Genomic DNA, 288,358 nt, shown 5'->3' on the forward strand with positions numbered 1-288,358 from the left:
GAGAGACCCTAGTGTTAAGACACTTCGTTCACCAATATCCACCGATTTCTGGAGGCATTGTGTGTCGCTTTGCCTCGACACCAGAGCGAAGAAATGAAAAATGGGAATCGAACTCACAACCTGTCGCATTTACAGTCACTCGACCTGCCTCAACTTTATTTACATCAATTGCTCAAGATGTGTATCTCGATATTAAATATCTGCCAAGGTAATCAATGCAATTTGTTGAAATACCAACCTGGCTATGCCTTAAGAGGCTTGCAATATTATGGAAATGTCAGTTTGCAATACTGGCTGCGATGTTTGGTCGGCAGATTCGCGGAAGCACGGCGTCCGTGCGTCTGCCCGCGCGGCTGCACCTGCCTCCGCCGCGGGCTATTTATAAACCAGGCCAGACTTCTTACATAGATAATAAATATACTATTTGTTAGGTAAACGTGAGCTTTATCATCGTAATTCTATCACTTATATTTTATTTCTACTACCTGCTATTTTCTATGTAGGTAGAAGTAATGCTACTGAATAATGTTAATGCATTAATACAAGAAATCTATCTAAGAACTAATTCTGGCTCGCCTATGTCCTATCGTAAATCACAGGTTTTTTACATTTTAAGAGTGCAGGTCCGTGGTAGCAGAATAAATATTATTTTTAACGATCAGTGCGGCCGGTGTTTGAGCGTTATGTTCGACATGTTTACGTAACCGTTTGGCTAGTGGCTAGGCGTCGCTTACGCAGTGCTTGTAAACATGGATCGACTTCCGAAGTCCGAGCTCGATTCGAGTTCTTTGTTTACTCTGTGCTCTCCGTTCGTGTGAAGGTTCATTATTGACACGCTAGACAACTTCTCTTTGTTGTATTCTCGTTTATTTTTCTCAGCTTCACGCTGTATCCCGCATCTAGCAGGCAGGAGTTTAGTGTTAAGACACTCCGCTCCCCACTTTCCTCCGAATTCTGGGGGCATTGCGTGTTGAGTGGTGGAAATCAACGCCACGCAAATACATTCACGTGATTATTGATTGTTTATTCGAGTTTGATTAATTCTGCAAATGACACATCACTAGTGGAATTTCGAATGCATGTGTAATTTTTTTTTATATATAGGAAAAAGATAAATGGTAAAAAATATAAGTAATATGTTACCATACCATCATACGAAAATACTCTTTACTTTATTAAAATATTATTAACTTACACAAGTATATTGTATTACACTTCTTTATATTGTAGTCATATATAGATCTATAATGAATAAACGCATCTATTAGTATATGTTATCTGTTAATATTAAATGAACTTTTAAAAAAATGAAAAACTTTACAAACATTTATCTATATAATTAAGTCATACAAATAAAAAAAATATTTATATTAAATTTAACATCTATGTGTTTGGGTCGCACAGATTATAACGCAACCAGCGCAGCGGCCACGCAACACAGTTTGTGCCAAAAGGGACACGTCCTCTGCGGAAGGTCGAGTATGCAAAACGAGAAACGATCAGCATTTAAAAGCTGCACGTAAGGCAAGGTGAGCTGTTAGACAAAGGCTCATCGCCAGTGGGCTAATTAGGCCTCACGTCCAGTGGAATGTGCCGCGGGGCTCGATGGTAATTGCGACGAACGCGCAGCCGCCGTCGCGCTTTTAAGCTTTAGGGCTGCTCATTCAGGTAACTTATTTTTTATCTATATCTAATATTTATATGCTTCAAATGTATAGCAATATTTACAAGTAATGTATAATAGATGGTATATATCTGAGTGGTGGTTTGTTATGGCATTTTACAAGATTTGAAAAGAAACAGTCATATATATAAAATAGTAGTTTCTTCTTCTTCTAAACGTCAACAACCCTAACACACTTACCACGTATGTATGACCATTGCAAACGTTCTTGCTCGACAATTCGTTCATATCCGGATTCTCTAAGTAATAAGTATTCCACAAATTTATTTCTTAAAATTATGTTTGCTACTTTAAGCTCATGTATATTTTTTTTAAATCCTCAAACTTGTTGTAAATTTGATAAGATTTTGACAAATAATTATATATATATAGAAATGTAAGTGATTTTTTTAAATTCCAAATATTTGCTATTACATATTTATGTTGTTGCAGTGAGAGTTGTCGGAACCATATAAACCTGTTTTATAATTATTCTATATGATAAAAATGTTATTATTAGAAACGATTGTAATGAAATCTATTTATAAATATTTACTTCCGCTTACATATGCCTATATAATTATATGTTATTAATAAATAGCATTATATTTATTATATTATAAGTGTTTTTTTATAGTTTGATCAGGCAAAAATCAATATAATTAATTGCTTTTGTACACTACAAAATTAAACAATATATTCAGACAAATATAATATGGAACATACATAATCAATTACTATGTTATAGAAAGTGCGTCAGAAAAATCATTAAAGTTCTAAAGCAAATTATAGTTCTCCATATTTATTTTCTTAATTGCTTTCAACAGTCACATAAAGTATTTATAATAAATAGCACAACTTATCATTCTAATGTCCATTCTCTGTTAAATCTGTGAATATTATTTACTTGGATCGACGCGCATCGGCCTTCGCTCGCTAAGAGCCAAGGGGCTTGCTGCCACTTTCACTCTACGAGAACTGTGCAAGTGTGCACCCGCGACAAGCATGACAACGTGGATGTGGCATCGTTGGAACCTCCGTGTAATATCTATTCGTTTTATAATTTGTTTCTTTTCATTTATAAAAAAATATAATATGATATGATAACAGAGATTTGTGTATCTTTAAATAAGAAGTTATTATATTCTTACATAAGTAACGCATTTCGAATTAAAAACAATACAAAAACAAAGAAGTAATCATTTATTTATTATTCCTGTAAAACCTTGTTTACTCATTCTAAATTCACCTCATTTGCGTTAGATTATTTATTATGTAACAAGAGGAAAATAATGTGTCCATTTTATTGTTATAATAAGCGTCTCGGTAAAATATCAATAAGAAATAATTGAATATGTTTATAAATACAAAATTCTTAGAGTTATGAAAAATGTAAATAAAACATAACGTTGATAAGCACAAGGAGAATAAGTGTGCGACTGTAAACGTGACTGTTGCGAGTTCGATTCTCACTCTGGAGAAATAAATATGTAATATTTTCATTTCTTCGCTCTGCTAACAAGACTAAGCGCGGCGTTGAATTACACCACTCAACGCGCAATGCCTAGAGAATTTGGAGGAAAGAGGGGAACGGTGTGTCTTAATACTAGGCCCCCAGTTTCCCTCTGTGCTCTGCTATGCAGGATATATTGTGAGGCGAAAAAAATCTTTAATAACGCTTCTAAAATAACACAACTTTTTAACTACCGGAAAATGAAAGTATCTAATTGCCTCTAGATTTAAAAATCTGTTTTTATGCTACTTCTTGCACAGTTAGTCATTGTAGAGTTATTTTTTAATTGTAAATAAATAACTAACCTAAATTAGTAGAGAAAAATGTTTATTTTTTGTCTAATATTATAAGATTTCAACAGATTAAAATATGTACATCATATATTTGCAAATATTCAATTGAACTCTAAAATGCTAAAACAAACTCCAGAATGCAAAACATATTTCAGTTTGCATAAATAAACACAAAAATCCGTAAATACGTTTTGTTTAACAAAAAATAAGAAAATTTGTAAAGTCTAAACGTGTTACAGAGACGAAGCCGTGATGAATCATTAAGCGTTGGCTTTTTTCTTTATTCTTCATCCATAGGAGCCCATCATGGGCATTGCCCTACAAAAGCCGACTTAAGCTTATACTTTTCCAAATATGTAGACATTTCCTCTAAGAAAACATGACGATGCTGTTTGATACTAAGAGAAATGAAGGAATCCTTGATCAACCAGAGATACGACGTGTAGATCTATAGCAAGAGTGGGAAACAACAAGGTGATTATGATTTTGAAGGTTCCATTATAGTGGGAAAAGCTTGCACGACCTAAGTTCCCTATATTGCACTGACAAATCATTGACTTTTATATCCACATAGATCATTTTTTAATAAATATAAAAATAGATGTAAGCAACTAAAATCTTCCGGACTACTAGACTCTAACGATACCTCTCATACAGACTATTAAACTCTATGGTAAAAAAAAATCTAAATATAACCCAAAAGAACGGTATATAAATCTATACTGGTGTATAATCCGTGTTAGGACTAAAAAGTATTATTTACTTATATTTGTCACAAATATTTAAATTATATATTCTGTACAGGAATTCACTTTTTGATGTCATTGAAGTTGCTGCCAAAGAACGTTTTGTGTTTATAGCTTAAACATTGCTTATGAAGATTTACTTTATTTAAAAGTTTAAATTCCCTCCTATAATTGCAAAAGATTATAATTATATTTCACAGTTTCATGATTATATATGTATATGGTAAAAAATATTTAAATCGAAAATGCCTATTTCAGATTTTCTTCTTATTTGTTTCACTGTAGGTAAGCTTGTAGTTGTTTTACTTAGATATATACTTTAGTTATAGCAATGCGGCGTTCCAATTTAAGAGTAACTTTAAAAAAAGGCAAACGTATCATCGCTTATCATTTTACTAATATATACGTACATAGATGGTGCGTGTGCGCATTTCAAAACCGGTGTTGCGCAATATAAGGTCGACGCCAAGGACGCGGGTTCGTTGCCAGAAATAAATTACTGTTTATGTCTGTCTAGTGTACAGTAGAGTATGTAGGCAGTAAATACGTACTAGCCAAGCTTCATTGAAAGTTTTAATAAAATATTTTTACAGTTCCATGTAATTTCTGGTCTGGTCTTTAGATATGCGCATTTGTTTTTTAAGGTACTCGTATAAGGAAATGTAAAAAGATATCCCATTTATCTAACGAAACTAATCTGAACTGAAAACTAGTATATATTTAATAATTAAAATATTTATAATATATTATTCGATTATTAATTTGTACTTACAATAACGAAATAATTCATTCATTGAATCACATTCATAATTTAGAAAATTTTATTTTAATGAATTTCAATCAAAATATTTGGTTACTACCTAGATATGCTACAGAATATTTTTTTACGTTACACTGTATTGCGCACACAGCAGGTAGGTAGAGGGAGCCTAGTGTTACGACACTCCGTTGCCCATTTTCCGCTGAATTCTGCAGGAAAAGCATAGCGTGTTGAGTGGCGGATCTCCGCGCTTTGCCTCGACACCAAAGCGAAGAAAATGAAAATAATAAATATTTCATTTCCTCAAATGCGAATCGAACCCACAACCAGTCGTGTTCACACACACACAAACACACACTTTATACGGATTCATCATAAACTAACCAAATGAATGCAGTAGTACAGCTAAGCAGTGTGGACCTCTGAAGCAGTCCGTAGAGCGAGCATGGAGCCGGCAGCCGGTTAAATATGTCACCACCGTTATACGGCCGGCACACGTGACATGCCACAATCATAACACCACCATTTTTATTTCTTATCGCTGCCGGATGAAATTATCTAGTCCAAGTTTCTAGCTTTACGCTATATTTATTATATTTAATTGGAATTTCCCGTAAATACTCCGAAATCTATTATATATATTCTATTAATTTTATATGTTAGAAATAAAATCAAAAATATTATATAGATGTAGATTTTGTTAAGTTGTTTTTATGTTATTGGTAATAGATTTATCACTCAAATATTAAAACTAATGTTAATTGATAAGTTTCTATTCGATAAATGATAGATAGGTATGCCACGGCTATTTATAATACACTGAATGTGTCATTAAGCTTATAGTTTAGCGATTTTAACAACAACGATTTTTGGAATTTTCCACTGTTAAATCTAACGTATTATCTTATGAGACGACGCCCTTATGGTGAAAGTAGATTGTTATTGAGGTGCGTGCGGGACAAGCACGTGGACTGTGAGCGTGGCACGCGACCGCCGAAAATTTTTACTAAAATTTTATCTTGCCACTTACGTTAAATACGAAGCAAACGATAAAGTAATGTCTAATTTTAGTATTTGCTAGCTTAGGAAAACTAAAACTAAATAAACATTTATGGCCCTGTCAAATCTAATTTAATTTTTAAGTAGGCAATAAGCTTAGAGCTAACCTACATTTAATAGACACGTTAGGTACTTAAATTATATACTTTAAAATCATTATTTTTAGTTACATAAATAATAACCAGGCCAGTCGTGGCGTAGGGACACAAGTGCGTGACTTTAAACGCGACTGGTTGTGGGTTCGATCCCCGCTCGAGGAAATGAAATATTTATTTAAATTTATATTTTCATTTCTTCGCTCTGGTGTCAAGTTGGCGGCGTTTAGTTCCGCCACTCAACACACACTGCCTCCAGAATTCGGCGGAAAATGGGGAAGTGTTCTACACTATGTTCCCTCTAGGAGGATAGGCACCTTGCTGTGTGCGGGATACAACGTGATTTCATTTATTTTAATAAATAATAATATAATATCTTAGTACAAGATATATGTGATACATATGATATCTATAGATCTATTAATGATATAAAATTTTCGCAAGTTATAAGAAAAGGTGTGTTCAGAGAGCCGAGCCGGGAGCTCACGGTCGTTTGGCAAATTAAATAATTAACATGTCATAATGATTATCATTATGCCATATACATATATTATGTTTTAAAATAGTTATTAATATTTTGGAATAAATATTAATCTCACCTGTATTAAGTTACGCAGGAGGAGACATGGTTATCTCATACCTACGGAACAACATAATGTTTGAAGAAAATCAAGAAAAATATTATTCATTTTAAATAAAAAAATTAAAACTATTATAAATATATTGATACGGTAATAAATTTATTAGGATCACAGTTTTATCGAAAAAATATCTGGCGTCTATATTTTTATGTGTAAAATATTAATAATTAAAATATATATTTTAAAACACATGTTTTACTATGTTAAATTAGAAGAATATATTGTTTAGTAACTAGATATATGTATATATATATATGGACAGTTTATTGCGCAGCTTTCCTTAAAGACGCAAAGTTGTCTAGCGTATCGCCATCGTATATTAACTATACGATAATTTGCAAATCGTGGTTCGAGAATATATAAGATGTGTTATTTTCTATTGACTGTACACAGTTTCAGATTACAAATAAATATTTAGGTAAAAGTAATAAAAGTAATGCAAGACGAAACAGGTTTAATTTGTGCATATTTCGTATGTTTGGAGAAGAGACCCGAGTTCGATGGCCTCTTGTCGCCTCCCAGCCTCTCGTTTCATTGTATATATGAATGATATCTAATTATGCATTACACACTTTACCTTTTCTACCAATTAATATGACTATTAGATATCGGCACCTAGTTTTATTATATAACCACTATAATTAAAAATATTATTTTTAAACATCAATAAATACCATTTAATTTATGAAAATAATAAAATATAAAAACAAGCAGAAAATAAATATTTAAATGTACTATAACAGTTCCAAAAGAAATCTTAACATGTTTAATATTTTTAATGAGCGTGCTCACTAATATCGAACACAGCGATAAAAATTACCAACTCCGAATAAATCGTAGCTTTTTGTCTGAAGGGAATGCGAGCCGTCAGACTTTGGTCTGATCTGCAGGACCAGCAGTGCGGGGGGCCGTGCCTCGCCCTTTTGTTTTTATACTTGTGGAAGAATGCAAAACAATTATAATTCTCTCAGGGACAAGTCGGCGCGTTCCTCGAGATTCGAGTTTGCAACCTTATTCGATTTGGGTTGGATGGATACTTTTAATTGGTTTACATCGGATAACAAGAGAATGAAATCAATGAAATCATATTAGTTGGCGGAGTCGTTATAAGGACAAGGAGACATAAGACACAGAGGGTCGAACATTCACAGGCACCGGCCACGGCCAATCCATTTACGTTAATTACATCAAGATGGGAATATATCGGCGTCCAGCCGTCCACCGGCGAGTTACGAGCGAGCCGACTATAAAATAAATTATACCCACTTCGTTCGCCTCCACTCACTTTTTTGTTAACATACAAAAAACAAAAGCAATACTTCGTGAGGACGAAATACGATTCAAAGACAAAGCTTAAATTTATCTACTGATAATATAGACGTAGGACGGCGGGCGCGGCAGACGCGGAGTTGCCGGGTGGCCGGCGGGCATTCCTGCGCTCGGGCAAAAACATGATATATCGGCCGCCTTGTGACGAAATATTTGAAATTTAGAGACCTGCCACACTTTAGACGGAATTTACTTTAAATATTGTCTTTAAAATTCTTTATCGACGACTTTATAAGAGACTCGTGATTCCTCTAGTAGTGTTATAATTAAAATTCATCGCGATATTCATCTCTAGTCATTTTGTTAATTTAACGACTTCTTTTTGAAATTTTACTTAGCACAGGGACGCTAACTGTCGTTAATGCTGATTGTGTTTTTGATTATAAAATATTGTAAAGCGAAATTCGATGGAATTACATTGAAACAATTAGCTATAAATGTTAGAGATTAATTCACTCATGAGTATCAGTATTTCATCCATATAAAAGAACTCTACATTTTACATAGTTTGAGTACGGGACTAGATATTGAATTACTTGAAAATAATTGAATCTAAATTACAATTTACGAGTATATATCATTAACACTTACGTTAGGTACATAAGCGAAGTAGTTCAGTTTGTATATAAATGGTGATCCGTTAATTCAAAGAACTTATTTAGTCTACATAACCAAGGTTATGTTTCAGTAACGTTCCTAGCATGAATAGCAGCCATTCATCATATGAGGTTCATAGTAAACGTGGTGGCGACACAATGAAAGTTAAGTTCTTTAATCTTTCCTTATTAATTTTTTATTGTTAAGGATTCATATTTTTGAACCATTTCTACGAGTTATGTTATAATTACTCAGGCGATTGGAAGTTAACTACACAACCCAATAACAGAATAACTTAAGTTATAACAGTTATTGTTTAAGTAATCTATATATATATATATATTTTTAATTATAGTGGTTATATATATATATTTATTCATTTATTTAAATCTGTTAGCTCTTCGACTGAAAATATTTTTTTTTACGTTTAGATATTACCCTTTTTTTTTATTTTGATATATAAAAATAATATAGATTCTGAGAAAATGTGGAGTATTAAGTAATCATACATGTTTAGTATTCATATCTTTTATTACATTGTCCTTTCAATAAAATAATAATTACACGAGTATATATACAAAGAGGTTATTTACAATTTTCGAGGCCACTCCTATATGTACACTGGGTCCACGACTTATCACTAGGTCCGCACGAGGCACCGCGCCTTCGTCATCGGCATCCACAGCCCACTACCATCATGTCCTGATAGTTTTTAAGCACCACATTGTTCACTTCGTCCATATATAACATAGATATAGAGGAAAGTTGCGTAGGAACGCAGCACGCTTTAGGCACTGCCGCGGGGTTCACTGAGTTGACCAGAGTTTGTACGATGGCATGGTTCGTGCCATTAAGGTGATCTGCCAAAGGGAACGGGCAGTCGCCTTGGCAGTAGTACGCTTCGTATCCCTGTGGGGCTACGATCCAGTCGCTCCAGCCCACGTCCGCGAAGTCGACAAACAACGGTCTACGTTGGCATATCTCGCGGGCCTCCTTGCGCCTATGAGCCCGGTGTCCTCTTCGTTGCGCGGCGCGCTTGTTACGCGTGAGCAGTGTCTCGCCACGCTCTCTGGCAACCCTCGCTCGCTCGTCTTCTGTATATAACATAAGCAAAGGTTGGAACGTCCGCCATTCTTCTTCTGCTTCTGTCGCCCTTCTCCTTACACGCACATGTGGAAACTTAGCGTTGCTTCCAGCTCCCTCTTCAATAACTCGAACTAGAAGTCCATGATTTTGCTTCGGCTCCTTGAGCCATCTTCTCGCGGCATCCAGAGCATCCGCAGTAATAATGCCTTCGCCCGGTCGAAGTGGTAACGAGTCAATAAGCCTCAAAATTGGTTCACTATGACCTTTTCGACCGGGTCTTACAACGTCATAGATCATTAACCTTTGTTTTCCAGTAGTTCCCAAAGCCCTTTGGAAAGTAATATCCGCACCTTTTGCGATTTCATCAGACGGTACGGCACTTATATTGAAGTACAGGCGGAAGCGATGTTCACCAGGAAAGCGTCCATCGAGGTCGGTGGGAATGTGGTAGAAGGAGCGCGCCGTATTTGCGGCCGCAGCGGGAAAGGCGTTTCGCTCGTCGTAGAGCAAGCGCATAGCGCGAGGCACGGGGGGTGGTGGGCGCTGGCGCGGCGGCGGCCGGCGCGGCAGGCCCAGCAGCGCCAGCAGCTGCTTTTCGGCGGCGGCGCGCGTCGCCTCGTCCAACCCTGTGGCTGCGCAAAGCGCCACCAACGCGCACACCACCGCGCACGCGCACGCCCCACGCATAATTCTCCTCGGCCCACCTGCACAAAAAAATAAAAAATAAATTATTAAGATATTTTTTTCTAATATAATCTTAATCTTAAAGATGAATGACATTGAATAACTAATCTATGGCTATTCGTCAACAGTCAACGCTAAACAACGGTCAGTATTGTTCGGGAGCGGTAGTCGGTTTATCTTATTTCTCATTATTCCTAATAAATAAACCATCACAATGTAATTTCCGCTGCGAGACCATTCCACATTTCGTTCTAAGTAATTATAAATAACTTAATTTTATTACTGTGTAAAAGTTCTTAGTATAATTTCATTTACGTTGTCTTCTGTTTTTTATCAAATGAATTTAAAAATGCGTATATGTATTAGGAATTCTAACGACGATTGATAAAAATAAGATGGTGACAACCTGTTGTATTACATCACGTAACAATGTGTTTTCCTTGCTAAGCGTATAGCTAACCATATAAGGCAATTAACTACACTATGACATAATAAATCCTTATATGATAAAAACTGGAAGTGAATAAACAGAGACGATATTTAGGCGACATAAGGCCTACGTTAAGTAATAAAATAGTTTCACATAAACTAAATATAACAAATTTGATAAAATTATTTTATAGAGCGAAGTAAAGCTTATCATAATCGCCAGCAAATATTATCTCATTATCAATCAAAGAATAATTAATAATGTGAATCATCATTATAATTCTATAAAAGTGTTTCTATTTCAATTTGGTTTATATCAGTAAGCATGTAATAGTGTGCCTATACTCCTATAGTTTATGTAAAACGACAATTGCTTAATATGCTAAAAACGTACTTGTTTTATTTGTGTGATTCGTACAAGAAACGTAAGTTATAACCTCAATAAAGCGGATGATAAATAGGTAAGTATTCGACATAACCTTTGATACCTACAGCTTCTGCATAATTTGTTTATTTACCAACAAGTCTTGTTTGTGACACTATAATAGCTGCTACCTACCTTCCTACTGGTTTCATAAATGTAGCTAGCTTTAAAATGCTAAACAATGTTTATGTTTAATCCATAAATAACATACATTTCTTTATTTATTATTAACATAATTTTATTTCCATCTATGGAAATAATAATATTATTAAAAGAAAAAAAAAACATATATTTCCGTTTTTCCAATTTCAAAGGAGACTTATTCTAATATAACTAAATACATGAACGTTGTTCGCTTTTCAAGTTTTATAGCTCGTCGTGACCACTTCTAAGTAGGTGCATATGATATTCATAGAAAATGTGATATTTGAATTAATTTGACCATTTATATTCATAATAATGATTCTAAGAAAATGCAAATGATATTGGTTGTTATTACGTATGCAAGAAACTTTGCTTTGTAAAATCAGCTGGTACATATTTATAATATTATTTTAACTCAAAAATCGTATTGGTATCTTTATTATAACTATATATCATGTTTTTTTTCTTTATAAACAGAACTTATGCAGCATTCATAGCATTGTTTTGTACATTAATATTAAAAAAGTGTCAGTCAACTGATTCATAAGAAAGCTTTTGGTTCCATTACAAAATTTTACTTTAAGCTGTACAATAGTTGTCTTGAGTAAAAGACTTCAACGAGATATCGATATAAAATTAATAATTTTTCGGATTTAATTATTTCTAATGAATTCACATTTTCACATTCGAATATGGGGAAATTGCTAGGAATTTAAGTTTATTATTAGAAATGAAAAGTTACTGTCAACAGAATAAGTAAAAAACTTAAATGTTTACAACAAAATCTAATTATATTTATATTGTAGAGACGGTATCGAATATGTATTTGTTTTTATAGTGTTTTGATGACTCTAGCACGGTCGACCGGATCACGGCGTACGTATTTCGAAAATAATGCGGTCAAACCAGCCGCACGCTCGCTCGGCTCTCTCACTCACCCGAAATTTTAACGCATCCAACGGCGATGGTTACACAAAATCCGCAATCCGTGATATCTGCTTTGGCTCGAGCAGAAAGCGCGTACAGTCAACGCTTCGGGAATAAATGGAACCGCACTCGTTCACGACCGAACCGTAGGCACATGACGACGGAGCGCGCGGGGCACATCACTGGCGCGTGGTTGCGCGCGGGAGCTGCGGCGCGCGCGACGTGCGTGTGCGGGCGGAGCGAGTACACGCATGACGTGCGAACAGCGCCGGGCTCGCGGCGGGAATGAGAGGCCGCTCCAGACGCGGCGGCGTCGGCAGGCCGGCCCTGCCGCGCCCCGCCCCGCCACACCCCGCCACCCACTACCATCGCGCCCCTACCCACCTACCCCTCGGCTATCCACCGCACCTACTGCCTACTGATACCTTGCCTCATATAAGTCGACTAACATGTTGACGAAAATTTAAGATTTTTTCAACAAAATTACATGAAATGAAAACAATTTATTATGTTGTTAATGAGAGTTTATCGCAAGGCCACTTTCTACTTTATCAATTTCACATTCAATGATATCAGCTCGTAAATACCCACACATTGCGCTACAATATTTAATGTTTCCAAGAAAATTAACATGTTTATACAGTTTTAGTATTTGTAAATATTTTCATGTTCAGAAATATTTATTACAATATTGAATATTTTACAACAATTAATATTATATTCGAACTAACTTTAATTAAATAACTACATTTTTGGAAGCTTAAAAGATATAAAAATAATTATTAAATATAACCTCATTGTACCAAATAAACTCTAGCATGAAAAATAGCTCTATTAAACCTTAATTTAACTAATTAGGTTATGGAAAAAAATAATTACTATTTTTCCAAAAAATTTCTCGCTATCAAATTTCGTAAAAAAAAATTACATATAACGAGAGAAACGAGAAAAAACGCTGTCATAATAAACGTAACTATTTTTAATTTCTTAAAATAATTGATATTTTTATGTTACAAAAATATTCAAAGTTCCTAAAAAAATATTTTAAGAATTTTTTGTTTATTTAATTTTATAATTCTTACCTAATTTTTTAAAAATATAATATCCCAAATAGGTTCTCAAAACGCGAGTCGTACCACTTATCACTGTCTATCTGTCACACAACACTAAGCTTTTGACGCGTATTTATGTCACATAAGGCGCCTCAGAATCACTGAGCGTTGTTTAAGTAAATAGTCGTAATTATAAGCAGGCTAGACTATATGGCGAACTCATCTTGAGTGGGGGAAGGGTGAGCGAGATGGTGGACCATTTCTTGATTTTTCCGAGAAATTCCCGCCGTTAAATAAAAAACGTTAAAACATACCCTCACCGAGAGAGGATATTTAACCCTCCATAATTTAAAATTAATTATAGAGATTTGTTAACTAAATATTGGTATTATACTAGGTACATTAGATTTTGTAAAATATGTTACATATATATAAAATATGATTGCTATATCTGTATCAATATTTAATTTAATTATATGACAGTTTTTGGATTACCTTTTACTGTATTTTATAGAGTTTTTAAATAATCTCTAACCTATATACGTTCAATTCTTCCATCGTTGACTGTCACGACTGTAGCATATTTAAAAAAAATAACATTAGTCACCAACTACACTGATCGATAAGAGAATACAAAAGTAATGTTATCAAAGAAAACAAAGTATTTCCGTCGAATTTAATACTTTTGTTGCAAATTTTTCACGTTCAGTAAATGGACTTAAATGTTTTAATCTATTTCCTGCACACCAGATGTTTAAATAACAAATAGAACAATTAAGATTATGGATATGAAAGTAAATATGGCGGTGAAAAATTGTTTCTTACATGGGAAGTGCGCGGCTGAGCGATGAATGTGTGTTAACAATGATATGGAGCTTCGCAGGTGTCGTGAGATTTTATTTAGATTACAACCAATGCACGTGCCTGAATACCATAAAGATATAGATACAGATAGATATAAATAATCTTTTTTTCATGAAAGAAAAAAATTAAATATGAAAAAAAATCTATTACATTTTTACTACAACATGTTTTGATAGTAATATCTTTATTAATGACAGCTGCAATTAGCATTTTGAATAGATTATTGATACACTAAATTAATTTGAATTTCAATAAAAAATGTCGAATCAAGTTTTTACCTTTTCATAAAAAGAAAACATCAAATTAATTGTTAAGTATATATATTAGTTTAACATTTGTTTTTTGTAGAGCTCGAGACTTAAATAAATATTATAGCTCTTTATCAGATACAATCCATTCATAATAAAATTGTTATTAAATTAACTAATAGGTATCAACTTCATATTTTCTTCATATCTTCATATTTTTTTCATATTTTTGTCCGATTTCTTATATATGAGTACAAATAAAAAGATATTTTTTTAAAAAAACTTATTCAAACGTTGAAAGTGATATATCAAATGAAATAGAATTAAGTATAAATTTGCTTTTCACATAATAAATATCTATATTAGACAATATAATGCCATTGCAATAATTAAAATGAAGGACTCAGAATTTTACATTCAAATTGAAATTTGGTACAAATAATATAAATGGTAGAGAAATACTTGTTAAGGAAATTGACGTCTAAATAACGTTTTATAATTGACTGACTCACAAAATGATCTAAAACATAACCCACTTCTTAACTTAACTTAACCTACTTCATAAATTTTTGTCTCTACTAATTTTGAGTCTAAAAAGATAGTAACTAATGAATTTTGTAACCGGGCTATAAGAATGTGATCTATATGGAAGCAGGAATAATAAAATACGACCGGCTACAAGATGTCTGTTAAGAGCAAGAAAAGAAAAATTAAGTAATTTTTATAGAGTTCCTTCATAGTGTACAACATAGTGACCATTTTTATTTGGATTTGGACCATTAACATATTAGATTGAAGCTTCAGGTAGTAATTAACGTATGATTGCTAAGTGACGTCTTTCTAAATTCTCCAAGTTCGGTGAATCTCTCAAAATAATAGAGTATCGTTTCTATGCATATAGTATTTTTTTTTTACTTTTGATTATTTGCTTTGGAAACCAAGCATCGTATCGCATTGTAATTTCCCTAAGAAATTAAATTTTTTAGTTTTTTGTACTATGGTAATGTAGATTCTTAATATGATAACGAAAGTATGATAAGTGTGGACTTATAGAATATTTGAAAAATATTTATTTTATATACCTATAAGAAAATAAAGTTTCAATTCATACCAAATAAATGGACATCGGTTTATACTTTATGAATTGTTCTGCATACACAGCATACATATATAGTTACGAAAAGATGAAAAACTCTCTCTCTCTCTCTCTGCATCAATTTCCCAGCTGATTGGATTTCATATATTATTTTATATTTTATTATATCTTTCATAAAGTTCGTAAATATTATAATAGTCACAAATAAAGCATAAGCTCTACATCATAATTTCTATGTATATTATATGCAATTTTCTTATCAATTTAGTCATTATAGGAAACAAACACATTTAATATATTTTTTAAACCATTTATAATATATGAGATTTTTCTTAAGAGCTTTATATTCTGTGGTAATAAGAAGAGAAAGTATTCGCACAAACTTAAGTTTTCAAATAAAACCTCGTTAAGTTGTCATAAAGCTGCCTTCATTAAATTAAAATTACTGAGATGGCTTATCGTTCGCGAGCTACCGGAGCCGTTACGCGCAAATAACGAACTGTTGTTCTTGTTTTTTTTTATTCTTTTTTCTTTGGCGCGTGTCGCTCGCAATCCGTTATATGCTGCCAGCGAAAGTTAGAAGTTGCTCGGAATTTTATACCAGTTTTTCTTGAGGTTATCGAATTTTTAATACTTATTATAAGAGATATGCTGTGTCATTATTGTAGATTAAACTGTTTATGATACGAGAAGCTATATGCAATGTAGCTGTGCTACTCATTCAGTCACCAGTTCGAAAGATTTCGATCGACATACTCGTATATATACCGTATACCACATTTGTATTATTAGGACAAAAATAATTAAAATATGAATTATGTTGTTCTGTCCTTTTTTACTGTTTTCATTCTGTTTTTTTTTACAAATTTTTGTAAGATTACTTATTGGCCGAAGGATTCCACCGCTGCGCCGTAGGAGACCTTTCCTCTTTTTATCTTAAAAAAACAAAAGTATTTTAAATATAAGCAGTGAAGACGACACTATAACTATTATGTTACTAACTAACTTACATTAAAATCTTACTGGTTTTTATACTTAACACAGTCGACATTATTGTTTTCATATCAGAAAGAGTGAAAGAAATTTACCTATAGGGAAATTTCTTTTCCAATTAGTAATCATACTAGTTAGAAAATATTTTTTGGTGTTATTTTCTGACTTATTTTCTTACAAGAATAAAAATAAGTATTGTTACTTTATAATATAATATTATATTATTATTTATAATATTATAGGTATTGGACACACTACCAACTCACTCTTATTGGTTGTTTAAATATTAATTTTACAATCAATTCATTATTTAAATTGCTCCAAGATTTTCATAATAAAATATAATATACATGTATCAACCAAATTAAACTAAATCGATACTCAAATTCAAACATTTGAAGACTTATTTTTCATTCAAGAAAACAACACAAATGATGGAATGGGTCGACATTAACGAAGTATGGCCGCGGAGCCATGCCGTCTGCCACCCACGAGCACTCGCGTCCTGCCGCTCGCGTTACTCACCAATTCTTCTCTCATGTACGCAATTAGCCCATTAGCACGCACGCACAGCTCAAATGCTCAATTAGATCAACGACCGTCGGGCTGCGCTGACAGGATTACATTCCCCGGTTCTAATGGAACGGGGTAAAATGTATACAGCAATTGATATCTTACTGCGATTTCAGTGATTTCAAATGCGATTTTGATTATATAGCGGAATCGATAGATGGAGCGCTCTTTAAGTTCTCATTCTCTGAGAAAAACCGTTGGGAAACTTTTAGATTAAAATTTAAACTTATTTTTCTCTCTTCCTATCGAGTGTTAGGCCTAGTAAGTATTATTACTTACTGTAGCTTATAGCTACAGTATACTAGGATCCGTCACATGGTGTGCACGGCGGGTGGAGCTGTGCTAAGCTGTGTTGCGCAAGATTTTGTGAAAATTTTGCGAAATTTTCTGTTTTGTCCGCATGCGTTGGGTTATGTTAGTTAAAGTTCAATCTGTGTGCGTGAATTTCAAAACGTTCCACATCTTAACTCTATGGGACACATTTTGACTATTTACTCAAAAATTATAATTACAATTGTCACTAAACTACTTCGTTGGGATCACTGTGTCGTCCACAACGTTCCTGCAATTTCAGAGCTGTAGATTCAACTTGCTAGGAGGAGTAGCATTTCAACGGAACACACTTTTGACCAGTAAAAGTTCCAATGAAGAAAAAGAGAGATCAATTATACTATTTAATACAAGCATCTTATAGTTGTGTCGTTGGTATGTCGACTCCTTGTTAAAACAAGGTTACCGCCGTAATAGAAAACTGTGTCTTTTTTTTTTCGAAATTTCTGCAATATTCAGTAGTTATAGCACGTTCTATTAAATAGACCTAACTAATATATGTGACTCTACATATTAACATTCTAAATGACTATCGTTAAAGGAACACGGCTAGCCAATATTTTTAGACGCAATAAGTACCTATCTACCTATTGATTCAACATTCCAATGTAAGATTAGGACCGTAACCGCAATTGTCATTCGAGATGATGACAATATTATGTAAAGCTATGTACATGAAAAACACGATTTAAGATCCTTAACATAAATATTTTAAACTATAATACTCGAAGTTAGTAATAAAATGCTATTTTTTTTTATATTTACCTATAATATTCTTTATATTTATAAATTACGTATTACCAAACGTAACAGCGTAGTCCAAAAAGTAACTTTCTTAAAAATTAAACATACATATATATGACACGTGTAATTTTTACTGCAATCTGAATTACAAAGAAAGAGTTAGATTCATGTTTCCACCAATTAGGATTACATTTCACTTCCCTGTAACGTGCTGCAGTATGAAAGCGAACTATCCTTATGCAGGTAAGAATAGAGTCTTTTTAACATTGATGAAGATTAAACTTATATCTAGTGGTTCCGATTGCATTGGCAGAAGCCTACAAACGTAGAGATCGCTATCATATCGCAATAATGTCAGCTCGTCGTGTCAAATTGAAGGTCGTCGATGCATTCCCAAGATCTGCACTAAGATGCATTTTGATCTCGGTTCGTATTTATTAATGATTATACCTTAACTGATTGGTATTATGCCATACTACTGATGTATCAATCACCTAGAGTTTCCGACAAGATATATAAATTATTCAATATTAATTTGCTTTAAATATTTAATAAAATGATTCAATAAAGAATTATAAAATAATAATATTTTAGCGGATCGAAATTAGTGGAGTCATTTGTGTAATAAAGGTAATGACTTTAAATAATGTCAAAATCTATATAAATGTTAAAACTGAAATAGCTAGCTAGATACATCTCTTAATACAGAATAGAATACGTTAATACTCTCCCAAATTGTATTAGTTCGCTAAAGTATTTATATTTATTTATGTTTCTTAGGCTGGTTAGATAGAGACCAAGTTTAAAATCGCTTAACTAAAAAATAAAAACATATGATTACCTATATATAAATTTTCTTTATTACTATATAAAATATATAACTATATTGGATGGATCGTTCTATTATATAACAAAAACAATACATTAAAAATGTATTTTTATTATTAAACCCCACCAATAACAACCAAAATTAAGTTTTCATATTGTTTTAAAATAAAAATGACTATATGTAATAAAAAGTGTTTTTGCATAATTTAGTATGTAGCTTACATATAATGATTAATTATTTGAAACTTACACGTTTTACGAGACATACTTTAATAATTACAGTAATTACGAGACGCCCACGCAACTGCCAGTCTCCAACAGGATAGAGGTACCTATGAGCACGACACTGTTTAATTAGCACCATGAGTTATTATTTCACACGTTCTACTTGTTCAAGGGACTTGAGCCAAAGTTTAAGTGTTTAAATATCAAGTAATTCCATAAATTTTAATTTAAAACAAGGAAAATCGTTTATTTTAATATATTAAAAAAGGCCTATACCTTTGTACATAACTTTCTATTGGAATAAAATCGGTGAGATTTATTAAAAGGTTACTTTTATTCAGGTTTCTTTACTTCCCTAAGTGTTCATGATATTTTATCTATTTATTTTACTATGCACATTTAATTTACTTTGTCATCAACTAGAACGTGGTTTAATATAGAATCTCCTCATTATACTCGTATTTTATTAATAGAATACTATTTCTTTAGTTTAGTAAAACTCTATCGATATACGAGTTGTATTTTACCTTCAAAATAATATGTTTTAAGGAATATTCTGATATCTAAGATCAAAAACTGAACTGTCTGATAAGACTATTATCCATATTGTACTAATAATAATGACATTTAACCTTGACGAACTTGTTATGCTAAACATAATATCACGAGTCCAAAATAAGCTTACACCTTTACTGTTTATTACGTAGAAGAGAAAAATATACCTAATGTTATAACATCAAAAATTAGCTAAATAGGACAATAAGGATTACCTACGTGAGGTACCTACCAACTTATAAAAATTGAAAAAACGTAAGATTGCATACGCCCGTATACATTCATTTTGTATGAAATGTACTACAATTTCACCTTCATGCTTAGTGTTAAAACACTCCGCTCCCAACTTTCCGCCGAATTCTCTACCAGGCCTCAAGAAGAAGAAGAAGAGTATTTTAAATATATATATATTCAGTATAAATAGTATAAAGGTACCTAGGTAAGAATTTTAGTTTAGGGCGGTGCGGCATGAAATCAGAACAGCGTGAAGGTGTCAGCATGCTTCGGCGATCACCAATCCTCGGTACATTTTTCCTAGGTCTATGAACATAACACTAGTGGGTGGGCGACTTTGAAACATATATTATGTATATACACATATTTTTATTAGTCTGTATATTTCATTTGGGTCGCTGTTTTGTATTTGTTTTTTGTTCTTCATTTACCCAATCCTATAAATTTTAAATATACCTAATTATTAGATATAAAGTGTCGTGAATAATGTAAAAAATATAAAACAGGTTACAATTCAAATATATCGACATTGAAAAGTTACATCCTATCGAAAACAAGCAACCAGAAAAATGAACCCTTCATGCTCTACATTCCCAACATATAAAATGAGGACTTATCTATATGTAAAATCTCTATGTAAAGTTTCTATGTAAAATCAAAATAATGTGTAATGTGAATTTTTATATAAAAATATTTTTTATATAAGAGTTAAAGTGTATAACAATATTTAATAGCCTAGAAGGCATTTAAAAGCGATGCAAAGGACGATTACTGTTTATTTCGGACAAATAAAAATTGTAATCTTATGGAATTTGCTTTAACAGTTTAGAACGTGGCACCCCTTTATATCTTCATTTTTTTATAGGCAAAGTCAATAGCCACACCACATTCTTAATCTTATATTTTTGGGGGAATTTAAATTGCTATAACACTTCTGACTTAGGGCCATGTTTATTGCCTCGGATTTATATAAATCAGAATTGTACATAATCTATATATATAAAATCGAAAGGTCACTCACTCATCACGGAATCTCAGAAACTACAAGTGCTAGGAATCTCAAATTTTGCATAGGAGTTACTTATAGGACGTAGGTGCTCGCTAAGACGGGAATTTGCAATGTTGTTTGTTGTTGTTTCAATTTGCAAAGGGTTGTTTTTGGGGTCGAAAGTTTGTATGAAACTTCGTTACTACAAATACTAGGAGTCTCAAATTTTGCATGGACATCACTTATAGGACGTAGGTACCTCATGGAGACAGAAATTAATAATAAAGTAGTTCACGCAGGCGAAGCCGCGAGCAGGTCGCTAGTTTAAAATATAAGTAAGTTCCAAAAATATTTTAATTTTAAACAATACATCTATTTGATTAGCCTGACGAAATAAAAAAAATATCAAATTCAAATATATCATCTATAATAGTGGAAAACAGATAAAATATTTATGGGTGTCTGGCCTATCCCAAATTTGCGTTATAGGTGCTTACTATTCTTTACTCATCTATCATTTATACATCGACTTTAGAGGGACGGACATGTCCGTTCTTTTAAAGGGTTTGCATGTGGACACAGATCTAAACTAAGGAGATTCTTAGAGACAATTAATATTTATTTTACCGTGAAACATCAGTCAGAGTCCATCTCTGAGTACCCAATGGAGATGACCAACGGTTAATGCTAAGGAAAACTAAACTGGCACTATAGATTGGAGTTTAAACTCATTAAATGAGACTACCTGACGTCCACCTCTTCAACAAATTCAAATTGAATACTTGTCGCTAAAGTGGCGCAATAGAACACAGCATCTAGTTGTGAAACATTGTGTTAATCTATATTAACTTACTACTGATTTACAATTATCTTGTTGATGGTGGTCTGCTATGTGGGAAAAGACATGAAGATGGCGCTTAATTAGATAACCCCTTTTAAATAGTTAGTAAATAGAAGGGCAAACACAAAATAGTTTTTTAAATAAATCAATACACTGGCAAATTCGTGTATTGGCTTTCAATCTCACATACAATAATTAAAGAAAAATATCTATAAAATTGTCTTAAAAGACAATTTAATAAATTTATATAAACTTAATAATCGTATTATTTTTCTTTAGCACTATATGCAAACAAAGAATTAAAAACCTGTTTTCAATAACGCTTTCCATGTCTCTGTATATCTCTATGTGCATCTTAATCCAAACAAATCAAATCTAAAGATTACCTTAAGAAAAAACCTTATATATCTATATGTATCGTTCAGTGCTTGCAATCTAATATAACAAACCATATAATAACAAAACAATTATCATACTATATGGGATGTGGTAGACAGACTTACAAGCATGTCGTTTTTTTAAATAAATTGACGTAACAAAATGCATATAACATCATTATAATAGAGAACAATAATAAATCAACAAATGTAGTAATGTATACAAATAATTGAGGATATTAGCAACTTTAATATGTCCTTTTTTAATAATATCTGTGATCATTTGCCTCGTTCCACATGCATTATATATGGCATAAAGGGAATGACGCAAATTACACTTCCTTACAATTTTCCTGTTTCTTCATTCAATAAATGAAAACTGTACTGAGAAACGAGACAATTCTGTTACCCACTACAGTTCCTATTCTATTAAGCATTTAATTAATGATACAATAAAGCCGAGATGACCTTTGCATTCTAGTAAGTAATCCTAGAGACCGCAGAGGTCAAGATCATAATATAATTTCAAATGGCTGGTCATAGTATGCCAGATTCTCGTTCTGGAGCATTCATTACCAACTTATTTTCGTTTCTGATACAGTATTATGTTATTATTGTTTAGTAAACTCTAACACAGTTGTTTTACTGGATATTTGAATCATATAAATAACATCCTTATTAGTACTTCAGTAAGTTGTAGAGTAGCCTTTAACAAGTATTTGTTTTATTTGTGTATTATAAACATTTATTCCCACATACGAGTACATATTATATATTTACAGGAAATTTTAATGTGCAGTTTAATTATAAGCACCAATTAGTTATTGTAATGTCATGTCTACTCTAAATGTCTTTGATATAAAGTCAATTAGGTCAAGCTTTATATACCTTAGGATTCGGGTCCGGTGGTCGCCATAGAGTTTTGATGGCTACAATTATTTAAATGGATTTATACTCATGTTCGTCGTAACTATTTTACGCAATTGATTTTTAGTAAATATGTAGCGCCATATGTGAACTATAGAGTTATCTAATTTATTTTATGACTTAAATATACGAGACGCGTTCGTGACGTTGTTAGGTTAGTGGAGACATAACAGGTTAGACTAGTTAACTTAAGATAGATCAAAGAAACTGTTTCAGCACGTTACTGTAGACTATTTTAATACTTGCTTACGAAGCTAATTTTCCTTAGTACCTAATTTATACGTTTCTATTTGATATTGTTTTGAGTGAATGAAGAGATACAAGTTGTTAATTTTAATACTGTTTTTTTTTCGATTGTGGCAAGATTGCCCTTAATTATATTCTTAATGAAATATTTTTTTCATATTTACTCTAAATGCCATATGTTAATGTAGGTATATTGTACCCATTAATATATTTCCCATATTATCACATATTTTAGGTGTTATATCACCATAATAAGAACATGTCAGATCATAACTGGATATTACGCAAGTAGAAACTTTATTATACGTCGACAGTGCCACAATATCAAAACTATATTAATAAAACAACACACATCAACGCTTTCCTATTAGGAAAATAAAATTATTGATAAGTAAAAAATTGTTAATAAATACTTGTTTATTTAACATACGTGGATCATCGCACGTCGTGCGGAAGGTGAGCGCGCTGGGGCGGCGGCGACGGCGCAGGCGCAGGCGGCACACCAGCGGAGATGCGAGCGCTGATCGAAAGTTCGATGCAAGATCGAGCGCGCATATGTAAATATCGGCACATTTACAAGCGAAAGGGTTCACCAGAGCGGCGCACTAACGCAGTGTTGCGCGGGAACCAGTCCGGTGAGATTCCTTCGACGTCCGATAGAAAAATGTCGAATGAACTTTGGGTCCAACACTTGCCGCGAATGTCTGATACGCGACGCGGCCGCCACTCGACTGCCGCTCTCCGCTCGCCTTCACTCTGTTGGTGTATTTATCGTTTAATTATTGAACTCAGCAATTACAAGATACTGTGACAAAAGCTAAGTACCAAACACTTGAAAGGATGTACGGCACATGGCGCTACTGCGTCTGCATCTAAGCACTGAGTCAATCTCTGTTGTCGACCTCCTTACAACCTGGGCGGACCGCCTTTATTATACTGTAAGATAAAATAGCCGACTCAATTGTTATTGTTAATATTCAATTTCAACCTTCCTCGGTAATGTTCTATTCTTTCTTTGTTTCCGCGATACTACTACAACAGTAAGCGTCTAATCATTCTTTCTTAAAATAAATAACACATTCGGCATAACATAGTTTCTATTTCAAAAACTGTATAGGTACAACAACCTAATTATTTCAAATCCTAATTATATCAATCATTTAAAAAATTGAAATATAAGTATTTTATGATAGTAACGAACGTAGTAATCTCACAACTCTTAAGCAATATTGTTAGTAGAAATACAAAGTACGAAATACAGTTTCTTTATTAAATAGTGGCTTCATATAGACTTTATTTTAATAAAAGTTACATTTGTCCGTTTCGTTTTTAGGGGTCCGTACCTCAATAGGAAATAACGGAACCGTCTGTCAAGCTCAAGATCATTTATCTCGAAATCGCGTAGAGGCATCAAGCTGAAAGTAACATTAAACGTTCAGATATGTGATAAGCTCAGAAAAAAGCTTCTAAGTGAACGCAATTAAAAGATACGAGCATTTATGTATCCAACTTGCTAATTTTCTTGTATTTTGTATGAAACTCGCAGCGTAATCAAAACCTAAAGGGTATTTCCCGTCAACCTACATTTATGAAATTTAGTACGAATCCGAAAACTGAAAATTCAAAACTCTCTTCTTAAACCATTTTTTTAATCTTATTATTATTAATATTTATTTTATTATTTTTTTCTAAGTGAAGTGAGAAAGTGAGTGATATTTGAGATATTTTTTGTATTTTCTCACAAAAGAAATATTTTTTTTCAACTATATCTAGTAAAGATTTTCTACTTTCTCGAGTGCAAAACATATAAAAATTAAAAATATACATTACAATCTTATTAGAAATTAATTTTACAAAATACTATCCTATATTCAATAAGTTTTTCCTTATTTATTACCTTTAATCATACAAAGTAACATTTTTTTTACTTCACATTTTGCTCGTTTGTGAATTTATATATGCAATTTATATATTCATGCCATTTAGTATTATATACCTAATTTTAATTCATTATTACATACAATTTTCAAATTAACAGTGAATTGGACATCAAACAAGTAGTAGACTCTACTTTGTTTCAAAGTAGTTATTATCTACGCCAAATGTCAAACGATATTATTTTATATGTCAAAATTCACATAATATTAGACAATAGCAATGATTTAAATCAAGATCATACTAAAATAGAAATATGATTATGGAAAAGAATAACGCGTAAAACGTTTAAAATTATTAATTATTATTGTTTAGCTCAATAATGTTTTGCAGATTACGAATACGGTAACATTTTAACCTTATGAAATAAATAATACATTTCCATAGAATAATAAAAATAATATCGCATTTTTAGATGTACATGTCTAGGAGGAATTTTCTGCAGGACTTTAAGCTCTGCCGAAGTTTCTACTGCTTTAAGACCGTTCTATTTTAGTGTACACCCAGATCTATTTGGAAAATACCCGGAACAAAGAGTACGTAAGTCTCTTTATTTTAAAACTTGAAATATCAAATGTTATGTCATCTATATGTTTTGAAAGTGTCGTATATAAATATGGAATTCCTATCAGATTAATCTTGTAATTATGTCATTATTAAATTTATAGAAAATAAATGAGAATTCTCTGCAGCAACTTAGTGCATTAATAGAAGCTCAACAGTCTAGTCGAAATATGTCCATTCCGGCACTTTCTTTTTATTTAAGACGAAAGGATATGCCTGAAGGTAATATTTAAATGAAATATGTGAAAATCATTTTTGTAGACCATTTAAATCCAATACATCTATAAATTTATAGGTAATTTTAAATTAGTCAAAATATATCTCAATAGTAAAAATGTAAGAGAGACTGTAGTGAAAATTTTAAATGCCTGTGATATATCAACTAATTATGTAGACAAGATACCAAGATCTTCAAGTAAAAATTATGACAGGTAATATATAATCCAATTTTATAATTAGTTTAGTACAATAAAAGCTCCTTATTCACAATTCCTACATTTTAGTATTTGTGGTCTAAAAAATTATTCTAAAGTTCCTTGGTCTTGTATTTATGAAAAATGACTATTCATGACTTTCAATCCTGGAAACTTGATTTATAAGATTTGATTGATTTTGTACTTGTTACACAGAATGTAAACCCACCAATAAGAAGCTTTTACTGTACACATATGTCCTAAAATAAATATATTCTAAACTATTTGTATTAACTAAAACATGTATTAATATTTTAGGAAAATAGATTTTACAAGGGCATATGAAGAATACAATTCAGAATTTGAAAAAGCAGAAAAAATTAAAAGAAAAGTAGAAGAGAAGAAAGCCATCTCCAATATAATGTATTTTTTTTATTACTAAAATAATATACATTAACTCCATGTATAAATCATGTACTTACACTCCACTATAGTAAATTGACAAATCAATTAATAAAATATTATAGGCTCTTGTGATGCAACCTGGCAGTGTCCAACTGTTAAAAATGAATGACTTTGACTCCCACTTCAGGGAATAATTTGTTTTCATTTCCTCGCTCTGGTAACATAACAAAGCACAACATTGATCCCCCACACATAATATCTCGAAAATTGCACAGAAAGTGGGAAATAGAATGTGTTAATGCCAAGTTCCCTGTGCCTACCCTGCCATTTGCAGCATGAAACTAAAAAAAATATAAGTTTAACAGCTGTATCTTTTCAATTAATAATATTTCAGCGAATGGATAACAGAAAATAGTAATGATGGAAAGAAAAAATATGAATTATCAAATGCAACAAGACATCAAGTAAACTCTCTAATAGAAGAACTCTGCAAAACTTATGGTATAAAAGAAGTTGGTAATGCCTCAATAAATATGCTTTATTTTTTCGGCTTCAAGCTGTTTTCCGCATGTAGCAAGGTAGGCAGAGGGTGCCCAGTATTAAGACCGCTCCCCACTTTTTGCCGAATTATGGAGGTATTGCTTGATGAGTGGCGGGACTCAACGCCGCACTTGGCCTCAACACTAGGCCAAAGAAATAAAAATATCCAATAAACAATTTCCTGGAGTGGGAATATTGGAATATGACTATGCTTTATTGAAATTCTTAATCCTGAACTTACACTAACTGTTAAAGTTTAATTATCTCTTGTGCAGCAACTATCCATACAGAGAATCAGTTAAGTGTAACTGAGTGAAACAACTCAGTTGTTTCTCTAACTCATTTTTTTTTAATGTAATAGTCATTTGGTTTATTGTTTTCATAAAAATTGTAGGAAGTTTTATTTTAGTAAAGGAAGAACAAACAAAAGTTTGTGATTTAATAAAGATTATTAATTACAATAACTTATATGATTATAAATTACATACATATATTGTCCTTTATCTGTGATTTTTTCCCAGAACCAGAAAGGTTTTTGTTTAATTGCTATATAATTTCAGGTTAAGTATGATAGTGGTTGGAACATAAGTCACATAAGAGGTGCCCTTCAAAGTCTTACCTCCATGGCATCCCAACATTCAAAACACATGAGCAATTTAAAAGGTATATAAAAATATCAAGAAAAATATAATTTGTTTTAAAAAATCTTTTTAATGCTAGTGCTACACTTTAATATAATATAGTATTTGTGTCCCTTTATTGTTAAATTTCTGTATGTTGTATAATATAATAATATGTGTTGTGTGGCACAATTCAACGCCGCGCTTTGCCTTGACATAAGAGTAAAGAAATGTAAATTTAAATATATTTCATCTCCTCGAGTAGGAATCGAACCCACAACAGTCGCCACCTGCCCCCTGTCGCCAGTTGTGCCCCTGCGCCACGATATTAAAGATAGAAAAATGTTGAAAAAAAACGCGCCTTTTGGACTGTTTAGTTTTTTATACATTTTCTTAAGTATTTTTTTATACATTTTGTATTATAATCTGTAATCCTAAGTGAAATTAATTCTTATTTTCTTGTTTCAGGAAGAACTATCGCTTTAGGTCAATTCACAGGTGTAAGTCTTGACGGAGATGTATTTCTCAACATCATTGATGTTAGAAATGAGTGGTTGTCGGTAATACATATTTTATAATTTATATATGTTCTAATTTATATGTGTACTATGTATGCAATAAAGAGTTTTATCTATCTATCTATGTATATTGCGTTCAATTTTCGTAACGTTGTGTGTTCAGAAGCAGAATTCAGAGCTGCTCTTTTTCTAGTTACTCCATCAACAAAATTCATATAATTCTTTTCCCCAAGTGGGGATTAAACCCGCAACTCATCGTATTTGCAGTCAGACGCTGCATTGCCGCACTACGTTGTTACATAGTGCTTGCGAAAATTTAAATTTTCTTGAAAATTCTTTTGCAGCTAATAAAAAAAGTGAGCCAGGAAGACAGTGCATTAACAGAAATACCTAATTATGAGAGAGCCTTGTCCAGTATATTGAGAGATATACACATTTGTAGAAGGTACGCTATTTACGTTTTCTTTTTATTTTATTTTTTTAAATTATTTTATAAGTCTTATAATAATCTTTGTTCAAGCTTTATATTTTATCCCGCATAACAGCGGTAGCAGAGGATACTTATTGCTAAGACACTATCCTCCACGCAGTGCCTAAATTATGAGGTATTGTGTAAAAGCATGATTGTTGCCTATTCGATTCCCACTTTAGAAAATAGATTATTTTCATTTCCACTCTTTGGTAACCAGACAAAGCTCAGTACTGACCTCTGTCATTCCACACGCAATGCCCCTAAAATGGGGAACAGAATGTCTTCACCCTAGTTTCCTCCTGACCTTTATATTCGAGATACACATACTTCAAGCTAAGAAAAAATTACATTTTCAGAAAATTTATGCCAAAAGTATCAGCAGCCCAATACTGCAGTCATCTTCGGCAATTGATCACGTCTGTGGGGGATTTTTATGGAAATGGGAAAAAAATTCCCGAATCTGTTCCAGAATCTCTTAGTAAATACGAAATAGTTGTGGAGCCGTAAGTTTTTCCTTGTCTGGCAAACAATTACTAATAGGGTTATTTTATATCCACATATGTATAGATAAAGGGGCTGTCTAAAAATGATGTTAAAGGAAGGGAGGGTATTGACAAAGTATTAAAGTGTAATATAAAAAAGCATGTTGGAGCCTTTTTAATTTGATAGTTTTGGTTCCTCTATGTATAATTTGAAAAATATGTGTCATTACACTAATAGGGGATTTCCAAATGTAACCAGCTATGACAAGGACAGGAGAGAAGTAAAAATAGTATTTAATCTTAATAGAATATGAATATGAATGAATGATGGGTTTCTTGATCTATACTAGAGAGGTGAATTATTTTTATTTGACCACTAGAACAAAAAATGCGGGGTTTAATAATAAAAATATTTAAATATAAAGGAAGCGATTTTCAAAGAATTTAAGTAATATATCCTGTACAAATTCCAGTGAAGCAGGTCCACTAATGGTGTCTCCTACGGGGCAGTTCATTACGCCGTCTTCGTGTCCCGCAGACGAACTTATCATGTACATCGCGAACCACCTGGACGAGGCCACACTGCTTCTCACTGAATACAGCATGTAAATACAAATATATATAGGTCCTACCTACCTATAAGTCATTTAATTAATTTTATGTACTTTATTATTACAGAAATAAACATGTAGAAAGAGCATTATGCAAAGAAGTAAAAGAGAGATACGGCCTAATAGATCTCAGGAAAGATGACAGCATTACACCAGCTTTAATGATACTCTGTTGTGAGAGACTCCTTACTCGAATAGACAAACTTGGAACAGTGAGTAAAGAACAGTCTTATTATACGATACTCATGAATTTTAACCATTGATATATAAAAAAACAAAGATGCAAAATTGATGTCTCAAAACGATCTGCATAAACGTGTGTTGCTCATTTGTTGATTTGTTGTGTTCAGAAGTTAAAATAAAATGAAAACTTTTATATGAGACATCTGGCATCTTGGGTTTTTTATACATCAATGTTTTTAACCTAAATAGAGTAAACAGGTTACATACTCTTCTTTAGTCAAAGTTCGACAAACGCGATTTATTTTCGCTTTGACTAAGGCAGACCCTGGGGTCGCCGGAGCTTCGACGATTATAACATATACAAGTATATTTAGTAAGAATTGATACTTCAGTGCCATACCATACATAATAACGACATGTCCTTGCGATGTTATATAATAATCAACCAAAATAGAAGAATTTTAACGCTTTCGTTGTAAAAGTGAGTCACGTTATATTTTTGTAGCCACTGTAGCATAGCCTATGATTGGTATACGCCATGGTTCAATTCCCACTAGGGGAAATTAATTATTTTCATTTCGTCGCACTGGCAATAAAATAGAGTGTGGCATGGAGTTCTGCCACAGAATGTGCCACGTCTCGGATGTTGGCCTTATACAAGTCAAGTTTGATACTTGTTAACGTTTTCGTAAAAAAAATATATTAGCCTTTAGGTTTTTATATACCATTTTCCTTTTCTTTTTTCAGAAATTACGTGGAAATATTCTTTGCGTTACTCATTATTATTCTGTTTTGTCAGAAGGAATTTTATGTATACCCTGGAACTTTAAATAAAAAAAATGTTACAGCATACATTTAATGACAGATTAAAAACATTTATCATATTTACATTATCTATAATGATCTATTAATTTATTAGAATCGAATTATTATAATAAGAAAAGTTAGTAAAATTGTAGATTAGTGTATGTGATGACAGTTAATAATAATGTCAATAATATAATAGCTTTAAAAATATAAATCACATTACATATATTTTAATCAGTCTGTTGACCTATTTTATTAAAGCTTTAATAGTAAAATTGCCATAATTATCATAATACAATCAGTGCCATAAAAACTAGTATACTGAAAATAAATCTTTTAGTGTGGAAAGGCATATAAGTATGTACAGGTATTGAGTGCGTTTTCACATATTTTAATAGAGTAACGCTCAGCACACAGCGTCTAACTGTAAACGCGACGGCTGTGGGATCGATTCCCACTTGGGGGAAAAAAATATAATTTCTTTGCTATGGGTAAGCGTGGCGTAGACTTTAAAATTGGGCGATGCATAGGGAACGGAGTGTCTTAACATTAGATTCCCTCTGCCTACCCTGCTATATACAGTACACAGCATGAAGCTGACATGATGAAGCAACAATAAAAAACCTCTAAACTGACAATGCCTGACTGACTGTGCCTTTCACACAAATGGAAGAATATAAAATTGCATAACTATATATATTGATAAAAATTCGATGTATCCACTATTGTCATTAAACAAACCTGTGATTTATTATTAACTAATAAACGTATGGGAGAGATTTGTCTTTTATTTATTAAAAATATAAAATGGGTGGTGATGTCAACAAAATTTATAATGGAATTTTTACAGTTACTTTTGTGTTGGTATTAATCTCTTCTATAAAAAAACAATAATTGTTGACGCCTAAAAAACCAAAGGACCGGAATTTAAAAATTTTAATTATTGCATTATCGAAAACATTATCCACCATTTTTGCCTGTGGGTAGGTAACGTTTTCGTTTTAAAATTTTAAAGGTCATTAAAAAATTATAACCTCACGATATTTTAAATTAAAAACATGACTTCTACTAGTTTACATAAGAAATATATTGCATTATGGCTTTAAGTTAAAGTAAGATCAATTTAATAATACTATAACCAATTGACATTAATTTAATGTATTTATTATCGATTGTTTTGAAAAAAAAAAAGCATTTTACACTCTTTCTCTCTCTCACCCATACTCCTCCTTCCACACACTTCGTAAAGAGGAGTACAAAATTTTTGCTTCACGATTAATACACAGATAATAGGGCAAGAAATTCTTTAGTATTGATAATATCGTATAAATTTAAATGAATAGTAAAAATATATATTAATTAGTGATGTCTTTTAAAAAAATTGTAATGTATCCAATATTTTTCATCTGATTTAAAACAATATTATTATTAAATTTAAATTATTTAAAATTTTATTTAATATTAACTTAATAAAGCTTTAATCATATTTGAGTTCTTAATAACCTTCAAAATCAATATGTACTTAAGTACGTATTGATTTATATTTATAACATGGCTCAAAATATTTATGTTTAATGGAGATTCCGACTTGTCAATAATTAAAAAAATAATGAATTACAGTAATATACATCGAGGATAAAAAATTGAAAAACAAGTTTCAATAATAAATAAATTATGAACACTAGTACAATATTAAGAGGCCAAAATAAAATGTTCTCGTTATATCAGTTTTTCTTGGTTTGCTGTGTGATAACGAGTTTGTTCTTTTCCTTGGTTACTCTGGCCACCGGTAGGTTGGTAGCCGGCATGAGTTGCCGTAAGTTCTGACTTGGAATTACAGGAGCCTGTGAATAAATAAATATATCAATATATCGGCCAGTCGAGGCGCTGCGGCACAAGTGTGTCATTTTAAACGCGACTAGTGTGAGTTCGATTCCCACTCAAAGATGTAAAATATTTATTTAAATTTATACTTTTATTTCATTCTTTCCCTCTGGTGACAAAGCAAAGCTCGGCGTTGAAGTCCGCTATTCAACACGCATCTTTCATTTTTCATCTTCACGCTGTATGCGGGACATTACAGTTACTAATGGATACTAGTACACTTACCGGTGGATACCTAGCGAGTTGTCTCATTCTATCGACTAGCCGCATCGCGTCGTCTGACGTCTCCGAGTCCGTCGTCATGCCCAACGATAGAGCTCTGTCGATATTGACGCCGCCTAAGCACCTGTAAACATTAAATTAACGCCGTATCATACCGTACAGACCTTTATCGACATAAATAATTTGTACATAGCTTGATAAGTATAATTTGCGAGGTGTAAGTTGAGCTTTCTATTTGTGTAAATCATTGTAAAAGCAGATAGTTCTGCTTTTTTTTAAAATAAAGTGAATTATTACACTCTATAATTTACTAGCATTGAAATGTGTTCGAAGTTTGCGTTTTGTGTTAGTGTAATGTCGACTATTTAATAAATATTTACTTTAAAATTAAGAAAAAAAAATTAAGTCATTTTTGATATTCGATCACTAATAATCATCGGGCTTATCAGCTGATCTCAGGGGTCCTTAAATATAGTATAGAAATCGATAAAATATATATATTTTTTATTGGTCACGTACATTTTTTTCCATTCTTGTACAGTGGGTATAGTGCCAACTTTATCTTTTACTTTAGATAAATCGAACTAAAATATTAAAAATTAAATATGTACCGCTGCGGTTAAGTACAAATCGTGTAGGCGTATTGTTCAAAAGCGGTATGAATCAGTTTAGGCCAACCAAGTGACGTTACACGTACGTATATATACGAACATTCACACAAAAGTAAAGCTCAACTTAGATCTTGCAGTAGTTACCTGGCGTGCGCGAGGGGGCGCCGCTGCGAGGGCGCGTGGCGCCAGGCTGCGGCTGCCCGCGCGCGCCACGCCGCCGCCTCGTCTGCTGCCGCCGCCGCGCCCGCCTCCAGCGCCGCGCACGCGCCGCGCAGGTCCACCACCTTATGATACAAATAAATATTATTCGTAGAGGCTAGGGATTATCATACACCATGTATTTTATATAAAGAATTACGATAATTCCAAAGTCCGTCGAGAGTTAAAAGGACGATGGAAAACTAGCAGCGACCCTTGCCAACCCCTTCGAATGGCTACAAAATTCCATGCGCCGATAGGCCGCTGGTGTTTTAATTAGCGACGAATGCGGTGTCGGGGACCACTACCCAACACGTCATGTCCAGAAAGGCAGGCGGAGGACGGAGTTACAAATGGTTGCGTGGAATGGAAGAGGAGGGATGGAACAGAAGATGTATGAATTATTAGATGTGATAGATAACAGAGACGTGGATGTTCTGTGATCTCTGTTTTTAGTGTAACTGAAACCAAGCGAAATGGCAATGGCTAACCTGCTAAGGATAAAACGTGAGGATAAAAAAAATGTGTCGTCGTCCTGCAACAGCACAGCATCTCATGTAAGCACTGAATTTACGAGTTCCATTCCCAGGGAGTGAAATATTTTAATTTTTCTCTCTGGCAAGACAATGTCCCGAAAATTGGGCAAATTATTGGGAAAATGAAACAAAGGCAGAGGGACCCAGTATTAAGACACTGTGTTACCTCCTACCCTAGGAAGGTATATAAATGCAGCCGCAGGAAGTGTAAAAGCTAAAAGTATGACCCTTTTTTATCTATAATTATAAAGAATAGGTGTACCTTTTGGAAGTATCTGTATAAAAGTGTTTTCATTTCATCATGAGATAATTTATCCAGTCTCGCCATTAGCATTTGTTCACCCCTACTTCTAGATTCCTTGTTATCTTGAGAGTCTGATAGGGATGCTGATGGTGATTTACCACATATTAAATTATTTTTATATTCTATTGCTGTATCTATCGCTTCTATAGCCTCCTCACATTCAAGTAGCTTTCGCTCCTGAAAAATTTATTATAAATTTATCTTTACACTATAATGAACAGCAAACAGGAAGATTATAACTAAAGTGAGTTTTAATGAAGCAGTACAATCACAATTTAAGTTTAATACTTTTTTAGTTTTATGCCTTATCCCACACACAGCAGAAAAGGCAGATGTAAAAAGTTGTTAACGCAATCTGTCTCTATGCAAATCTCCAAATTTAAAGACATTTGTTTTGTCACCAGAGTGAGGAGAATATATAATTGATTCCCCAAAGTGGAAATCGAAATCACAACCTTTGCAAGAGAACACTTGAGGTGAGCTTATAAAGATGTAAAACATATAAACATAATTTTTAGACATACCTCAGAATCTGAAAGAGATTTATACATTTTACGTTTGTGTCCTAAACTGCAACGTTGCTCGTGCAAACACTCTCTAGTTTTCCTCAAATTTTTTATCTCCTTACGTAGCATCAGTTCTTTTTCCTTTGACAGTTCTAAATTAGCCAAATCACTAGTCTTCTCCTTTAAAATGCTATCTAACTGTGTTATTCTATGCGTAAAATGTTTTATTGAATGAGATTTTTTGTCTTTCATATCAAATGAAGATTCTGACAATTCGTCTAATTTTAGTTTATCTTTAAGTAACTCTACGTCTAAAGTGTTCTTACGTTTTTCATCCTTTTTTATCTGCCTTTTGATTTGGTCGATCTGTTTCTTGTACGTTTTTAAATTTGTTTCATGCCTTTTAATTTCTTTCAATGTGTCTTGATCAACTAAACTTGAATCAATTTTTTCTAAACACATTTTGTTTTTATTATTATATGAGCCACTTTTTGAAAGATCGTCTATTAGTCGCTTTTTAGCTATACAGAGATTTATAAGTTCCTTTAGTTGAGTTTGACTACTGCTGATTTCTTTTGATAGCTTCCTTGCCAATATTTGCTTTTGGGTATATTTTTCTTTAGTCATTTTATATTTTTTACATATTTCGTTCATTTTTGGGGAATCTATCATTTTAAGTAATTCTCTTTCTATCATTTTTGGTTCTGGGTCAACATCTTTTTTATGAGATTCTATAATAATTTTTTGAGATTCGGGTGAAATTGCCTTGGCTGCCACTTTTCTTAATAATTCTAACTGGGCTCCCGAAATACTTTCTCCAGGTTGAATTGTCCTCCTTCTGCCAGAATTAGATTGTGACGTCATTACCGGTAACGACTGTGAACCGCTGGTTTCTGATATAGTAATATCATCTGAATCAATATTATTTAAATATTCCTCACATCGGTCAGCAAATAGCTGATCATTTTTTTCTCTAAAATATTCCATTAATTTCTCTAATTTATCTTGAAAAACTGTTTCTGAATCACTGTCTTCAGAATCTGATGAGTCTGACTCACTGGGCTCACTGGGTTCAGTGTCTTCTGCTATTCTTGGTAAACCTTGTTTTATATTTGTTTCCTTATTATCAACAGTCATCTCGGTGTTCAAACATTCATCACACTCCGCTTTAAGGAATAACCATTCACTAACTTGACTCATGTCTGCTTCAGATAATGATTTTGATTGTAATATTTTGTTAAATAATCCTTCTGCATTTGACACTAACTTTATCCATTGTGCTGTTGCAAATTGTAAATTGAAAGCATTGTCAGTTGTTATTGTAGTTTTTTCAGAATATACAGGAGTATTATTGTCGGCAAATAAATTTACAGTAACAAAATTCTTAATACCTCTACAACATAAGGATAAATTGAGAATTTTCAAAGTGTCTTGGTAATCATCAGGTTCTGTACTAATACACCCTATTACCCAGGTAAATGCCCTACCACCAAATGAGTCACGTAGCATGGCTGTCAATATACATCTATCATAGTTTATTTGTTTGGGGGGATTGCCAGCTACTAGTTCCTTAATTATATTTTCTAAAGCATATAACCCTGGTTCAGGGTAAGCAGCCAAATCACAGAAACTAGCAGTAGACATTCGATGATTAAGAACACCATTAGTCCCCACCCATTTTTGCTCCATACTTACAGTAAAAACAGTATGGTTATTTCCTAAACACCTTTGTCTCCAGCCCAATTGTAAATATTGAAAAGCTTCTTCAACATTAGAACATCTCACTAAACCGGCTCCTAACACATCAAATATATTATTATTTACAACTTGCATCCATGTTATGTGTAAAATATATTCCCTCTCAGGCATTTGACTGAGCCTGTGGAATATTTCTGTTAAGAAACGTGGAACTATTCCTTGGTCACATTCACTATGTATGCATTCAAAACCTACAATAAAACATTTCATTTTAAAGTACTTTTAGCAAAAACTTAATACAACACTTTCTTGAACTCCATCAGTGTGAACTTTATAAAAGATGCTGAAAACATCGTTATTTTTCATTAACCACTTATTAAAAAAGTAAATTATAGTTAAGACAACCATTTTTTTTTAATACATGATCTGCAAAAATCAACATAACTTTTTCAGCAGCAGTATTGTAAAGTTCATACAGATGGAGTTGTGTATTGATGTATCAATATCAATACTTTCATAATATTATGTTGCTTACCTGGTCCAAACAAAGTGTAAGTTTTCCCTGATTTAGCCTGTCCAAATACAACCACTGAAGTATCACAACCATCTAAGAAACAGTTAATTTGGGGTACCATAAATGAATTAAAAAGATGGGCCTGAGTGCAATCCACAGGTAATGCTCTGTTTACATGAAAAGTTTGGCCACTTTCAGTGATAACAATTTGTGTTACTGGATTACTGAATATACATTGTAGAGAATCAGCAGTACTTGGTGGCTTAAGTCGAATAGCTATTTGCACGGGTATATCCATTATGTTTTATTTAGTATACTAATCACTTTATTATAAATATTCTTCTATTATTTATAAGATACAATTTTTACATTATGTCTAGTATATCTGTAAACATAAAAAAATAAGTTGTATACTAATAAAAATAAATACATTAATTACATTTAAATTTCAGTTAAACTTCGACAACGTACAGGAATTAATAATATATGATAATAAGTTAGCTCGATGAAAATATTGTTTAATTCAATCACAAGCTAATGACAACAAAAGTCACAGATTATTTTATATTTCAATATTTTTATGAACAGATGATAAAATTGCATTTGGTATTGATTTTATACACACGGTAATAAAATTTAATATTTTTATATATTTTAAATGAAATATTTTTATGTACAGTATAATCGTATTTTAACTATATAGCAGTTATTTTAAAATTTAAAGAAGTGCAAATATAAGTATCTAAATCGATTCTAATAGACTTAAAGAGCCACATCAGAAAGTCGATACTTTAAGCAATAGATTTAGGTACATCACTAAACATATGTGTCAAATTCAAATAGTAAACTAGACAGAAGCAATTAATGCACGATTTCCACTTTTCAGTTTTCAGTTTTACTTTTTCGTTAGTTCACTACGCTCTATCTGTTAAGATAAAATCTGGAAAGAGTTAACGATATGTGAATTATATTAGATGTGTCATTATATTCGACCAATATTAATATAGTCCATTAATTAGGACATACTAATTATTGTGATAATATTTTTCTTTTCTGAATATTTCTTTATTATTTTGTACAAATATTGTGTTATTCGAGTTCTAACTATATAATATCTTAATTAGATAACTTATCTAAAAAATAGTGCTGTTAATAATATTTTTTATTAAATATATATTTTATAAAATAACTTTAAAAAATGGAAACTGAACCAATCGGAGATCAAACAATTGAATTGGATGAGCCACCAAAATATGGTTTGAAAATTCCTTTAAATCATATATTTCCGCTTAAAACCAAGCAGTTGATTATACCTAGGCCTAAACAAATTTTTGAAATGATGCCTCTAACTACCAGGTAAGATAAGTAACATTAAGAGTTAGATTAAGTAAGAGTGAGTGTAAAATTTGACTAAAATTGTCGGTGTATTTTTTAATATTTTATTTCTTTTAGGTATTTTAAGTATTATATAGCTAAAAAAATACAAAAAAAACGTCCTATCATGGATTATATTCATATGATATCAGCTCAGAGAATGTATGGTATGCATTTATTTTACTAATATAATTTCTTATTATAATAAAAATAGAATGTTAAATATTAAACTCAATTTCTTATAGGTTGTCCTATAGGTGGTATAGGTGGTGGAACAATAGGTAGAGGTTTTAAAGGAGAATTTTGCCGTTTCCAACTCTATCCTGGAATTTATGAATATGTTACTGTACCAGAATGCCAGTTTATTATAAATATCAGAAATGAAAAAGAAACAATTTTTCAATCTGTACTATCTACTTACAAGTAAGTACAAAATGTGTGTTTTTTTATGGATAATTATAGTCCTGCTAATATTATAAATGTGATATTTGTAAAGAGTACTGAAGGGAGTTAGATAAATAACATATTGGATTTACAGGCCCAGTCCAGGCCCCACGCTGAATCACTTATATGATGATTCAGCTTGGGACCTTGAATATTCAAGACAATCCTTGCATATATACTATTTATTTTAAGTATTACAATACAATATACTATCATATCATTTCTACATTTTTTATTTTATAACTCTTAGCATTTTTATTTATTTTATTAATACCATTTTACAATTTTTTTTATATATATATTTTTTATGTACAATTAATATTTTCTTATTGTATTATTTTAAAAGCAAACCAAAAAAGTCACCACAATCATGGGAATGGAATATAAATGGTGCAGATTGTGAATATACAGCATTGTATCCCAGAGCATGGACTACTTATGACCTTACAAAATATGGAATTAAATTAGTTTGTCGACAAATATCCCCAGTGATACCACATAATTATAAGGTATGCATATGATAACATAGCAAATATTTATTTAGAAAATGTATAAAAATTTTAACATAGCGGGACTCGAACCCATGCCTGGCAACAATCGACGCCTTTTAACATGGCTTAGTGGTCAGGGCGCCTGGACGGTATCCAGATACTGTCCAGGTGCACTGACCACTAAGCCATACATTCTCATCAAGCTAAGTTCAAATTATTATATGCTAGTCATAATTTGCTAACTATGCTAATAACATAAATAAGTTGTCTTTGTTGTAAGTGTATACATATCTCATATCATCTCTTATACTTTGTCACTCATGAGTTCATGTTTTTAGGATAGCAGCCTGCCATGTGCTGTTTTTGTATTTTCTGCACAAAATGTAAGCAATGAACAAAGGCATGTTAGCATAACATTCACATGGACAGAGGTTTTGGCAGACCCTAATAAGAAGAAATCTCTAAGTAAGTATTAAATATTTTTTTTTTTCAGAAAGTACACTAGAAACCTGAGAATCAATATTTATTATTGTGCTTAGCATTTGGAAAAACTGTTCAAGAGTAAGTCGGGCTCGCCCCCTAAATTTCCTACGCTGCTATGCGGGAAAAGCGTTCTTCTTCTTTGTGTCAATGATTGGAGAATTCATATCATATTCTGCCAGTATTTAGCCACGTCGACTGCGGCATCTGTTGCCTCCATCAGATCGTCATGTGAGCAGGTGAATGGACATTTCGGGCAGGAGAGTAAGTGTGCCATCGTTTGTGGATCGGCGCCACAGTCACAGGGTGACTTTTCCTCCAGTTCGTACCCCCATCTCACGAGAAGCTCTGCTACGGCCAAGCTGGCTCCGTAAACGATTAAGTGACTTCCATGGAAAAGCGTTTATGTAACGGGACGATTTTGGATTCGATCCCCAGTCGAAGAAATTTTTTAATATTTTCATTTCTTCGCTCTGGTGTCGAGGCAACGAGCAGTATTGCTTTCAGAATTCGGCGGAAAAGGGAGAACAGAGTGTCGTAGCATTAGGTTCCCTCTACCTACCTTCCTGTGTGCGGGATACAGCGTGAAGCTGAAAAAAATATATACTCAAAATATCAAAATACAAAGTCATGCAAATCTATAATTATAAATTTCTCTTTAACACTCATTTCATTCAAAAATAAAACCAAAATAATTGGCAGAATCCCAATGTGTTTACACAATGAGGTGGTCCTTGCTCATACTGGCATCTGATAACGTAAATATAACAGTTTATACGAATTTAAAGTAATTAACGCAGTACCAATATAGTCTTACAGTGTATTACACAATTAATTGACTAATTGATTTTATTATCTGTAAAATGTTTTCAATCTTATAATAAAGATATAAATATAAAGAAAAGATAAATGAAACACCTGGTTAACACTTATCTCCTCCGGTTGTTATAGACACGATAATGTTTAGTCATAGGAATATAATATATTATTCGTTTTTATTTAATTTAAATATGAATATCTTAAATACAAGATGTATTTCCTTCTATATAGTAATTTTTCCTAATTGCAAAACTAAGAATACTCTGTTCACGAATTTACTTCGAAGTCATCGTAGCGCAGGCATCGCTTGATTGGAAACACGATGGTTGTAGGTTCGAAACCCACTCGGGAAAGGGCAGTGTTGAATTTTGCTCTAATTCTAGTGGAACGCTACCTACCTACACTGCCATAAGTGGATAAAGCGTAAACCTAAAAAATTAACAATTTGCTCCTCATTACTTTCATATTAAACTTTTTGTTTTTATATATTTATATATACAGTGGGTAAAAAAAGTATTTGCACACCTAATTTTTTTTAAGTTACACCTAGAAAAACACAGAATGATTTAAGTTAATTATTGTATTTAATAGCTTAATCTATATATATTTAGAATTGATTATTAAAAATTCTTAGAAAACAGAAATAAAAAAATTAGATGATAAAAACACCTTTTTTAAAGTCAAATAAGTATTTGCACACCAACCATTCCCTAGATACAATGTTATTCCCGCGACATTTTGTCACTTTAGGTAAAATGTGAACATTGTATGTATACATGTGAACATCGGGAAACGTATTTTAATAACGAGACATTTGTTTAGTGTTCAGAAAAAATCTTGAAGCCAACATGCCGAAAGAATTTAAACTGTCGTTATCGACGCGTGAAGAAATTATTTTACTCCGTAATGAAGGTTGAAGTTATCGCCAAATCAGGTCAAATTTAAAGTTAAATTACTCGACTGTGTAGTAAATTATAAAAAACCGAGAAGAAATGGGTAGTGTTGAAAATAAGGAAAGGTCCGTTCTTCCGAAGAAGCTCAGTACGAGAGAAAGGCGACAAATTTTAAAATCGGTAAAAATAAACCATTTACAAGCGCTCAAAGCTTAGCAAATGATATCGCGTCAAGTTTAGGTAAGGTTGTCTGTGCCCAAACTGTAAGAAACGTACTGGGTAATGGTGGTCTTCGTAGCCGAACAGCGAGGAAAAATTCTTTCATAAGTGAGGCCAATATAGCAGAAAGACTAACTTTCGCGAAAGAATACTTAAATACCCCTTTAGAATTTTGGTACAATTTTATTTTTTTCTGACGAAAGCAAATTTTATCTTTTTGGAACGGACAGAGAAACATTTGTATGGCGCAAGCCAAATACTGAACTTCAGGCGAAACATGTGCATAGTACAGTTAAACACGGCGGTGGTCTTGTGATGGTTTGAGGCTGCAGGACAGCAAATGGTGTGGGAAACTTGGCTTTTATCAAAGGAATAATGAAAGCAGTAGATTACGGTAAAGTGTTGCGCGATATTTTGTTTTGCAGCGCATCGAAATTAGGCGTAAGTCAGACATACTACTTACAGTAGGACAATGATCCTAAGCATACAGCTATGAAAACTTAAGGAAGTTGTACAAGGGTGATGTACAATGTCCGTAGAATGCTGAAAACTCCGCCATAAATGCCAGACATCCATCCAATTAAAAATTCATGGCATCTGCTGGTTTAAAATTTGAGGAAAATGAAATTTTTAAATAAAAATGATTTGAAGGGTGCTTTGGTAGAGAAATGGGCACAAATGTCGATTTAAACAACGTCCAAATTATTGGAATCGATGCCAGGGAGATTGCAAGCCATCATTGATGCTAATGGAATGCACACAAAATATTAAGTGTCATTTCTTTCATTTATTATTGATTTTTTTTACAAAATACGTACAAACCGGTTAGTGTGCAAATACTTATTTGACTTTAAAATATGTGTTTATACCGTCTCATTCTCTAATTTCTATTTTCTGAGAAATTTTATTAACCAATTCGAAATATATATAGATTAAGCTATGAAATACAATAATTAACTAAAAGCATTCTGTTTTTTTGTAGATGTAACATTAAAAAATTAGGGTGTGCAAATACTTTTTTTACCCACTGTATAAGCTTAATTAGCTAGCAGGTACATAAAAACAATATAAATTACAGATAAATTAGACCTGGAGAGGTATTCAGAAGAAAAAACGTGTGGGGTAACATTAGAACAGAAAGTGCTCGACCTACCTTGTACCTTTACAATAGCTAAAAAGAAGCAGACAAATGAAACAATTCACGAAAGCTATTGCCTATGGAATTCCACCAAAACGTCCAATTATGTGTGGGAATGCTTAAAATCACACGGGAAGTTAGCACCTGACCCCAGTCAAATGTCGAAGCCTCCCAATTTCGGTGAAAAACCAAGCAACAAGAAGGATAATAAAGAGAAGCCTAAGAAAATATATAAAAGTGAGTTATATGTATTTTAAATTATAGAATAATTTGTTTATGCTTATTCATGTAAATCTTAGTAAACTTCCAACTTTTATTGAAAAAGATTGATAGCCATAACATGTTTGATGAATATAACGGTGGCTGTAAAGGAACTTCTTTTTATCTTTTTTTTTAAAGTGCACAAACGCAGCGCATTAATAAACTGAATATTATTTCAAAGATCTAGACTTGCTGTAGTGGCATATATATAGCGTAGGTTACACTCGTATTTCTAAATTGAATTTATTTTAGAATACGAGTATTTAATTTCTAAATTTATTATTGTGGAAACTGGTTGTCAATAAAGCTTTAGAAATATTACTCTTAATTTTAATTTCAAGTAAATCATCTAATTGTATATGAAATTATCAAGTTATCAGTCTGTTATTATTGTTACACATTTATTATCTACATTATACATACATATGTATATATATATATTTTATGACCTGCATTACAGCTCTAAGCTCGAAGTCTAAAGTGTTTAGACTAATAAATGACTGATGTTTATATAAACAACAGTGCGTTGGGAAGCTTATACATTTTATATTTAAGTTTTGGTTATCTATGGTCAAATGACGTAACGATTATAAGTGGCCCTTTTTTATTCCATGTCCGAGAAATTGATTCATCAAACTTTTAGATAAAAAACCATATTATTTCCTAGTGCAATTTTTGGTGAAAACATTTTTTCGTCTAAATTATTACTGTTTAATACTTTACTCGGAAACAATTAAAATTGGCCTAACAAAATAATATATTGTGACAAACCAAATTAAATTGTTACTAACAGAATGTTTTGCATTTAATTTTTATATCACGGTGACTTCGTCGAACTTAAGTTTATCTATGAATGTCACTTTATCATTTGTTCTTAGTGATAATTTTTTACTTGCTACTCATGAAATAAGTAAATAACGCTATTTTATACATTTTAAACTTCACGCTGTATCCCGCATGCAGCGAGATAGACGGAGCCTAGTGAAGAACCTAGACAGTCCGCTCTCCTCTTTCCGCCCATTTCTGGAGGCATTTCGAGTTAAATATCGGAACTCAACGCTGCTCTTTGCATTGACACTAGAGCGAAGAACTAAAAGTATGAAATATTTCATTAGAAGGAATCGAACCTAGAATCTGTAGTGTTTACAGTCACACTCTTGTGCACCTGCATCACTACGTGCCACAATTATTTTTCATTATTAATAATTATAAAACATTATTTAATAAATAATATATATTATAGTCTTTGTGCGGTGATTAAAATAAGAATCTTAAATATACATGTTTTTTATAGATGATTCCATTGGTTTGTCAAGCACTATATCGTTGGACCCAGGAGGATGCGGTTCAACTGAGTTTTGTCTTGTTTGGGATATGCCGATTATAAAATATAAAAAAGATAGTAAGATACATAAAAGGTACGGTTATTAAATACAAAGAAATATTTTCGTTTGTACTGTATACTGTGTTTTTAATATAATTCTTGTTATGCACTGTTAAGATAATCACTACTCAACACATGCGGTGGAAGAGTGAATCAAAAAAATATGAAACAAATAAAAATATTTTTTACCTTCACCCTCTATCTTGCATATAGCAGAGAAAATAGAAGAAACGTAGTGCTTAATACATTTCATTTCCCACTCTCCGCCCATTATTTCTTTATCAGAGCGAGCTATTATTGTCTCAATCAACAATAATAAATCTAATTAATGTAAATGTAATTAATCTATGTAATGAATATAAACAATTAAAGATCCAAAAAGACGTGTCGTCCTTATCCCTCGCCCTTGCTGTTGCTTCCCTTCTTATATTAAATATACTCGTGTTATTCATCTCTTTCACTCGAATATTTAATTTTATGTAGAATTATCTAGTAACATTTTTAGCTTTCCTACATTCATATATATAATTTGGCTATTATTTCAGGTTTTATACGAAATATTTCGGTAGTGATGGCATATCTGGTACTAGTATAGCGGCGTACGCCCTTATGAACTATAAAAATTGGGAAAAGCAGCTTGCAGAGTGGCAAGATCCTATACTAAATAACAAGTAATTTATATAATTTTACATATTTACTTATTAGTTATTATACTATATTTTTTTTACTTCACGCTGTATTCCTTCTATAGCAGATAAGACAGGGGGAACCTAGTGCTAAGATTTCAAGGCAACACTTTCTCTTACCAGAGCGCATAAAAAAAAAATCATCTCCTGAGTTAAAAACGAACCTACAAGGGTCGCGTTTACAGTCAGACGCAGTGCTGCCGTGCTACGACGGCTTCGACTTGCTTTATTAATAATTTAATTAAACACATATTTCATTATTATCATCTAACGATCATTATATTTGTAAAATAATAATTATAGTTTATTTTTATCTTATAAAATGTTTTCGTAAAGTAAAATATAACATTATTTTGTATTTAATGTCCCATATGGTTCTCCAGCAATATTCCAGACTGGTTAAAAAGTGCCTTAATGAACGAGCTTTATTTCATCGCGGACGGCGGCACCATATGGTTCGACGTTTCAGACGAATTTCCCGAGACTGATCCAAGGTAAGTATACTTAAAATCAAAACTTAACTTCACATTGTATCCCTAGCGGGGAAGCCAGAGAGACCAGAGCGCCAAACGCTACGGTCTCTGCATACCTCTTTCGCCTCGTCCACTGTCATTAACATCTTCATACACTCCCTCTGGGACGTTCTTATGTTTCTTACGTGACTTTCCTCCAGTATCTTTGATACTGTGTTTTCGAAGGCCAACCGAGGTCTCCCCAGCCTCTCTTACTCAAAATGAAAATATCTAATTATGCTTAATTTGTTGTTTTTGATCTTCATTCCGCATCTTGCGTATATAACTTATGTGGTGGTACTCGAGGTCGGATTGTGCTTATTATCATTGTTATCATTCCCCCAATGGGGATTGAGCCCACAACCGTCGCATTTATATTATTTTGTAACGTATATACACCAGTTTTTAAGTGTTTTTTGTGTATCTTATGCGAAATCACACAAATTTACCCTATAGTTTCACCTGCTATGATTTTGATTATACATATACTAACTACTAGAGCTATCCATTTAAAATAATTCAAAAATCATTGGGATACAACATGTAATTTAAGTATATAAGTATTATACTGAGAATTTTCATTTTAGACATGAACTTGGTATGTTTGGATATCTGGAAGGACACGAATATCGCATGTATAATACGTATGACGTACATTTTTATGCGTCTTTTGCTTTGGCACAGCTTTGGCCAAATTTGCAGGTAAGAATTATCGTTTTATTCTACTCAATTATCTAAATTATAATCGTGTATTAAGCGTAAAATTTATTAATGTAATAAAGAACCGTTCACATATTACATTGTGGTAATTGCACTTACAGGTTGTGCTGCAATACATGTTTCGAGACGCGATAGCGTTGGAAACGCTAAAGTTGAGGCAGTCACTGTACGACGGAAAAGTTTGCAAATTCAAAGTCAAAGATTCCATCCCTCACGATTTGGGTGAACCGGGTAAGTTTCATAATTATGATGCCCGACCGACTGTCAAAATGGATTTACGTGTTATTATGTAACATGTTATTCTATGACCGTCAGACGGCGTGCCGTTCACACAAATAAACGCGTACAACGTTCACGATGTGTCCGAGTGGCGGGATTTGAACCTGAAGTTCATCCTGCAAGTGATGCGCGACTACCGCCTGCTACGCGCGCACCACGCGCCCTTCACCGCGCCTCGCTACCGCTCCCTGGCCTACATCGACGACGTGCGCGACGGACACGACGACCTCTACGTGCGCTCCACCGGTACGTGTTAGGGGTGTCCTTGTTAAAGCAATATCTATGTTCAATAAATAGCAAACATCGATGTTTCCTGGAAACATCGATATTTTTGAAGTTCTGCTTTATGAATCATTTGTTGTTTTATTTCTCTTAGCCTTAGCGCGCACTGGTGACTTTTGTCACGGTGACAATAATTTTTTTGTCACTGACATGTCACCATACTTTTCGCGACTGCGCGCACTTGCGATGACAGTGACGAAACTTTTTACATTTGATAAAATGGAACTCGAAGAGATGGTTGTCTGTGCACTTATATTAAGAAATAGAAAAAAAAGCAAACGTACTAAATATTGGCTTTCAACTTTTCATTTGTCATAGAGCAATGGCCTCAACTCAATTTCGTCAATCAGTATTGTCATTGTCTATTTTATTTTCATGAAAACACACGTTTTGCCTTGGTGATGAACTTGACGCCATTCTTGAAATAAAAATTCGGTGCTGCAATGCAACACGCTGCTGTTTCAAGTTTATGCGGAAGACGACTAGTATGGAAACCGCAAGGGGGAGGTGACATTTAGTTGCTAATGCGCGCACGGGCATACAAATCTATGGACGCGGTGACAGTTGCGTCACCGGCGTGTTGCCGTCCTCCGCGGACAAAAAGTCACCCAATTGTCACGTATCCAAATGGGCGCACCTTCATTAAGTGTAATGTACACGGTGACAGTGACGCAACAGTCACGGTGACAAAAATCACTAGTGCGCGCTATACCTAAGACTATTGTAATTTGTATTTGACCGATAAGTGACTAGAAACAAGAAACTTCATTTTCTAGTTACAGTTTTGCTTATATATCTGCTGTTATTTAAAGATGACGTGACCTTCACGACGCCGAAGAATCAAACCGGCTCAACATACTCAATTAATGAATTCCGATAATATTTCCGTAACATCGATATGTTTTGAACAGACGGCGAGCAGATCGAGGAGGCGCCGGTGACCGCGCCCCCGCCGCCCGCCGCCCCCGTGTCGCCGCCTGTGGCCGCGCACAGCATCCTGGAGCTGCTGTACGGCGGCGCGGGCGAGGAGGCGGAGGGCGAGCGCGCGCCGCCGCCCGCGCCTCCCGCCGCCGTGTGGGGCGCCGAGCGCTACTTGGCCGACCTGTACGCGCCCTGCGCCGCCCTGTTGCGCCGCGCGCGCGCCTGGGACCGCGACGCCGACGGCCTCATCGAAAACGGGGGCTTCCCCGACCAGACCTACGACGCGTGGGTCATGACCGGCCCGAGGTGGGCACCAAACCAAACGGATTAATTAACCATGTTACAAGAAAATATATTCAGTCTTAATAAGACTTTATTTATTTTGAGCCTTTTGTGTCGATAGTTTTGATTCATCAATTAGATTTATTAAATTTCCTAAGATTTAATATTTTTAAATATTTTTTATAGACAGTCTACAACAAGAGACGACTTGAACTTTTCTAGAAATATTCATTTTTTCAGTTGTCCGAATCATGAAAAGTGAAAAAATAATTATTGATTTGTTATATTTTATCTATCTACCGTTACTGCAAAATAAATCAAAATTACTAATAATATAATATATTTTATACCTATACGTTATATTATTTTAACATTTAACAATAATATTTAAGCGCATACTGCGGTGGCTTATGGGTGGCCTCCATCAGTGCAATGAAGACGATGGCGCGCATACTAGGACATGAGGACGACGAAAAGGAATTCTCGAAGCTTCTAGAACAAGCTCGAACCTCCTACGAGAAAAAGCTATGGAACGGCTCATATTATCGCTTCGACACGAAACCCTCCAACTGCGACGTCATCATGGCAGACCAACTGGCTGGCCATTGGTAAATATTTCAAAATTTTCAATTTGACACATTTGTTAATAGCGTATTTTAGCTTTGTGATACATGTCACATAAAGCAGAACGGGCAAAGCTGTAAAGACATTTTTAAACGCAATTCATAACAGTATTTACGCAAAAAGCTGAGAATGTGGTGCTTAATTACAACGCATTCTCAGTCTATCCTGCTATATGTGGGATACAGCATGAGCGAAACATAATTTGCAAAAAAATAATTTACAAAAAATGTATAGGTTCCTCCGTGCTTCGGGGTGGACGGAGCAAGTGTTCCCCGACGCGAACGTCAAAAAAGCTTTGCACACTATATACGAGAACAACGTGTTGCGCTTCATGGATGGCGGTCGAGGCGCTGTCAACGGGTACGTGCGGGCGCGCGGCGTCGATACCACTGCACTGCAGAGCGAGGAGGTGTGGACCGGCGTCGTATACGGCCTTGCCGCGCTCATGATACACGAGGGTGAGTGAGTGCACCACAACCGAGAAAAAGCTTAGTAAGAATATTTTAGCCTTATCTTTTGGCCTTTAGTCTAGTAAGAATATTTTAGCAGACGATACTTAAACGATTTCCGAGAGTCGCGAGTTCGAGTCCCGCTACCATCAAACTTTGATTTTTTTTAAAACAATTTTAATATATTACAGGTATGCACGAGCAAGCGTTCGCGACAGCGGGCGGGATGTACGCCACATTGACTCAAATGGGTCTCTCGTTCGAGACGCCCGAGGCTCTGTACGAAAACGGCAACCACCGCTCCGTGGCCTACATGCGGCCGCTGGCCGTGTGGGCCATGTACCAGGCCATCCTCGCCAAGCCTGGCCCGCCTCTGCCGCACACCAGCAATGGTCAACCACACCACGTCAAGAGCTCTTTATAGTGAACGCATTAACTAATTATTGGCAGTGGCTTCAATGATCGATACCCATTCGGTGGAATGAATTATTTCCGCTTCCGCGCTCAGGTCTAGAAACAAAACGTGACTTGAAATCCGCCATTCGACACACGATGTCTCGAAAATTAGGCGGAAAATGGGAAACAACAAAAGTGTCTTAACACTTAGTTGACTCCGCCTACTCTCATATATGCGGGAAGCGAAGACCAAAAAAATTCACCAAAATCCTTCGTGCCAATTGTTTATAAATTGGATTTTTATTTTTTTGTTATATCTTATTATAGTTTTAAACGGAAACCAATCTTCTTTAAACGGCTGCTAACGGTGCTGAATAATGTTACCAGGAGCTATTCATCCGTCTGGTAAATTATTAGTATTATTATTCAAACTAAATATTATTATTATATTTAGTTTGAATCATTGGATTCATATTTACAACTAAAACTGTAATTGTAAAAAATCGCCACAGTAAAATTTTATGGTATATATTAAAAAAACATATTAAAGAGCTAAGATATGCTATTCAAAAGGGACGTATACGATTCCTGATACGTTTTGATTCTTAAACAGAATTTCAATATGTTACCATTATTTAAAATCTAAAGTGAAATTGCCTTATAAAGACGCTTAAATACATTTAACATTAAGTCCAGTCTAATCGTCCTAGACGAACTTGACAACGTGATTTTGCAGTAATCATGTATTTTTTTTAGGAAAATATCTTTTACGGATAATATTAGCACCAATTTTTTTCTTTTCACCAAGAGAAAGGAAAGGAGAAGGGGTAGGAATGTTTAATTTTATTTAAATAGGTTAGAACAGGAGGTAGCGTTTCATTTTAAAAAGACTTCACATACTGAAAAGCTATAAGTGGCATTATAAAAAATGTTATGGACAGGCAACAGGCACACATTGAAAATTATATTACTATAGTGTATAGCCGTATACGTACGTATGTATAGCCGTTAGGCTAATGTAATTTTTCTTTAGAGCTCTAAAGCTTTTTCATAACTGAGTTACCGACGGAAAAAACACAAAACTACTTGACTTGGAAATTTGAAACTTGGCATAAAAGCAGGGTAGGTTAGGGAGTGCAGGGGAGCACTAAAAATATTTTTTTGGAAAGTTCTACGAGAATGAGAAAAATTGCTATTTTCTACTTTACGTCTTAAAATGTACGCAAACAAAGTTCTAGTTCATATTTTAATTTATAGGGAAAGTGCAATGGTACCTCCTGTACTATAATAATAAAGTAAATATACAAGACATAATAAAGTAACGTGTTTTTAATTTTATTTTTAATTGAGATGTTATATTTTTTGCTAATACCAAATAATTATATATTACTAAAAATATATGTATTGAATTGCAATAATATATAATTTAGCACTTGTTTATCATGCCGTCACGTTATTTAAAATTTATTACTTATATGAAACAGCACAATTTAGTTTATAAATTTAAAATTAACTTATTTGGATAGTTTTTTGTAAATTATTATACACGAATAAAAAAAATAGAACAGAAATTCTAAAATTGAAAAATAAATTGTGAGTGTAGAAGCGTTTCTAATTTTCAAGAATCATTGAATGGTTTCATATTTTACTTTTTTACAATTATTTCATAAACATATAAATTTATTATTTGGCCTATTGGTATTCTTAAAATAAATAACGAGCCATTAAAATAAGAGGCCACCCTTACATATTGATACGTAATAAACGTAAATATTGAAATATATATATATAAAAAGAATTGCAGGTTATTTAACTTTATGCCGGTAAAGATTTAATAAGAAACTAAGGGTAAATAAAATATAAAAATAAATGTTTATTTATATAAATTTATTTTCATTTATATTTATAAATTGCAATTGAATTATAAATGCATTTCGGAAAGACAATTACAATAATTTAATAAAAATTGTGGTTTTATTAATATCCTTTTCCCTGGACATTTTATAATCAAGTGTGCTTAATATTACAAAATATTTTTATATACTACGAAAGGCATACTAAAATTATTCTTCTTATTTTTGTACCATTAATAATAAAAGTTAAATTTTGTTTAAAAATAAATAGAAATGCTCAAAATTACTTATATATTAGATCTATGTACAAATATTTACAATGTCATGGAAATTAAAAATGATTTTCAGTCTTTACATAATAAAAAAACAGTTCATGGTCGCAGACAGAATGTGGTCTAATCAAAAAAAAATCCGGTCTTTTTGAATTGTACAGATTCAATTTCAAATATAATATTAAATACACAGTTAAAATGTGTTCTATTATTTGTCATCAATGATTTCTCATATTTAGGTACTTACTTTTATTTCTCTCTTATATGTAGTTAGGTAATTTTAATTATACATTTATTATGAACTTATAATATTATTATGTCGTCTATGGTTTTTCGGTAAACTTACTTGATATTAACTGATTAAAGCTTAAACCAAGTCACGTAATTAATTACTGGAACTTAACTAAAAGATTATTGTTAGACTAGCACAAACATTGTAATACATTAAGTATTGGTGACGCAAATGGTTTAATACATTCTTCTAACGCAGTGTTATTATTTATACAACGCCTTTATTATTTTAATGTATAACTTTGTATTCAAAACAAATAAGGCTGATTGCCGTCATATAACTGCATTTATATACTTATGAAGACCGCTAATTACTTTTTTGTTATAACATAATATTTTTTGTTTCACGTATGTGTAGCAGATATGTTCATATACAAATGTGCTCCGTCACGGTCGTCGCAGCGACTTGCGACAGTTCTGTCGCGCGGGGTGAAATTTAGTCGCAAGTGTGTCGTGCTCGTGTCGGTTTCGCAGTCTAACCTCTCTCTAGATGCTGATGCTTCTCTTTCTACAATCGTGGCCATGTGTAGGCCCCTGTTAATAAAAGATGTAACATGTAATTAACGAATTTAATTCTATAAATTTGAGATTTTGCCCAATTTGATATCTTAAATAAATAAATTTAAAATCTTTATTTTAAGAATAAATAATTATTTCAATTAACAATTAACATTATTAATAAAATGCTAACAACATCTAAATATGTGTATGCATACTTAATGGTCGAATTGAAAACGATGGATAATGGTATACAACGACAGCTTCAAATTGATAAAATTACCCATATACGTTCGATACACGTACTTATAGTATATTTTATACAAACAATCATCGTTATGATATTATGTTAAAAAAAACACTAATTTATAAATTATTATAAATTAAATTTTAAGATTTTTACAAGGATATATGAAGTAATATTTAAAAATATCTAGTAAATAAGCGTCAACAAAAGTATATTTACCTATTTTCGTGCTTAGGATGTCCAAATGTGGTAAATTGAGGACATCCGTTGAGGGGTCGCGGCGGCGGAGGTATCAAGTAGTCATCAAGACGATTGTCGCTGTCGCATGAATTCATCGTCAAAGTACTCGCCGATATCTAAAAATAGAGAATCGAATTTTATATCCTGAACATGCCTATCTATAATTTTTCAACAATAAACCATTTTTATTTTATAATAATATTTTTTTAAATATACGTGTACTTGTATAGTTACCATGGATCTAGCTTTATCATCTAATTCGGACTGGACGCTATTAGTTTCACCCACACTTCCGCCGCTCACGGTACTGAGGCGACCCGACGACGACGAACCTTCAATAAATATTGAAAGATAAAATATATGTATATAATCATGTAAATGAATACAATACACAAATAACCTAACATAAATAACTTACTGTCACTTAAGCTGCTGTTAGGTCTTGTGTTACCACTTCTTTTTTCAATTGTACCAGTATTATTTGTATCGTTATCTGAAACAAAAAGATTTCCCTTCAAATTTATGATACAATTATTAATTGTACAATTTTTTATTCTTCATGTAGATCTCTAACTTACGTTTAGATTTATTTTTCGAAAACATTTTCTTAACCCTCTCGAAAGGCGTGGGGCGCTTCATGTTGTCTTTTATTTTCTGTTGGATTTTATCATATTCATCTCTCATTTTATTTAACTGTTCCTGTTTCTCTTTTAAAGATTGTTGAGTTTCGTTTCTGTTTTTCCATTCCATGACCAGTTTCTCTACTTCAGAGATGGTAAATACGTTATTTTTAAAATCTGTTATAATCTCCGCTAGCTCTTCTTGGCCGGTAGCATCTTTGCCGGATTTAACGCTGCCACTATTGCGTACATCTTTCATACACAAATTAAGTTGACTAATGTCACTAGTTGGAGTGTCAATACTAAAAGTCTTAGATTCTTCGGTGGGAGAGTAAAGGAATATATCTGAAGGTTGTGGCATCAGTCTGGAACTGTTGGCGTACAAATTGTTAGGTCTAAATTTTGGACTCTCTACTTTTATGTTCGAAGGTTGCACGAGGTAGTCGTGCTCTATTGCTTGTTGAATTCGATCTGCGGTATCGTCATGTATTTGAAAGTCGTTTTGGTAAAATTGCTCTTTTACTCTCGGCAACTTTAAGTTTGGCTTTTGTTTCTTTTCTTCTTTCTTTTCTGGAGTTACTTCCAAATTCAGAGTACACGCTTCGCTGAACGGGTCCGTCAAGGTGTTCTTTTCCGATTCCGCGACGTTTTCACGATCAGGTGAATCAACTACGTCGGTACTTTCAATAATGCAGAGCTCCTCTTGTGACTTGTCGTTCTCTTCATTCTCATTATCGTCTTTATCATTATCTGACATATTCTTCAAATAGTAGTACATGTTCGAGAACTCGTTTATTTTCTGTAAAATAATCAAGCAGGTAAGTTAAATTGCTAACAGTGTAATATTAACAAATAAGGTAGGTAACGGTGATTACCAGATGGTCGGCTAGCATGTCAGCGAGACGGCGGTGCTGGTGGTCGCGCGCGAGGTCGGCGGGCGCTCGGCGGCGCACGTTGCGGAGTGCCAGTGCCGCGCCCCCACCGGGGCACTCCAGTAGCTGCCAGCACACGCGCTCCAGCCCGAAGCGCGCCGCCCAGTGCAGCAGCGTCGGGTACTCCTCCCCACCTGTAGAGAATGACATATATGTAGGTAATCACACGTTCGGAAGGGTACACAGAGGGAACCTAGTATCGTCATACTCTGTCCCTCACGCAACGCCCAATTTTCGCGTACCTTTTATGTAAACCTAAATGGAAAGAAAATTAAAATAAAATTACTCTCTCGAGTGGAGTTCCCCATTTGTAGTAAGACGATCGGATTAATGTCACCACCATAAAAAATTGAAGTATATTACCATAAAATTTTTGAACTATACCTTTTTAAAATCTATCTTGGAAAATATCTAAGAAATGGAACTTGTAATGAAATGGAAAAAAATGTTCATAGTATACTTACTCGTCATATCAGATTTAGGGTTGTACTGCTCTGTAGACGACAGAAGATTAAAATGCGGTGGGATATTCTTCTGGAATGCGTTAAGCATCCAACTATCTAACTGTTCCTTATTCGTAGTTTTAAAACCTAATGTCTGTAAAAGTAGAAACAGTTAAAAATATGGTAAAAGCAGCTAATAATATAACGTTAGAGGCCAATCAAAAAGAAGCACAAAATGTGGCTGTAAACGGGGAAATGAAATATTTAATGTTTTAACATCTTCGATGTGGTGTCGAAATTGAGGAACAGAGTGTTTTAACACTAGGTTCCATCTACCCACTGTGATACAGCGTGAAGCTGATTTTTTTTAATATAAGGAAATGTCTTCATGTTATATTACCTGGCACATAAATTCTAAAGGATGGTCGGACGCTCTCAGCAACTGATCCAACTCCCTCAACCGACTTTCACACTTAATTTGTCTTCTTCCCAAAGATTGTCCATTCTTACTAACGCGCACCCACACTAACATGGACACTTCCAAGCATGATTCTAAAATAAATATACAATAAAGTATAATCCAATACATTTATATATTCACATTATAAAATATGTTCTTAAAATTAAATTATAAAATTTATTTGTTTAATCGATTAAATAAATCTATTTTTTAATGTTTTATATTATAATTTATAACGTAACTATAAAGATACTTACCCGGTATATCAAATTGTAACGTATAAGGGTTCCTTTTTTTAAAAGTTGGTATGTGAATAACCTCGCCTTTTTTGTCAACCATAATCTTTATACTGTCTTCTTCTCTGATGGGATCGTTAAGAAGTGCTATCACCCGACTTTGACCCTGTGATAACGTGAAAAGTTAACGATGATGACTGATAATAATGACAATATTGTGAACAATAATGATAGCATTCTAAACATCAATTGTTTACATTTTTTTATTGTTAGGTTTTAGTAAATAAAATATTCTACAGTGTAAATTAGCAGGAATCACATTACTATGTCATTAGAATTATTATAGAGCATTTATAATGAGCGTAACTTAAAAAAAATATGTAATTACATACAATTTTAACTTTTTTTGGTACAATGGAGAAACTTGTTCTGTCCGTTGCAGTGTCTTTACAGTCTTTTGTTCTCAATATTCCAACTGCTGCTGTGAGAAATGTATCTACGAACGACGTATCTTTTTCACGAACACACATCATTTGCCACTGGTCAATTGTAGGATAATCTGTAAAGTAAATACATGTTCTTAATAAAGCCCTTATCTTGAAAATTCATATATACGAATAAAATTTAAGAAATAAATAAGTACTTACCTTCGCAATTATTAGAAATAACATGATTCTTTTCCACACCCAGAAGCATAACTAAGACTTTATCAACTTTAAACAAATTCTCGCAATTCAAATCTCGTTTTAATTCGGACATTTTAGACGCGAGATTCGGGCAGAGTATAACAATTTGCAGTTGAGCTTTTGCCAACTTATCCAGTTTTTCTTGTGAATCTGAAGACATTAGTTCCTCCGCTTTAATTGGTGTAACTCTATAAAAAAATCAAACATTTTGTAATTATGGATATACTTATTTGTGTTTAAGTTTTACAGAAAGACATATTAAAAAAAAGTAAAAATTTAAATTCATACAGGTCTAAATTGTAATATTTACCTACTTTATTAATTCTGTGTACTGGCAATAATTATTAAATTAAAAACGGAAGTCTCTTATTTAGAAGTTACGCAATGGCCGCCCTAAGTAGGAAGTAATTGCATGTTTTAGCTAAGGTTTGTACGAGTACTTATATGCCCTTTACATATTTTTTGTTTAAATTTACACAAATTTATCACGGGTGCAATAACAATTAATAATACCTTAATTTACAACAATATAATGAGTAACTTCTATAGTTTTGACATATCGTATGTATATTAAGTTGGTAATGGTGGTATCTTACTAATAAATAGAAAAACCACCAATACATTATCTATAAATAATGAAAAACTAAACACACCTGTAATGATGTCTCGCTCGCTGCGACATGATCTTGTCAAAGCTGGCCACAAGATAGTCAGACCAGAGACCACTTTCCGGAGATCCCGAGCTCCATAATATTGCGATGTCTTCCATTTCTATAATAAAAATATATATATTATATTGTTGTCAAACCTTGCAATTAAAATTATTGTAATAAAAATGAGACAACAAAAGCGCGGCGTTAAGTTCTGCAATTCAACCCGTATATAAAATAAATGAACTTTGGAGAAGGAATCGTCTTATCATGAGACTGTCTCTATCTACGATGAAAATAGATGAGCAACACTTAAGTTAAAAATTAAAACAGACACAGTTGTACGTGGTTAGCAACTAAACTGAACATTTTTTTTACCCTTAAGACACTTCCATTCCCACTTTTCACCGAAATCTGGAGACATTGCGCTTAGAATAGCGTGGCGTAACTCAACGCCGTGCTTTGTTTCGTTACCAAAACGAAGAAATATAAATATTAAATGTTTGATTTCCCTGAATAGGAATCGAAACCACAACCTATCGCATTTACCCTTGTACCCCTGCGGCACTCGCACAAACTAAACATATTAAGATAATATAGAACACACAAGAAGCAAAGCTGATTGATTCTCAGAAAGCCAGAACAATATAGTGGTGTCTGGTCATTACCCAGATGTTTTATTATTCAGTTGACGCTTTATCTAACAAGGAAGTGCCCTACACCCTAAACGTTAGCCCAGCATCAACTAAGATTGATACACTGTCGAGATACTAAGTTTATGTAAAATGGGTAATGTTTAAAGGAAGTGACGTTAAGGATAATCAATTGGTGTAAGCGATGTCGTTCATTTCATATCTTGTTGGGTTCGATGTCTGAATCAAAGTTCAAAGGTCATCGTAAAGCTCAAGGGAACAATTAATAAGACATTTTGTAGTTTTATTTATGACTACAATATTAGTTTTTAATAAAGTGGTTTCCATATAAACATATTTAAATCCCATCTGTATTCCGCACGCAGCAAGGTAGGCAGAGGGAACCTAGTGTTACGACACTCCGTTTCCCACTTTCTGCCGAATTCTGGAGGCATTTCGCGTTAAAGCTAAGTGTAAAATATTCTACATGCACAGATTGCATTTAAAAATATCTCGTAATTTAGATTAACTCTGCAAAGCGCAGTTTAGATGATAAATTGCGACGACATCTGTGCGTTATTACAGCTGCCCGCCCCGCCCGTAACCTGACCGCTCGTACTGAACCCTTGTGTTGCCTTTACAGCTTATTCTGGATGCCACTTGAAATTAATTAAAACGACTTAAGATGAACATATTCAAAAATAAACTGCAATTATTGATGGTCAATTAAGCATTAAACTTTATTTAAGGACAGTTGCGGTCGCTGAGTCAAAATCATCAAATTAAAAATATTCTTTATTCAAATAAACTTATTATAAGCACTTTTGAATCGTCGAATGAACATATGAACAAAAAGCTACCACCGGTTCGAAAGGCAGTTCTGCTGAGAAGAGCCGGCAAGAAACTCAACAGTTGCTCTTTTCAAAATCAATGGTACAATCTATTACATTTGCTGGCAGCTATCCTGCATTACATTCAATAGACATTAATGCCATACATGTTTATCTTCTAAATATTCTTGAACAGTGTAATAAGCTTTACTTGTTAGAATTTTTTTTACAGATATTTTAAATTTTGGAAGTGGCAAACCTAGAATACACTGCGGAATTTTATTATATGTTATACACGAAAATCATCATCTAGAAAACATATTTCTCTCAAACGCAAGTAAGATTTGAAACATGCGTCGCGTCGGCTGTTAAAAGTTTTTATTGCATCTAGCGCTGCGCATACGCATCGGTTGCTTACAAAATATGTTATGCACCGGGCGCGCGCACCGGAAATTCATACGGATTTATACTCACCCACCTCTGCCGCCAAATGAAGACCCAACTAAATGTAATATCCGTTTCCTAAATAGACAAACGTCTATCAGCGTGGCCCGGAATAACTATAGCCGATTAGACTCAGCGGTTACATTTGGACTTTATTAAATATCTCTAGGGTATGTGGAGAGTATAACAGGATGGCGTATCCATTATATAAAAATAATATAGCAACTGTTGCAAATTGAATAAACACGAAATTTCTCACTATAATTTCATGCCTTATCCGTTAAGTTTCCAAAGCAGTAGATATACAAGAAAATAAGTGATATTTATCATGTTTGTTTTTTGTTCAGAGGATGGTTATGGCTGAACCGATGGCCGAACACCGTCTGTTTTCAGTTCAATGGCCGATGTCTTTGATGTGCCGACTGCCGATGCCGGCTGAAATATTGCAGTTTCCTACAACGGTACAGTCCGTCAGGTGCCTTTTTGATCTACTGTTTTCTCGCATAAATAATTTTGGTCGGAGTCTGTTTACCATAAAATGTTCTGGGCTTTGTCTACGAACTGGAGCATCAGAGTTTACCTCTATTATGGAAAACATCTGGTGTATTTTTGACCCATTTTAATCAGTAGGTAAATATTGCAAAATTATGATGAAAATTTAAGAAATACTTAGTTGTAATAAATCATAAAATAAGAACAACAGCATTTCTTTTTGTTTTTTTAAAAAAATAATAATAACTTAACTTCACAAGAAAAATTACATAGAAACAAAGAATCTGTTATGGATTCATTCAACATGAACATGAACTGTGAGCTGGCGGCGTCGCCGCGAATGATTCACTATATTAAAATAAATTTTTCCTTCTTTTTCTGTATGTTCACTGTTCTTAATCATTGCAATTTTATACTTTCTGACATTACAGTAATTAGGGCAGTTTGAAAATACGAGACTTATTCATCCGACCCCGCTATACATTAGTCCCTATGTATAAATAGCATGAAAAATTGTAGCTTTAGTATTAGTCATTAAAAGCAAGGTACGTAGAGTAGATACCTATATTACATATGTGACCCGAAATCTGATATTTTAACCTTGAAATAGCATGTGGACATTTGTTGGAACGAAGCTCTTACAGAATACATATTGTTTTGAGTTAATGGATTCCTCATAAGAACGTAAAATAGAGACTCATATATTTTTACAAAATAAACATTTTCAAATGCAATAAACATAATAATTAATCATTAAAACAACATATGGACCTAACTACATATAAAAATAATATTTATATACCAATATATGTATAGGATAATATTTATTGTAGGTATATACTTTATAAATAATATGTAATAAAATAAGTTTTAATTAAATAAACATTTAACTAAGTGCCTACCTGTAAATTTATTTTTATAGCAACAATGCGCTAAATACATAGACTTGGTACACTTACATCCTATTGTATATTCCACGTATTCGACCTAATTGTAGCAGGTGAATAAATCCAGAACTTTAAACAATCATAATATTATGTTTTAAACGAAACAGACCAAGTAATATTAACAAAATTGCGCAAGAAGTTTTCATTACTGAGCTTTGAAAATGCAGATTCTTCTAAAACTTAAGGATAATTACCTAAAAACGTCTATAATAACAGAGTAAAAACATTTTTCTATAGAAATAATGTTTTACCGTCAAATAATATATATTTTTATAGCATGGGACTATTTTTAGAAAAAATCATAAACTTTATACAACAAAAAAAAAAGGAAACAAATCTTTACGTAGGTGATCTTTACTTTATGTTGGAGAACAAAACAGGCGTCTACATTTATATTCTTACAGCGGCCACATTACGGGAGTAGCTTCGATGCATGTAAAGTATACCTACCATGTTTATTCTGCCAGTCCTGCCATCCTGCATCCGTAATATGGACGAGGCGTGAGGACGCACAGTAGGCGATTTTCATCTTTAAAGCGAGTACTATAGGGACGGCACTAGTTTTTTTTTTTATAATAAAAAACGTTACCGGCAAAATAACATTTTACGGTGTCCTTTTGACATTAATTTAAAAAAAAACTTTGTAGGATAAATGTATTGCATTATACAAAAACTAATATTCATTTTATGCATAGTTAAATAGATTTTTCAAATAATTATTATCGAAAATATTTTGATAACATACGTATATATTTTAATTCACACTAAAATAAAGAAAGAAATTTATTAAAATTATTGAGTATCTATATAAAACAATTATAAATATTATTTTAAAGTTAATAATCAATGGGAATAACGTGATATATTTTTAGTAACATTAAAATTTTCATTGTTATGAAAAAATGTAATATGCTATATATAATAAATAATAAATAACACTCACTTGTGTTTCCATCAGCTACAGAGTCCTCAATTTTATCCATGGCTAACCAAATAGTTTCTATGTTGTTAATTTAAATGTATGACATCGCACTGAACGACAGAATGCACAAGGAGTGGGCAAACCGTAGCCCTGAGAACAGAGACTCGCGAAGTGGCGATTCGCGAGCCGCGACTCCTGGCGGGGACCAGCGCGCCGGCGCGGCGGGAGTGCTGCGTGGCGTCAGGCGGCGCGCGCGCACGCACCTCGCATACTAACCACGTTGAAACCCAAGTCCACCGCGTCAATAATCGCGACACCATCTCTGACGATGACGACTATCTTGTCAAACAAATATGGACCCACATTGGGTCTTAAGTAAATATTCCCCAAACGTTATCGATCACCAAATACGTTGGTGCAAACACTGGCACGCTCTGATTGTATTCTAAACGCATCTATCGATAAGCTTAATCGCGTTATATAGAGACCGCCTCTTGTTGATTCTTGATTGATAAGAGAGCTTACATTGTTATATTTCTTGTGAATTTAAAACTTTAATTTTGTTTTAACTGATAAATAAATAATAATGATTATTATTGCATAATTTAAGCATATCGTCTTCTCTACTTACGCGGTGTTAGGACTATATTATTAAATATGCATCGGCACGGAGCGCCGTCATATTTTTCTAGCGATAGGTAGGTTAAGACAATGCATTTCGTTATCATTGGAGGTCGAAGAGCTCGGGTGCAACGGTCTTTACTGATAATAACTTACGTCTCTAACGTATTGTTTACGACCATTTATCACGCTGACTGCTGTCCATTTCTACGTTAATTATTAGCTATTAATAGACCAAATTGACAACAAAAGCTTCTTAAGATAAATATTTTGGTAAGAACAAATTTCAAAACGTTATAAATATTGGAGCTATAAGGACTTTGTCTATTGTATGTTAATTTTCACTTTCTACTTACCTTTAAATTGAAAGTTTTTAGGTCGTCGTCTTCTAACAGTTTCTTCATCAGTTTGATTAAACCTAGGTGGCGGCATCTTGGGTACTTCACTAGGCACTGTGGTAACCTCTCCGGTGCCTGCAGATCCAGTAGCTAAATATCCTCCAACTGAATGCCGTCTACGCCCTTGTAATGGAATCGTGTAGAATACTTCTTCATGTTCTTTGGTACCATCTGATTTTACTACTTTTGAACTAATTTTGTCTTTTCTGTGTAGAAAATATTTACTCACTAAATAACAATACGTGATACATGCATTGTTTTCTTCGCTGATAATAAAACTAGGTCAAGTGAACACTTCGACAAAGTATAAAGTAGGTATTACCCACTTCCTTTTTAATTATATTATAATATTTATATTTATGTTCTTTATAATTAAACTAACTTCTTATAACTTTACAAGTATACTTTTAAAGCAATCAAGATTTTAGTAACAAGATAAATCGTTTACTAGGTTAGGATACATTATAGTGTTTCTTACTTAATTCTTGGAGCAGTAAATGTGTTTCTCATGTCACCCGGTGCGCAATCACCCGGTCTGGGCTGGCCTTTGAGGAAGGCTTCAGCTTGTTCCGGTTCTTTGGCAGAAAGTGATCTCAGTAGAGCTCGGAATTCTTTTCTTCTGGGACTCTCTGGTTCCCTCCTTCGGGGAGAGCTGAGCGGTCGAGCTCCATCAGCCCATGCCCTGGCTGGTGCAGATCGAGAGTACTGTTCTGATGGTGGTGATGCAGGACTTGCGTTGTCCGCAACATCCTTGTCCGTAAACGCGAAGTACGACGGATTGTCTATAACAAAGTACAAAACGATGTGTCAATTAATAAACCACCGAGTCGCTAAGCATTGCGTAATGTAACACAAACAGGATATTTAAATATAGATTCAATAAAACGACCTAAGATGGTTATTCAAAGATTCCTGCGTACCAATATACATCATCAGTGTCTCATGTGCGTGGAGCGGCGTCGCCTGCTGGCCACCGGCACCGCCGAGCGACTGTCGCGCGGGAATTATTCAATAACGACAATGGACTAACGGCTCTCCATTACGCCCAGTGCGGGACCGGGCCGTAGAACAACCTACTTTTCAAGCCGGAAAATATGAATTGAAGACAATCTTGTGTTCAGATTAGGAGACTACATAAACCTAGATTTTTATGACAAGTAACATATCCTATACAAATACTAGATAAATGCTGTTTTTTACCGATTTTGGATATATGTACCTAATAATAATATAATTAGTAGTACATAGGAATTAAAAATTATACAATTATATTTATCATTTAAGATAGAAAATACTAATTTTTTGATAAATCTGTATTTGATAAATATGTAATCTAAACGTGTAAGTAAGACTGAGAGGTCACAATACCATAACACAAAGCTACCCGCCGATGCCCGCATCTGTGACATTTTGATTTTGTTAATGCATTTCACGGGTCGTTTTGAATTGTCCCTCGAGACGTACCTACATGTGTCCTACGAGTGCCATACAATGGTAGGCTAACTCATGAACCATTATTGTGCCTAATTTTAATATATTTAAGAGTTGTTATTTATATATTGTAATAACCGTGAGAGAATCTGTGTTTTCATTGATTATATACTGCATATGGGTACTACGGTTTATACGCAAGTTGTTAAATGCTAACTAACAGTTTATTGTAACTAAGTTCGTTTAAGATATGAACTATAAATCAAAATAATTTCTTATAATCATAGAGTAAGTTATTAATTTGGTATATATTAAAATTTTAAATATCAACATCGATAAACTACAATGATCACATCTGTTAACTGATGAATCAATCTAAATTCTTGGTAACCGAATGAATCTTCGCTAAAACAGTGTTTCCTAATAAAAATAGGTATAGGATATTTGCTCTAACAATTTCTCTCATATCAAATAGATATTTAATATTAGAAATATCTGAAAAGAATTTTAATATTGTTTTCATTTATTTCTAATACAGTACCTACTTGTATTGTATTGTATACAAGTAGGTACTATTTCACATACAACAAGAGATAATATTATGCCATATTTGTACAACATGGAACACGGTTTTACGGCATAATTATCTCCGTTGAATTATCAATTAAATTTAATAACGAAATTATTAATGAAATAAATAATAAAATATTCAAATTTTACTTTACGAAGGTACATATATAATGCTCTACGAATACATTCTATCATTCTAATGTAAAACTTTTAACTGAAAATTATTGTAAATTAATCGTAATAAATCTTTTAGATAAAGTTAATCTGCTGATGTCTAATCTATTAAAAAGGATTACAATATAAGATTTACATTGGCTTATTAATTGTAAGGTTAATTTTGAACAAACTACGCTTAAGCACTTACTGGTGGCTCGTAAGCAATAGTCGAATTGGGGTCCCATGATCTCAGAATCAGCAAACGTAACACGCAACTAAACACGACACATCCCGTCGACGGCACGCCGGGCTCTGCGCCCGCGCCGGGCCGGGACCGGCGCCCGCAGCCCCGCAGGTGCCGCGCCACACGTGCGAGCTTTCACAAGGAAGGGAAGCTTTCTTAGCACGCGCGAACAGGAAACGTCTCTACCAGAACAGAAATCACGTACGCTTATGAAGGGGAGCCTGCGACCAGGTTTAATTTGAGTACTCATATGTGTCCGTTTTGGTAGCACACGCCAGCGTCTGTTTGTAAATAAACCCAGTACATTGTTGATATTGACGGCCATTCATATTTGGAGTTGGTTCCGTTGCCTATTATTAGAAAACGTGTTGCAGTCAATACGTTTCATATATGTAATAAATAAGTTTACGAGAATTAAAAAAGAAATAGAAATACACTCGTATGTTAGAAACGCGCCTAAGCAAAAATAAATGATATGATTTAAACACTTTCTTTTCTTCATACTTTAATATTATATGTCAAAAATCAAACAAACTGAATCTCAAATTCTAAGTGTTCTTCCTGAACTAAGAACTGAGTCCGAGAGTGATATCTTATAACCACACGCATCTGTTCTGTATCGCGTGCGAAATATAAATATCATGCATTCCTAACTACATATTATATTAATAACTCAGTTATTTTAATATAATACTTACTCGATACTTTAATATTTTAGAATTTATAGAGGAATATTAAAGTAAAGGCAAGTAGGGAAGTTTTTATTAATCTATTTTCTCTGGTCTGGTCATTTAAAATCCAAAAAAATCGAGCAAATGCCAGTGCAAGTCGCTAACCGAGGATTCCGAAACAATTTCATAATTGTAGGTCAACGGGAAGTACAACTAATGAAAGTTGACAAACATAGGTTTGCGGAGTATGCACTCATTTTGTATGAAATGAACTACAATTAGTAAACTCTTTTGTATGCTCCTCCGCGTTGACTCAGAAGCTAGATTATATGTGTGCTCCAAGGGACCTTAGAACTTAATATTTATTATTAATTTCAGCTTGATACTTTCGCATGGTCCATATATATATATACTTTTGTATATTTACAAAGCGACATAGACGTTGCTATTATACGCTTCACAGATCCTCTAGTAGGCACATATAAATTCATATATTTTTGTAGCATTTGCACAGTGCGTTTACAGAGTATCTTATAACTATAAAAAATATGAAATACTATTATATTTTAAGTAAAAATAATATGTTATTCTCTTATAAATTGTATTTCATTTATTATTATTATACTCGTAAATTTAAAATATAAAAGACGCTTTTAAAATAAGTCACTTTGTTGATGGAAGTAAAAAAACATACCAGATGTCGGCCTGACAGTGCTCACTTGCATCTGCTGTAGGTAGAGTGTAAAACAAAGGTTTCTCTTGTACTAAAAGTTACCAAAACTGTAGGGAAGTTAGTTTTTCAAAGTAGTTCATTATTGATTCGAGAAGATGGAACACAATGAGTTTGCACATAAGTATACATGTGTTTGAATTTATGCTTATACATGTTAGTCATTTTTATATGTGATTCATTATGAATTATTTAGGCGTCCACATAATTATTTAGGATTTTTTTCAGTGAAGATGACAAGTTACTTTTACAATTAAAGAAAATACTTCATGTTATATTATATGGTAGTGAAATTGTGAAAATAAACACAAAGAGAGCTAAGTCATAACGCTTGGAGTTGAAAATCTGCAAAGTATTTGCGGAATAGCGCGTGTTTATATATGCCAGAACAGCGCAGTAGAGCCGTTTACACAGCTACATTACTTTAAAATTGTTTAAAAATCTATATTAACAGAAACACCAAGAGAAAACTATCCTTTATTATAAAACATTTAAAACATATTGTAGAGACGTAGAAAGGTATATTTTTTTTCAGCTTCACGCTGTATCCCGCATGTAGCAGGGTAGGCAGAGGGAGAGTAGTATTAAATCACTCCGCCTCCCACTTTCCGACACACGCTTGTGATCAGCGCCACGATTGGCCTCAATAATAATAAATATACGACGATGGTTTTATAAGTTTTTATATATATCTGTATACTTCGAACTACGTAGTATGTATTAAAATTCATCAAATAAATTACAGATAATATACTTAGCGATATATATGTACGTATGGATATTATGACATATAAAAACCGACTTGGAATAACGAATAAGGGTCAATAGACAAAGATGGGCTTTATCGTATGGCGACGGCGACGGCGAGCCACGGCTTAGATACAATTGGATGCTTCCGCTTGTCTTAAATTAATTCATACACATATATTATGTACGACGTCGTACTGAAGTTAGACTACTAGGTGTATTGTATATGTTTCGCACGTCGTTTAATATTTATATAGGTACGTATGTAATGTATGGCAAAGATGTTTTTTTAACATAATTTTATTTTCAGCACGTGCTCACGTTGTGTTAAGCAATTAAGATTTTTATTGTCTTTTCATGATCTGATTTAAATTTTGATAATACAAGCTGTTTGTTACGTTACTTAAAATTTTCTGTATTAATACTTAGTAAACATGTTTTAAGCATGTAGGTATCGCATTTTAAAACCCTTCATCTAGTACAAAGTTCACTGACTTATTTGAACTGCTCCAGGCGCATCATCATCTTACACTTACATAACCGATCCGGCGTATCGATTACATATGCATAGGATGTATAATATTTGTACTGAATCCTAATGATGCTGCGAGTAAAAAGCCTTAGGTCACATGAAATAAGGAAAAAACTAAAGATAATACATTGGCAAAGGCCAATATATTATTAGGCATAAATTTGTGTATTTATATAAGGGCGTAGAAATAGGGGGGCAGGGCAGTCGGTGCCCACCGCGGATACATTAGTAGCAAGTAACATTCTTACAAAAATAAAAATATATTACTAACTCTTTCATACTTTTAACAGTAATTTTGCTTAGAAAATAATTATACTATCTTACTGTTTTTAGTGACCAACAAGAAACGTAGTAGTCTGAGATCCCAGGGCCCCCAGACCTACGTCATTTTAGCAAAGCTGAAATTTTGAGGAACAGTCTAATATGTAATTAAGACTATATGGTTGTATTTATACTCTGTAACTTGAAAGTGATCTGTCAGAGATAGTCCTCAAAATTTTAGCTTTGCTAAAATGACGTAGGTCTGGCGGCTCTGGTATCTTGGGCTATAGTAACATAGATATTCGTAGATAGATAACTATAAAAGTAGTAGTACTATAGAACTATAGTAGGATGTTTAATATTTAGTCTATTTATTCTCAAAATTCAATATAACTGTTTATAAAGAACAACGGAAAATAAGGTCAAGCTGCAACAGGTGTCCAACTGTCCTATATACTAACTCCATTCACTGACGACCGCCACGGATGAATAAGCGCGATGTCGAATAAACAACGCTATTTTCTTTTAATTTTAAATTTTAATTGCAATATTTTTTATGTGCTTTTTAAATTATGATACTATAGACATATAGTACCTACGTATCTACCTTTCGAAATTGTATAAATCGAATATTATTTAGTTATTTGTAGGCATCTCAAATAGATCTAACTAAGTAACCATTAAATTGAAGGACAACCGATATATTTTTTATTTTCTTTTCAGCTTTACTCTCGTTTATCTCGTAAGTAAAAGTACAGGTTAGGCACAGGGCGCCTAGGTACCTAGTGTATACTAAACGAAAACATTCCGGTCTCTACTTTCCGTTGAACTCTAATAATAGAAATAACTTATTTTTCAGTAAAATTACTTTTATATATACTCCTATATATGAGCAAGCACGTATTCCACATATAGTAACAATGTAGTGTTAATTGAAGCATTGTTTAAACAAATCGGGTGCGCGTACTCGTTTGGCTCTATGTAGGTACAACTAACAGTACCTCCATTTCAATGTCATCCATATTTAGTGGACTAACAAGATACAAAATATTAATTGCTACTACATACAAAATAAGCTTAGTTATAGTAAAATTAATGACGTACGGTGAAATTAAATATTTGTTTAACATTATATTTTAATTTCTTCGCTCTGGTGTTGAGACAAAGCGCGGGGTTCCGCCACTCAACACGCAGTGCCTTCAGAATTCGGCGGAAAATGAGGAACGGTCTGTCTTAACACTAGGTTCCCTTTGACTGCTGTGTGCGGGACACAACGTGAAGTGATTTATAAATCAACACCAACGTGAATTGTATAAAAAAAGAAAGTATATTAGGAAAGTACACAAATATACACGGTAACGCTATGGTGGATGAAAATTTATTTCTGATTCAAACCCTATCTGAAATCTTCTATATATACCTACCTGAGAAAAATAAAAATAACAAATAAAAGTTTTTTTTCATATAAGTAACTTATTATTATATTTATATTTTTTATTTTATTCATTGCAAATAAAAAATATAAAAAACAAGATAACATAGGGATGTTGTTTATATCTATATGTGGAACAACGAAAACAAAGCTATTTTTTACAATATTACAATAGTGTAGATATATCTTCGTCTTATTTTGTTGGTGCGGTAAATATTGGTAAAGGTGCAATGGTAATCTGGTATTGGTAAAGGTGCAATCCACGACTTCTTCTGATATTTATCACGATTCATATTTATATTTAAATGTCTCAACGTCTATCATAATATTTTTATTCTATTTAGAAATAAAATAATATCAATAAATACAAGTATTTTCAATATTCCTTATATGCACAATTTATTATGACGGAATATTTTATGAGCAGTATAATAAATATCTGCGACGCATACTACTAAAATAAACACTGGTGTGTTCATACATATTAAATCTATCTCGACAAAAAATTAAAGGTTGAACAAACTTTTGGCGGAGACACGGGGCGAATAGAAAATATGGGAACGAGGCCCGAGCATTGTTGTTAAGCATTCATATGCCACTCCACTCACCCATTGCTGGGACATCCGCCGCTACTTCCGCTGCCAAAGATGGTGGATCTTCAAGCGACTGGTTCGTTGACAGGCTTGTTATGTCCCCGATATACTATCATAACAAAAACGCAGTTATTTTGAACATATCATATATAATAGTCACTATCATATTGAAGAAAGTTTATTAAGGATTAGAAACACTATTATTTCTCCAAGCGGAGCGCACACCCGGTGTGGCCGATGAGCTCGGTAAACTTACTCTGAGAATGTCTTCAGTGGCTATTTTTGATGCAAAAACGCGTTGGGAGCTGTTTTGAAACGCCAATGTCTAGAGCATGCACGGAATATGCAATAACGTCAGCCTTGGTGTTTATATGTGATAGGTTTCCCTGCATTGTCTTTTTATATGAAATTTTAATGCAATGATTCTTTGTTTTATTTATAAATATCAACACTTTTATCACTGTCATCTTCATGTTATGACACTATGGTGAGACTCTATCTTAGTCTAAATCCGTTGTTATTTAAAAAATATGAAACTTAGCAATATATTTATGAATTATTTTTTAAATAAGAATGATAAGTAAGTAACTACTTCAATTTATGCGTACATAAAATTTTATAAGGTATCTTATTTATATGTTTATATTTTTACCTACACATCTTTATTGTCTTAGTATATGTAAATAAAAATAGTAATGCTATTACACATATCATTGAAGAAAGTACTACGGAATATTAAATACCTAATTGAAGCAGTTTAAATATTAAACATTTAATCTATATATATATATATCTAGTTTTATAAAAGTAAAAAAAAGGAAAGTACTTTGTGGTGCAATTTCTCAATATTTAAAATCTATAATATTTAATATAATAGGTAAGTTTCAAGATTATTTGGAAATATCATACACATTATACAATTATAGCTTGCCTTAGACAAGCAAAAATAAATGATACAATAGCTATAATATAAAATTAATTTACATGCTCATGAACTAAGGAAATATTATATTTAAGTACATACGGTATTGATTTGTTTCCATTTTCTTACATAAGTATTTTGAATTTTGAACCTATATCTATATTTGATTTTAAAATAAAGGGGGGCCTAAAGGGGACGCGAGGCATTAAGGGGCCACCCATGTGTAACAGTCATGTTTTGTTATCGCTAGTAGGGGTATATTTAGCATTAGTCTTTATTCCGCCAGAAACAACGAATATACCACACGCGATTTTTTTTTTACAAAAGAAAACTTTTCTCGCCAAATTTTCATTTAGTTTGTGTGATTACGAAAATATGTGTAAATAGGAAATAACTGTTTCATCATCTGTCACTGTATTAAAAGCCATGTATTTAAACTTTTGAAAAAAAAAACACTAGCTATTCATAATTTTTGTAGTTCAATAATATTTATTTCAAGTCTTTAGAGTGTTGGGCGACTTGTTATCATTGTGTGCGGGTGTTGATAATAGGGGTCGCGAATGGACATCCCGGGATTTAAAAAAAGACAGAGCTTCATGCTCTATCCCGCATACAGCATGGCAGGCAGAAGGAACATATCGAGTTGAAATTCAAACTAAGTATATATATACTCAGATCTACTGTCCCTTGATTTCCTAAAAAAGAATTATTTCTACATTTACTTAAAAAAAAAAGATAAGGTCGTTATTTCTCAAAAAACGTGTATTTCGAAACAAAAATGTGTATCAAAATGAATAGGGTTCAAAATTCTAGAATTATGAAATTTGGTAGCTGGCATCTACAGGTAGTACTAAAAATTGTTCCGAATGATTCAGTTCCAAATTATTTGTAATTATGAATAAATTAAGCAGATATATTAGTGTATTTTTTATTAATTTACTTAATATTTGATATATATTTCAAATATACCTATCTTTATTGAAAATTGCTTGGATAAAATGGTAGTATTGATCTCAAAACACGAAGCTGCGCAGTAAAAGCTTCATTCATCAACATTTCTATATATAAAAAAGGATGTTCTTTACCTAAGGCTGGCAACAATACTAATGAGTAATACATTGCTTTCTTAACACTAATATTTCAATATAATTATTAAATTCAGCCCGCAATGTAATATACTCTAGCGTCAATGTCACTTGACATTGGTTCTTTCCCAGTGTGAGGTCATTGTAAACACGAGTGAAAGTGTCAGTGCGTTTCATATACAATGTGCTAGAGTGAGACAAGAACAGAAGTAGTCTATGGTACAATAAAAATCTTTGCACAGGAATATAGTTCTTATGATATTTCAATAACGTATATAACAGCTTAAACGATTTCCTACTATTATACATTCAAAGGTTGAGCTGTATTTTCACACAAGCTAATTTACGCAATTACCACTACAGTTACAAGTTACCTATACATATGTATGACCGTAGTCGTACACGTATACATTGACAGATTTAAGGTTTTCCCGATCACCAGTACATATTGGGGTTTTGTTAGGGAGGGTCGTGAAAATGACCGGGGTGGATGAAATACTGAACTATCAGAGGGACCCTGAAGACGACTTCTATGGGTTGCTGGGATGTGATGGAAATTCAACTGTGAGTGTTAATTACTTTTGAAATTAATAACAATAGAAAAAAATATTGATTCGAATATTACGTTTGACCTTAATTCGAGGCCCCGAATTGACCTACATCCTGAATGTTATTGGCAAAAAATCCTGCGCGATTTGAATGATCTTAATGATTAGCTGTGGCATACTTACATTTTAAGTTTTAATTAAGTGAGGTCAGGCGTGACGCGTTTACAATCACAATAGCCTGATTGTAAACGCGTCAGGTTGTTGGTTCGATTCCCAGTCGACGAAAAGAAATATTTAATATTTTCATTTCTTTCTGATTTAAACGGAAAACCTAGGCGTTTAGTTCCACCTCTCAACACGCATTACTTCCAGAAGTCAGCGGGAAATGGTGAGCGGAGTGTCGCGGCTCTCTCAACCTACCCTGTTAGATGCGGGATAGTGTGAAGCTGAGTTTCTTTTAAATGGAGTAAAAAATATGAAATATTTTTTTGTTTTTTTAGGTGGAGCAAATAAATGCCGAATATAAAATATTAGCTTTGCAATACCATCCTGATAAGAACGATGGAGACAAAGATGCTGAAGCAAAGTTTCAAAAGCTAAAGGTAAAAGGGTGGTTTTATATATTTTTTTTATATATATATATATATATATATATACATATATATATAAGAAGAAACATTTTATTAGGAGGGAGCCACCAGGTTTTAGAATTTACACCATAGGAAATATCTCTAGCTAAAAACGTATTAAGTATTTATTAGGAAAACCCGTTTTAGTGACGTCATTTATTAAAAGATATTGCTTCTACTAAATCTATAATTTTTTCAGGAGGCAAAGGAAACTCTGTGTGATCCATCTAAAAGGGCACTATATGACAAGTGGAGACAGAGTGGAATTTCAATGGGATACAAACAGTGGCTGGGCATGAAGGAACACATTCAGCAGTCCATGCATTGGTCCAAACCAAACACTAAGGACCGTATGTTGGAAGAGTCTGGTCGTTCCTCTGGTCCATCTAGCTTGGGCCCGACTAATGCCGCAGCTCGGCGAGCTTCAGAGGGTGGAGCGGCCCTGTGGGGTCGCTGGGGCGGTGGCAACCAGGAGCCCCCATCTGAAGTCATCTCAAAATTCCGAAACTATGAAATATAATTTCATATCATAATTTTTCTATTTTAAAATGAAAAAGAGATTGATGTGCCCCAATCTCTTAATTTATTTTGCAATGTTTAGATTTTATTTGTAAACTGGGCTGTTGTAATTTCTTACCATTTTATTTACAATTAGTATTAAGTACTATGAAGCCTCAAATGGGCACAATATTCATCAAGTCAGCTCTCGAATGTCACTCGTTTTCTAAATGTTCAATGTTTAAATGTTTCAAATTTATTGATGTTTTGCTGTACTTTGATGTTAGAGACCCCTAATTAGATTTTAGTGTCAAACACATCTTTAGTCTAGCTCTTAGCTGTAAGCTACGCACATTCCTAAAACATAATGAGTCTGATTATTACATTTCTGCTGTAGTACAATATGTAAGTTTTATGAGAATCTCTATTATATTTTGAAGAGTTATATTTTTGATCCTGTTTAGGACTATTTTATCTTACTCTAAGTATTACACTACCCACTGTTTGGAAGAATGAGAATGTATTGAACAAGTTGTGACTTGCTACAGGGTATTGGGAGATGGGCAGAATTCTAATTTTAGTTTTAGATGATGGTGACTATGAATGGTCCACTTTGAATAATATCTTCTGTCAGCCATTTATAGTCACAGATAACCTTAACAAAATTACTATTGATATTATATTATTTGTTTTTATATTTTTATCTTCAGCGTAATTATAGTGTTGTTCCCCAGGTTGTTAGAAATAAGTATAGATTAATGTGTTAAATGTTTTATCAGTATTTTTCTCTTTATTGAATGTTTCTAAAATTATTACATTATAAATGTTATATTGATAGATGTCGTAGATTTCGAAATCAAATATTAAATGTCTATATAGAATCTTTGGATGATTTAAACAATATATTATTTTTGATGTAACTATAAATGGAACAATAAAGTTTATGAAAACGCAATAATCTTTCATTTCAAATTATCATAATTGCTTGTTAATGCAATTTGCTACATAACGATTTTTAATTTAAAATATATAATATAAATACTACAACGATTGCAAATAAACTCAAAAATACCAAAAGTACTTAATAGTGTAATATGTTATATTGTAATTAATACCCAAAATTAACTTTAATTATATAAAATTCCTTTTTAACATACTTATCTACTTTCTTATTCGCATCACTTGGATATACCTACATTTTATTAGCTTCACGCTGCATCTCCAATGAGCACGATGGGCAGTGGGCATTCATGCCTAATTTTCTTTTCTGCCATCTATAAAAGTGATTAGTCAAATTGAAGCTTGGGATCAGGAAGTAAAACCATGGTAAAAAATCCGCTTGTCAGAGATTACTCAAATTATCTCAATATTTTTTTATATTATTTATATGATGTCTATATAATATAATCCACATTGACTAAATATGTTAATACTTCGCGTACACATAAGCGTAACTGTTTCGTTTCTTTTGATTGAACTTGGGTTGACACGCCACTGATAGATTTACCTATGAACGATTTTATAGAAAATATAACAAAAGATTCAACCGCAGTTACTTTTATACGTATGAAGCGGAATGACTTTCTTATTATCTAAATTATTGTTCTATTTTCATATATATGTATCCTCAGTTGTTTTGTAAATATACGGCGTCAAGTCAAAACAATGAAAAACAATAAAGATGTAACAATTTGCCGTTCAATTGTTTAAAAATTCCATAGATTTTTCCTCGGACAATGAAATATGTAAGCTTTAGCCAGAACTATTGCCACATACTTCGTATGAACTACTTACGCAGGCTATCATTTCATTTAAAAGTATATAGGTAATTTAGATTAGTTATTAGTATCACCGTCGTGGCACAGGGGCACAAGGATGTGACTGTAACGTCGGGTGTGGGGTTGGATCCCTTCTAGAGGAAGTGAAATATTTATTTACGTTTATATTGCCATTTCTTCGCTCTAGTGTCGAGGCAACGCGCGGCGTTGAGGTCTGACATTCAACAAACAATGTCTCCGTATGGAAAGTTGGAAAGAAGTGTCTCAACACTAAGTTTCCTATGCCTACCCTGTTGTGTGCGGGACACAGCGTAAAGCTGATTTATTTTATTTTTATTTATAAGTATTTTGTCTACCTATTACTAATAACCACATGGAATACTCATCATGTAGGTACAGATAGAAATTTAATTTATCATATAAAAAAAAATCATAACCAGCAATTCTGTTATGACTTTCATTTTTTAATTAGACGACACATTATTTTACTTAGTCGGCAATGGTATTGACCAAACATAAAAAAAAATATTATATAACATTTAATGCCGTTGCAGCACAGTGGCTCAAGCATGCGACTGTAAAAGCGTTAATTCATTGACAGGGTTCGATTCCCACTCGGGGAATGAAATATTTAATATTTTCATTTCCTCGCTGGGGTATGTCAAAGTTCCGTTATTCAATATGTAATGTCTTCATGGGAAACGGAGTGTTTTAACATTGGTCCCAATTTCCCTGTGACGAGATGCAGCGTGAAGCCAATTAAAATACTGCACAAGGTGCATTTACATGAGTACTATTTAGTCTTAAATTATTTATTACATCTTACTTATCATAAATAAAAACATATATGATACTAATAAAGACATTAAAATGTAAGTATGAAAATTATTTTATCTACAAAATTCTTAATATTTATTTATATATTGTACATATACCAAGGTATATGGGATCTGGGATGGATCAAACAAAGCTACCTAAGTATTGCACTGAGCGTAAAGCAATGAAAGCTGGACTCATTTAAAAAATACAGAACGAATGTAAGTACAATTATATCATAAGTACAATCTCCAAACTTAACAAATTCGCTGACAACATATAAATCGTGGGTCACAAATTTAAAATGATAATATTTATATATTTTTATAGTAACAACAAATTATCTTAACAACAAGTAGTATATAAGTTGTATGAATATATCATTTCATTATTATGGGGTGCAGGCGACAACTGAGAATTCCTATCACTGGATGTTTACACTGGAGCTCCGGTTGCGTCGTTAGCCGGCGACGGCCAGTACCACCAGTTAGTTGCCACCTCTTGTCAGCTATTGAAGTGATTATTAAATGTCTTATATTGAAAATTTAAAAAGATAAAAATATTTTAAATTAATGAAATACAATATTATATTAGATTTTTTAAAGTATAAATTAAATTATTAAAGTTAAGCATTTTATAGTCACTACAACAACCATTTTCTTTATGAAATGTTGGAAAAAGTGTACCGAACCGTATATTTTGTTGTTCTAAAGACGGATTTTAAGTTTTGATTATAATAGGTAAGCTTTTTTTCTGTACAATATGTAATATGGTAGTTTTTAGTGTACCATAGTTGTGTTGTACCTACTTGTACATTTATTAATCAAGCTTAGTTACATTTAAAATGGACATATGAGTAAAAAAATACATAATTATTTTTTACAACGAAAATGTTACGTAAATATATTACACGTGTTTTCCAGTTATTGTTGATATTAGATGTTTTTAAAATAATAGTTTAAAATTATAAACTGTCCTCTGTCCTCTTCATCATGCATTTCTTTTTTATTTCTCATCATTCTGTTTAGTAATAAATAAAATTTGTTGAATATTTATATTATGTTGTTGCTGTCGTTTAGATCCATCAATTAATTTATAAAGTACGTATGAACTTTAAAAAATCAAACTGATATGCTTAAAAAAGTCCAGAAAATGAGTTAATTAGTTTTTTTTTCATGAAATACATAGTTCAAAAAGTTCCAGTCACTGATTGTAAGAACAGACTTTCCATAAACATGTATATATTTTTGCAATACGAGAGCCAAACTTCAACTGACCTTACAAACAAAGAGTCATTATTCTTTAGGAGTGAAGCTTGGAACAGACTGTTATGTAAGAATATATATAAAAAAAACACAACTTACGGTTCTAAAAAATAACTTTGGCAAAATTGTTAAATTTTCTTACTGTACATGAGTTAGGTTAAAGATAAAAAAATATACTAAATACAAATTAGTCACCAAAGATTTATATATATAATTTATTTATATATAAATTTATATATATATCTTTATGATATAACGTTTTTTTTTTGTTATTTTTATAATATTAAAGGTGATTAAATTATATAAAATAATTAAATTATATCAACTGAAAAATAAATAGTTTATGCGTTCTTTCGTATATCATTAATAGTTTTGATAAGAGAAATACTTTTTAGGTCCAAAACTAAGAAGACATAGCAGCGAAATTGGACAAGATTATAAGAATGTTTCATAGCAAACACAGTAGTGTACAATGCTAAGTTGACATACGCATGTACTTACTTTGTTTGTTCTGGAATCTTCTTTAAGCTACAACTTGGAGAATGCCTAAGAATTTAACTGCAAGAAGGATTTAGGGCAATGTATGAACAACAGGAATGTTATGTACAGTATATTATAAAATTCTATATGTAACGTTTTTGTTGTCTTAAATTGCTCTGCAACCATCGTAAAAGAAATTTTATTAATTTTAGAGATTATGTATGGTATAGCTATATGTCAAGAATAAAAAAAAATCAATACTTATAATATTATGTTTATTAATATATGGAATTATTCGCAATATAGAGAAAGTAAAATCATTTCAACGTAAGTTATTTTAAGATTTTATATAAATTTACTATGTTATGTCATGGAAATAAATTTATGGCATAAAAAATATATACTTATCAAAATATAAAAAATGCAATGATGGCCATTAACAAATTAATAAAGTATATTTAATTAATACAATAAAAATAATAAACCATGGCTGCTTCAAAATAAGGAAATACTCTATAACAGCCGCAGTTTTTTTTCTAATAAAAAATATTGCGTAAATGAACATATTATTATTTAATATTACAATTTTTTTTAAAAAATATATCAATCCTGCAAAATGTAAAAACCAAGAAATAATATTTTTTTGTGACTGGCAACTGTAAGGCAAGCATTCGTTCTTGCATATTATAATAATAATTACTAGTACTAGAAATTATATATTACTTGCAATATTTTTATAATTGACTAATTTGCTTTAGGAACTTAAAACTATTATTAACCAATATTTCTCTAAGTTATTGACAAAATGTTATACACATTTGTGTTTGATACACTATCTTTATTCTTTTTGTATTCAATCTAGTTCATTTATCTTGTAGTTAAATAAAAACGAAATGTAAACATATAGTTAAAGTTTTATAAAGCATGAGATTTGTGCAAATGGATTTGTATGGCGGTATATGGCATATATGGCAACAACTCCGCTTTTATAATAAGTAAAATATATAATATAAGCAAATTTTGTACAGTCTAAATCAGTTCTTTTTTCCCAAAATCTATCGGAATATCTTCGACACCGGCTTGGGTAGTGGCCGAATCATGCTCTCTGCCTGGTATTCTAGGTCACAGGGTTTTATCAACTCTTGACCACCCTGGTGGATCCACTTGTTGCTTACTGAAATATTAAAACAAAAAATATTGATACTGTCATGTCGTAGCGGTACAGTCTCACAAATAGCAAAGTTGAATTCCGCCACTCGACGCACAATGTTTCGAAATTGGGCAGTATCACGAATTTCGGAAAGTGCGAAAATTAATTAGTTGAAGTAGAAAAATAATCGTGTTTGTATTTTAACATGTTTTAAAGTGTTATTCCACGCTATAAAAAAATAAACGTAGCAGAATTCGAACCCGAGTCTCTTGGAAACCGTCTAGACGCTCTAATTTGGACAGCCGGATATGAACTAGTACCACCCTACGTACCCCACTTGGAGCCGCGCAGCACGGGGCAAGCGGCGTGGCGCGTGGCGAGGTCGCCCTCGCCCGACGCGTGCAGGTTGAGCCAGAAGGCGGCCGCGCGCCGCACCGGGAACACGCTCAGGCCCAGCTCCGTGAACACCGTGGCGCCGCCCTGCGCCACCTCCGACATCTGGCGGACACGGGACAGTATGTTAGTCTATGCTTATTGCTTAAACAAAATCGTTTTACTACACATAATAATAAAATAAATCTAAATTTTATATAAATGTGTTTGTTGTATGGAAACAGCAGCTACCATTATTTGTTATGACGTCATTCGTCATACAGTCTTGTCGATACAGAATCATCTGAACGATTGAACCTTTGTTCGTAGGTAATAACCAATATCAGTTGACAAGATCATGACGTCACAGCCGAGCAACACGAGATGATATTTTTTTTACATATAGTTTACTGTCATAAGACCGATTGTTATATGAATATTAAATACTTTTCATAAATGTCTTAACACTATTTTACCTGTTTTTATATTAAAATTTGTCACTATTATGATTCACTTCAAGCCTTTTGCTCTAAAATGTGTTATTGTGGTTTAGGGTTCCATAGCTCAAAAACCTATAAGCCACAAGGCTCTATTCTGGGTCCGTTTTTGTTCCTTTTGTACATTAATGACTTACCTCATCTTATGAGAGATATCTGTGAAATAATGTTGTTTGCAGATGATACATCTTTAGTTTTTAAGGTTAATAGACGGCAATTGGAAATTGACGATGTAAACAATGCTCTTTCTAGGATATTACACTGGTTTAGTGCCAATAACTTGGTTTTAAATAGTAGTAAAACTAAATGTATCAGGTTCTTTACTAAGAATGTGCAACAAGTAGAAACCAGGGTCTTGATGAACAATGAGGAACTTAAAGTAGTTAATGAAACTGTTTTCTTAGGTATAAAATTAGATGCTAAGTTACAATGGGGTCCGCATATAGAAACTTTATCTGGTAGACTTAGTTCGGCAGTGTATGCTGTCCGTAAGATTCGTCAACTGACCGATGTTGACACCGCGCGTTTAGTATACTTCAGCTATTTTCATAGCATTATGTCTTACGGCCTATTACTTTGGGGCAGTGCCGCTGACATAGATACCATTTTTGCGCTCCAAAAACGGGCTGTCCGAGCAGTCTATAAAATGGGTCCACGGGAGTCACTAAGGAATAAATTCAAAGACTTTAACATCCTCACACTACACTCCCAATATATTTATGACAACTTAGTATATGTGCATAAAAATATTAATAAATTTAATAAAAACAGTGACCTCCATCAACATAATGTAAGAAATAAAAATAAGCTTGCTGTGCCCTTCTCTAGGCTCCATAAAGTGTCTCACTCATTCGTAGGTCAAAGTATACACTTTTATAACAAACTTCCAAACGACATGGTTAATTTATCACTGAACAAATTTAAAAAAGTGGTAAAGCACAGGCTCTGCCAAAAAACATATTACTCTGTTAAAGATTATGTTCGCGATAAAGATGTTTGGAAATGAGTTGCTCTATTTCTAAGTTAAAATTGTAAATTGTAATTTGTAACAAATGTTGGCATTTAAAAGAGTGGCCATGAGTTTCTTTGCCTGTATCTTCTCATGAGCTCAACCATTTGAACGGGCTTTTTTCAAGTCAAAATTGCACATTTTTTTTTTTTTGGTTATTTTATTTTGCATTTTTTTTCTACTTTATGACATGTCCAAGTAAATGTTAAGCATTTTTATGGAATAAAGATATTTTGACTTTGACTTTATACTATAATCAGGAAATGAATACAAAACCCTCGTACTTTTTTATGTTTACTTTTCGATATATGACTATAAGAAATAAAAAGGAGACAATTACATATATGTTTATAAAAAATTAGAGATTTTATACATTTTGACTTTCCTATGATTTAATAAGTGTTCTTAATAATTATGTTTCCTTATAATTAGTTTAATACTTACATAGAACAAAACGGTAGCTATTCTGTTGCCATTGAACTTTTCAAACGCGTTTTCTTGCTTCTGTAATATTATTAAAAGAAAAATGTACATTTTTATACTTTATATTTTAATGGACATTCGCTTTAATAATAAATATATGAAATTCACACATAAATTGTCAACAAATAACATACCCTGGCAAAATCAAAATGAGGTTCATAATGTCCACCGATGCCGTAATTGACGACCTGCAACTCCTCAGCGGAAGCCATGCTGAGTCCAGTGAAGTGCGCGACGCGGGCGGACACGCGCGCCACCACTGACGACTCCTCGTCCTTCAGCCACGCCGACTTGCTGATGCGGTAGTGCGCAGGCACCAGTTCGCCGGTTTTCGGGTCGTGGACTGTTGCTCTTTTGAACTGAATAAATTATGGTTGTAGTTAATATTATTTATATTTTTTACAGCTTCGAGCTGCGCATATAGCAGACAGCTGTATTTTCTGAGGCCATAGAGCTTAACAGTATTTTTGTGTTTGTGATGAGGCGGGGGCAGGGCAGTTACGTGATGTGCGGGTGATGTCTTTCCTCAACTTTTAACAATAAATGAAATGCATAGCCGGTCGATATCGATATTCAAAACAATTTTCATAAACACTAATTGTTCTGGTAACTATTGCAATTTTGCTATAAAACATCCGATACGCATTTTTTACACTATATCGGATTTACGATATCGATATAATTTGCCTATACATAAGTAACGTAGTCGTGACTCGAGGCACTTCTTTATTTTATTACAACATAAAGAAACACCATAAAAGTGACACTAGAAACAAATACTTCGGAATTCAAGTGCAAAATTTAAATTTAACAATAGTTTACTGTAAGGAGACATAAGAAGTTTTCTCAAATCTATTTCACATTGTTTGCATAATAGAGCTATTTTTAATTGTAAACTATACATGTAAATTAAACGAGCTTTATTATAAATATAAAACTTTACAAATATATATTATTTAGTTGTCATTAAAGTATTGTTTTAAATTATATGAAAAAAGGGCCTAAAGACTAGAGGTTCTCTTTCTCTGACGAGATAAAGATTGTATAAATATTTGAGGTACAGAAATAGTTCTTCGAAAATTATTTTGCCGGCTTTTGGATTGTACCTAAAAGAAGTCACTAAAATTTATTTATAATGTATAGTAGGTTAAATTAAGTGCTTACCCTAGGTTTTGCTAGTTTTTTTATATATTCTATTTCGTAATCACTTATAACTTCATGAAATACAATAATATCAGGTTTCATGTACATATACTCCATTTTGATTGGGGCCAGCTTGAGGAACGGGTGGTTCTCAGTTAAGTATCGACATATTAATCTGAAAATACATATAAAATAAATTTATTTAATAGATCCTTTAATAATACTAATGACGTTCTGAAACGCTAAGTTTGCCAGCGTTAGTAACGGATTCAAATCTCAAAGGATTCATGACAGATAATATTTAATTTACATATATCAAACAATAATTTTATTAATACGATTTTTATATTAAACATACATGTACAATCAAAATAATCTCAATACATATAGAAAACTAGATGATAAATGTATCAACTGTACTCACTTTTTAGATATTTCACTGGGAATTTCCATTTCACCGCGGCAGAGGGATTCGTATACTTTTCTTTCTTTTGCATATCCTGTCAATTCTTCATCTTCTTCTTGTTCTTCAAACTCTAAGTCATCTTCACCTGTGTCCTAATGAATTAAGGTTTTTTTGGCGTTTATACAGAGCAAGAATATTAATTATTAAGGAGAACAATAATAATTATTAAATAACATTAGAGCTCAATTAAGAATATTTTACTTTATAAGAACTTACAGCCTTTTAAGTCCTACTAACATTATAAATGTGTGAAGTTGTGGGTTTGATTCCCACTAGGGGATTAGATTATTATCTGTTTGACGACATAAGTCCGTAGTTAAGTTTCACAACTCGAAACGTGATATCTTGAATTTAGGCGGAAGGAGCTATTCTACCTCCGTGGTACGAGACAAAACGTAAAGCTAAAAGAAAACGATAACAATGTCGCTGTAACTTAATATAAATCACCGTACCCAACATAATTACAGGTTCAATCCCCACTCGGGGATAAATTAATTTTCTATTCCCTTGAACTTGTAAGATTAATTGCATTACACAAAACATGTGTTTCATATTTTTTATACAAACGTTTGAAATAAATCTTTGAAAAAATCATATATGTATGTACATACGCCACGTCGTTTTTTCCATAGTTTTTCTTGTCTTTGAGCGACTGCTTTCTCGTAGTGCGGTATATTACCAAGGGCTCGGACGTGTTCAGGGTCTATTTTCAATAACTCTCTTGTCCACTCCAAAGCATTCTTAACATCATCTAAAAAAATATGATGTATAAAATAATAATAAAAAAAATATATATGACCGCTATGCGTCTTTTTTTGTACTTTTTTATGTATTATAAAAGCCTTGTAGTTATTATTTTAATGCAAATTACGTTTTTTTCATTTGCAAATTGCAATATATATTTTTAATAAAGTAATTGATTATTTACAGTCTCATCAGTATGAGAATATGAAAATATTTTTTTTCTAATATCATAAATATAAATTAACTAATGACAATCAACATAAAGATTTCAATATCTTACCTAACAAGTAATATGCAAAGCTGATGTACTCCAAAATATCGACTTCTGTAAATGAATACTCTTGTTCCTCATCACGATATTTCTGCAATGCTACAATCATCCAGGATTGTGCATTTTTGTAGTCTTTCTCATTGTATAAAGTTTTTCCCAATTCATAGCAGTCGCCCGCACTCATTGCCGTGCTATAAAATGTGAGATCGATATAAATTAATATAGAAATAATAACACTCGTTAGTCAAAAAGTCCATTGCACACTTTGAAGCAAATTATAATTTACAAATACATATATCTAATCGTATAACTTCATTCAATCATTAATTCAAAAATATCAATGATTAACAATATGTAGCTTTTCAGTCACGTTCCAACAAACAAACTATAAGATCACATCTTACTGTTCTACTGTGTATATAAACAAACTGAATAATACAATGAATTACAAATTTAAATATAAATATCATAATAAATATATGTAAATACATCTAGAAATCTTGAATTTGATATAATATTTCTTTTTGCTTATTTATTTACTCTCTAATAATGTCGTTTACTTATAACTAATGCTTTATATTGTTGAAACTACCATTTAATATCGTTCTAAATATATTGTCGGTATTGTTTGATCTCATTTGTACAATAACATGAATAATGATTTGTTTTAATAGTGCCTCATGAGTTTAATGTATGTACTTGCTGCAATGGATGTCCCATCACCAAACAAAAAAAGTGCTTTAAAATTGATCACCCTACCCCATGTAATATAGACTAAAAACTTACGAAACAGCTGTTAATTGATCTTCACTGTGAAAATAAATTATAATATAACAATGGGTAGTTTCGTAAACGAACTAAATCTTCATAATAAACCTTGCTTCATTAGATTGTTATTACAAAAAATCGATATTGAAAAAACATAGGCACTTATTATTCTTTATTGAAAAACGTTTTTAGATTACTTACGGAGGAGATGGTATATCGTCTCTGTAAAATTATATTTTAATATTACAATGGTGTATGTTTAAAATAGATATGGATGTACGTAATGTAAAATACTAAAATGTATAAAAGAGCTTATAAATAATAAATTCAAAAACAAACGACGATTAACATCTATTATCTGGTGAACCTACGTACAGTAAACTTTTTGTGTGAATGTGAACAATAGATTTATACTAAATGAGATAACGTTTTTTGGACAATATAATTTTTGTTAAAAAAGTTAAATACACACATATTTAATTTTTACAACTATATCTTTACAGATATGTTAAATAATATAATTCAAAATTTCATTATGGCAAAACACATCATAAAGCTCGAATACCTAATGAAATATAAACTATTTGTATTATAAATATATTTTATGTTGGAAAAATTTATATTTGTATTTGAACGTCAAACTACCTGTAAATAACCCCATTGAGTCTTCCCTCTGCCAAATCACCGACATCTAAGTGATACGTTTCTTGCAAGCGCGTTAGAGCTTGAGCGGCGCCCGAGAGGTCTTCCAGAGTAGGGTATTTGACGTCCGTGTGATTGTTTAGTATCGTTATGTTCTTTATATACTCTGAAAAAAGTATTAAAAAGTACATAAAAACAATCTAGGAAACAATATAGGAATATATATAAGTTTGTATTTACTATGTAGGCGAATATGCATGCAACGTCGTGGTTTAGCGGCATAACGTATGACTGTAAACGCGTCGGTTGCGTGTTCGATTCTCACTCAGGATGATGAATTGTTTTCATTTCCTGGCTTTTGTATAGGTAAAGACAAAACGCGGCGTAGAGTTTCGTCACTCAGCAATTGGGCGAAGCTTAGGGAAAAGAGTGTCTTAACACTAGTCCCCATGTTTGCCCTGCTATTTACGAGATAAAGCGTGAAGCTAATAAAGCGGCTTCTACCGCTTGGACTACACTAATATAAGGTGCAATTTTTTACATACACACACACACATCTTTCATACACACGTACATCTTTCTCTTGAAACACTCTTTCTAGTAGTGATAACCCGGAAACGGGAAAACCGTACCGCAACCATTAAAAATGGCGGAAAGTAACCTTTCATTTAAACCATATAACTTCAACAGTAAACAATTATCATGTGCAAAATTACTCTGTGATATAATATAATCGCATATTGTTAGTAAAAATAAAAAATGTCGTAAACTGAGTACAGATTTAGATGTAAGCTTATGTTATACTAAGTAATTAAAACGAAGTAAATTTTTAAATCAATATTTTATGAAACGTTATAGTTTTCTTTTTATTTTGCTCTTACAAAGAATTTATTAAGGCACTGGGGATCGAACATGCAACCTATTTACTTACAATTACATAATACGTCACTTCAGCACGACGGCCATAATAAATGTTAGCGTAAGATATAAAATTATATTAGGGGCGCAATAAAAACGAAGTGCAATGTTGTAGTCAATAATAATAACAATACATATTAAATGTTACGTTTTCATGCCAGTAATAAACATCAAATATATTTATATATTTCTTCTTCTCATCTTTCTTTACTTTCCCGCTTTGCCTCGGTACTAGAGCAAATGAAAATATTAAATATTTTATTTCATTGAGTGGGAATCGAACCAACAACCTGTTGCGTTTAGTCACACGCTTGTACACCTGGGCCACGATTGGCCTCGAAATGAAAATTTTATGTTGATATAATTTTTAATTACAAAAACTAAAATAAATATAAAATTAACACTAAATTGAATATAAATTCATAAAATAACACGATTGTGCCATAATAAAGTTCGTGATACACGTTTGTTTACAATCGACTGTTAGGTAGGTACTCGTATTATGTAACCAAGAGTTTCTGAAGCAAGAATACAAGATACTAAGAAATAAGCACCTAATGATTGAAGTGCTAATACTTAAATGTACCTAACCAATAACGTAATGTTTATCTTTTTTATTTGCGCAGACACATAATATTATCGTTTTTGAAAGTCAATATTTTCGTGACAGAATTACAAAATTAAATGTTCAATCGAAATTTAAAGGAGAAATTAAATGTTTAGTTTCCGAGAAGCTATAAGTATATATTTTATATATATTTCATTTAAATAACATTAATAAGAACATAATGTTAAAAAATAAATAATCCTATAAAACTGTTTAAAACGTCTCAAGATACGATAGATTCACGATTAAGCAAGCTTCAATGACATGTTTCGTTATACCTTGGCATATAACAATAATGACTATTCTATTATAGATACGTAGTTAAGCTGCCTTGCGTACATGTCAACATTTGAAATTTTCATACTTTTTTTTTAGCTGTATCCTGCATGGATAGGCGCAGGGAGCTTCTCAGAGAGGACACTCCGTTCCGCACTTCTCGCCGAATTCTGGAGGCATTGCATGTAACTGTAAACGTGATAGACTGTGGGTTCGATTCCCACTCGAGGAAATTAAATATTTTATATTTTCAGTTTTTCACTCTGGTGTCCGCCAATCAACACGCAATGCCTCCAGAATGATGCGGAAAGTGGGGAGAGGAGTGTATTAACACTAGGCTCCCTCTACCTACCCTGCTACATGCAAGATACAACTTGAAGCTGAAAATGAATAAAACGAAACGAATTAAAATAAAAACCATATCCATACCTGTCCCAACTTCTATACTTCGTTCAATATAATCCAAGTCCGTTGTTAGCCTCTTTATTAAAGTAAAGGCATTTATAGGATTTCCTAAGTAATTGGGAATGTCTTCCATAGCTTTTTCGTGTTCATTTTTGTACGTGACCAAGTGTCTGAAAATGTTATATTGACATTATTATAATATTACTTACTGCATATACCTTACACCACTATCTGCCTACATAACTATTAAATAAAATCTCATTTCTTATGCCTGACATCCAGAATACGTTTCAAACATAGCAACGATTTTAATTAACATAGTAATATGAAAATTAATTAATACGTAGTCACGTAGCTTAAGAATGTGTCATATTATTGTAGAAAATTATTAAAAGTAGAGTAAAGGCTGACATAGACGTTGGAATTAGAAAGGAGAATAACAAATGACATGTGGATCCCCATAATTTACTGCGATGATTACACCTTTGACCTTACTGCCTTTCGTATTTATGGTTGCACTCTACACCTAGTGCTCTACACGAAGTGAAAACATTGTCAATGTTTTAAGTATTTAATATTATTTGTGATTTTTTAAAAGCTTATACCTAGTAAATTATAACATACTCAGTATTCGTATTATATACAAAACGCATTTTTAGGGAAACTCTAAATCATTAAAGTAGGGGTGTTTTAATTTGCTATGAATGAAAACGGCATCTCAAAATCCATGCTTAGTTACATTCAATATGCCCAGTAAATTAACAATGTTAGACTGTGCATAATAAAATGTAAATAAATAAATAAATAAAATTTATACGTCAAATGTAAATTCGTCTTTACTGATGTCTACATCAGTGACATCATCTAGCACACATATAACATAAAAGCAAGAGCTGTTTAAAAATAGGACCTCTTTAATTAAAGTAAATGAGTGCATTACATAAATTAAAAATAATACCTTTTTAATATTGCCAGTCTATTTTCTTCTTTATTAATATAATCTTCTAAGTCGTCTATAATCTTTTTGTGTGTTTCTAGTAAAGGTTCGACATCTGATATTGCTGTGAACAGCTCCCCTCTTGAACATGTCCATAGATTTAATATGATAAAACAGAAAATAACATAAGAAGTTTTCATCGTGCGAAACATATTTCTGTCGTTAGCTAAAAACAAAAAATATTTATGTTATAATTTCACTAATCGATAATATGGGCAATACAATGAAGTAATATTTTTTACTTATCATATTTAACTATACTTATATGCACAGAAATATATGAAATAAACTGCAAAATTTACATATATCATACATATACAAACGATAGTACCTACAAACTGGAACGATTTAATTAAGTATATGTGAAAGATAGATAACAATAAATGTATGTGTAGCTAGCTATGATCCATTTATTTCCGTGGACATCTAGGGCACATTCCTTAACTAAACTGATTTTTTAATTGGCTACTCTTGCGTATTGATTGAAGTAAATAAATCTTTCTTGTGAGCTTACGGAGTCGTTGGTAACAGAGTGAGAGTATAGATAATTATTCCTAGTGTGCGTAAACAATTTCCTAATGCAAGCTTTGTCACGTATACCTTATTGTAGATTAGTTAAAATTATTAAACTTTTGTAAGTATTCAGAAAATTACACGAGTTGATACACTAACGTAATCTATTATGCAATACGATAGCGGAAAATAAATTATATAAAGAATTAAATCACTTATTTTTATGAGATATAGAGCTACTATAGAGATAGATAAATAGAGAGAGGTTTAATAATTAAGGTTATATATACTTAATATTCTATTCATAATTTGTTTATTTTTTTTTATAAAAAATAGAATTATAATTTATTCTTAGATTATAAAATACCTAGATTGATGTTGAAAATTATTTAATATTATACCTAATAGATAAACAAATATATATCTACCCGGATACGTCCGGATAAGTTTCTAAGTAAAAATAACAATTTGCTATACGTACCTAACAATAACTCATAACCAAATTTTTATAAACACTACTAAAATATCACTCAATGGTAAAATAATAGTTACAATCATATGACAGAGTATAAAATATCAAAATGTACGACGACTTCTGTTCTGACTTCCTCCATTCCATCCGGCGCGGGCGGCATACGAATAATGAGCAATACGCGGCGGCGCAGAGATCGGGTCAACGGACAAATAAAAACTTTGGTCAGAAGCTAGCGACAAACCACTGACCTTATCAGACGTTGCGATGATGATATTTTTTTTTATTTTAAACAACTAATATCATACAAATTGATTATTTTAAAATTTTCTATTTTAGATATTGTTTCAATAATACACGTAAGCTTAACCAATGACTACTTATAGATTTTTTTATAACTGAATGTTATAAAAAAAAATTTCGGCGTAACTTATTATCCAGCCATATGACAGGGTAGGTAAATAGAAGACATCCTCCACTTTCTGCCCTAATTTGAGGATGCGTGTTGAGTAAACGAATTTAATCTTGCAATGTCGTACTTTGTGTTATCCAGAGGGAAATAAAACTAATTCATTCCTCTAGCGTATACAGTCAGACGCTGTCTCACTACGCGACGACGACTTCAAAACCATATCAGCTTCAAGCTGAATCAGCATCAGCATACAGCAGGAAGTATTAAGACACTCCGTGGCCCAAATTCCGCAGAGTTCTGGAGGCATTACATGTTGAGTGGCGGAACTCAATACGAAAGTGGAGAAAGGAGTGCCTTAACACCTACCTACCCTGCTGTGTGCGATATACAGCGTGAAGCTAATTTAATAATTTTATAATAAATAATAATTCCTTCCCTCGATAGGAGATCGAACGACAACCGTCGTGTTACAGTCACACCCTTATGACCATGCGAAACGACGGCCTCGGTCAATAAAAGCACAAGATATAAAAAGGATCTATAGTAATATAATATGTTTTTTTCCATTCTGTTAAGAATATAGAGACAACCTTTCGTAAATGTTTTTCTAAAGACATAAAATTATAGCTTTCCATGATTTTTTTGTTTCAACTAACTCACCATTTGTAATGGAAGTAAACGGGGTAAGAAGATAATCAAATATGTGTAACCATGTGACCACAGACAAGGTCCTGATTAATTTTAAATTTGGAACCACAGAAGCTGCATTTCTGAAGCAAAGAAACTTTTAATGGTATATCTGAACCACCTACACAGATTGAAAGAATGTTTTCAAGATGTTGTACTGCAGATTGACCATCAATCAGATCCATCTGATTACTCACAGATAGGATATGAATAACCTTTACATCATTTTTGGTGGATCTGTCACATTGTAAGAAGCTTAGAGCAGTACCTGGGATTTGCAAGTGGAGTATAAGTTTAAGAAGTTCCTTAAAACCTCCTCACTCCCAGGCTCTACCTAACAAAATTCAAATAATTCTACTATTGACCCCTTCAAAGTAAGTACTTAAAATTTATCAATAACAGTTCTAGAAAGATCCTTTAATAAATTTTAGAGAGATTTCTCTTTTGCACCTCTTGCCATCACATAAAAATTTAACTGATATTTGTTTCCCATGACACTATAAACTAGATTTAAGAACATCTTATGACATATTATGCCCCTAAAATATTATACACACATACATGTATTTATTATAATCAAAATGTATATAACGTGTATGCTTAAAAAGATAAGCTAACAAATCTAATTATTTTCCACTAAGCCTTAGTTTAATAGACTAAAGTTTAGTTAAATAAAAAATAATATGGAAAAAAAGGGTACAGACCAAATGTCTGTAGAATTATATCAGTTACATATAAAAGCATGGACATTAATTTAAACACAAAATAAACTATAAGAATAATATAATATGCTTATAATATAAGTTTTAAATGTCTGTATGACTTCTAGAGAAGAATGATTTAAATAATATATAAATAAATGAAAAGGACATACTTACAGACTTAAAATGAATACCAACTCATTTCAATGTGGTATAAATATCTTTAGTTGTTTATTTACAATTTTAAAAATTACAATACATTACACGGTAAAAATATTAGTTCAACTTCAAAGTGTCAAACCACAGTGATCTGTGCACAGAACACATTTACTCAGGATCTGGATTGGCGATCGATGTTGGCTAACATCGATGTTTTATTTTTTCTTATCTTTTTTTTCTTTTCCCCACAGTTTCACGCTGTATCCGTCCCGCTTCAGCTATATATTTAATAAATATTTCATTTCCTCGAATGGGGATCGAATCCACTACCAGTCGATTGCGCAGGACACTTTGAGCAGTTAATAAAACGACAATTTATAAGATACTAAAAGTACGTTTTTTTTGCTTACGATATGTCTTTTTAAATAAAATAAAATAAACATGTGAATATTTTTTGTTCATGATGCAGTTTTTTTAAGTGGGAGTAACACTCTTTCTTCAAGTTGAAGAACTTAAGAGACAACCTATAACGGGATGTATTGTTATGACAAAATCATCTTAATCTTAAGAGTTCCGTTTCAGACAATCACATGATTCAGAATTCTATGGAAATTGGCATGGACGATTCGTTTTTAAAATTAATGGCGCAACGGGTTGAGTAGCGAGGCGAGTGTGTGTTAATAAGAATCTGAACACTTTTTAACCCAAGTTTAACCTAATGACATATATCATTTTGCAAATTTAAACAGTTTTGGTAAAAAAATATTATTTATTTCTTATTTGGTTTGCTGGAAATGCTTAAAATATGTAGTAGTCCATGTAAAACGATACCGGGTTGGCTTCACCGGCATAGACCACAGACTACTCTAAGTAGAAAACTAGTCTGTGATGTGTGGTGGTGTTCAGAATTTAATAAATACTGTGTGTGGAAGCATTCGTAAATTTTGGTCGATTATGACCGATTTGGTCGATTATGGTCGATGAGTAAATGTGTTCTGTGATTATGACGTGTACGCGACTTCCTACTGACATTGATGTTACAATGTTTTATTTAATGCAACATCGATGTTACATTAAACATCGATATTTTGTCTGCTAACATCGATGATCATCGGGCATCCCTACTTTGTAAACAAAAACACGTTTTCTTATGTTATGTTGCAAGTCGAACTATATTTTTACATATTGTTTAAAGGATAATAAAAGAATTAGACGCTTAAGAAGAATACTTAAAAACTGGTAAAATGTCCAATTTAAAAATCAAAGTTATAAGTCGAAACCCAGAAGATTATTTACGCGCGACCAAGAGGGATATACATAAAAGTAAGTCACTTAAAAAAAGGTCGAGTTTAATATTTTAAAGTAGATACGTAAATATTAAAGTTGTAGCACATATTTATATATTCATTGTTATATAAATAAGATGTATTTTTCATGTTTGTACGTTATGTTAATCACATAACCTTTAGCATAACTTATTTTTTATGATTTTAGTACCTAGAAATTATGATCCTTCATTGCATCCAATGGAAGGGCCTCGAGAATATGTAAGAGCTTTAAATGCAGTTAAACTTGAAAGGGTTTTTGCAAAGCCATTTGTAGGTAATTTAGATGGACATACAGATGGAGTATCAAGTCTTGCTAAACATCCAAACAAATTATCTTGTTTAGCAAGTGGAGCATTTGATGGTGAGATTAGGTTATGGGATTTAGCAAGTCGAAATTGTACTAGAAATTTTGTTGCTCACGAGGGTTGGGTCCGCTCTATTTGCTTTACACCAAATGGCCAGCAGTTTACTAGTGTTGGTGATGATAAAACTATTAAAACATGGAATACTGAAGTACAAAACCCAGATGATGAAGATCCTGTAAATACACTTTTAAGTATGTCAGTTGTCTCCGGTATTACTCATCATAGATCTAAACCAATATTTGCAACTTGTGGAGAACATTGCCAACTGTGGGAAAATACAAGGAATGAGCCTATTAAAGTATTTAAATGGGGTGTTGATAGTATTCATCATGTTGCTTTTAACCAAGTAAGAATATTAATATATTTTTTTGAAATTATATTGTATAATTTATATTAAATAAAACAATTTAGAGTCAATTACCATGACAATAATATGTATGAATCTTATCATAGGTAGAGACCAATTTACTTGCATCTTGTGCCAGTGATAGAAGTATTATTTTATATGATTTCCGTGAATCTGGACCATTAAGAAAAGTAGTTATGGAACTAAGATCAAATGCTTTGTCTTGGAATCCAATGGAAGCATTTGTATTCACAGTTGCGAATGAAGACTACAAGTTTGTATAAGCATTATATTTTTTTTTTAAGAGGCAGTGAGGTCTTGGTTTTAAGATACTGGCTCACTGTACAATTTTTTAAATATCAAATGTTGTTTGATCATCGAATTGAAACATCGAATGTTGACAAAACTGAATGCATTACTTGGTTACCAGAGTAAGGAAATGAAAAAAATCATTTAATCTATACTAATATAATAAAACGGAAGAGTTTGTTTGTTTGTTTGTTTGAACGCTAAGATCTCTGGATCTACTGGATTGATTTACTTTGTTTTTGTTTTGTATGAAAGCTGCATTCTTCAGAAGTGCTATAGGCTATATAATATTACATTACACATACATACTAATAAATTAAAATACTTTCTAATTTGACATGCAATTTATTCTGCCATGTTAATAACAAACGTCGTCGCTACGCAACCGCGTACCGTCGTTACCGCGTCATTTTGATATTCATCCTTATGAAAATAAATATAAGTCACTTTTAGCATTTCATCTAGATTGTAATTATATTTCTATAGAAATTATATTCTTATATTTCAAGCAGGCGTAGCCGCGTCCGGGTCCGCTAGTATTATATATATTGAGAGATAGAGGGAGGCCTTAACTTACATTTTATAAACATGTTGACAATACTAGAGGTTATTACATAAAAATAAGTACCCGGAGAGCATGTCTAAAACAGAAACTATATTCTAATTTTTTAGCCTTTATACATTTGATGTACGTAAATTAAAACAACCAATTAATATTCATATGGACCATACGTCGGCTGTGGTAGATGTTGACTACTCACCAACTGGAAGAGAATTTGTAGCTGGAAGTTATGATAAGACTGTAAGAATCTTTGAAAGTTTAAAAGGTCATTCACGAGATGTATACCATACCAAAAGAATGCAAAGGCTAACCAGTGTGAAATGGTCCTTAGATAATAAATACATATTAACTGGATCAGATGAAATGAACATAAGAATTTGGAAAGCTAAAGCTTCAGAAAAACTTGGTGTTGTAAGTATGACATTAGTGAACTATTGTGTCGCCTTTTTTATCTATATATATAAAAGGACTTGTCCTCACTGACTGAGGTAAGACGCACGCACAGCCGTAACCGCTGTGCGTAGAAACGTGGAATTTGGACAGATGTTTACTTTTGTAATCTGGACATCCACTAAGGGATTTTGAAAAATTTTAACCCTAAAGGGGTGATATAGGGGTTGAAAGTTTGTATGGAAAAAAATTTAAATCGGCACCGATTCTTATAAAATTTGAAATTTAGATTTTCAAAAGTGTTTAATTGAACACGTGTTTCATCGTTTTCTAGAATTCTCCCCCTAAGGGTGCAAATAAGGGGTTGAAAGTTTGTATAGATTTTTTTTTAAATCGGCACCAATTTTTATAAAATTTGAAATCCAGACTCTTAAAAGTATTTAATTGAACACATGTTTCATGGTTTTCTAAAATTCTTCCCCTAAGGGTGCAAATAAGGGGTTGAAAGTTTGTATGGAAAAATTTTTAAAACGCCACCGATTATTATAAAATTTTTATTTTAGACTCTTAAAAATATTTAATTGAACATGTGTTTCATGGTTTTCTAGAATTACCCCCTAAGGGTGCAAATAAGGGGTTGAAAATTTGTATGGAAATTTTTTTAAATCGCCACCGATTTTTATAAAATTTGAAATTTAGACTCTTAAAAATATTTCATCGAACACTTTTCGTGGTTTATTAGAATTCACCCCTAATTACGCAAGCGAAGCTGCGCGCGTCCGCTAGTTTTAAATATATGGAATTTAAAATATGTGGAACATTTAACTTTAAATGTTTTTTTTTAGCTCAAACCAAGAGAACGTACTGCACTTAACTATGCAGAGGCATTGAAAGAAAAGTTTAGTGGACACCCTCAAATCAAGAGGATAGCCCGTCATAGACATGTGCCAAAACATATTATTAATGCTCAAAAAGAAATTAAAACAATTAAAGAAAAGAACAAACGTAAGGAAGCCAACAGGAGAAAACACAGTAAACCTCAAACTGTGCCATTTGTTCCTGAAAGGAAAAGACATGTTGTTAAAGAAGATGAATAATAGGTTGTTTTCCTGTAATGTAAAATAATATTGTGATTTGATGAATTTAAATAAAAAAAACACTTTCTTAAGCTTTGTTTTATTGACATTCTCTCTAATTATTTGAAATATAATGTAAATAACATTCCATTAATTTGTTTATTTTTGCATGCCAACAACCTGGCATTTAGAGTGCAAAGGGTAATAAACACCAATGTATGATTTTAAAAAGTACGATTTTTTAATTCCAAATATTTTTAAATTCTATGTCTCAATATAAGTTTTGCAGAATTATTAACTTTTTTACATAATCATATTCACAGTTAGGATAGTATATTTAGTAATTTTATAGTTGTCTTTTATTTTAACTACTTTTATGATGACTTTAATGGAAATCATTAGTTGGAAATATTAAAAAATAATATGAAGGTAGAAATACAATAAAAATGTATATCAAGTACTCTGTATCTGGAGTTCTATGGTAGTAAATATAAAGAGTATATGGCATTAGTTTACGCAGTATTGGTGTACTCTAACAGTTGTTATATATACATTTAATCGTATTTACATTAATTAATCATTCATTTCAATTTGAATATTTTACTATATGAAGTAAAGTACCTAGGGCTAGGAACGAAACATGCATCGACATACTATAAACATTTAAAATACTATCAAATAATAATTGATTAAGTTAAAAGACATAAAACATAAACATATATTAACATAAATATGTTGAGATTCTTCTTGTTGATATCTTGTTAACAGAAAACATTTAATGCAACTGGTTAATAAAATAAAGTTTTTTTACACTAATAATAATATTTATTTTACTTAACTTTTTATATCACACAAAATAATTGTAATATATTATCGACAGTTGTGTGTGAAATCCCAACTGTTACAATCCAGGATGTTATGATTTACCATTTCGGGTCTGGATAATTTGTTTTTTTTTCCTTGTTATGTCGTTAACCGAAATTATCCGACACCAATGGATAATCCGAAATAATCTTATATCCGTCACCGCAACCGAAAATTATATAAGACAGCCAGAGTGAACCTGGGACACCAGTATTAAAACACTCGGTTTCCCATTAAGACTGGGCATATCTAGCAATATTTTCTGGGGGAGGGCCTGACATTAAGCATTGCCCATGTAAATGCTGTTTATATGTTTTAGTAAATGTTGTTTTTTTACTTTTTCTATTAAAGGGCGAGCTTGTGCACCTACGCTACAACCTTCTTATATCCGTATCCATATAACAAGAACACTTAAATTTGGGAAAAATTGCATTGTTCAATTGAACTGCATTATCCTCTGTCTTTTACATTCTTGTAACGGTGTCAGCTGTTGCGTTGTTTTAGATATTTTCCCAGTAACAAAAGTTCTTCCTACTTATTGCTTCTCCATAGTAAGCGCTTTTAGACGGCGCTTCCATCTTTCAAATTTGTTACAGTTACGGATAGTTTTTTATTTCGGGTATCTGATCGTCTTAGTTACGGCTACGAAAATCCACAACATCTCTAGTTACAATAAACAGGTCGTAATTCATTTAACTTCAATGATGTAGGTATATGTTAAACATGATTTTATAATCATAATTTAAATTTTCATTTAATTTAGCCAGCTTGATTTACAGGTCTGCTTATACGATTAGGTAGTGTCATTGTCCTGATGTCAATTCTGAAAACAAAGCAATTAAGCAAATTATCAATTGAGAATGTTCTTTTCACCCGATTGCACAATGCAAGGGAAGATAATGTGTTTAAAAATTTGTATGCAAATCCTCATTCGTACTTGTGTATCTTTCCATCGTTAAAGTAAATGGACTTTTCAGATCCTACACAGAAATTGCACTTATACACTTCACCTTTCTTTAATTTTTCTTATGGAATACCCACATTCAGTGTCAAATAACAGCTTTGGTATCAGCACTGTTATGTTGATCCTGTTATTGGCGAAGTGAATAGTGCTCAACTGGCACGCTCGAAGCGCCATAAATAAAGAACCGAACCGAACCGATCCTGTTACCTTTTTTGATCCACATCATACCTTACATCCCTACTGAACATATTTCCCAAATATACTTCTCAGACATACCATTTAAATGATAAATTCTTTTATATATGTAACATATATGGGTGTTTCTCTGTAAACAGGGCAAATCAATAAATTGATTTTTTTAGCTTCATGTTTTATCACTAGCATAGGGATTGAGCTAAAGATGACAGAGCGTTGGTAAGACTATTTTTGTATAAAGATGGCTCTTTGTTGTCTTCGATGGATTTGCAGAGAAACGTCTATATATGAAAAATTCTTACATGATATCCCTAGGAAGGGATGATTGATCCAAATTGTGTTCCAAAACACAGAGAATACTCAGTGTCTTTAATGTCGGTGTATAATCCAGTACATGTAGATCACTGTTGTCTATGAGTCTTTCTGGATCATCTGAATCATCTGCTTGTCTGTTATTATTATTTGTGCAAGGGCTGTAACGTATTTTATATAATTAAATACATTTTATTTAAGCAATTAGTATACTAGTCCTTAACATATTATAATAAAAAGTGTTACATAGAAACTCGATTATATGACCCTCAGTTATACAGATTAACCAGAAATATAACATTATGCTATATGCACAAGATCTGCTTTTATATCTTGCTTCTTACATTTATTATTCTTTCTTCTAGCTTCATACATTTGATTGTCAGAATGCCTAATGACAACAGTTAGTCCAGTTAATTAAATTTCTACTGTATATAACAAATATATAAATAAATAACCATGTTAAGTAAATAATCATAAGATTAAACAATGTAATAAATTTAAAAATAATGTTAAGATTCATACTGTATTCCACACGTAGAAAAAAAGATGTTTGGCAAAGTGACATGGGTTTGACTGGCATGTTCGGAATGCCCTAGTCAAAGAACTATAAATAAAAAAATATTAAATAAGCTAACATTATATTACAAACCTAGTTCCACCAAATAAGTAAACTTTATTTTTATAAATTAAACATGCTTGTCTCCTCCTTTTACAAGGCCCTACTCCGTGTACAGTAATGTGTTCCCAATAATTTCCTTTAATTGAATATCTGTATAAATCATTGAAATGAGTCTTGGTTTTTGCATTTAATCCACCAAAAATGTACATGCTGTCCTTGTAAATCCCTGGAATATAAAAAAATATATTTACGAACAATCAAGCTTATTTTATTTATCTCTTTGTGAGGTTCAAATTTTATCCTGTATTCTTGCCAATAAATATTGTTACAAAGAAAAATATATTTTTTTATTTAATATAGTTTTTTTATTATTTTTTGTTAGTTGAATACATTAATATAAAACCATTAAAAATATATAAAGCCTTATTCAAAGTTAGGTCATTGAGGAAGTAAGTTGTTGAGGCCAGTTATCATTAGCAGCACTCTTTCTATGACAAAAATCTTCACTGCCAATTGTATGGGTTGTTTTTGAGAGACTCCAAATTATCATGGTGTTAAGAGATTTGAGCATAAATATGGTCTTTTTGTTTTTTAAAATATTGGTTAATTGTAAAAGTTTTGTCATCCATAAACAACATTTTTCTGTGTGCTTTTTTGCATATTGCTTATGTATTTCTTTGATTTTACCACCCTATTTTTTAAAATTATAAGTTAAGAAATGACCCTAAGTAATTCTTGATTGAGTCAAATTCAAAAGTACTATTTTGTTTATTTTTAATTATAACAGTATTAATGACCAGACTAAGTATAGCAAAGCAGAAAGAGGGTTTCTTGACACTAGGTCAAGACCTAGTGTCAAGAAACCACTATTCTAAAATGAATGGCCGAAAATTAAAACTAGGTAGGATAGGGTAGTGACAATAATCAAACCCCAATGGTAATTGCATCCACAAACATCCAATCCAATGGTAATTTTATCCACAATCCCACAAACATCTAATCCAATGGTAATTTTACCCACAAATATCATGTTCACAGTCTGAAGCTGAATTGCACAAAGGCCTCACATATTTCAATATTGTTTATTGAGATACTTACAAGCAGAATGACTTCTTCTTGCTTCAGGCCAAGTTCCATTTGCATTGACATTTACCCATGTTTCTGTATTTGTATCTAAATAATAAACTTGAGGACAGTATATTTCTTCCTCAGAGTTATAGGGACCATTCAAATCACCTCTACCACCAAAAATATACATTCTATAACCGTAAGAAACAGCTGTGTGAAAATCTCTGTAGCATGGTGGCGTACCATGAGTAAGTATAAATTTCCACTGCATTGTGTCCAGATTGAGACAGTGGACATCATGCGAATATTGATCAGTAAGGTATTCAAAACCACCAAAAATATACATTTTGTTTTTAATAATACAAGCTGAATGACCATCTTTTGCATATGGCACCATGCCAGTTACTCCAGGTACACTCCATTCTAACTTTTTGGTATCAAAACAGGACAGGGTATCACAAGCAACGGCATTATTTCTGCCTCCCCACATATAAACCTGTAATATTGACATAATAGGTATTTGACAACACTTCATATTTAGGAATTAAAGTTAAAATTTTTAAATTATTGCTATTATTGTATGACATATACCTTATGTTTATATGCAATTGCTGTATGGCCATATCTCTGAAATGGGACAGCATCATTTTTCTTGTAATCTACGGGTGCCCACCTAAGTGATACAGTGTCTAATACATGTACTGGAAGGGGCTCCCAATCTTTGTATTCTTCAGTTGAACAATATCCACCAAAAGAATATATTTTATCTCCAATGCTAACAGCTGCATGGTTAACTCGTCTTGGCCCTCCTTCTATGTGTACTGTCCACCTCATTCTAAAGAATTATGCACTTAATTTATATTATATCAATCCTTGTCTTGTTTAGCTTTGCAGTAGTAAGTAGTTTCTGTCACAAGTCAAACAAACAGGGGAAAATGTACAATAAACACTTGTTAGAACGCGAAGAGTTTCATTAATATTTTATTGTACGGAAAAGACATGTTAGAATAGCAAAACTGAATTTAAAACAACTATAACAACTGAGGGTCGATTATAAATTTATTGAGTTGTCAACTTATTAAGTGCCAACTGCAAACTGACAACGAAAAATATTGACGTTTGTTTCACAATTTGACAACAGTTGCGTTCCATAATGATATCATGGGATAGGTACTGTAATCTTTTTAATTAAAACTATTAAAGAGAATAACGATTTGGACTTATTATAATATTTAGCAGTACTTAAAAATTAAGATTAATTAAGGTTTGAGTTATAGAGACGTACATAGCGTGAATAGTCAAAATAAATATTTTAAAATTAATTACACTTAATTTAATTGAAGTTACCGTCAAAACAAACGTAATATATAATATTTAAAAGTCAATACTTTTTTGATTCACGGACAATGCAAATCAAGTAAACCGGGAAATAGAAACTTTAAAATTGTTATCTAATGTCAATGTCGTGCATAATATAAGCGATTACTAATTCATAATAATTAAAAAAGGTGAAGTGAAGGCTAATCAGTGGATTAGCCTGACAACTACTTAACTTAAAAAAAAAATTGAGGCCGTTGTGGCGCAGTTACATAAGCGTGTGAAAAAAAAAATATATTGATTTTGGTGGTACACAACGGTAGTCGGTTGAATGACTAAATTACTTAGCATTACATGGATCTACCGTGCAAGTGCCTGACCAAGTAGATATAAGTAGGCTGGAGGCGTTGCGTGTGGAGAGGCAGAACTCAGCGCTCCGCTTTGCCTCGATACCAGAGCAAGGAAATGAATATAGAGTGGAAATCGAACTCACAACCTGTCGCATTTACGGTCGAACGCTTGTGCCTCTGCGACACGACTGGCCTCAATCAAGCGTTAATGCACATTTAAAGGGCCCCTTGTGCATAAAGCTCATCTCCACTGTCCGAACTCCTCTTTTTAATAATGCCTTCGAAGTACATTTTAGTAATAAATTGCTGCTAGTTCTAGACAGGCTGTAAGACTAAAAGATCTTAGTGAAATATTAAGATAATTCGTTACATTCTCTTTAGTCAGGTAAGTGATCGAAAAAAAGTGTATATATTATTATTGTTGTTCCTATCGATGACAATTATTGACGAACGATTGACATTGAACAGAATAAACATTAAATTATTCTTGCATTCTCTATTACTTTCTAGAACATTAATTTTAATTAACTATGTAATTTATAGTCGAGTAAGCCCATAAACAAATTATTAAGATACGTTAACAGTTTAGATGTCGGATTTTTTAAATTTTACGATATATGATGTGTGATGACTAGTAGGAATTAGATCGTTCATTTTTATATTAATTTTGAAAATTGTGTTACTATCTAAAAATCTTTTGCAATAAGTAGGCCTGGATGCCTGTTTTTTCATCAGTAAAAGAGCAATAGGCGTGATCTTTCAACGCCAGGCGGTGTTAGGGCGAGAATCATTTGTTATTATTTCTATCACGCGCCGAGTTTTCAAACAAATTGTATTGTAACTGACAATATGAGCGATTATTGTTCGATTTGATACAAATGTTCGGCCGATCCCAGATTTTTTCGACGATAAATTTCCTCAACTCATAAATTTTATACCTACTTAACAAATAAATAATATCTTATAAATAAAATTAAAAATCTTTAATAAAAACTCTTTTTAATCGTATGTTTATAGTTCTGTACCTTAAAACGAAAAAACGGAATCCTTAAGTATAGGATCAGTTTGATGTCCATTTGTCCGTCTGTGAACACCATTCATCTCACGGTCGTGAAGAGGTATCACGCTGAAATTAATATGAAATGTTCAGGTCTATGGTCCCTTGCAGCACAACCAAGAAAAAACCAAGTTTCCAAGTCAACGCAATCAAAAGGACACATTCCGGACACTTCCCGTGGACCTACATTCATGAAATTAGGCATGAATGAAATGAAGTAAGAATGTAGGTACAATATAAATAAAGGAAACAATTGAAAATTTATATTTATACAGATAAAACTATTACAAACGTATAATTGTAGTTCATTCCATATAAAAGATGAGCACAAGCGTGCCACTGTAAATGCTACAGGTTGGGGATTCGATTCCCACTCGAGGAAATGAAATATTCTTTTCAGATATGCATCTACCCAATGCTCTCGAATAAATACGTCTACATCTAAATGGGTTATAGGACGTGAAACCTAGTCAATAAGTAAGTAGTTTATGACAGTAAATTCATAACTTCCAAGTTGATAATGAGAGGCTGTATAACAGAATGTATTTATTATTTTTCTTCCCCCCGGACTGAGGCGGTGACATGGCCTGACGTATAGAAAGCGTATTGCCGATGACGGCCGATCTATAAATCATATTTGGGACTGGCAATCGTTCGTCCTCCCGTCTGCCTCGTGATTTTTCTCGTTTTTTGTCTGACTTCTAAACCGAGCATCTGTGATGGGAGATTCGTTGTACAATATATTCATTTATCTACATTATATAGGAATTAGGAGAGTTTGTTTATGTAGCTTCATTTGAAAAACTGAATCTACATCAGTTTCAATTACAAATCGTAATCTCATTCATACAAGTAAAACGCAGTTTTTAAGTATAGATAGATATCCGAAATTTAAAAAGATTAAACATTTGTTTTTAGTATTATTTAATTTTATTATTATTAATATTAAAATAATAGACAGACACATTGAATATCAAAGAAATCTACGACCACATCTTACTCAGTTTAGCGAACCTAACTATCAAAATATTCAAATTTCAAGGAGTAGTGGAAAAGTGGTTATTTGGATATGTTTCACGCGCCATCCGTCAGCCTATCAAACGGTTACATTTATCATCGGAATCCCATAAAAAGTAAACCGGAACTAATCCCGCACCCTCCGCTCGCTCCCGGCGCTCCCCTAATCTGCATACTGTAAGGAAAATAATTTCACGCTCTCGCCGCATCGAGATGATGTGAGTGTACTTTAATATAAGCAATAAACTTATTCGATTCTCCATATTTGCTTTTATATTCAAACATTTGAAAGAATGAGTTTTATATCTGTATGAGTGAGTAACTTAATATCAGTTGGTGCGGGTAATGAGGACTAACTTAGGGAGATTTGAATTAAAATAAAAACTACGTATAATATATACGTATAATCTGGTATAATATTGGTTCTTAATATACTTAGATATATGCATTAATTTTGCTCGAAGTCGAATCAATCTATAATTACATTTCACAAAATAAATCTAGGTATTTACCTATATTGTTATGATTATCATAATTCGAACACGATTATGTAAAAGTAGGAGGTAGGCACTTTTATTCTACCCAATAAATCCAATAAAAAATATATTAAAAAACTGCTTATTATATTAAATATTTTAATGAAAAAAATACTTAAAATGAAAAATAGTACCTATCTAATAGAACATGAATTTATGATTTTTTAAAATTTTTGCTTGTCTGTCTGTTCGTTTGTTTATTTCTGTTTTTTTTCACTCTAATCTTCTGAACTTCTTGACGGAATTGAATGAAACAGTTTTTTCTGTTTAGGTTATATGTCTTAGATTATACAATACAATATATACTTTATTGCACATAAAATTATATACAAAATACGTAGAAACAACATGTACAATAAGGCGGCCTTATCGCTTAAACCTTTGGTCGTTGGAGTTGTATAAAAAAGATGGTGGGTAGTTCATTAAATTGCAGGAGATTATTTAATAATAGAAATAAAAATAAAATACATATATATATACTACGAATAAATATTTATATAAATAAATATATATATTATATTTGACGTAGAAGCATCTTTTGAAACGAATCAAATATGACCATTGTTATTGTTAAATAATATTGATTATTGTCAAATATGCTAACCTAATGTGTCTATAGAATATTAAGAAAAGATACAGTTACAAAATAGGCTTCCAAATTTTAAATTTCATATGAAATAAACAGTAAGGTCAACTGACGTTTATACTGAACTGACCCTATTGTATGAACTTTATAGTCGTATAGTGTATAAACTCTATGAGTTTAATTTATATATTGTCGTATATTTTTTCTTTGTATTATAGTATAAGCTATAATGTCAAAGCACATAAAGCGCAATGAGTCTGGTCGACGCTTCGCTCGGTTATTGATACAAGGAAAAGATTTCTCTTTGATAGTTGCGGTCGCCTCGATTTGACGCCCTCACTGTTTGCTATAGTGTAGGTATACGGCGTTAAAAACTATCGATATTAAATTTTTAGGCTTAAGAAATACGCTATAATTTCAATATAATTTACTTATTATTACATCCGTACTTTTTTTCCCTAGTGCCTACTTGTATAGAGTTAGTGAGTACACGTACTTTTTTTTAGTAAATATTTTATTATTCTTTGGACTAGTATATTATTTAGATAATAGCTGCTTTTTAATAGTTAATAATCGTGCCTTTATTATAACGAGCAGATTATCTGATTTTCACCCAAATGACAGAAAATGAGATGAGAGCTAAAGCGGACAGCGATTATCTCACAACGGCTATAGGTACTTGCATAACGCATAATAACATATTAAAGGACAGTTAATAAATACTGTATATATCGTTATGGAATATCGATATTGTACGGTAAGCTCTACAATTTGCTTGTGGGTCTCTCTACATTTATTCGTTTAAAAATGTGCATACCTTTAGTTAAACTGAACAAGTATTTCTCTTTCTACATATAACATAAATCTATAGATATATTTTCTAAAAAATATATTTATAAATATTTTTTTCTGTTCAATTTTTAAGAAACGTCGATCTCGTCGATGTCGATTTTGTACAATAGGATGTGAGAAGTCCCAAAGGCACTAAAACTCCCCACTCCGCGTCACATTTATTGACGGACTTTAGAAATTTTCAATATTATGACTGCCTACTTTACATGTGATATGGATAGTTTTATTACGATTTCGCATTTGCCGCCTGGTGCGTGAACTGAGTTTTAACCCCTTGCGAAAATATAGGGGTGGTAGGTGTTTGACCTGTTTGAGATTCATTCTATGACGCTTATAATTTAATATTGCTAGATATTTTTATTTTTAAATAATAATGATCAAAATGTATTAGACTTTAAAACTAAAATAATAATTTATTATTCAACTATGCAATACAGATAATAGGAAAACTTAATTTTCATTTTTAAAATAAAATTTCAGTTATCTACTTATAACTTTTTAAAATTTTTAATTTCAGGAAAATATAAATATGAACAAATAGAAAAAAAAGAATTTAAAAACGAAAGTACATTTTTTAGTGAGGGCTGTACACTGTGTTGACTGTGGTGTGTTTTTATCTGTTACAAGCTTTATTTCTCTATTGAAACCGTATGTCATTTTTATGTGGCCACTTTTCGGCGATTTATTCTTTTCTATTGTCGTTGAGGTGCTTAGGGATAAGGGCCTTAATATACGATTATAGGTGACGCTTACTATTGTGCTTGACCTACTCGTAGAGTTATGGCCGCTATCGCCTTCTATATGGTGCTATATGATTTTTTAATAATATATGCCTACATTAAATATGCTATAACTCAAACTACACCGTGCGTAATATCAATATTAAAGAAGATACCTATTATGCTGCCAGGCCTACCTAAATATCTATTTCATATATTATATAGGTAAAAATTCTTATATATAATTATAAGATTTTTTTGATTTGCAATGAATAGTCTTCAATAGCTATCATTTCTTAAAGTCAAATCAAAATGTAATCTTAAAGTAATTTAATTAATATTTTTTATAGTATATATAGTTTTGAAGAATAGGTAGTTAAATATGTAATTTACTTTATAAACAGGCTTTTTATATAATTGCAAAGTTGTATTTAATTTTATTAAACAATGTATTCTTTCACAGTTCTCAATTGCTAATACAATAGCTATGCGAGTAACAGATTGGCCTATTAAGCGCTAGTTCAAAAAGTAACTTCTTGAAAATATCTTATCCAAAGAACACATAAAAAGCAGACATCGTTTTTCTTTTAAAAAACTCTCTCATTTGCCTATCAATAGTGGTTCGAGCAGATCTGACCGTAATAAATGTCATATTTTATGGCACTTAGGAAAATATGCAAGGGTACCATTTTTACATTTTAGGCGGTGACCGGGGTTCGCGATGCTGAATTTTGACGGCCGTATCCTTGGGGCATTTTAAAATGTTCTCTTATTGATAATTTTGGGCACATGTGAAGATGTAGGGAATTTTAGAATCTACCTATATTATAGCAAAATTATATATTTTTCTGTATAAATTGTTGCCAATGAATTGTTCTGAATAAACTATGTTACTGAAAAGTTTCATCTAAATCCGTTTAGTAGTTTTGCGTGAAAATGGAACAAACATCCATCGTCATAAACTTTCACATTTATAATATTAGTAGGATTTATATTCAAAATATTTATAAAAATGTACCTACCTACCCTCATCAAATTAAGTACGATACCATTTTCCTAATAAGACACGATTATGTGCTCACGTGTAAAGCAAAATGTATTCACGTTGTTCTGAATTTCACTAAAATGCATCAAAGCTTAGTCTGCTATTAATAACGTTAGATTAAAGAGCGCCACTGAAACGAGGTACATAGCGTCGCATAATAATTACTAATTAATTGTGAAATTTTGTTTAAGTCTTTGAAAAATATTATAATATTATTTAAATTATTATAATCTTTAAAAAGTTAAATTATTTTAATTACTAGTTGGATAGCAGTCAATAATTGTTTTCATGTTTTTATGTTGTCTTTTAATACGATTCCCGCAGGAAAAAGAAAAAACAGACACAGATAAATTACGTCCATTGATCGCAAGTGAAGTTATTATTTTTCGAACCTTATTAAATAATGTAATTATTAGTAAAACAATAAGCAAAAAGATACAAAAATATTAGTAAAACAATAAGCAAAATAGTTTACAAGAAGTAGGTATATAATCAATTTCAGAATTTAGATATGAACGATATCGATCTTTAAAGTAACTCTTTTATAGAAGCGAAAAAAACCACTGTATTTATCTGCATTTATGCTTTAATTATAACTTGCTTTAGAATATTAAACATATTAATATTTTTATACTTATTTATTGGTCTATAAACAAGTTGTAGCGCTCTTCTATTATGTGTCATTCGTTAAAGCAATCGATCATACGTTAAGAATACAGCTGCCCTTTGTTGTTTAAATGAAGTAGATTTAACGGCGTGTAATGATAACTAGTAAAATATCAAGGTTTTAGATTAATAATTCTTAAATAGAAAATATTATTGAAGTGATAAATAGGAAATTGTATTACTTAATTCATGAAAATATACATGCATATAATTTTCTATAGCTCAAACTAAAAGTATAACAATATTAGGTAGGGTAGCTAAACACACGAGGAAAAGAAATATTTAATATTTTCATTTCTTCGGTCTGGTGTCCGGCGCTGAATTCCGCTTCTCAATATCCAATGCCTTAGGAATGGGTGGAAAATGGGGAGCGGAGTTTACTTAGCACTAGGTTCCCTAATGCCTACCATGATGCATGCGGTACACAGTGTAAAGCTGATAATAAGAGGTACGTGGCTATATATAGATAACCAATAAATAATATATTGGTTTCCATATAGGTAAGAAAATACATAAAGTGTTATTACAACCGTATATTTTAATAGGTGATATATTTTATTTTTATTCCTTCCGTATTCAATTTTGAATTGTCTTTGCATAGATAGGTAAGTACTTGACGGCTGACATTTATATATTTTATTCGTGATACTTTATATGTAATGTGTGGAACATTAGCTATTCAAGTATCTCTGTTATTTATTAACATTATATATATTTTAGTAGAAAAAATTATAAATTACAAATTAATTAAATAAATATCTAAAATAACAGTAATAAAGAAATTACGTATAAATACATTTTATAATAGGTAAGCACTGCTACCATCTGTTTCATAAATATGTAGAGCCATCGATCGTCGACTTATGCACACTGTAGGTGGGTACCTACATTTGACAAAGGCGTTCGCAGTCAGATTATGTTACAATATTTGCGTGCGGAGAGTGTGGGTTCCCGATAAAAGTATTCTATTTATTATACACTGTCAAGGAGGCACATTCAAAACGCGTCATGCGTTGACAGTCGACTTCGGCGTCTCTACGCAATTTTTTCGTAGGGGTGTGATCTCAAATTGTTTGTTTTTAATAGATTATTGGAAATATATTGAACTAAAGGTCTGAGGCCTAAGAAAGCGATGGTTGTGCTTTCAATTTTCCATTCGAAATTTTGAAATATTTAATATTTTCATTTCCTCGCTCTGGTAAAGTGGCAAAACGCGGCGTTGTGTACTGCCATTCAACAATTAATACCTCGAGTTGGGAACCGAATTTTTAAGCCTAATGTTCCCAGGGGATATAGCATGAAACTAAAAAAAAATACCTAAAGAAAAAACGAGGATGAGCGACAGAAATTTACACTAGCTAAGAGTATTGGACAGACATATTGGAAATATTAAATAATACTTTCAATTCAATTTTCTAGTCAAATAAAAAGTAATTTTATTAGGAAGCGCTTATAACCCTATTTCGATTTCGTAGACCCAAACCCTAAGTCAATATGTGTAAAGTCAATAATCGCGAATGTGAATCATTTTTCATTCATTTCTTATCATTATTGTGAATTTGGGTAACTTATTATCAGACGCCATGCAGGAATTGGTGATATTACCGCCATATAAGATTTATCTAAATATTTGATTGCTTAAATTTGCCTAAACAAGCCGCATACCTAGATATTTTCTTGAGGAGCCCTGGACTTGAGCTTTGAACAGATATGTTCGTATAAATGTTATTTTTTTAATTTTTCGGGGCAAATTTGTGGGGACGTCCATGTGCCCAAATAAATAATAAATACGCTACATCTTTTTATATTATGATTCGGTGGGGTATCGATATAAATTAAACATACATTTCTCTATTTCCAAATTCCAATATCTAAGTATAGAACTTGATATTCGTATATATTTATAAGCACCCCATGTAAATACTTGTGTTTAAAAGTGACACCCATCAGAATCCATATTTAACTTAGCAAAACAATTAATTAACATATGTACTTAGAGTCAAAATAAATTGTATATAACAACAAAGTAAACAGACTCAAATATAATGTGCTAACTATTCCACATATAAAGAGAACTAAAAGCACATATGCACCAGCTATTCACTGTGAAAGTATCATTCATTCTGCACTGCGGTCAGCGCCGACTAAACCGCTCAGCGGAGTCAAAAGAGCTTTGACTTCAAAGCGTATAGCAACACCAAGAGAATGCAAAATAAACTAGCAACACTAAAGGAAGAGTGCAAAATAAATGCGGCAACACCACATTACACAGCCACTGAATCAAAAGACAGACTGAGCGTGAAGTGATGAAAACTGGAAAAAATAATAAAGGTGCCCTCTTGTTAACTGTTGCGAGTCCTATTCTGGGATCTTGGGCCGCGCCCTGAGCAACTGACCTGTGCAAGAAACCATGTTCCACGCGGCACAGCTTAATGTTATTTATACACATATACATTTTCTTGTATGTTATTTATTAATAAACTATTATATATTGGCGGCCGCGCTGTTGAACGGCACTGACGTTTACGTTCGTAATTGTGAAATTGTTTTTTTTATTTTACTCTTTATTTATCGTGGAAAGCTACCTTTAAATATATTATTTTAAAAACATACCCTCTGTTATATAATAACGTAAATTAAAAAAGGAATTTTAAATACATTATACAGTGTTAGGTACCTACTTATTTACGCTCGTCTGGTTACGTTACCTTTTATGACTTATGGAAATAACATCATATAGACTTATCTATATATATACCTACGTCTAAGTCCATAACTTTTTAAGATAAAAAAAAAAAAAAAATTAGGCAGCCTTCAAATAGCACGGCCATCAAATATTTTAATATCCATAATAAATATATTTTCGTTAATTTATTACTAAAACAATTAAATTTAACAAAATATCAATATAGATAGACAGTTCCAGAATAAGCACCTCTGATAATTCTGACAAAGCACTTCGCAGGCTTGTGTCAATATGTAGTGTTGCCCGCGAAGGGAGAGACAGATGATTTTTACATCAAAGCTACGCCGACCTGCATCGCACCTCGTAAACACGGCTTAAATGGATACCCATTTAAAACTACGGCACAGAGCTAACATGGCGATGTAATTCGCCACAAGTGCCTCCTTCACATACATACATATACGACTAGATTTTGCTTTAGGCCAAACCAAATAGAGGTTTTTAAATATTTATATTGTTTTTAAAATAAAAAATAAAATATAAACCGTTGCTCAATACGCAATGTCTTTGGAATTCGGCGGGAAATAGAGAACGGAATGTTAACACTAGATTCTTTCTGCCTATCCTGCTGTGAGCGGGATACATTTTTTAGCTACACGCACGGGATGTGCGTGAAGCTAAAAAAAACAATATAAATAAACATTTACCCAGCTATTACAAATAGTTACATGCGTTCAAACTGTATTCATTATTTTGACAACAATAGTTGTTGTTGTTTTACAAGAGCCCAACATTTGTAATGCTATTAAATGACAATATGTGAAGCACACCTGCAATCAGGAACATAAATTAATTAGTTTATTATAAATTATCGAAAACAAAGCACTACCTCGTCGCCAAATTTAATTTCATAGTTCGGTAAATGTATGAAATGCGGCAGCAGCGCCGTGCTGGCTGGCTGCTACGTTATTTACTGTCCGCGCGAACACTACAGCCTGGCTACGAAAAGCTATCATTTAATTATTGGTTATGACCACCTCTGAGTGCTTTATATTATTCCTTTTGTTGTTTTTGCGACGTTATTCTATGGTTATTAATCGTTATTATTTTGCTTAAATTGAATATAAGCACCCCATCTTACACGAAACTTTAAATTTACCTATAGATGTGTGTTATGGTATTGTGCGTGCGAGGATATAAAACATAGGTAGGTATTGTATCTAGCAATCGCCTTGCATCAGATAACTAAAATATTTATAAAGATATTTAACTGTGTATAATTATATTTTGAAGAAAAATAAAGGGGGCACTTATTGAAAATATTTTCATAATTGCTAGAGACAGTAACCAAAAGTTAATTAATTAAGTTAATTAAATTTAAAAAGTATTCATTCTCTTGATATCGTCACTATAAGAGGTAATAAATGAAAAATATACTTACTTAGAAATTGTTACAATTGGCTAAGCAAGCCCGAAGATGTAGAGTTGTTTATTAAACAATAAATACAAATACAAAAAATAATTATAAAATCATGTTAAAAAATCATGTTAATAAACTTTATACTCTTATTTAACAGATGTTACTCGTACCAATAGATTTTGTATGGAAATAGAGTTTGAGTTCGGCTCTCACTCGGGGCATAAATTATTGCTTATTGATATTTTCATTTCGTCTCTTTGCGACTAAAGTAAAAACACAGCGTTGAATTCCGCCACGCAATGCCTCGAAAATTCGACGGGAGGCCTACCCTGCTATATGCAGGATCCAGAGATAGAGTTTTGAGACAATTTTATTATTTTAGTACAGTGTAGCGACACCTATAAATATAAAATATTAGGAAGTTTTCTTATGTCATTCAAATATATTATTGTAATATGTTAATTAATTAAGGTCAATGCCTTCACCTCGCTTCTATTATGTCTTCCTACATTACGTATAAGAATGAATGTCAAATAAAGCAATTAATATTTATAGATACTTTGTGTCAGTGATTTCGATACATGATCATTTACCTACTTGTTAAATGTAATAGTATTGTATTAGTTTGGGGTTCGAAATGAAAACTTGTATTGTATGTGATATTCTGCTTAAATCACTTGCCTTCTAAAAAGTGCGAGAGTACCGGCACTAAAAGCCGTCCGGCGTAAGGGGACTTCCCCCCCTACATACATATAAACAACTTACAAGAAGATAGCTATAGTTTCTTTAAAAAAATCGTAATTAATCCGTGTTTGCTAGGTAGGTATACGAAATTTCATTGTGGGGATAACGTTCGTGGCCGTAGCGTCCTGGAGTTACGGCTTTAATACAAAAATAAAGTTTAACGAGGACGCGCAGTCTGTTGCAGCTCCCAATGTTGAGCCCGATTTATTGCTCGCTAAAGACTATTTATTTCCAATACTTTTCCTACTATAAATTTGTCAATCTTATGAAAACTTTGATTGAAATTATAATAAGTTAAAAATCAGGGTTCCTTGGCCTATCCTGCTATGTGCGGGATACTACATAAAAACTCAAAAAAATAGGCTTATAAAAACTCAAATGTGTAAAAGTCATTCAAAACATTTACAATATTTATTTCAAATCGCACGTACGTAATAGGTTCTGGTTGATGTTTAGGATGGGGTCAGTTCTATAACCTAGATGAAGTGACTAATTCACATCTTTCATTAAAAGAATTCCCCTCTTGCTGTCTCTTGTCTTTCGTTTATCAGCATTAAAGCCGCTGAATGCTTAAAATGTTTATTTCTTTATGTAGGTATATAATATTTTTTCTCCAAAGAATCCCGCTTTTTTACTCAAAATGTATGAAAATCCATTTTTTCCCCAAATTAAAATCTGGCAACGTTGATATCTATGCATGAAAATAAATATCGTACAGGTAGTACGGTAATTAAGAAAACTAAATGAGCCGTTGACGCGTGAAGTACGCGTTGCCATAGCAACGTAAGTCACTTTATACAAAATGTAGGTATATTGTCTAACATGTGATGGTGTGTGTTATGCCTATACATTTTATAAATTTAAAATATTTCTATCATATTATTTAAAAATAGGTAGATATGTCAAATTTCATATGTAGGTAGATACTACTACTATCATACTACTAGTACTACTACTACTTCATATGTAGGTAGATAGGTGCTACTTTGTTCATATAATGTTTGTTAAAAGGAGTCCAAAGTATTTTCTTCACCTATTAATATGTAGATATTACGTTTAAAAATACTATGTAAACAATCACCGACTACCTATCATTTACCAATTAATTACACCTAATTAATAAATCATTATTTTTTTTTTTTTTCTATCTAAAATTTAAATACTTATATCCTCAATTACATAAAAAAAGAATAGAAATGGATATACCAGCTATCAGAAAATATTTAACATCGTTGAGAAATCTCAAATCAGGAGATTAGAGTAGGTACGGTTAATTTGTTTGTATGTTGATAACGAGAACTAGATAATCCGGCAGGTAAAATATTCCGCGCTTTAAATACGACACAGATTAGAATCAAATTTAAGGTCGTCTATCATCACATTAACGTTTAGTTTTAGTATTTTCAATAGCTAAGTATAAAACAGCTTCACGCTGTTTCCCGCAAAAAGCAGGCTAGGCAGTGGGAACCTAGTATTAACACTTCGTTCCCCATTTTCCGCCGAATTTTGGAGGAGTTGTGGAAGTCAATGCCGCGCTTTGCCTCAACACCAGAGCGAAGAAATGAAAATTTTAAATATTTTATTCCCTCGAGTGGAAATCGAACCTACCACCTGTCGAGTTTAGCGTTTCGCCCCTGCGCCAAGACTGGCCTCTAGATAAGTAAGTATGAAAATTAAAAATTACAAATTAGCTAAAACACTCCGTTCCCAACTTTCTGGAGGCATTGCGTGTAGAGTGGCAGAGTGGGGAACGGAGTGTCTTAACACTAGGTTCCCTCTGCCTACCCTGCTGTGTGCTGGATACAACGTGAAATAGATAGACTTTTGGATAAAACATTAAATGTGTGTCTTATAAAGTATCAAACTCAGGTAATAAATATATCTTACCTTTAGACCTTTGTAATTTTATAAAGGTTATTTAATACATATTTTCTCCTCTATTTGTACCAACTTTTTATTTAGCCTATTAACGGGCTATTTCAACAACCTGTTGAACCTAATAATCTCGTTGGGGAACTTGTGGAAATGTGACAGTTACTCGTATACCACGTTATTGGAATCCTTACAAATGTTAAGTAAGAATTTTCCCTAGTTATAATAAGCTAACATTGTCATTTAGAAACTATGTGTATTTGTATTATTCCTATATTTTTTAACGCTATAATGCGGGAGTATATAACAGGGTAGACAATGGGAGCATAGTGTTAGGACACTCTGCTCCCCAAATTCCGCCAGATTCTGGACGCATTGTGTGGTGAGTGATGGACCTCAATATAGCGCCTTGCCTTGACACCAGAACAAAGAAAATAGAAAATATTAGTATAGTAGTATTTTATCTTCTCGAGTGTGAATCGAACCCACGACCTGTCGTGATTCCAGTCACGCTTGTGCCCCTGCGCCATGACTGGCCTCTATATCATTAAAAAATTAAACATTATATATGGGCAGCTTACTCTGTCTAGGCCTTAATAGTTTCAGTTTTTAAACAAACTACAAAGATTTGAAGTCATTATGAATTAGTGTTTCAGTAAATAAAGATAAGGCCTCCTTTGTTTTTAGTTTCTCAAACACCACGCCGTGACATGTCATTATCGCGAAGATTTATCATTGATGATAATTTTATGCGTGACACTTATGTACCTACTTGATGTTTCTTGTTTTACGACTGGGTATTAAAAGTATTTTTATACCTATAATTAAGGATTTTTTTTAGGTAGGTAGGTAGGTATTATATGAGTTTCTTTTTTGCTTAGCTACCTAGGTATTTATAATTGTAACGTAGCTTGTTGCACAACATCAAATGAAATGTAAATAGAAAAGATTATTATTAAGATTAAGATATATTAGATATCTAAATATTATTTAAATATCGAGTTACTGCTTACTAAGAATTTAATAATTATACGTAGGATGACTCTAACCAAATGCTATTTGAATTTGAATCTTATATTTTATAGTCAGTCTCTACATTTTATAAGGGCCCTTGCATCAACGAACTTTATACTGAAGCATATGTAACTAGAAGGAGCTAAGTCTTTTAGGTCTCATTTTGGTAAAAATTTAATGTCTAGGTGTTAAAGTTGTTATTTGAACTGATATTGACACACATTGGCAGCGGAATAGGGTTGCCAGAGAATAGGTAAGTGCTTTCATTCAAGGAATTTATTTCGACAAAAATTATAGATAAAATAAATTTATCATTCATTTATTATTTAATGAACACAATATTATAAGTCATTTGTCTAATATAAATAGGTAGATACCTGTAGTTTAAATACCTATAGGTTGATGACTCGTTGCCCTCTGCTGTTTGGCTTATTGTACTTCAGATTTTGTGTTATTAATTTAAGAAGAAAAATAATAAAAAATAAAAAGAAAAGAAAAGAAAATCCATCATATAAAATCTGGGCAGCCATCAACAGTTAACTTCAGTCTCGTCTCGTCTACCGTACTATATATAATTAACTATAACTATAGGTATAACCGTCGACGCGTTTGTCGATTAATAAATGTGTTCTTAAAGAAACATTGCATAAAATCCCGTACACGTTTCAAAAAAATTGGCATCCCTGAACTCGGTGTGGTAAGACTGGGCCACGAGTGGCTTTGGTTTCGTTGTCGAAGGCCATGGATTGCCATTGTTTTCACTTCTAACCCCCTTTGTATTATAATGAGTGGTGAGTGTTCGGATACGTAAGTAAAAGCAGATGCTCGTACTTACTTCCCGTTGTTTTTTTGTTTTAATAACACTTATTATTCTCTCCTCATGTTTTGTTTACTTGTAGGTACCTATATGGGTACCTACATGAATGTTTCGTAGGTACCTACCTCTTTATATGAGGAGAACCAATATTAAAAATAAACGAACGAAAGGTTGTCTGTAGGTGCATTCTTTTCTTTTCTGTTTTGTGTATTTTTATTTAAGTGGTGTGAAAATAAAGAAATAAATAAAAATATACATCATAGTTATACAGTTAGGCTGTAATAAATGATATTAATAAGTATATACGACACCAACATAGGACAATTTGGAGATGTCTTGGGTGAAAAACATGAGGATATATTTGAATGTAGAACTAGTAGGTATTTTAGGGTGCAAACTTAATTTAAATCCCTGCATATGTAAGTACTTACTAGAGAAGTATGTTTCCATTTTCATATCTTTTATTGCAAATAGAGAGGCGGGTAGGTATGTAGGGTATATCAAATAATTGGGTAAAATTAAATAAATAATAAATATCTAGGAATAAAAGCTTAAATAGAAAATAAAAGATGTACCTATTCAAATGACATAAATGTGTATTTATATAAATAAAAATAGAGTAAAAATAGAGTACCTACTATATTCTCATTCATGAAGTTCGATACCTATCTAACTTAATGAAAGTAGAATGAAAAGAAGAAGAGAAAGGATCTCAGTTTATCTCGCAAAAGAGAGTGTGGATGATGATATGACAAAAGAGGCCGATGACTCTAGCCAGTAGGCAACTGCTAGAGCAGTTGGTATGTTACAAGTAACAAATGTAGAGTTAGGGGATACGTTTTGAAGTAAATAACTATAATATTTAAATTCCTTGCAATGTTGCACTTTGCCTTAATAGATCGTGAATATGAAAATATTTTATTTCTAACTCCATTATATTCGTATCTATATACCTAATATTTAATTAACAGGAGAATGAATAAAATACTTATATTATATTATCTTTTTAATTTTAATAGAGATCGAATCCACGACCATTTATATATAATCAGGTTTGCATTGCTCTGTGCTAATTATATTTTAACATAGGTAGCCTATATCTGTCTGTCTAGCTAGGTATAACACCTATGAAAGTATGTTATAAAATTATCTCTAAAATAAGAAGATAATACATATTTTAATAATTACAGGTACTTTTCTCTTCTATACTGTATTTACGTTACGTAGAAACAGACTTACTAAAACTCGTAGTAAGTTAATAACCTTCTGTGACCCTGACCTCGATATCAAATAACGACCTACACTGATTTACAAGCCAAGCGTACTAAACGTTCACAATACCAAGTTTGCTAAAAAGTGTACATTTTTTTAAAAAGATCAAATAATTTAATTAAAGTCCCTACTTCGAATTAAATTTATAAGAAAAATAGGTCACATTTTTATTTTTTTTTAATATTTGATTTTTAACTACTCTACTAACCTTTGTTCATAATCGATAATTAACAATATAGAGTAGGTATTCTGAATGTAATCAAAATGTAGAGACAGGTGTCAAAAAAAACTTCAAAGCATAGAAAACGCATACAATAGTAAGAGGCCGCGGTCGGACCGGGCAGCGACGGCAGCGACGGCATCTCGGCTCATATTGATTGCTGGTGACACTCTTATCAATCCACCCCCGGCGACCGCGCCGCGCCGCACGCCGCACCGCGAGCCACCCAAAAGAAACAGAAACGTTTCTTCGCGCGTTCGTAACGCAACGGAAAAAAGGGCGGAGACATCGCGGCGGCGTCGTCACCCAATCGCGGCGCGCCCGGCCCGCCGGCGGGCCAATGGCGCACGAGCGCCGGGGCGGGCGCGCGCGCGCGGCCGCGCCCTCGTTTCGCTCCGGCTTTTTATTTATTGTTGCGCGAAACACCGCGCGCGACGGGTGTGTGATGCGCGCGTAGACAGACCCGATGAAGATGGAGTCCGCCGTGGACTCAGCGTCGACCGCGAGCGAGGTGAGCGGCTCCTCCGGGGGGTCGCCGAGAGTGAAGGTGGCGTCGCCGGCCCGCGGCGTTAGCCCTCCGCAGCTCCTGGCTCCGCGGCTGCCCCTGCCGCCCCCGGGCCTCGGCCTGCTGGGCTCCCTGCAGATGATGCACCATTCGCCCCTCGAGCTGATGGCGGCGGCGCACCACCATGGCCCGCCGCGGTACGGAAGCCCGCCACCCATCTCGACGTCAGATCCGTCCGCAAACGAGTGCAAGCTAGTAGACTACCGCGGGCAGAAAGTAGCCGCTTTCATCATCCAGGGAGACACCATGTTGTGCCTGCCGCAGGCCTTCGAGCTGTTTCTGAAGCACTTGGTGGGCGGGCTGCACACAGTGTACACGAAACTTAAAAGACTGGACATAGTGCCGCTGGTGTGCAATGTGGAACAGGTGCGCATCCTCCGCGGGCTCGGCGCCATCCAGCCCGGCGTCAACCGCTGCAAGCTGCTGTCGTGCAAGGACTTCGACGTGCTCTACCGCGACTGCACAACGGCAAGGTACGTTTCATCTAAAGAATCAATACGTATAGTTTTTATTAGGTTTTTAGTTTACTAGATCTTTCTTATTATTTATTCCTCTTTATGCCCGCACTGTTTTTTTAAAGCCTACTTAAAATTTTTTGCGTAAAGCTTTTGTTATATACTTCAGAAAATAAAAAGTCTTTTATAACATGATTATTTATCTTTATAATTATTTATTTTAATTTAATCAACGCCTTGTAAATAAAAACAAAACAGATATAAAATAAAAATTATACTTGTCATAGTTCCAACCTACTTAAACGCACGCGGCAGGAGGGTTGTACGAATCCCATTAATTTTTCATATTTTAATACGCGCCAAATATTTCCACAGAATTAAATATTAAAGTGTACTTCGGCGACGGAAGGGTTAATTCTCGGTTAATTAGCGGGCCGAGGCTTAAATTTTTAAATAGTAATTTTTACAAACGCTAAAGTTAGATTAAAAAAAAGTCAGTTTTGTGCGCGCTGTGCCCGGTAGGCCTATATCAGCTTTCCCGAATGCGATTTTAAAAATGTAATGTCCACGTTAACAGTGCGATGGGGAGATGTAAATTTTAATTTTTCTCTCGTATCGACGCTTTGTGTTCGTAATATTTAATGTTTGTTTATTGATGAACGGAAATATTCGACGGGACGCGCCGGCCTGAGCCTCGCCAGCGTGACTCATATTTATGTTTCATTTTTATGAAGTCACAATTTTATGTTCATTTGACTGATGATGTATCTACACAAAGAGGATCTTTTATTTAGGCCGGACATATTTTACTGTTATTTATAATCGGAACAAAGATATTTTAATATATAATTATCAGTTAATATCTGCAGGTATTTCTATTAATTAACTTGATCCGATTATTTTATAGATTTTTATTGTAACTATATTATAACTTAGACTCTATTATTGAATGAAATTAAGTTGACTTGATTGTTTTATATTTATTATTAAAACTAGGTTATTTTTATTTATAGATACAATCAGTTTGTGGTATTCTATTATTTATATTATTCAATAGGCAATTTGTTGATTTTCAAGTTATTTTATATTCTCTTTAATGCTTCTTAACTCTTAGTAATACAAAAAAAAAACTTTAAAAGGGCACATTAAATACCTACCAAAGCTCTTTAAAAATTTTGTAAAGTATGTTATAGGTAATTTGATTAACTACAATATAGGTGCCTTGTGTAGTATTTATTATCATATATTAAAAATATAGCAAGCACTGTGGAGTGTACTATGTTTTGTTAAAAAGAATGCAGGTTTCCGCGCCGCTGGCCGCCGCTCTCTGGTCTCTGGTCGTCCGTGTCTTCTTAATTAGATAATTAGCATCAGAGGATTTATTAGTTTCTTTATCAACAAATTATCTTGCTATATTTTTAACACATCGTCGCATTCTTGTCAACTCTAAATAATTAAAACATAGCTAAATACAAAGTAGATATACTTTTCACCGACTTCAATTATGTAAGAAGTAAAAATATACTTAGATACAGATACAAATGTTCCATATTATATTATTTTATTTTAACGCATTTGCTATATTGAAGGGAAGTTAGAAAAGAGAATCTAGCGTTAATTCCCTCCGCTCTCCACTCTCGTTTTAATCATTGCGTTTTTTGCGTGTAAATTCAACGTTGCCTTTTTTACTCTATCATCAAAACACTTTTAGGGTAAGCTTAGAAAAAAATATTATAAATATCCTTCCAAATGAGAAACGAACTAATAGCCTTTGTGTGTATAGTCAGTACATTTCCCAACTGCGCTACCAAGCCGTCCAAAATATTAATAAGTACCTACCAACATAATAAAATTATAAACGGCATTAATATAACTATAATTTATATAAATAATTTCGACATTATTTGTAACGTAACAAAAATGCTTATTTAAAAGATAAGATTAAAAAATGAACGCCGATCCCGGTGCGGCCGAATCAAACTAATCTATATTGACATGTTTCCGCCATTTCGATTCCAGTGTATCCATAAGATACAGATTACAAATAAGAAATAGCATGTTTTTTATATTATCCATCTTCGTAGTGACGTTGTTTAGTTTAATTTGATTTTTTGACTAATTATTTATATATATATATATATATATTTTTAATTATTATCTGTACATAGATATCATTTTTAAAAAATCGGCGTCAATACATCACTACATATTAGACTCAATTTTTTTTTATATAATTAAGTGATATAGGTACATACATATATTTATACGAGTAATTAATATTTTATTCAATCTATTAAATATTAATAAAAATAGAAATAAATTATAATGAATTCCATTCATAGAACCGTCCAAATAGAAAAAGAAATGCATTAATTAAATATGAATGCAGCATATCAGCATTTATCGGGGTTATAAGCTGGTGCTAGGAAATGCGATATTTTATAGCATCGCCCGCATTACAAAACGTATATAATAATAGGTGGACGTTCCTTTTCACGCTTCAGTAATTGCTCGACAGCAGATAAACGAGGCTCAGGTTACCTATCCGAGGAACCCCACGGGTGTTACTTGGGATTGCGATTCACTTACAACTCTTTTGGCTCAAGTATGAGATTGAGTACTTAGCACGAATGCTTTTGAGCTCATAATTCAATTAGTTGAAAATTGTCATATAAGAGATCTTTTTGAAGTTGTTTTAAAACCAAGTTTCCAGTTTAAAATTTTAAACCGGCTCTGAACTATGTTTCAGCTATAAATAAATACATATTGTATACTCTATTTTTATATTTGTTATATTTATATTTTGTTCTAAGATATATTTATAAAATACCTAGATGACATTAAAAAATGAGTTTAAATTAGTAACAGATAATGACGTTTTGTTCGTAATTATTGAATTGTAGCTATTTCTTGACGAATACACTCAGAAGCGTTGATTCCGTCCATTGTCTCTGCATCACAAAGCGAGGTTCAATTACGGAGGTCATCAACACGACTTTTTATGGAATTTTCAGTTTTACGACGCATTTTGATGGTCCGCCTTCAAACGGAGTGATATTTTGTAAATAAACAAGACACTGAAATAACTACCTCATTACCTTTGTAGCGCCGGTAGGTGCGACGGAACTTTGGGAACATTTTCAGTAGTTTAAACTTTGAAATTTGTCGGAAGGATTACGTTGGTACCTACCTATATACAAAAAGGATTTTTAACGGCGGCACCGTTTGAAGTTGTTGGTAGTTCTCACGGTTTGTCAAACTAATTTTGAGAGTAATTTTTAAAATGCTGCCATGTAAAAATGTGGATGTTGTAATAAATATTTAATATTATAGTGACAAATCAGTATGTGACAACACTTTATATTCAACTCATTTATTGTCATACAAAATTTAGATATTTATACAATAAGCGAAAACGATTTCATAACTGCGGTCGAAGCGAATTTATTTAGTGCACTTACGTTGCATGTTTACATATGATTGTTTCAAATAATATTTATTATTGTGCAATAGGTACCTCTACGAACGCGATTTTAGCCAAATCGTAAATTATTAATAATTTGTTATTTGAAAACAATTAGTTATTTTAATAAACTCTATTTAAGTAACTTTTTTGTGTTTTCTCATAATAAAATGATAAATTTGAGGACGATAGCTAGCTAGGTAGGTAGGTATATATTATATGAACTGTAATGAACGATGGCCGAGGAACTTACTGGCGGTGATCCAAATAGTGGTAGTTATTGAAATATTAAACCAAGACGTTGCAGTCTGAGACACGTGCTGCCATATTAAGAATCTAGCTGTTGCGCGTGTCTATGCCTATATATTTGAACTAAATATATTTTAATTGTTTGTGTATATTTTTTCTAAATATAAACTATAGTATATATATAAAACCGGTCAAGTGCGAGTAGGGCTCGCTTACCATGGGTTACCAATTTCAGAATTATAGGCCAAAGGGAAGTAGGTACGTAAAACTTAAAAATTATTAAAAAAAATAAGTAAATAAGTATTTCTATTTCAAACGGGCGTAGCCCCGCACGGGTCCACTAGTATCTGATAAAACATTGACGCGAATAATAATAAAAATAAATATTTTCAACTCCATTTCAATGTAATTAAATTATTTAACTAATTTTAAATTTTTCTACTAAATTATTAATCTTAGAATGTTAGAAATCGTGAGTTTTGTGTTTACTCAGTGCCGGCGCTCTACGTGGGCGGCTAAAATTGGGTCTAAGACGTGCTTGGATTAATCTCGCCATTGTTTGACGGAGTGTATTGACACACTACCATCATCGGATGTCGGTACACTTCTCTAAGCGCGGCATGTAATCGGCGTTGTACATATATTCAAATTTAATTGTAAAATTATGTTTTCTCTGAACTGACTACCTTTAGTTCTTTGTTTTATTAGCTTCACGCTGTTTCCCACACATAGCAGGGTAGGCAGAGGGAACCTGGGAAGCATTCCATTTGAGAATCCATGTTAAGAGCAGGAACTCAAAAAAACCAACTTAAAAAATCTATTATCTAATACCTATAGGTATTACTTATAGTGATAGTTGATAATAAATTAAATGATTATGGTTATTTACTTAGAAACGGGGGTCTAAATTAATTTCTATTATTTATGTTTCAAGAGTTGAAGTCATAATTATCTATTTGTAGTAGACCAATTGCTATTTCTAATCAGGTATTCATTGAAACTTGCAGCATAAAGATCCTAGTGTCAAGACTGCATTTTCTGCTTTCAAACTCAGGGGAATGAATTTTTATTTATTCATATTTTAATTTTTTCGTTCTGGTAACAAGGTAAAGCGCGGCGTTAAGATCCGCTAGTCAACGTAATGCCTCGAAAATTAGACGAAAGTGGGGAACGGAGTGTCTTATCACTGGGATCCCTCTGCCTACCCTGTTATATGCGGGATATAACGTGAAGCTAAAAATAATAAATAAAATATTTATTGCATATAAATGCTTACTTAACAATTGCAATTAGAAATAATAAGAGTTCAACAAATAGCATACTACAAATAAAGAAACACACACAACAAGTCAGTCACAACTCGACAAGCATTCCAATTGCCATTCAAAACACATTGAAGCGGCAAATAAACTCGAGTAGCTTAAGGAAACGCAATTCCTTCCAAAGCAGTAAAGCGACAAACAGCTCTACAATGGGAATATCATGGAGGCAATTTATTACGATTGATCAACAAGTAGCTGGGGAACCCGCGCGGGCCTCCGACGAACGGAAAGAATGGCAACCCCGACGCCGGCAGCCCCGTCCCTCCGGCCCTCCGTCCCTCTGTCCCTCCGTCCCTCCGCGCACAGTCGAAACGTACACCGACATTCGTAATCCTCCCGTACCATTTGAAAAACGCACACAAGTGACACGAGGGAATCCCTCCGGCTAGACGGAATTATCTCGGTCTCTCTATTTCCGTTTCGTGTACTATTCGGATTGTGTCTCGCTCGCTCTCCTTCGTTTCCGTGTTGCCGTCTCTTTCCCATTTGGTTTCATTCATGATTGCGAATTTCAATGGATAAGACGTTTCAGTAATTCCACAAGTGTGTTCACAGATGGGAGTGGGTGAAGCTTTGACGCGTCGCGTTGTTGGGATTTTAAGCGTTGTCTATTCTTTCAATATAGTATTCGTATGATTAATAATAAATATTATTATTTCTTATTGACGCCAAGCTTGCGACTATAAACGCGACAGGTTTTGGGTTCGATTCCCATTCGGATTAATGTAATATTTTACATTTTTATTTCTTCGCTCTACGAGACAAAAAGAGTAACGAGGCGAAGCGCCCGTTTAGTTTTTCGCCACTATTCCTCCTAAATTCGATTGAAAATGGGAGGCGGAGTGTTTTAACACAATACTCCTTCTGTCTACCCTGCTATATGTGAAATATATTGTGAAGCTGAAAAAAAAACTAAAATATTACTTAGTTAGAAATTGGCAAGTTTTATTAAAATTCGCTTCCGTGCCAGTTATTCAAAAGCACATAGAAATGATCGCATAGCGTGTAACTTAGTGCGGTAGCCGTTGTAACGTCTTATAATTGCCGCTCACCATGTGTTGTGGCCTAATCATATTTAATTATAGCTAGAAGAAGTCATTGCAGTTTATCATGAGATGAACTGTTACAGACGTTTAAACAGTGTAAGAAAATCATAATTAATTAATTATATGTGCCAATTAGAAAGTAGAGTCAGTAATATAGTTGTTATTTTTTTACAACCCTAACACTAATTGTGTGACCCAACCTTATGAGACCGTTATATAAATTGTGCGATTTTAATAAATTGTTTTTTTTTTTTTAAATAATCAAAGTTTACCTTCCAAATGAATTAATTTAACAAACTAAAAGGTAAATAAAATAAGAAATCGATTCTATTTTTCTATTCCTGTCTGTACTTACTATAGCAACAGTTATTAATCCAACGTAGACAGAATGAAGACAATGGGTGGCGGAAACAGAGGGAATCGGTGTTTTTGCGCGCCTCGCTTCACTCGTCTGAGAACGAGATCGCTCTTATCTACAATTGCACGTCAAATTATATCTTACACTTGTAATTTTTATGAGAAAAAAATAAGATGGACAGAAGTAGTGAAGCGTAAGTAAAAACTTCTAATTATACTGCGAATGTTTTACATTCAATGAACACCGGTTGATTTGTAATATTGTAAAACATATAAGTACTACAGATATATCGATTATATATTATAGTTAACGTAAGCTAAAATATGATATAAGTTTTTGAGAGTTTTGACAGTATCTTTCTTAAAAAACATAATTATGTAAAAACACTATAAAAGAAAGAAAAAGAACTTTTTATAATGATACTTCAATAATATAAAGCTGAATGTTAATAATATTATGAGTTTTAAATAATCGAATTAAATGAAACCATATAAGCTTAGACAAAATAAGTATTGAATACGCCTGTGATATTAAGAGCCTTTATGCTAAGAAAAGTTTCACATGATTGGGTACTATTATAAATGTAAGGCATATCATCTCATCAAATAATAACCTAGAAGTGTGTGACGTATTAACAAGCTTAAATCATTTATTCTATTACTGTATCCCGCACACAACAAGGTAAGCAGAGAGAACCTAGCGGGAACCCACCGTATTCCGGAGGCATTGCGTGTTAAGTGGCGGAGCTTAACGCCGCGTTTTACCTTTTTCTAATTTCCTCATTATATGTCTTTAGAAAATACAACTTAGTTGACTCACAAACATCTGCACAGATCCAACAAAGAACGAAATGAGATAAGGGCTACTTAAGGGCCCTCGTTAAACTCTGATATACGGTTCATAATAAAAACTAATAAAACATTCGCAACAATTTAAAAAACGAATCGATAAAAACTTTGTAGAATATCAAGTGGACGGTGGAGGTTGTAAGTTAAAAGATAGTAAATTGCATTTTATAGCCCAAATGTTATTTCTCTTGTTTTAAGACGCAAGTAAATTGTAATAGACCTTAAATCATTTTGTATATTGTTTTTAGTTTCCTTTATATTAGAGGTATCATTATTTAAAATAGTATACTAAATAGCGTTATGTAGAAACATTTTTTTTTTGCTAAAGTTAATTTTTAACATTAAAATATATCGATATTCGTTATATACGTATCTACTATTGCGTTTATTATCTTCATTAAGTTATATATAATTACGAATGACGGAGTAATAGACAAATAATGGAAGAAGTAAAAAAATCAAAATTTAATTTAAAAAAAGAATAGAATTTATAAATAGCGAAGAGAAATAAAGTAATGATTTATAATCAACTTTTATAAGATAACTAATCCTTGAATATAGCCTTGGATCGGACAACAAAGTTGCTTTAAAGTCGTATAAATGGCAACAATACCGTCGAGCACAGGCACCGGCCAGGCCCCGGCCAGGCACCTCCTCGATTAAATTAATTTATGGTCAATATAAAATTATTTTATTTCGACGGCAGAGATGCTTAAAATAATTGTTGTTGTCACGCTTAAGATTACTTTGTTTGTGATTTTATAATATTACATTTTATATATTCGTACGCACTTATTGCAATATACCTAATATATTATAATATATAGTTATACGTTATATACACGTATGTATTATCTATATTATTAATTATCTATATTTAAACTTGAGACCCACAAAGACTAATTGTTAAAAAAACTATTAGATAAAACAATCGATATTTAGTTACGAGTATAAAATCGATAACGGTCCAGATGCACAAAAATAGGGCAAAGGCATCGATTTGCCCCACATTTTGGCGGTCTAGCGGTCGCGCACGAGGGTAACGTTCGCGATAAGGGATAGTGCCCCCTCAAGGGGCGGGGGTACACCCCTCTCAACCCCCCGCCACCCCTCTATAATATTTACCGCCCCCGGGCCATACTTACGCCCCTCTGTATTTACGGGTTAGAGAAAAACAAGGGTACTCGAGCTTTGGAAGGTGCAACGTAGATTTTAATCCTTTCTGATGTTTTATGATTGATGGCGGATTTTGCAATCGGTATTGCGCTGATGTTGATGGATTCTTTATAATTCCTCGCTTTTGCTGCTCGCTACGTGAGAATCGTGTCTACCACTTGAGTTTGGTTCTTAGTGAACTTGTATAGGTCGATAAATACGAGTAGAAGCTGCTTTGTAACTAAGAGTAACATGTAATTATAAAAACAGGGTTGCAACTCAAATGAGTTCATATTACACGTGGCGCTGCATACAAAATTTTCGTTCGTGACAATGCACAACATCTTCACCGCCCAGCCCTCATAATGGCACTCAGACGGTATTTGTCTGTTAAAAATAATATTATATTATATTTGTTTATTGTATGTAATTACTCATTTCGTTGATAAAAAAAAGTATTGACGTACATTTATATTGGAAACGAATGATTCATTTAAAAATGCCGCTAGCGCCATCTGCCAATCAATATTGAATTTCAATCGTCTTGAAAACTTAATTAGGATGCTTTCAAAGACAGAGTAATACGATGTCGGATATACTCTCAGATATGATATTCTAACGTGATTCGGAGCAATACCAACTCTATCACTTAATATATTTAGGTTTTAATTTTGTTTACGCTGACCATCGATATGTTGGATATCGATAGAAAAATGATTTTAGTCTTGACAATTTAATGTGGTGATGATTGTACTATCACGAGATGTCCGTCAGATATTGACACGTGCGCCGTCGCCGTGACGCGTGAGGTCACAATACTGTCACGGCCGAAAAAGTAATTATTATTTTCATGCTTATGAAACAGCTGATATGTGAAATTATAAAATTTTAGTTTATTTAGTACTACTATAAAGTATTTTTGTACCATCGCATGTGTTTTATACTCGTATTGATAGTTGATAAACGTGGTGTTGTTATACTTTGCATAAATATCTCTACGTTGAATTTGTTAACGCAAAATCTTCTAAGTTTTATTGTAAAGTTAATTCTTATACAATGAAAATATGTATAAATGACTATTTTTATCGACTTTTCATAAACTTATTTTGACTGTACTCATAGCTTTTTTTAGTATCACAATGTACCCCGCACAGAGCAGGATAGACAGAGGGAATTTAAGTGTTTCTCGATTTTCCGCCGAATTCTGGATTCTGCCGCATTGTGTGTTGAGTTGCGGACATCAACGCCGCGCCTTGCCTCGACACCAGAACGAAGAAATGAACATATTAAATATTTCATTTGTCATTTCTCTAATGAGAATCGAATCCACAACCTTACTCGATTGCAGTCACTTTGTGTGCCTATGAGTCTCGACTGGCCTGTATAGCTCATTTGTTTATTATACCTATGCATAAGTTAATTTATTAAAATGTTATAGCGTCACATTCAGTTACTGGCACGTCTCGCACCGAGGAAATTGGATTTGGGGAATTGAATCCACTCATTGTTCTTTTAATTGCAGCCGTTTGTGGCGTTCTGGATGAATTGTGCTGATCATTGTGTGTCTTAATTGAACTATTTAGTCCAATACATATGTTTTAATGTTTTATTTGTGGCTATTAGAAAACAATCGTTGGAGAAATACTAGTTTAGTGAATTAGTAGGTAATATTGTTATATCAGCCAGTCGTGGCGACTGGTTCTGGGTTCAATCCACTCGAGGAGATGAAATATTTATTTAAATTTTTCATCTCCCATTTCTTCTCTCTGGTGTAGAGGCAATGAATCCAGAGTTCGGTGAAACCGGAGAACGGAGTACCTTTAACTAAGTTCCCTTTGCCTATCCTGATGTGTGCGGGATAAAGCGTGAAGCTGATTTATTTGATTTATTACAATGCAAGAACAATTAATTAAATTCTCAAATTCAACTTGATATGTAGAATCGAGTTTTTATATCGGAATATGAGTACAGAGTACAGATATGAAAGAAGGGTTGCGTCGGGCCGAGTGCGCTGACTCGCACAAAACGCTCTATCTGCATGCGGCCCTTGATTGATGTGCCCTGTAATTATTTAGACGCGCTAATAACACCACTTTGTTTTTGACGACTTAAGACGAATGAAATGAGAAATTCTATCTCATTCGTAATAGTTAGTGCATTGCCTCTTGATGTTGTGTTGATTAAAGTCCAACTTAATAATAACACACTACCAACACCCCTTGCATTCGTAGGCATGCAATTTTAATTACATATATCTACTTAGAATTAATCCTGTTTTGATTTTAAGAATGAAAGGCAAATTATAAATGGTAAAATTAAATAATTTTTCGAACCGACCACACCCAACTACATAAATAAGTACGACGCCACTCCCGCGCTGTATCTACAATTTTCATAATAGCAGAGTATCGTAGATTTATATTTACATAAATGGTCGCTACGTACAGATTGTCTTTATGTTTGTTGTGCGTGCGACCCCGCTCAAACAAATCAGAATATTAACGTAAATAGTAATGGCAGGAAAAAAAGCTATTATGCAAATGAAACATTTTGTGGTAAATACGAAATGACGTAATGCGTAAGAAAGGAATAATAAATGGTTTTTGCTGTTGAACTCATTCTATGGCACTTTTGCTTGTACTAGGTTATTTGAATTTAAACCAGAACATAGATACAATGTAAGTATTTTAAGTTTTTACTATAGGAGCTCAGTCGTGGCGTAGAGGCGCAAAGTGTGACTGTAAATGCGACTGGTTGTAGGTTCGATACCGACTCGACGAAATATTTATTTCAATTTATATTTCGTTATTAATAATATTTTATAGCACGCAATGTCTCCAGAATTCGTCGAAAAATGGGGTGCGGAGTGTCGTAACACTACTTCACACTTTCGCTTTGCTTACCCTGCTTTGTGCGTGAAGCTGATTTTTAAAATTATTTTTGCTGTAATGTATCATTAATTATTTCAACAAAAAAAAATCTTAAAAAGTAGAGAACATGTGGCAAAAAGCACATACCTAATACGGGGAGGAGAATAATGAAATTGGCATATCCATTGAGATCGTAGATATGAATGCGTTATGATATACATTATAACATTTAATAACAAGCGGCTGTAGAACTGAATGTGCTTACGTCAGAGCCTGTGCACCGAATAATAGAGTTCGCTCGAACGTTTAGCGCACCCTCGGAAATTGAAATAAAAAAACGACCATTTGAGATGTAACAGCGATATGATTTGGCAGTTTTTTATTTTATTTTATATTCCCCATTTTTCGTGTGTTTTTGGCTGTGAGTGTGGTAGAGCCACGAAACGTACAGAACGCTCGTGACGATGTACGGGTGGAATTGGTCAATTACTCTATAAAAGGCTAATATAATTCAGAAAAAAATTAATTCCCAAAAATGAAAAGTTATTATTTCAAACAAAATAAATAATAAAATTATCGTTTTAAAATAAAACACCATTTGTAAAGTATAACATAAACATTCTGTATATATATTTTCTTTATAATTTCAGATTTTTTTTCCCTTAATAAATAATTCGTCATTAATATAAATTAAATTATTTATTTCACATTATATTGCTTATATATACTATTTTTAACTTTGTAATATAATTTTTTTCTTTATGGATTTTTTTATGACTGCCGTATCTATTGCTTCGTAAGTCACAGTAGCGTCCCCATTTTTGTCAGACTAACATAATTACAAGCGAGATTGTTGCAAAGTGACTCGTAATATGAACCCTTCCAAACATCATATATCAAAATATTTTAATTTATTATACAAAGATTTGTTACAATATGTTAAATTTAAAGTATTTTTATTTTATAAAAAATAAACATACGGTCCTTATTGGTAATAAAAGACAATTTTTTATTTATTTATTTATTTACCTATGAGTAATTCACTAATTAATTCGTGCCCTACATACATACATCTCTTTGCATCATGTTATTGCTTTATCAAAAACAACTCAAATAATTCGGACATTCGGACGGCGGACCCTAATCGTAAGAATGTGATTAATTAAATAAATGTATAGACCGGGAAAGAAATTTGCCAACCCTTAGCTGGATTTTTTATGGCGGACATTCCGCGCCATTTTGTTTTGGGGTGTAATTGACTCGTTGTTAATTTTCTTTTGAAATTGTCTACTGTCAAGAAAATATATTACCATCTTTGAAAATATTGTTAGTACCTAATACGTTTTTTCTTAGATTATTTAAAATAACAAAGTGAAAAGTGAAAGCAGAGGGAACCTGGGAACTTTCACCTTCCTTCGAATTCTCGAGGCATTGCCTGTTGAGTGGGCGCTTTGCCTCGAACCAGAAAAAATAAAATATTAAATATTTCATTCCCCCGAATGGGATAACAGTCGCACGTCGTGCTTTTGCGCCAGGACCGCCTTAAAAAAAAAAAAAAAACTTATAATTTTCATTTAACAAATAATTACAAACGGGCCATTTGTATCAACAAGAATCTCTCGAAGACTGGCTAGAAAAGGTACTAAATCAAAACGACGCAACTCGCTCGTATTTCCAATTAACATTCTTATCCATATGCATATGCATTGTTACGAATCGTATGTCTCTATTGTCCACTGTTTCTTACATGTTCTATATTGTATAGGTATTGTGGAGTTCTAGTCATCGGCTAGTTGCGTGTAAACATGCTAATAGGCCTATATCTGATGTTTGAGGCCTTCTTGGCGCAGGCGCACAAGGGTGTGACTCTAACGGTTGTGGATTCGATCTCCACTCGAGGGAATGATTGATTATTTCTTAATATTTTTACACCAAGGCAGAACCCCGGTGTTGGCTTCCACCACTCAACACGCAATACCTCGAAAAATTCTACGGAAAGTGAAAAACGGAGTGTCTTAACACTAGGTTCCCTCTCCCTACTCTGCTGTTCGTGGGATACAGCGTGAAGCTGATTTAATTTATTTATATCTGATGTTCAGTGCGCGAAGCTCATTGAAAAAACTTGATTTATAGTATTCCTACTTCGCATTGCTTTTTCCATTGTTATCGTTTGTTTCATTTGAGACAGCTATATGGGAATTCTAATTACGTTTTGATTACATGTTTTCCTTGTATTTGGCCTTATTTGAAAAAAGTCTAGCTATATAATTTACAAAAGAAATAAAATGTTACTTTTATATTATTTGTACTTTTCGTAATATAATAATTTTATCATATTATTATATGAAAGGTAACGTTATCTTAAAGTACTGGTAGGTATATTACTTTTCGAGCTTTTCGCTTTTATCTTAAAAATAAATTATAAAAGGTTGTAAGGAAGTACACAGACAGTTGCTCAATATAAAACAAACAAGATTAGCCCAACATCCTGCGATCCCGGTGGCCTAATCTCTTATCATTGCCGGAAGAAATATGAATAGTTTTATTATTTATTAGATAGAAAGACACCGCATAATAATTAAGGGAATTTTAATTTTTAACAATTTTGGTGGGCCATATTATCAATTATTATAAAACACTAGAGTCTAACAACTTAAGGAGAGATTTTGAAAAGCCATTGCTGTCTTAAATATAAATCATTTAATAATAAAATATAAATATTTTATTTAATGTCCTTTATGAGTAGGTAATAAAATACTCTCGAAACATCAATCAAGGTCCGAATACGACTCGAGTTACACGTGGTTAAAAGGTTGTTGTGGTCTCAGCATTTTAATACTAACTTTACAAGTACTTGTAAGCACTTATAGAACAACATTTGATTTAATTATGAAAAAAAGTAGCTTAATTGTAAAATTCCCATTCGATGGTCCTAATTGTATATATCTTGATGGCTTAAAAAAAATGGTTTTCTCGATACATGAATCTAGTAATACTACATGAAAAAACCATTCATAATAAGAGATGGTCATAAAAAACGATATTATTTAGTTAAAAATGACCAATTGCATCTAAACTTTTTTGCCAAGCTAACAAAGAAAGATTATTTTGAAGAACTCATTATGTAAATAAATATTATTTCTATTAGAACAAATAAAAAATAATAACAATAAAAAAAATTACCTATATTTTCATTTAAAGAACCATTTTTGTTAACTCTACTTCCGTAGTTAGTGCAGTGCATTAAATAATTAGTTGGTAACTTATATCGAGATATATAGATATGACCTATTAAAAATATCTTTGTATACAGAAAAAAATGTTTAATAATTTCTAAAATATTTACATTTAGACATGAAATCAAATAAAAATCATAAATAATATAACTACACTATAAATTTTTCTGCAATATAAATGTAATTAGTTTAATCTCATCGTAGATTGAGTAACCGGCGTACCTACTCATGTCCTGCAATTACGCTATTGCTAATAGATGATAGAGATAACAGGAAACTATAGTAAGTAAACGAATAGTCCATACAAAGTTATAAAAATGTCTGACAAAACTGCATGCATATCTAAATAGCCACGAATCACGGTATGCACTGCATAGGTATGTAGTAACACAGTAGGAACACAATTAGCCAGCGCCTCGCCGATGCCTCGTCGCTCGAGCATGTAACGCTTATCTCTGTTGCATGCTTTTTCAATATGCAATCCCATACAATCGTGCCGCTTTATCTGACAATCAGAATTCTCAGGTATTTTTTCATTCGTTAACAGTTCTAATTATTGTACAGTTTCGTAAGCAGTTTCGTGTCAATCGAACATCAAACGAGCCGATACACACGGACGGGTAGTTCGTCCAATGTGGAGGAGTTGGCTGGCGAGAGTCTGAGCCTCTGGTATGACACCGTATACGTGCCGTTCCTACGTATAAATTTACATGTCAAAATATATGGGCTACGAGAGAACTGAGTAAAGATTTATCTTGCTATTAAAAAAATAAAAGAAAATTATAAATATATAGGTCTACTGGTATAATACAATCCTTTTTTTATCTGGAGGAAACCATTTTAAGGGTACGTCGCCCGAATGAGGATTCGAGCGGGTTACCCACTAAAACCTCACGGTGCTCCTCCTCGACCGCCACAGGCCGGGACTACGGGAGCCAAGGGATCCTTCCATAACCCCGGTGGAGTATAATATACTCCTGGATTAGATACTATTGGACCCAGACCGCCGTAGAAGCCATCAGTGCGCACGCGCAGCATGTTGGTGCGTCTTTTCGCCGCTGAGTCCGTTGTTACGTTGCTGCTATATTTTTTATCGGCTAGATAGTAGTTCACTCGCCTCGTTTCAGATGGATTGCTTGGATGTTTCGGTCGTGCTCGCTAATTAATGATTTTCACTGATTGAATTGTTGTTTGTAATGTTGTATACAGGTATTCATTATATCACCCATATTAGCTATTTACACAATCTAATAATACTTATAAAAACTATATAATTTTCCATTTATGACATTTATATTTACTTTCATAGAGACATAATTATTAAAAGTTAATTTGCTTTTAAAATTTATAATGGTAACTCAGCAGGTTACTTACCTAAATTATTCAAAGGAAGTAGCTTCCCTCGAACGTGTAGGACGTCTTAATAGTATGCGAATGATGCATGTCTACCGGAAGCAGGAACTGGCCCACCAATATCATATATCAAAACGATAAACAGAACATTTTTTTGAACACGAATGAAATATTCGTTCAATTTATCAAACAGTAGGTAGAGGTACCCATATGAATACCTACATGAATACACTGTCATCTTCATTTATATTTCAATAATGGTGTAGGTATGTCATTTTAATACTATTTACTTCATAATTTCTTTTTTTTTAAATGATGAATAAATATTTATTATCTCTTCAATTTTTTTATTATTTATTATAGCGTAATAAACCTGATATTATTATTTGAAAAAAAAAACAGATAAATATAAAAATATTTAGATAATAATTATTACCTTATTTAAAATTCGCATAATTTTAATAAAATAATGATAACTGACGTGAATTTGCTACCTTTAAACACAGCCTACTTCAACTCCAGAACTAGGCTAGCTTGCAATCATATTCAATACGAACTGGTTCTAAGCTAAGACAAGATCTTCCTTAAACTGTTCAGACTACTACTTTGATATCCTGGTGCACTAAACTAACTAACTAACTGGTTACGGGAATACATATCTTCAGTACATGATTATAAAGTGTTATTTTGTTTAATAGTGTAATCTATAGATGCAAATTTAATATTGTCTATGTGAAATAAATCGTGAGTATGCGCTCGGTCGATGCCTGCAGCTAATCGCTTCTGTTGTATTCCATACCCACCTCTCTTATTTCTAGTCTCCTACGGGTAAATAAGCATTATGCATGTACCTACGGATGAGAACATATAAGCTACTTTGTCGTGATAGCTTACATTTATTGCAGGAATATGTGAACTAGGTGATTTCTATTATTTTCTTTTTCTAGCGTTATGCTGTATCCCGCACATAGCGGAGTAGGTGGAGGGAACCTGACAGCCTAGTGTTAAGACATTACGTTATCATTGAGACATGTTCCCAACTTTCCTAATCTATTAACCTAAGCCTACGCCGCGCTTTGCCTCGTTAGCAGGGGAGAGAAATTAAAATATTATATATTTTATTGCCGCGAGTGGGAATAGAACCCACTACTTGTCGTGTTTACAGTCGCGTGCTTGTGTTCTGAGGCCTTCTGGTGGTGGACTTTTATGTTGTGTTAATAAAAAAAAATTTTTTAACAAAATACAAATAACATTAAACTTAATCAAAATGTACAAGAAGAAGCCCAACTAATTAATTGCTTAAAAAAGTTACCCCTTTACATTTAAGGATTAAATATACGGAACAAGGACTTAAACGATTCAGATGTAATATTTCTTTAGACTGTCATAAATAAGGAAAGTAGAAGATTTTCCACTTACACTGTAGCGGTGGGGGAGAGGCTCAGGAGGTACTATATCACACTCTATTACATCTTAAAACACATTACTATGTTTTTTGTTTATTGAACATAAAAAGATAAAAATATTTTAATTAAATTGAGGCCCATGTGCGATTACAAATGCGACAGGTTTTGGGTTTGATTCTCGCTCTAGGACAAGAAATATTCAACACGCTCAACACACATTGTCTCCAGAATTCAGCGGTAAGAGGGGGAATAGAAGTGTCTTAATGTCTAGGTCTCCAAACGTCCCCCGCTATGTGCGGGCTACAGCAAGCAAATAAAAAAAATGTTAATCATATTTTTATACGTTGAAAAAGTAAGATATTTTATCTGTATCTATGTTTTTTGACATTTATTACCGCCATCTTAGAGTTACAGGCTCCGTAAACAGAATAAGCTTATAGTCTATAGTATGAATCACACATACAATGTAATGTAGGCGTGATATAATTTTGTTGAATGAGCTATAATAATTAAACAGTAATATTCATATACAATAATACATATAGGTTCGTTAAAGTCAAAAAAGGTTTATCTTGCTTTTTTAATTCTAATGGCAACATTTACTTTGAAAATTGATAAAAAAAATACATGACAGCTTATGTGACAATTAAAAAAAATATCTATGTAATAAAGTAAGTTAAGTAAGTAGTAATATTATAATTGGGTTGTTCCCAGGGCTGTAGCGTCGGGAAATTAATGCCCCGGGAGGATAAAACGGTAATTATTTTTCTCCAAAAATGTTTGTAATCGTGTCAAAAGTTTGTTTTAGGGGCAGGTGTGGTAAAGAGTTGGAGCGAGACTTTATTGTTTACTCTTCTTATTTGTTTGGCTCTGCAACATTTGAAATATGTGAATTACATTTGAAATCTTAATTATGTAGATAAATGCTAAAAATTAATCTCTATCGAGGCCTATTCATTTAGGCGAAATGTCTCGAAAACTCCGGAAAGTAGGGACACTCCGTTTAATTTAAAAGTAAACTCCATCTGCCTACCCTACTATAGGCGGGAAAGAATATGTCGACATAATTCAGCATAGATAATTCTTACACAGAGTGTAACTCGATCAACGGAACACCCGTGATCTACGTGTAGGGGACGTCGGTACCTATCCATTTCACTCCTATGTATGTTCCTCGATTTTCAGTGGTTTAGCAGATATTAGGGAATTTACGAATTTTTGAAGAAAATTAGTAAGTACAGCTCGATTATCACGTAAATAATCTATGAAAGTTTTATAAAGTTAGCTACATAGCGACATGTCTCAAAACGTACTTGAATCACGAAACGGTAGATAATTAATATTATCATTATGAGAATTGACAATTTTTTTGACAGTATTATTTCATTTTAAAAATTATTTTATGTTTAATAACCCGAAAAATACAGTAAACTTCCTTATTCGTAATATGTCATACGCAATTCTTAGTTATATTCATTCAACCACGCGGGCGAAGCCGCAGACAAAAGCTAGTTAAATATATATCAAAAAGGATCTTTGTATAATTTTAAATGATCTACCTGAGATTAGGCACTCGTATTGTTTATTAATAATTTTGTTAATCTGATTTACGAAGGGGTGGAAAGTAATTATTTTTCATTTTAATTGAGAGCTCTGTAATTTCAAGACCCTCGAGATCATTGCCAGTTGTAATATTTCAAATAAGACACGTTGTTTTCAATGACCCCCCTAAGTCGATATAATATATAAAAATAATTATAGGCACTGAATTTTGATATTCAACTAGGTAGGTACATATTTTTATAGTGACTTAATTTTTTAGTAATTATATGTGTGATAAAAAATACGTAGTTTTACTCTTTTCCCGGCATAGCAGAGCAGTAAGAAGGAACCTAGTGTTAAGACATTCCATTCTTCACGACGGCCTCAGTCTATATTTGTAATGTTTAATAAACAATAATTATCATATAAAATACTTTGTAGAATAGTAAATCTTATATGACTCCACATATGGACATATATTTATTATTTATCTATATCATTTTTTTTAAGATAGCGTTAACGTGTACCTCTAAAATATATTTTAAAGTATGAAACCTCTCTGCGTGTGCAGTGTGCCTTATATCTTCACCAGAAAAGTAGGGGACTATGCTCTAACGGCAATAGCTTTATCACTCTTAAATAATCATCACAGATTTTTTTAAAACAAACAATAGGTATCTGTTTCTGATGATCAAAGTGATATATTATGTAAAATAATTAAATAAGCATAAATAGGACACTAGACCCCTACATCCCGGCATATCACTTTCAATTGATCGTGTAGCCTAGAACATATCAATCTAATTCTACGACCTGTCAAATGTAATTTATTTGTTACGATGAGATCCACAACTAATACGCGTAATTTTCGAATGTATTGATATTATACCTATATAAAAATTATTTTGAAATGTGGCAACACAAATTTGACTTAAATTGAACAAAAAATTACTAAACATATAAAGGTGAATGTGAAATAAACATACATATATATATATATATATATATATATATATATATATATATATATATATATATATGAGTATTCTTTATTAAAAAAGTACCATTATAATGATATAATGTAATGCAATACAAACATAAAAATATTTTTTTAACAATTTTAGGACAAACAAATGAACCTTTTGAAATCGACATTTAATGAAAATGTAATCTGAAGCAACAATAATAATTAATGCAGTTATGGTTAATAATAAGAAATATGAATAGAAAGGAAAATAAAGCTAAATTGCAATTATTTAGTGGGTCGCGGCGATCAATCATGGTGGCCAAGTCATCAGCCGGTTCAAATGTCAAGCGTACCTACACCTAGGGTGGCGATAAAAAAGAAAACTGAGTTGCCATTATTAAAAAAGTGACTGTGACTTTATTTCCATTGTCGATTGCCGATTCGGGATTATTAACTGACTTGCATTATTTTTTGTGTTCTAATATTGATAGATCGGTTTTTTGAGTACGTTCCTTTTGAATTTATTACGTGTATGCTCTGCTATATGCGTTATAAGTGTTGTTTGTTATTATATTATCGATGAGAAAAAATATACCTAACGAATTAACTTAAAATGATAGTCATCCCGACTGTACATTAGTTCAGCCAAACACGCTAAGAGTACTTTTAACGGCGCAAGACGTGTTCATATGTATATTTTTGTTACGCCAATGTAAATTAAGTTCAAATTTCACCAAGACTAATGAACTTAGTACTAACTATGGTTGCTTGCCAAAATATACACTTATGGGCAATGGTCAGGAAATAAAAGCTCGATTTAACATTCAAAAATATTAAAAGATCGATTCTTGGTTATCGAAATTTCTGGAATTAGATTCAATTTAACTAAATTGACTTCCTTTAATATTTCGTTTTCGTTTGCGTGATCTCGTCCGGTAATAATCTAATGAATTCGTCCATTGGGATAGGGCAGCACAATAAGTAATGACTCAATATTAATCGGTCAATTTATTCATATACTTTTGTTTCCCTTTTATTGGAAATTAAGCATCACTTAACTTATGAATTTTGATTATGTTGTTTGATACGAACGAAAAAAAAAACAATATTTTTTTTATAAATATTCTTAAATTTGTGTCTACTATAATTAAAAAATATATAATTTTAACAAATGACAGTTAACCCTAAAATAAAGTTTAATTGTCTCTATTTAAACTTACAATATGATTTTGTTGGTACCATTGTATACGTAAATTAAAATCAATAATAATCAAATACAAATTAAAAGTATGGAATAGTAGATTGAACATATCTCGACCGACTGCAAACTGCAAACACGATGAGATCGCGTGCGAGCGCACAATATCACCGGAGTCAAGCCGGTCCACGCTACCCCATATTTTAACAACTGTCCTAATACATCTTGCAATGTTGTTTTTAACTGTTTTTGCCACATTATTGTTTGTTCTTTTTTTTAATGTTTACTTTTAATTTTTGTATCTCATTTTGTTAGCTCTTTTTATATGTACTCTTTTACGGTTCATTGATCACAATTTTAGAAGATAAGGTTACACTACTTTGTCTCATCCGTAAAAGTAATATGATTAGACAGCTGGTATTATTTTTATTAATGTATTTTAGTTTCTAATAATAATAATGATGCATGTAAATTTATCTGTGTCACTACAGAATGAAATCAAAATTTTTGATAATTTGAAGTATTCAACGAATTGGATGGATTTTTTTCTTCATTTCAGGTGCCTGTCAATGAAAGCGCCAGACAGGTATGTCGCTATGTTGGTCACGCGTTCGGTTTCGTTCGGCCGGATTCGGTTACGTTCGGAAACGTACGGGGCTCGACCACTAGACCGGTCGGCCGCAGGGCAAAGGGTTAGCTTGGAAGACCACACGATGAACCTACACACCCGCGTCGCAGGATTTTTTAAAGCAGTATTTTTTTCCACCAAAATTGCTTGTCAATGTGTGTTATTTTATTTATTTTTTTATTTTATTTCTGCCGTTTCCATCCTTAGTTAAGGTTTGACCATTTCATGTCATTGACGTTTGAATTAATTCGATTACCTTATAATTGCTTGATTGGCCAATTTCTCCTTGTACGATCGATTGCACATGTTCGGTGGTATGTTTTATGTACTTAAAGAAGTGTGGGTGGTTGTTAGTTGTCGTTGTTTGCTTCCAGGTTACACCCTTTCTGTAATTTTAAGTCTGATAAATGAATATTAAAATTATCACAGATAAATTTACACTGTCGTTATCAGTAGTATTCTATGTATATTTATGTTGTTTAGATTTGAATGGATATTTAGTTTTTTTAGTAAGCATGTGTGTGTTATTATTATTATTTCTTGTTGGTAGTTTTGTATGAAAAAAATATAATGTAATACATAGCTTTGGATAATTTTGTTAACACAAATTACTTATTCTCAATAAATAATTTCCAAGAACATTAATGTAAATAAACATGTTTTATGATACAGTTCTGATATTATATTTAAAAAAGACTGAGCTGCATCCTCTTTAAAAAATATATTAATTTGACATATAAGAGATTTTAGTATGCGCTCGAATAGTAACGAGAGTCCAAATTGATCCCGTGACATATTAGTGATCATCATCATCAAATCGTAAAGGATTTAACGCCTCTGTTGGCACGCTTCTTTTGTTGGGATCATAAAGCCGGCCATTAACATGTTTGATAAAACGTTGGCCGCACAAAAAGAGACCGCGGAGCTACTGTAGGCTCCCCACTGAGACATCTCATTGAGGAATGATGCCACGCTGTGGTGCTTATAAAGGAACACAGACGAATTCCGTTCTCTCTCATGTTTGCATCGGAGTTGCAATGTTGAATCTATACTGTATTCCGATCACGGACCTTGTATTTGTTATTGTAGTTTATATTGTATAACTCACGAGCACATCTGGCAAATTTTGCTAAGATTAATTTTTTTTACGGATGATTGATTGATAAAATATGTGCCAGTTCGAAAATATTATATTATTTATTGACTAGAGATCAGTTATACTTTAAATTCTCAGACGTTTTATCTATAAGCATACATTATATTGCCCATACCGCTAACTTATAATATTATCTTTTGTAAATAGTTCCTACTGACATAAAATATTTCAAAACTTCTGACAGATGGTTGTTAATCCCTGTTGGTTGCCGCCCATGCAGAGTCCACTAAAGATAATACATATTATATTGATTATATTACTAATGGATTTGAAATTGAAATAAGTCATTTATTTTATGAATATCCTACTAAGATTCCTAGTAAGTGACAAGATAAAGATGATGGAATTTACTTTACTATATTAATATGAAAATGTCCAATTTAATTAAAGTAAAATTGCAAATGAATTAAATTAAATCTATCAAGTTTTTGTAAAAACTAGATATGATGTCATATCGTCATATCGTAATAACCAAATTTTTTTAATTGTTTGAATTATAAAAAGACGAGAAAAGATTGCCCAATGAACAAAAATCAATTACGTTGCGACTTAAACGAATATATTTAAATGGACCCACCTACAAAGGGTCTGCAAGGGTTTTTAACGCAACAAACAGAAATCACAACAAAGGATCCGTTTACATTCTGACGCCTTTTATACTAACAAAGGACGATTTCAAATAAACACTAAATCGTTAACCCTTTGACCGTTAGCGGGTAATTTTCACTTTGGAATACGAAATGGAAATCATTTTGTGAATGGACTTGTACTTTTACCTTTTGGCTACGCAAATTGTTTTGGAACGTTTAATTTTCTTTTTGATATAATACTTTTTTTTTAGTTTTTGTAATAGAATGAAAAAATATTTCAAGACATTAATATTACATGATAAAAAATTGATAAAATATATAAGAATATAAAAATATTAACAAAAAGTAAATAAACATATTTAATGTTATAAATTACATAAATAAAATGCAATAGACAAAATATGATATAACTATAAATTGGACATGTTTGACTGGTTGGGCTCTTATGGCTGAGGGCTTAAAACAAATTCTGATGATGGGTCTGATGAGGCAAGATATTGTTTGTTGACGAATAAATATTACAGTCTATAGCAATTAAATAAAAGAATACAATTTTCCTGACAATTAATTAATTCAACCTGAATTGTCGGTTGTGACTATAATAAGATTATAATTTAGATTTCCCTATCAGAATTATAATTAAGTAAAATGGATCATTACGTTAGGTATTAGTCCATTAATTTAATGGTATTCTAAATATATATATCAAATATATAATGTCGGATTTTGTTAAAAGACTGGCCGGAAAAGTACATAGTATTTTATAGATATATCTATAGAAATATATGATTAGATAACATGTTTTTTGTTGACAAGTCTTAGTAATTTTAACGTGATTCACTGCTGACGCCACATAATGAAGAATACAATAATGGAATCAATCAATCATAATCATAATTTCCACGTACTCATCACTCCCGTGTTTAATGAAGCCTCTTGTGAATTATGTCATGAATGGCCGGTGCGTTGGTTGCCGGTAACCGCACTCACCCAGTTGCGCGCGGAGGCGTGAGGACTTTCCCTCTCATCACAACCCGACTTGCATAAGCCATCCCTGACCCATTCGTGTTTCGCGCCAAGTTAACATTAAGAGGGTCGAAACTATTCTAGTAGTCATAATCTGCACATTGCAATGAATGCTTCATAAGAATATATAATAAAGAATAAAAATCAGACAAACGGTAACGGAAGAGTCGTATATATATACATACACAAATATAAAAATAACAGAAAGAAAGTCTTATAATATTAGGTACAGAGGACTAAACAATAAATTTAATTTAAAAAAAATCGGTTAAAATCGGCTAAAACATATATGATATCTATATTTTCATAAAAAAAAATATAATATTTACATTTTTCAACATAATGCTAATTTAAATTTTCTAAAATGAAACAATTGGTCGATGAATACAATATTAAGTTAAGATAAATGAATTAATGAAATTAATTGGACAAGTAATCGAAAACTGAGAAAGAATTTCTTCATCTCTTGCTGTGGGGGAGCGGAAACAAATGAAGGGCGGACATTGAATAATTCGATTTCCTTATTTGCACCAATCAATATCTTATAAGGGAATTCGATATCATAAAGTAAGGCAATCGAAAGTTAAAATGTGTTTTCGAGATTGATATAAGTGATATATTTATTTGATAAATTAATCAAATTCAACGTTACTAACAAAATAGAAATAGAAATAAAAAAATATTTCTAAGCATTTAAAGGTACCTACTTATATTTATTTTATTTCTTCATTAATTCTTTAATTCATCTAACTTGATTTTATATATAAAAACATTTAATTTCTAGAAATGAGTCTAAAACCATGGCACTTCAATTAATTTCACAAAATCTTCTTATACAGATAAATAATCATTTATAAAAGTCTGTTCTACAAACTCGGATTAAATTCATAACCATTTTTAACTAGTTTTGTCGAAACAATTAAAGGGTAATATCGCTTGGGGCAGCAGGGTGGCAGTAGGCGTCGATTGCAGACAGCATATTAGTAAATATAATTGCATTTGCCACCGACTTCACTGATGTTTCCTGTTGAGTGTCTGCAGCTCGATCTCATAGGCAATTGAGTTACCAATATAAACCACTTCCGGAATAAGATGTCGTTGATGAGAATATTCCGGGGAGGCTCCAAGGCTATGGACGGCAATAATAAACGGATAAGAAATATTTATTAAGAATCAGCTTAAGAACATTTTAAGTAATTGTAATAAGTAGAGCCCTATGTCTGATTAATTAAGTGAAATTCTTTGCCAAAAATAAGCTCATATTAAATTTTGTCCGTAATTCAGTCGGCTACTTATTTAATTCCGGATATAAAATTTCTGTGATTGAGCCCCAGCGGGTGGAGTTGAGGGGCGTGAATTCCAACAAAATTAGCACCAGGGGTCGAAATAAAAAAGCGAAGGAAAAATTTAATGAACAGGAAAATGCTCCTTTGCAGCTATTCCATCTATTTATCTACATTGGGATGCCCATTACCTTGCTAAGAGAAAAGTTTACATTTTTAATTTAATGATTCCACTTTGTGGAAGTTGGGCGGGTTTCAACGAAATCTTAATTTGGGGATTTCTGAGGCGTCTCGTTTTGTAAATATTATTCCTTTAATAAGACCTCACGTTGAGGGGTGCTGCTGAACTCCGTGATTACGACTCTCTTTACGAGCTTCATTTTGGACCTCGTCATTTTGATTGGCGCTAATGAAATTTTTCTTACTCTATATCATTTTCGTGTTGTTGACAGTATAATTTAAGAATTACTAGTACAATATAACAGCGAGCCGAAAAGAGCTCTAAAAAGTAATTTTACTTATAGCAGCATAGTGATTATGTCTTCTTCATTTAAATTTCCACTTTTGCTAATGCAATTTCTTATTTCATACCTCTTGTGAAGTGCGTGTCCCATCTGTATCAAAATTTCTAAATCGTTATGTTCCAGCTGCGTCTGTACAGGCGATGACATTTCGCTTTTAGCGGCTGTTTTAAAATTGAATATTTGATGGCGCGTTCCCTTATGATGAATCCACAGTGAGTGGAAAGAGCCAATTTTAGGTAAGTCTATTTTTTGAACGATCTTTTTAATGGTGGAGTCCATTATACCAAATAAGATGAGGACCGCCTCTCCTGTAGTGATAGAAATATAATAATAAATATAATATAATGTTTTTCATTTTAATGTTATATAAGCACATATGTGTGTTAACACAAATATCCACATATATTATCAGCAACAACTGCATTACACTCAAAAGTTCCCATTATAAACGCAAATGGTTCCAGCTTAGTTCCTTTCTAATTACACAGATAAGCAACTTCAATAACGGTCCTTTTATCACGTTCATACGTTTGGAATCTAATTGGAATTTTGCATGTTGATATGTGGACTCTTTATTGGTCGATATTATGTTTACTTTCTGATATTGATGTTTGTAATTCGAATTGAGCCATCCACCAACAAGCCAAATAGTGATAAATTTACCGGTTATTGATGGACTTTTGTAACGTGTTCCAAGTTAAAAATGATGCCCACACCTGCCTTAAAACAACATTTTAATAGACTGCCTATTTAAAATATAATTATAAGACTAATGAGACGTTTAAATTTATAAAACTGAAATGAACATAAAGTCTATCGAGGTATCAAAATATTCACATAAGGATGATTATTTTTAAAAAATGTATCGTATTAGAAAGGTTGATTTTTTTAACAATATAAAAAAAGTAGACTATGTAGATTGTACTAGGTTGTTTTTTACGTAAACATCTGTTGTGTGCATCATATGAGTTTTTGTTATTTTAAAAGGAGACATGATGGATCAGTTTCAACACGTACACGTCGGTCCCTTTGTTGCATGCTTTATGGCTTTGTAATGTGTTTCTTTGTTTGTTCAATACACGTTGCAGTAGCTTCCAAAACTTTGGGAATCTAGGTTGAATTTGATGAAAAAAATATTTTTAATTAAATGGATGACCCAAATTTAAATAATAGATATTAACGATCTAGAACATGTGCTATAACAAATATAGATAGATATAGATAATAGAAATGATATTCTTTCAAAATTAAAAAAAAAAGTAAAACCTTTACCAAAGTTGCAATCTTGGGAATGGCTTTTCAATATTAATCCAGATTAAAATACAAAAGTCTCTGTTGTTATATGCAAGGGCGCTATTGCATAAAAGAGTAGAAGTACGATATCATTAGTAAAAACTTTTATACAAGTGTGGGAGTGTTCTAAAGCTTAAAAGCTTGTCCTTTAAAAACCACTGTTGCGTATTCTTTAAATAGGATTTCGTGGAGATTGCGAAGATCCGTAAAGATTATTATTTAAAATGTGTCTGGTCTGTTTGTCATCGACGTCTTTCAAATACTATTAAGGAGACACATGTTTTATGGTTTCTGCGTGATGTGGGGATGAAGCTTTATGTAACCAATTACATTATAGTTTCGTTCATGAGGAATAATTGCTAAGAGAAAATATAATGTAATATAGAAAATGTTACAAAGTATGTACTATAATAGATATTTACTTGACTTAGTCAAAGTAATATAATAAACACTTAATTAGTCAAATTAAATTAAATTAATTAAATTGAAGCCAGTCGTGGCGTAGAGGCACAAGCTTGTTAGTAAACGTGACTACTTATTAATGTTAGGTTTAGTTAAATTTAAAAAGTCTAACTAAAGTTTTCGGATTGCCTAAATTATTTTACAGACTGTTATCAATATCAAAGAAATAAATAAAGAAATAGGGTTGATCAGTTTTTTTACTTATATTAAAGGTTGACTTATATTAATCATTTAAAGGTGATTCTGGAATAAAAAACATAATTTTAATATCAATTACAATATAATTAGATATTATTATAAAGACTAAATTGATAATCTAAATACTAAAATAAATTAGTAAATTGATAATCATATATTTAAAAAAAATTTCAAATTAAAAAATTGAAAAATTACAACCGCAATACAAAGATAAATCATTCCAACATAAATCCATCAAACTAATTTAATTCAAAGTATATCCATTTCCTTTTTGCAAACAAAATAATAAAGACACATTTGTAGCGGTTACAGAAAGGCGAAAGTGTACTGCAATGGGGGTATAAAAAAGCGATCGCGAGTTTTGATTGATCACCACTTCGAAGCCGTTTTTTGTGTGAAATTAAAAACACGGAGTGGGCATGCATTGGATTAAAGAGGAATTTCAGACGGCTAATAAGTAGGGATCCGGGCCTTTGTTGGCGAAAACAATTTTTTAAATTAATTTATTTTTATAAGTCGAGAATTTGGATATCGATTTTGCATAACCAAATAATAGACATTTTATGGACCCTTCATTGATATCATAAATATTTTCCAATACACATGAACCCTTAGAAAATCTTTCTGTCTAACCAAAACTAACAGCGACGCCGTATAGCAAGCCACAAACGAGTAATTAAATCTTCTATAATACATTAACAATGTGCATACTAAATTCATGGGAGACTTAGCCATAATAATAACGAGACGGAATGGTGAGGGAGAGATATAACACCCAATACCGCAAAGGTAAACGTAATAATAGTAGCTGTTTGGGACTTTATGTACGATCAAAATTGTACGAGCACGTGTATAAAATACACTTTGCAAAGTAGATTTAAATTTTAATACAAAGCTTTCAGTCGAGGGTAGTAAGTAATGTCTTGGCGTAAGAAATGGGTGGAAGTGCTTACTTACAAGAATTTTTAAGTGTTCCTAATTTCACTTATGAAAAAAACTTTTGAAGCTACGTTATATTTTTTTTAATATGTTGTAGATATGATATGTGGATAGACTTTTATTTTAAATTTCATTGTGTTATGTATTTTTGGAGTAAAATTTTAACATACTTTTAATTATATTATTAGACTTGGTACTATTATAATTATTTATGAAGGTATTTCCTATTGTTTATTGTATCATCTGGATATCCATTACCTTGCTGGTCCTTGGGGGATGTCCACATTAAGTCATCGGGGGGCGAGTCTCAGGTGTCGACTGCGGCCGATTTCACAAGACAATGGTTAATAATTTCATTTTACCATTACGGCGGCCATCTTTCCGAGTCGCACAGTTAGAGGGCACGGACGCACCCCTCCGCGGCAATTTGCATTGTAACTTGGACCACGTAGAAGGCCTTAACTGCTATACCACCACTTTCTAACTCTTGAATATATAATTTTGTTGCTTTTATGAACGGCAAGTTTGCGTGGGAAATGACGATAGCCTAGCGCTGACTGTTTATTGTGGACGATAACTTGGTTAGATTTATTTTATAGCTGACTAGACTTTGTCCAAGAGTTAGTTCTTTTACGAACGCTTTTATACTACCAATAAAGAGGTTGGATGCATGTGCCTATTAAAATATTTGTTGGATTTATTTGACGGACTTGTTTTGCTGAATTTATTATTGGATACCATTACAATGTTGCTAAAATTGAGCAGTAAAACCTATACATCGTATAGGTATATATTTAAAATTTTGTACTGTAATGGTACAATTTTAATGAAGTTAAAACAAAATCGACGTTCAAAACGCCATTTTCATAAATAACATTTCACTTATAGCAAGTTAAAATTGGCCCATATTGCTTTAGGCTTACAATGTCTTAATTTGAAAAGTTCGGATATCATTAGGAAGTAAACGACGTTTGTCGATGACAGTACGAAAGCTGAAACGGCACTGTAATAGGTGCAATCGTAACCGCTCCCCTTCGCCGGTGTTAATGTAGAAGTTGGGGCCAACACGGTTATAGACTTCTGAAGTTTGTTTTGCTTCTATTAATTAATGTGTTTGCATGTCCTCGCTTAAGATTTTATAACGTTCCGCGCGCCCTTTGGTTTCGTTAAGAGCAACAATTGTTTAAACTTGTTTGTGTATTCATTTAAATACTTACATAAGTTTGCAACATAATTATCTTCGAAAAATAAAAGACGATTCAGTTGCACGTTCTATCTCGCACACAGTTGGGTAGGTTGAGGGAACTTAGTGCTAAAACACTCAGCTAGTGCCTAAAATGAAAATATAAATTTCAATAAATATTTCATTTCCTCGGATGAGGATCGCACCTACAACCAGTCACGTATACAGGCACACGCTTTTGGCCCTACGCCACGACTGGCCTCAGAGACGAATGATTTTTTCTGTTATTTAAAAATCAAACCAATAAATTATATTAATTAAAATAAAGTTTGTACAATAATTTGAAAACTGATAAGTGAAGGGTAACTGAAGACAAACCTGATGCAGAATAAATTGTGCCTCCAATTTCATTGGCGACTTTTAGGGGAAGCATAATTCCATTCCGTGTTTCTAACTCTTTAGGGGGTTGAGTATCGACATTAATAGAATCTAAAAGCTTTCTTACAACGTAAATTACCAATGCCTTCCATTTATGGTTCTGAAATGTTTCCTCATTTACTGTTTAATTTATCTGCAACGATAGATTTTTAATTATGGTCAAAAAATATATATGAACCTAGTGTTAAGACACTCCGTTCCCCATTTCCCGCTAAATTCTGGAGGCATTGTGTGTTAAGTGGAATTGAACCCACTGCCTGTCGCGTTGACACTTACACCCCTTACACCTAGCCCCTGTGCCTTGACTGGTTTCTCATATTATGTATGTTATATGAAATCTATTACGCTAAAAAATAATTGCTTAATTTGTGGTTCTAATATTCCCACAGAGCAAGTAAAGTACTATTATGCGTGATGAATGAGTGCAGCCGTCATCATAGGGGCATCTTATGAGTCTCCATCAGGATATTGACACTTCTGTCTGCCACTCTTTGTCCTAGCAAGTGTTAAGTTACACCCGCCACAATCGTACACGTGTGCCATCAAAATCCTTTCTTCTTTACTGCCATCCGGATGCCTTTGTATTTATAATTGTCACTATAACGTAAACAGGTCAATTTTTACTTAATTTTATAAAATAACAAAAGTAGTATAATGAGGCAGAAGCGTGTACCTGTAAACGTGAAGTGGTTGTGAGTTCGATTCTCACTCGAGGTAATGAAATATTTAATATTTTCGTTTCTTCGGTGGAAAGTGGGGAACGGAGTGTCTTAAAATTAGGTTCCCAAGTTCCCTTTGTCTATATGGGGTAGTGTGAGAGTATAATGCATAGAGCTTACTGATTTTAATAAGGTTGTTAAATGAAGAGGGATAAACCGGAAAAATAATAAACGATTTACGAACAATCTTCCTGCTGCGGATAAGACATTAATATATTTAAAAAAAATTTTGGACGTAGATTGTTTGTTTTATTTTAAAATTACTGCTTTTCTGATCAATACTAAGTTATAAATAAGAAATTCTTTAAGTTATAATCGCTTTCTTATTCTTTATATAAAAAATGCAAAAACATAGATAATTTTATTTATAAGAGATATTTCTCATTTAGCGAATAAACTAATTTGAATATCTTGAGACTAAGATAATCGCTTCGCCGTTCGCGCGTTATAATTAGTACAAATCGTCTTTGACTATAGAACTTTTGAATTACAGAGAGGACAGAAAAATATTGGTTATTTTTTTTATTTTTAACATAAAAGTTAAATAAATGTATAAATTATTATTAGTTTTTATTTTATTTATTTTATTTTTATTTAAACAAAATCTGAAATTATTTTCATCAAACTCAACGGTCAGTGCCTATAAATTAGGAGGAAAGTAGAGAACGGAATGTCTTGACGCCAGAAAGTTATTGCACATTAGAAAAATGGATAATGCATAAAATACGAAATAGACTAAGAATTAATAATTAAAACTCTAATTACGATATTTCAAAGAAATCAATAAAAAAAATATATTCAGCTTATTACATTTTCTTATAAGATTCAAATCATTTGACGTATCTATTTGTATAAATATCTATTGAACACAATGGAATCTCGTAGTCGTGCGACTTAATAGATACTATAATTCATCGTCACGCCTCACATTCGATCTGGAGATGGATGGCGCATGTATAGAGACAGATAAAAGCAATTTCTACTTCGACATCTCGTCAATATTGGAAGTATTTAATAATGGTTACTTTCTTTTATTTTATATTTGAATTATGTTTATCTTAAACTAGAATTAAACTAAAAAATATTTAAATTGTAACTGTTAAAAACAACGCTCACTTCTTTGTTAGGATTCGCTTTCCCACAGCGAAGTATTTTAAGTTACTTGAAACGATTCAGTAGGCGATTCGGTTCGCTTTTATGTTCCTCAAAATGCTAATGGGAGATTATTTTATTGGACGATCAAAATATTGCCTCGATACAAGTTTTTACTGCAATAGAGATTATAAAATTTAGTTTTTTTAATTATTGACGATATTAATCGATCTTTTCAAAGTGTTAATTTGCATAATTTGTAATTTTGTTTGTAAGTAAATAATCTCCTAAACTAAGATAAAATTAATTACGCCAGTTGCTGTCGGCGTTACTCGGTTCAAATAAACCGTTGCTAATTACTTACGACGAAAAAATATGTTGGAATTGAATCCAAACATTTGTCTCCTAACGAATCGTGTCGTCGGCTTCACCTCAAAGCGGGTGATTCGGCAACTTTATTCCATTTTCGAATGCTCGCTGCCCATTCGTTCCTTCGGCTACGCCCTCTCTATAAATTAGATGCCTAGCGTAACACATCACATAGTTATGAACTAATGAAATCTCGAAAAGTACGCAACCCGTTTTCTTATCAACTTTTCCAAAAGAGCAGCCGCCTTCAAAGATTCTACCCTAAGAAATAATTCCGCTAATAACGCCCGACGCTCACGCGGGTAGGTATGTTATGCAACCATAGGAATTTCATTAGATACACACGCGTTTGTTTGTTAAGGCGTTTTCCATTGCTAAAAGTTTCTTGAGGCGGGTATAATTCCTTTGTTTGTTGTCGGGGGGTACCTCCTCCCCCTCCCCCTCACCCACTACGTTTTCTAAGTCATCGGGTCCAATTATGCCCCTTTGTAGGTTTTGATATGTAAATTCACGATTTTATTAAACAAACCATGATGCCATTCGAGGGCAGCGAGCCGGATTAATAGCTTCTTCAGATTTGTGTAATCGCTTTCTCTTAAGATAACATCAAGACGCGAGGGAGCTATTTGCCTTCAGTACCTGTCTACGTTCAGTAGGTACCGGCACAAAATGTGATTGTTTCATTTTCACCTTCATCTATTCCTTAAACATTCAACAAGGATACATCATTACATCATTAGATTACTTTGAAAGATATATCATTAGATTATTGCACTTCCCTTAATTAATAATTAATTGAGCTTTAACTTTTGCATCGAAATGAACGTGCTGCAATTCTCCTGATTATTATTACAGAGATTTCGGGGACTGTTATCACCCTACAAATTAATCTGTCCATAGAAACATAAAACGAACGTTACTGTCCAAACTACCCATTCGATTTAAGCTTAATTTTTACCCCAGCACTATTAATAATTTACACTGTATCCCGGCAACGCTTGCGCCATATTACATCGCATAAATTAATAATGTCGTTCGCTTGTTTAACTGCGAATCAGATGAGTTTTATTGACAATTTTGTTTGGAAAGAGCAATTTGCGGGATGGCCACCAAGTGGTCACCAAATAGGGGGGAATGAGCTTTGGGTACGTAGATGTGAATATTGATCTATAAAAATTATATTTAATTGATAGTTTCTTTGTAATATTTAAAAATATTACCAATATGCACATACTAGTTAATTTATGTGTATTCAAAGTGTATCGATAAAACATACTGCTTATTTTATATTAGGTAAACGTTGAACGTAGTAATGTAAGCTAAATTAATTTCACAATTGTGCTTCGAATACGGGAGGGTTGACTAATAAAGTGAGCAATTTGAGCAATACACCTAATGGGTGTATGACGTAGCACCCACGTCCCACTCTCTACACTCCACACCTCAAGCCAACTATCGGCAGTCACGATGCAATGCAAATGGATGCAATGCAAATGTTTCCATCGCATTATAGTAACTCAATACCCGCACGAATGTACACAATTGCATTTGGGGTTGCAATGGAGCATCGCTATTATTGCGCAAACGGGGTCGTCGTCGGCTGCTCCTATGATCTATGCTTCATGTTCGCCACTACGCATTAACTAAATTTAGTGCTTGAATTACATATAGGTACTATTACGTTTTGTGAGTTATAGTACTATGAGGCTTACGTCATCCCTTAATATAGTTTAATTATAAAAAATAAAAACTAAGAATAAATATAATTACTTAAAATTAAATATTTTCAATGCTTAAGTAAATTACTTACAACTGTCGGGATACTACAAAACAGGATAAGATTATCCCAACAGTGATAAGGGACAGCGATTCTGGTGCCGTGATAGTGGAGTTCCTGGATCTGCCTTGCTCGTACAATTGAATGCCTCTTATCGGACATGAGCAAAACGCGCTGTCGCTTCGAATTAACACAAGCTTTTGTTATCGTTCAATTTGATTTCGCCGCCGGGTGCTTTATTATTTTAATGAGACTCAATTTTCAGGGATAATTGAATGGGCCTCGGTTTGCCTCGATTGTTTCGTGTGATACCTAGGCAAGCTAGGTGTTCAATCTTCTATATACGTGTAGGTATACCTAGTCTACTAAATAGAATACAGTAGGTTACGTATTACGTAATTATCTAAATTAACTCTGTTAACAAGTTAAGACGAAAAATTAAATTATGTTGAATGACTCAAAGTTATTTTTTTATTCCTATAAAAGTAAGCGATAAGCAGTAATGATCAACTTTTTTTTAATTTCCGAAAATAATGCTATAAATGTATATTATTTTCCCACCATCTTTTAAACATGGCGAATTACTAAGACCTACATAGAGCGAATGCTGTAATGAAAATATTTTTTTTTAAGCTAATTGTTAAAAGACTTTACACTCCTCCATTTATCGAGTAGAGTCTATAACAATATTTTTGAGCGAGAAAATGAAAATATTAAATATTTCATCCCTCCACTGGGAATCGAACTCAAAACCATCGCGCTCCTACGCCATGACGGTCTCGTTACATACATCTAACTAAACATATAAAATAATTGCAGTATTTTGTAAACTATTATGTAACAACACTAATTAGGTATTTATTAGTTGATGAAGCCCAACAGTCACGTGGCTAAACTTTCATGTTTACTCGACGCGATGCAAGTCGAACCCCACAAAACAAACAACAGGACAATTATACTACTGAATTATATGGGACTTTATTTCGCTTCTAACTAGTTTTACCTATAGTTACACTTAAAGTTGACACAGTGCCGCCAGTTTAATTAAAGGGTGTGTTGATTTGTAGTTACAAATGTATAGAAAAGGATTCCATAGTTATAGTCATATTCGAATGCGTAATGTTGATTCTTTGTATATATTTCGTATGAACGAATGAATGAATGGTAATACAGCATGACTAGGACGTGACTGACTGAACGCAATAGCTGTGAGTTCAAATCTCAGTCTATTTCTAAATAAATTCTCGATTTTGTTGATAATAACCTTATCTTCTAGCTCTTGTAAGCTCTTTACAATTAAAACAAACATTAGTATATACTAATAAATGCATCGTCCAGTAATTTGTTATAACTATTATTTTATATTCCCATAATTTAAGTAAAACACAAATCTCGTAAGCTAATATCCCCCTAATGGAGCGATTTGAAGCAAGCAATATACGGGTTAACCGCAACCGCGGCACGCGACGCCACTGAGTGCATCTTGACCTCGTTTAACCAATATCAATGTTCTTATTTATTTTTAAGAAAACGTTTTAAGTTGTTTTAAATAAAATAAAAGTAGGTAACGTATTAAATATTTAATTTCCTCGAGTAAGAATCGAATCTTCAACTTAACTCGGGACACGCTTGTACCCCTGCGCCTGGCCTTTATATTTGTTTAATATTACTTTTAATAAAATTTAATCTTTAAATGATTTTATAGATGATATTTCAACAAATGTAAATAAATCTATAAAAAAACAACTAACCTAACTTAATTGAAAGGTTAAATATCACATTAGTGTCACTATAATTATAAGGTTTCAAAACAAAAGCGGCGATAGACAATTAGCCTTATTGAATTCTAATATAGGTGGGTGCATTTACAAGACCGTTAGAGAACACCGGTGAGAGCCACAGTTTTGACAGCACGCTTGCGTGACTCGCCAAGTTAATATGTTTTTTTCTCGTAGGTACATACAATTTTGGGTAAATTGATTGTGTCTATTAACTCGTTTTGTATGAGTGACAGGCTAGTATTTATTTGGTGTGATAACTTCGCTTTATTTAACTTAGAACGACGACTCGATAAAAATATTTAAGAATTTACGAAATGATAACGAGGCACGATTAATATGATAATTAAAATTATTTTTTCTGTTGAATTCATTAACATCCTTCATATTTCTTATACAAATTATAAGATTAGAAAAACAAATGCGATTAAAAAAGTTAAAGCAATCATAGTTAAATAAATTTTACACTATTAATATTTTTGAAATTAAACAAACATCTAAACAGTTTAGATTTTCCATAATTATTCTTATTTTTCCATGCATAAAACAAACAAGAAATCTAGAGTATTTACTTAATTGCGTAACATAAAAATACAGATAATTTTTTCATCTTAGTTTTACATTACTTTCGTTTTATATTTGCCAGAGATAACCAAAGGCTGGGAACGGAAGTACCACGCTGACGCATGTCACGCGGCGTTGATAATATACCTCGTTGAATGAAAAATGTAGTCTCCTGCGTTTATAAGATATCACTATAAAATTCAGATCTAGCTCTCATTCCTCTCCATTGATTCAGACGTTCTCATTAATTTTATACATTTGCAATCAATTGACCTATAATTAAATATGTAACCCGGATGTAGAACAATAGAATGATTCCCACATGCCTCCAACAAAACAAGACAAGGTTTGAACATCATCTAAAAGCTGAAATAACAAATCGGTTACGCGATCGTGGCTAAATCTGGGCTTAAGTAATGAGTGTAAAGCACATATCATAAGTGATTATTATTTTAAATTTATATCTTAAGTTCATTCTAGTGGTAAAAACAGACTTCTTGTTTGTATTAATCCACTCGCTCGTCGGTTATCACTTGCACTGAAACGTAACAACAGTTTGGGTATTCTCACTCAACGATCCAATATTTAATAGTTTTATGATGTATTATCAAAACAAATCTTAGATAGTTACTGTAAGACACTACGAGTACGTTTCGGTTGCAGTAGATATATAAAATAACTGTTTTGATACTAGAATATTTTAATATTATTCATTAAATTGATTGTGCTATAGTTACACAAAAAAGATATTAAACTATTCTGTCTTTCAATATTTTTAGAAATAGAGTCAGAATTTTAGTTTCAATCCCTTCAATCAATTTAGCAACTAAACATAGACAAGTGCATATTTATGTAGTAGGATTCATATTAATAGTAGCACAGATAATAAATACACTATAATAAAACCGGTAGAGCTGGCATTTAATTAAATGAATGGATATTATTCATGGTTACCGGTTTTTTTGTACCGTATATAATAAACGCAATTAACGTATTAATGCACTGCCCTACGGCCCACTATTTATATTTTTTGTGGTTGCATTCACATTGTCTATTAATTGGCGAAGATTATGTGATAAGGTTTATACATCAACAGCTTACAACAGTTACTTTATCTTTATATATATTCTATAAATTATTAAGATATTTTCTATGATAATATATTTCAACGTTAAAAGTATCAAAATCATTGATTCATAGTTCAATACGAGTATAAGCGGCCGATACAAAAGGACTTAACGTGTTTTTTCTTCATATTTTATTATGAACTTCTGTTCAACATCCAGATGTTTGAGTCTGATCAAACAAAAGATTTTTCAGATGTAGGTACTTACGTAACGTCAGAATGTAACTATTACGCTAGTGATTTATGAATAACTTGTGTTTATTTTAAAATTCCTAAGCATTGAAATGTAGTAGGTAGGTAGTGGGTATTTGTTGTAATTGTGAATGTTTTTACCATGGTAAATTAGTTGTAAAGGTAAATTCTACTAATATTATAAATGTGAAACTTTGTGAGGATGAATGTTTGTTCCACTTTCATGAAAATTACTAAACGAATACAGATAAACTTTGCAGTAGCATAACTTTTATAAGTATCAGAATGACACGTAAGCTACAATTTATGTAAACTTATTTTGTATCTTTATTTCATTAAGTTTATTATAATAAAATGAAATTTCTGTATAGCTGATGATTACCTACATATATTTAAAGCATATAAATTATTTCTATACTTCTTGGCAGCTGATGTTTTTCTAATAAACCGTTAAGTAAATCATAACGTTTATTTTTGTTCAGCGCTAAACGATCACATACACGTCCGGGACTCTATTCTGTTTCGAATCTCTTTATTGTTTGTTTTCATTAATTATAAAATAATTTTGAACATTATATGTGTAGTGTTTTTGTAAAGATACTGGTACTAAGTTATTAATAACAATTACCATCTTTTTCACTTATTTCAAATTAGTTCAAATATATTCATAAGAGTTCATTCAATTTTATTTTATTATTAGATGTTACCTTGACGTTGTATCTAGTACAAAGCAGGTTAGGCACTCTAGTGTAGCGACACTCCGTTCCCCACTTTTCACGAAAATATGTATACGTTACTTACTGAGTGGCTGAACTGAACGCCTGAAAATTTTATTTTATAGATTTTACAATATATTTTCAAGGACTTATATTATTCTTGAATAAAGTTTACGTCTAATGAAACGAACCTGCATTTATCTTTCAAGTGTCTATATATTATGCGTTGATGAAAAATGGGTATCTCGCTTTTTTTTCTAACACTAGTTAAAAGCCGATGTTAACATACGACTTGTATGACTCGACAACATTAACCGCCAGGATTAGATGAAATTAATTTAGGGACCAACCGAATGTGTTAGCCAGGTAGCAATTTCTTTTTTAAAACACAATAGACCGTTTACAGATAAAAAACAACAAACGCCGGGAACGGTAGCAGACATTATCATTTTGTTCCTGATGAAGCATATCACTGTAAATGAAAACTATTTAACCTTTAAAAGCGACAAAGTAAATTCATTTGGAAGTTGAAGTCGATAGTCCTATCCGTTTGAATTTCGTGTCGAACTGTTTAATTTTTTTAAGAATTTGTTTGGTATAAAAAAAAGACTTGGCGCCAGCGCCAGCGGTCAGGATCCGAGACTCGGTTCTAATATTAATTTGCAGAATGACTGATGTATTGTTGATTTGTTTTACTCTTATTTATTTTTTTGGTGCCCGTTTCTTTTAATCGGTAGATTTGTATGTTGCAATTTAATGGTAATTTAGAGAGTTAATTACATGACTTTCTCGTAAATTAATTACTTTAGACACAAAATAAAACTTATGTAAGTACTTTCCATAAAAGTATATTTTCCTTAAATTTACAGATAATAAGAATTTCTAATATGTTTAATGTTTAATTGGAACAGTCACAGTATAATGTTATAAGTGAGGGCGGGACCAGCAGTGGCAGGGGCGTATGTGGTCATTCGTCCAGAAATTGTATAATTTAACACAAAACACTCGGCCAATGCGTGCGTGAATGGCTCCGTCCCGACCAGCGGCCGTCAAAGAGACGGAACAAAACATGCCAAACGCACCACGTCACTATGAAATGTCCCAAATGAAAAACACCTACAAAGAGAAATTAATTTCATTTGATTGTTTGAGTTTTTAGAAATATGAACTCTATTCATTTTGCCGATTTAAGTGAACCATTTCTACTTTGTGATTAAATATTCTTATTTACTTTCACTCTCGAAACTAAATTCACTTAAAAGAAAATTTCATAAAGCTCGGAGGAAATAGAATAAAATGACAATATGTCGGGGGCTATTACAGGATTGACAATAGCGTTGTGACAAAGGGAATTGTTAGAAGGCTGATCAGTGGAACAGATAAAGTTACAAGGATAATAATATCATGCATATTTAATATTTACCCAAAAAGATTAATGTGTTCATATATTTCGCATAAAGTATATAATTTATAATGAATGAAAACCTAAATACGGAATGTAAATGACAAAAGCGATTTTTTTCTTTTCCTTTCTTTTTAGTAAGCGCAGATGTTACTTATTATACATATGGATTGAGTTATAAATACAATTTCACTTATAATGATTTAATTTTCTAAATATACCTTATTTATTCTAAACCCTTTGATATTGTAGGCGAAGAATTAATACAGAAGCCAGCGTTGGTAGGTACTTAATTCTGAACGAATAAAACGAAACGGATTTGTAACTTTCTGAAGATGACGTCTCTTTCTTCTCGCAGTCATCGAGTTTCCTTTGTAATTAAATATTGAAATTAAGAAATGAACAGCCGCTAATTACGGGAGCTTGTCCCTTGAGGGTTGATTGTGTTGCCCTAGCAGTCGTCGAAGGGATGCACGGTTTACATTGTTATGTTTGTTATAATATTAAATAGTTCTGAATACAATATGTCGGCATACGAGTAAAAGTGAGTGTTCACTTCGATACAACTCAAAAGTGACGTTAAATTCTTAATTAGTCTTCATTCTGGTAGCATATTGGATGATATAAAAAATGATATAGAGTCATCATAGTACCAACATAAATTTAGTGTTTGGACATTTCAATTATCCGGATCACGTGACGTGCCGTTGAAACGACGAAAGTTCGTGCCAAAAGTAATAAAAATTACAAAAAAAGCAAAACCATTTTTTCTTAAAATTTATCGTAGCTAAAGAGGATATTCTCTCACAAATTATATCAGTAGATGTGTTATTGTTTTAATTAGAACGTATTTTTTAGAGTTCCGTACATCAAAAGGAAAAACGGAACCATTATAAGATCACTTGTTTGCTCGTCAGTCAGCCCGTCTGTCCAGACTATTTATCTCAAGATCGCATGAAAGTATCTCACTGAAATTGATATCAAATATTCGCGTCCACGGTCCCTGGAAGTATAGAAAAAATTAAGCTTCTAAGTCAACGCAATCAACATATACGAACAATATAGTATATAATAGTTATAATATATATAATAGTTTTTGTTACTTTTTGATTAAATTCGTTGCGTAATCACAGTAAGTACTTCCCGTTGACCTTCAAACTTGAAATTAGTTTGAAACCCTCGGTGGGCGAGTCTGACTCGGACTTAACCAGTTTTTTTTACAAAAAAGAAGATTTTCTTCATTCAAAAAATCTATGACAAAATTTAAAGATAAAATTATTATTTCTTTAAATTACATCTACTCGCTTATATAAGAAATACCTATATCTGATTAAAATATAGATGTTATTATGATTCAAGCGGTATTTCATTGTAACATCTCTAATAGGAAATATAAAGATGGAATGCTCTGATATTAAATTCGTTTGTAATGTCTTTATTAACTGTCATCGAATCAAGAGCACCCGGAGCTGTTTAATATGCTATCGGACCAACGTAATTAGTTTTGTAAATAAAATGCCTCAAGATATTGAAACGTACTAGCTACCTGAGTAAGCCGTGACTTGCCTTATTAATTTAAGATTTCTTTGCGGCCACAGTATAAGAAACACAATTTAATAGTCTTAGCGAATGCTAAAAAAGAACAGAAAAGATTTGAAGTAGGTACAGAAATATGCACTCTGTAATAATTATGTTATCAGATAACAAAAACTGGTGCAAAAAACGTGATTATCACGATCAAATTTAAATTGTTTCCAAATGTTTTTAAAAGGTCTCGTAAATTCAATCTTGTAAACTATTTATTTTAATGATATAGGTGTTATAATTAAAATAATACAATTTAGAATAAAAAAATTAAATAGATTTATATATTTTCTTAAAAAATAGAGTCTAATTTTGATTGTCCGCTTTTATGTAACAGGTTGAATAGAAATTTAAAAGTTTAAATTTTAGATACAAATGTTATATTTAATTGGTTCTTGGCTTAGATTTATAGCCTAGGGACAGGTAGCATTAAGAGAGCGCCGTTACACCCGAACTGGAAATAATTGTAAAGCCAAATTACACCCTGAAACTTTTCCACCCTAAGCATTTTTTATTTAATTTTTATTTTTACGACACGCTTAAACGCGGCTTTGCTTTCATTTTTTTTATTGTTACTGTCGATGTACCCTCTAATTTTTGACTACAATTAATTTTCTTTGCATTTTTTAAAATAATTTCCTTATTGACGTAAAGTGTGGTCTTTTTGTTTTTGTTAAATATTAATTAACCTTAGTTAAATATTAGATAATGTAGCAAATAGATTAGATTTTTCTGGAAAATCAATAATGTTCGTTTCTCTTCTTCTCCAGGTACTTCTCAAGGTGAATAGGTATTATAATTTAATCAAGGAAAGACCCCATCTCCTCCCACCGGAACTCGTTTACAAAATACAACAACACGTTTTTTAGACCGAAATCATTTATCATGTTTGTACTGAACCCAAGACAAACTGCTACTGCGTTTGAGTTTACCGTAGATAAGATTACGCGCGTTTGTTTTACTTTGTATACCGATTGCTGAGCCATTTTTAAAAACAGAGCCTCGTTGTTTCTTGTAATACGTACATCATATTTCCGTGGTACACCATATTGTTTTGAAAAGGAAACGTCGTCTAGTAGAGCCCGAGATATGTTAAATTATAATTTTTGATAATACACTGTGACATCATTGCTTTATATTCAATTGGATCTAACTTGTGACGTCATTATACAAATATTGTTTTAGTATTTCAGATTTAACAGTCTAAACGTACAACATAAGTTAAGAATATACTATGTAAACATTCCCATACGAGTTAGTGTATCGAGTAAATAAAAGGGAACAAAAAATATATGTACGTACACAGATTATGACCATTAGCTAGCCATCGGCTGTCAGCGTCTCTTATTTAGTCTTCTGAGTTTTTATATACGTGAGGGAAGGATGTTTGGGCCACGTGAATTTTATGATTTAATGTTAGTAATTGGTAGTGAGTGTGAACACGTACTCTAAGAGTCGAGAATAGTAACACAAATATAATAACAGAGACTCGTCTATTCATAGTGCCAGTACCGGCGACCGTTTTTGCCCTTAATAACTCTAAAAGGGTGTTAAAATTGTTTTAATACTTTAAATATAATTTTTAACTAAACATTTATAAAGGTTTTTCGATATTCTATATTTATCATATAGATTTGTGTGTTTACCAAAGTAGGTCTATCTATCAGGGGTAGATCTGTCAGCAATATCTGGGGAGTCCTTTGTGGATGGTATTTATTCAGTGACATGGGCGTTGAGCGATGAATATTGCCAGGCAAATATAACAAAAAGCAAAACTAGCCGCGGTGTAAGTTTCACTGGGGTATGGGGAAGGGTTACGGAGAAAATGTTTACAAATGGTGTTCTGTGAGTAAAGGAAAAAATATTACTACAATCAAAAAAAAAATCTTTACATATTTATTTTATTGAATATAATTTTGAGATAATTATAATTCACTATTTAATAGAAATACTACTTAGATTAATAAAAAAATCCTTAAAAGTAACTTAAGTATCATCTTAAAAGTGCAGGTAGGTAGGTAGGTAGATTCCATATTGGAAGGACCTGCAATACTCTTAAGTAAACGATGCTTAGCTGTATCGAGTATACATTGACACCAGTCGATAGTGCTCTGCACTTTGCGAACGCATATAAATCGTTAGGAAATCGTCGTATAATAAATCGAACGCTTTTTAATGGCAGTTTATCGGAGTGAGCTTTGGTGTTCAGATTACGGTCTAAGTGGCGGCGAGGGGCACGCGTTCCTTATCTCCGTCCCTCGACACTTTCAATATTCGGTCTCGTCGCGCCTTACGTTTTGTTTCATTTTTCGCTTCTGTATTATTGTAGGAGTTGTTCATACGAATTGGTGAGGAGTTTTATGGCTAGAGATCAAGGAGTTGAAGCCTGGTATCTAAAATTGGTCTTATAGAGTTTTTCTAGGACCTGCGTGTACCTATATGGTGTACGTACTAGCTTACTTTAAGAGTTAAGAATGCGTACGCAATTGAAAATCATTGATTTGGTTTGTGTGTTTGTTAAAATTTAAATTAAAAATATATCTGTCCTCTGTACTTTAATCGAATAGCGTAAGCCAACGCTTTTTCATACTTAACCTACCCTTTATAAATAATATGTATAAATAGTTTTTATTATTATCATGATGAATGTATGCCAAATAGGAATCAAACCTACAACTATCATATTTGTCGTCAGATATTATCGATTATATATTATATTAAAATCTTTTAATAACATAAAAATCTGTTTTAAAGTTGTATAGGAAAATACTATGCCCAATTCAAGCGCTGCCTACTACTTTAAAATCTAATATTCAATTAGGCACACATTGTAGTTTTATTTGATTTTTACGCTTCTATCGTTACTACAGTAAGGTGTTAAAAATAAACTAGTTAAAATTTTTGTGCGCGTCATTTTCCAATTTATTGTCGCTATTTCTGTATACATCTGTCGATGTGCGACCACCGGAAAGACTTTTTTATTAATGTACCAACTTTATTGTTCCAAATATTGTATCTGGTTTCTTTTATACGTTTTATCAAATTATAAAGACTTTTTATACATTATTAATTATAGCACGCGTGATTTAAAGATTTAAGGAATTTATTAAATAATCAAGTTATTTGTGATAAGAGTTTTTTAGTGTCACATAGCATGGCCCTTCGATTACACTTAAGTACTTTCAAGCAAAAACAAAACGTATTTGGATAAAACTTTACGATAATATTGCTTAAATATCAGAATAAGACATATATAATAACTTGGCTATGAATATCAGCGGGCGAAGCCGCGTTTGTGTATCTAATGATTTAATATAAACCTTATTCATAAAGTAGTGAAACAAAATCGTCATATTACCGATTCGCCCCACCTACCGAAAACGAGATACCACAATCCAAGCTAATGGAGTGTCTCATAATGACGGTTGCTGACATAAAAATAAATAGGCGAGAGTCAGTTTCTGCGTAAGCTGATACTATGATAACAGCATCGCCCCCCGATAATTGCCGAACTTGTCCGACGATACGTAATGCTAGTTATGTGGTATTACGAGTGGCTAGTGGCTAGGCAAGTGCACTTTCTTTATTTGATTGCCAATCGGTGTGGAGTTAGTAAAGTTGCGATCTCATTTTAATACTGTTTTTAATTATAAATAGTGATCATTAAATGCTAGTTGAATTCTAATAATAAATGAAAAGACTACTGTTATTCATAGAAATAGGTAGAGAAGGTTTTAATATCGATGCAATGGTTGAATTAAAGTAATAACACTAAGGCATAGACAAGTATATAGAATTTGAGGCAGATATTTTATAACACATGTTTCTTAACATATTTAAAAATTGAATTATTAGTATATATCTTTTATACTAACTGATAAATTACCTAAAAGAAAATCTTAATTTGTAGAAGCAGGTATATTTTGTTGTGGTCAAGGGTAGGCGAGCAATAGGCTTAAGGGCAAAGATTTAGGTGACAAAGTTTATTACGGCTAAGAATATACCGTCCTCTATTACTTGACTATAAATCACGGATGGGAAAACAATAAGCGTGAAATTGTGGAAACTGTGGACGATGTCTTGGCATTAAATCTTGGGGGAGTGAAATAAATAAAAATAAATCTGGAATCTACCCTCACGCGAGAACATGATTTATTAGATAAATCCTACAAACAACTTGCGTAAGGCGATTTAGATGGTGCCCCATTTTATTTTAATTATATTTAATTAGTTATCTGTTATACTGTTTTTTTTAAATAACATGTACCTACTTAATGGCGTCGTTGTGGTCTGCGACTTAACGAGCAGTATTTCAGGTAACCGTAGACAAAATAATGTTTAGTTTTTTTATCAAATATTATTTTATATCCTTGGAATTGGTATACAAAGTAATACGTAGTTATATTATAGTAGTAATTGAATGCAGTGTTTGATGCAATAAAAGTGACTATTTACTTTTATTTCATTTTCACCAATAGATCGAATTGTTATTTTAACAATAACCGAAAAATAGTTATTACAATATAGTTTATACCTGTATATTTGTCACGTAAGGTAGCCTCTTACAATTTCTTCGTTATATGATGGTATAATTTTTTTTTAGGACGAAAAGAGACTTGTGTTTTTAACTTTTCTTTCGATAGATATTGTCTATTTAATTGAAGGACCTTTATGCTTTGGTGGTAAAAATACTAAAAATAATATCTACAAAAATATAATATAAACATTTTTATAAGTGGAAAACGAATCTACAATTAATAATAACACACACACAACGTCAGATTGGCGTTTGGTTCTTACTTTAGATAATAAATAATAATGAGTTTAATAATAATAACAATACACAATTATTAATAAAACATTTGTTGTTATTAAATAATTATTATTCTCAACTAAAATGTAAGTGTACCGTCATAAACGGCAGTAACGTGCTACTATGTCCGCAGCTCCAGACCGGGCCGACCACCGAAGCGAGCGTCAGGCGTGGGTCTTTCACTTGCCGCTACACAGTTCCCCGGACACCCCTTCAAGAAACATCGACTAGAAAATGGTGATTATTCGCCATACGAAAACGGACATATGAGTGGTAAGTTTTTTATAATATAATATTAAAGAAAATATCGTAATAGAAGTTTAATTTTACATCTTTGACCGATTAATACAAATGTAAGCTAACGATAGCGTGCCATATGATAGCATCGAATCCGTTTCGGTACCCCCCGGGAGGCGGATAGACTCCGGATATGAAGCTTCGCATCTCGGGTGTTCTCATTTCACAAACAAATTACACAAATACCAAATTATCCCAAAACAAACGGAGAAATAAAGTGATTAAATAGAGCTCAGCGCAAGACGGCCGGCCATCAATCATTATAGTCGCTTAGGCCTTTGTTGATGATTCTGTCTTTTGTCCTGTTTGCTCATATGCATCCAGAGAGCCCCGTCCTGCTCCGGCTTCAAGTGTTGCGCCAGACAAGGGAGCAATTACATTCGTGATCTTGCATAAGCGACACTTGTTTATCGCGCACTGCCGCGTTCGACTTTGAGTGCAGTTTGCCTGTTTTTTTTTGCAAACTGCTAATTAAATTTTTAATTTGGAATTACTGTCTCAAAAAAATCATCTTTGACTTATTTTTGTATATGAACTGATTGAGTTTATTATGTTTAAACATTTCTAAGTTTCCTATAACAATTATTATCTTTTGTAATTAACAAATAGGCATTGTTATTGTCATATTCATTTATTACCTATACCAATTTTCAATATTTGATGGATCTCTGATTACATTAATCACATGTGCGAATGACATTTCAATATTTCACCGTGATATAAACCCATAATTTTGACGCGTCGATGACAATGGTTCAGGCCCACTGGAACACACACATCGACAACGTTCCTTAAGACGTTAGCACACAAGCATGAATATGTATATATTTACAGTAAAATCACACATAAATGTCAACGTTTGGATGAGTGAGTGAGGTGGCGGGTGGCCTATTTTCACCCCGTGAAATAATAGGATACGAAAACATCGGAGGCAGAATATAATCCTACTAGGAACGGAATGGAAATAGGAATATGAAATGCGTGTAAGGGACGTCAGTCCACGTGCTCCGGAAGGGTTGATGCTTATCTTATAAATATCTTTGAAATTAACATCTACTCTGTTGTCTCATCGTTTCTCTTTTCTATAGTGTAACAAGAAATTACATTATATTGCTTTTTTAAGAATAAACTATTCAAAAAATGTCAATTAAATAATTTCATTGGAAAAAATAAATTGAAAACGCTTAACAAGTTCCATCTATAATTAATCGTTCAGTTGTTATACAAACATCAATAGCTCGATCATTTAGAGATATTAGATATAATTTGAATTTGTATATTTTTCTGTGCCAGCCCTATAATTTGGGAAACTGGTATGAAAATGATGTGTTGATAATAATTAAAGGTTTCGTAGGTTGTCGTCGCGATTCGGATGTTATGAACGAGGGGATAATGTAAGGCATTATAACATTACGCAAGGGTATAAAGCTTTACATTCTGATTGAATTCTGCGACTGAAATTAAGTAAGGATTTGCCTGTTTATGTTAAGGGAGAGGGATGTGACGGATCAGTCAATTTGTGAGCCTTTCCTCCGTGTCTTTGTTGCTTGCTGGGTATTGTGAGAGAAAATTGATATTATACTAATAATTAACCTATATATTACCATTATTTGGTTTTGTATTTCTGTTAATAAGAAACAAGGTTGGAAGGGTTCCGCAATCTAATAGGTCCCATAGTGTATTGACTTATAAAAAACCGACCAAGTGTGAGCCGGAATTGTACATCGAGAGTCCCGTACTAATAATATATTTTTTTATAAAATGAACTGTAGTTCACGTTCAACGAATGATTGTAATCATTCGATTGTCAAATGAATGCTTTCGTTCGCAAACTTAAGCTTGTAATTTTTTATAAGTTGTACTTCCTGTTTACAAAACTGAAATTTATACGGAACCCTCGATGGATGAGTCTGACTCGTACTTGTCTGGTTTTTTTTGCCAATATGACGTACGATTGTCAGTAGGGCAAGGTTAAGGTGAATCGATTGACGTAAGAATGATCAAAACCGGTCATCTAGTTTTATCACTACAAGACCACAGAACAAGCATACATACCTACATACCTGAGTTAATAAACACATTACCAATTTGTGTCACGATGTCGGGTAAAAAACAAAATTTCAATTTCAATGAAATAAGGTCACATATCTTTTAAACTGTTAGTTATATTACTGTTTTTTACCTTTTTTAAAAAGCACACAACAGAATGTTTATAGCATTACAAAAAACAACAAATGATTCTACCATATACGATTGGAAATTAATGTGTGTTGTTTTTTTGTGAACGGCCGCCGTGCTGTACTCGTATGCACGTGAGCTAGCGCTGACGTACAATGATAGAAATTCTTCGTTAATGAGAAAAGCTTTAAGTAGTAATTACTACGGTCGTACAAATAACAAATGTATAAGGAAACACTAACAATATACGTAATGATTACCGTTGCGGTGACAATTAAACGCCGAAGTGAAGTGGAACAGACGAAGTGTTACGATCTCATCGTTATAATTTCTCTATTAATTATATAGAAGGTGAGCATTTTTTTAAAACAAATTTACTTATATGATTTTAATTTAATAATAAATTGAATTATTTAATATTTTACATTCCGATTCTCATTAGATAAGACACTTCCATACTTTCCGCGGCACTCAACGCTGTTCTTCGCTCTGGTAACGAAGTACGTTACCAGAGCGAGGAAATTATTTCCACGAGTAGGAATCGAACCCACATCCTCTCGCGTCTACAATCGCACGCTTCTACATCCGCGCCACGACTGGCCTCACAAATTCACTTTAGGGTTGAATATTTACAAATGTCATATAATGATAAATATGATAGGAAGCTCGTACGTATGAAAATCAAATATTATACTGGTATGCGACCCAATATTTACCTGCAAGTATCATTCCATACTTCACATTCTAAGCAATTGTTTGAAACATTCAATTCATGCCATTACCGTGCCCGTGTTGTGTTCCCTATTCTAAACATTCAAGTCGGTTTGTAACATATTAAGAAATCTAAAATAAATTAAGTATATATTTTTTTATTATTTTATATCTGTCTTCCGTGTCTACTATAATAAGATGTGTTTTTTACATTGAATGTATTTGAGAAAAAAAATATGTAGGTACCTAAGGGAATATAAAAATATTAATAGAATAAATATGTTTTAAAAATATTTTTTACTAACTTAATCTTTTTAGAAACATTAGTATTATCTAATAAATAAAAAAAGATTTTGTAATAATAGATTAGGGATTAATACATTATCTAGATAGAAAGAGATATTTCTTTAGCAATCTAAATGGCCTTACTTTCTACCTTAGTTACAGAAAAGTAAAAACATCTATTAATGCCATACTTACTACGAATGAGCCATAACAATACTGAGCAATATTTCAACATAACGTAACGTTTCCTGAGAAATAAAGTTAATTTTTTGCAATTTCAACCTCGCGATAAGTATTTTTATTCGCTATTAAGCATCTTGCAAGCTATTTCCATACGAACATTAGCAATAAACTGTTGAATTCCCATCGCTTTGTTTGCGGTGTGGAACGAGGTTTACAATTAAAATGCTGTTTTCCACTTACGACATTACTCACACCTCGCACCTCGCACTCATCATGGCACATTCGTTTCGTTTTTTGCAAAGAAAAAGCATAACGACGGAATTTCTTTTAATTAACTGTACCGGCGTACTCTGAATGTCGGCGCCGGCGGTATTTTAATATTTCAATTATGTTCTTATTAAATACACAACAATATTGATATCGAAATATAAATTATTCATATATTTATGTTGAACTAAAATGCAATTTGGTTATACGTGATAATCTCAGCAACTTTTTGTTGTATCTTGTATTAACACGCTGTATCTAACATGTCGCGGGAACCTGGGAACCTAATGTTAGGAACAATTACTTTCATTTGACAACGAGGGCTAAGCTAAGCTGAGGATGTTAGCTTGCTCTAATTAAAAAAAAATACGGTGAAAAATAATTTTAACATGTCTTCTGTCAGAATATATAAATATCCAAATGCATGATGTCTTTAACAAAACGAATTATTGACCATATAATTAATACTTATATAGGTATATCGACAGCGATTGACTTAAAATTATAGGTTATGTTCCGTCGTTTGTAAGCGTTCGTCGACAGTAATGGCAGCGCCGATTTCATTCAAAACAGTAACTGGCTAACCGGCTGTCTAGAGATATCAACAATAAATTTGATAATCAAAAATGATTAATATAATATATTAAGTTGGTACTACTTCTATTTTAATAGTAGGAAATAATTTTACCAACTTTCAAAAACTTTTTAGCAGCATTGGTTATACTGGTTTGTCACTTACAAATGAAGGAAGAATTCACACTAGGCTGGTGACGGTTCGTTTTCTGTCCGATCTGATGTGTTTGTATGAGAAACATTCTTAAATGCGTGAATGGACCGAAACTGAACGGAATGATAGTAAGAATGTTCTAACTTCTCATAGAAGAATATTTTAAACAGACTGAGATTGGATCGAGAACGAACCGTGACTGGCACTATGGTGTGAACTCTTTCTGGAGGGGCTTCCTATATGAAAGCTTAGATGACAGAGGAAAAAGCTTAAGAGGTGTTCAGCCATCTGTGCCAAGATAAAAAACATATGTACTCCACAATAACACACTATAAAATATTTGTTATTATTAAATCTATTTTGCCCTTCACAAAACTCCACATGAGCCAATTACAACATTGTATTGTGCGAGCAAATTACATAAAATCAAAATGAAACGTAAAAAACATGTATCATTTTATATTTCAGTAGCAACAGCTGTTATTAACCAAAAAGATAATCCCTCCTTTGTGCTTTAATATTAATAAAATATTCGTCGATTTGGTATCTTCTATACTTATGTAACAATGGCGTAGCTTCTTTTCTAAAGGTTTACGGATGAGTAGCTCCCAACAAGTTCTAGGTCGGTGTGATTCAAACTCGAGTAACAGTTTTCTAAATCATTTTTTTGTAATGATTACCTAATTGTTACAACTATTATATTAAGATACATTCGCAACAATGCTGATACTGTGTTTTTATTGACATAAATGTTTGATTGTGAACGCGATAGGTTGTGGGTTTGATTCCCATTGGAGTAAATGAAATATTTTATATTTTTATTTCTTCGCTTTGGTGTCGAAGCAAAGCGCGGCGTTATGTTCCGCCACTTAATACGCAATGCCTCCGGAATTTGGCGGAAAATGGGGAACGGAGTGTCTTAACACTAGGCTCCCTCTGCCTACCCTGCTCCATGCAGGATACAGCGTGACGCTGCAAAAATAACTATTAAATATTTGTTTTACAATGTTGAAATGATTAAAATTATAATTAAAACATGTACCTATTTTCTTATGGAAGTATTTAAAGATCGAATGTCAAAATTTGACGTACATAAATAACAAGTATGACACATACTAATCCCAGCCTATTTATTTACACCGGATAAAACTGTATCCCGGTCAATTTACGAGTAATTAACTCTGACCCTCTTTCGCACATCGGAGGGAGAAGTTTTATTTGCCTCATATAAGTCGTTCTGAATTTCGTTAAAATGCTATTTAGGTTATATTATTCGTATATCGTAGGAATTATTAAGTAATCATAGGGGTTAACTAAAATGATCGACTTTTACAAGTAATAAGGTAGTATCTATTTAAAAAAGAAGAAATAATATAACATAGTGTATACATCACTTAAACACATTCTGACAATTCAACAATCGTAAGCTTAAGTAAAAACTTTTTACAACGTTAAAGATGTTAATCAAGTTTTTTACGCATGTATTTACAAATCATAGTTACTTGTTTTCTTTATATTTATTTAGACTAGAAATTCTTGTTAGTTATTACTTTTTTTACTTACCCTATAATTGAAATTTCATCTCTAGTGTAATATTTCCTTCTTTTATATAAAAACAAGACATCGCTTTATTTGTGCCTATAACTTCTTAGATTGCCTTTGTAAGTAAGGGACGTGGATTAGCGTGTGCTAGGGCAAATATTTTATTACAGTCCAAATCTCCAGCCCTCAACGTTTTATTGTTCATAAGGCTCGTCCGAGCCAAATGAAAGAGTTTATGGCGAACACATAAGTCTGCCAGTGTTGCTAGTAACAAGAAAATTCCCAGATTTTATACAAAATTGATCCTTAGGTAATATTTTAAAAATATTTTTTGGACAGATTCGATTATATTAATAGTCAAACAATAATGTAAATTTCATTTTAGGAAATAAAGATTGGATTATGCTATTGAAATTAATAGATTTATTAGAAAATTCGTGGGCGTGTGATAATTTAAGTGTGGCAGCATCGTCTGATCCGTCTTGTTGACTCAAGTTATTGACTGACATTTTGCCGGCGATTGTGTATTGCTGTTATTGATTGTACTTCGCACGTGACTTGTGTTGACGATTATAGCTTGTCTCTATTATGGACACGGCTTTATACGTTTAGTGTTATACATATACTTACATCTGAGCAGCGTTTTTACCTCTTAGAATTGATTTTCTAAATATAATATATATTTTGATTATAGCTTAATAAAAATATAGCTCAGAGGTAGCATTTAATATATAAATTATGATCTTTGTACTCGTATACATACCTACCATATAATGATATATTACAGACATAATAATAGCAATTATTTTAAAATAATGCATATTAAAATCACTGTTTCCAAAGCGACAAGCTGCGATTTATCCTTCAAATTGAAGACAATTATTTTGCCCAATCGTATATGCCATTGGTGCACTGACCGTACAATTATGTGTTTATTGTAAACGCCACGATTGCCGGCCGCCTGTAATTTACTTTTAATTCGCCTTGTTTTGTATCATTTTGGGCTTTCTTTATTCTGTCGTTCCACCAAGATTTGTTGGATTCCGTTATATCGCCTCAGAGAAGTTTTGAACAAGTGGTTTTTGCACCTTAAATTTATTAATGGAAATTATGGAGCTATATTAGTTTTTTTTTTATTACTTACTAGGTACTCCTAAAAATAGTGAAGAACATTTATTTCGTTTCTTTACATCATTATTCTTAGACTAGTTCCCTACATAGTTAGTAGCAGGCGATTATAAACTCGGAGTACTTGCATACATTGTAATGCATTTACAACCTTTGTGTTTATTATGTGGAGGTTAATGCGATTTTTAATTTATTCCTTTCTTATGATTTATACGCCATTTCTGTAATGTTAACGATTCCAATTTAAATTATTATCCTATAAAATGTGGAATTCTTGTGATAATGTATTTTGATATTTGAAATAAAAGGAACTTTTTAAACAATTTTTATTTACTCAAACATAAGTGTAAGTACTTAAACGATATTAATTATTAAGTCGATATCAAAATTTTAAAATCTATAGGCCTGTATATCAGTTAATAGAATAGTTCTCCCCATACATTGTCAGTTAGTCCGCTCAATCTTTCCGCTTTATGGCCAATCATTTGCGTTACTCGTTTAGTCATTTTGTAATCCGTCTGCAATAAACCTCAATGGTTATTATGCCTGAGCCTTTATCCTCGGACTTGCGAATGTTAAAATTCCTTGCTTGTTACTGGATCAAATAATTGACCACTTTTCATAGCTCAAATAATTTGTTGAATTAATAATTAACTCTATATTTCATACTTCTATCCGTATATGTATATATATATTAAAATAAACATGTCAGACTGTCGCATTCAATAGACGATCATTCTTTGTATAAAAAGTCTTAAAAGTTTTTAGTCATGATAATCTTTTCCCAACCTCCTTTAAACACATAAGTGATATAATTGGGGTTTCGACTCTATCGTTTCTAATTCTAAATAATGGCAGGTAATTTGATACGACCATTCGCCGAGGACAGTCGGTCTGCGATCAATAAATCGATGAAAATCGATATTCCTAATAGCGGTTTACAATCGACGTTTCATTTCTTTAAATGGCTGTTCAGTGGATTCGCTTAATAATAGTTATAATGATAATCGATGGGCAGTTTGCTGGTTAGGACGTGATGTCTGTTAGAGCTTTAGGGTTATTTTTTTATAGAGACACTTTTAAATTCTAACTTAGATTTTTATGATTAGATATCCTATACAATTATGTAGGTTATCCCTAATTTCATAGTTCAATTTGTAAATCAATATCGATAAATCAACTTTTGTTTTCATTTTCAAAATTATATTGGTAAATAAAGTCTATTATAAGAAAATAATAAGGTCGTCGTGGCGGAGGGGCACAATGGTGTGACTCTAACGCGACAGTTATGGGTTCGATCAATTATCAATATTTCCATTGCTTCACTCTGTCACCAAGGCAAAGCCCGGCGTTGAGTTTCGACATTCAAAACAACAATGTCTCGTAAAAATTCGGCGGAAAATGTGAAACAAAGTGTCTTAGCACTATGTTCCTTCTGCCTACATTGCCATTTGTGGAGTACAGCGTGAAGCTGATAAGAACATAATGTCTTTTGATTTAATAATCTATATATATAATAATCTATATATATAAAAGGACTTGTCCTCACTGACTGAGGTAAGACGCACGCACAGCCGTAACCGCTAATGGTAGAAACATGAAATTTGGACAGCTGTTTACTTTCGTAATCTGGACATTCACTAAGAAGGGATTTTGAAAAATTTCAACCCTAAAGGGGCGAAATAGTGGTTGAAAGTTTGTATGGAAAAAAAATTAAATCGGCACCGATTTCTATAAAATTTGAAATTTAGATTTTTAAAAGTATTTAATTGAATACGTGTTTCATTGTTTTCTAGAATTCTCCTCCTAAGGGTGCAAATAAGGGGTTGAAAGTTTGTATGGAAAAATTCTTAAATCGCCACCGATTTTTATAAAATTTGAAATTTAGATTTTTAAAAGTATTTCATTGAACACATGTTTCATGGGTTATTAGAATTCCCCCTAAATACGCAAGCGAAGCTGCGCGCGTCGGCTAGTTATATATTATGATAAAAGAAAGTAAAATTAAATCTTAGAATGCTGATTAAAAACAATATAGGTAATATCGGTATATTATTTTTATATCTAAATTATGTTTGCTACACAATTAAGGCATGAAAATAATGTTAAATACTACTTTTAACAATTTATAAAGAAAAATATAAATAAATAATATACAAATTATTAATTGCAATATATTAAACACAGCGAGGCCGCATCTACTTAGTGGTTACTTAACAGTTCTAATTAAAAAGAGACAATCATATAATCGTACATGAGAAGGAAAGAGAGAATGTAGAAGGGTTGTGGTAACCGCAGGTTATTACAGATTTAACACGTATTTAGTTAATTAGTAAGTGCGGTTGACCGGCGTGGTTACACTGGTCAAGCTCTTATACTTTAGGGATTTATGAATATAATTTTTGGTACTCAGTTGGTGTTATTTGTGACTGAGATCGAACTTTTCATTAATATACAAAAAAGATTATTTTTTAGGGTAAACAATTATTGTGCGTGGCGTTTGGTTCCGCCGTTCTACACGTAATGTATCGAATTCGACCAGAAAGTTATATTACGTTCTCACTCCTCGATTTGAGTCCAATTTCGAGTCCCTCGATGTATAGAGGACAAAGTAAAGCTCGCATTTCTTAGAGAGACACTTGTTACTTCTACACGCATAGAATATTTTTTTTTTTACTTCGTATATTTGAACCGCCTAACAAATAATTTAATTATACCTAATTAATATAATTATACAAAAAATATAAATGAAGTAGTTATAAGCCAACTGATATTACATTGTTTTTTCAATATAAACAAAACAGCTAACTTTAAGTACAAAGCAACAAATACATTAAACGCCGTGTATGGCCGACAAGATAACAACGGTTAACTAAGTAAATACACCCGCCCAATTAATTCAGGGTCCATTGGTCATAATGTTTGTTTGTTTGTAACTTTGTATAATCCTTGAATTGGAGTTTAAAATATCTAGACAGTTTTGAGTCGGTAGGTACCAATAATATTGAAGAATTATTTTATATACGTATTTGAACTTGCTATGGTCAATTGGGAGTTGCCCAACAGTAAGTTATAGTAGTGGATTTAAATCGGAAAATAGATAATCACAATTTTCTCTTTGCTTCTAAAAAAATACATCAGCTTCATGCACACGGCAGGGTAGACATAGAGAACCCAGTGTTAAGAAACTCCGTTCCCCATTTTCTACCAAATTCTGGAGGCATAAGGTGTTGAGTTGCAGAACTCAACGCCGCGCTTTGCCTCGACACCAGAGCGAAGAAATGAAAATATAAACGCAAATAAATATTTCACTTCCTCGAGTGGGAATAGAACCCACAACCTTCGCGTTATAGTCACACCCTTGTGCCGCTGCGCCACGACGGCCTCTTTGCTTTTATTGATAGAAAATAGAAGAATCAACAAAATACTGGTCACACTAGTAATAAATTCTTCTAAGCTTTAGAAAATTTTATCTTTTACTAATCGGTCAGAAATAATAAGATTTAACATTTTCTTATGATAACTTACTTATGATCAACAGTTTCTTATTTAATTTAAATATTAATAACGCTCCCCCGATAGTGCGCAATACAAATTAAAGAAGCTGAGTAAAATATTATAGGAATCAATATTGAAAGGATGACTTGATTGAAATTACAAACTAAGATTGATTATGTATTTATTAGAATTTATTCATTAATTAAAATTTTCTTCCCCTTTACGACATTATGGTATGGTGAGATTATCAATTACATCTTGCGATATCTATAAAATAATCTTTGTTATTAAAATATCCTTTCAAATACAATTAGAACTTACGTAGTAGGATATGTGTGTAACCAGAAACAAATTTGCTATAGCGAAATCCAATGTTGATTTAATATAATGAAAATACCGTGATTTGTAGAACAATGCTCATCTTTTAGATGTACCTGTTCCCTAATCGTATAACAAAGGGAAACATATTAAATACTCAGCAATCCTAAAATGCTTTGTAGAGCGTACAATATAAAAGGGTGTTTTCCTTAACGGTCCAAACGTTAATTCGTGTTTAATTCGACACCTTGTTAATTGTTTCCGACACCCTAGACCGTTTGGTGACCTCCGGGGGGACGTGGACATCCAAAGACCACCCGGCACCTAAAACACCCCCATAGGGGGTTGTTTTAAGAATATTTGCCTTACACCCCCTATGTTTGCACGGGTTGTTTGTGGTACCCAGAAAACAATAGTCTCGAAATTCATTGCTCATTTTATTATTGTTGATACACCGTTTTACGGGCGATTCGATTATTGGGACCAGTAATTAAATGATAATACCGGGTATTAATTGAATTTTACCTGGGCATGTCCGTGATTACACTTAAGTGCGATGCTTTATATTATAGGTACCACAGATAGAAAAAAACCATTAACAATTAAATTTCATTATCATAGATAAAATATTAAATTAAATGTTTATTAACAAGACTTAAAATTAAAACGTTTACTGATTACTTAACCGAGGGCACTGTTTTCGATAATATTATGCTCTATTATATTTTATTGTCAGTTTTTGTCATAAAAATAGAATGGAATAGCTTTAGCTAACCTGTACGAAAGTACTTAAACTTTTATTATACTTTATACAGTTTACTTTTCTGTGAATTTTAATTAATATTACAATATTGTAATACGATGAACTTTGTTGCAAAATCGTTAAATGTATTTATTGATGAACACCTATTATTTCCCATAAGATATTTCACTGACTTGACTCCAACACTAATTCTAATTAGATATTCTGTTCACAGAAATGGCTCGCATGGACAAGTCACCGTTATTGGCGAATGGATATAACGCACCACCAACACACCTAGGCCCCATGGGCTTCATGCACCAGCACGCGCTGATGTCACCCGGCATGCCTCACCACGGCGTACCCAGACCTGATGGCTCCATCATCAAAGGTCAACCGATGCACAATATGGAGGCACTGGCGAGGTAAGCACAATATTTATTGTATATGTACGTAATTTGTATTTAAATTTTCGCTTATTTCTTATTATTTCATAATTATAATGTTGATAATAATTGTTACAAAAAATATATGAAAGTAATTATTATTATCATTACAATGCAAACATGATAGTGTCAAAAAATATAAAAACGTAATTTATTATAGACACTAGTAAAATGAAATATTAATAAACAAATAAATTATTATAATGCAAGCTTACAGCGGATATCGGTTGCGTAAAACTGTGGCTTCCCAAACACGGCGTGAGCTGGTATTAATTCAGTTCACCATTTTATCTACACGAATCTCATAGGAAGCTTTTGTATATTGCAGTCATTTGGTCTATTTCAGTTTCATGATTGAAAAGCAAAAGACAGGCGTATCATCTAAATTTGTACTTTACAATGGAGTAAATAAAATTCACATTGCTCACGTTATTTTATCCTATTAATAATCATAACAATATAAGGAAAACATTCTATTTATCTCTTTTTATATCAATGTCTATACATAAGTGACATATTGGTTTTTTCTCTGAATATTGAAATACAGTTAAATTAATTTAACGCTTTAACGCAAAATGTTCTTCTTTAAGAATAAATTGGTAAATTGGTGTAAAGTATTATTATGTTAAGTTACTCTCTAATTTAAAGACCAGATTGGAAAAATGGAAACAATTGAAACAATCATTCTCTAAGTTTCGACTCATAATCATCACGTTTATGATCAGACACCTAGATACAGACCTACTGCTAAGATATAAAATAAATACCGAAATACTTAATAAGAATAAACACAACTAAAAATCACTTCCCAAATGGACGTGTTAAAACAATATTTACTAATTAGTTGATAATGAGCTTATATACATAAGTAAATGAGAAAGAAGCCTGTAAGCGGGTCAAAAGTGATACAGGTTAAATGACTCAGTTAATCCAATAAGAAAAGTACAAACACTGAGTGCCCTCACTTCCGCCCGAAGACCCGCAGTGCTCACTTGACTTGTCTTACCCGCGCTCACCCGCACTCACCCGCACTTACCCGGGCTTACCCCACTGTCTTACTGCCACCCATATGATACGACGACAGTACGATAACCTACAAACGTATTACGGTGCCTTATATACGACAAGTAATCCATACTGTGATTGCGTTACATTTTTTATACACGAATACTTATTATTGTTCAAGAGGTAGTTAGACCCCTTCAAGGCATGTCTTAAAATAGTAGGAAAACATTTGAAGCATACTTAACCTTTAAGTATGGACGTCGGGTCTGACAGACCAGACAGTTCTGCGAATTCTACAAATCGGCCACTTCTCGGTGACCTCCGCCACTGAGTCTCTCAGTACCTTTCGTATTAATGACAAAATGAATGTAGATAGCAGTGGTTGTGTCTCTGGGTTCAAAACACGTGAGTATTTAACTTTCTAAACGGGGCCTGGGTCTGTCAGACCCGACGTCCATGTTTCCCATACATGAATGATTTCAAAACGCCATATATTTTTATAATATTACAAAATATACTTTAATATTTTAATTGTATTATTTGTATTCAAATGTTTTTATTGTTTTATATCATATATTATTTGGCATTGTTTGTTATATATTTTAGTAATATAAATATTATTTACCTAAAAAAGATTCAATTTTTTTAGTTTTTATGATAAAATGGAAAAAAATGATCGACCTAGCACGTCAGGGACAAAAATATCGGTACTTTATAATCAACATAAAACAAAAGAATTGGACGACGACATTTTATAAAGAAAATAGCACTTTATCAAATAAAAAGACGCGTTTTGTATACTAAACTACTCTAAGAATTGAGAATGACTTTGACTCGCGTTTCGCGATCTGATCTATCATTTTTTGAACATGAAGCTAAAAAAATAGTTTTGGGATCTTGAAAAACATGTACACTTTGCCCCCAAAAGATATATAGAAACACAACACATACTTATGTTGACTGCAATCGTCCTGTTTGCCTACAATGTTGAAAGCCATTGTGTATCGATGTTCAATAATACCCTATCTTGAGGTGTTGTCAAAATTTTTATTTTATAACATAAGATGTCATTTCTTTATTTTTTTTATTTGTTAGACTTTATATTTTGTTAAAAAAATATTTATTTTATTATCTGTCTTTTTTTTATAGTATTATTTTCTTAAGAGTCATCCCATGTGGCCAAAGACTGAAATTGTGACTTTAAGTTACTTAAATCGTTGTGATGCGTAAATTTTAATAAAAAGCGATTTTATTTATATTGATTTTGTTTGATTTGAGGCTATTCATATAAACTAAAACATAAAATTGTTTTCTTCCTTTAAAAAACAGTCGGAATATGACCAATAAATACACTGGTCTGACAGACCCGACGTCCATATGTATGTTATAAAAAAGTCACGTCCATAGTTAAAGGTTAATATACTAAAATATTAAATTGCAAGGACGAAGTGCGCTTCAGTCTTAGATGGAAACCAATTAAGCTTCAACAAAACCCTTTAACTATTGTAAGAAGTATTCCCTCCCAAGAAAAGTTTAATGAAAACAAAGTGCTAAAGTAATTGAGAAACAATTTCGACGATCACGCATGAGTTGCTACGACACAAATATAAGCGATTGTTTTAAAAACATAATTAATTTGTTCGACCCCTCCAGCCTAACGGAACATTTAATATTGAATGTTCGTAATTATTCCTTTTACATTTAAACCCTTTTTTCATTCAATAACTTTTATTTTAAACACTTAAAAACAATTTGTTGCAAGTTTTGTCTGTAGAGGTCTTGTTAAATTGAGATTGAAACGAACTTCTTTATGAAAAAAAAAATTAAAATTTTTGTTATCACGCTGCCATTCCCGTAATTATTTTTTAATCATGAATGTTTTCATTTTATTTCTTTCATATTTCGTCTTCTTTATTATTTCTTCAGTTTTCTTATTTTATTTTTTCTTTGTCTACAGATCTGGTATTTGGGAGAATTGTAGAGCAGCTTACGAGGACATCGTAAAACATCTCGAGAGGTAAGGCAGGAATCAGTTTTGATGGAATAATAGAAATCATTAATTATCTTATTTAATTTAATCTCGTTTTTCATTAATTAACTTATTTAATTTGTTTCTTTTACGTTCTTTTTGATTATGAGTCATTTTTTAACGTAGTAATTCATCGAAATAATAAAAAATACAACTGGATCACATTAGGCGAAATGGACGAGTGTGAAATAAGAGGAGACAATTAGGTTTCTATATCGTCTGTACGTGTGTATTTTTAACAAATGACCAGTGGTCCGGCGAGCGTAGGTCCGCGTCGGTGTGCGGGCCGCGAACAATTCATCAAACTCATCCTGGGCTAATCTCGATGCGAGGAAAATGCGCCTCTCATGTAAATTGGGCCGATTTGAGGGCCAACGGTTAGGGGAAATGCTTTTCTTTTCATGTTTAATGGATGGTGATTGATCGGGGATCGAACGATATTCGCGGTTTTGACTTCATTTTCAAGTGCTGTTAAGCGTATCGAATTCAAGTCAACAATCTAATGGATTTTACCGTATAAATCATTATTCCTTTATTATTGTATTGAAACATGAATAGTTTCAATTTATATATTATTTTTCACTAATTTATTACTTAATTATTTGAATGGTAAATAAAAAAAACACAGCTTGTCTCTAAAATGTTGTGTATAAAATCTTTAGAGTGTAATTTCTTTCCACCATCGTAAACCTGCGCTTAAATCTCTAAAACTACCAGAGTTATTCAATAGTAAAGTTTCTATGTATGACATCTTCATAAAGATACTTTATATTAACCGGAAATAACAAAATAATCATAATCCAAGAGCGGAGCACTAGTTTAATTATAAAAATAAATAATTGTTAATTGTCTCTTTTATATTTAATTTATACTCTCACCCATGTAGATGTACAATTTTAGGGTACTCCTACATTCTACTAATTAATCCTCTAGATTTGAAAATAAAACGTATCCACGGCCCGCGCTGCCCGTGCTGGGTAGAATTACAGTCGGACAGCGCGCCTTGTACCGATGTGTCACTGTCAGCCTATCGCCCGCCACGGGTTGGATTAAGGCTGTTTTTAAAGAAATTACTCTGTAATTTTTGGATATTTATTTACTTATGCATACGTTTTATTAATTTAAATATAGACATATATAATAAATACATTTTTATATACTTTTTTGTAGATTTACTTGCCAAATATAAAATAGGAAATGAGAAATATTTCGACGATCCAAACGAAGGCCACTTACGAATACCTACTCGATAAGGTTTCGTCAGTCACCATAATATAGGTTTAGGGCTCTATCTAGTTTACGAACTCTATTATTGTTACTTAGCTTAGAATATTAAATTATTATTAATATTACATGTTTATGATAATATGTATTTTTGAGAGTTCTCATTGTTTACTTTAAATAAAAGTAAGGTAGGTAGCAAAAGGTAATAAAATGTAGGTAAGGTAATAAAATATTAAACTCAACATGCAATGCCCCCAGAATTTCGCGGAAAGTAGGCAGCGGAGTGTCTTAACACTAGGCTCTTTGCTACATGAAAAAATACCACAATAAATTTAGATTTCAATGATAAATATGAACAATAAAGTTATATAAAAATATTAGCGATGGTATACGATTGGCATATAAATAAAACACGAACGTGATGTACATGCTATAATTCCGATATTGACATTTATAACAAGCAGCGGTGTTTATTAATATCGAGGTCCTTGGTTTCTTCGCTCGGCTCGCTTAGTCCGCGCAGGCGCCGACCGGTTCTCCATCCTAAGTCCAATTAATTGACAGGATTATCTCTGATTTAATATAATTTGTAGGTACTGTTTGTTTTGCATCCTTCGAGTGCAATCATTCGTAATTATTAGACGATTTTATAATTACTAATTTCTATATTAAATAATAATTACTTAATTATAATAATTTTGGACAGGAGGGGCAAACATAATTGTATAAGACAAGAATCACGAAAATATTACAACAGCTCTTTCTCTTATATTATAATAGTAACAATAGTAGTAGTAGCAATTTTCATTTAAACCTATAGTAAAAATAGCATTTAATAAAATTTTGATGGAAATGCAAAAAAACGTGTCTGACTCAATCGCTGTAAATCAAACGACTCAATTAACAGTCAACAAATCGTTGGGATCTATGCATTCGTCCGGTTTAATTCCGTTTCGGATCGAATTAGCTGCGATTAATCGGCGTACGGCGGGTTAAGCCGGGAGAGCCGGGAGAGCCGGGAGAGCCGGGTGAGCCGGGTGAGCCGGGGGCATACGCTGCACACATCGCTCTGACGTCGATCGTTATTCATCGTGCCCCTTGCTACGGAAAGATACCGGTGTTTGTTCACCCTTAATTCTAGATTTTAAACAATCAACTCATATAAAGAAACCACTTGACTGAAAAAAGTAAATGTCGCGTAATCTCAGCACTCTTTCTCAGATTCTTTATTTTTTTTTACATAAAATTGTAAACGCTGCCTGTAAAGTGTTTTTTTTAATAATATTTTGCACGTTTTAATTCTATTCTTACATGTTCTTTAAAAAAACCGGTTAAGTGCGAGTCGGACGCGCCCACTGAGGTTTGCGTAACAATTTCAGGATTGTGGGTCAACGCGAATTACAGCTCATAAAAGTTGACAAACTTAATTTTTTCGTGCATATGCACTTATTTTGTATTAAATGTACTACAAATATAAGTTTGTAATGATTTTTTTTTTCTACGAAATAGTTATACATTTTTACTTTTCCAATTTGTTCTTTTAATTTATATTATACCTAAGTTCTCACTTGGTGCCAAATTTCACATGTGTAGACCTACAAATGCAGCAAAAACGATGCATAAATCCTCATATTCTTTGATCTTATTGAATTAGAAGCTTGATTTTTCTGTGCTTTAACTGACTTCGATCTCGAGATAAATGGTCTTGACAGACGGACAGATGGGCAACAAAGTGATCTTATAATGTTTCCGTTTTGCTTTTAGAGATATGTTACCCTAAAAGGAAGTCGAACATACCTGTGTAACATATATAATTCATAAATATATGTCTGATTTTATATTAAATGGCGAAGAGTATGTAGGCGTGTCGATTTATTTTTATGAATTAATTTTATTGGCAAACATTAGAAAACGTCAAATATCGCGGCGGTAACGTTTGCGTGATTGAATCCTCCACCATTAATTTGAAGGAAGATCAAACGAAGACCGAGGGTGATATTTATCAAGGATATTGCGAATTATTTTAATCAAATCAAATTCCCTTCGTTGTAAACAAATGCTTTTGATTAATGAGACGCGCGACAGAGCTTCGTCGCTGATAAAACACCCGAGGAACTGGCAAAATTAATGGTCATAAAATGAACTCTTGTCTCCGCGAGATAAAGATGCTGAATGCTTATGATCGCTTACCATTCTCTCCACTTCTGTTTGAAGGATGATCTGAACATCACATCTGATGACTGTTCATTTTGTGTCAAGATATTTCTTTAGACAGTTTTCACGCAGTTGCGACCAACTTTTAGTATAATTATTTAGATTGTCATGCCTAAAAGTCATTAATAAAATGTAGTTTTGATTTTGAGTTGGCTAATATACGTAGAGCGATATGAAAAGGGTGCCGAGTCACGGTAGTCGGCCCTCTGAATACCTCCCGAGTTTGTCACCAATGCGGTCGTACTGGCATTTTATGGAGCTCTTTGTACTTTGCCCTTTTATAGTCTAAACTATTTGGATAGTTTCGTTGGTGAACCAAACTATTCGTTGCGTTTACTTTGATATTTGTGCTTACTTACTGACCGTCACTTTAATGTCGGTATATAATATTGTAAATTAGAAATAATTTGTCAACGCAGAAATCTGGTTTGTGTTGAAATTAACGACTTTGATGTTAATTTTTGATTTAGGTATTATTTTAATAGTAGGTACGAACCAAGCCTAATTTAACGGTACGTATAAAAAAAATTAGGTTAAATGACTATGTATAATAGTATTATTATGCAAATCTTGAACAAAACATGAAGATAGCATAAATATTTTACAATCGGGGAGCGTCTAACATTGTTACAGCGTAAGTTGCACCGTCAGCCTATATTAATCTGGATCCGGCGCCTGACAGCACAAGTCAAATTTCTCATCAAAAATAAGAATTAATGACGAACAGCATTAATCATTAGCTCGCAAACAGCACGAGGTGTCCGTATCCCATTATTTTGCATTACTAATGATATGTACACAGCGATAAGGGATGCTTTATAAAAACCTGCGAGGTATCAACTTACTTTATCGATTTTGTGTAAGCTCGCTAATGTTTCATTATTTTGTGATGACTTCAAATGTTTTTATTGTGGTAATTTAAATATATATCGTGCTGCCATCTTTCTTGTGAAAGTAGAGGAATACATCGCGTCGGAATGCTAATTCGTTATTAGGCTTAATTTTATGCGGTAGCGCGTACGGAGTGAAAAAGATTTATTATTCCCTTCGTTATTCGGATGTCATTCTGAAAATGAATTTGCAAATAAACCGCGATTTTCGCTAGCTTTTTAATTATCTTATTTTTTGTTTATAATATTAAACCCATTTTGTTACTGATAAAATTCTATTTTGAGTTATACATAAATAGAAAATAAAACATACTTAACGATGTGTATTATCTATCTATCAATTAGCCGCCTTCACTCAATAATTTTAATAAGTTTGTAACACTAATTACTTCCTCCCCAGAAGGCGTGACCGTCCTATTTCTAGAAGTTGGCCGAACTGCCAATGACAGAAGATGTCACTTTTCTTTTAATTACGCGGCGGCCTCATTCCTTCGCGCCCTATTAGTACGCATCAATCAATGTTGCCAATACCTATTTTTTACCCTGTATCTCAGATGTTTTTCCCTTGCAGCGTTTTTGTTTACGAAGATTTTTCAAGTGGGGAATAATTTGATGAGGTCCGCCACCCGACCGCGTTGGATGCGGACAATGCTCATTTGTCATCGTCTTGTCATTTCTGCGTTTCTTTTGAGTCGTTGCATCGCCAAAGTAATTATATAATTTTTAGTAGACTTTTTCGATTGTGCGAATGGTCTTTGTATCGTCCACAACATTGTATTGTTGTAAGTTAATGATGTTTACTTCATCCTAATTAATGAAATTCTGGTTTATGCGCAAAAACTCTTTATAACACGATTTATTGATGGCAAAGAATATTAAGCCAATAATAAGAAAACGATCAGTTCTAATGATAAATAAATTACAATCAACGTCAGTTGGTACCTATATATTTAATTTCTTTACCTAATAATAAAATTATTCATACCAACGTAATATGATTTTGTTAATTTATTTATTACGGTTGCCTTATGACGAAAAATGTTTTAGTGATATAAAATGACATTATTATTACATACCTACCTATATAACTATATAACTATATATATATATTTTTTATGATCTATAATAAATTACAAAAATAATTGAACATGATTGTATGTAATACTATTATAAGGTACGATTTAGTAGCAACTACAACAAAAGCTATAATCAATAATTAACATATTTTTAAAATGGCGTCTCATGAATAAACATAAGCTATAACATATTTATTTGTATAAGTTAATTGCAATTGGATGTCACTCACGTCCAATATAAATACTTAATTATTTGCGGAAAAAAACTATGAATACGCATTAAAACGTCATGTTAATACCGACATCGATGGGGTAAATCGAATATGTGAATCCACAGATCAAAAGAATTCATTACAGTGTGTAAATCACGATTTGCATGTGGCGCAAAGCAATCATGAATATGCATCCGAAACGCCTGAGTCTGAGCATTCGGTGCCCCGTTCAGATCTCTGGCCAGTAACATTTTGTTGACAATATATGTTTTTTTTTTTAATTTCGTTTTGACGTTTACTTTTTGGGGTGGATAGAAAAAAGCTTCTTTTATAGGTTTCGTAGTTTTAATAGTTTTGCGCGCAAGCTGATGGATTCTCGTATGTCGAAGTTACGATATCAGAATCTTTCTAAAATTTTTTAAACATAATAGAACTTGTAATGATGTAAATGAGTTTCACGGTGGTAATAGTGGACAGTCTTTAACATAGTTACATATTATCGAAATTGATAAGATTAACAAAATCGAAACGTAACAAAATAGATATATTTATTTCAAAGTCTAATACAAAATCTAGATTTATAAAAGATTGGATAAAAATAACCCATGCAAGTAGAGTAGAACGTTAGAACAGCTCCGCGAGCACGTCAACATTGCTGACTGGGCATCAAACCGGACACTTGCCATTCCGTTCGCTTCCTGACCTTTTCCCGCTTCCCGTTTTGTTATGCAAATCTGAGGCAGGGAAATTACAACGCGAATAAAAGTATTCCACTGTTTACACGCTGACTGTGCGCCGACTCCGTATCGAGTGTGAGCGCGCATTAATCAACTAAAAGTGTTTTATTTTTACCAAATGCATTGTTTTGATGCTTAGTTTCCATATGTTTATTTAATATCTTTCATTATTTGGAATAAAAAAATGGCTGTATTAATACTGATAATTAAATTTAACTAAAACAAACTGGTGAAGTGCGATTTGGACTTGCCCGTGGTCTTGACAGACGGACAACAAGGTGGTCCTATAAGGGTTCCGTCTTTACTTTCCGATTGGAATTAATGTATATTGAATGTAATGCAGGATAGCTGCCAGCAAATATAATAGATTGTACCATTGATTTTGAAAAGAGCAACTGTTGAGTTTCTTGCCGGCTCTTCTCAGCAGAACTGCCTTCCGAACCGGTGGTAGCTTTTTGTTTATATGTTTATTCGACGATTCAAAAGTGCTTACAATAAGTTTATTTGAATAAAGAATATTTTGAATTTGAATTTGATTTCTAATCTACGGAACATTAAAAAAAATGAATAAGTATACTTATATTTCAATCTTAAATTACATTATAATAAAATGGACAGGTAGTCTTTACTCAGCGCATAAACATTGTAGGTACTCGTGTAACGCGATCCCGATGAAATGCATAAATAAATAATTGATTGAACATAACTAAGGGCCATCTGACGAGCGACGTACTCGTACCAACGTAGCATCGAATGGCTAAATAACCGCACTCAACCCTACACCACAAATCAAATGTTTTGATAGCGTGGTATTAACGAGACAATTTGATTGCGGACATATCGCGCTAAATTGCTTCTAAATTATATTTTCTGTTTACTTACCGAACTCCCTATGTATCGTTCTACAACGGAACAGATGGCTTTGTTTCTATTGCGTCGATTATCGGGCGAGAGTAAACATGGCGTTTTAATAAATTCAGTAAACGATATTGATTGTGTGCTTACACGTGTCTTTTATTTTAATTTCAAAAAAATATGTATCTTTTATATGCTCATAAATATTTACATGAAGACCTATCTAAATAAAATACTTACGTGAGAAAAGAACTACTATAAATATTTAGTCCAGTTAATTTGAACATTTCACTTAACAAAATAATCGCATAAGCCTAAATTTTGGTAGATACCTTGGATAGATTGTTAGAAATAAAATATCGAAAGTTACATTCGATCCCATGTGATGTCTGCTAAAAAAGTGAATCTTGTCTTATCGTAAACAGTTGCTAAATTATATAAAAAATATAGGTAGGACAAATTTCTGAGATTGTGATTTAATTTCTGATTTAAAAAAAATAGATTGAGGTAACGCCGATTAGCATAAATTTTAGTGTTTATGCTCGTCTACGCTTACTTCAAACGGAATTTGGGCTACATAATCTAATTAAATAATAATTGTGTCCTCTACTTTTCGTTATGTTGTTAAAATTAAACTTCTGATTTTGTATTATTTATAACATTTATATAAATCTAGAGTAATTCCAAATACATATTAATTTGCTTAGTTAACATTTCTTTATTTATCTATATTAAATAGGAAATTTGAAACTTATAATTTAGTTCATTAAAAATTGTTTATTGCTTATCTATAGGATAATGTTAGCTTTATCAACGGATTGAACAATACTATGATCGATGTGTCCTGGGCCGACTCGTTTTGAGATAATAGGCCTCAGATGTCCTCTCATTAGAATTTCGTCGACATTTGTGTCGTTAAATTTAATACGACTTGATATTTTTTCCTTTTATTATAATCTGTAAAAACTTTCAATTTTTTTTATTAAAATAGATACTACGTTACATACATTTAATAGGAACATATGGATAGTAATTTTCAATATATCTACATATAAAGCGACACCGTCTGGTCGGCAAGATGTTGCGGTGAACGCAAACGATCACTTCGATTGCAATCATGCGACTGCCCCGTGTGCAGCCAGCGGTCACGAGCGATGAACGAGCCCGACCATCCACCCGACCATCCACCCGACCATCCACCCGACCATACAGGAGAAATTTATGCTACTCGACGAGCTGCGCTGAGGCCGCCGGGAGTCAAAGGAAGATTTGTCGCGTCGCATTATCCAAGGAACTGGCTTGGAAGTGTGTCGATGGAAGTGAACTCTGCGGTTTTACCATATGCTGCATGCCTCGAAGCCGTACTTATGCAATCTGTGGTCGGCAAATTGTGAGTCTAGTGTTACAAAGGAAAAAAATGTCATATTACCGTCGTAATTGGCAATACAACTTGCATCTCCCTAAAGATATTACAATAGAATTCGACATTATCAAAAAACATTCCCATTACAGATAATGGTAATGCCCCTAAAAGTCGGGGACTACGAATCGTAGAAGCAATTTTGCATAATTATCCAACATTGTACGGGATACAGGCGACGCGTCGGCGCTTAAATCCTAATAACATCGCACGGAGCCGATCGGAATCTCGTTACGCTACTGTAATCTGGTGCAAACGAATAGCTTATTATTTTGCTTTCAACTTCTTCAAATCATTCAAGACTTTATATATACTCTAACAAAATTTCAAAGTTATTGAAATCTTGGTGCATAAATATATGTATAACAACATTTTGAAACCTACCAATGCATATTATTATATCGTCATTAAAACCTTCAAATCCTCGACCGCCGTTTGCAGCAGTTCATCTATTATACTTAACAACGACAACTTTAAACCTCTCACGTTTTTCTAATATCGTAATGAGGCTTACGGCCTCTGAAACATATTTTATTTTCTTCCCGACGCATTTTATTTTTCATTTCACGTTTCATAAGCGAAATTTGCTTGCCCTCTTTGCTTTTGGTGAGCGTAATGCCCTCGTCGCTTAGTGCACTTTTATTAGGGTATTAAGTGACGTAATTTTTTTCATATTATATTATTCAAATTTAAATAACTGTCTCCAGTTTCCCCCGCAAAAGTCCTACTAGTGATTCCTGTTTTCGCCCTCTAAATCTGGTTATATTTGTTAAGACGGTATACGTGAAACACAAAAACAGTGGAGTCGTCTTGAATTGTCATCAAAATTTGTTAATGTTGTACAACTATAGTTTACATTGAGAGATCAATGGTCGCAATACAGAACGCCATTATAAAAAAAAACAAATCAGAATCAGAAATATTTTTAAGCAAATAATATTAATCTTAAAATAATATTATTTGACAAAATAGAAAATATTACATTTATTATTATTCCAATGCATCTCCACGCAACTGGTGTTCCAAAATCGAAGAAGTTAGAAGGCCGCAATTTTTACAAATGACATCGTGACGTTTATGCGGAGGGTGCGACCGACAACTCATCATGTTACTTCTTTCCTATTATTTTTGCATTTCGCCGCGCTCCTTAGCTCTTAAGTGTTTTTTTCTTTCTCCTAACTTGTTAATAATTTAGTTTACTTGATATTTTTAAATACATTGAAAAACTATTCTACATTCTACCTATCCCGAATTAAAAAACTGGCAAAAAAGATGACATGCTATCAAAGTGCATTTGAAAATCATTTTTCTTACATAGATATCAGTATAATATATGTAGTTTTATTAATATCTTCTTACTAAGAATTTCAGTCTAAATTGCCACTTAGACAAAACATAATGTTTTGTTATCTGCATAAACACAAAAGTTTTTGCTTGCTTACATCCCCTTTGCTACTTGTATTTTCTTTATAATTTATTCCATTTCTCCCCCATACATTGGCATCGGCCGCTGATATTTTTTATTCGATTAGTAAACCCCTAAGGTGTTTTTAGCCTTTTTTCGCTCGATTTTCTTCGAAGCTTTGTTGACTGCTACAGAGGGTTACAATGCTCATTTCTTGTGGATGAACAACCTTATTTATTTTGCTCCTTAAATATACTAGCTTTTATGAAATGATGCAAATTTATTGTTATTCATTGAAAAAATTATAAAAATATTAAGTGGCGAACTTTTAGTTACAATTATTTACGTTTTTAATATTTAATTTAGCCTTATTTTTTAGGTAAGTCTCTATTTATATAGATTAGTATTTAGTTAGTTAATTTTTTAATTAGTTTGCTACCACAATATTAACATATTTGGTAAACTGAAATTCTTTGTGAAGTCAAAGCCGGTGGTATGTTTGACCCTAGTTCCTCAAACCGCAGTACTTACACACTCGATTTGTGTCGAAAAGGAGACGGGGAAACGAAACTTTTTGATGGATCGGACGGAGTTTGTTTTGCATGTGAGTGATATGTCTGAAATAATAAATGTTCAGGCGTCGACGGTCCCCTACACTCCCCTCGGGAGGGTGGACTAAAACGATTTTTGATTTGGGTGTCAAGCAAATGTTTTACGCAGTGACGCTCTCGGAGGATTTCATTTTCTTAATCGATGCCTCGAAGCGATGCTTGGGTTTTAATTATTGTCACGCCTGTATTTCCACCTAGGTAGGTATATATGAGTATGTGATACCAAAAGCTCCACATAATACTTACCCTAATCAGGTTATGCATACAAGAACGGTTCGGAACGTTAAACGCTGCAGTATTAGGTAGTATGGACGTTTCAGAATTAACTAATCAGCGTACATTGGCTCCGCTGGTGATTGCATCGCATTGTCCGAGCCCGTGGCCCCGGAATATCTGTTTAGGCCACTGCTCGCTCTGTAATGGCAATGGTTAGCGTTAACTAACTCAGTTAACCTTCGTAATTTTGTTAGCGAAACATTTGCATATCTATTTCATATTTGCGATAGAAACATTATACCTACTTACATAGGTAATGTTCGTAAATATAAGTTGTTAAAGTTTATAGTGATTTGTATTATTATAGCAATTTAGATAATATGAAATAATATCTGTAAAATGGCGGAACCCAACAAAATTAGTATTTTATATTCCTCCCTCAATCTGTCAGGACTAATTTTGTTTTTTTTTTACTTCGCACTGCATCGCATTCTCGTCACCAATTTACGAAGTGACAAGAAGGGAATGAATAATATTTTATTTCGACGATGACGGCTGTTTTTGACAATGTATTAAGTAGCTATTAGTTCATTCTAAATTATATTTTATTCCTAAAATGTTAGTAAAAACACAATGTTATAGTTTTTTAACTCTATTTAATACACATATAAATATAGTTAAAATACATTTCAAAAATTATATTCTACTAATCTGAAATATTGATAAATTGAATTGTAGATTAATTATCTGTATTTATATTGGTTTTAAGCGACCCAACAAATTCTCTATATCATCGATCACATTAACAGTTTTTTAATGATGAAAATAAAAAGAAGGAAGTGGAAATAATTTATTACTTTATTGATACAGGCGTTATCTTTTGTCCGATCGCTCTGTGATGATTTGGTCATTTCTTTTGGATTCGTTCAGGATACGAGCGCTCATTTATTTTAAATTCATTAAAATTAAATCGAATTGTCAAATGCCTTGTCGTTTGATAACTAATTGATAAAATGTTCTTTTTATTTTTATCTTTAATATTTTCTTGGTCATAAATAAGAAAAAACTTTTTAAATTTGTCAATTATCCTGGTTGAAAGCGTTTAAAGATGTAAGGAATTATTAGCATATTAATAGACGCGGATATGAAAAATATATTAAATTCAAACAGAGTTCCGTGACTCGTCAGTAAAGTACGAAACGACTCCATTCCGAGGGCTCGAGTACAGAGCACTTTTGTATTAAACATTAACATGAATTCGCAATGTTGTATTAAATTATAATTAAAATGACTATTAAAAGAAATTCTTATTTTTGTATTTTATAATATTTTTTAAATTGACCTGTTGTAAAAATAATAATAGTTATAGAACCATATATAGGTAGTAGGAATATTTACACATTTCAATCATTATAATGCGAATAATATATTTTTTGTATATTAAATAATAAATTATTCGATATTAAAAATATTTAATTATACAGACACACATTTGCAAAACACTTATTATTTTAGAAATAACACAATACCCAAGAAACACACTATAAAAATTATAAATATATTTGAAAAAACTATACTATACATTTATTTGACTCACTCGCCTACCCCTAAGCCACGAAATTACTCTGTAATCCACAAAAGGGTTCCGCGAAGGCTTAAAACAGCCACTTATTATGTATGTTACATTTCACTTTCAGACGTCATTTATATTCAAATGCTCAAAAGGCATTACTGGGCAAAAATTGTAGCATTAACCCCTTTGAAATGAGCGAAATTGGTTCCGACAAGGGAAATCATTTTTCAAGATCTGTTTTTATGAATATATTGTAGTAACCGAGTCACTTAAATCAATACCGTGGAATGGCCTGATACTCTATAACAACTGCTATAATCAAAGTTTTTTAAAGTATTATATTTGCCGTCGTGGCACGGACATAAGAGTGTGACTTGATAGTTGTGGGTTCGATCCCGATTCAGGGATAACGAATTATTATCTATTATATTTTCATTTCTTCGCTATGACACCAAGGGAAAAGCCCGGCGTTGAGTCTCGCCAGTCAACACGCAAAGCCTTGAAAAATTCGACGGAAAGTGGGAAACGAGATATCTTAACACTAGGCTCCCTCTGCCTGTGTATTTCAACATTATCAAATTCTTCTTAAGCATTTAACATAGACTTAAGGAATAATCACACAACAACAAATTAAACATTTATTAATGTTTATAATTACCTGTATAGATAGATACATAAAAGCAATAGTAAATATAATTAGACGGATCAGCCATATTTAAAAAAGCGAAATGAAACGGAAGCATCAAAAGACCAATAACTCACAATCAAAAAGAACCTACGGAATTAGGGTAGCGGTACCGATCCGTACAAAATGATTACACACCGTCTTCATCCGCTCACAAAGGAGCACAGCGGGGTCTTATAATATTATACTTTTCCCTTTGTGGAGTAACTCCGAAACACAGTAGGAGCATGCTTTATGGTTTCCAATGATAAAACTGTTTGTCAGTGACTTTGTTAGCATTCGTTTCGCGTGGTGGTGTGTCAGATTGGTGATATTTATGACTCCTGGCCGTGTCTGTAACGAGGTGATGACGTATTGGAAATCCATTGCTTATGCTAGACAGACTTATCTTAAACATAATTTTTTACTTAACTTTCCGCCTTAGTGCTTGTCTCTAAGATGCTAGGATTCTCAACCACTAATTATGATAGTTAAATAAAATTAAATACATAAATCATAAAACACAAAATCCAGTACAATATTTTGCTATACATTACATATACTCGCATGTTTAAATTTTTATTTTTATATCATGTTTCACATTTCTTATGTTTTACAATTCAAACGATTTAGACAGAACTTTTAGTTGTATTTTACGTTTTATATGAAAAATATTTTTAATTATAAATATTTCCGTAAATGGTCATTCTACAATTGACATTTCTATGTCTGTTATTTCCCAATTATGTTAAGATGGTAGTGGGAAACATATATAGAAACCAGTTAATTAATCGATTTTTAAAGTCACTTATCTGTTGTTTCAGGTTACGCGATGAAAGAGGTGATATCGAACGCGTTATCGCTATGGACAAAGCCCGTGAAGGTTCACATAATGGTAAAAACATCTTAATAATATTACATAACAGTGATTTTTCTAAAATTAATAATATTAACTATTTTTTATCTAATTGAATTTTATATTTACTAAGATGAAAACGCAGTTTATCGAGAAAGGCTATGCTCTATATTTTCAGCCAGTCCACTTAAAATGTATTTTGTGACAAATCAAGTAAAAGTAATTGTTTGCCTGTAAAAACTTTTATCTGTTCTAGGTTCCTCTCCAGGCCACAGTCCTGTGCTAAATCTCTCCAAGTCCGGATCGGGTGAACGTGAAAGATCAGAACGAGAACGCGACCGCGACCGCGGCGAACGAGGCGACGGGTCCGCGAGCGGGCGAAGCTCGGCCGCCTCCCGGCGCACGCCGCAGCCTCCACGCATACCCTCGACGACGGCGGCGCCTTCCCCCCACTCCCATACAGACGAGAGTGACGCGGCCCTCTCGGATCAGGAAGATCACAATGTCAAAGATGAAGACGACGGTGAGTCAATTGTTTACACTTAAACTGACTAACATGAAACAGTTCGGGAGTCATAAGGCGAGCTTTGCATTTGTGTGAGTGACTATAAAAGTAGATCCAAAAAAAAAAGTTTATTATTAAACATCAATGTAAATGCAAAGCTCAGCTTAAACCTATTTGCAATGACGATGACAAATCACAATTTTATAAAAAAATCTTATAGATTGCTTAAATCACTTTAGTTTAATTGTATTTGGTACTTACAGATTACATTATGTTAATGTTATTATAGAACAGCCATTTATAAATTACTTTAAGTTGATTGTGGATCGATCATAATGTTTGTTAATTATTTTTCGTTGTTTATAAATATTTTCTGTCTCGTAATAACCAATTTTAAAACAATATCTGATATACTTTCAAATATATATATCTTTATAGTCAAATTAGAACTTAATCTTTTTAAAAGCTCAATTGATCGAGACGGTCACGATAAGAGTCCATGTAGGTATCCATGTTCCATCAGCACAAGCTGGCTATATCACCCTCAATACGGCGCATGTACCCGACTAAATTACCCAGTAATAACATAACGTTCACTATTTCATAGTTCGGAAATTATCAGTCATAAAATTGCATGTTTTTATTTTTTAGAATCAAAAACATTAATACTGTTCATACATTGTAGTTGATTACTAAACTAAGTTTATAGCTCTGTAATTAAAGCTCGACTGCAATAAATGCGGGCATCTGAAAAAAGACCAACAAAATATAAGATTCCTATATAATATTAACTCAGTACTATTTCTGATACGAAGAAAATATAAGTAAGTACTTACCTATCTATTAGACACATAGTAAGGAAATTAAACTTGATTATTAGATAAACGTTTATTTATATTCCCAGGGATCACCACAATTAAATATTTTAAACATGAACAACAAATATTTCTTTTATTTGTAGATTATTTAATTTATTTATATTTTTACAGACTTATATTAGAAAATATATAAACATACAGAAACATTAATGATATTATAAATATATCGGTCTCCTGAGAACTGTGTATGTAGACAGCACCAGCAATATTTAATACGAATATAAGTTCATTCTATTAAGACTTCTTCAAAGCTTTCGCTATTAGAGATAATCTTGGAACATTAAGATTATTAATCATCAATGATTGATGGCATGAGACCGGCGTGGCACAGTGGCACATGTGTGCGTAAACGCGATGGTTCTGAGTTCGATAACACAGAGGGGGATTTAACTATTTAATATTTTCGTTTTCACGCTCTGGTTTTTACCAAAGCGAGGCAAATCGCGACGTTCTGCCACTCAACAGGCGATGCCTTGAGATATATATAATAATATATAATCCGAAATAATCCGAAGCTCTTTGTTTAGGTAAAGAAACTATAAGCAAGCAAAATATTTTTAATCATTTTAATATATTCAATCTCAGAATAGAACATTAATCAATGGAAACTTGCTACTAGAAACCTTATAATTGCGTCCCTATTAGTATAAATCATAATAATTAAGTAGGTACTAATAAAATTGGAAAATTAATATAATTTCAGTTTTTGCTATTGCAAATGTTATAAAACATAATATTAACATTATTAGTTTTTCTTTTTTATGTCTCTATATACATTTAATATAATCAGTATATTGCAAAATAATTAATCAAAGTCATATTTTTAATTATGGCAAGTATATTCAATGTACACATTCTGACAGCTGAAATATGACATAACAATGCTACAGATAATATATTTTTCATGTAGAAACAGGCAACCATTATTAACAGAAGCGTTAATCATAACAAAGTCCAAAAATGTAAATACTCGCTTAACACAATAGCAAATCGCTGAAACAATATGGATTGTGTGTATAATAGTAAGTAAAGGTTACAAATAGAGCTCCCATACCGTGGGAAGTGATGTTATGCTATTTAGTATACCATTTTGTTTGGTTGTGTCAGGTTGTACGAAGGTATAGTTTTAAATATACCTATGTTAACAGTGTGGGATTTCGGGAATCTTTGAGAGATTTTTTTAATAAAACAGATATTCTTATCATTGCAGCACAGTATTATTACAGTAATACTTTGCTTGTTGGCAAAAATATTTAAAGAACAATGATAAGACGGTGTAAAAATACTAGAAATATTAAAAAACTGATCACGTCTTCAAAAAATAACTAAATTTTTTAATAAAATTCTACAAGTGATTTTAGACTTGCCATATATTATTAAGCAAAACGTAATATTCAATCCAAGACTACTATAATCAGAATAGTGGGTTGAATTAAATTGTAAAGCAACTCTTGAGTTTCTTGTCGGATCTAGGAAAATAGGATGCCTATACATACATATACATGCTAAAACGAAAAAAAAATGTACTTTTATTTTCCTTACATAGGATACATAGGAAAATGAACAAAACAGTAAAATAAATAATAAAACCCACCAAAAAATAATTAATGACATATGATTTTTTTAATTATATTGTTATTTTTATCTTAACGCAATCTATATCACAACCATCAAATATTATCAAACGACGAAAGTATATTATAATATTTTTTTATAAACTATGTCATTCAACTTTGATCTTTGTCGATCCAATCTCACTTCTTTCTCTCAATCATCGCACTTACGACCCTGATTCGTTTTTTATACATTAAATTGTGTCAGTCACGAGCAATTATAAATAATAGTATTTTTTGTGATCCAATGTCAGAAAGCTCATTTTCGTTTGTTGGATACGTCGGGACTTTTGTTAATTAAGCTTATTAGGAAGATGGTGTTGTGACAACTCGAGAGTGCTATCGTGCGCATCGACAATGACGAAACGATGTTGTCTTCATTATATGACGAGCGTTCACTATCTTGTCAGTTAAATTAAATGTATCGATAGGTTACATTTGACTGGGAGAGACGCCATATAAACGTTTTACATTTAACTTTTTAAATTTTCAATTTAGAAATAGATATTTACGATGGTTGTAGGTTCGATAATCATTCGGGGAAATTAATTATTCCCCACTATCTAAGTAAATTGTGATATTAAGTTTCCCCACTCAAAACGGTGGTCTGGAATTCGAGAGAGAGAGAGATTCGGAAACCGGAGAACGGTGTGTTTTAACACTAGCTTTTCTTCGTTCTCTAAAAAATATAAATAAAAAGTAATCCCCTATATAATTTAGAAATAAAGTAATAATGCCATTTATGAATTCTAATTTATGTACTTTAACATGTATTTTATTACCATTCGAGTGTTCAATCTAAAGCCGCAAAAGGAATAAGTATCAATATTATGTAGCGAGGCAGGCATAGAGTCAGCCCATTCGGTGTCGAATGCTTTACAGTGTCCTTATTCTGATTGTAAGTCATTCATTGACTTCATAGTTTACTTAAAATACTAACCTGCTCATTATTTGATTATTTATTTAAGAGTAACTTATTATACGATTCCATTTTAGATATTTTTTTTTGTTGTAAAAAATTGTACCTACTACTTTGTGTTTGTAAGTGATTCTATGCATTTCCTTTTATTCTTCTAAATTTATTATTTCGAAATTTTAACGAAGCACCTTATATAATGAAAATTATTTTGGTTTCCAAAAAAAAAAGTATAAATATAGAATGTATTATGGCATAAAATATGTTTTGTCTAAGTTGCTGAACGTTTTTACTAAAGATTTTTTAAAAATAAACCTACTTTAATTTTAATATTTTCATGGTTTATATTAATATACATTAGAAACATTTCAAATATTTAAATATCTCATTCTACATAATAATAATTATTTTTAATAATTTATATCTACTGAATATGCCTTACCTGTTCCCATCAACGCACTGCATGGATTACCACGCGAATTCCGTGTACCTTGCAATAATAATTGTTATGTGAATGATACACGCACGCGACCCGCGATGTCGTATTTATTATTAATTGTTTTATATTGAATATCTGTAAGACCTCTCCATATATAGCTATCGATAAATTAATTGAGATTTCTACATCGTCATCACTCACCAATTTTATATTTGTAATTTACTTTGTTATTAAAAATGTTTATAAAACTATATGAATATACATTTTGACCAGGAGCAGAGCTCAGCGATGGTGAACGCGACCTGCCGACGAACACGTCACCAGCGACTGTCAGCTACCCAACTCAGGGTTCCCCGAACAATGTACCTGTCGACCCTACCGCCGACACCCTGGTGTCCTCTACGGAAACCCTTCTTAGAAATATCCAGGGTCTCCTTAAAGTTGCAGCCGATAATGCCCGGCAGCAGGAACGGCAAATCAGTTATGAAAAAGGTAAAATCTGTTTTTTTAATAGTATTATAATAAAGTATTTATACTAAGACGTGCCCTACCTAATTTGATACGAATTATATTTGCAAAATTAGACAAACAGTAAAATCGTGATCGTTTATAAATGACCGTTCATTTATTTTAAACTCATTGTATACGATAACTATTTAATAACTATTGGATATTAAAAATTATCATAAATATGCAAAATAATAGATACTTCTACTAGAGTTATTTATTATACATTTATATTAGATAGCAATTTCCGTATCGAAATAACGTACTGTGAATCATTAATATACAACAATCATGATTTGCAGGAGGTAATGACATTATGAATATCTGTTTTCCATGCAAGAAACTGCGCAGGCGCATGTCGTGCCTTTGCAAATAGCCATAGAACAGATGCGCCTGAGTTATAGCACAACCCACTATCATTACCCACGATTCCATTCAGACAGCATAATTGTTTAATTGATATTTCTGTAAGTTATTTATTCACATCCAGTCGTTTTCACCATGAGAAAATGAAGAAATATGGTCGTGAGATATGGTATCGAATTTTATTAAAAATTGAACTTTGGACACTAATTTTATTAAACTTTTATAGGTAATTTTTATTTTACTAGTTACAAAAATATAGAATAGAAATATAGATAGATAAATATTCGAAATCTTGCTAACGGAAATTATTTCCCCATAATGTTTTTTGAAGATACCTACTTAACGGTGGAAAAATATTAAAATATATTCACTATTATACTTTTCCCCGATACCTAAACAAAAGCAAAACCCAATTGTTATAAAAGCCATAAAAATACACAGGATGAGAAAACTCGCGGTGCGAGTCATCATCAAACTTGAATATCAATATTGCGCCTCGAGCCAATTGTATTAATAAACAAAACAAAATGAGAAATAATAATGCTACAGGCCAACAAAAGGTTCCATTTCTCCCCCTGATGTGTAGTTAACGCCAAAGGAATAATCCTCTAAGTTCGCGGCAATAAGATCGGAAATTGTAAATCTATTTACTAAACCAGTAATTTTGTTATTACGATAATAAAATTATTGTTGATGAAACTTTTTTCGAATCGATGTGTCTGGCGAACCTTACCGATGATTTTAATAGAAATTACAGCAATCACCCGCCTGGCTCGCCTCCTCTGGCTCGATAGGTGAATATTGAGCGAATGAAATTTCAAGTTTTTTATACATACGTTAGGTATATCATTTAAATAATTTCTTAGAAATAATACATATGTGAGTACGATTCCTTGTATTCTATTCATGCAGGTGAAAGTTGAAGTTTGTCATAGGATAAGTAAACATACTCGTAAGTTTCCACCACCCTCCATGTCGCTTCCAAATGGCAGATTGCTATCAGATGTATTCGTTGACAATTTTTACACTACACTTTCAGAGTGGGTGTCATACAGACAAATGTACTGTATTCATCGCGTTATCAGATAACACGGGAGGGTCCTATGAAAAGACTGCTCTGTGATAAAACTCTTTCGATTTGTTACTGTAAATAGACAAGCAATGAATGCTCTATGAAGATATGTACCTGTCTATTCTTAGAATTTTTCAGGTGCTTGTTATATACTAAATATTTAAGCATCATTAAATTCTGCTACAAATAATTAATGGTCATTTATTAAAAAAGACAATGATAATACAAATCTAAAGTTCCTTTAAATGTCGACATCCTGACAAAAAAAAGACGACAGTATAACACGCAGAATCGTTCCGATCGCAATCGTCACAACATAAATCCGCATCGGCTACCCTTTAATCCTTTATCCCTGTTAATTCTTACCGCTTAGTTTATTTCTGAAATGGTCCGGTCTTGTTCGCGATTTTGTTCACCTCTTTTGTTTTACAACTATCAGTTTTTGTTAAGCTAAGTGCTGTTCAACGGACAAATGGCACATGCACAAGTAGATACGACGAGGGTATTTTATGGTGTTCTGTTAGAACGGGAATTCCACTTCCATATCAAGAGATAGATGGTGTCGAGGGCCGTGGTAGTCATTGCCCCGATATCGAATATTAGTTGATTTTAAATTTAGTGTTATTGTTATTTTTGCAAATTTATTACATTCTTGTACATTTATTACTGTCTTTCTGTTACTCTTCAGTTTTCATATTAACCTGTATAATAATATCATACTTATTCGTACCAGCTGAATGCGAAATAGAGTTAAAATGCACTGATACATTAACTAAATTGTATAAACAAGCATTTAAAGCTTAAACGTCTGACAAAGTCAATAAGTAAATAAGTATAATAATTAAAATAAAACGTTTCTTATTTCCCTGTGTTTATGACATAATTTGCTATGAGATCACCGCGTTGGAGGGAAACGGCCCATCAATAATGTGGAAGTGACCGATCGAACAAACAAGAACTGGCCAATGATAAAAACTGATGAGCAAATAGACAGACAGCACTTGTGTACTCAGCTAATGGATTCAATTGATATGAAAGCTTTTACAATACTGCCTCGGACAGTCCTATTATATCGCAATGTAACCAAATTAGCGAAATTGCGTTGTGCTTTTCAAATATTTCAACATTAAATATTAAATTATTATTAATATATGGTATTGCATAGCACTTCCTAAATAAGTCAAAATTCAAATCCAGTATTTTATTTAAAAAACATGAAATATTTAAAGGTACTATGTTTATTTCAAATCTCTACAATAGATGAGCAAGGCTAGGTTGGGGGCAGGGGCACAAGCGTGCGACTGTAACCGCGACGTTCGGGGGTTCGATTCCCACTCGAGATAATGAAATATATAGTATTTTCATTTCTTCGCTTGCACATTCTCTCTGCCTAGCCTTGCTATGAGCAGTATATAATCAAACTAAAAATGATGGCAAAAAATATATAAAGCAGGGAGTTTTAAAAATGACAAAAAAAGTTCTATGAGGTATTATTAAACAGTGATTTCAAGACAGTTATCGTTCAAATTCATCATAATCATGGCAAAGACAATCATGACCTAGGATTTTCAAGATTGCATAACGCGTGCCTAACGAGCTACAACGATGCTATAATTTCTCGACAGTACACCATTGTGTTGGTGTAAAAAGCGAAAATATGTAAATAAAATACATAACGTATACAGTTATAACATTTCTTTTATAAACAGAAATATAATAATAAATACCTTACAATTCTATCGTCATATAATCGTGATGGACAAATGAAATATTTGATAATTCCATTTGAATCGAGGCGAAGCGCGGCGTTGAGTTTCGCCACTCACGCATTGTCTCTAGAATTCGTCGAAAAATAGGAGACGGAGTGTCTTAACACTAGGTTCCCTCCGCCCACTCTGTTATATGCGTGATACAGCGTGACCCTAAAAAAAACCTTATATACTTTCACGAGCTTACTTCTACGTAGCTAAGTATACCCCGCAACCTTAAGCTATCCTCCAGGAATTTTCATATAACGATATTGCATTTTAGAAACATTGTCTTCTGCTTTTAAACAATGTCTTCTGCTTATAAAATATAGAGGTATATTTACCTTTAGTTACACAGTATGACTTGCAGATCGACATATTTATATACCTATTTACTACTTACAACTTCTTCTAAAGTTGGGCTGTCGATCATGGTCATAACTTGCTAGTTCAAACCGCCTCCAGCTAACAAGCCACCGAGATGGTGCTGATATAGCGAGGCATTGTGCCGTGCCAGCTTTCGCACCATTGTGCTGGAGGTGCGCGAGGATCTCGCGGAACGATCTTTGTTTGTTTACTCTATCGCGCTGATGTGACTTATGAGTTACCAATATTTCTTGCTTCGCTTATAATATTAAAAAATAATAGAAATAACGATTACTAATATCTTTTTTTCTAAGTGATTGTATTGCCATATATAAACTTTTTTCCATCAGTAACAAGTTGAAAAAGAATAACAACATACTCTTTTAAATACATTCTACCTTTGTTATTTAGTTCGAATAGAGTTTTCAATTTACCATATTTTATATGAATTATTTCTAAATAATTTAACATAACTTAGCTTCACTCTGTTTCCCTAGCTGGGCTCAGAAAGAAAAGAGCACCCAACACTACGTTCTCTACAAATTTTAACGTTTATCAATTACAACTGCAAATGTATTTTAACGTTATATTTCTCTATTCTATTAAAACCATTAAATAATGAGGACAGTTGTAATCGATACAAGATTTCCTTACCACTCGCCCATAAAGCTAAGTAAACAATAAGTGACATTAAAGGTATAATAAAATGGCATTCCTGCAACGTACCGACATGTGAGGGACATCGGACGGCCATATTGGATTACTTGCGCGTGTCGCTCCGGTTACTTGCGCACGCGACTCGACCACACGCACTCCATCTAGCGGGGAATGTGCGTAGCTATACAATGTTTAACATTGTGTAAACGTCGGTTTACCACAATAGCCCACTTACTATTTACATTTATTTACTATATACTTATATATTTGAACGTTTTTTATATATTCTTAAATTAACTTAACTACACACTGTATCCCTCGAGGGGTAGTCGGAAAAAAAGAGAACGGGCCACCAAACGTTACTGTCTCTACATATCTACTTCTTTCGCCTCGTCCACTGTCATCAACCTCTTCATAAATGCCCTACTCCTAAATGTGTTCATTGGCGGAACTCAACTGCTGCTGCTATTTGTTCATTTCCCAGAATGAGAAAATTAAAATTATTCATTATCTGCAGTAGAAATCGAACCCACAGCTATCTCGTTCACACAGTAGCTGTGCTGATGCGCTACGACGGACGAGTAATTATTAAATCTATAATAAAATTTAATATTATAGAAAAATATAATGATCTCGGATTTGTTAGGGGAGGACTAGTGGCATGATTCCCTCGCGGCGTCATAGGTTACAAATATAACATTAAAATAATTAATATTTAAGAAGATTAATTTGTATTTATATATACGAGTATATATTAGACTTACTAATTTAATTAGGTACATCATATAATGTCAAAATAAATAACAGACATTTTGAAAAATTAAACTTTTACAAAGACATAACAAAACAATAATGTTTTTACTCATTTATGCGATATGCCTAATGAAATAAACAAAATGAATACATAAAACATTAGTCGTTATAAGATTTTAGGTCAAATTTATATTCATACCCAATTCAGTTTCACTGTAATACATCTATAAATTCTCAGCCGTTAGTAGCTCAAATATGAATCCTGTACCGCAACAAGCTAAGATACTCCCTCAGGATCTTGCAATACATTTCTCTATATCGAAAGATTATAGTGGTTCAACTCTCACATTGAAATTTGGATCTTATGCTTACCCCCTTAATTTCAAATCTTATTTCTGCACCTACCACCGTTGTAACGGAACGTATTCGTTACTTACATAAAGGGGTAAAGTGAGACAATCGTAAAGTTTAATAATAATTACATTCTCAACTCTCCTCCCGCCTGTGCGCAATAATTAACCGCTCGAAATTACTTAGCCGAAATAATTTCATGTGACGTACGCCCAATTATTAATGACGTGTGAGATGTCTTTATTGAATGGCAAAATGAAATCCTTGTTCTTATTACTTTTTGTTTTAGCTTTATATTGTTTGTTATTCGTTTTATTTCTAATATGAGAATTGGGGAATTAATAATATGTAGTGGTGATAAAGACAGTACAGTTTTACTAATTTAACTAATGTAGAAACACACAAATGTGTTTCTCTTTACGTTTTCTCATATCAGTTAAGTAGTTTTAGAAAGTTATTTCTCAAACGATTATATTTTGTAAATATTGGAAATTGTTCTAAATTTAAAATAATTTCTTCAATAGTACCTACCTATTAGTCAAATTAATTGAATAAAGCTTATTTGAATCAAATAATAATTATGTAATAATAAAATTAACTTAGAAACTAAATTTTACTTCTATTTTTGTGCGAGATTATTATTTTAAAATTTTCGCAGTCAAAACTCGAGGCACATTTCGTTATTCTTAATATTTAAAACTAACGTAAACCGTGGTTTATAAGCTGTTATTTCTCAGAAATTTTAGTGTGGACTGGGTTAACGCGTACACCCTTGATAACAGAGGATCATGTTATACTAGCAGCGTGCTGTCTCTATGGGGTGAAACACAACCCTTGTTCTAGATGTAATTTACATACGGAATTACAAGCCGGAATAATGTCGTTGATGCATATGTTTATGATTTGGGAGCAAGTTTATGAAGCGAGACATTTTTATACTCAAGTACTTATGGCAAGCATGCATTTTAAATATATTAATATTATATTTCTCCAGTAACAGTCTTTTATTCTAACATCTTGATTTGGAACATGTCTTGTAAAAAAATATCTCATAAGATAAATCAATTACAGCATAATTCCACCATTACTTTTCATTAACAATTCCTCGACGGCAACTTTTTACCATTATTCAAATGCCCTTTCGATGGAAACAGAGAATAGCAATAAAATAACTCATAGCGTGCAGCTGGAACTTACGGGAATATAAATATTCTTTATATGCAGTTAAATTTTTAACAGCGCGCCCGTAACATCAAAAAGTTTGCACAAAAATGAAAAATTACCGGTCACGGAAGACCGCAAAAACATCTCATAAGGAACAACTAATGAAAGCTTAGAGCCATTCGCATAAATCTCCCTTACATTTTTAATACCAATATATCCGCGGAGGGGAGCTTCCGCCGAGAGGAAAAAATGAACCAGAAAAACAAAACACTCGCGGGCTCGCGCATTTATATCTTATTTAAATACCAGATGTTGTCCTCTTATAAACGTAGATATTTTTTAATCGGTACCTTACCGGGGACATAATGGTATCGGCCGATCTGCCGTCAGCTGGTATGTAGATGTACAGGAGTTTATCGTGTTCGGTGGCTAATTTAAAAATCCCCTCGCTGCGGATTGTTCGCATTGCGAGCGCCGTCATCGCAAAGCGGCAGGGTGATATCTCTCTTGACCTGTATATTTTTATTTGCTTCGTTACCTAAGCTTTTTTCGTATCGTATCGAATCTCGCGGAGTCGTGTAGTCTCATTAAAATAATACAGGGCTACCGGATAATCTTATCCGGCGTGGTTCGATCGGCGATAGGTTGCGCGTGCGCCGATAACGCCGATAACGCCGAGTTATTCCTGTGGTGCTCGTTTCGACCACTAATATTTTTTAACTCATTTTGTGAGGACATCTTCATTATTAAGTCTATATTTATGTTGGACTATCAAATTAAAATATGGAAATTATTAATAAATTGAATAAAACAAAATAATAACGCACTACAATAATTATTAATGAAAATAACAACAATGAACTAAAAAATCCTTTTTAATGCAAGGTAAGAAATGATTTCAAAATATTGTCAATATAAAATGTGCTTTGCACAAAAGAAAATAAGAAATAGTAATAGATGCAAATTTTTATGATCTTATTTCACACGTAATAAAGAAAAGCAATTCGTGTTATTATCAGCGCGGGGACTTCGGGAATAATCCTCCACAGTAACATCTCTGTGTGACATAATCCGGAAAATCTAATAACACTAAAATAAAATTGCCGTCGGTTTGTAAATTTAAAAAGCATAGGGAAGAAAATTCGTTTTTCACGCCGTGACAGCCATTATCGTTACTTTGAATTTGCCTTTAAGAAACATCGTGAATTTAGTTAATGTATAAGTAGACTGAAATCAATTATTGCTTATTTCATTAAAAGTTTTTCCTTTATTTTATTTTAATATCCTATTTTATTATATTCCTATTTCCTATTTTATTATTGAAAAAACTCATACATACGTAGGTTAAAAAATATAATGCAAAAATATTAGGAAAATGCCAACAGACAACGATTTAAATTAAAATCCCAAACCATTGTAAATGTTAATCCGGCTTTATTCGCACTTCTCCGTTTTCTTAAGCATTTTAATCAGCAATATTCCTCAGTAATATTTCCTTATGCTATTACTATTAAAATTTCACCTCCGAACCGCTGAAGACTACCTTCTATTCATTCCCTTGTAAAAGGACCGAAAGCGAGCGCGAGGGAGACCTAAATGCGTTCTTTTGTTTCTCCTTTCTAAGAGTCATTTTATTCGCATTCGCCTCGTTTAAATTATTTTGCCAGTTTCGAGTCGTAAATTTTAAGCGGACTTTAATTGTTATTTTAACTGCAAGCCAACTTAGTCTTCGCGGAGGGGGCTGTGAAAATATGTCTTAATTCGCTCGCCCTATGACTTATGTGTTGCGCTCCATTGCTATTGTTCTTTCGTATTGTTTGTTCACTTCGAATTGTAACAAGCTTGTAATTTTACTGTCATTTAATGAAAATTATGTAAACTTTTAGTTTCTGATGTTCTTTTAGTAATCAAAGAAGTGTTAAATCTTGTTTTTGATTTAATTTTTAAAATAATATTTAATGTGTATCTGAATGTGTCTAACATTTCTCGAAAACCATCTACACCACTTGTACATTGAACAAAATTAAGACATACCAAATTTATACAGCCCCTTCATCCCTTTGGGACTTGGCCTGGAAAAACACGACAGTAAGACATTACATTTGAACAACATTTTATAATAAATGTCTAAACTCGAAACAAAGTATTTTCGAATCGATTACTACATAAGTTATTTACTTGAGGCTGTTATTAAATTGCGTAACCGGAATCGATCCTTTTGTTTATGGGTTTCGATCCTTTCAATCATCTATCAGCCATTGAGCTTCGGTATAATAATAATTGTCCATAATTATATATTCTGTTGAACGGCGCATCATTTTTATTGTTATTTTATTTATAAAGTGGTAATTTTTTACTCGGCCCCACTATATCATGTTCTTAAATTTGATTGATTCGATATAAAGATCGATTCTGTTATAATTGAGTGTTCCGCTGTAATGTTTACGTTTTTATATTTTCATGGGCATAGGTAGGTATTATATATTGTCTGTAGCGACATTTTCCATGTAAAAAAAGAGCTTAAAATACGTGTACCCCTCCTTAGTGAGTGTAAATTTAAATATGGCTGCATCCAATAAGTAATTATTAGTGAACTCATTATCCGTATCTATAACACGAACATCAAACAATACAAAGATAGACCGGCCTGGTCTCAAAGACCACCAGGAGCATCTTTTGTTGAAACGTCTCGGCTCACAAATCGCGAGATGCGAAGATACGGCGCGCGCGCATACCGACGCGAGCCTTAATGGCCGCCTCGCCGAAGGTAATTTACGTCTCATGTGCGAAACCACTCTTAACTAAAAGCCCTCTAAATTGCACCATACAACTGGATTGATTTGAAATTAATCTCGAACAGAGTCCTCTCCATCTTCAAGATTAAAAATAATTTTAAATTACAAGCCAATCCGTGCACAGTGTAATCGTTTTTCAAAATTTAGTTAACGTTTTAAATTATACCTTCATTTTATTTATGATATACTTTTATGGATAATGGAATAATTGTTTTCAAATGTTTAAGACATTTTGTACTCCCATCACGCAGCCCCAGGATCTAATGGAAAAATCACCTTGTCCTACTCTACACTTTACTTCTGCTAAGGATAGAAACCACGCATCAGTTTTCCTTACTAAAATGAACGCCATTCCTTTACCTTTTAAATATCAAGATTATCAGATACAACGTTCAAAATATAAACAGTAAGAGAAAATTTAACAAACAATGAACAAGACATCGTTTCACTTTACAAGATCTTAGTTACAGATAGTATAAGTAACTCGCCTTTATTCCTGGCCTTATTACGAGCATACGAGCAAGTTAACTTGTCTCTGTTATCTTAAAGATTATTGTTTGTCGATATAGAAGCTGGTACCAGTAATGCTTCTTTACTAAAATGTCGATAATTCGATTAAAAAATCGATAAATAAAATAAATATTCTTATAATATTTGATATGGTTATTGCTAAAAATGTCTGCATGTACAAAGGAATGTTGTAGATTCGATCAAACTCAGGGGATTGAATATATTCGACAGACGAGGTGTGGCGTTGGAGTCTGTCAGTAGTCGCCATATAATAATAGGTGGAAAATAGACATTGATTTTTTAAATATTTATTATTTTCTATCTAAAAATTGTTTATCTTTAGCAATTTCGAAATAAAGGTTAGGTAATTAAATTTTTTTGATAGCAGAACGTCATATAAGAAATTTCCAATCTTTAAAAAAAAATTGTTATCTCAAATCAACGTTTATTTGAATAATAATTTAAATTTAATCATTGTTAGCAAAACTAATTCCACAAATAATACTCTGAAGCTGAACTCGTATTCAAATCGGAAATAGCTCCCTAATAATTTCCGTCAGGTTAGCTTTAATTGAAAGTTATGCAAATCTCCCAGATCAACTCCTTCAATTGTGAGGATTCCGAATGAGTTAATCCGTGTTTATGTTCTAATCGGCCCCTTGCTCACGGCCTTGTTACGGTGTGGATCACTGTTAGAGCACAATGCCTTTTGTATAACGAATCATTTATAACCATTTATATTCATTTATGATATAATATTGTTATTATTCTACTTATTGTTACAGCTGAACTGAAAATGGACGTACTTAGAGAACGAGAGGTGAAAGACAATTTAGAAAGACAACTATTGGACGAACAAAAAATGAGAGGTAAGTCACTAAAATATTTATAACTAAAATAAGTAATAGGAAATTTACTAGTAGTAAGTAAAAAGTATTATTAGTACAGAAAAGACGTCGAAAATAAACAAAAGCCTCAATATCTACATAAATCACCGGTCATGACCGTCGCTCCGCATTCGCCAAAATTAATAGGATATTCTATTACGACACCATTGTCTTCTAAGACACGTTATTTACTTCCTACATTAAAACTATTATCTTCGAGTAAACGGTATACCATCCGTGGCCAATTTTCTTTCCGTGCAACGAACACATCGCTCTTTCCTGTATAATTGTGTAAGCTACAATAGACTACGGATATTCAATTAAAATAGATTTTTATTTTCCTATTCACACGTATTATAAGTTACTCTCATTTAGATCTCATTGTTACTGACACTCATCACATTTGTTTTACTTTCCCAAGACTCGATTGTAGCTTTTGATTTTATTTTCCTTCAATAATTTATGTGTTTATCGATTGCTGTGTAGATAACGCGAGGAACTATCTGATTATACAATTTAATTGAATGAAGATTGCTCATTTAAATTTGCTTTAATTAGCTTAAAACTTAAAAAAAACTTACTTACTGAATAACTTCCGTATTTTCTTTGTATACTTAGACGTACTATGTAAAACACTTAAGTTTGCTATAAAACGCTATAATGTAGTTGAATATATTAACAATAACTTAATTTCCCCCCCTTTTAGAACACAAAGGTTAAGCTGCACGCAATAGAATAACACCCTTTCTTCAATACAGTGGATTGTCAGCTAAGAAAATGTACTGATAGGTGACCTTTATGCAAATGTCAGACGACACGGTAGCAATGACCTGCCACCTTAAGACAAATAGTTATTATGCCTTTTGTGCAAAATAGTTTAAATATTAGCTATGTTTAGTTAATATATGTGACTAATTAGGATGTTTTAAATGTTTTGTTATTGCTTTTTATAAAAAAAGCAGCAGGGTAGGCAGAGGGAACCTTGTGCGTTTAAAGGTACACACTTCAGCCTCTGCGACTACTGATCTCATAAAAAAAGGGTTAGTAATTGTTAAACTTCCAAGTAAAAACATTACTAGGACAAAATTTCGCTAGTACGAGCTGTTGTTAATGGATTTCCACCGATATTTGACAATCTTGCGTCCAATGTACTAAAAGCTTTTTGACAATTAATAAAAACCTATTGATGAAACAATAAAACCACAACAGTTTTGTTTGTTGATGGGCTTCCATATTTTCCATATTTTTGGATACTTTAAATCTTTAACTACACCGGAAATTGTTGTTTTTTTTTCTTTTTTTCTATTTGATTCATTTTGGTTTTCTTGAATTGAAGGGACTATAAATAAATTTAAGCACATACAATTATGGATGTTGTAAACAATTTAAGAAAAGGAAGATTAAATTATATAACGTTATCCATTACAAATGTATATTGACGTCAAACATAAAAAATCAAGATAAGTAATTAAAAATGTTAAATTAAATTAACAAATAATACTTTAGTAACTATATAAATTTATTAATCTTTGTTTTATTTATTAATAATGTTTAGAAACGTTCCGTTACTCAACAATAATGTACTAACAAATAATTTGAACGGCAGACCACCGCCACACCGCACTGGCTGCAATCAACAAAGAGAATCCGCGATCCTATACATATTTCACACGCTGAATGAACCGGATTGCGACGTGAGCAATACTGGTAATTGCCAAAAACCAATCATCAGATAGCGTTCTATGTGTCGACAGTATGAAATACGCCTTCGGGTACAAAAGCGATGCAATATGCGCCTGTTAACTATGGTCAGTCGTAATGCATACAGATCTATTTTTCTGAAACTCATCTTTTTTACCAGGGAAGGCAGAGGGAACCTGAGTGTCCGGTGTTAAGACACTCCGTTCCTATTAAGACACTGCCGTTCCCCATTTTATATTTCATTTCACAAATGGATTTACTGTCGTATAAATAGATTAGTTTTTATACAAACTATAAATTCAACACCGCAAATAGCTACTTCAAAAATAGTACAGTTCAAAAAAATATAGGTATAATTTGTTTTTATGTTTCAATCAAATTAATAAAAAAATGTTAAATAAATTGACTTATAACAATGAAATTGGGAGTACCGTTTTGCACTGTATAAATTGGACAACAGCCCGGGCCTAATCAACAGGCAACGTTCCTTCATAATAGATATTCTATTTGAAAGTTTTTATATACGAATCTAGATAGTTTCTACTTATATAATTTGGGTTAATTGATTTAAACATTGTTTTCGTTTATTGTTCAACTTAGATAAATAAAATACAACTCATAGAAAATAAAAGTCTGTCTCAAAGTCACATCGAAAATAATTTAATAGTGTAGGCAGAGAAAACCTAGCTATGAGACACAACGTTCCGCACTTTCACATGAATTTTCGAGACATTGACTATTGAGTGGCGGAACTCAACCCCGCGCTTTTCTTTGTTACCAGAGCGAAGAAATGAAAATCGAATCGAAAAATGAATTGAACCCACAACCGTAGTGTTTACAGTCACACGCATATTCCACTGCGCCACTACGGCCTCTAATAAAGTAACAAACTTACTTTTCAAGAAAACTGTTTTATTAATATTCATATTTAAAAAAAAGTAGTATTATTATATCAAAATGTTTAAGACAGATAGTTCTGTGAAAGTTATAGCTTAGAAGGGTTCCTACTCTACCCCAAGAACTTTAGAGAGTTGGAGACTATATGAATCCATAGATATTACTCCGACTGTAAATTTAAACTGATTAGTTAGAGACTTACTGTTTCTAAGGATTTGCTTAGAATGAGCATCATATATGTATTGCGTATTATTATTATTAAAATGAATATAATATATTATTAAAATCATACGAACAGAACTTAAAGATGTTATAAATCAATAAAATATTTTAATATAATTACTTTTTTCTTAACAAACCAATATGTCTATTTCTCTAATACTAAATTCATATAAGATGAGTAAAGAAAAACAAGTGATATAGCATATATATAAATACATTATACCTAAGAACTTTTGAAGTAAAAAGTTGAAGCAAATTATTTTTAATATAACGTTATTAAATATTTGACGCTATATCAGATCTCTCCAGGAGACGTTAGAAGTTAGTACAATTCCCATCGTCGAGATTTCGTAATTAAATAACATGTAGACCTTAACATTACGGCTGTCTTGAAAGGGTTAGAATGGAAATGTTTCGCCAATTATGTGAACATTATATTCGGAATGGAGGGTTATCAATATACCCTATGCTTCGTGCTCCTTGTACGGATATCAGTTACATTTTATTAATTTATTAAAATTTCCTTATTAAATATTTCGATATTAAGTAAATTTTAAATGAGAAATATATCTATTTTTGCTCAGTAGATTAGGCAGAAGGAATCTAGTGTTTAGACACTCCCCATTTTTTGCCCAATTCTGGAGTCATTGTGTGTTGAGTTGTAGAAATCAACGCCGTCTTAACACTAGCTAGCCCTACAACTGTCATAACACTACATTCCTTCTGCCTATCCTGCTGCGTGCGGGATACAGCGTGAAATTGATTTAATTAGATTTTTGAAGATACAAATATAAATATGATATTCTGTATCACAATTCATAAACCTAATGATGTTCAATCCCCTTCTATTTCAAACACTATCACGAGTCGGACAGGCGAGTGGTCAAATTCGAATGGATTGTTTTGTGAAACAATCGTATCAACGTATATCAGTAGTCAGTCTAGGCTATTGTTAGGCTACCTAATGCACCCCAATGATTGTTGCACTTGCATTATATAACTGCATATGCCTAACCTATATGTCAGTCAAATGTAATAGAATAGAAGTTTATGTAAATGTTGGTTTGAAATTTAATGATTTTGAATAGATTTTCCGTACTCTCCAGTTTATTATTTTTCTTTATATCACCTATTTAATATTGTTCTATAGCTTCTAAAACCATATTTGCAAATTTGAGACAGTTAATTAAAGACGATAGTTGCTGGGCGGTGTTCATAATATTATGTTCTTTTTTATCTTCTTTACTTTTTCCTTTACGTCACCGAATCAATCAGTCTGCATTGTCCTCATTTAATTATTTATTCAATTATAAACACTAAGAAAACAATTTCTAGTTCACCTCATATGAATAACATTGTTATAGCTATTGCAGTGCTCCTAATAGCAATCTGCACTGTCGACTGAACATCGAATCGGTGTATTGTTCAACGGTATTAGACGGAAACCTCCCATTACTAGACACGTCCTCTTCGCAAACATTTCCTATATTTCAAACATGTTTAGTAATTTAGAATAGTCTTTGGCAAATTAAAGGTAAAAGGGAGAAATCATTTAATAAAATAATTTATTGATTTTATTAATAAAGGTATATATATTTTAGCTATATATATTTTATATTTATTCATGAAACCTATGTAAGTTATCGGTGGAATTCAACGTAATTGGACAGAAATACCAACAATAAAGTCACGAACAAACATCTTAGCAGAAAAGAATAAAACATATTTCCAATACCCTGTAAATCCTGACCGCAGAGGGACGTGTAACCGCGTCAGAGTCCGTGAGGTGAATACCAAAATTAAAATTGATTCCAGCCATACATGGCATTCAATTACTGAAAACTTATTTTATCACGTGGGACAATTCGATAAGTTATTTTTTTTGTCAGCTTCACGCAGTATCCCGCATATAGCAGGGTAGGCAGGATAGGAACCTAGTGTTAAAACACTCCGTTCTCCACTGATGTTATTGATTGATTTACCTACTTATTTTGCTTCATGCTGAAATATAAAAAAAAATCAAGATGCGTTAGGCGTGAAGCTCAACTGACTATCCGACAAAAAATATTTTTCCAATTCAAATTCGTAGTTCCCGAGATTTTTATTAAGTAAACACTTCAACTTTATTATATTAGTATAGTTTTCTTTATTACAATTTGTCTGCATCGATATGGGAAAAACTCTGTGTAACTTTTAATATTTAATAAAATTTCAACGCGACATCGTATTATTCACTTAAAGTTATTGCGGCAACACCGGTGCTACCGGAGTACCAGCAGTATATCGTTTTGACCACGTGTAAATATTTGCAATTTAATATTGCCTTCTACCTTCTTTATTTATTTTATTACAGTCTATTAAATATTATTTAATACTTACTTATAAAAATGTTAATTAAAATCGTAATTTAAAAATTTTACCGATATAAAACTGAATGTATTTACCTATTGATTTTGTAAAAGTTACCTATATATAAGGTTTTTTTTTTTAAGTTTTTAATTAAAACATTGCTATCGTTATACAAAATAGGTAGATATGAGGGCGTCCTGGCGGCGTCTGGCCAACGCGACAGTTGTAGGTTCGATTCCCACTCCGAGTAAGGAAATATATAAAAATGAAATAATAAAAGTGATAATCATATTACCTACTTACAATTTTACACCATTTTTCTAATAGCTTACATCTTGGCGTATCTGGGTGGTATTGGCTACGTGATCTCTTTACCGATGACCTATAATGCTGGGCACGTCACCTGGGGGAAATGTCTCCTTCATATATACCTATTTATAATGACTTTAGTGAACTTAACGAGCAGTTACAAGTAAAGAGCAGTAAACTGTAATAAAATTGTTAAATAAATTACATTCATATACCTAAATACAAAATAGTTATATTTCATGGTACAAAATAATAGAAAATTGAATTTAGTACAGCAGCTACGATATAGACTGGTTCATTATCTCCACTCGATTAAGGTTTTACCAAATAAATCACGACGACGTAAACAAAAGTTTTCTTTTTCTTTGGCCATCTAATGGGTTTCGATTATTCATTTTGAGGAAAATTTTCAATTTGAGAGGCCACAAACGTACAAATCGGATCAGGGGAGGATGTTCTGGTGAAATGAAGCGCAGTATGGGCTTCGGCCGCGCATCACTAATGCAGATGATTAGATTTGGCCGACTGGTCGACTCATCTCACCCTAATGTACGCGCGGATATAAACCACAACAGATAAAATAAAATCTAAAATTTTAACATTTTCTAAATTATAAGCCTATGCAGAAAAATTTTGATAGATATTTTATTAAGTTCATGACATCTAAATGTCGAATCATTTTGTCGTTGTTCCTAATTTTCTTACTTTTCTACATATAATATGAAACCACAAAGAAACAAACGTATGTATTAAAAATTTAAATAATTGATATAACCTAGTATTTTAAAGTTCAATGATCAATTTCTTTATATGGTATCTTAGTTCGTCTAAAAGTTAAGGCATGTAAAAGAGTAGTAAGGAGCGGTCAAGAAAGATTCAATTGAGAGGGCATTACACATCTCACCGCTAAGTAGAAGACGCTGTACCCTGAGTCCTGTCTGCTACGTAAATGGACTACCTTATAGGAAAGGCAATGTCTGTGCCATTTAAATTGGACTTTTAGATATTCAGATTTGGTATCAGGACTTAAGAGCTTAAAAGTTATACATCCAACATGGTAGATAATAAACGTATGTTGTAATGTATTCATATAATTTACTTTTAATTTGACTTTCACAATTTGATCTTCTAGATATGTTGAATTCATTGTTATATCGAATTGAATATCAATGGTGCGTAAACTTATATTGCTTTTATAATAATTTTATTTAGTCAGTTATAAATTTTAAAAAAATAATCATAATTATTATTCGTCCACAATATTCAAACGCATTTGTCTATGCACAGTAGTTCTGTATAAAAAACTCAAGCATTTATAAATTACTCTCATCATATTATTGTTGATAGGCATTTTAATAAAGAAAATATCTAAAAAGGCGACGTTTAATTTAGCGAAGCATCAACATTCACAGCGCGATAAAGCAACGCGAGCCCGCGAAGGTTCCAATGTAAGCAACCTTGTAATTACAACTTCTGTAATTACGAACTTGTATGTAGCTAAATAGAACATATCCATACAGGAACGACGTTAATCAGACCTCCATTCTGAGCAATAAATACCAACGCTAATAAAATCTCAGTAGCGGAAATAATAATAAAATATTACAAGGCCCCAAGATTTTGTCTAATTAATTTTGTATACGTTACGGGGTGCTTCGCCTTGGGAGTAACATACAATGAGTCCGCGAAGCTGGTGGTGGTAACGCGATCCGGCACATCTAAATTAGAATTTATGATTGTATGTGAAATTGTTAGAAGAGGTTTCAATATAGCATACATACCTAATGTATACTTCTTAAATTCAATCTCTTTGCTCGTCTTGTGCCTGAGAGAAATAATAATAACGAGTTTTTTCTCAGGTTATATTTACATTTTTTTCCATATGGATGTATGGATCAAAAGCTCTAAGTCTTTGCCTTAACAAGTTTAGAATCAATTCTTAAAAAAATGATAAAGGGTATCTCTTCTGTGACTCTTAACTAGATATTCAAAAAAATGTCGTGGCAATAGGGCACAAACGGGTGTCTGTGTGGAGTGTCTTAACACTAGGTTTTCTCTGCCTACCCTGCTACAGCGTGAAGCTAAAAAAAATTAAAGAACCCGTGTCTGTGTTGTCTTTATTAATAAATAGCATTACGTTCTCCGTGGTCGGGTCGATTTTGCCATGATCGAATTGTCGATTTCGCTCCAATCCAGTGCACGCGCCATGTGTCTACTGTATCGCATTTGTAATCTGATACGCATTTGTTGCCTGTATGACAATCCTTCGAATATCTTGTATCTATTTAATTTATGCTCTGGAAAAATAATAAGAAAATACTAATTCTTATAAAAGTTTAATATATGGAAAAATGGATATATATATTGTTAAGGTTAGCATTGTGCAAGGTGCAAAACAATACCAACCCACTCATTTTACAAGCAAAACTAAATTGAATGTGGTGTTCAAAGTTGGTTACATTTTCCAAATTGCCCAGTGGAGCGCGTGAACTGGCGAGGCAGCGTTGCGTGCGCCGCTGGGAGTTGGGCTTCAAAACTACAATGACTTACCAACTCGTTCATACAGTGACTCATCGGCCTCTGGAGCTAATGTGATCAACCATGCAGACTCTATGTTGAAATCCACGAGGACATCTTGTTATCTTGACGATTCCCTAGGACTGGACATTTAAGTTTTTAATTATTTAGGAATGTATTATAAAAATCCATTGTATCATAAAAAAGATTAAAGTCACTTGATTTAATAAACAACAATACAAATAATTAATTTATATTTATCGAGAAATTAGTTACTCAAACATGATTAAAATGAAATAAAGCAATCATAATAAACGTAAACAAGCAAAAGCAGACTAAATTAGAAGAAGGAATAACCCCTGCAAAGCCTATTAGATGTAACAACAACACTGAGTGGCATCTTAATTATAACAAAAGTTCATGGATTAATTATACAAATAATGAAATCGGGCATATTTTATTAAATACAGTTATATTGTAATTTCATGAAAAAGAAATGCATATAATAAATAACCTATTTTTTAACTTTCTGGGGGGCAATCGATAATTCTAATAATTTTAATTATAAAGAAAAATTTTTCAAATTACTCGAATCACATGGAAGGAAGCAGCCATTTAAAAATCTATTAAGTAAATCATATTAGTCAATAAAGAAAAACTTGTTTTAAATATTCTATTACGATGTTTAAAGAGTCTTTTAAAAACTATTGAAATATGTAATTTTTCTTGTCTTGTCTTTTAAATTAATTTTCTTTCTAATTGAAGTAGAAACAAGCGCATACTCACAATATAATGTGATAATTTCAAAGGAATCACAGCTAGCAAAGCTTTTTGTTGAGCGAGCGTAGGAAATTCAATAATTGAACTTGTGCCCGGCAGACCGCATCCGGTGTCTTGGGAAATTGCCTATTGATCTAGCACCATTTATAATTATGATTTTATTACTATCTTAGTGCAGTGGGTACTTTGTATAGGCTTATTAGTATGTATTAATATTTATAATATTGAATATACACAAAATATGTTTCCTTTTCTAGCAGATGGAGATTCTGAAATATTTGATCGATAGAGAATATTTAGTGTCAAGACACTCCGTTCTTCACTTTTCGCCTAAATTCTAAACATTTCATATTGAGTGGCCTAACTTAACGTACCACTTTGCACAAACTTAACGTACCACTTTTTCCTTTTAATAAAAAAAAGAACATAAATACCTTGATTACAAACTATGAATACTATTATAATAGGTACCTATAATAATAATGAAAACACAAGTTCACTTGTATAAGCAAATAGATAGAGCAAATCTGCAGTTACTGCAATGTCGATTGTAGTAATAAACTGTTGACGTTAGATTACGGCCATTAAGATCTTTGTTTACCGACCACACACGGCCAGACGTCGAAGCCATTGAAGCCGTACTGATTTGATTGCAGGATATCGTATTTATGTTGTTAATATCATATTTAGACGACTAATTTTGAATCAGTTTTGGTTTCTTGATGTTAAGTTTCATTTTACCCGAATTTGCTAACGAATTTACGTTTTTACCGGTGTGAGAGTACCTGGGAACCTAGAGTTAAGACACTTCGTTCCAAATATTCCTCACTTTCCGCCCACTTATAGATGAACTGCGTGTTGACCGGAGCGAGGAAATGAAAATAATAAGTACTATGTTTACATCCGGACGCTTGTGCCCCTGCGTCACGATTAGTCTCTTAAACAACGTGGTAATAGTCTAATGTCTACTTTATTTATTATATTTTATATGTTTATACAAACCATCTTTTTCTTCTGTAATCTATTGATGTATTTATTTTATCGAGAATACATTTGTTTATATAAGCTAAAAACGTTTTTATCGACTTTTTATTACTTCAATTGCTTATAGACTATTTAAATTCGTACAATTAGAATATCCTCGTGTTTGTTTATAATTTAAAATGTACTTCCTACTCCTTATTAAGTATAACATATTATCATCGTTATACGAATTTGTGTAGCATAGAGACATTAGAATGAGCATATAATATTTCTCATAAGTTACTTTCATTGTATCAGACAGTACTTAAATTATAGTAGCCATACATTTACTATATTGGATTTCTTATCATATTTTAAAATATATTAAATTGGATATTCAATAGTAATATTGTGATGGAGACAGAGAGTTCTCACAGGTACCTATAGTAGATCTATGAAAAAAATATATTTAACGGGTCGTTTGAGTTGAATTTTCATTATTAAGTTGATGCACAAGCTATGTCATGATTGTTCATTTAGTTAAATTGCATTTTAAAATGTTAAATGAAATGAGTTCACGACAAGAACACTTCCCATGTGCTTCGCCTTCCATTTTGGCGATAAAATATTAAATACTTACGCACAACAGAGCGGTTTTTGTTTAATTACTTATGGAAAATGTATACGATATCCTGCAACCTAACATGAAACTGAACGATGAAATATTTAATGCTTTAATTTCAACCGTTTTCAATCGTGATATTTACGTTATTTAAAATATTTTTTATCTGTTTTACGAGCTAGTCATTCCGTATTATAGGTACCATTTGAATAAATAAACTGTCGGCACCTGTTAGTGTTTACAAATGGTCCGGACATACGTTTCCCGCCCTGGTTTCCCGACAGGGGCGTCGATTCGCACCCCTATGATGAATTCACCTTTTATTTTGTCCCACTTGACTCGATTGAGAGTGATTTTTGAGCGTGAATGGGCTCCAGTGTAATTTGCCACTGACAGGACGAAATGTACATTGAAAGCTATAAAGGACTGGACCAAACTCAATCAGTGTTGTTTTTGTTTGTGTCAAATGAAACTGATTTTGAATATTTTTGTATATTATTATTATTATTAAATACGAAACAATCAAAATGTTAAATTAATTATTGTAACAGTCCGAACTGGTAATTATGTATTTCATGCAAGTATCACGGACAAAGTTTACGGCAACGATACCATAACAAAACTTTACAGAATCTTAGCGAAGCATTCGAGCACTGCCCCTCACGAATAGTTGTTAGACAATAAATTATTTAATAACCCTCGGCCCTGGTCCCAACCTGTTCACTTAATCAGGGAACATATTCGGCGGAATCACCTCTTTAGAAACAATTAATTCTGTCTTGATTAAGGCCATTGCACTTAAGTCTTGTCTTTGTGATGCTTAATGGATGTGAGCTTAGGAAAATTAAATAATTTAATGTCTATATTTATTCTGGCATGGATTTTAATGCAAATCTGAAATGAAACAGCCTATAAGCTATGATTTTAGCATTAAAGTAAATAAAAGTATATACTTTCTTGAAATACGTAAATAATTGACAATCTCCATAACCAAAATTAAAATACTCGTATATATCTATCTACCTGTAAAATAATAACTGATAATAAATAAAAGATGTCCTTGTTATTTATGAAGCCTTTTATTAATGTAGCAGACTTGGACATAAACGTAGGTATTTTATTCCATTTTCGTGAGGTCATCTAAACTTTTAATTTTCTCTCTTACAAAATGCGGCAAGGGGTGGCCCATTTGATGTCCAGGGTCGATGAAGTTCGAACGCTTTATTACCGTGTCCGGCTTTAAGTGGGTGTAAAGTTTCAACACCCTTTGATTTACTTGCCGTGCGGGGAATAGGTATTCGGTGGATTCGGCTAAAACTTACGTTTGGCTCTTACAACATCGGTCCCTGTTACAATATTTATAGTGGCTGTACATATTCATCTATTCGCAAAAGCCTTAATGTGATTTAAATCTGTACCTTTAAGAGATTTCTAATAATTGCTGCTAAGGGAACAACAAAATACTAACCATAATGTTACCCGCAATTATTGCTCGTGATACCTTAAAAGGAATATGGTCCTTAAACCCCTAATCGTAAGCTAAACTAGCGTGACACCGTCCTGCATAGAAATATCTTAAATTGGGAACACAGTCCGGCGGGCCGACCATAAAACATCTTAATGAGTGCTGCCAGCAGCTGTGAACCCCCTATATTGCCGTCCTCATATCCATGCAAACTACCCACCGGCTACGTCTTAGCGGGCTTATTTTCCTCATCTATGTTTACAAGTCGACAACTAATTTGTTGCAATATGTGCATAGGACAACGTTACGGGCGCTATCTACCCAGTGCGTGTCTTGCATACGTTTAAGTCGTTCACCACATTTTACCTCGATCTGACCCTAAAACGTACCCCTGCTATGCTAAAATTAACTCCGAGCGGCCATTTGAACACGGATTTGTTATAAGATTAAACGAAGATTTCACTTGTGAAACAATATGGCAGACGATTTACATATTTCGTTTCCTTATTAGTTTCGGGATATTTGTTTTGGGGCCGCCGAATTTACATCCACTGACCGATTAAATGGCCCTTAGGCATCTTTAATGGGGGTGCCGCGTGGCCGCGTGGTCGTTGTTGGCCTTAGCAAATGTGTGCTTATGCGTAATTGAATATTTTATGGGCTCAAGCAAATTTAGTGCGCAAACTATATCGATTTCTGGTTTCACAATTCATTCCTCTTTTTATTTTCTTTCAAAAAAAAAACACCATTTGAAAATATGTACAGTACTCGTTGTGTAAAGCTAACATTGATGTTTGTACTTCGCCTTTTCATTTCTCGCATTTGTTTATCATATGCATTTATCTGTTGACTGTTTTTATTTCAGTTGACATTTACCCTCTGTCCCAACATACTCGTGGAGCTCCCAACGAGTTTCTTTCATTCGCCGTACGAGTGCTCGCGTTGCATTACCTCTATTCAGGTCGAGATAGCTTCACTTAGTTTCCTCTTTTTCAGTGAGGACGGGTTAATTTCTGCATCTTTATTATTCGAGTGGCCAGTGTATGAGTAGACTGTGGTATGAGTGAGTGTAGTGAGTCTGCTAGCGTAGATTGTGCGGCGAAAAGCAAACTTGGATTGTTGGTCGCGTGGAGGTAATGAACGCACGGGTGGGACATGGTGTGCTGCTAGAGGCGTCTGGTTCGAGCGAGAGGCACGTCGGGGGACGGGGAGGCCAGGGAGGCCGTGCAGTGGGAGGGTGGCGGGGGGAAGGGGGGGAGGGATGCAACGCGTCCTGTATGCACAGCGCCGCTTCCGCATTCGTTAATGCAAAGGCGAGTACAGACTTCAGGTGTACATTTTCAGCGCTTGTGTGCTTTATACTTGATGTTAAGGCGCGCGTCTTTGTGAAATGTTGAGCCTTAATTATTATTACATTTTATCTCGTATACGCCTTACAGTCTTTATGTATTAACGTTACTGTAGGAATATGTTAAACAAGGATCATTTATAAAAAGGATATAATATTTTATTATTTGCAGAGCTATTTTAAAACATGTCTGTTTTTATGCTTAGTGAGCAATAAGCTTTTTCAATGAAAACGCTCCTGTATATTAATTATATTAACATTATTTTTAGTTAAAATATTTATTTACAAACTTATAAAATTCTTAATTAAAATTTCAAAATTTTAAAAAGACAGTTTTAGACAAATCATATTAGAAAATCTATGGTATTGTAAATAACTATTAGACAATAACAGAAAGGGATCAAAATAGTTTCCAATTTTAGGAAAAACTTCTAAATAAAGGATCAATTAACTGCGACCAAATACGTCTATCTGACATTTTCGTTATGCGAGTATCGTTCAGTGGCGTGTTTCTCCATACAAAGTATAAGGAGAATCTACCAGCTTAATAATTCATTATTACATTCGTTTCGTTTCGAGTTCATTAAAATCGCATTAGGATTAATTTTTCTCGTCCCCATTTAAATTCGCAGTTTGCCAAGGGGATCGTTGGCCGCCTGCAATCATCCATTGTCAATATTTGTTGAATCTTACCTGCACCTATGTTTTACGATATTGTAATGAAAGCCTCCATTTATTCATGTTTCTCTTGGTTATCTTCAAATTTATATTAAGGAATGAGCTATGGTAACGTGAATGTTATAGCTCATTCCACAATTTAAATTGAATATTTAGATCTGTTCTTAATCCAAATATTCTTTTTTAGATCTAAAAATTTAATGCTAATTATTTACCTTCACCTACGTGCCTCCTCACACTCACTTACGAAAATATATATTTAGGTCCATAAATGAACTTATTATTATTTTTTATTATCAAAAGTAAATATTGAACGAAATAGTTTTAATGTAAATTTACTATGTAGGAACATACCTATAAGAAGAAAAAAAACCTATGTCACATTTATGTTATGTTATGTCACAATTATGTTAGTATCAAGCATTTCCCCTAAATTAAATGTCCAATATGTCATAAATAATGATTAAATGTTTTTTGTTGGCCATAACGATTAACGACTGGACGTCCAATTTCAGTATCGCGACGACACTATAATAAAAACGCGACATAAACATTTGGTAATAATGAACCATAATACTTTACTTATACTTTATTGATGACTCGCTAGTATGAAATCAGCCAAATAGAATTTGGAGTCATTGCTAATATTAAATATGCCAAACATATAAATTGTATTTGAGAAATAAGAAATTAAAATATTAATTAATTAAATATTTTCTATAATTCTATTATTCTATAGTAACAAGGTTGTATTTAGTTTAAACAGGTACAAAGACCATGTGCAGAACCTTAACGATTCCTCACACGAATTGTATGTAAATCGATATTTTTCTCAAATCGATGCACCGAAGCCTCACGATATCATCATTTGCACGCGACATGGCCCCTACCGACTTATATCTACGTTAATAATTCAGGCATATTAATAAAGGTGTCGAGTTACGACCACACTCGTGTCGCAGGAAGCATGGCCCGGTGCGCCATTCAAACGAAAATAATATCCCGAATTCATATTTTTTTAACTCCACCTAATCCGTAAAAAAGGTTATATATAACTTTCCATATAATTTGCATATTTTTGGCCGGTGTTTCTTAATAACATAATGCGAAAGCATTATATGGAAGTAAGTAAGGAAATTAAATTATTACATTGTAGTTCATATTTTAGTAATGTCAGAAAATTCTAGTTCTGTATTAAAGTATATTTTTTGCTGAAAAGCTTGTCAAATATGTACTTTATTAAGTACCATTGGTATCTATTAATTATTAATTCAGAATTCGACGAGGGCAATTAAGCCCTAAGAAGCAAAAGATAATCAAGCCCTAATTTCATGTACCTAGGATAACTTAATGTTTTTAAAATGTAGAATTTCCAAAATTGGCCTCGCCACCGGCACCGGCACCGGGCCCGAAGGCTGCAATATCTGGAATCCAACATTTCACGCTCCGTAAGTTTAACCGTATCGATACGGATATAATAACCAGTGGAATGGTAACTATAAAGTGAGATTGTATTTTTTACTAACGTCGTAAGAAGTCGGAATGTCCGACCGGCCCTTTGATCGGTTTGATAAAAGTGCTTGCAATTTTCTTTATTTTTTCGAGAAAAATTTTTCTTTGCCTTTATTGTTTGTAAGTATGAAATAAAGTATGGAATGTAACGTTTACAGATCAGTTAGAAGCGTATGTTCCCAATACTCGAGTTTACCCACTCACATCAGCGATCAATGCGTAAAAAATCTAATGCAATAAAATTTCAAAGTAAATAAAAGTACTTTTAAAAATAAACCATATGATCAAATTAAAAATAATTTATATTTTTTGAGAAATAAAACTTTATATTGAAATAAAACTGTCACGATTTGTTGTTAAAAAATATTGTTATAACAGCTACTATAGTTTTCCTAAATTTATGTCTATAAAATAATATATAGTGTTTTGGGTGTGAAGGTCACTTCAGCTCGTAACTCAAAGTCCCCACTCATCCGACAAGAACAATAATCCGTACAGTGCTGAGGAAAATGTTTATCGCAGGAGCCACTCGCCTCATAAATTGTACCCAAATAAAACAGAGGAAAAAGATAAAACACTAAATTGTCTGTCAGCAGGAAGAAGGTGACAAAATTAACTATTTGAGTCCGGACCTGTAAAAAATTATTACCTAGATTATAAAAATTGTTAGATAAGCGAAAATAATCTTTAATTTTAATGAAAGTGAGTACAGTCTCTATATTTTTAATTTTCTTTGGCTGTAGCTATTTACCACCAAAGCGACGATAGACATATTAGAAAAGACAAAAGTACCAATAACCATAAGCAATAGCAACCATAAATCATCACATCTATATCTATATAAAATCGAAAGGTCACTCACTCATCACGAAATCTCAGAAACTACATGTGCTAGGAATCTCAAATTTTGCATAGGAGTTATTTATAGGGCGTAGGTGCCCGCTAAGACGGGAATTTGCAATATTCGACTTCTAAGGGGTTGTTTTTGGGGTTGAAAGTTTGTATGAAACTTTGTTACTACAAATGCTAGGTCTCAAATTTTGCATGGACGTCACTCATAGGACGTAGGTACTCATGGAGACAGAAATTAATAATAACATAGTTCACGCAGGCGAAGCCGCGGGCGTGCCTCTAGTTTTAAATATAATTATAACGCAAAAGAAAAAACACTTCGTCATTGAAGTCGATTATGTCCCATGAACCGAGCATACGCTCCGATAACTGACGCATCTTATCTGTCAAATATTATTTCATACGCATCTATCGGAAAGCCATTCCGACTGTGTCTGATTTTATTCTAGGCAATTTATTTTCAATAAAGAACTATAAAAAAGACTTATCTAAATGGTACGGGCGCGACTGAGGGGGAGTGGCTGTCATAAATGTCGATTTTTATTTACGTTATGGCGCAAGTGGGAAAACTATTATCTATGTGAAGTAAAAAAAAATAAATTAACATAATAATTGGAACCTGAGGAAATTAAGGATTCTGAGTGGTCAAATGATCACTATTTTTCAATACTGTTAACTTAAGCTTAGTAAAAATCTTTGTACAAAAACACTAATCCACACAAATTTGTAGATTTTATAATGAACACATCAACTAACTGCCTATACTTAGTTGTTGAAAGAGTTGCGTTTCTTTAAGTCGTGCTCTAAGTGCGAATAAAATTTCAAACTATCATTAAATAGTTGCGACAGCTGCTTCTTTTAACATACATTTTGTAGAAACTTATTATAATGTTAAGCGGACTATAGACACATCCGTATCCATGAGGGTTGTGAATTGTGATAGTATTACGGTGCTATAGATAAACCATTATTAGAAGTTATAATACTAGCCAGATGCTTATTTCTAAAATTGTCGCGGACAAAAGTACTGACATTGCAGGCTGTACTGAAAGCACCTATAAGGATATGTCTCAAGAATAATTATATATTTAATTGTTCACTTTTCACCTACTCAATACATACAATTATATTCTATTTAATAAAATTAGAATCAAAACTAAAATTAATTACATATAAATATTGTGAACTTAAAAAAAATTGTAGTATAATAAGTTTACATATAAAGTACCTATATTTAATGTTTCTGTTTCCCTTAACTGTCATATTGGGGAAAAAAAATTAAGTAGGTATACAAACAAACTGATTCATTTACATGTTATTTGGATAAAAAACCCAAGGGCCCTTTATCAACCATTTATGAGTTAGAAGTATTAAAGAAAAGAGAAACGGATATGAATAAAAAGATAGATATAATAATAATAAGAAAAAGAAGCGTACAAGAAAACTGCTCGCGGCGAATAAACCCCGCAGAAAGCGGTATTGTTCTGCGACTTTTAAAAACGGAACAAAATGAACGAGGGGGAAGGAAATCGGATGAAAATATGAAAAGAATACACGTTATATACGCAAAAGTGAAATGAAACGTCGGAGATCGGGTCTCAGGCGCGGCGCGGTCCGCAAATATAATTTGCATAGTCAAGTAGCCCAACTTTTGTCTGCAACGGATGTTCGCAACCATATTCATTCGTTGCTTTTTAACCACACTCTCGTTCTGTATCGAGTCGAGGTGGACTTTTTATTGCATTTTTTCCCCTTTGAACGAATTCCTTCAATATTTCGGTGGTTGGTTTTTATTCATACGCCCGCTCGTGGCATTGTTTTGCTGATAATAGCACACATAACTTGCATGTGTTGTGATTGATGTTATCGCATATGCAATTCATATATTTAAGTTTTACGTAAATATGAATTAAATAGTACAAATTAGATACATTAATAAGATAGATTATTATTACTAACATTAAAATTATTATTTCGTTAATATTAACATCTCAACAATGTTTGTAATAAGCAAACAGATTTGAATATTGGATATTTTTGAGACAACAATAAAAGAATATAACTCCATTGAAGCCTTTCATCGAGCCGAATCTATTGAAAATTATTACAATTCATCTTTACTTATGAACTTATCGAGGTGGAGAAGCTGGATTATTTTCAAAGAGTACCGCCGATCTACGTATTAACAAATATTGACTTATAAAAACAATAGAGCGACGTCGCTCCCGCTTTATTCAGTTCAATAAGACATTTGATTGCTATCTGATATTTAAATACTAGCGGCCCGCCGCGGCTTCGCCTGCGTGAACTACGTTATTATTAATTTCTGTCTCCATCAGTACTTACGTCCTATAAGTGACGTCCATGCAAAATTTGAGACTCCTAGCATTTGTAGTAACGCAGTTTCATACAAACTTTCAACCCCAAAAACAACCCCTTAGAAGTCGAATATTGCAAATTCCCGTCTTAGCGAGCACCTACGTCCTATAAATAACTCCTATGCAAAATTTCAGATTCCTAACACTTGTAGTTTCTGAGATTTTTGATGAGTGAGTGACCTTTCGATTTTATATATATAGATTCCTTTAGTTAGTCTAAAGGCCGTATTGTTATAAAGAATGGCAAAAAAGAAACAACTTAGGCTAATCACTAATTTTCGCGTAATTTGGAAATGAGGCGAGATGAAAAGATCCAAAAATGGGAGTCAATGGAGTGAGAGAATGTTTTTCAGAGGTGTTGGTCTGTACCGACGACGTTCGGACTCGCCGACCCGTTGAATTTTCCACTCATTGGACCTATATGCACAATCGCACCTTTGTATTAGCTTCACCTTTCATCCTAAATATAACGATTTATACTGTCTGGAACACGTTCGGTATTCTTATATACAAAAAATTAAATATTGTAGTGTATTGTTGGCTTTTATTTTAAGTGATGTTGAGGCAATCGTATCGCATTGAAAGTGGAGTACAGAGTGTCTTAACACTAGCCTCTCACTGCCTCTCTCTGTATGGTAATCTATATAATAAATTAATTACGTAGTAATTATTTTATCGTCCATTCATATTCATATATTGCATAAGCTTGTTATATGTTTATTTAATTTTACAATAACCATAAAAGCAATTTTCAATTCATATTAAGAATTGAAGGCGCACAAAAACGAAATGTTATTACGGACCGTGTCGGAGGTTGTATGACAAATGATGCGTAGGAGTCACTCGCTGGTGAACCTCGAACTCATTAGCAACAACATTAATTACTAGCGAATCTTTAATGAGAAAATGACCTCGCCTTTTATTTTTACATATCCTGTTTTGCTAGCTGAATTTGTAATGTGAAATAAGTAACGCTTAAAAATTTAATATTTTAATAGTTATAATTATTTATTCTGTACTCTTTTAAAATAACTTAATTGTTACTAAGTGATAAAGATTATTATTATGTTACTTATTTTCTATTTTTGATTATTCTTTAAATTAATTCATCCAAGAATTACAATCCTTCACCAATTCTCACTTAATTAGAATTCGTATTCCTTACCCAAAAAAAAAGTTCTTTGTAAAAGCGAAATATGACAAATATAAAAAATATGAAGTTATTTTTTTGAAAATATTAAAAGGAAATTGAAGAGTAAATCTTTTGCAAAATTAATTTAACAGAAAATAATGAAAAGACTAATATGGGTAAAAAGAGTTATTTTACAGTCTCTCTTGACTTGTCCCACCCAAGATCCCACCATACATCGAAAGCAAGGCTCTATCAATATGTACGTTGACTCAATCATTCGTCAATCGTGTGTCTTAAAGAAAAAGATACTAGTATTCATTTCTTTGTTACTTGAAAGAGAAGGCTTTTACCTGATACTGTAGACAGACAAAGATTATCGACAACTTAATATTACAATGTTAATAATTAAATATTAATAGTCAATACATAGATGTTATACAAATGTAAGAATATCAACAATCATTAAACTACAAAAAATAAAAATACATAAAAAATATAAAATATTCTATGTTATTATGGTTCAAGAAAATTGGGGTATTACACTATATAGGTAATTGAAAATGATATGAGGTTTATTTAATGTTGATAAATACTCGCATTTGTCCATTAATTTCACTGAATTTTAATTTTTTGAACTATATCAAGTATTCATTTTGTTCTAGTTATGTATCAAAAGAGGCTAAAAAAGGAGAGAAAACAAAGACAACACATTCAAGATCAATTGGAGGCAGAATTGAAAAGACGACAGAAGATTGAGGAAGCCTTAAAACAATCTGGAGCGCCTGCTGAAATACTAAGAATAGTAACTGGTAAGAAAGAACTTTATTGTACAAATATATCTAAGTAATATATTTTATAATTTTAAAGCCTAATTAAATCACACATTTGTACGTAACGTGTAACGTATATGTAAAACAATTTAATGCAATTTCTTCTAACGTTCGATGCAAAATAGCTCATTCGTGTATAACAACTAGAAAATCAGACAACTACCAATATTACCGAATGCCTCTGACATGTTAACTTACCGTCTGTCAAACTATCTGTATATCAGTTAAAACTTGAGATGCCAGTACTACTGAAACGTCTTAAGATCTCCCGTTCCATCACACCAATACGAGCTATATCTCGAAGCCGATAAGATACAATTTGTGATAACAGAGTTACATGTCATGTCTCACAATTGTTCGCAAATGTGTATGGAGTGCGTGACGTAAGGAGGGTGGTAAACGCTAGTGAAGGCTTGTACTAATCTCCGTGTCAGGAAATCGTTTCGCAGGCCATTTGAAATGAGGGTTCGGTACCTTCTGAAGTAACACGCATTCGAGTTCGATATCTTGTATAATCACTGTTCGCCACTTACATTTATTAACAATTTATTCGAGAAGTGTAAATATGCTTGCCGGTAAACAAACTAGGGTTGCTTTCTAAAATAATCACTATTTAAAACAATTTTTTTATTGTTGTTAAATTGAATTAAAAAAGACGCCATTTAATATATTCTTTTTTTCTAGAAAACTTAACACCGGTACCGCAAGAGAACCGCGAACGTGAAAATGGCACAGAGAGTAAACCGCCCAGCACAGAACCTCCGACCTCCTCGCCGCCATTCCAACGGGACCCGCCACGGACTCCCGACAAGCCCCAGTGGAACTACCCGCCACCGCCTGTTGACATCATGAGCGGAGGCGCAGCGTTTTGGCAGAATTATTCAGGTATATAAATGAAAAATAATCAATATAATACAAAAATAAAAGCAAAAAAGAGAGAGGATAAAATGGAAATGTTCTCGTTTTTAAATGAATGGCCTTATTAACATAAAAAACATAAGTTTTTAATAAAATCAATTCAAATAATTTATCCCCAAAAAGACTCTCGAAATTATTTAAATCATGTACTTTCATATGGGAGTAGCGGAGGGTCTTTTGTAAAGAAGAAAAATCGACATGTGAAATTTATACTCATCATATTACATACCATTGCGGGTGGAGAATGCTAAGTATTTAAAAGCACAAAATGAACGATACAAACATTCCAATTTTGGTTCAAATAGTAGCGGGGAAAGTACCCATCAAGTTTTTTATTGATATTAAATTATTCAATGTCATAATAGTTATTTTTTTATATTTCTATCCACTTTAATACTTTTCTTCTCTCTTTCTTTCTCGAAGTTGGACTTACCTAGTTAAAATGTCCTAGGTATACCTGGGACATTATTTATAAATAATGCTTAACAACTTTGAGAGTAATATTCCCAATAGTAATTGTGGCTTGACATCTTTGGAGAGACTGCAGCACAGCCCAGCTCTCGATCGAAGGCTTTATCATAGTCCACAAAAGCTGAGCAAGGTGACAAATCAATGGTGAAAATCGTCAAACCGATGAGATGATTCCTGATGATATATAATTGTCTCTACCTATGTAATATACAGGAGATATGGAAAAGTAATAAATATGTATGAGCAAAACGTTTATATTACTTTTAGCTAAATTTAATACTAGATAAAAAAACATAGCGTTAGCAATATACACTAGAACAAGCGTGTTTGGCGAACGCGTTTTTAGAATCAAGCCGTAGTTTTTTTCACTCATCCTCTTTGTGGAAAGCCCAAAAATTTCATTAAAAATGTACAGGCCGCTGTGGACTTTCAAATACTATTGTGTACAGACACACCCTTACGGCGACTTTGATGGATATGAAAACTGCTTTGCACTTTTACATATTGACACGTTTGGGGCTTACCGCACTCGTATATATGTTATTGTTAAATATTTTAATCAAAAATATTTACGTCTTATTTCTTATACACGTATATTTTTCACGATATAATTATGTATTTGTGTGAACAGCACTAGGCAGTAAAAATTTAATTCACACCTGTTAAAAACTTATAATGCTCTATATATCTAAAGCGTCTTAAATGAATGTATTTCAAAATATATTTTTGTTGGCGAGTACTATAAATGGCAACATTGATAGAAAGTACATTTCCGGTCCTACAGCCACGTATCAAGGTTTTGCTTTCAAGTGGAAATTGCAACTAATTTAACTGCTACCCTCCAAGTATCTCACGCACGCGAACACGCGAGTACCAACCTTTAAATCGAATTAAGATATGGGTCTAATTCTGTTACTTGAATATGCATATTGTACATTAATATAACTAGCGTTCTAACGTAATTGACTATACAAATATAAATATATAGAAGAATGTACTTTCGAGCATTGGTAGAGAGAACCTAGTGTCAAAACACTACATATGTGCGTAGATACGTTATATTGCAAAATAATATTTCAACAAATCATGTTTTAATAAAAACATAATAGAAAATATAAATAAAAATTAAAACTTGGCTCTTTTATCAATTTCTTTTAAACTGTCGGTAAAGGAAAAACCCTATTTTATTATTCTTAAATTAGAAAACTTTTTGTACATTTTTCTTCAACAAAACGGGATAAATCAAAAGTTTGAAATAAAAAAAACAGCAAAATCATAAAAGACAAACAACAAACAATATCTTTTCCGTGAAATGTTGGTATTTTCATATTTTTTCATTAATATATTACATATAAAATATTTTCTTCATGCAAATAAATGACAGTAAGTCTTACTTTTCATAAAAAGCGGTTGAAATGAATGAACCAACTGATGTTAAGTAATATAAAGTTGAAAAATTAATAAAGAGGAAACTTCTTCGGCTACTTTTTAGGTGCGCTTATGAAATGAATGGAAATAAAATTGTACAGCACAGGTGCGCCCGAGACCTTTGACGATATTAATTTTTTGTACGCGTTCTGCAAAATATTGCTGTGTATAAAAATTATATTACCATATTTACAAGTACTACTATCTTATAGCCTTTACATAGTAGATATACATACATATGTTACGAAATAATAGTTTATTTTAAAAACTTTTCTAAATCAGTGCCTAATTCACATCTGACTTCACTGTTAGTTAGGTTGCATTTAAAATAATTTTAATAGTATCACGTTGAGATTGATTTCTTGGTAAAAATAAAGAGAGTATTTTAAAAGGAACTCAATTCAATCAGTAGAATTAGTTACGCTTCAAATTGTTAGTAGTGTAGGTAGAACCAATACCAATGCTGTCGTAAATCAATTGATTATTAATTCTTTACTATATATTACAACAATATCAACAAGTAATGGCTGCTATAATACTCGTGTTTTGTTTCACAACCTTATCAAATTTTGCGAATATTGATATTTTTTTTACGAAACCTTAATTATTTTAATTTAACGACCTCATCGAACAGAGGCCCTGGTTGTTCTTTTCTAAATTATGCTGTATAAAATAACACCTTTGATATTGTTTTTCCGAAGTATCAAATTAAAAAAAAAGTTATAATAAAATTTTAAACAAAAAATTATACTTCAGATCAATGACATTGTTAAATGTTATTGTGGAAAATAAAAGATAAATCGATCTGACCAGTGTCTAACAGTTTTTACATGAATAAAGTAAAAGAAACAATTTATGTTTGAAACGAGTGAATATCGAAAGCCTAATTTCCTGCTCGATATTCTATTTAATTACAAAATCAATTCGTTACTCTATAAATCAATCTGTGATTCGATAGATTGTGAATAGTTTTTCAAATTTGCTGTTAAAGCCAATGTAACCTATGGAATGTCATTGTAAAAAATCAAAATCGATTCAGTTTTTAAAATAAGAAAAGTGACAAATAAAAAGTGCACTCATAATTTACAATAATAACGAATACAAAAACTAGATAATACTTACAATCGTTTAAGAGGACGTCTCAAGAAGCGAACTCTGATATGAAAGGCTAACTTTTTATTTAAGTGAAGCGCTCAAGCGCGACAGTTATTTCAAAGAACAAATAGATTATGGCTCTCAAAGGAACCGGCAATTCTGTTTTAGAAGCGGCAAATGTAAAAATATTACGTATTCAAACAGACCTAATGGGACATTTAGGGGTGGCAGCGAAGTGAAACGGCAAAGGCCGAAGCTTTTAAGTGTATAATATTTAATTGTGACGCCCTAGGCGTATAATCTCGCCCGGGATAATAGGTTTCTGTTTCGGGACAACCCTCGATGAGCGACACTTGCGAGTGTGATGCCCTGGAGCTGTATCCGCTGAGACAAATCCGATTATAATTGTATTTTTAAATGACAAATGAAACGCAAATAGTATATTTATGTCAAATAAACATTACAGAAGCTAAGAACTTAAAAATGTACAGTACCAATAGAACCTACTTAAATATTTCTTATAATAACTGGCTTTTCTTTCATATTTATAAATTTGAAATAAATTTTAAAATACTATAATTCGTAAACGAATGTCTCGCTCAGAAATTGAATTCCCGTTGAGAAAATGTTCCTTCAGAGTAAGCAAAAAACCTGATTCCGTTTATATCTTTTATATCTCGTAAATTGCAGGAGGCGGCAAGCGTTGCATGAAATTGAATAAGCATATTTCGTAAAACGTAGACGTTTTCGGAGACAATTGCCTTACCTCACCTACTCTTGCCTCTTCACGAACTTTGTCAATTTACCCAAAATCTTATTAGAAAATATTGCTCTCTTTTGGTGTATCATTTTACTTTTTACTCGTTTGTATCGTTTGTGATGAGTATTTAAATTTTATTCTACCCTCGTGTGTAATAGTACGTCAAACATTTTTATATAGTCTATATATACAATAAGATTTCAATTAAATTATAATTGTAAAGGAACAATTAGAGTCATGTAACATAGACAAAGCATAAAAGCAATTAATTCCACGTCCACATTACAGAGACTGGCACGTTTTTACCAGAGCGATATCGAATATTAAATTAGAAAGTGCCATACGGATGCGGAGTTCGTTTGATGTCTGCCTCCACGATACTAATGACATTTTCCGGGGTGACACACTCGTATTTTGAAACATATAAACACGGATATTATATTAATATGGCATTCGTTATATTAAAATATATAACAATTTAAATGCTTGCAAATTCTTATTAATTATATGTTAGTATAAGATTGTTTTTTTAGCTTCAAGCTATAGCCAACATATGGCAAGGCGTCTACAGTCGCCCTCCTGGTAACCCTGCTCCATGACAGTCCTTAATAAAGAAAATATAAATTTAATGTATTAATTTTTATTTTATTCTGTACAGAATCTTTGGCACAAGAGTTGGAAATGGAGCGCAAGTCCCGCCAACAAGCTATGGAGCGTGACGTCAAGAGCCCGCTGTCAGATCGCGCTGGGTACTACAAGAACTCGGTGCTGTTCAGCTCCGCTACTTAGCTGGCGAGCCCCGGGGAGTTCCCCGACCAGTACGAGGGCAACGACGAAGGAAGGAAACCCATCATAAGCGTCAAGCCGGAATTCAGAGAAAAATAATAGAGCCATTGACACGACAAGGACTCTTTCGTTATTTTGAACCGATTGGTTTGTGTACATTAAAGCATTGAACTAATTAAGTGTTCATTTTGGTGTGTCCGATCTCGATAAAGTATTTCTACTTTGAGATTAACTGTAAATACTGTTATTTGTGAAGTAACGTAGGTTTCGTGGTGTAAGGCGAAGTCGCAGAAACTCTTCTTCCATAGTGAAATTTGTAAATATCTCGTAATATTTTTAAATTTAAGCTTCAATTATTTGATCGACGATACACGTAGTTAGTTCGTCATTATTAGTCTTTTACGAAATGTACCTTTAAACTTATTGTTAAATGCCATATTTATACATTAAGTCTCATGAGTTTGTGTATTTAAATAAGGAACAGCCTTAGCTTACATAATATTTGTACCAACATTCATATCGTTTAAAATTATGTAATTCCGTTATTGATCAAAAAACTATTGGAATTGATCTAAGACTGCTTTTCAAATTTTCTAATCGTTTGTAAACGATTTACTTTTTACATACTAGTCGAATAATTTACATTTTCTTTTATAATTAATTATTAATTTGAATGAGGCCGGTGTGTCTGTAACGCGAAGGTTGTGGGTTCGATCCCCACTCGTGAGAATGAATTATTCATTAATATTTTTATTTCTTCGCTTTGCCACCTAAGCAAAAGCTCGGCGCCGAATTCTGCCACTTAACACGCAATGCCTCGAAAAAATCTTCGGAAAATGAGGAACGGAGTATCTTAACACTAGGTTCCCTCTGCCTCCCTGCTATATTAATTTAATTTATCCATCAAAGCCACGCAACAATTCTTTGAAGTTTATTGTACTAATTTTAACAGCACTTGTAAGATTTTCAATACAAATGTGATCTTCAATATCAAGTAACTTATTCAATTTAGTGCAATGATTAGATGTAACTGATACTAGAATATATGAATATAATAGTGTACGATAGCTGTGCTATGTTAAGTTAGCGATTCTATTGGTTCACTTTACAAACACAAATATTACTGACTGAGTAAGAAAAAAAAATATCTGGCGTACAATATAATGTAAGCATTTTATTTAAAATTTCATACTATATATATCTACAATAAATATTGTATAAAATTGTTCGTGGGGTCATTTTGTATTTTTATTTTTTAAGTAGACGGTATATCACAAACAATTTTTTTTTTTATATTTTGGAGAAACTATTGAATTCATCACACCTACACCAAATGGCTTAAATAGTGATTTACTGTTTACAGCAAACTTATTTTAATTACTTAAGTATTGATTGACTCCGATAGCAATAGCCTTTATATTATTAAAAAACGGTTACGGCTAAAAAAACATTTCATATCCATGATCTGGTGTACGTGGTTAGTTATTCTTTTAAGTGGAATAGTTTTAAAACTAAAGATAAAGTATAAATAATAGCGTTATTTATATCGATGCTTAGTTTACGAAATGACTTTAAATGTCTAAAATACCTAGTTTATTAAGATTTAGACATTGTATCGAGACATCGTTCGGCGCTCGACTAGAGACATGAACGTTCACGAGTTATTATTAATTATATAAGTGAAATATAAATAAGTGTAAAAATAGTCAAGCGCCGATACAAAATATTAGCTTGAGACGTTTAATTTCATACATACTATCTGTAATGGATGACGCGACGTAATAATTAAAAATTAGTTGTTACAATAAATGTTTAGATGAATGCGCATGCGTGAGTGTATACAGAGAGTGAATGGGGATTTAGTATCAGTTCTTTCATTTTTATAATAAAATGTATGAGAGTTCCACTGTTCAAAGTTTAATTGTAAAATTCAGGTAAAACTAGTAACTGTTAGCGTAGGTTTTCCTTTGTCAATTAGATATCGAGGCTTATCAGTACACGTTTATAATTTGGTTATTGCAGTAAGGCGACTTATTATTTATTATTTCTATTATAATTATTATTAATTTACTTAAAATTGTGTGTGTGCCTTGTATCGTAGAGGAAAATATCAAGATTAAAAAGAAAATTATCATTTTGTGTTTTGTATTTTATTCACCCCAAAAATATTTATTTTATATAAAGCATTACAAATAAATAAGTTCAAAATTATAATTTGCAATTCTATATTGGAAGTATTCCAATCAGCTATTCTATATAGGAAATATTAAAGATAACAAAATAACATGAGGCCATTGTGGCTGACTGACTGACCCTGCTGTGGCAAGACGACAGCAGACAAAGAACGTTGAGTACCGGTCTCTCGTCGTCGTCGTCTCCGGAGAGCGGAGAAACAATTGCCTTGAGATTAGGCTCTCTCTCTCTCAATCCTGCTATGTGAAAAAAGAAGAAACTGTTCTTTTTTTTTATAAAATACCACATACCTAATTTAAGACAATTATTATTATTATTATTATTATTTATGGAAAAGACAAGGCAAACATGCGTACGGGTCACCAGATGGTAAGTGGTCACCGCCGACCACGACTCCGTGAAACACCAGAGGAGCTACAAGCTGCCGCTGCCGAGCGTTGCTGGCTTGCTGTGTGACCACGTAATAACCCAAATATATTGCAATGAAACACCAACAACCCTCAGGCTCAGGGCTAATATATATTTTTTTAGAAACTTTTATTTCTTTTCTCAAAACAATTTATACATAAAATAAGGCTTCTAAAATATATTTACCTATTATAAAACTAAGGAGTGTATTTACTCCGGAGTGTTACTTGTTCCGAGTTTAGACAAAAGACAACATCTAGAACAATCGTCTTCACGAGTCATTCGAGCAGGCATCTTGTGGTAATTTCCTGAAAAATTATTACAAAAATATTATTTAATTAATTAAAGAGGCTCTCACATTACTATAACAATAAAATAATATGTCATTAAATTATAAAGGTATGAATTTACAGTTAAAAGAATAAACCTAAAAATATATGTACATAGGTACTTATATTATAACACAAGTCTAAATCAGTACAAAGAGGAAACTGGTATCAGGTATATATGAGTATTTGATACTAATCGCTATTTAAATTTATTAACATATTCTAATTTTAGAGAGTGGCTTTGGTTTTGCTACCCTGAGTCACAGTTGGGCAAATTTGAATTACAATTGACACTTAAATATTAATAGTTGATAGAGAAATCACAATTAATAATTAATTAATCTTGAAAGCGGATAAAAATTACGAATTAAATAATAAAGATAAAGCCTCACAGTATGAATATATATCTGCACCTACCATCTCAACATCCGAGGGAGATAAACGTGAAATTGAAAAAAAATCATTTGATAACGGAAAACAGCGCTGGGATCACAAAGAACTATTTTAAAACACTGCAAAGAACTCCCAAGAATCTAACAGAAGAATGGTGATGTGGGGTTAAATAACCTTTTTATTATCTTTTTAAGCATTGACTAAAGAAAGAAAATAATGACATGATCAAAAGTTGCGTTTATTTTTATTTACTTATTGCCGCCTGCAAATTCATTTTCGTGGACTGTATGACCCTCGACACCGCGATGACTTATTTTGATCTACCACATTGTCATTAAAACATAGTAGATAGTAGTAGTGCCGATGCACTCCTTTTTCTGCTTTCCACCTAATCGAAACATACTGTGTTGAATGAGTGAACACAACCTCGCGCTTTATCGTACCAAGAGAAAGGAAAAAAAATCGCACTATAGCCTCAATTATTAATAATTACTTAGTAAAAACAGAATTAGAGCCGCTATCTTTTGATATAATAAGAATAAAGATTCTATATTACAGTATTTTTCCTTTTCTTGTAACAAATAATTATTATTACATGTAATTGCTATAATTATCTATGAAATTATTCAAAGAAATATCCTCTTGTATTCTCTTACCTGTCTTGTAAATTATTATAAAAACTTTATTAAAATAATATCCACATTGTTATTTTTTAGCTTCACGCTGTATCCCGCATATAATAAGGCAGGCAGAGGGAACCTGGGGCCCTAATGTGAAGATTTATTATGAAACTTCCGTTTTCCATTTTCCGCTGAATTCTGGAGTTCACACCTCGTTCTCGCTTCGTTACCAGAGCAAAACTGAAAGTACTAAATATTTCATTTCTTCGAGGGGAAATTGACGCCACAACCTATAGCTAATTTTGTTTTAATTTAATTCCATTCCATTCCATTAAAATTTTAAAAAAATATAACTTAATTCATTTATCAATCCCTGGAAAACTAACTACTGACAATTTGGACAATTTAAACTTAAGGCTGAGCTTCACTTTACAACACGGAGGAAATAAATATTATAAAGAGCGACATATACTTTACTTACGTCTTAATAATTGTCTATTTTTTTCTAATCTAAATGTATTTAGAAAAAATTACAAATATTTATTATTATTATCTTAAATCAATTAATTAATTGTCTCAGGCATTCACTTTAATAAGAGCGAAAAATATAGAACAATGTTGACTTAAATATAAACAGATTCCACAACTTCTCTATATCCCGTATTGTGCATATAGGGTAAAACCCGGATAGTTGCCACACTTTTTGAAAAAGCTCATTTATTAGAAATGTATACCACTACATTACCTATTCAAAGTGTATTCTTAAACATAGTATATTAATCTTCTAACTTAGCCAATTTTTTCAAATATAAATATTATTAATTTTGAGTACAGCCTGTTTTAAGTGGCCTCTAAAAAAGAGGATAGTTGCCTACTATGGCGGATACTAGCCTAACGTTAAAAATGGTTCAAATAAAAACGAACTTATATTGATTTAAGTAATCACTTTTTGTTATTGAACACAATCTTTCATTAAGTATTAATAAAAGTCAATATAATTATAAAATTACAACAAAATAGACTCCAAAATGGTAATTAAATATCCAAAATAATAATTAAATATTACTATTTATTTTAAAGATAGAACAACAAAAAAAAATAAAGAATTAACTTTGGCATAGCATCTATTAAATAAGTATTCAGTCCTAATTACTTGCTGAGATCCTTTATTGAGTACTAAGTTCTAAGAGAAGTTAAATTATTACCCAAACAACACTTAAAAGTACTAAGGTTTTAAAATTTTAAATTTGAACATGTAATTTTTTAATTAAAAAAAAGAATTAAATATTAGTATTTACCTTAAATATTAAAAATAATTATGGGAATAACTTTCGCATTAATATTGATTATCACCAGAAGGCAAGGTTTTCAACTTGCCACATCTCATGCAATTGAATAAATGAATTTTTTTTGAATGTTGTACAAGTTTCATGCAACCACATTCGACACATCTCACATTGTATCCAATCTGATTTTGATTTAGTTAAATTTTAATTTTCAAAACATTCTGCACAAAAATTATCAACTTTAACTTCTTTGTTGGTATTTTCTTTTATTGAATTTGCTATTTTGAATTTCTTAATGTTCGAGAGGTTATGCCATAAATCCGGGATATTTCGTTGATACTTTTTTTGTTTTTTATTTAGATCTTTGAGCGCAAGTGCTAAGCTAAGTCGATGTGGCGCGGCACCACACCTGGCTTTTGTTTATACTTGCGAGGCATTTTGCTGTTGAGAATTTATTTTATTTAAGATAAACTATAATAAAACCCAATAAAAATATTACCAAGAAAAAAAGGTAAAACCAAATGAAAAAAATAACTAAGAAAAAAAACCTGTTTGCTCGTTACAATGTGTAGTTACGGATAGTTGCCCCAGGGCAACAATCCGCCAAAGACAGTAAGGCAACTATCCTTTTTGATACGGATACTTGCCCTTTTTATTTACAAAATAAATAAAACATATTTAACAACAAAACGTTTATTACAGTGCAATTTAAACTCTAATGCAATCAAAGAAATAATTATTTTACTGAAACCGCAATTAGTTATAATTATATTTAACGGAGATTACTTGCCAATATAATTCTGACGCTCGTCAAAGTATCGTCGCGGAAGATTTTTACTCACACGGACAAAACTCGTGCACCTACTTCGACAGCTGATGCGGCACCGAGTCCTACGCGGGGGACGCTTCTTATTATGATCAATAAGAAACACTGTCAACACTTCTAACATAGAGCATTTGAAAGTGAGGCATGTATCCGTCCGAGGCAACTATCCGGGTTTTACCCTAATTGTTTAGAGATAGTTAAATGACATAGTTAATAAACTAGAAAACACCCTATTATCGTGCACTAAGAAACAGAATATATGTGGAACTATAAATTAGATGAATTTTAACTTGAGTCGTTTATTGGAAACCTATGAAGAGTTCCATTTTCATGTCCTGGCTCCACCATATTACTTTAGAAACGTACGTTGATGATGATGCAAATATTACAAGTGCCTCAAATGTAACTCCTTAGATTTTGTTACATAGTTACAAGTCGCCCTAATAAAAGCAATGCGAAATACAATGAATTTGTTCAATCCCCACCCGAAGAAAGGAAATATTTATTAAAATTTATATTTTCATTTCTTCGCTCTGGTGTCGAGGCAAAACGCGGCGTTGAGGTCCGCCACTCAACACGCAATGCCTTCAGAATTCGGCGGAAAGTGGGAAACTTAACACGAGGTTCCCTCTACCTACCCTGTTGTGTGCGGGATACAGCGTGAAGCTGATTCTTTTAATTAAAGGTTCTTAGTAAAATATCTTCGGCTCAGTAAAGTGTATACGAACTCAGAACCAAACTACAATGTCGTAAACCAGAAACAAGAACTCCGCCATTATTACCGTCTCTCCGCCATTTTAAATCTAGTTAAATCGGAAAACTTCATATTTATTGCTAATAGATTTTGGCCGATGAGCACCGGGTTATTTGGGATGCAATTTTATTTTGTCCATATGAATGATTTTTATATTTGCCTGGGGCGAGTGGACGGAGCGACGCCCTCTCATTTTTATTTCGGACACTTCATTGCTTTTGCTATTTGACATATTTTTTTAAATTATTTTTTTGCTTCAATCAAAATAAAATCAAAGTTTATTCTATTGTATTTTATTAAATAAGATGAAATAAGCAGCTTCACTTTTTTTTGCACAGCAAGCTAGGCGGAGGGTAAGAAACACTCAACAAACACAATTTTTTTTTTATTCATGAATTCCTTAAATTAAATATTTAAAAAAATCAAAATCTAATTAAAATAAATATTGAAGATTTAAGGTACGGTAAGGTAAAAATATAGGTACTTAATAATGGTATATTTGGAAATTCTATTATATATAGTCGCATACGAGTTAATATTGCGGGCATAAATATTGTCACACAAGACAGCTACTTGCCGCCTTTAGTCTCTATTGAAGAATGACTTTAGGATACAGGGTGTTATTATATCATTATTTTACCTATTATTTTCTACATTACTTTTAAAGAAAATATAATAATAATATAATATATTTATAGTGTAGAAATGAACATAAAAAATTACAGAACTTTTCAAATATTTTTATAACAATATAACGTCACTATTAAATATTTATTTTGGATATGCATTTTACATTTTTTTTTCCCCTAGCCTGCACCATCCCATTATTGGGCATAGGCCTCTCTCCACTTCTTCCATTCTGGTCTATTTCGTGCTATTGAGCACTAGTCAGGCCTATAATGGTCCAGCTCGTCTCGCCATCTCCGTTTTGGTCTGCCAATTCTCCTTTTAGAGCTTGGAATCCATCTGGTAGAAGATTTCGCCCAAGACTCTTCAGGCATGCGGCAGACGTGTCCGGCCCAGTCCCATTTCAGAATTTTGCATTGCTTTATAAAAATCTATTAACACAAATTTAATTGTTCTCTTTTCATCCTCTAAATTATATTATATTACTATCTTAGTTTATGTCCAAAAACTCACATCTTACCTAACACAGTAGAGCAGCCTGTATAAGCACGCGTACACACACGAGCCGGCACCTGTCGACGGGGCGCGTAATTTTCGTTCTCTACAACGGATTAGTTTTTCCTTAGGATAATTAAATAACTTTGAGCTATGTTTCTGCGTGATGTATGGCCTTGTTTATTGTCTTGTTACGCTGTTCATTGTGCGTTGGGGCGGTGAAGGCTTTATATTATTGTTGTTAACTTGACATGTAAAGAAATATTTAATGTTAAAGACTTTACCTATATTTTCTTACAATATTAATTTTATATGACTAGAAGCCTTCGTTATGAACTTGCTTCAATTGCCAAAAATATTTGAAGGACAAGTTATTTTGTAGGCATGGCATGGTCTATGTCTGTTTGTTCGACGATCTCCAGACCCGGAATTATATAATTGAGCAAGATATGAAAACTTACAGTATAAATAAAGGCAAAAAATAGTCATTGCTAATGAAAATGAGTGCATATGCAAAAAAAATTAAAGATTGCCAACTTTTATAAGCTGGACTTGACTTATAATCAAAATATTGGTACGGAACTCTCTGTTTTTGTATTAAAACACACACGGCAGTGTCACTGAAACTATTCTTAATTTCACACTAGATACATAAATCACTGGCAAAAGATATCCATATACGAGTATAGTAGAAAAATACAATCAAATGTCCACATTTTATAGTCATCAATAATATTCTAATATCTAGTTATAAGCTGTTCTTTGATTGATGCATTAGTTAAAATGTCAGGTATATTTAGAGTTTAATGTAGATTTCTATTTTAATTTTAAATGTAAGCTTCATTTAAAATGAAGAATGAAGAAGAAGATGAGCAATTTGGATTCATAATTTAATTAAATCAAATGATTGATTATGAAGTAATAATAGTTCCTAGTGTAGATACGACACTTTTTAGAAGTAATCTTTATTCATTTTAATTTAACGAAGCAGAAAAGGCGATTGTCTAAGACAAATCGTAGAAACACTTCACTACAAAAACATCCTAACCCTCTCAGAAAAGAGCTGTTATTTAAATTTGCATATCATCTGAATTGAAATTATCACACTTACAAATTCAATAAGAATAGCTCAAAGCTTAAATGTAATATATTTGATATATATTTGCAGATAATTTTATTAAAGACAGAGCGCCAATAATGGGGCACAAGCCTGTGACTCTAAACGCGACAGTTTATGAGTTCGATTCCCACTTGAGGAAATGAAATATTTAATATTTTCATTTCCTCGCTCTGGCAATAAGGAAACGTCCGGCGTTGAGTTCCTCCACTCAGTACACAATGCTTCCAGAATTTTCCGCTAACACTAGGTTCCCAGGTCACCTCTCTGCCTACTCTGCTGTGTAGGGGATACAGCGTAAAATTAAAAAATATATTGTTTTATTGTATTAATAAAAAGATAATAGACTAAATAATACTTAATATATATTTTCATATATCTTCCATGTACAGAAAACGTATAACCATTATAACATATTATATGTACAGATTATACTCGTATATATTAGGCACAATACGATAATAAGGGGTTGAAAGTTTGTATAGGTTTTTTTTAAATCGTCACCAATTTGTATAAAATTTAAAATTCAGACTCTTAAACGTATATAATTAAACACATGTTTCATGGTTTTCTAGAATTCACCCCCTAAGGGTGCAAATAAGGGGTTGAAAGTTTGTATACGAAAATTCTTAAATCGCCACCGATTTTTATAAAATTTGATATTTAGACTCTTAAAAATTTTTAATTGAACATATGTATCATGGGTTATTAGAATTCACCCTTACATACGCAAGCGAAGCTGCGCGCGTCCGCTAGTAGTAATATAAATTAATTTAAAATTAAATTACTTTAAACTTCAAACCCACTACACCTCACCTACAATTGAGTTGTGTAAAACAGTTATTAAAGCCTTAACTAGAAATGACGGCGGCGGACCGTCTCTTCGCAGATTCACATTAACTAAGACATTTGATAGTCTTAAGGCCCCGCTTTTACTACAATTGGATTTAATCCAGGACGCCCGGGATTTCAATATTTACATTTAACATTCATCTTCAAAAGCTTTGGCGTAAAGTTCACTGTCTAATATGATTTAGTAAACTTTAGCTTTCGAACTCTGAACACAGTGTTTTTATGCAAAATTTTTAAATATAACAACCTGGAATTTAATAAAGTGATTATTTAGAAATAAATATTATAAAAACGTTACTTTGACATTTTTTCTATATATTTTTTCCATATCTCTCTCTTTTTGTTTATAGCCATTCGTCTTTTAAGTTTATAGGTAATATCTGTAGTTAGTTTAGTTAAAGGTATAGTATACTCGTATATCTATTGAATGATTATTAAATTATTTTCCAAATAGTTACAGAAATTTTAATTTTGAAAATTTTGTGTCGAATTATACTGTCATATTTTTTATTGAAAAAGTAAAAATAAGCTCTTTGCTAGGTTAATAGCCAAAATGTATTTGGCAATTAATTCTACCAGTCTATACGAAAATAGTGAAATTTTATGAATAACGAGAGCTCTTTGTACCTAATTGCCGTATGACTTTATGATTCAAGCAGGAACAGGGTAATTCCCAATTTTTTTATATTTTTTGTTTCTACCGATTCATGACTAGATATACGAGTACTTCGTTAAAATTGTAAAGAAATATTTTAAACTAATGTATTAAGCTGTTAAGCACAAATCGCAGTAACGAATTACGAAATTGATGTAAAATGGTATACTCGTAGGTATCCTTGATAAAGAAATTATTTTTATTTAAAAAAAATATGTAGCAAGAAAAACCTCCCTCTACTTTTTGTGCATCCCTCTCCAAGGAAGGTTTGCCAGGTCTTTAGTATCTGTGGTAATCTTCAAGTTTAGCTGCAATTGATATTGGAAACACCAGACCTACCAGCAGAGTCGATAAAATGGCGGCAGCGACGAAGGCGGCACAGAGACACAATAATAAATTGTAATTACAATTTAAAATGAGCAGGCGTCGACGAGGGAGTGGCCTCCAGCCCCCACACGGCACGCCACCTTGCACACATGTGCACTTTTACATGCATGCAAGTAATTAACATTCGTGTGTGCGTCGACTTCAGAATGCAAAGATATCCAATGAGACAGTAATAAATCGAATCGTAATGACCATTTCTTAAACAGATACGAAGCGACCCGTGGGAGATAATCGTCTCTGATCGTATAGGACTGTAGGACATGCATAGACATCGCTCCTGGACTCTATATTAGTTCATTTACATTCATTATACTTGACCAAGTATAAATATAAATAAAAATGATAAAAAATTGTAAAAGTATTTATACAAGTTGTATTCACATTTTTATAGTAAAACAAATAAGTACAAAGTAATTAATCTTTAAGAATTTAAAAAGAAACAGCATAAACATAAGAATTGAAAACATATAATTTTCAAAATTAATAAAATTTAAAACCTAATATTATGCGCATATTGAATGAAACACATACATATGTACAACTTATGTTCATTTGTACTGATACGGCTTTTTGTTCCCAAAACGATTTGATTTGTATCGAAGAGCTATTTACCAAAATTACATGTTACGAAATTGCTTGTTTTATTTTTCCTTCCCATATATTCGAATATGATTTTTATAATAAAAACCAAATGAAGTTGAATCCTTTTTTACAACTAAGGGTCCTGTATAATTTAAATGGACGTTAAGGCTATCATAACGTCTTTGAAACTTATATATTTAAGAATTAATAATTATTGCTAAAAAGTAGTATTTGTATTCTGTAAAGTAGTAAATTATGAATTATTATTAAAAATCGCTTGGCTATTTATAAATAAATGTACTTTTATAAATAATAGCAAAAATAAATCATTTTCATATTTTCTTAATATAATTTTCAGTACTGAATTAAAAATTTAGAGTATTATTCATATAACGCTAATTATTTATTTATTTAAAAAATATTGTAAATATGAAAAAAACTGCAACAAAAACATAAGAAACCTATAAGAAACTCTTTAACGGTACCCTAATAAGAATAGAGATCATAATCGAAGAGGTCGGACTCGGAGCTCCAATAAAATGGGAATACATTTAATGATTATTATACCTGAGAACGATTTGCCCCCAACCATTATATTATTCAATGGACCTAATCATTAGAGCGCTTTTCACCTAATTTTGGACATTATTTCACCTTAAATACAGGGAATTTATTCAAAATATAAACGTATAGGTTTTTCGAAAAAAAAATTAAACTTACGTCTCACAAATATCTAAATAATACGCATATAGCATATCTTACTTTTGAAATTGAGAACTTTGTAACAGGTTATTATTATTATTATTATAGTATTACCTTCAATTTTGAAGAAAAACAATGAATATATTAATAATAATTCGAATCGAATTTTAATAAGCAAAATTGCCTTATAAATTAAATGAGTAAAATGCAAGAACTCTTTCATAATAATATTTCGATCCCGATCCAAATGATTGATGGAAATTGACCAACGCCCCTGAATTTTGGCCCGATAGTGGCGTAGGCATTAATATTTAAATTTTGATACCCAAAACTGTGTTTACTCGTTCATCACTTGGAGCAGTCCGTCAAAAGACCGTGCCAGTACAAAATACAACAATATTGTATTCATTGCGAATGGTATATTAATATAAAAAAAGCGGAAACTTATATGAAACGAATTCTGTTTTTCAATAAATACATATTTTTCACATATGTCCATTTGTTTGTCTATTTGTCATCAGATTCAATATATTATAGAAAATCTAACTATGATACGACGGTGTGTGGCTTACAAGTTAACCAAAAGAAAATAGCCTTATTTTTTTAATTTACTAATAATTTAAGGTACGATATGCGTCTATGACTTGCGCTGGAGCAGAGGCAGCAACGAGAGCACTCTTCGAGCGGTGCACAATGCGGGTTTGTTTGTCGCCGCTGTTTGTGCACCACAGGGCGACAGGCGCAATTCAGAAATTATAACTAAATTTTCAAGCTACATTCAAAGCCTCTAGTAGTTGAATGTGCTTTTTGTTTGTTGATCTTTCCCCGTATACTTGTGAAATTGGTCTTCAATTTCCAATACAAACCTACCTACCTACTTTCAATTAGGTAACCGTAGCAACTGCAATTTAATTCATATTATTTTAAAAGTTATTTTCGTAGCTTCACGTTATATCCGGAACATAGCAGGAGAGACAGAAGTAGCCTGGGAACCTAATGTCATAAACCACTTCCGGACCCCACTTTCCACTCGTATGTTGAGTGTCAAAACTCAACGTCGCGGTTGCCTTGTAACCAGAACCGAGAAATGGAAATATTAAATATTTCATTTTCCTCGAGTGAAAATCGAACTCACAACCTGTCGTGTTTATAGTCGCACGCTTGTACCGCTGCGCCACGAGTGGCCTATTAAAATATTTATCAATTAAGTAAGTAATATTATAAAAAAGATTAGTGTAGGTATATTGTTATTTATCTTTTTAATTATTTTGTTACATAGTAATAAAATATAATAGGTAAATGGCAAAATAATTATTAAAAGACCTTCAAAGAACAATTCAACGTGTAAAATGCCTGTAGCCATTACCTACAGTATTCTGCCTTTTTTAATATTGCAATTTTAATTAACACAGCAAATTATATAATTAAAATGCAATACTCAAGCGACCATTAATAATTAATTTAAAAAAATAATTACGATAGTTATTTTATATAAATACAGAATTACTCTCTAAGGAAATGTGGGCTATTACCGAGTTTCTAAAATTAAAATCAACAAATAAAACTTATATATTTATGCATATAAATATAGATATTTGTAATTATCATTTAAGGTTTAGGTGTACAATGAGAATAATAGTAAAAGAGTAATTCACATATAATCCAAAATATAAACTTTATTAATATTAAATATAAACCTTAAAAATATAAGCCTTATTAATAGAAAAAAAGATTTTTTTTCAGCTTTTCGCTGTATCCTCCATATAGCAAGGTAGGTAGATGGAACCTAGTGTTATGATACTCCGTTTTCCACTTTCCATCAAATTTTCAAGGCATTTTTATTAACAATACAAACAAAAACACATAAAATTACAATACACTTGAAGCATCACTAAGCAAGGACGCGTAAGACACTAGCTAGATGCGAGGCAATAACACGATTATAGGGGGGCAACCGGGGTCGAAGGCGCCGGAGGTGGGATTATAAGAACTTCGTTAGTCTCTCGAAGGTGTCTAACTCAGGTCTGAGACGAGAGATTATCGCTTTTGCCTTCAGCGCCGCATTTTGTCGTCGTACTACAACGTGTGATGCGATAATGCTTTATGTGACATCAATTTACGAGCACCAATTGTTGGGATAGGATAAGCTGGTAAATTGTTACTAGGTATATTCAAATTTAATGTTAAATAATTTTTTTTTTTTTTCCTTCTTATAAATAGTATACATTCTTATTTTTTTTTATTTCCTTGTATCCTTTGCCTCAACACCAGAACGAATACATTAATATTAAATATTTCATTTCCTCGAGTGGGGAACGAATCCACAATCTGTTGCTTTTATAGTCACACGCTTGAGTCCCTGGCCTCAAAAATAAAATGGACTATTTAGTAAATAAATTAAGCTTCTAAAAAGAAGCACATAGTAAGGCCGGATACCTATAGAGTGCACAGTAAACGCACTAGTCGGTGGCTAACAAAGGCAGCCCGCAAACACAAAAGGTATCGAGAGCGGTGCAAAGGCCAAAGTATTAGAGGATGCAATCACAACTTCTACTGCGGCAAGCACATTCGTAAATTATATTAGGAAAGTGTACTGCGAGGTGGTTTTTCTTATGGTAATCGATTAAAATATCATAATAGTTATCAATAGTTTACTATATATGTTATACAAAATAGAATGAAAATTTTGAAACATTCTGAAAAATAACTAAAGCTTAGAATTATGTTTCATATACATATAATTATCCTATCTATTTCAAAATATTATTCAAATTTAGTAGGTACTAAATAAATATTATTTAAGAAAATGTGAAGCAAACATATTGATATTTTAATTAATACTTGAGTCTTATATTTCTACTAATGTAAGCGCAGTTGTTGAGTTATAGAATAGTGCATACAAACAAACAAACAAATAACTTATTTACGCTTCTGATATCGGATACTTGCAATAGTTATGTAATATTAGATTTTCCTATTAAAGCACCCCGAGCCAGGAAGATTCACCACATCCTGTTTAATGATGTTTATAGAATTATTAACTAAGATTTGATGTCGGTTATAAATTTGTAGCTCAACTGAGGGATGAGGGACAGTTCCGGTCCGTACCTTGGGGGGTTGTTATTGTTGCTTTGTGTTACTCTATTAAAACTTATAATTATATCTGTACTGATTGAAGATTACAATATTAGTATATTTTATTGTCTTTTTATAACGTATATTAGATAAACCCATAATTTGTTAGATTAGGGTCTTAAGGATGTACATATATGTAGATATAAAATTTATTTAAAATATTTTCAAGTAGAGTAAAATATTAAAAAAAAAAAATTCTATTACAATATAATAAATAATATAACAAAACTAATTTTATATACGAAAGAGCTTTTCAGTCTTTAATGTACCTACTTGACTATCCAAACATAAAACGTACACCTACTTCATTTAACAAAAGTAATTTTAATCTCTAAATACTAGTTTGATATTTATATATGGAGTAGATAATGGTATCCAATCGGGTATTTACTAAGTTAACCCTTTGGGTGCGCCTTCCGTCCGTTAGTTTTAACTCATCCACTCATACGATATTAAAGATTGTTATCTTTTAGGAAGGCGATATATATTTACTTTACTGTTAATAGGAATACCTATCTATATTAATTTAATATGTAAGAATTCTAATCTGGAATCTTGAATTTACGAAAAAGAAAACAAATCATACAATTTACAATAATAAAAACAATTTTTATAGGTGTCTGTCTGGATGATTTTCTTACTTTCTGACACAATGCTAAAATTTTTCTCGTCAAAAGAAGTCAACAATGAAAAAGATTTCTTTTATATGTAATTTATACTGAATACACACAAGTAGATCACCAACTATAAGGCATTAAAAAAAGTATGCATGTAGGTACCAAATATTCTTTGATATTTCAATTTTCCATCTCTCATTCGTCTGTCAATTACATCAGCCTGCCCGTTATTGAAGACAATTCTATATTTCTTTCAAATATTTATAAGAAATATCGAGTAAAAACAATAAGAATTTATGTACTGATCAATTCGAAATAATAACGAAGAACAAAATAGGATCCTGGTCCATATACTATAGGTATATAATTTTTAAAACAAATGACCGCTACTATGTAAAGTATACGCTCGCAGCCAAATTGAGAAAATGTCCTCCTAGCAATTATATATGGTCCAGTAAGGTACAGCCGGCGGCTGCCTCGATCAATTTGGAGTTGCCACCACCGAGGCAGTAAATTAAGAATTAACAAGCAACTGATTATTTTAAAACGTGCCATACCCTTTCTAACGAGATTGACGGTAGGTAGCTCTCATGAGCTACATATTAAGATGGCATAGTTACTTATCCACTAACACAGTTATAGGTAACTTAATTATTGAGGTTAATATTTAAAATGATGTTGCCAGTTTTTGCACTGGGACACAAAGTCTGACTGTAATAGCGGCAGGTTATGGGTTCTATTCCGACACACTCGCACGCATAGGAAATGAAATTTTTTTCTTCGCTCTGGCGTCGAGGCAAAGCTTAACGTTGAATTCATGCGTTAAAGGTTTTTCATGCATAATTAAAATGCTTATTAATTACTTTTTTTTCTAAAAAATGGATTATAAAATAATACCACACTATATTAGTTATTACCTATAGCTAATAACTTCAATGAACCTATTTTAAACGTCAACAACTTCTATCATATATACAATCATTAAAGATAACATCTCGTATTCGTACTTTAATTACATTTTTTTATTTTTATAATAATTAAATAGCCTTGAACGAGTTTTTTATAAAATAATTATTTTATCAATATAAAACTTAACTGACATACAATTTCTTTTTTCGGAATAGTTTGATCATTTTAAATTAATAATTATTATTTAAAAAACAAAATAATCAATGGCTATGAATTATGAATGTTATGAAAAGGAGAAAACCCATGATGAAAGAATGAAAAGCCTTCAGATAGCGAATCGTGTAAGCGAAATGGTGTCGTGACAAACATCCATGCCTCAACTGGGCGCGGTAAATCAACGCGAATGAAAACCAATTACGTTCACAAAACGATTACCCGTCCACATACGTGGAACCGATGAAACTATTATATTATATATGTAAATAGGAAAAATGTAATAAATACGTTAAATTATTTTGTCTTCCAATTATTATTTTACAAATTTGAGGGATTTCATTTTTCACGCTACGTTAATTCAAATCATTAACCCAGGTGCGATTCATTTATTCCCCATAAAGAAGATCATATAGTGTCAATCTCGCTGTTGTTCTTCGCTCTTTCTTTCTTAACAGTGCGAGGAAATTAAATAATTAATTCCCCTGATTAGAGGTCAAACGTCAAAATCGCCAACGATTTCTTACTTGTCTCGCTGCCTTGGATTCTTGCAGTAAGAGCTCACTGTATCTTGCCCTCTGGGATAGTGGGTTTGAGATTTCAAAGCTTGTATAAGTAGGTGGTAGAAAGATTTCAATCGTCTTCTCTATTAAAATTAGAATTCTAAAAATATATCGAAGACCAGAATAAATAAACAAAATATATTTATTTATTATTATTAAACCTTAACTCAATTCTAAAACTTCATTTATTTGTAACAAATAGCACTTAAGAAAAGATCTATTGAACCAAAATCACAATGATAAGTTCCAACAGTCCTCACGATACATTATATTAGTTCCACGTATTAAAACAAAAAGTAATATAATAAAATTATTGAATTTTGCAATTTAATATCGGCGCGCTTGCTCTGTCTGTAATTACGTACCAATGCGGGTCCAATTCATCATTCTTTATTACAAGTACAAAATTCCATGTAAATTTCATGCACGACCGATGAATGATGCGAATATATTTCGATGTATCTAAGAAATATTTTTTGCTGCACTCGAAAATATAATACGCCCTATTATTTTTAATCCTTTTTATCGGCTTCACGCTGTATCCCGCATGTAGCAGGCAGGCAAGGCCTAGTGTTATGACACTCCGCTTCCCACTTTCCGCCAAATTTTAGAGGCATTTCGTAATGAGTGTCGGAACTCAATGTCACGCTCTGCCTAGACACCAGAGCATAGAAATCTAAATATAAAATAACGAAGTATACATTTGAGATAGCAAATTATTATCTAGTTATGTTGTTTTCATTATTTTTATATTGAGTGCCTCCTCCACACCGATAGTCAACTACTGAAAAAAGTCAAATGAAATAAAATTATAGATATACTTAATATAATAAAATTGAAGAGTTTGTTTGATTGAACGCACTAATCCCAGAAACTACTGGTTCGATTAAAAAAATTGTTTTGGATAGCCCATTTATCGTTGAAGGCAATACGCTATATATATTACACGCGAAGACCTAAAGGTAAAGTGGTATAAAAATAAAAAAAAATAAAAAAATTGGAGAACTCGAGAGCTTCCATGCGTGCTCTGCGTAAACGATTAAGCTACGCAAAAACCATGTATGACGAAATTATTTTCCTTTAAAAGAAAAAAAAAGTCTGCGACAGCCATATTACTATTTCTTAAGGATAACCCATAGTAACCACTTTTATCTTTCATAAATTACAAAAATATAAAGGAATATTTTTCAATTGTCTTTTTCCTTATCAAAGAATTGGATATTTTAGAAGATCATAGTTTTAAAATACGGGAGAAGAGTGGTCTATGGGGAGGTATCAGCAGGCGCGGGTAGCGTTAGCGATGCTGGCGCGTACCCTTTATACTTATTATCAATACTGTACTAATATATTACTTCACACTAATAGTTTCAATGTAATCCAATGGAGGTACCTCTGCGGTCGAGCTACCTGGCTCCTAAGATGTGTCATGAGTCATATACAACTCTCCATTAGACCGACAAGACACAAGCTTTTTAAGTGATATTTCCCAAGTATTTTTTGTTTACCGTGCAAAATCAAATTAATATTTATTAATAACAATAATTGTGCCTTTCAATTTAATAATAATATACGAAATACCTATTATGAGTACCTTATTGGGTGCTAAAAGATTCTGCTATATTTTTTTTTTATTAACGTTACGTTCCTTTAAGCAAATTATTGCTGTAAACACTATATTCTTTAATAAATTATTAATTTAGAAATTAATTTTGATTTATTCAAACGTTTACGTCAAAATGTAGGCAGTTTAACTCGAAATGACTTTCAAAATCATTGTCTGAGCACGCCGACAAGTGACAAAGTCCCGCGCTCCAACTGAAAATGTCATTAATGCCTGAGTGAAATTTGGGGTCTAATCTCGTCTGCAAAGCTTATTACATTTATACAACGGAATAATCTTGGAATAAAGTTTTCTATGGAAAGTGTTGAATCATTGAGGATCGCGAACCCTTCTCGTTGTGGCAACTCGCGCTGATGACGCCTGGCGGGCATTGGAGATACCTACACTTATTGCTTAGATTAAATACCTATCTTACGATGTATTTTTAAGTATAACAAAAATGTATGCTAGAAATATTACATTTAAATTTATTGTGATGTAAATTCATTTTATTTATAAACATAACAAAAATATTAAGTGACCCAATACTTAAATGGGATATACTTATAAGAGAATAGAGGCCATAGTAAATAAATATATGATATATATTTTGTAAATTAGAAATAATAACACATGCCTGTATCATACATAAATAACGTAATACAGAAATATATAAGACTACCGTACAAATATTAACAAAGCCTCCAATCAATTCTGCTATCTTTCACATATAATAGATTTTCGGCCAATTTCGTAATGGAATTCAACTTTAAATTATAAAAATTAAATTTGTAATATAGCCGTCGTGGCTGCCATGCCGTGGAGCCGTACAGGCTCAAGCGTGCGACGATTGTGGGTTCGATACCCGCTCAGGAGAATGATATATTTACTATCTTCGAAATTATCAATTATCTTTCGAATTCGGCGGAAAGTGGAGAACGGAAGTGTCTCAATGCAGAAAGGAGTATTTTGACATTAGGTCCCCAGGTTCCCTCTTCCTACCCTGCATTGTGTGGGGTACAGCATGAAGCTAGAAAAAAACAATGAAATTAAATGTTCATGAACCCGAACCTGACCATAAACTAAATACTAATAATAGTATAATATATATGACTTACCTACTATAGAAGCCTATTTTATATTTTTTCTCAATATCCTAGAGAGTCTCTACTTAGGCTGAAAAAGTGATAGAAGCCGCGTAAACCGCACAGTCATTGCAACGCAATAACCAATTGTGAGCGTATTACGCGTCCTATCACAAAGCCTCGGCCTCGTAGCACTGTCTCTTACGTAAGCTGGAAGAGACAAAAATTATACTTATCGACAGGTGTTTTTATTTAAATATATTTCGCATAAACCTGCAAAATGTGTACATAATAATATATATACTAACTGTCTTTTACGCAATCAGGGCCAATCGCTAATTTAATTGTGATAAAATACTCATTTAGAGATACTTGAGGGTCTCGGGATGAACATAGAATACTTTTTTTTCTCATATTTGTAATATTTTCGATATATACAAATATATTAAAATACTTATTAATTTGTCATGCAATTTTTTCCGCCATATTAATAACAACCGTCACTGTGACCGTTGCTAAGCAACGCTTTGCATAGTTTGTTGTTAGAAAACGTAGCTTGCTTAACGCATCTCTCTATTGAAAACTGAAAATAATTTCATAAATATATTTAATAAATATTCGTATAGTCGGGTCCACTAGTAGGTCATATAAAATAGTTCCAAAACTGTCGTTAAGTTACTTAACATTCCATGTCTGGTGGTAGTTTCTTCACTATAACACAATATTCATATTGTACATTATATGGACCGTTTATTTTGAAAGTGGTGTAAGTCCATTTTTGAGAAAAATGAGATATCACGTAATTCATGCTTAATTTAATGTAATGTTTCTATATAAATTGTATCGTGTATTAAACACGGACTAGTTAGTCCGTGTTTAATTTCTCAAAAAAAACCCATGTTTTGAACAACTTAAAATCGGTCGGTAAATGAAATTGCATAATCATCGACATACTAACCTTTAATTTTCTCGAAACAAAAGAAAATGGACTTACACCACTCTCAAAATAAACGGTCCATATGTGCTATTTCTTACGATTATCCTAAAATTATAAACGTTTGTATTTAAGGCAGTAAATGTACATATTTTTCTCTCTTCTTCATTTCTTCATATGTCTTACTTACTTAATAAATGATAATCCCATAAATTCTGCTCTCCTCTCACTGCACTTAGAATATGTATGCAACATTTCAAATGTAAATAATATCAAATGTCATTTACTTTTTAAGCAAGCTCATCCAGTTCAATAGTATATTGGTGTGCAGATTTTTTATTACTTCGACTGTGATGCGACAAAGTCGTTTTTGCGCAAACATATCGGCGACAATGGGAAACGGGGCTTTTGTATTTTTTAGTTTGATTGATGATTTTAATTTTCTATCAGCTCCATTGATTTCGGCGAAACAGGCGATATTAACGTATACCTACCTTTTAATTTCTTTATTCAATTTAATATTCACAAAATGTAAACACTACTTTGCACACTGAAAAATAACAACTAAATTTAATTTTGTGCCTTCAATTAACATATTGCTAATGTTTTTTTTGTATCAATAACAATCTTATGTTTAAAAACGAAATAAATTAGACATTTAATCGAAAGCTACCAAATATCACATTGTATAACTCTTTCCCCGCGTTGCGCGAATGTGACAGCGATTTAAATATGGCGGCGGCGTCATGTCAGTGATGCTGCGGCCGTTCATTTATCACTCCGTAAGCCTCCGCCGATATTATGATCAATGCCGTTCGCCCGCCCAGTCGCCTATCTCGTGTTATAGGAATAATAATGTTTTAGCCAAGGTATTGCTATACGTAGTTTTAAGATATTTTATAACAAGACAGAGCGCGGTGTTGCATTCCGCACCCAACACACAATGCCTCCAGAATTCGATGGAAAGTAGGAAAGTGTTTTAACATTAGGTTCTCTCTGTTGCAGCTTGATGTGTGCGGGATACAGCGTGAAGCTGATTTATATTTTAAAGCAGTCGCAAAAAATAAGTAATTATCATACAAAGTTACCTCGAATTGTGATCCCAATTGCAAATTTTTATTCTTATTGGGGAACATTTTTTTTGGATTGTAATAGATACCCAGTACTTGGCTAGTGTTACGGAAACTGAACTTCACTAATCTCAGGTCTATATATTTTTTTCTAATAATAATAAATGATACAAAAACGTTCAGCCAACCTACAAGAAAAAACAAGGCTATATAAACTGTCTCCGATAAAAATATTTATAACATTATATACCAGCAGCATAATCCCAGTTATTTTGGATACAATGAATGTAATAAAATCGTGTTATTATTATTGTTATTTTTCAAATAATTTCTCAAATCAGAAGTTGTTTGTAAAATGTATCTGCTATATTTTTAGGTTTAAGCTGAGAACCTTATTATTATTTTTAATTTCCCTTGTGTTTTAGAATTATAAATGGTACTCATTTCCATCAGTTTTTTAAAAATATCATTTTAGAATATCTCAATTTTTCCACAACATCTACACAATTATGTATAATCCAATATTTTTCTACCTACGACGACTCTCTGTGACTTTAAAACACAGTTATTTACTACGAATTTTATTCGATATATTTATTATTATTAAAAAAATATATTATTTGGTTGCATACGTAATAGAGCCCACACGATCACCCACATTGCATACTTTATATTGTCATAGTCACCACCTGGGATAGTGGCTTTTTAAAGAATCATTATCTACGTTTCACTTTGGCTGAAATAGCACAATTTTATAGACGATTCTGTGATATTTTTTCAAAGAAATTACCTTTACCTTAACCTTACCAATTTACCTTTTTAATTACCTTTGCCAATAAAAACATTATTTTATGGACTTTAGATTCAACATTTTTTTATATTATACTGTATCTAATAATAAATAAATGTTAACATGTTTTTGTTACATTTAGCAAACTCTGTTACATTCCTTTGTCTAGATTTGAGAAGAAAATTATATCTACTTCTATATTTACAGTAGGTTCCTACTTTACAGTAATAATAATTGAGAACATAATAAATAAAACATATTTTACATAATTTTAATTATATTAATAAGTATCAATTTAACATGTGCAAACCTATAATAAAAACCTGCCTCTAAAGTATATAATGCATTTTTAAATTCAAATATAACTAATACCTACGAATATATTCATTTACTGAAACACTAAAATGAATATAGAATAGAAGATTACATTTATCTACAAAATGCTATCCCATCACTTATCACGATGTAACAAAGACGTTCCCCGGCGTCGAGTGGCACAACTCAAAGTGCGCCTCACAAAAGATTGGAACCGGAAAGATAGGTGAGAGCTACTCGATACCGAGTGGATTGAACGGACTCCGAGAGCAATCTCGGGAGGCTGCGTGATCAATTGATATCGGCACGGACGGGCTCTTGTAACACTTGGTTTCGTTTTCATTATCAAACGTACTTTATGTTTAAAACGCCTTATCGAATTTAATAGCAATTTCGATTAAATATATAATTGCAACATATAAAATGTGAAATAGTATTATTGTTATTATTATTCATTCACATGCTATAGAAGCTAAGTAAAAAATATGCAAAATAATCTGAGTCTAAAATATATAAAATAATTTAAATTTAATATTAAAAGTTAAATTAAAAAATCATTTTGCACAAATAAAATTGAAGAAAGAAATTGTTGAAAACTCATAAAAGCAAATCGCACTCAATTATTCACCGTCCCCTCGAAGCCACTTGAAAAAATCCAATCAGCATAACTCGTCACTTTAATATCGATCCCCAATTTGCCAACACTTACCAAATCATTTTATGCATAGATATAAAGAAAAGCAAAGATAATCGAGACGGTTAATCTAATCGATTTTGAGCTTTACGGCGCTCGTAATAACGAGATAAACAATTTTATTGGTGCGTAGCAATCTTGGCTGCGTACAAACCCGAGTGGTTTACTTAGAGTTTAAAATATTCATAGCTTGTACTGGATCGTATTTAAATATTTACATAAGTGTCACGCAGCGGCTGTGACGTTTGTCGATAAATGTATTGAGTGGAAGTTGGAGCTGACTCGAACGTAGCTCGGCTGGGGTGAGAACATATCAAAGTAAAAATTGTACTTGAATAAAATTATACATAATAATCAAAACTATTGATTTTGTCAAATTTAAAGAACTATAATTGAGTAATTAATATAATCTAAGAATGCTACTAAAAAAAATTCTTTATTACTTGGTAATTATCTAATATCGTTAAAATTTATAATAAATAAAATTAAATATATTTCGAAATAATACGTTTGTGACTTATGGACGATGTATACAAGCATTATTATTATGCAGTGTCTACCGTTGAACAAACACCCAGTAAAAGGTAAGGCAGGGGGTGACGGCACTAAGCATCGTATATTGGCGGTATAAAAAATAATGGATCTTCGAATCGTTGAGATACGCGCAGAAATATGAAGAAGGTGCACGAAATCGTAATGGCATCGCGAAAATGGGGATTTGGAAACGATCGAGTGGAAATCAATCCGAGCTTACGAGATACATGGCTAAGTGGGACGAAACGTGCCGATAAACAGCTGGCGTAATTTGGTAAAAAAATTTTAAGTTGATTGTACTAGAGTGGTTAAATATTTAGTAATAAAAACAAAAGTGAATAAAAGGAAAGTACTAAATAAATAATATCTTAGGATATAATTTTAAAAGTATGAGCAACGGCCTATGTGTGGTATGTTAAGATTACAGAACTTAAATAGCCTATCATCATTGATATTTCAGTGGAAGACAACGCACGGGGCATTAGGATATATATTCCATTATTTTAGTAATTATTCAATTAGTAGGTTTGCAGGTACTTTTTTAAACACATTATGTCCAATTTTAAGATTTCTTGCTTCTGATTTAATAATATGAATCCATATGGATACCAGGTCACCCACACGTTCATGTCACGGAATTGCTTCCCAAGTAGGTACAGCATTGCAAAGTTTCCTTTAGCGCAGGAAACGTGATAAATTAATAAACTTTTGCTTTGCTTTGAGAAAACATTTCTTACTTCTACGTACATCAACAAACAATACTGACTACAATAATTAACTTTAAGTAACTTATGTATAATAAATGTACCTAATATTGGATAATTTTATGCATATTATTAACTTACTTTAATCTTATTATCGTAAACTTGTTTTCTGAAATAAAGTTTTTATATAGTTTAAGCATATTAATTAAAGTAAAAGTAATTATAACCTCATACATTTAGAGTAAAACACCAATGATTTTAAGGTAGACATTAACAAGAAACCTTTTGGCTCCTAACTATTTTTTCTATTTTTATTTAAATATTTATAAACTTTAATCAGGCCGTGACATATTTTATGATATCGATTTTAGAATTTAACACAATAAAAATTAAACTTATATTTTCAAATTAATCATAATAATTACCATGACAGCGACGTACACTTGTGTTGGTACTGTTCTACTTAATTTTAAGAAAACAGTGAAGTTAAAAACAACGCCAAGTTAAGCTAGTATCCTATAATAATTTATAACAACAAACTACGTAAATATTTTTAGCAATACAATTAAATTTTTCTGGAAAACTAAAAAAATCCTATGCAATATTTATGTACATACAATGTTAATATTAACGATTCAAGTCAACAAATTATGGTTATAATAACATTTTTATATAAATAATTTTAGGCAATCACCATTGAAGCGAGTGTTTAAATAACATAACATAAAGCACTACCCTTATTCCAGGTAATCGTGTTTACTCGCCTCATGTAAACATATTACGTTGTAAATGAGTATTCCTCTGAACGTACTTCAGAACACATGTGGTACTTTACGACCTACCTGTTAAATTTGGGATATATAATTTTTTTTAATAAATTTTAGATGACAATAAGCTCGATGTACTTATGCGTTACCAGAGCAACCAAATCTTGGTATTTATATTACAGAGAAAAAAAATGTATAGCGCTTTTCAGGAGGTTTAAATATTGCTACCTTTATTTCTCATATCGATCAGAATACTCTAATGGTTGTTTGAATTAATGGATTTCATGGAGCAAGGTAGCCAAAGTGAAGTCTCCCAGTGTTAAGACACTCTGCTCTCCACTTTCCACTGAACTTGCGAAGAAATGCAAATATTAAATATTTAAATATCGTCGAACGATGATTGTTAGGTTCATTTTATGACGATGACAATACCCTCGATTGTCAATCTATCCTCATGAACTATTGCACTTGTTTTTTTCTGTTTAGTTTTACGCTGTCAAGTTTTTTTATAAATTGCTTTTTTAGTTTCTTAGATTTCCACATGGTATTTCCACACTTCGATATTTTTCACCCAAAACTGTGCGTCTCACTTAATATTTATGGTACTGGATTTTTTATTTAAAAATGATAAACTGATGAAATTAATTTAAATGTAAAGTCACGATCACTATATATTCTAAAGTTCAATCAAAACTAACAAATGTGGCTATAAGATAAAGACAGGACATGAGGACAGGATAATGAATGCCTCTACCTCTACCTCCACCTCCACCTCAAGATATGACGTCAGCATTAACGTCCAAGTAATTCGTCTCAAGTTATAGGCAAACAAACAAGTTGCGGCCGACGGGGAGTGAACCCAATTATCTCTAATGAAGACAATGATATAAGCGTGGTTATTGATCTAGATTTAAATTTCAGGATGGGTCAGTCCCTGCCATGTGTGAGGCCTTAATGCTTCTTGCCAAGTTTCACGTACTGCGCTCGGATCGTTTTGGGAATTTAAGGAAAGAGTATAATAATAGAGTATTTACCTAACAATGACAAGATAAATTATATATGGTGGTCGATAGATGGTGGTCGCGTTCTTTTAAAATGTGTACAATTTCCATAATTACATATAATATCAATATGTACCTAAATTTATGAAAAATATCATATATATTTTTAACATTCGTTCCATATAGAAATTAAAATTAAAATAATATATACACTCCTGAAATATTTTTATATAAAATATTCTATTATTATACCTTTTAATTCTAAGTTACACGAATAGTCTGGTCGAAGTTTACGCAAGTTTAATGTCCACTAACTAATTTCTTATCCCCAAAACATAATATTGTGAAGCATACATACATACACACGCACACGCACAAACGTCAGAAATTATGATTAACGAGCGCACACACACAGACGGGAACCTTTGTACACGTTTACACGTAATGGAATAGATCACCATGTCAGATTAAAATAGACCTCGCTTACTTGGGAAGATCAATCAATAGTCCTTATGTTATCTATAACTTTACTACAAACATAAATAGGTGAAATGGTACGAATTATTAATTATTGGGGCTAAGATGGGGATAACGGACGGGAAACGCGATCCGTTACCCACTCAAAGGACACATTTATTTCCATTTTCCTCCTTGCATAGCAGAACACGGCGTTTAATTCCGCCACTCTACACGCTGTCTGTAATTTGGACATGAAACTGGAAAAAATAAGATTTCATCTGTAGGTCTTACTCGTATATAATTATTAATTACCTACACCATTGATACTATGTGCTTATAAATACTAGTTTATTTTCATTTATTATAGTTATTTCTAATAATAAAATTACCTTTTCCTATTTTTAATTATGTGTAGATAATAAAAATACTTAGAAAGATAAATATATCATATATTTTTAGTACAAAGATATTATCTGACTTAATCAATAAATATAAAAGTTTAATTGTAAATACAAAACTATAATATAAATGTTTTGAACTATCGCTAGAGGAAACGTATCGAGGCCGTGGTGACCCCCGACCGCGCGCCGCTTTCTCATACGATCCTATCTTTCTATAACACTGGGAAACTTTTTTGACATTGAATTATGTTTTTTTCTGTATTCACATATTTATATTTTAAATGTACAATAAATAACAGCTTTGTACAACTTTAATATATATATATATATATATCTATGATTCTTTCTAAATTAATAATATTTTTAAGTATTTTTTTATTTAAGCAATTTTTTAAATTCTTTATCCGTTAAGGCCTCTTATATAACTATTACAAATTGTTATTGTTAAGAGACTAAGACAATACTAGCTTACAATAATAGTTAACAAATACATAGTGAATTCAAAGAACAAGAAAAATTAAATTGAACCGTTTCTCATATATTGTAAAATATGGCTTATTAATGATAAAATAATATAAATTGCCTTACTGAAATAAAAGAGGGCAAATTACTATAAGGTTGTTAAAGTTATTTAACCACTAGAAACTCGAGTAATTTTCTTTTGCTAAGACCCCAACAATGTTCCTAATTAGGGTGCGGCGACTAATACGAAGCGAAAGGACATTAATAACACGCTACGCCAGTGTAGGTTTTATTTTTCATATAACGTTTTGCCGGCTGATAACATGTATTCTTAGCTATGAAATGAATAACTAAAAATATTAGTATAATATAAACAGAAAGTAAGTTAATTACGTTTGATATGACGAACAGACAAACAATAATGTGACCATCACAAAATATGTCTGAAAAGATGACTTTTCTTTCTTCCCATTAAATATCGCTAGCTAATAGAAATATATTATAACAGCAATTGTAAAAAATAAGTATCGATATATTCATAATATTAATAATTCATAAAATATGACATCAATATAACCAAACCACAATTACACGCTTATTTTGGTTCACATTCCAACATTCACTGTGAAAAAACATTTCAAAACAAAAGATTGCGAGAACGGAAGTTCACCCTGCGGGACGATAAAATAAAAACCAAAACATCATTTCACACTTTGCTCATAGGGAGCCATTCTTAAAAATAAGAAGTCGAAAATATTACTCCGCTCTGCCCGTAGGGAAGCCAATAAAATAAGAGAGACGTTATACGTACTCGTACATTCGCGATATATGATTTATGCTTCTAAATAACGTATAGAGTTTTACGTACGATTTGTAGCATGTATATTATACACTAGCGGATGCGCGCAGCTTCGTTTGCGTATTTAGGGGCTGATTTCTAAAAAACCATGAAACACATGTTCAATTAAATATTTTTAAGAGTAAATTTCAAATATTATAATAATCGGTGCCTATTTATTTTTTTTCCATACAAACTTTCAACCCCTATTTCGCCCCTTTAGGGTTAAATTTTTTCAAAATCCCTTCTTAGTGGATGTCCAGAATACAAAAGTAAACATCTGTCCAAACTTTACGTTTCTACAATCAGCGGTTACGGCTGTGCGCGCGTCTTACCTCAGTCAGTGAGGACAAGTCCTTTTATATATATAGATAGATAATGTTAGATGGTCAGACTCATATTTTTTATATAAGTATAAAGTATGTAAAATGTTGTTTTAAATTGAGTATTTATATTCATTTTTTATTCCATCTCGAGAAGTGAGGCCTGCTTACGTCTGATTGTAAATGCGAGAACTTTGTGGGTTCGATTCGCAAATTCGATTGGGAGAAGGAGTTTTTTCGTTTATGCTCTGGTAGGTAACAAGACAACGTATCGTGGAACGACGGGAAGTGGGAAACGTAGGATTCGGAGTATAGCTGAAAGAAAATTTGAGAAATAAAATAGTGACACTTATTGTATATACGTACAAGATGCAAACAAAAGAAGTAATACGGAAAAAACAAATGCCTGCAAAGGTAAGAAAACAACAGAGAATTAAAAGCAGAATAGTCTACCACTTCATCAAAGGTTTTATCTGTACTTACATACAATTTATGTATGTATTGTTTTTGCTAATTTCGGTGATTTGTGAATACAGTATACTTGTTCAGAAAAAAACCATGTCAAATACTCATATGTACTCATATGTCAAAATAAATTAAATTGACAAACTTATTGTTATATTACAAAATCTCGTGTGAGAAAATCTCCCAATGAAATTTCCCGATAAACCAGAGACGGAAACAGAAGTGAGTCAATCTACTGCAATACATTCCCAGGGGGAGGCCATCAATCTGCGATCCTCCCGATACATTAAGCGGTCCACATACTCTATACGCAGATGTGGCCTATCCAGTGTAACTAGTTACTAATTGTACTGGTTAAACAAAAAATGCTTCTATTTATATAACTATTTTCTAGTAATAATAAATATAGATTTTAGTTACATTATTTTTTGTAAATATAGAAGACGTTTTTTATGAAATTTCATTAAATGAAACCATTAAACGATAAAAAACATAGTAATATTCTTAATTAAAACAGCCTTAATATTTAGTGCCTTATTTATATTGCTTCGTAATCGAAATCATAATTGCGCAAATGAGTGAATGGGGCCAAAATTTCAAAGCGAACAGGATTCTTTGCCACAAAATAATTAATTAAACTCGAACAAGTTATCTCCGAGCGACACCTAGCGGCTACCATCCGCTTTTGTATCGCCATCTTTTCATCGCAAGAACTCATTTCAATTAATTTTCTTAAAAGTAAGTAAATGATGTGCCTTTTAAAAGCGAGATATCATTAACACTCCGGCTGGGGAGAGCATGGGATGTTGTTTATAATACAAAATACAGAAAATGTAAGGAATAAAAAACAATTTTAACCTTAACTTCAATTTTTTTATTATTATTATATTTTTGTTAAATGAACCCATCGTGTTAGTATCGTAAGGCAATGGCTATACTTATTTAAATTAGTCTTATTCCCCTGTTTTGGCTTATAAAGCGCGGCGTTAAGTACCGCCGTCCGATATTTACCTAACACGTAGAAGAAGTACATAGAAATGAGATCTTGCCTACTGTGCAATATGGACAAAATGGGTGAAACCACAAAAAAATGTAGTTATAGATAAAAAACAAGACGACAAAAAATATTTATGCTTACACTATATTAAAAAATATCCTTATTTATTAACATCGAGTCGTACGTAGCATTTATATGAACTGGGGAACACAACAAAATACAAAGGCGTCCCCACCGCTCCACCACCCCCCCATCCCACGGGAGAATCATTAGGAAAAAATCGTGTTGATGGATTTAATTACAAAAAATAATTATTCGTAAGAAAGTTACCTGAATAAACTCGGACGGAGCGGGTTCTTCGATTCCCCCTTAATCGGATTAATTTACTTTTAAAAAGCAGGGGGCTGTTGTTGTAATTAATGGAATGATAACATTACCCACCTCGCGGTTGACGCCTTTGGAAATACAATAGCCTGAAAGGTAGCAAAAATTTCAAAATCATGAAGATATAAAAATTATTATCGATTTTTAATTCAAATATATTGTATTAAAGAGAACACTGTATGAAATAAGCTATCAAAAATTTTATTACTTATATTAGATAAACAAATATTGCATTTTATACTTTATAAACTACAAATTAATTATTTAATTAAACTTAAAATAAATTGGTTATATATAAGTGTTCAACACAGTTAAGTTAACAGCTACAATGGCTGTTTAAAGTTAGACCCATTTATATTGAAAATCTCAGCAAATAACGAAGAAAATTTCGAAGCACTCATTCAAACTGTTTTCCAAAACAGCAGGATGAGTATCGTTTTTTCCACTCGGTTACCGTCCGGTGATCAGTTCTAAACGCATCTCCACTGACGCAAATCACATTGCACGGAAGGGTTTGAGTTTCTCCACGTAAGGGTAGTTCAACCGAATATTTTTTCACTACTACCCTTTCATTTTCTAAAGTAGGTTTTATGAAAAGGACAGTAAAAGACTTTTTGATTAAACCAAGTTAACCTTAGTTTAGTATAAGAGTAAGAAATCCTCGAGTCATGCCTACTGATTTTTGTGAGCCAATGCGACTACCACGAACGACCCTTTCTTCACGTATCATGATTACACTTTCGTGATTTAATTCTTGTGTTAGCTGCAATACCTATTATACAAGGAAATAAAAACAAACAAAGATATGCAAAAAACATAAGCATATTAACTTTTTTTTTCAGCTTTACGTTTATCTCTCATGTACCAGGATAAGCAGAGGAAGCCTAGTGTGAAGATACTCAGCTCAGCAGTGGGGCGCTCCCCAGCTTCACCAAATTCTAGAGCCATTGCATGTTGAGTGTCAACGGAAGTCAACGCCGCGCTCTGACCTAAAATATTTCATGTCCTCACTCACTCACTTGTTTGTTCCCCTGCTCCTCTTATACCTATTGAAAAATATCAAAATATCAAAAAATATATATACCTTCTTTTTTTTACCTTTATATTTTACATGAAACTTTTCCAATGCAGTTGGGAAATTATAATTCTTTTTTTATCCAGATTTAATTAAAAAAGAAAATATGGTAGAAATTTCATACAAAAATATGATAGAAAAACCAAAACCAAACCTGTTTAACCCTAAATTGTCCTAAAATTTCCTTTCCAAAAAGAAATAAGGAATAAATGCTATTTTTCTTGTAAGTGCTGCATCATGTGACGATCATTCTTTACGGCTTTGTCTATCTATTTTCTGCATGTGTGTTCCTGGAGGGAGACCAGCGTGAGTGTGCTCCACCAGATGTTTTATAAAGAATTTTCTAACGCCAACTAATACATTTGTACCGAGTTACGTTATTGAATTGTAAAGCTTAACATAAATGAATCATAAACTTTCATTCATTGTTTTAAAAAAATCATAACAAGAAATAATCGATTAATGTAAATATTTAACATTTTCTGATTAAACTTTTTTTATTAAACCTTGTTATTGTTCCAGAGCGATACGATATATATGTTTTACAATTATAATTACTTATATCTCAAATTTTGTTTTACACATTCTAAATTTGAAAAACTAAATTTGAACAGAAAAGCATCCAAGCAGAAAAGCAAGTTTTTGTCCTTTTGAGATGCGGAACCCAAAAAAATTTGAACTTTGAAATAATTGAGGATTTTGTAAACAATAATATATTTCTTAATTTTTTCCTAATGGAGATTAAAAAAAATAATGTTTCAAATATTCTTATACTAAGCTATATGGAATAAACATAAACGAAATATTTTACTATACGGTTTTTAAACTTATACGGCCTCAATTATTCAAATTCGATACAAGACTAGCCTATCTTGGCTCTTAAAATTTCACTTATAAATATTTTCTGCACCGATTATAAAATAGAAGCACGTCGGGTAGTTGATGAAGGGCCCTAGTGACGAAAGGCTAATATAGCCAAAGAGGCATTGCGCATTGGCCTCATACACTCAATGGTCGTGCCGGTGGAGCGGTTGCATTATTCATAGTCACTAGATGCGTGTTAAATACAACTCAGCAAAACTTGTAAGAGGAAAACCTAATTAATGGTGATACCATATTTGCATATCGTTATTGACTCGAATATAAATTGGGTGACGTTGGCGTGTGCCCGAGGAGTTAGGACCACGTCAAGTACCTGTTTGACTTCGTAGTAACTGATGATGTCAGATTTTATTTTTATTTTTTATTTTATTTTATTTAATTAGTTCATCAACAATTGTTTACAGTAATAGAACAGGAAATGTACGTTTGAAATTGGCGTTAGAGTAGAAGAAAAAACTGAAAGGCGCTTACTAATAGGCTTGTTTGATTCGTCTTAACAAATTGTATTATTAGTTTTTGAAACTAATAATTCACACTAAAAATTGAAAACTAATAATTCAAAAGTTGCGAGGTAGGCACAACTTGTGAGATAAAACAATTGCAAAATGAAAAAAAATTTGGATCGTCAGTATCAGTTCTTAAAGTATTACAGTACAAAAAACATGTTCATTTCTTCGCTCTGATGTCGAAGCCAAGTGCAACATTGAGGTCCATCACTCAACACACAATGTCTTCAAAATTCAGCGGAAAATGGAGAACGGAGTGTTCTAACACTATGTTAACTCTACCTACCCTGCTGCAGCATGACGCTAAAAAAACCAACCTATATAAATGAGGAAAGACTAATATTTTGAAATATTTTTTCGCAATATAAAACATGCTTATCAGCTATACGTAAGAAACTACGTAAGGTATGACCATTCTGCAGTGTATAAGGCTTGACTATAACTAATTCAGCTAATTCTGAACACGACGTAATCTGTAATCAATTATTGCGTACATACGAGTGCTATGGTGTTACTACAGTACGTTTGTGATATATTTCAAACAAACTCATAGTAACAAGCAGACGCACTCAAGGAAAAATATAGTTAAGAAAAGAAATAAATATAAATTTATATTATTCATATGTAATTATAACCAGTGAATTGTGGAGTTTGTTCGTTTTTGTGACATGTGAGTAATTTGGTACTAATTACTGATTTTAGCTTGTGGTTTACACAGAATATGTAATTTCCTAACAAATTATTTCTTAATATACTTTCTATTATAAATAAATATTTCGTACAGATATTATCGTGTGTTAAAATTCTTTTACTATTTTTTTAACATTCACACAATTTCACAGTTTCTTTTTGTAATTTTCTCTTCTCTATATCTATATATATAAAATCGAAAGGTCACTCACTCATCACGAAATCTCAGAAACTACAAGTGCTAGGAATCTCAAATTTTGTATAGGAGTTACTTATAGGACGTAGGTGCTCACTAAGACGGGAATTTGCAATGTTCGACTTCTAAGGGGTTGTTTTTGGGGTTGAAAGTTTGTATGAAACTTCGTTACTACAAATGCTAGGAGTGTCAAATTTTGCATAGACGTCACTAGGACGTAGTCATGGAGACAGAAATTAATAATAATATAGTTCACGCGGGTGTAACCGCGAGCGGGCCGCTAGTCTTCTATATATATATAAAATCGAAAGGTCACTCACTCATCACGAAATCTCAGAAACTACATGTGCTAGGAATCTGAAATTTTGCATAGGAGTTATTTATAGGACGTAGGTGCTCGCTAAGACGGGAATTTACAATATTCGATTTCTAAGGGGTTGTTTTTGGGGTTGAAAGTTTGTATGCAACTTCGTTACTACAAATGCTAGGAGTCTCAAATTTTGCATTGACGTCACTTATAGGACGTAGGCACTCATAGAGACAGAAATTAATAATAAAGTAGTTCACGCAGGCGAAGCCGCAGGCGGGCCGCTAGTTACTATATATTATTTGACATACCTGTCTTTTTTTATAATCTTTATTCTCCGAGCTTTGTGTTTTAGACGTATAACATTTTGAATTATGAATTACAGTTAACATATAAAAAATTGTAACCTGTATTTAAAAACAATGAAAAACTTATACCATCTCTATATATAAATTGAATTGATGTGTCTGTCTGTGATTTTGAAATGACAGTATTTTTCAAGTGCATTTAGTTATTTACAGGGTAACAAAAACACACTAACAATTGCTTGCTAAAAATGTTGTCTGTCTTTCTTCTGTTTTTCTGTTTATCCGAGCTAATCACAAAAGCAGCTGAACGAATTTTTATAACACTGAAAAATAGAGAGGGTTGTGTACCAACATATGGTATAACATATGGTATGGGCCTTTTTATCTCGAAATTCTTTTAGGATCGGTATCACTACGGGAAAAACTGCGTTTGTCCTGCGTTCATTCATGCATTTACCTGAACATGTAGGTAGATTTTCCATTAAATACAAAATATAAGTCTTTCTGTTTCTGCATACCAGTATATTATTTCTTTAGCACCATACCCATTTTCCACTGAATTCTAGAGGTATTGTGGCAACACCATAGATAAACAACTACAACAATTAATACACTTTATTTAATAACACTTAATAAAATATTCTTATAGTTTAAGCCGCGCGGGGGCCGCTAGTAAAAAATAAATTCTTCATTGTCTGCGGGTAGAAGTAATTAATAATTACTTGTGTTCTCTTGAAATCCTTGTATGAAATGAAAAACAGTTGTCAGATCTCACTTTCAACAAACATCAACACCGACATGACCGACATGACGTCGAATGTCATGAAATTTTAAATTAAACTATAAGACATATACTATACTAGATCCAAAGATCTTAGCGTTTAAACAAACAAACAAACAAACTCTTCCGCTTTATTATATTAGTATAGATAAGATATATACTATACTATAGATATTTTCCTTTTACTTATTTGACGCATTTTTATAGACTCAATGAAAAAAAATCCTTATAATAAATTCAATAAAGCAATACACTCTAATTTAAACAAGAAAATAAGTTCCATATAATACATTAAATTGCAAAACCCGTCAGCTCCAAGATACATAAAAGTACGACGTTTCCCATTCTCGGATTGTTACCGCAATACATAGCTGTAACTTCCGAAGCACACGCTCTGAAATATTTATTCCTGAAACGTAAAGATCGGGTGGGGGTGGTGGGGTTATCCCGCGGTTTCCTTCCCGCCGTGTTTTACTTCGAGAATGGGAAGTCGCCGCCGACGGGTCGATATCGCCAAAGATAATGCTACAGATATGATTTTTTAACTTATGTAGAGATTCTGTGGTCGATTATGGCTAGTGAGAAAGATGTTTTTATAACATAAAAGGTATTAAGTAAAGTAATGGCCGTTTTATCATTAGTATTAAACAAAAGGTTTATTATTTTGCCTTTATATATAATATGGATGTGAATAATATATTAAATAAATAAAAAAAATGTACTCCACTGGGCAAATAATTTAGAAAAAATATAATAAAAACATGGTGGTTACTTTATATAATAAGCCATTAGTGAAAAGTTAAAAACAACAAAAACAGTTAACGAAGGTCACTTAGAAATACAAGTACCAAAATACTTTATAATTATGTAAAAGGAAAGAAAATCTATATATAGCTACAAAATATCGACGTAATTGTACTTAAATGTCTGTAGAGCTTCCTTTACTCTATGTCAGCCTCTACCTCCAGTGGGGGGCACCCCCCACCGTTCGATTGTCTGCGGAGGCTGCCCCGCCGGTGCCATCTGATGTGCCGAGAGCACTCCAGATCTGCATAGATCGTTGCCTTCGTTTTTTCCCTATCGAAAAATCAATACTTACTGTTATATATAAATGAAAAGACACCTCTTAATGTTCTTAAGAGCTAACTTTTGCTCAATCTCCCTCAAGATCGAACAAAATCGCTTTTGTTAGTCATTTTTATGTACTTTTATTATAGAGTGGATATACAAACTTGCTACCAAATAACACTAGGATTTGGATATAGAAAGGAGGCTTTGAAGGAGTTAAATGAGTACATAATGTGAAAATCTCTCCTCAAAACCGTACCGAAGTTTCCGCCGCCGTCCCCCACAAAGGGAAAGAGGCTCAAACACCGAGCAATAGAGCCTTCGCATCCAGCAAAACAAATACAAGGCACATTCCAATGCTAGATATCATTCGCCCCGCCCACACAGTCGGCATGACGAATGTAAGCGCTCCCATTGGCCGCCGCGAAGCCTTCTCCATTTGGAATTGGTTATTTTTTTTCTACGATTGAAATTGGCACTGTCCGTTTGTTCTGTACGAGTGCGGTGCGCATGCGCGCGCGGGAGGCGGCTACGGCACGTAGACGTATCTACGTTTGGCGCTACGAATGTTTTATTGGATTGCCCTCTCGGTTTCTATTCGTATTTCGTATTCGAATGTGGATTTGTCGCTGCATTGGCCGTACTGCGCAGACGTTACTGCCTTTTTGCTATCATACTGTATATATAAACTATTGTAAATGTAAATATATGTAGAGTTTGACAATAATCTAAAATAAGTCAAACAATCTCTTGATATAGTGGTCTATCAACAATCTTGATTCTTAATTATATTGCTATTTATATTTCTGTTATATTTTTTCTTAAACTGCAAGTTCTATAAAATATCCTTTAATATCCAACACCAGTTTGTGTAATTGCAGCATACTAATGCAGTTAAGTGCACACGATATTGTAAGCTGCGGTACGAAATAGATAACTCAACCTATTAATAGTATTATAAACCACTAATGTACGTCTAAACATACAGACGTACGTTTAGCTACAGTAGGGCACAGCGTAAATACGCGATGGGCTCGCTCGACAACTGCAATAACAGAGAGGCATCCATAGCAGGCTGTGTCGGAACAATTTCATTTGCGACTGGGCGAGGATAGCGTTGTAATTATAACAACAATCGATAGAGGCGCCACCGTCTGCCGCACGTTTAATCTCGCCGGAATCAAAGGACCGTCGCCTCACACCCACCCCAAACGAGATTCACGTATCAACCGCTACCCACGAATCCGACTAGCTGCACCCTATACATTGCTTCTTCCAAAATGATTGTTTTAAACTAAATGATATGAAAACCAGCAATGGATGTGGCGATTTGAGTTTTAATTGTTTTGGAAGTCGTTAAGTAGTAAATACTTTGTGTCTCCAAAGCTATATCTGCATCGGTATGCTTAGGTGTCCTCAGAGCAGATAGTTGCATTTCCACTCTATGTATAACTATTCCCGGAGTTTTATTAAAGCTTAACATTGTTTGCCTGTTGTTTAAGCTTTTATACTGCCGCCAGTTGTTTCCATATTGTTTTGTAAATATTACCTCGCTGCTAATTGAATTCCTGCATCAGTTATTTATAATATAATATGTATTAGATAGCTGTGTGACAATGTTCTAATAATAATCTGCGGGCATAATGTATCGTAAATATTTTAAATGCTCATATATATTATGTTATCGTCAACGTTACGGTGTACCCACACTGCGATGTAATTAAACCGTTTTGATTGAGGTTGTAAATGGGTCTTAGTTATTGTTTAAACAATTACATACGGGTATAAAAATCTTCATTAATATATGTGAATGAAATGTAAATGAAAATTTTACAGCAAAAGCTTAATATCATTTTCAAGTCTGGGAAATGTGTTGTTATTTATTAATATTTTCCTTTCCTCGCTCTGATACCAAGACAAAGCGTGGTGTTGGATTCCGCCACTCAACACGCAATGGCTCGAAAATTTGGGAACTGGGAAACGCAATGGCTAAGGATTAGGTTCCCCCCAGAACTTAAATAGCAAGCATATGTATCGATTTTCAATAATTTCCGTTTTCCATTCGCACATTGCTATGAATAGTTTCGCTGCATTATTGCGTAGTGTTCCTTTTAGATATTAAATTTAGATATTATTCTTATTATCTTTTAAAGAAGCCAGCCGTGGCGCAGGAGCATAAGCGTGTGACTGTAAACGTAACAGATTGTGGGTTTGATTCCCACTCGAGGATATGAAATATTTACTATTTTCATTTCTTCGCCCTGGTATAGAGGCATTGCGTGTTGAGTGGCGGAACTCAACACGCAATGCCTCTGTAACTCTCTCCTCTCACTCTCTCTCTTTCTTTGTTTAAGCCCCAAAAAATATTTCTTAAAGCTAAAAGAACAATTTTCTGTTTCTAACTTCACCACTTCAACCACTTCACTAACATTTATAGATCTGAAAATTAAAGTTTGATTTTTTCATGTTCCTAAAAGTTTTGGGAAATATAATATTAGCACCTATATTTTTGTATGGCAAAGAAATTTTAATTAAATATCAACAAAATTACAATGAGTTAAATAGTTATTTAAATTTGAATTAATACCTGAAATTAACTTTCATTTTTAATGAGAGTATTATTGTCAGTAATTCCTGAAATAGTGATAAAATATTTGAGGTAAAATGAAATACCCCTATGGGTGTGGTATCACGAACAAAGTGACTGTATTGGAGTGTAAATTATTTTATCTATACAAAAATAAATTATTTTATTTTTAAAAGCTTTTATTATATGATTAGCCTTTGCGGAGGAACTGATAGATTTGTTATTCTTTTTGGTACTCAACCAAAATGTCAGCTTTCCCGTTGTTCTTAAACGTTATAAAGTAACATTTATATATATACCTACCAACTCTTTACAAAATTACACGTTCTACCAACCACGCTACTCACAGAATAGGAAGCGAGTGTAGGTAATGGCGCAAAATAGTGACGCAGTATTATTGCAGTGGGTGGAGACCCCCCCCATTTCCCACCACCCGAGAGCGACTGAAAAGTCCGCGAGAAAAATAAGATCCGCACTCTGTCCTGCTTATTCTTAGTAAAGCTTTTTGTATATTTTGTATACTTTTTCTTCCTGTGTGCAGGTCCGGCGCCTGTGAGCGTTGGTAAATAATATTTTGTATGTAGGAATAAAGATGACGGCACAAAATAATTTTGAACCACTCAATTTTTATATGAGATGCTTTTTTTTTGGATTCAAGTTGTCAAGTCTATTCAAATTTCTTTGCAAGGAAACCTAACTTTTCAGAGATACTGTCTTATTTACTTTATATTATACATTCAATACAAGATGTGAAATTAAATTATCTACATAATTATGTCTATGCTTAATTATAATAAAAATATAACAGACCGCTGTCTGTACGTGGAAGATATAAGAGAAAACAACATAAAGAGTAATACAATTAATACCCCCGTATTTATAAACGTTTTTTTGATGTTTTTAGACGTTAATCTGAAAAACGACTTAACCGATCGAGTAGCGGTTTTCACTATTGTACTCTAGTAAACTTACCTTAACATTTGTTCATTTTTCGTGCCTGAATAAAATAAGGAAATATTTTGATTATGTAATTAAATGCGTACAAAAAAATGTATCGTAAACATACCTAGAGCACTCCACGAGTTGGTACCATTTTTTTTTAATTTAATAAAATGGGTTTGCTCCTTTAACAGTATATCATCAATAGCAGAATAATAATCAGACAGGAGAAATAAAAAAATAACGGGATTTTACCTTTTACGGTTCATGAACCGTACGTAGACGAATAAGCCATACATACTAAAAATAAATTAAGGCCAAGCGAGGCGTTGAGTTCTGCCACTCAACACGCAATGCCTCCAGAATTCGGCAGAAAATAGGGATCAGAGTGTCTTCACACTTGGTTCCCTCTACTTACCCTGCTGTGTGCGGCATACAGCTTGATGCTGATTTTTATTTACTAAAAATAAAATTCACTATACTATTAAACAAAATTATATTCAACGCCCTCTACCGAATCACAGTAACACTACACCCTGAATGTCTTGTCGGAGTTGACTGGTCTTCATAATAAAACTGAGTCACAGTAGATGGCACTTTTAAGTGAATTAAAGATGTTTTTAGATATTTTTAGCCTATTGTGGCGGAAGAGAGAAATGGTTGGACAAACGCGAAGCTTGTAGGTTCGATTTCTACTTGGAGGTTTATTACGTAATTAATAAGCAATTAACGCTTTTATGTCTAATTAGCATATATATAAATATACATATAACTAAGTACTTTCTAAAAATGTTCCAATAACTGTAGCCAGGCAAAGATAGTTCAGCCTCACGCTGTGCCCCACACACATCAGGGTAGGCAGAAGGAACCTAATGTTAAGTCACACTCCATTCTTCATTTTCCGCCGAATTCTAGAAGCATTTGCTTGTTGAATGGCGGAACTAGCACGCGCTTTAACTTGACACCAAAGGATAGAAATGAGAATAACTCAATGTCTTCCCAGAGGAAATCGAACCCACAACCGTCGCGTTTATAATGAGAACCTGTGCCTAGTAGACACCTGCCTTCAAGTACTTCAAGATTCTAAAACAATTATCTTGATTTAACTTGCTTAATTATTATCAATATTTGCATAAAACTAATTTCATATTTTTTCTAAGACTACGACAACTTTTATGACCTTAAACCGAACCTGCCTTAATGTTGGAACCATTGGGACTTCAATGAGAGACCAAGTTTAAACGGCTTACGGCGCCTAAACAATTTATATCGGCCCCTACCTTTTTATACAAACGGAAATGACGTAAGAGTGACAAAGAAAGCATACCAATTTAAAATTTTGGTAGTAATATCCTTGGTTCAATGCACCCGCTTAGTTCTTTGGTAAGGACAAAAGTACAATTTTTGCAATAATATAATTATATTGCTTGCTCTTAATACTTGTAGTTTTATATTTTTTTTTACTTCACGCTATATAGCAGGGTAGGCAGAGAGTCTAGTGTTAAGACACTCCGCTCAGCGCCAAATTCTGGTGGCATTATGAGTTGGGTGGCGGAGCTGAACGCCGCGTTTTGCCTTAACAGGGGGCAGAAATATTAATATTAATATTTTATTTCCTCGAGTGACCCCAGTGTAGTTTTCCAAACTTTATTTTAGTTTTAGTATTAAGTATTTGTTTTATTTAAATCGGTTTATAAATTTAAAAAAAATAAAATAAAATATTATAACAATATTGCTATAAAATAACTGATTTATTTAGTTGACTGAAACTTCAGTTTTCATCGATATAATATGGATTCATCATCACCATCATCAATTTCACACTGTATCCCGCACACATCAGGGAGACAGAGGGAACCTAGTGTTAAAACACTCAGTTCCCCACTTTCCGCCGAATTCTGGAGTATTGCGTGTTGAATGGCAGAACTCAACGCTGCAAATATAACTATATAATAAATATCTTTACAATTATAGTGTTATTAGAACACAACAGTAATTTAGAATAGCAAATAAATAATTGTATAGTTCAAGCGGACGAAGCCGCGAGCGGATCGCTAGTATTATAATAATCGGCTTACAGTTAAATATTAAAATTATTTATAAATTTAATATTGCATAAGTATATCGTTAAAAGAGTTCACCAAGTCACTTAAGAATCCCATAAGTTACATTTAGTCGTAAAGAGTAAGAGTTGGTACTCTCACTCCCACCAAAACATCATTTTATCCACAAAGATTAGTTTGGATACAAGCAAGGTCAACTACTTTCCCCATTTCATTATAAGAGCATGTACCTTTACGAAATGTTAGATTGAAGTCTTCATACATGGTAAAAGATAATCTAATTATTTACCATATTTACAATAGTAATATTGAGGCCGATGTAGAGCAAGGGCTGGGCGTAATTGTAACGGTAGTGAATTCGATTCCCAGTCGGGGGAATAATTTATTTTCATTCTCTGGTAACAAAACATATGACAATTTTAAATTCCATCATTCGATATGACTCGTTGAGTACACTCAATGTCACAAACATTATGTGGTAAATGAGGAACAGAGTGTCTTAACTCTAGGTTCCCGCTACCTACTCTACACCCACTATATGCGCTATAATATGTATGAATATGTAAAAAATATACATATATATGTACTTATCCATACCTATATTATAAATTCGAAAGTAACTCTGTCTGTCTGTCTTTTACGCAATCAGGGCCAAACCGCTAATTTAATTGTGATAAAATACTCATTTAGAGATACTTGAGGGTCTCGGGATGAACATAGGATACTTTTTTTTCTCATATTTGTAATATTTTCGATATATATCAATATATTAAAATACTTATTAATTTGACATGCAATTTATTCCGCCATGTTCATAACAACTGCCGTTGCTAAGCAACGATTGGCAAAGTTTGTTGTTAGAAAACGTCACCCAAAATGAGCTTGCTTAACGCATCTCTCTATTGAAAACTGAAAATAATTTCATAAATATATTTAATAAATATTCATATAGTTCAAGCGGGCGTAGCCGCGTTCGGGTCCACTAGTTTATAATACATCTCCATTTTTATATATTACTTAGTTACTTTCTATGATACTGAGTACTCAGTTCAATACAAGATGTTAACTTTTTCTAACTTTCACTTCCCTGTTCCATTATCAAGTACCTCAGGAGGTTCTAATAATGATAGAGATGCTAAATTTTTAAGAGGTTCCTTATAATTAAAAAAAATCAATCAAAACTACCTACATAAGTGAAACGTAAGAAAATAAAATTACTTTTCCGTTTTCACAAATTTTATTTAGCTTCAAATTTAGAAATAATCTTCACTTATTATACATGTTCACAACTATGTTGAGTTTTTTTTACTATGTTTTTTTTTAAAAAACATGACAACACAACTATAACATATAATTAATGTCCTATTATCAAGCCCATTTAAAACAATACTTGTATAATAGTAAGCTATTCGTAAGTATTTCGTACTTCAAGAGTTTTATTATTTTAAGTAGATAGCTTGGAAAGTGTTTCAATACAAGCAACAATAATTCAAAAGTTTACATTAGGTACATGAAAATGTACTTAAGTTACATAATTAATAAAATTATAATATTTTAATTAAATAAAATAAATAACTTACTTGTCGTAAATATATCAAAACAATGTGGATCCCTAAAATAAATGATATATCCAAGATCCAAAACCAGTACAAGTTTGATGCGTCACGTGAAGCAATTACATTTATTGTTATAAGAAGTTGATAACAAATATTTCGAAACACTCGGGCGACGAGCTTACCTGGAGAAAGCACCTTCTATTTTGTAATCACATATTTGGAGACATTATACTTGTAATCTATGTAAATACGACAGATAGAGGGATATGTTGAAACGAAACTTTCTTGAGGCCAGTCAAGCCCCAGTGGCAGTAAGCATGATTGTAAACGCGACTGGTTATGAGTTCGATTCCCATGCGAGGAAATGAAATATTTAATTCCATTTTCTTTGCTCTGGTCCAGGCAAAGCGCGCAGTTGAGTTGCGCAACGCCACCAGAATTCGACAGAAAATGGGGGACCGACTGTTTTAATACTAGGTTCCCTCTGCCCTGCTGTGTGTGGGATATAGCGTGACGCTAAAAAAAGAGACTTTCTTTTCCTTGAGAATTTAAATTAAACAACAACAAGAATTGTTGTCTATCGTGGTATGTAATTATTTTTTAGGCAAAGTGTAAATATTCAAAAGACATATTATAATAGAATAAAATTCCCCAAATACGAGCCCTTTCTCCTGGTCTTGAGCATTGAACTCCGTCGGGGTGACATTGCGGACGACTGCAGTACACATCCGCCTACGAATTTTGATACTTGAACTTGTATTAGGTTACTTATAACACTAAGTAAAATTTCTTTTTATGTAAAATTAAGATTTCAGTCCTCGGACTTCATCAAGCTAGCTTGATGTATAAAATCTTAATATAACTAATATACAAAAATGTTTCTTTTCTTACTTTTTCTATATTCATTTAAAAAAGAATACTCATCCTATAAGAACGTTGAATATCTATCATTTGCTTATTTCATTAAAAAATATTTCGATTCATTTATTATATTTACTTCATGAAGCTTACACGGCAAAAGCATTACTTACTAAGTGCTTAGGAAATATCACCATACATTATAGTTCGATCCATTAGTATTTTTATAATAAGTACCTAGTATTTCAAAATTATGTGAACATACAAAATCTCATAGCCGATCTTATCTATTAGGTTATTTACCAATAACTTTTATAATATCTTCCTATTATCAATTACAATTTTCCTCAAGATTTTCCTTAATGGTACTACGTTCTTAGATAGTAGAGATTGCATCGCAATTTATCCCGTTGCTTCAAAGGTGCAAAAAAAATTTTTAAACATTTTTTGTTTAATTAAAATTTGTCATCCAATAGATCCAATGGATCCATCCATGTCAATTAAAATTTGTTTCATCCTTTAATGATTAAAAAAAATAAGCAAATATTCCAAATGTCCGCTTATTACGTTTGCGAGAGAGAACCTATGTATCAAAATCGTTTTCGGCCTCTCACTTTAAACGTACTGTGCACTTGCATTATAGCTTATGGATGCACCGTCTTGAATTTTTTTGCCAGTTTTTAACTTCGTCCTTGAATTTCGAGTTTAGATTACAGCGTACGCGATGGCCGCACACAGGTGCATGAGGTGCAGTACTTCAGTTACATATTACGAGTATATCTACCCACTTGTTATATAAAATAATGCGGGTGAATCATAAGTATTACTAAATAGAAACCTTTTTCGTGTGGCAACAATGGTAATTGATGGCAACATTTTATGGCAGGTATTTATATTAGTACTGTAATTAATTTATTTAAGATTTTAAAAACCTATACTAAATTTTAAAATTAAAATAATTAACATTAAAAACAATACGTAAATGATTACAACGATTAGTGTGAGCATCTTGTCATTGATTGAAACTGAGCGTGTGCAATACAGATCACATTAGGCTAGGTCAAGATTCCTAACCCAGCTGAGTAGATATATTACGAATAAAGGCAATAAGAAGGCGAGCTACGACGCGGACCCAGGGCAATGCACTTTTTCGTGAACGGTCAAAGAAGATCGACTGAGCCTGGTCCTACCCAACGTTTGTAAGTAGCATGACAATTTAATCGTTTACGCTCGAACTAATATACGTCTTACGCCTTCACATATTCGATATATTTTTCATCCTTCGAAACCCCCACTTAGTATATTTGGGCAAGTTACTCGTCTCAACCAGAAACTGCTCAGCATTATGATGGAAAAAGCACCTTGTAATGGATGCAATTGATATTAATTTTAAATGATATGACCCAAAATTGGCAACTACATCCGCGCCATCTGCAAGTCCGTCAACACTCAAATATAACATCTAACTCGAAGGTTGTAAGGTGAATTATTTTTAAAAGTGTTATCTAAACGTAATGCATACGCAACGGAATGCAAACGTGAGGTGGGTATATGCGAATCAGTTTAGCTAAGGTCATGATATTTGTGCACTTCAATCATTTAAAGTATTAGTATACTTCTAGGGAATAAATAATTTTACTGTACTATAATATAATAATATATATCTAAAAAATCAATAAAATAATAATAAAAAAAAATCTAAAACATCTGTACAACAAGTACATCTTATTCCTTTATTACTTCATAGAATATAAACGACATTACAACACTTATATGAACTTATCTTATTTTCCCATTGTAATTTTCTGACTCTATATACAGCCTCGTTCATTCAAGAATAACAATATACACTGGTATTCAACAATAATAATATATTCTACGTCGTTTGCGTGATTTTATCTACGAATCTAAAAGAATCGCGTATATACGAGTATATACTTTTATTTTGACATGGCAAGACATTTCTACATATATATTAAATGAAAACTAGCAACACCGTCTTGTTAATAACCATATATTTAATACATAGTATAATTTTAAACCGTGAGTACCTTTTACCATAAAATGATAAAAAGTTAATTAATGGTAATAATAATAATATTTTTAAATGAATTAGAAAGTAATAAACAGCACATTCTATCCAACAAATTGAGTTAAACTATTTGAAATAAGTATATCTTCTTTTCTAAAACCATATCAATCCTTATATGGTAAGCTAGTGAGCTCTTTGGATAAACTTTTCTCCTTTAAAAACAACATTGCTTAGCTAAAAAGACAAGTAAAAATAGTACAGATCAAGGACAGTGATTTATATTACTATACAATAGTACCTATTCATACGTAAGAACAACTTATTGATCAAATATAGATAAGTAACTCTATTTTTGGTTTATATGAATTAGTCTTTTCGACTTATACCCTTTATAAAATGGCAGTTAGAGAAATATTCAATTACCTACGTATATTACTCACTTATATATAAATGGTAAGTAAATTTGGTCGTTGGAGTAAGTACTGTATTACTAATGCCCTTTTTAGGTTTAAAAAAATATTCAATTATCTCGGAGAGATGAATCGAGCATAAGATATATTGAGAATCTTTCGATACTACGACATCAATTAACTCTGTCTCTAAACGTATTTTTTTTAACTACAAGGATATTCTTTAACCTAAACTATTAATAAGTTCATCAAATTATACGGTCATATCCAGATCGGTAAACAATTTTCATTTAACGAGCATATTTTAATACTTATGCTTAATAAATAAAAATAAACATCAATTTTACCTTCTCCTTACTACATTTATAATGTAAATCGTTTTGCGTTTTACTTAGAGTGACGTCACCTGAATATTTATTCGAAATTTATTTTGTTAGCAAGATACGTTAGAGATGCTAAAAACATTTGTATTAATGTAAGGAATATGGCAGAATAAAATGTTTTAAGATAATTTGTCACATTATTAAAGCTTATATTTGTATTTGTGAATATTTAATCTATACGAAACAAAATGTTATGGAACATAATTAAATAGAAAGGAAAGGCGCAGAGGAGTATACATAAGGATGAATAATAATATTAAAATATTTTTAACATTTTTAAACTGTTATTTCGTACTTAGGAAAGAAATAATTTTATAAGTTTTTCTAAATAAGTATGATATTAAAATGTTTTCTCACGTTATCATTGCTTATAATAAATTTCAGGTTTCAAGAGCGAGGCCTTGCCTGGACCTGAATCTTGCTTTTCTCGACCATCTTTGCCGGAGTCAACGATGCCGTGCACCGACACGTATAAATACATACGAACTACGCTCCTGACGAGACTGCCCGCCGAAACCGCGTCGAACGCAACGACCTAGCGCACGCGCACCTTTTCTTCTTTAAAAATATATGTAAATCAAAAAAAAATCCCAACATGGACAATGCTGAACTATATCATAAAAGTAATACTTTACAGAAAAGGGATGCTTTGCAGTGTTTAGAAGAATATGCGAAAAAAATTAAATGGAAAAACGATGGGAACACAGTTATAGATATTGGTAGCGGAGATGGAAGTGTTACAACAAATATACTAACCAAATTTTTACCCAGAAATTGCACTAGACTGGTGGGATGTGATAAGAGTGATAGAATGGTACAATTCGCAAACAAACACCATGCGACCAATTACATCAGCTTTACTGTCCTCGATATAGAAGGAGACTTACCTGAAGAGTTGCAAGGAAATTTCGATCATGCATTTTCATTTTACACCCTACATTGGATAAAACATCAAGAGTGAGTACTTTAATAATTTTTATGGTCTATTATAAAAAACATTTTTAAATCAACACTCATAGAATCAAAAAATAAAACTGAAATGAGATGCACTCCTAAATAAATTGATGATAGCCATAAATAAAATAATTATATAAATAATATTTTTATATGCCTCACGTATTACGTTCGTAAATGAATAATATAAGTAACAACGTATTACGAACACGTGGACAAAGCGTCCTTCGATACTTTGACAGACCTTGGGATTATTATATATTTTTAATAGTTTTTAAAGAAAAACTACAAAATTCTTACAAAATTACAAAAAACATTAATTGTCATATATATTTATTTTCAAATATATTTTTTTAAATTACAGTTTGTAAATGATATTCTCTGATTTTGTGTTTTTTTTAAATTATATATAGTAAAATTCTACCATTGATCGTTTTCTTTGGACAATGATAATAATTGCAAGCCGCAGCAAAAGTATATTTTTAAATATTTTAAAATGTTAACATTTTAAGCGACTCTTAAAAAAATGTAAATGTAGTCAAAGTCAATTTTTTTACAATTTCTTTTCCAATGAATGGAGTACTATATAATTTATCGCAGGCAGGCCCGCCAGGTGGACCGACGATCTAGTCAAACTTGGAAACCAAGTCGAAACTTGGGAGAAGCCTATGTCCAACAATGGGCGTAAAAAAGTCTGTAAAGATGATATTTACAAATTTTTGATCGAGTCCGTAAGCTTAAATTTCGTGTTCATGTTAGGCTGAAGTTCAGTCTAGTACTTATTCTACACCTATCAAGTACTCTATGTGTAAAAAGTAAAATAATTTTACATACATATGTAATCATTTGTATTTTGCTTATTTTTTTATATATATATTTCAGGACAGCATTCACAAACATATACAATCTGTTGACGAGGGGTGGTGCTTGTCTGCTTACGTTCTTGGGACACATGCCTGTGTACGATGTTTATAGAACCTTAGCTCGCAATGCAAAATGGAATTATTGGCTGAGAGATGTGGAACGTTTCGTGTCACCGTACCACGATTGCCAGGTGATTAAGAAAAGTTAAACATCATTTATAAATATAATTTCTAACTAACTTCTATACCTACCAAAAAAAGCTTCACGGTGTATCCCGCACACAGCAGGATAGGCAGGTGGAACCTAGTGTTAAGACACTCCATTCCTCACTTTTCGCCTCAATTCTGGAGGTAGTACGTGTGGAGTCAACGCGGGAGTCAACGCCGCGCTTTGCCTCGACACCAGAGCAAAGAAATGGAAATTTTATTTCCTCGAGTGGGGATCGAACCCACAACCAGTCGCGTTTACAGTCACTGTAAAGTGTGAACTTTGTGCCCCATCTGGCATCTGGCTCTCTATCCCTTACATATGTTTTGTATTTCTTTTCAAGGACCCTGAAAAAGAAATTAAGCGAATGATGACATCTATCGGATTTAACAATGTTGATGTGCGTTGTACTGAAAAATCCTATATATACAGCAGCTTGGAAGCTATTAAAAGTAAGTAAATGAGTTAACTCATAAATAAAAGATTTTCATCACTCTTGAAATATTCCGCGTTTTGTATGGTCGTTTTCGATACCTGGAGTTCTAGGCAAACACTAACCTACCCAAGCAGGCTTGAGACACAGCTCATGACTGTAAACGGGGCAGTGGTGGGTTCGCTTCCCACTAGAGAAAAGGAATTATAATAAGATCTTTGATTTACGACATTTGTACATATTTTAAATGAAACTCTTAAACCGGGCTAATGGCGTAGGTATGGCAATGCCTCCAGAATTCGGCGGGAAGTGAGGAACGGAGTGTCTTAACACTAGGTTACCTCTGCCTACCCCACTATGGGCGGGATACAGCGTGAAGCTGTATCATTTAAACTTGTCATATGGCAACCACACCATGATGCCATCATCAGTTGAACAAATAATAGAGCTTTCTTAAGCACAACAA

At 32.5% G+C, this 288,358-nt stretch overlaps 11 protein-coding genes across 32 annotated transcripts in view; 6 read left to right on the forward strand and 5 right to left on the reverse strand.

Annotated features, from left to right (window-relative positions):
* Positions 1-9,208: 9,208 nt before the first annotated feature.
* On the reverse strand, positions 9,209-24,408 carry dpp (decapentaplegic morphogen). 3 transcript variants are annotated; one of them, XM_085202707.1, is made up of 2 exons: positions 23,942-24,408; positions 9,209-10,486 (listed from the first exon to the last, which is right to left on the reverse strand). In XM_085202707.1, the coding sequence occupies exon 2, from the start codon at positions 10,467-10,469 to the stop codon at positions 9,366-9,368; it is 1,104 nt and encodes a 367-aa protein (XP_085058833.1). In that variant the 5' UTR covers positions 10,470-10,486; positions 23,942-24,408; the 3' UTR covers positions 9,209-9,365. The 3 variants fall into 3 exon arrangements, with proteins under 3 accessions (XP_085058833.1, XP_085058834.1, XP_085058832.1); XM_085202708.1 differs by lacking the exon at positions 23,942-24,408 and adding an exon at positions 13,473-13,617; XM_085202706.1 differs by lacking the exon at positions 23,942-24,408 and adding an exon at positions 12,402-12,665.
* Positions 24,409-25,542: 1,134 nt separating this feature from the next.
* On the forward strand, positions 25,543-31,840 carry LOC146528719 (T-cell activation inhibitor, mitochondrial). 2 transcript variants are annotated; one of them, XM_085202704.1, is made up of 13 exons: positions 25,543-25,791; positions 25,862-25,982; positions 26,115-26,232; positions 26,306-26,441; positions 26,742-26,846; positions 27,223-27,340; positions 27,929-28,031; positions 28,457-28,548; positions 28,851-28,951; positions 29,335-29,481; positions 29,934-30,065; positions 30,139-30,283; positions 31,002-31,840. In XM_085202704.1, exons 1-13 carry the CDS (start codon positions 25,769-25,771, stop codon positions 31,086-31,088), a joined length of 1,428 nt encoding a protein of 475 aa, XP_085058830.1. In that variant the 5' UTR covers positions 25,543-25,768; the 3' UTR covers positions 31,089-31,840. The 2 variants fall into 2 exon arrangements, with proteins under 2 accessions (XP_085058830.1, XP_085058831.1); XM_085202705.1 differs by lacking the exon at positions 25,543-25,791 and having other exon boundaries at positions 25,862-25,986.
* Positions 31,097-38,083, reverse strand: cos (kinesin-like protein costa). Its single transcript, XM_085202702.1, has 7 exons — positions 38,006-38,083; positions 37,556-37,919; positions 35,341-37,271; positions 34,775-34,993; positions 33,923-34,062; positions 33,171-33,291; positions 31,097-32,905 (listed from the first exon to the last, which is right to left on the reverse strand). The coding sequence occupies exons 2-7, from the start codon at positions 37,830-37,832 to the stop codon at positions 32,786-32,788; spliced, it is 2,808 nt and encodes a 935-aa protein (XP_085058828.1). The 5' UTR covers positions 37,833-37,919; positions 38,006-38,083; the 3' UTR covers positions 31,097-32,785.
* Positions 38,084-38,386: 303 nt separating this feature from the next.
* LOC146528721 (non-lysosomal glucosylceramidase) lies at positions 38,387-52,154 on the forward strand. The gene is made up of 16 exons (XM_085202857.1): positions 38,387-38,890; positions 38,987-39,075; positions 39,154-39,331; positions 39,699-39,861; positions 40,182-40,308; positions 43,333-43,629; positions 44,948-45,071; positions 45,583-45,708; positions 46,107-46,217; positions 46,823-46,937; positions 47,057-47,186; positions 47,271-47,480; positions 48,428-48,743; positions 49,112-49,327; positions 49,578-49,801; positions 49,984-52,154. Exons 1-16 carry the CDS (start codon positions 38,733-38,735, stop codon positions 50,214-50,216), a joined length of 2,817 nt encoding a protein of 938 aa, XP_085058983.1. The 5' UTR covers positions 38,387-38,732; the 3' UTR covers positions 50,217-52,154.
* Positions 52,055-70,515, reverse strand: stumps (DBB domain-containing protein stumps). 5 transcript variants are annotated; one of them, XM_085202855.1, is made up of 15 exons: positions 70,285-70,515; positions 63,381-63,684; positions 62,861-63,108; positions 57,620-57,737; positions 56,928-57,154; positions 56,673-56,839; positions 56,302-56,446; positions 55,985-56,136; positions 55,606-55,738; positions 55,085-55,275; positions 54,168-55,008; positions 54,008-54,082; positions 53,824-53,921; positions 53,569-53,705; positions 52,055-53,138 (listed from the first exon to the last, which is right to left on the reverse strand). In XM_085202855.1, exons 1-15 carry the CDS (start codon positions 70,286-70,288, stop codon positions 52,949-52,951), a joined length of 3,030 nt encoding a protein of 1,009 aa, XP_085058981.1. In that variant the 5' UTR covers positions 70,289-70,515; the 3' UTR covers positions 52,055-52,948. The 5 variants fall into 5 exon arrangements, with proteins under 5 accessions (XP_085058981.1, XP_085058977.1, XP_085058979.1 ...); XM_085202851.1 differs by lacking the exon at positions 70,285-70,515 and adding an exon at positions 70,200-70,266; XM_085202853.1 differs by lacking the exon at positions 70,285-70,515 and adding an exon at positions 65,268-65,495.
* Positions 70,516-72,666: 2,151 nt separating this feature from the next.
* Positions 72,667-74,906, forward strand: jdp (DnaJ domain-containing protein). Its single transcript, XM_085202862.1, has 3 exons — positions 72,667-72,840; positions 73,325-73,426; positions 73,653-74,906. The coding sequence occupies exons 1-3, from the start codon at positions 72,754-72,756 to the stop codon at positions 73,971-73,973; spliced, it is 510 nt and encodes a 169-aa protein (XP_085058988.1). The 5' UTR covers positions 72,667-72,753; the 3' UTR covers positions 73,974-74,906.
* A 4,207-nt stretch (positions 74,907-79,113) lies between these two features.
* On the reverse strand, positions 79,114-92,160 carry PH4alphaEFB (prolyl 4-hydroxylase subunit alpha-1). 3 transcript variants are annotated; one of them, XM_085202860.1, is made up of 13 exons: positions 92,001-92,127; positions 91,096-91,205; positions 89,000-89,204; positions 88,066-88,211; positions 85,839-86,001; positions 84,435-84,616; positions 84,022-84,161; positions 83,369-83,502; positions 82,966-83,119; positions 81,936-82,160; positions 81,763-81,822; positions 79,773-79,938; positions 79,114-79,464 (listed from the first exon to the last, which is right to left on the reverse strand). In XM_085202860.1, the coding sequence occupies exons 3-13, from the start codon at positions 89,188-89,190 to the stop codon at positions 79,346-79,348; spliced, it is 1,680 nt and encodes a 559-aa protein (XP_085058986.1). In that variant the 5' UTR covers positions 89,191-89,204; positions 91,096-91,205; positions 92,001-92,127; the 3' UTR covers positions 79,114-79,345. The 3 variants fall into 3 exon arrangements, with proteins under 3 accessions (XP_085058986.1, XP_085058984.1, XP_085058985.1); XM_085202858.1 differs by lacking the exon at positions 91,096-91,205 and having other exon boundaries at positions 92,001-92,160; XM_085202859.1 differs by lacking the exons at positions 91,096-91,205; positions 92,001-92,127 and adding an exon at positions 90,033-90,196.
* Positions 92,161-93,090: 930 nt separating this feature from the next.
* LOC146528725 (DDB1- and CUL4-associated factor 13) lies at positions 93,091-96,450 on the forward strand. Its single transcript, XM_085202841.1, has 5 exons — positions 93,091-93,305; positions 93,477-94,021; positions 94,129-94,295; positions 95,003-95,303; positions 96,128-96,450. The coding sequence occupies exons 1-5, from the start codon at positions 93,227-93,229 to the stop codon at positions 96,377-96,379; spliced, it is 1,344 nt and encodes a 447-aa protein (XP_085058967.1). The 5' UTR covers positions 93,091-93,226; the 3' UTR covers positions 96,380-96,450.
* LOC146528726 (kelch domain-containing protein 3) lies at positions 96,443-101,493 on the reverse strand. Its single transcript, XM_085202842.1, has 5 exons — positions 100,975-101,493; positions 100,414-100,879; positions 99,346-99,541; positions 98,684-98,854; positions 96,443-98,045 (listed from the first exon to the last, which is right to left on the reverse strand). Exons 1-5 carry the CDS (start codon positions 101,215-101,217, stop codon positions 97,982-97,984), a joined length of 1,140 nt encoding a protein of 379 aa, XP_085058968.1. The 5' UTR covers positions 101,218-101,493; the 3' UTR covers positions 96,443-97,981.
* Positions 101,494-118,980: 17,487 nt separating this feature from the next.
* dac (dachshund family transcription factor) lies at positions 118,981-239,441 on the forward strand. 13 transcript variants are annotated; one of them, XM_085202863.1, is made up of 13 exons: positions 118,981-119,611; positions 141,166-141,192; positions 162,416-162,427; positions 166,592-166,731; positions 178,555-178,759; positions 181,743-181,802; positions 195,736-195,806; positions 196,024-196,290; positions 200,392-200,610; positions 211,193-211,276; positions 231,682-231,828; positions 232,534-232,734; positions 237,180-239,441. In XM_085202863.1, exons 1-13 carry the CDS (start codon positions 119,040-119,042, stop codon positions 237,308-237,310), a joined length of 2,136 nt encoding a protein of 711 aa, XP_085058989.1. In that variant the 5' UTR covers positions 118,981-119,039; the 3' UTR covers positions 237,311-239,441. The 13 variants fall into 13 exon arrangements, with proteins under 13 accessions (XP_085058989.1, XP_085058990.1, XP_085058991.1 ...); XM_085202864.1 differs by having other exon boundaries at positions 200,395-200,610; XM_085202865.1 differs by having other exon boundaries at positions 200,398-200,610.
* Positions 239,442-285,812: 46,371 nt separating this feature from the next.
* jhamt (juvenile hormone acid methyltransferase) overlaps positions 285,813-288,358 on the forward strand; it is a 3,792-nt gene continuing 1,246 nt past the window's right edge. Inside the window, exons 1-3 of the mRNA XM_085202877.1 lie at positions 285,813-286,391; positions 287,271-287,442; positions 287,803-287,911. Of these exons, the coding sequence (XP_085059003.1) occupies positions 286,030-286,391; positions 287,271-287,442; positions 287,803-287,911 (643 nt within the window). The 5' untranslated portion in view covers positions 285,813-286,029. The remainder of the gene's footprint in view (positions 286,392-287,270; positions 287,443-287,802; positions 287,912-288,358) is intronic.

The sequence above is a fragment of the Heliconius melpomene genome, chromosome 19, assembly GCF_056956725.1.
Source record: "Heliconius melpomene rosina isolate 202511_hmr_F chromosome 19, ASM5695672v1, whole genome shotgun sequence".
Classification (NCBI taxonomy): Eukaryota; Metazoa; Arthropoda; class Insecta; order Lepidoptera; family Nymphalidae; genus Heliconius; species Heliconius melpomene.

What these genes read in the sequence shown, in the direction of transcription:
- stumps (XM_085202851.1), bottom strand. Translation starts at nt 70,251, where the DNA reads ATGCTCGGGCCTCGTTCCCATATTTTCTATTCGCCCCGTGTCTCCGCC. An exon ending in GCCCCGTGTCTCCGCCAAAA is followed by an intron (nt 63,685 to 70,199) that starts GTTTGTTCAACC and finishes ACTTTGTTATAG; the next exon opens with ACAATCCGTCGTACTTCGCG. An exon ending in TAAAAACTTTCAATTTAAAG is followed by an intron (nt 57,738 to 62,860) that starts GTAAGTAGAAAG and finishes TTTTTATTATAG; the next exon opens with AAATGGAAGACATCGCAATA.
- jdp (XM_085202862.1), top strand. Translation starts at nt 72,754, where the DNA reads ATGACCGGGGTGGATGAAATACTGAACTATCAGAGGGACCCTGAAGAC. An exon ending in GATGTGATGGAAATTCAACT is followed by an intron (nt 72,841 to 73,324) that starts GTGAGTGTTAAT and finishes TTGTTTTTTTAG; the next exon opens with GTGGAGCAAATAAATGCCGA. An exon ending in CAAAGTTTCAAAAGCTAAAG is followed by an intron (nt 73,427 to 73,652) that starts GTAAAAGGGTGG and finishes TAATTTTTTCAG; the next exon opens with GAGGCAAAGGAAACTCTGTG.
- PH4alphaEFB (XM_085202858.1), bottom strand. Translation starts at nt 89,190, where the DNA reads ATGTTTCGCACGATGAAAACTTCTTATGTTATTTTCTGTTTTATCATA. An exon ending in AGACTGGCAATATTAAAAAG is followed by an intron (nt 88,212 to 88,999) that starts GTATTATTTTTA and finishes TAACATTTTCAG; the next exon opens with ACACTTGGTCACGTACAAAA. An exon ending in AAAAACTAGCAAAACCTAGG is followed by an intron (nt 82,161 to 82,965) that starts GTAAGCACTTAA and finishes TAATTTATTCAG; the next exon opens with TTCAAAAGAGCAACAGTCCA.
- dac (XM_085202863.1), top strand. Translation starts at nt 119,040, where the DNA reads ATGAAGATGGAGTCCGCCGTGGACTCAGCGTCGACCGCGAGCGAGGTG. An exon ending in CGAAAACGGACATATGAGTG is followed by an intron (nt 166,732 to 178,554) that starts GTAAGTTTTTTA and finishes AATTCTAATTAG; the next exon opens with ATATTCTGTTCACAGAAATG. An exon ending in AATACTAAGAATAGTAACTG is followed by an intron (nt 231,829 to 232,533) that starts GTAAGAAAGAAC and finishes CTTTTTTTCTAG; the next exon opens with AAAACTTAACACCGGTACCG.
- LOC146528719 (XM_085202704.1), top strand. Translation starts at nt 25,769, where the DNA reads ATGTTTTGCAGATTACGAATACG. An exon ending in AAACTTATGGTATAAAAGAA is followed by an intron (nt 27,341 to 27,928) that starts GTTGGTAATGCC and finishes ATATAATTTCAG; the next exon opens with GTTAAGTATGATAGTGGTTG. An exon ending in ACACATGAGCAATTTAAAAG is followed by an intron (nt 28,032 to 28,456) that starts GTATATAAAAAT and finishes TTCTTGTTTCAG; the next exon opens with GAAGAACTATCGCTTTAGGT.
- LOC146528726 (XM_085202842.1), bottom strand. Translation starts at nt 101,217, where the DNA reads ATGAGGTGGACAGTACACATAGAAGGAGGGCCAAGACGAGTTAACCAT. An exon ending in CAATTGCATATAAACATAAG is followed by an intron (nt 100,880 to 100,974) that starts GTATATGTCATA and finishes TCAATATTACAG; the next exon opens with GTTTATATGTGGGGAGGCAG. An exon ending in TACTTATTTGGTGGAACTAG is followed by an intron (nt 98,855 to 99,345) that starts GTTTGTAATATA and finishes AATACGTTACAG; the next exon opens with CCCTTGCACAAATAATAATA.
- dpp (XM_085202707.1), bottom strand. Translation starts at nt 10,469, where the DNA reads ATGCGTGGGGCGTGCGCGTGCGCGGTGGTGTGCGCGTTGGTGGCGCTT.
- LOC146528725 (XM_085202841.1), top strand. Translation starts at nt 93,227, where the DNA reads ATGTCCAATTTAAAAATCAAAGTTATAAGTCGAAACCCAGAAGATTAT. An exon ending in CAAGAGGGATATACATAAAA is followed by an intron (nt 93,306 to 93,476) that starts GTAAGTCACTTA and finishes TTATGATTTTAG; the next exon opens with TACCTAGAAATTATGATCCT. An exon ending in ATCATGTTGCTTTTAACCAA is followed by an intron (nt 94,022 to 94,128) that starts GTAAGAATATTA and finishes ATCTTATCATAG; the next exon opens with GTAGAGACCAATTTACTTGC.
- cos (XM_085202702.1), bottom strand. Translation starts at nt 37,832, where the DNA reads ATGGATATACCCGTGCAAATAGCTATTCGACTTAAGCCACCAAGTACT. An exon ending in TTACACTTTGTTTGGACCAG is followed by an intron (nt 37,272 to 37,555) that starts GTAAGCAACATA and finishes GTTTTATTGTAG; the next exon opens with GTTTTGAATGCATACATAGT. An exon ending in AACTCGCTAGGTATCCACCG is followed by an intron (nt 32,906 to 33,170) that starts GTAAGTGTACTA and finishes ATTTATTCACAG; the next exon opens with GCTCCTGTAATTCCAAGTCA.
- LOC146528721 (XM_085202857.1), top strand. Translation starts at nt 38,733, where the DNA reads ATGGAAACTGAACCAATCGGAGATCAAACAATTGAATTGGATGAGCCA. An exon ending in TGATACCACATAATTATAAG is followed by an intron (nt 39,862 to 40,181) that starts GTATGCATATGA and finishes TCATGTTTTTAG; the next exon opens with GATAGCAGCCTGCCATGTGC. An exon ending in TCACGATTTGGGTGAACCGG is followed by an intron (nt 47,187 to 47,270) that starts GTAAGTTTCATA and finishes TATGACCGTCAG; the next exon opens with ACGGCGTGCCGTTCACACAA.